This window comes from Archocentrus centrarchus, chromosome 10, assembly GCF_007364275.1.
Source record: "Archocentrus centrarchus isolate MPI-CPG fArcCen1 chromosome 10, fArcCen1, whole genome shotgun sequence".
Lineage (NCBI taxonomy): Eukaryota > Metazoa > Chordata > Actinopteri > Cichliformes > Cichlidae > Archocentrus > Archocentrus centrarchus.
In genome coordinates this window covers 12,170,042-12,425,871 of record NC_044355.1, presented here as the reverse complement: position 1 = coordinate 12,425,871, position 255,830 = coordinate 12,170,042, and the positions used below count along the sequence as shown (strand labels likewise).

The 255,830-nt window shown below is 40.6% G+C and overlaps 11 protein-coding genes across 13 annotated transcripts; 3 read left to right on the top strand and 8 right to left on the bottom strand.

Moving 5' to 3' along the window:
- Positions 1-21,642: 21,642 nt before the first annotated feature.
- npas4a (neuronal PAS domain protein 4a) lies at positions 21,643-27,535 on the top strand. Its single transcript, XM_030739505.1, has 8 exons — positions 21,643-22,163; positions 22,615-22,778; positions 22,874-22,976; positions 23,064-23,373; positions 23,499-23,608; positions 23,768-23,903; positions 24,019-25,784; positions 25,903-27,535. Exons 1-8 carry the CDS (start codon positions 21,989-21,991, stop codon positions 25,929-25,931), a joined length of 2,793 nt encoding a protein of 930 aa, XP_030595365.1. The 5' UTR covers positions 21,643-21,988; the 3' UTR covers positions 25,932-27,535.
- A 3,125-nt stretch (positions 27,536-30,660) lies between these two features.
- On the bottom strand, positions 30,661-84,923 carry mrpl11 (mitochondrial ribosomal protein L11). Of its 2 annotated transcripts, XM_030738605.1 has the most exons (7): positions 84,817-84,890; positions 84,327-84,358; positions 69,316-69,494; positions 46,352-46,447; positions 37,843-37,936; positions 37,300-37,459; positions 30,661-30,879 (listed from the first exon to the last, which is right to left on the bottom strand). In XM_030738605.1, exons 3-7 carry the CDS (start codon positions 69,436-69,438, stop codon positions 30,762-30,764), a joined length of 591 nt encoding a protein of 196 aa, XP_030594465.1. In that variant the 5' UTR covers positions 69,439-69,494; positions 84,327-84,358; positions 84,817-84,890; the 3' UTR covers positions 30,661-30,761. The 2 variants fall into 2 exon arrangements, with proteins under 2 accessions (XP_030594465.1, XP_030594464.1); XM_030738604.1 differs by lacking the exon at positions 84,327-84,358 and having other exon boundaries at positions 84,817-84,923.
- On the top strand, positions 53,766-58,701 carry tmem265 (transmembrane protein 265). Of its 2 annotated transcripts, none has more exons than XM_030738602.1 (2): positions 53,766-54,144; positions 57,345-58,701. In XM_030738602.1, exon 2 carries the CDS (start codon positions 57,347-57,349, stop codon positions 58,409-58,411), a length of 1,065 nt encoding a protein of 354 aa, XP_030594462.1. In that variant the 5' UTR covers positions 53,766-54,144; positions 57,345-57,346; the 3' UTR covers positions 58,412-58,701. The 2 variants fall into 2 exon arrangements, with proteins under 2 accessions (XP_030594462.1, XP_030594463.1); XM_030738603.1 differs by lacking the exon at positions 53,766-54,144 and adding an exon at positions 54,405-54,468.
- A 1,806-nt stretch (positions 84,924-86,729) lies between the features above and the next one.
- On the bottom strand, positions 86,730-105,018 carry LOC115786460 (uncharacterized). Its single transcript, XM_030738612.1, has 16 exons — positions 104,629-105,018; positions 104,104-104,200; positions 102,436-102,649; positions 101,992-102,134; positions 99,094-99,268; positions 98,876-98,931; positions 97,854-98,038; positions 97,648-97,758; positions 97,382-97,507; positions 93,858-93,956; positions 93,613-93,771; positions 88,932-89,484; positions 87,816-87,879; positions 87,545-87,723; positions 87,368-87,456; positions 86,730-87,253 (listed from the first exon to the last, which is right to left on the bottom strand). The coding sequence occupies exons 1-16, from the start codon at positions 104,815-104,817 to the stop codon at positions 87,155-87,157; spliced, it is 2,538 nt and encodes an 845-aa protein (XP_030594472.1). The 5' UTR covers positions 104,818-105,018; the 3' UTR covers positions 86,730-87,154.
- A 6,848-nt stretch (positions 105,019-111,866) lies between these two features.
- On the bottom strand, positions 111,867-114,051 carry LOC115787500 (ADP/ATP translocase 3). Its single transcript, XM_030740245.1, has 4 exons — positions 113,855-114,051; positions 112,629-113,115; positions 112,392-112,532; positions 111,867-112,280 (listed from the first exon to the last, which is right to left on the bottom strand). The coding sequence occupies exons 1-4, from the start codon at positions 113,963-113,965 to the stop codon at positions 112,123-112,125; spliced, it is 897 nt and encodes a 298-aa protein (XP_030596105.1). The 5' UTR covers positions 113,966-114,051; the 3' UTR covers positions 111,867-112,122.
- A 9,302-nt stretch (positions 114,052-123,353) lies between these two features.
- Positions 123,354-131,851, bottom strand: slc25a5 (solute carrier family 25 member 5). Its single transcript, XM_030740246.1, has 6 exons — positions 131,775-131,851; positions 131,591-131,638; positions 131,322-131,493; positions 123,852-124,338; positions 123,617-123,757; positions 123,354-123,511 (listed from the first exon to the last, which is right to left on the bottom strand). Exons 3-6 carry the CDS (start codon positions 131,430-131,432, stop codon positions 123,354-123,356), a joined length of 897 nt encoding a protein of 298 aa, XP_030596106.1. The 5' UTR covers positions 131,433-131,493; positions 131,591-131,638; positions 131,775-131,851.
- Positions 131,852-132,294: 443 nt separating this feature from the next.
- slc25a43 (solute carrier family 25 member 43) lies at positions 132,295-141,405 on the bottom strand. Its single transcript, XM_030740247.1, has 5 exons — positions 141,229-141,405; positions 137,867-138,108; positions 137,552-137,724; positions 133,939-134,073; positions 132,295-133,609 (listed from the first exon to the last, which is right to left on the bottom strand). The coding sequence occupies exons 2-5, from the start codon at positions 138,090-138,092 to the stop codon at positions 133,397-133,399; spliced, it is 747 nt and encodes a 248-aa protein (XP_030596107.1). The 5' UTR covers positions 138,093-138,108; positions 141,229-141,405; the 3' UTR covers positions 132,295-133,396.
- A 10,662-nt stretch (positions 141,406-152,067) lies between these two features.
- Positions 152,068-172,530, top strand: LOC115787460 (ligand of Numb protein X 2). The gene is given in 13 exon segments (XM_075074405.1): positions 152,068-152,325; positions 157,475-158,061; positions 159,854-160,047; positions 163,540-163,545; positions 163,548-163,618; positions 163,620-163,685; positions 163,687-163,740; positions 166,014-166,436; positions 166,966-167,112; positions 168,071-168,245; positions 170,100-170,340; positions 170,448-170,606; positions 170,696-172,530. Coding segments are annotated over 12 exon segments (2,079 nt in total). The 5' UTR covers positions 152,068-152,325; positions 157,475-157,654; the 3' UTR covers positions 170,832-172,530.
- Positions 172,531-174,444: 1,914 nt separating this feature from the next.
- On the bottom strand, positions 174,445-180,551 carry chic1 (cysteine-rich hydrophobic domain 1). Its single transcript, XM_030740145.1, has 6 exons — positions 180,398-180,551; positions 178,809-178,863; positions 177,699-177,854; positions 177,278-177,334; positions 176,792-176,851; positions 174,445-175,856 (listed from the first exon to the last, which is right to left on the bottom strand). Exons 1-6 carry the CDS (start codon positions 180,541-180,543, stop codon positions 175,806-175,808), a joined length of 525 nt encoding a protein of 174 aa, XP_030596005.1. The 5' UTR covers positions 180,544-180,551; the 3' UTR covers positions 174,445-175,805.
- A 1,936-nt stretch (positions 180,552-182,487) lies between these two features.
- Positions 182,488-186,414, bottom strand: cdx4 (caudal type homeobox 4). The gene is made up of 3 exons (XM_030740052.1): positions 185,756-186,414; positions 184,339-184,484; positions 182,488-183,106 (listed from the first exon to the last, which is right to left on the bottom strand). The coding sequence occupies exons 1-3, from the start codon at positions 186,189-186,191 to the stop codon at positions 182,873-182,875; spliced, it is 816 nt and encodes a 271-aa protein (XP_030595912.1). The 5' UTR covers positions 186,192-186,414; the 3' UTR covers positions 182,488-182,872.
- Positions 186,415-205,844: 19,430 nt separating this feature from the next.
- kdrl (kinase insert domain receptor like) lies at positions 205,845-253,150 on the bottom strand. The gene is made up of 30 exons (XM_030739036.1): positions 252,652-253,150; positions 245,879-245,969; positions 244,721-244,938; positions 242,993-243,120; positions 240,932-241,091; positions 240,700-240,842; positions 240,438-240,609; positions 240,160-240,286; positions 239,864-240,036; positions 238,150-238,306; positions 235,336-235,441; positions 233,301-233,409; positions 231,945-232,229; positions 231,708-231,854; positions 231,144-231,272; positions 229,959-230,065; positions 229,460-229,589; positions 228,830-228,934; positions 227,327-227,440; positions 227,071-227,159; positions 226,710-226,863; positions 225,857-225,954; positions 225,311-225,433; positions 225,024-225,135; positions 220,080-220,179; positions 217,503-217,608; positions 214,975-215,093; positions 212,999-213,077; positions 212,150-212,250; positions 205,845-208,059 (listed from the first exon to the last, which is right to left on the bottom strand). Exons 1-30 carry the CDS (start codon positions 252,713-252,715, stop codon positions 207,876-207,878), a joined length of 3,930 nt encoding a protein of 1,309 aa, XP_030594896.1. The 5' UTR covers positions 252,716-253,150; the 3' UTR covers positions 205,845-207,875.
- Positions 253,151-255,830: the final 2,680 nt, after the last annotated feature.

Sequence of the window (255,830 nt, the reverse complement as noted above, 5' to 3'; positions counted from 1 at the left end):
CCGCTGGTATCAGCAATGAGCAGAGAACTGCTGCTCATTGGATATTTTCTCTTTTTCATACCATTCTCTGTAAACCTTAGAGATGGTTATGTGGGGAAATTCTAGTAGATCAGCGGTTTCTGAAATACTCAGTTATTTGCATTAATGAGTAGTTGTACCCAATAAAGTGACTGGTATGTCCGCATTATTGTGTAAAGGACAGAACTGTAACACTATGTCAAAGATAAATTTCATCTCAGACACAGAGAAGTTTAGTTACGTTGCTTTCTTTTCATCAAGTGCTATTCTCAGGATGAAATTTCATTGGGTCCACGAGTTTGGATTATGACTTAATTGCAGTCCCATCACCCTCAGCTTTACTTTCTGTGAAGTGGTAATTAAAAAGACTGCATAGAAAAGAGAGACTAAGCCAACTTGACATCACCCATGGGTTTTGGACTCCACATTTTGAAGTCTCAGTGTTAGTGTACTGGCCACAACCATGTTGTTTGTTTGTTGTTGGGTTTTTTCTGGAGCCAGAAGCGATCATATTTGGATGAAAAGGTAAAGTGCTGCATTTTCAGCTAAGGCTAGAAAGCTTGCTTAGCAAGCTGCATCTATAAATTATATGGGTGCAACAAACAGACACAGATTCCTGCTGATTACTGCTTGGTAGCAAACCTAAAAATAAATAAAAATAAAATTTCACTCAAAAACTCTTTGGATGGGCTGTACCACACATTTGGCCAAACTATTTGTCAGATAATTAAATTAAAGGCACAGATCCTCTTAAGTGACTGGACTTAGAAGACAGCATCAGCTACAGCTGCATGCGTCCTCTCCCATGTGTCAGTGAACGTGGCCATGCCCCTGTCTTTAAACCTTCACCAAACCAGTTTTAACATTGGAGTCGAGGGGGATTTACTTGCCACCTCAAGTGGCCACTAGAGGAACTTCCACTTTTGGCTCTTTTCAGTCCCAAAGGTTGCTGTTTGGCAGAACATGATTGTTGAAGTTTAGCCTTGCAGCATGCAAAATTTTAATCTGTGAAAGCCAGTAGTAGTGTAAATACATGGATATTTCCAGCCGAATTATTGTGGTGTAAAATATGTAAATAATTCATTAAAGCAAAAGTGTGCTACAGTAAATATATTTATGTACGTCCCAACACTGCCCACAGGATCCATTACATCTGCTCACAAACAGTATCCTAAAATGGATAAAATTCCTCTGGCTAGTAAAAGCACAACAAACCACTAATATCCACAACAATCAGGCCATTAAGAGACCACAATATTGCAATTATTTTTTTCTAAGCCTGATTTTTAATAGGCATTTCTGATTTAGTGTTACAATAATACAAATATAATAATAACATCCTGTAAAAGGCTTGCCTGTAACCTGCTAACTGTTTTCCAGCTAGTTGAACCCCACAGAGGTCTTGTTTGTGAGTTAATGTATTTTTGGAGCGCTATAGATAGCTGATAGTAATTGACCCCATCCATTCACGAATCAGTCCAGAGTGAATGGCTCTACTGGATAACACCGGGAAGGATAAAAAAAATGAAGTTATGTGAGGATGGTTATTTGATTGGTACCAAAACACGGGGACAATAGAGATGTATTTTGAGCTGCTCTGCACAAGGACAGTAATTGAAAGGAGGAAGAGTGGACTGAGACTAAGAAAAGAACCGAGTGCATTCAATCTGCTCCTTCCTCACTCCCTTCAACCCACTCTCTGCTTTTGTTATGCAACACCTCGATCTATAGGCTAATCTCCAACATATGTCCAGGTGAGATACATTAAAACGAATTCCTCAACTGACACCAAATGTGAAAAGTGTCCGTGCATCATGTCCGCTTCCTTTGCCTTTTTGCCAGGTTTTATCTGCGCCTGACCTTTTGTCTGAAAAAGAGGCTGAGAGGTAATCGAGAGGAGCAGGACACAGAGGAGCGAAGGGAAGGCAGAGAGGGAGTCTCAGTAAAAGATCTGCTGCTCGGAGGTCTCTCGTGATGTAACACATCTACATCACGTCACCATGGCAACCCCGCATCAGCACCAACTGGCTGTGGGGAGGAAGAGCCAGTGTCTGTGCTGGCATGTTACAGTACAGTACCCTGGGAGAAAAAGTCTGTATCTGTCCACAACAAATAAAGAGCCATGGGTATGAATTACTTTATAATGCGAATACCTTTCCATTCATTACATAAGTGCGAATAATAAATATTGCATGGTAACCAAATAAATACTTGCTAGTGACTGTTTTAAAACAGATTAAAACTGTCCACGGGCTTTTCTTGAATTCAAAGGTTTCACCTTGAAAACTGCATGTAGCATGTAAAATATTCAGGTCCTGTCATTGAGCAAAGGCACACATTCAGTCTCATTCAGTATAATAAAGCCTCTCGTGGCAGACTCCATCCTCAATAGAAACATCAGCGCTATTCACCAAATTATTGTCCCCATGTTCTCTGGTAAGTCTAAGTATAATCCAGGGACCTTGAGGAGATAAAACTCGAGTACAAACAAAGAGCCACTAGTGAAAAACTTCTGCCCCCTTCTCAGTGCCCTGGTTGCTAAAAATAGACCAGATATTGAAAAGGGAAGAGAAAAGGCACAAGGCTACTGGCTCACAAAGCCTAACTGAGAGAAGGAGGCAGGCAGTGATGGAGGTGAGGAGCAGGAGTGTGTGTGGAGGGGGAGAGGTATATGTGGGTGTTTGGATACTTCATTTTCACAGGTTGAATCTGTCTGTTGGCTTCATATCCGACAGAGTGACATGCAGTCCGAAGGTGTTGAAGTGCGATGGGTGGCAGACAAGTTCAAATACTGCAAATACGTATTATGATTACCAGAATTACTCCACTCTAAACTGGACTCAGTTTGTCTGCTTCCACAGTGACACTGCTGATTTACTTTGAGGCCCATAATAAAAAAATTTGTCCCAGCATGCAGTGGGAAGGAGATAGGATTCACCCAGGGCAGTGATTCTCAGCATGAAGGTCACCAAATAAGCAGGAAAAAGTGGAAATGTAAGCACAAGATGCAAAGGTGTGCTTGTTTCTTCACATAAAATCTCTCTTTGGTAATACAGATAAGAACTGGTAAACATTTGCAGCTGAAGGTTGATGAAGGTTTCTTAATTTTAACAAAGTCTAAACAGGCTGGGTACCACTGACCAACAGTTTCTAACTTAAATATCTTGAGATATGAGGAGGAGCAGCCAAACAACCACCTACCCAAGAATGCAACAGAAGCTTCACACATGGGGAGTTGAAGTGGGTTGTCTACTAATGAGAAGGTTGGTGGTTTGATCCCTACTATCTCAAAAAGGAAAGATAACGGACCCCAAATTACCACCGATAGGCTTGGGTATTGGAGTTTGATAGCTCTGTGCAGTATATTAGCTGCTCCTAGGACTGCACTCTTCTGGACAGAGACCTCAGATGTTGTACCTAGAATCTGTTGAAGCCATTCTTCCACTATGGGGGTTACAGCGCCCAATAATCCCAATACCACTGGTACCATTTCAGACTTTCCACATTTGCTTCAGCTGTTTGTCCAGTCCCTGGTATTTGATTTTCTCATGCTCCTTCTTTCTGATTTTAGCTGGAATTATCACATCTATCACAAATGCCTTTCTTCAGTTAGCCACTTGTCTGTCTGGAAGTCCCACAGGATGTTAACTCTGTTGTTCTTGATCACTTTTAGAGGTGTTTCCCATTAGGACCTGGGGAATTCTAATCCATATTAAGGAACAGGTATTCCTGCATATTATCCCAGCCTTCCAATTTGCATCTTACATCCTGCTACTATGTGCTGTGCTTTCTGCGGAGCACCTCTGCACAGCCTGCACCTTGGTCCCTGTCTGCTGCAGACTCCTACATCTATGCTTTGAGTGGTTAAGGGCTGTTTTGTGCTGCCATGATCAGAGCCTCTGCTCCGTCCTTTATGCCAGCCTTTTCTGGTCACCAGTAGGATTCTTGATGTTAGCCACTTCTCTTATCTGCCCATGGAACTTCCTATGGAGGAGCTTGGTTTTCCTCAATAATTCCTCGTCTTCTTGCTCATTGTAACCCTTTACTTAAACTAGGTCTAAGTATGTAAGAGTAACAGACCAGCATCTAGGTTCGGATGAGGTATTGTAAGCTAGGAGTGATATGCAAGGAAATAGCTGGAGCCAGGAAATGAGTTAAACAATTAGTATATTTTAAACATGGAACAAAAGCATAAACAAGAATTCAACTTCACAAACTGGTATTCAAAAGTCCACATCAGGTTGGTTCATGTTCCCATTAGTACCCATAGTTTGTTTAGTCAGAGTCTGTCTTTGTTTTAGTCGTCTGGTACCATTCAGTTTTTTTTTCTTTTCAGTCAAATAGTGTTCCAGATCTTGTGGTGAGTAGTTACCACAAGATGCATCAGTGCTGAAGAAACGAATGTGGTTCTCCGTTCAGGAATCCAGTTCCGGGCTCAGGCTCGCCATCTCCAGTCAAGGAGAAATCCATTCAGTCCAACCAGATGGTCTCTAAATCAGCATTAGAAACCTAGCCTGTATAACAATAATAGTATTATTGCATACGACTAGTTATCAGTATCATCTAGAATCTTCTATCTTAGCTATAGCTCATTAATCAATCAGTTTTCAATAATACCATTGTTACAGTTACAAAAACATTATAATCAATAGCATTAATTTACATGCATGTTTTCTTTCCCAACTCAATAACTGCTATACATGAAATAGTTTTTACCCATGTAAATAAGCATCATGAATTTCTATCTTATCTGTTTATCAATCATGAAATTATGATTCATTTTAATCAATTATCAATTACTTTACCAATTGAAATAAAATTCACCATTTGTGTTACCTGGCAGGTAATAAAATAAAATGGTAAAAACTCTCAAATCAGTTCTCAAACAGTAAACAATGTAAGGTTTCTCTTACATAGCATCCAACACGTGCTTGCCTAGTATCAGCACCATTAGCACAGTGTTGAGCAACATTTCACACATTTATAATGACCATACACAATACAAAAACAATCGTGCGCTGCATCACAATGTCACAAACTCAAATAAAACTCCAAATGACTTTAAAATATGTTCAAACAATATTTTAGACAAGTTTTTGCAGCTAATTAGCATGCGCGATTAGCATGCTACTAGGTTAGCGTATCGTTAGCATTTTGCGCTCACCTGCGTATCGCATCAAACACCTACTATCAACTTTCATGAAAACGACTCACCAAGATGGTGTATAAGTAGAACACAACAGAGGAATCGTCGTGCAGCCTCTCTGCTTCGTGCTCAGAGACTGGAAAGTTTCTACGATGCTCGGTCAGCAACGTGTGGGTGAAAACCTCGCTCACGCAGCACGATCATTAGCAACGACCGTCAAACAGGATGTAAACTCAAAGAGAGAGGATCAACACTTCCTCTTTTCAAAATAAAATGTTTTTCAAAATAAAATGTATACATAAAACAAATAAAAGAAGAGAAATAGAGCACTTTTCTCTACCGGGTTACACCATCATCGTCTGTCTTCAGCTGCCCAAGGCACTCTTGTATCAGCTTATTTTGGTGGGAGCCATGTTCCTGATGTATTCAAGTATGCTCCTTGTTTCATCCCGGAATGTGGCTTGGACACTCACTAATCCTGAACCTCAACAAATGTGCTGGAATTTGTGTGGAATATATATTTACCCAGCAGATAGACATATACAATCCAGCTATCCTTTGTTGTGATCTGTATTTGGATGATTCATAATCAAAAAGGCTAAAATGAATAATCAATCTTCAAATTAAATAAAGCGCATTTCCATTCACTGTCTAAGCAGAAGATTGTGTGATGGTTATACAATTCCTGTTAATCACCTTCTACATTTTAAAGGTAATTTTCAGAACTCATAATCCTTAAAAGTGCCCTAAGTCAGTTACTTCAATAAGAAGAGCACAGAAACAATATTACAGGAAGAATCAGGCTGAAACTAATTTGTCTGTTTCCTCTAAAAACCACCAAAGAAACAAAATGTTACAACAGATTTGTGATAAAATCAAGAGAGCAGACGAAGCTGTGTAAATGTACGCTCTAGACTCCTGCATCTTTGGCTTGTGTGTTGTACGTGACTCCATTCACATTCACAGGAGAAGAGATGATAATTTCACTCCACTTTCTAGACTTCAGGAGTTGATTACAGCTTCAGTTCCCAGTGTTCCCAGTTGTCACTCTGTGCCCCTAAATTTCCCAAATTTATTTATTTATTTATTTTTTTATCAACTCTTACTCTTTACTCCTCATCGTCTTTCGCTCCGGCTCCGATGCAGGAGTGGGAGGTGTTGCTAGGCGACAGATTAGCTCCTTCTTTTCAAGAAGCAGAGTGCAGACCTTGACTCTCTGGGTGTAAAAATAAACAGAAAAAAGAAAAGACAGACTTAGAGGGAAAGGGACAAGTATCATTCACCTCTGGCATGAGAGGCACACTCTTTGTTTACCCTGAAAATATTTTCCGCACAACACCCTCCCAATCTCCTCATCTGCAGCCTGAAGTGGTCTAAAAATAACCCACTTATTTATAGCTACATTTACATCTGAGATAAAACAATCTCTCTCTCACTATCTGTGATAAACTTTCACACTAGGTTATGATGGAGCTGTTGTGGTGATGATTTGTCCACTCTGTTCCCTGTGATGTGATGACTAAGGCTGTGGAGGAACACGCTGCTCGGCCCTCATCCGCAGTTTTACTCGCTGCCAACGGTCGAAGCTGTGAAGTCACACCTGTTGCTGAAAAAGTGTGTGTACAGAGAGAGCCAGAATACTCCTGCCCTTTGAACATCTGCTCAGTGTGTGTGTGTCTGCATGTGGAGGGCAGCGCCAGAGGGTACGTGTTGCTCAATGAGTGTGTGCGTGACTGGATGAGCACATTTGAGAGGGTATGAGTGGGTGAGTGACAGCGTGAATATGAGTGACAATAAGTGAGTGAACAGGATTTTTTTAAGCAAATGCTGAGGCACATTTTGTTAAACACTGTTAGGGCACTCAAAAGAATCCACACACCCTCTGTTACACCAAGCAGCACTGAACTTAATTTATCACACAAAACTATTAAAGTCACTTCAACAATATGCTCATCACTACCGCCAAAATAAAATACTTTTTTTTTTAACCACTTCTGACAAAGCAAACCACAAAATCACATAAGACACATAATAAAATGCAATTATATAAGCTGGAAAAATATTAAAAGATTTAAAAAAAACATACATTTAAACTCTAAGGATAAATTATCAAAAGTCAGAGCCATCCAAGACTGAAGTGCGACATCAGCAAAAGTTATGAATAAAATTAAATAAGATTTAAAAGTTGTTTTAAAAAGTCACATTAAGGAAGTTAAGGTTAAGGAAACCAGTTTGACATCATTTGAACTTTGGGACATGGCGTGCTATCCTGCTGGAAGGAGCCATGAGAAGATGGATGCACTGTGTTCATAAAGTCATGGACATGGTCAGCAACAATACTCAGGAAGGCTGTGGTGTGTTAACAATGCTCACTTGGTACTGAGGGGCCCAAAGAGTGCCAGGCACGGCATATTCTCCCATTTTCTCCCAAAGAACTGCAGCTGACTGGATATTTTCTCTTTTTCAGACCATTCTCTGTAAACCCTAGAGATGGTTGTGATAGAAATTCCCAGTAGATCAGCACTTTCTGAAATACTCAGACCAGCCCAGCTGGCACTAACAACCAAGGTCTTACATCACCTTTTCTCTCCATTCTGATGCTCAGTTTGAACTTTGTCTTCACCATGTCTACAAAGCTAAATGCTACATACATACAGAATTAAGGGTTATGGGCGTGCAACCAATACAGATGTGCTTGCATGGAATCCTCCGAGAATCCAAGGGCACTAACGCGATGCTCAGACTCCTGATTGATTGAAAAGTTTGCTTGAACAGGAAAGACAGCACCATGAAGTGGAAGAAGCTGAAAAAGAAAACCTCATCAAAAGTGTAAAAAAAAAAACAAAAAACAAAAAACATGCATGAGAAGCAGAAAGAGTGGCAGCAGATGGTTTTCATTGTTTTTAGCACTCAGTTTCACTGCAAAGGAATTCTTTGTATGTGATATGATAACTAGTCTTCTCGGTAACTAAGCTAAAGGACAACCAACAGCACACAAACAAACAAACGCGCAGCCCACAGACCAGGTGTTCCTCATATTTTTGATACTGCCCCCTGGTGACAGTACACAGCTACAAACTGAAGACAACAGTCTGCAAAGAAGACCTGAACTGAGGAGCCTAACAGCAAATGCTCAATCTCCTTTAATCTTTAAGTGTGAGGTGGGAACAGTTTGGTTAAAAACAGCTGCCTGCATTGCCTGAAAACAACCAAAATGGTAAAGTTGAAGCTGGAAGGCGAAATAATGTAAAACCAAAAGAGTTGCAGATTCTTTTACTAACAGTTTGCACAGATTACAGGTTGTTTTCACATTGACATTTGATACTTTGTAGCTATATAAACAACAAATAAAGTGATAAAGAGGACAATACAACTTCATTCCCTTTTGTTTCTTCACAGCTGCCTGCAAATGGCCAGAAATCATGTGACCAACTTAACAAGTGATAAATATGTAGAGTTATATTTTCGGTTTTTCACATTTATTATGGCCCATTAGCTCACCATGCTAAAGCAACACCTTAATTACTCTTTGTCTGTAACCATTTGCCTCGTGACACACATGGACAGAGATGAGACAAAATGATAATTTTCTTGATAAATTACCTCTTTTTTTGCACCCATGATTAAAGAACTGAGTAAAATGGTGATTTAGTGCACAAATTAATGAGTATGCAAGTGAACATGTGAGGGAGTGGTTGAAAAAAATGGATCAGAGAGAGGGTACACGAGTGAATGAATGAGTAAGCATCTGAGTTAATGCGGGCTGGATGAGTGGTTGCACTAAAGAGGGTTTTAAGACTAAATGAGCTTCCACATGAATATTGAGACAAACAGAAGTTTCTAGCACAAAGATGCAACACTAATTGGATTCGTTTGAGTCCATTTGCTGTCAGGGAGATGAGGCATTCATCCCTTCGACCCCTCGCTCTTCATCCATCCACCTCTCCACAGCCATGCTCCTCTCCTGCCACCCACCAGTGATACCAACACAGCCTCGTCTCATAATGCCAGAGATTCTCATGACAACGACAACAATAGCAGTGCTTGAGACAAAACAGTGTGTGGGACAGTGGGACAGCTTAAGTACCTACGAGTCTCCTGGGTGGAGAAAAACAAACAACGTTGAGTGTTTTGTTCTGGGAGCTCCTGCATAAATATGTGTGCTATTTTTGCCCTGCACAGAAACTCTGCCAGGTGTGGTTTTTTTTACAGGCAATCTCTGAAAACACTACATCTTAAAGAAAGTGACATGTGCTTGGTCACAGATTGCAAGTAAACAAGCTTCACGTGAGCAACAGCAGAGTGACGAGTGTGATCTGATCAAACAGAAGGGAATCAGTGACTAACAGCTAACTCTGTTAGCCAATAACATACACTTAGGTCCATATGTTGTTGGAGAATGCACTTTTTGTACACCACCACAGTGGTTTTTAAATCAGATAATATGTGATTTTAGGTTTAATTCAAGGGGTTTAACAAAAATTTTTTTTTACCTGTTTAAAAATTACAGACATTTTTATACACAGATCACCAACTGACTGACAAGCAGTTTCTTGCCCAGATGAGGCCCGTTCCTTTGTTATTCTGTGACACATTAAGCAGATGAATTGATCTGGATCATCTGTCAAACATGGTGGAGGCAATGTTACGGCATGGGAAGATATATTTCTCAAGAGAGAAACTATGTTGTGTCCATGGGTTCTAGACTTCAGGCAGTCATTGACTACAAAGGATTTGCAAAATGTTTTGGAAAACCCCTGGAATTAAAGCTGAAAATCTGCACTTCAATCATATCTGAATTGTTTGATTAAAAATCCGCTGTGGTTGTATACAGAGGCAAAACAAACAACAACAAAAAAAAGCAAAACAAAATAAAAGGTCTTTGTCCATAAATGTATGGACCTTAACTGTACTTGAAAATGTTCATATTATCTTTGAGGGTAGAGTTTATTTTGCAGCTCAGTGTGTTAAAATTCTGGAAACTTCTGGCCATTAAATGAATATATGTCTGAATATATCTCATGAATACCTGATGTTCTGGTATTTGCACCAAACCAGACCTTTTATGTTTTACAACACTTAAATTCTCTGGCATCTATCTCAAAGGTGGTTTCCAGAAACCCAGAAGCCATTTTTTTTTTTTTTTAATTTCTTGACCAGGAACTTTTAAATCAGTAACCCAGGCCTGATTTTTTTTAGTTTAACGAGACTTTGAGTCTACGGCCATGTTACCAATTTGGGCAGTTATCTGCTAGCCCGCTGACTAAGCCTCTGGAGGCAATTGATCAATAAATCTTCCAGACTCTGGGTGTAGTTGGTGGATATCAGGGCTCAGACTTCTGTTTCCATCTGCTGCTCATTGTTTATGATAGTCAGCATATTTTTGAAGGTATTTGCTCATTTTGCCTCAATGACAGCACCAGAAGAAAAACTCCAGGGATCACCAAAGTGAAACTGTGTGAAATGTAAACCTCATGGAGATGCAAGAGGAACAGTGACGGGATCACTGACCTCATTAGGATTTATCCAATGGGAGCTACAGTATGAGCCAGTTTAATATACACTGTAATATGTGTAGCTGGGTGGAAAATGGGTGGGAAGATGCTTTCCGTTGCCACTAGTGGGTGACGGATTTTCCTGGGAGTCTTCTTTGGTTTGTGTAGGCAGTAGCACAAGGGGAAGGAAAACTACAAATACCTCCACAGGAAACAGGAAGTTCAGTTGCTCTTCCCCGTCAGACCAAGCAGAAGGCCACACTCGCGGCTTTTGGAACAAGCAGTGATTTTGAGGCTTGTTGGTGTGGTTGAAGGCTGAATGACCTTTCAGGCTTGAAGGGATGAGGTCCATGTGTTTTCCTTGCCTTTCATGAACTGTTGGACTATCTCAGTTGTGCATTTGTGGGTGGGCCCAAAAGCAATGTACTAGGAGAAACTAAATTGGTGCACTCAATTACAGATTTGTTTCCTCCTTAAGGTTTTTTAAATTCTGTTTTTAAAGATCTCAGTTTGTTCAGAATAAAGGACCCTATATATATATATATATATATATATATATATATATATATATATTGTGTGTTTTGTCTTGAGCTCATTTGGCCAGGCACCACCACATATGTAATCTGGACCAAATTTGTCTGCCCACTGATAAATGTTTCTGCAATCAAAGCTAAAACACAACTTGTCTTCCCAACACCTCAAAATGATCCTGCACCATTTTGTCTTGCCTGTTGTTTATTGCACTGCACAATAATTCTGATTAGGGCAAGAAGTTGGTGAATAACTACAAGAAGAGACTGTTTTTGAGCACTTTATTTAATCTTTCTGCCTACAGCAAGCTCTCCAACAAAGACTTTTTGGCATCCGTGTATCACATCAGTGCAGGGTTCCCAATCTTAAAGGTGTAATTGAATTTTGATCCACAGGGTATCAGTAAGTTTCTGAGGTCTCTCAGAAAGTGAGAATTTAAAGAATCATGTGACCAGACCTTTTGTAGAAGATGGTTATTTCCAGCTGTAATTTATAGTTGGTGGTATGATTCTGTTCTGCTCCCCGGTGCAGAAAAGGGCTGACATCAGTGACAGCAGATATAAGATTGATGAAGTCAGACACAATGAAAAAGACAAGCTGGAACAGAGGATGTTTCAAAGCTTATTGCAGAGTGATTTTCAGTTGCTTAAAGCAACTTAAGTAGCATATCCTATGTGAGATTTGTCAGTTGGATGTTTATAAATGCATGAGGGCTGGCACTGAGATCAGCAGTTATCAGCTCCTGGACCAGGACTTTGTACTTGACTTTATGACCTGCCTGAATCAAGTTGCTTCTCAATTTCACTGAAGCTTCTTTGCGCTCATGTTTTCTTATACTTCTTACCTCATCTTGTCTTTAATTACCTAAATGCGTTTTTTATCATTTTTTGTATTTATGAGGCTCTTTGCAACTATTTTTGTTCTACGTATTAAACAACCTGACCCCTATTAAGACTTTTTTTTTTTAATTGCATTTACTGAATGAGGCAAGAATTGAATGGAATAAAAGCTAATGCAATCAATAAAAATAAAGAATAAATTTTAGGTGACATCCATTGTACTCACCATCATACTTATCTGTGTGACAAATAACCCCAACAACAAAGCAAAAAGCTGCTGAATTGAAAAACTGCCAGACTAAAACCAACCTTTGTGTTCCAGATTTATTTACAGTGCCATACAAAAAGTATTTGCCCCCTTTCTGACTTCTCTGTTTTTTGTCACACTTACATGTTTAATAAAATTGAATTATATTCAATTCAATTTTATTTATATAGCGCCAAATCACAACAAACAGTCGCCTCAAGGCACATCATATTGCAAGGTAAGATGGTACAATAATTACAGCGAAAAGCCAACAGTCAAAACGATCCCCTATGAGCAAGCACTTGGCGACAGTGGGAAGGAAAAAACTCCCTCTTGATGGGAAGAAACCTCCAGCAAAACCAGACTCAGGGAGGGGCAGTCATCTGGCCCATGGGCACTTTGGCATGCAGGCTGGAGCAGCAACAGATCAAACCACCAACCTTCCAATTAGTAGATGACCTGCTCTACCTCCTGAGCCACAGCCAGCCCAGTCTATTAGACAAAGATAACCTGAGTAAATACAAAATGCAGTTTTTAAATTATGATTTATTTATGAAGGGGAAAAAGCTATCCAGACCTGCCTGGTACTGTGTGAAAAAAGTAATTGCCCCCTAAACCTAATTACCAGTTGTGCCACCCTTAACAGCAAGAACTGCAATCAAGTGCTTGCAATAACTGGCAATGAGTCTTTCACATGGCTGTGGAGGAATTTTGACCCACTCTTCTTTGCTGAATTGTTTGAATTCAGCCACACTGGAGGATTTTCAAGCATGATCGGCCTGTTTAAGGTTATGCCAAAGCATCTCAATCAGATTTAAATTCAAACTTTAAATAGACACCCCCCCCCCCCTTTTTTTTTTTTTTGTTTTGTTTTGTTTTGTTTTGGTTTTTTTTTGAGCCATTCAGAGGTGGACTTGTTGATGTGTTTCTGATCACTGTCCTGCTGCATAACCCAAGTGCGCTTGAGCTTCAGGGCACAAACCGATGGCCTGACATCTTCCTTCAGGATTTTCTAGTAGAGAGCAAAATTCATGGTTCCATCAACTACGGCAAGTCGTCCAGGTCCTGAAGCAACAAAGCAGCCCCAGACCATCACACTACCACCCTATGTTTGACATTTACTTTTTCACATAGGGCCCTATTGAATGAAATCATCATTTACAAACTGCATTTTGTGTTTACTTGGGTTATTTTTGTCTAATATTTACATTTGGTTCATGACCTGAAACATTTGTCACAAGTGTGAAAAATATGGAAAAAACTGAGAAATCAGAAAGGAGCAAATACCTTTTCATAGAAAATTCTATCAAGGTATTAATCCAGTCAGGCTCCTACTGATAAACATCAGTGGAGATTTTCTACATTCTTCCAAAAGTTTTTGGCAGCTTTTTTACCCATATGGAAAATACTGAATGTCTTGTCCAAGATTATTATTTATGAGCTAAAACAATACAAAATATGATTCAGACTCCAAAGAATTTCATAAACTAGAAAAAAACAGCTTTAGTAAATAGTCATAATGAGCATGTGGATAAGGAAATTAAAAACATGGTGTGCAAAGACTGGTGCTTTAAGCATAAAGGGTATTAGAAATGAAATTATCCACTATCAGATTAATTTGTGATGGAAGTGTCATCCCAGAAAGTGATTTTGTAGTCAGTCATCCTTTGTAAAGTAAAAATAGAAACTTTCTGTAGTTAAAAATGTTTGTGTGTCATTAATTACTCCAACAATAGCCAATACAAGACAAGTCCACAGACTTGTTTATGGGCTAGTTAATGATGCAACAGACTTAAATGTGTTATCTGGATAATTAATTTTTTAACAAGAAAGAATAATACTGGAGTAGTTATGCTATTAGAAAGTAAAATGTTCAGATTCTTTAGCATACCGTAACTGCTGCAGTATTATTCTTTCTAACCAGTATACTATTCATTGCAACTTTTAGAGCAGAATTGAGTACCTCATGGAGACCAAAAACTGAGAGGTTTGTGTAGTTTCTGAGCCAAACTGATGATGAGCAACAGAAGAATTCTTCTTGTAAGATAACCAAAGAAGAAGTAAAAAGGCTGTGATGCAGCATGTGGTTATTCTGGAGGAAAATGTCAGGAAAGTGAGAGCTTGTTTCCTCAGAGAGTGGTATGGGTCAATACAATAAACAACCTCTTTACAGTAGCAAGGGGAAAGCTTTCGATTACAGAGACACTCAGTGTTTTCTTACAGTGTAATGCTGTTTATTGATGCTGCGCCAATACAGTGGATATGATGTGAAGGTGGGGAACTAAAGGGTGATGATGTGGGATATAAGAGGGACCTATTCTGTTATTACAGGGGTGCATTAGCATTACCATCCTAGAGAGAGATGCATGCAGATTACAAAAGAGCATCCACCATTGATATTTTCTGTGAAGGGAATGGCTGCTGACACTGTTGAGCTCCTAACACTATTATCTGCTCAAGAGATGTCCTCTATGCATCTCTACATGGACAAAGATATTGGGCTGCACCTCTTAATCTTTGAATTCATGTGTTTTCACCTCCATTGTCACAGGTATGTAATATTGAGCATCTAGCCTTGAAGTGTGCCTTTATAAACATTTGTGAAAGAATATAGAAAGTTCTTCAAAAGTGCTCGCTAAATGAAATCAATCTCAAAATTGGTTCCCTTCCAGATATTCCACAATCAACTCTAAATGGTATTATTGCAAAATGGAAGCATTTAGGACCCACAGCAACTCAGCCTGGAGGTGGCAGACCATGCAAAATTAGAGTGATGAGGCGCATAGTGCACAAAAGTCACCAATGCTTTACTGACTCAGTAACTACAGCAATCCTGACCTCCTCTGGCATTAACATCAGCACAAAAACTGTGCATTGGGAGCTTCGTGGTATGAGTTTCCATGGCTGAGCAGCCTATAGGTGTATGTGTAGATGGTCCAGCACTTTTGTCCACATAGTGTATGCCTCTGTTTTTAGGTTTAAATCTGCATCATTTTGGATGCAAGTTGAAGTTCCACAATCCGCAAAAACATGTAGCGCCTCAGGAAATACCATGCTTATTACACAAACTGTAAATTATGTAACACCAATTCCACAAAAGTAAGCCATTGCATTTGGCTTTCATTTGTAAATGAAAACAAAATTTCATTTATAAATGAAAACAAAATTTCATTTGTAAATGAAAAGAAAATGCAGTGGTTTTGCAATGAATTGCAAATCTCATAAACCCATATTTTATTCACAGTAAAACACAGAAAATATATCAAATATTTTAAGTGAGAAAATGTACCATTTCATGAAAAATATTAATTAATTTTGAATTTGATGGCAGAAATATCCCTCAAAAAATGATATATGGTACAAAAAAAGAGAGCATCTTAGAGAGGCAGTGTTTCTCAGCATTAAAGATGGGCCAAGGTTCACTAATCACCGAAAAACCGTGTCTACAAATTAGGGGGATTTTAGAAAAATGTTTCTCAGAATAAATTGTTGCAGATAAGACTTTCAATATCTCATCATCAACAGTACATAATATCATCAAAAGCTTCTGAGAATCTGGAGAAATCTCTGTGTGCAAGGGACAAGACTGAAACTCTTTAGGCCCCTCAGACAGCACTGCATTAAAAATAGGCCTGCAGGAACTCAGCAACACTTCACTATCATGCAAAGAAGAAGTCATATGTGAACATGATCCAGAAGAGAAGAAGGATCATCCAGTTTTGTATCAGTGCTCAGTTCAAAACCTGCATCTCTGGTGGTATTTGGGTGTGTCACTGCCTTTGGAATTGGTAGGTTGCACATTTGGAAAGGCACCATCAATGCTGAAAGCTAAATACAGGTTTTAGAACAACATACAGAATCCTCTATCAGACAAGAATGGGACAATATTCCTCTCCCAAAAGTCCAGCAGCTGGTCTTCTCAGTTCCCAAACACTTTGTTACTGTTGTTAAAAAAAGAGGGGACACTACACAGTGGTAAACGCTGTGTTGCTGCCATCAAATTCAAAATGAGTTAATATTTTTCTTAAAATGGTAGGCTTTCTCAGTTTGAACAAAGCGTACCATTTTAAGAAAAATCATTGCATTCTGTTTTTAATTTACATTTTACAGCACAACAACTTTTTTGGAGTTAGAGTCCTGTGTTGGCAGAAATGTCCCCATTCTTTATTTATTTTTTATTGTAATAACTTTTAGAGAGATTTTTTGTGTATTTTTTGAATAGCAAGAAAGGGATGATGTCTGCCATTTCCTTGCAAAACCTTGTGTTGTATGCAGTCAATTTAAACAGTCCAAGACTGTAAACCTTGATTAAAAATTCCCTTAAGACCATGCACAAATTGAGTCACTGGATCCAAAAGGATCCAAGTTATTTTATGATACTTGCTTGAGATCATCAAGACAAGGTCTTCCAATTTTTCATATTTCAGTCTAGTATGTATTTGTGAAGACAAAAATGCTTAATTTTGCTTCAACTTGTAATGGTAAAGAATCATTCTGAAAAACTCACAGTTCCAAAATTTTGCATCTGGAATGATGCAAAAAGTCTTCCAAGCTAGGCCAGCCCTACCTCTGCTAAAATTCTGATTCATTTCATTTCAATTCAGTTCAATTCAATTCAATTCAATTCGTCAAACCATTCACAGACTTTGTCAGTGGAGACAATGAACTTGAAGTTCCACTATGGGACAATGTGCAGTATTATTCTCTAGCTGCACATTGTCCCATTGTTCCCATCTACAGATAGTATACTGGTGCAGCATTAGCCCACAAGATTAAACTCTTTGTAGCTAGTATGTTGCAGGCTATAAAGCAACCAAATAAACACATAATTACACTTCATAAATAAGGACTCAGACTGCCTGAACTGTGGCATGTGGTTGTGCTTAGTGAACAAGGAAGGAAAACAAGATCTTGGAAGGAGACTGCAATGCATGATAGATGGAGTCAGAAAATTGTTGAATTTATTTATTATTATAGTTACTGATGATTTTCTGTTGATTGATTACTGAACTGAATGAATGAAGTCCACATATATATTAAAACTTGATCATTTTAAACCCACCTGCTTTTCAGTGTTCACACTGAGTTTAGCAAATCCAGAGCTCGATGACATTTGGGACATTGAACAAAAGTTTATATGACACACCTGAAACAAAGAGCATGACTCAAATTTAGTCCTTTAGTCTTCTCTGACTGATCTGTGCTAACAAACGAGTGTGACACTGCATCCAGAATAGCCACAAGGAAAACTGATGTCACTCTTTTTTTTTTTTTTTTTTTTTTTTTTTTTTAAAGCCTGTCATGTCTGGTAGATCTTGCAAGCAGAACTGTGATCTGAATGCGTTGTTGTGCCAAACATATTTGCTATTTCAAGATGAGCTCTATAGGTTCTCAATAGGCTCTTCTTGATGTTTTAACCCTTTATTTTATTTATCTGAGTTATTTTTCCACATACTATGTAACAGCCAGAGCTGACAGGCTGAAGAAGAGGAAAATAAAGAGAAGAAAAAGGGAGAGAGAAAGGGAGCAAAAAAAAAAAAAAGGGGAAAGAGCACAAGTCTATTAATCAGATACTTCATCACTTTAACATATAAAAAAAAATACTATCAATACTTGCAAAAATAAATTTGTGTGTGAAAAACAAAACTAACAAAGCATGTTACGCACACCAACAATTTTGTTGAGTTGTGATTGAGTGGGCGTTTGTGTCTGTGTCATGTTTGTGTCTGTGTCATGGAACGTACTTACCAATGAGGGCAAAACGCTGCAGCTCCACCCATCAGAAGCCAGAGGCAGGTACGGAAAGCCCCCGGAACCCCAGGCCACCAGCAGCCCACCAAGGGCCAGGAAGACCCCCGGCCACTCAGTCCAAAGACAACCGCATACCTACCCCAGCAGACGGGAGAGGGTGGTCTCAGACGGAGCCCCCCCAGTCGAGGAGCGAGGGCTCCAGGGAACCCAAGGCGATGAGAAGCCAGCCCCCCCCCAGCGGCCAGCCCCCTGCACTGGCCGGCGGCAGGGCTCCCGGGCCCACGGCACCCAAGGACCGCCCGACCCTCCACAGAGCCCCCCCCCACGCCGAAGAAGCCAACGCAGCCCCGCACCGCAACCCCCACGGGGGCAGGCCCGCACCCACGCCAGAACACCCAGCCCCACCCAGGAACCCCGAGGCACCCCCATCCCAGGGGGGTAGGGGGGAGGAGGCAACCAGCAAGGAGCGGCCAGGAGGCAAGGCACAAGGCCCAGACCCAGGTCCAGCCATACATACAAACACACCCAGACACCCGTGTACACATTTATACACAGATACTCATACATGCCCATACATACTTACCCACACACAGATATGCCATACATACACATTCACTCACCCACCCATACTCACGGAGACGGTGACAAATACACAAAGACACACATTCATCCATAGCTACCCACCCTCTGAAGGCGGGGCAAGTGGAAACCACCCCAGGGCCAACAGTGACCCCAGGACGCCACCAGCCCGGTCCCCAAGGAACCACCCGACCCCTACCCTGGGCGAGACGCAAGAAATCGGGGTGTAAGATGACCCATCCACCCCTCCTCCTCCCCAACTTGTAGGTCTATGTGTTAATGTTTGTGAGTGAATGAGGTGTATAGGGTGCAGTTAAAATTGAGGGGACAGTTATGCCACAAGCGCCAACTGTTGGTCGTCAGCGCTTGCCCACACTGCCCCCCCAAAACCCTCCATGTCTAAAGTGCAAATAAAATTTGGAGACAGATGAAACTGATGTCACTCTCCTGACATACTGTGGCCCCAGCTCCAACAACAGACTGTTGTCTGATATATTTCTCTCTGCTCTTGGGGCACTGTTCACCCATGTGATGTGCAGCAGAGATGACAAAGTCATATCTCTCATTTTTATGGCTCCAGGGTTCTTTGGGGGTACAGATACAAAAATGTACCCACAAGGGTCATTTTTAGAGGAAAATAGTCAATTTAACATACCTTTAGGTGTAAATCTGTAATCATTCTCTGGTTAGATAGTAAGAATTTGGCACCAAATTACTGAACTGGAACCAGTGATGGAAACATAGTTACAGTGTAGGAAGCAGATGTGGCTGAGCCATCCAATAAGAAACGCAGAAGGTAGACCTACAAGCTACAAGCACTTAAGCAGAAAATAAAGAAAAAGAAAAAAAAACCCAGACACACGCAGGGGCTGAAACAAATACAGCTGAAGGTCCCAACAAGAACAATCGTAATTCATCAATGAGATATCCTCTGCACACTGGAAAATGTCGCAGTGGGTAAACAGTGGATTCAAGATCTATAGACAATCTGGATAATGGAAGATAAAACAGATCAAGTTCTGTATGCATAGGAAACATTTTGCCAGTACACACACACACACACACACACACACACACACACAAACACACACACACACACACACACACACACACACACACTTCAAAGAACAATGCACTGATTTACATTCATTTCCCAATTACTAAGGCTGCCCTATAATCCAAGTCTTACCCCTTAAATTTAACGTTTTGCATTATGGGGGCTATTCTTTTGTCTCCACAGTGCGACGGTGGAAATAGATTATATGTCTCCGCAATATGAATAATACAACACACACACACACACACACACACACACACACACACACACACACACACACACACACACACACACACACACACACACACACACACACCAATATTAAAGGAGATTTTGGATCACCTTCGAAATGTGACTTTGAAAATCGAAAGAGAAATGTACCAGAATATTCTCCCCAGCCACTTTTACTAAACGGCTCCCGTTCGTCACACACAACAGTGATAAACAAATAAATACAAATGTATGTATGTGTGTGTGTGTGTGTGTGTGTGGACGGCGAAACAGATCCAGGTGTGCTCGGTTCCACGTCTGAATCCCATATCCTACTACAGACCGATTCCGGGGAGACTAAAAAGTGAAATCTCCCCTCTATAAATAGGGACGATCGGAGCCGGGTGCGGGGGCGCGCCTCGCAGTCCTTGTGTCGGTCAACGGTGAGATCTATTTTTAGAAACAGGCGCACTGCTTACCTCACGTGCAACTGGAGACCAGATTTGCAGGTTGCGCAATATTGACTGGCGTTTGCGCGTGCGTCGAAATTATTCATGAGTGTCATTCATTAAAAAGACTTCACTATTCATTGAGGAGTTTGACGATCGTCACTGCAACTTTTAAACAGATCAAAGAGGAGAAAGCGGCGAGCCCAGTAGGAGACATACACGCCATCTATTAAGCAGTTAAATGGTAATGATAAGATATAAAAGTAATCGTGGAGGCATGCATGATGAATGGCTTATGGTGTTTCGTGCAGCAGCCTCTAATTGCTTTCTGTGGGCAACAGGATTGTCAATTTTATTCTTTAAATTCGCAATTTTTACATAATATCTGTTAATTAAGATCTCTGAACCAAACAGTGAACGTGTCCCACACAGACGCATAAAATAATGGAAAATAACAGGCTCCGTTTCAGTGGATTTTCTATAAGAAAAAACTAGCCCTCTTAATATGAAATTGCAGTAAAGCCAAGAGACGTGCGAAAAATCCATGTCTAACAGACTAAATAAATGATGCTACCGACAGATTTTGAGCAGTTTAATGCCGCGATGGCGGTTTCAGATGCTCGGAAAGGATTTCTGTGCATTAAACAGGAGACAGAGTGAAGCGGGATGACTGGGCGTGCTGCGTTCGCCTCTGCGGCTCAGTTGAACAGCACGCCTCATTGATCTCACATTGTTTCAGATGTTGTCAGCTAATGTGGTCAAAAATGAATCGCACCTAATGAGCACCTGCCGTGTTTGCCGACAGGTCCGGGGCAAACAGGCAACGGCGGGTATAGCCCATCTCAGGTGCCAGACATACAAACACAGAGACCTCTTTTCGTATTCAACCCAGTCTTCCCATCCCCCTACCCCCCTCTTTGCACCCCCTTCTCTTCCTCCCCCTCCAATACACCGGAGTCCGGTGACTCCGTTTACGTTTTACGCTTGCTCCGCCCCATACTCGGTTTTGTCCAAATCGGGCTTTTTGCGTCGCCGGAGCTCCCGATTTTAGCCCTACGTCATCACCGAGTAGAGGGAAGAGCTGACGTCGAGGAAGAGTCACCGAGAGGAGAGGGCACGGGAGAGGGAGGGGGAGAGCTTCACCAATGCTAACACTGATATGAGACATATCTATCCCCCTTGGCCCCCCCTTTCTTCTCCACCCCCCTCCCTCCGTTTTACGTCGGTGTTGGTGCGTTGGGAGCCCCCCTGCTCCGACGGAGTCCCAAGCTATATAAGTGACCGGCGAGCAGAGTCCCTCAACCAGATTTACGGGTTCCGGACTTCTGTGCGAGAGACGGCTACCACAGCCGCCGATTCACCTGCACTCCGAAAGGAGGGACAGACATCCAGCAGCCAGCCAGCATCCGAGCTGGACGCTGCGGCGGAGCTACAGCTGACGGAGTCAGAACAGGAGAAGGTTTTAAACCTTGCTCTGGAAAGAAAATAGCTGAGATGAAAGTCCAATAACACACCTGTGAGCTTTTTCACTTTTACCAACTGTCTCGTAAGACATCTTGGAGACAGGGATCCACCGAGGCACGACCTTAAACAGCAACACTCTGCTCACAACTCTCCAACTTATATCAGGAGAAATTTCGATATTTCACCGCAGCAACCAGCCACAATGTACCGCTCAACCAAGGGAGCATCCAAGGCTCGACGGGACCAGATCAACGCCGAGATCCGGAACCTGAAGGACTTGTTGCCCATATCTGATGCAGATAAAGCGCGTCTCTCGTACCTGCACATAATGTCACTTGCCTGCATGTACACCAGAAAATCCGTCTACTTCACTCAAGGTAAGAATAAATTTATATAAAAATAAATATATATATTTATATAAATAAATAAATAAAAACGACCTGTTGATGAATCTCATGTTCTGCTGCATAGACAGACTGCATTTCTCGCAGTGGCGGAATCAACAAGTGTTTCAGCGGCATCTCGGGCACTTGTGTTAATATAAATGGGATTTTGGGGTAAACTGTTGACTCGTGGTTCATTCAGTTAACAGAAATAATCGTCATTGGAGCTGATAACGACGTTTAAGTGGCAAATTGTAGCTGTCCGTGGTGCTGAAATGCCTTAGCATCCTGTGCTGCCTCGGCGCTCCCCGTGGTGCTGAAACATGCTGCGGCAACTGCTTTTACTATGCGGAGATCAGTCACACTGTGTTCTTTCTTTTTTATTAGATGCATTAACATGTCACCCCTTTTTGTTCTATCCCTTCCCATCTTCTTGTTTCTCTAGAAGCAGGAACTGGTGTTAGTCTCGAGGAGGGCGCGGGGTTTCTGTCTTTTCACGAACTGTCGGAGTTGATGCAGGCGCTGCCGGGCTTTTTGATGCTGCTGACTGGAGAAGGGAAGCTTCTGTACCTGTCAGAGAGCGTCTCTGAGCACCTCGGACACTCCATGGTGAGTCTATACACGGTCGGTGCCTTAATAGTTCAGCAACCCTGAGTTTGCATTAATAACTGACGTGTTTGTGTTTTTTATTTTTTTATTCCCAGGTGGATCTTGTGGCACAGGGAGACAGTGTGTATGATATCATCGACGCCTCAGACCACTTTATCATGAGGACCAACCTGTCAGCGACAACATCACTCGAGAGCGGTAAGATTGTTTAATTTTTTTTTCATCCACTTAATACAGACTCACAGCCAAACATGATGCTTAATAAACCTCTCATTTTCTCCTCAGACCGTCTCTTCCGCTGTCGTTTCAACACCTCCAAGTCCGTGCGGAGGCAGAGTGCCGGAAACAAACTGGTTCTGATCCGAGCTCGCTGCCTCTCTCCCCCCTCCACTTCTCCTGCTGCTGGGTCTTACTGGACCTCCAACCCCGTCTGGGTATGCTTCTGCTCTCCTTTGGAGCCTCACCCGACCCGTTCCAGCCCCGGGGCAGAGAGGGAGTCGACCTCCACCCCTCCCCTGGCCGAGACCAATTTGTTTCTGGCCTGCTTCCACTCCCAGCATGGCCGGGACATGAGACTGCAGACAGCGCAGGGCAGGTGAGTTCAAACAAGTAATATGCCGTCTTCCACCTGTTGCTTTAATGTGGACTGTAATATGTTTATGAGATAAAGTGGTGATACATTGTCCTGCTAACACATCACCACCCACTCTCCCCCTGCAGTGTGAGCGCCTATCTTGGCTTTGATGTGACAGCTTTAAGCTCCCGCTCCTGGTACAGCCTCCTCCACCCACAGGATCTGTCACATGCCTCTGCTCAGCACCGTAGCCTATGTAAGTGTACTCTTCACACATACTTACCAGTTACAACCAAACATGCCCACACACTTACACATATTGGGCACACTGGCACATCCACACAGTGAAAAACACTATGATGATTAATAAGGTTACAAACTAACGCCAACTTGTGCTGCAACTGTTTTTCAACAGTGAGAGAAGGAGGAGAGGGCAGAGCTGAAATGGTGGTGCGTGTGCAAGCTCAGGACCAGTCGTGGGTTTGGCTCTACATGGTGCTTCAACTGCAGCCAGGTGAAATCCCCATCAGCAGCAACAATTACATCATCAGGTATTTACTAAACAAAGCACCACTCATTGATTTTGAGATAAAAGGCTGATAAAGTTGGTCCAAAACCCATAACCTAACTCCTTGGTTTTCCTCTGTTTTTCCTTTTATCTCTCAGTGACTCTGAGGCTTGGTCGGTACGTCAGCAGCTCAGCTCAGAACAGACACAGCTGACCCTGGTCCTGAGTGCTGGTACCTCTCAGCAGGAGAGCCTGAGTCTCCAGTCACCAGAAACCCTTTCCAGCCCAGACCAGGTGTTCACCCCTGGCAGCAGTGGCTTGTCTGCCCAGTCCTTTGACTTCAGCACTGCTGGCTGCAGCGTGGGCTCCTCTGATGAACCGGGGAGCTCTGCTGCTGAGGCCATGCAGCTGGAGGGTGACCCTCGCTCCAGTATCTCCTCACTGGAGGAAGAAAGCTTCTTTCAGCAGCATCCTATTGAAACCCCTTCAGCTGCTTCCTCTCCCACTCCAGTCACTGTTGAAACAGTAGCAGACTTAGACTTTTTAACTCAGAACATTCTCCTGCCACCTTCCTTCCAGCTCGACCCTCCGCTGCCAGCTCTCCCACTGCCTCTCCCCCCTGTGCCCACCTCACAAGCTCAACAGACCAAAGAGTTTGTGTGCACTCCACCCTACACCCCCCAGGTGGGTGGGGCTAGCTTCCCCTTTGGTGAACCCCTCTTCAGCTTCGACCCCACAGGCACTACTACTCCTCCACCCTCCGCCACGACTGCCACTGCCACAACCTCCTTGGCCCCCTCAGCATCCTCCACGGCCCCACCAACTACTGCCTCCAGCCCTGTTCCTCCCACCACTCTCTCTACCAAACTTCCTCTTGCACTACCTACCCCATCTACCGAACTTCTCTTCCCCATCGAGCCCTGCAGTGTCTCTCTGTATGAGAAATTGCCCCCTACACCTGACAGCCCCGGAGATGGGGACTGCACAGTCATGACCCTGCCTGAAGTACGGGGTCCATTGTATGTAGATGTACCACTGGGGCCCCTCCAGTGCCCCCCCGAAGGCCTCCTCACTCCTGAGGCATCACCCGGTAAACAGCCCTGCCTCTCCTTTTTCTCCCTTGAGAGGGAGAAGGAGAGAGCAGAAATATCCCTCCTAGCTCAACACATCAGCTCTCTGGCAGAGGGATTCTACCTGGATCCACTCTTGTCCAAACTCTCTCCTCCCTCTGTATCACCCTCCTCCTCCCCTCCCTCGCCCTTCCTATCTCCAGCCATAGAAACTGCTGATTCAGTCCACATGCTGAAGGAGTTTTATCCCATCAAAGCATGGAGAGGCCTGGACATTCCCATCTTCCTTGATGATGATGATTCTCTGTTTGAAGAGAGCATCCTAGAAACCCTCCTCCAAGATGAATTTGCTCCTCCCCTGTCACCTGGCCTCTCCTCCCCATTGACCTCCCCTATGCCCAATCCCTCGAGCCCAACATCTCCTCAAACCCCAGTGTGCTGGCGCCAACCCTCCCAGTTTGAGGGAGTAGGCCACGTCTGTAGCGTCCAATCGGCGCAATGTAACTCAATGGCTGGGTGCGGGGCGACTGTGGCTGCTGAGGCCGGGGTGAAGGCGGAAGGGGAGGGGCTAGCGGAGGAAGCAATGGAGATTGAGGTGGTGTCATCTCCTGTGTCCTCTTGCTCCTCCATCCCAGCTTCCCCTCCCCTCATGCTCACTGTCTCCCCCAGCCCCACCACCTCCACGCCCATCGCCTCGCCCACACCCGCCGTGTCTTGCACTCAGTCCCTCCTGGAGGAACTGGCCGTCCTGGAACCCATGTTTGGGGCAGGTGCCTCGATCGCCCCTGGCTTAGGGCAACAACCTGAGTTGTATCAACTCCAATGTCATCCATCATCACAGTGCTTCCACAAAGGTAAGAATCTTTCTCTCTCTTTTTTAAAACTAAGATTTATTAAATGAGAAGAAAAAACAAAAAACTAAAATGCACTGCTAATTTTGTTTTTCTTTCTTTTCCTTTTTTTGTCTTTCAGATGGGAGTGGAAGTGTTCCTCCGTTCTAAAATAAGTCTGTGACTTACTTCATTAAGTATGGCATATTGTCATATTTTGTGGAGACCCTTTTACTGAAAAGTAAAAAATATTTAAGTGTATAAATATACATAATGTATATACAACTTAAGGACTTTAACTCCTACATGTCTCCTGAGAACAAAGATTGGCTTTATATTTTTGTTCAGTCATTTATCTGTATACTACAACAAAACTGGTGCAAACATGATGGTGCAAAACTGCATGGACCCATAACTGACTGGGTTCTGAGTCCATGTGGTGTCTCAGCTTCTCTGTTCCACATGCTTCAGATATGATCAGGCAGAGACACCTCTCTGAAGCGCTGTTTAACTTCCAGACGCGCATTTGTATTCACTCGTAGTGAAAAATCTGTTGTGAACAAAAAAGAACAATACATTTCTTGTTATTTCAAAAGAGAGATGATCTATAGCACTTTTGCCTGACATGCAGCAACGCAAACTCAAATCTCAAATGTATTGAAAGTCAAATGTTTACAATTTCTTTAAATCGTTAGGATGACCACTGTAATCAAAAGAAGAGAGATTTCTTGTTTTATATCTTCTTTCCAGTCTTCAAAGCTGGCCCAGTTGTTCCTCACAACCTTCAAGGCTACAACAAATCTCAAACAGTATTCAACTAAACCTGAGATACTTTGAGCTTTGAGTTTGCGACTTCAGACCTTTAACATTTCATATTTATCTCTCCATCTAAAATCTTGTGTATCAATGTGATGTGCAAACAAGGGGAAAAAAAAAAAAGAAAACATGTGAGGAGATCCTGGCATGTGAAGATCTCAATATTGTTGCCGGTGTCCATTGCTTTATGAGATGTAACACCAAACAGGAGATTGTCTGGAAGCTTGCCGGGGCTCTGATCATGCCACAAATCCACTGCTACTTTGTACTGTACATTAGACTCTGAATGTGAGCTCTTCAGGTCCCTCCTGGCCTGAGGGCAGTCGGCTGGATATTCTTGCAGCATCAATATTTGAAATGCTGGCAGCTTATAGCGGCTCCTTTGTGCCTGAAATGGCCCTGACCTGCTGAACTCTGAACTCTTTATCATGTCCATTCAACATGGACAGTTGCATCGTTGCTCCACTGGAGCGCGGTGCAGTGAGGCACAATTGACTATGTGAATGAGCGATTCTTCTTTTTTGAGAGGGGTTAGAATACAAAAGTTTTGTTTTAAAAAATGAAAATATGGACGGGGTGCTATTTCTATTCAGTTACCAAGCGACACGGGTTGAGAATGGTACAATTCCCATGGTGTCGACATGCTCACGTAGAGTTGTCTACGGTCAAGTAAAGGATTGATTCCTACGTTCTAGCTATTAAAGGCTAAGTTACTATACATGTGTAAAATTATATAATTGTATGTGTGATATTTGAAAAAGAAAAAGATGTTAATGCATATGCATTATGTCTGTGGATATAGGCATATGTTCTTTTCAGAAAGGCTGTACACATTTGTACATTTGTATGAAACAGTTATTGGTCTGTACATATAAGAAAGAGATTTTTATTGCATAAGATGGAATATATTCTAAACATCTTACTTACTGCAGAATGGACATTGTGGACCAGTGTTCTATTGTGATGCTTATAAGTGTATTTGGTTGTCATACAAATGCATTTATAATAAAGTGCACTTAATGCTGCTGATGCATTTGTGTCGTCATAGTCAAGCCCCCCGTTCCTCCCTCAGCCACATCATCATCATCATCATCATCATCATCACCACCACCATCATCATCATCCCACCATCCCTGCCTCTTCTCCTCCCTCCCCCTTCACTCTCTTCCATTTCTTCCCCTGGAGCGAGTTTCGCTCAGCAACAGCACTGACGCACACACATGACGAGACAGAATGAGACACTATCTGACTCACACTGACGCACACACTTGGCATCGAGGTTTTTGCATGTATGCTGGCACACACGGTTGGCCTCCCACTTATGATGATACACACACACATACACAATTGTAGGCATATGACCCCCCCGCCACCCCTCTTTATAAATCACAGTAGCCCACATTCACTGATGTACCTGCGACTCTGTCAGCGCTCGGTGTGGTGTAAGACTCCATATATAGGCATTCCTGCTCAAGTACTCTGACTGAAACAGCCTCCCATCTATTCTCAGCCTCTATTCAGAAGGATCAGAGAGGGGAGGGCTAGAGAGAGAGGGAAGACAAAGGAGTGAGTGGAGGCTAAAATTAGAGGTACAGTAAAGCGGGATATGGGACAAACTGTCACACAGTGGAAAAGGTGGACATATCCAAAAATGACAAAAATAAAAAACCCATTTGTTGCTTTCTGTAAATTATAATATATACAAGATTATATATATTAGCAAATACAGATGGATAGATATTCTTTTTTTCCCTTCCAGGTCTCATTATTTGTGCCACAGAGGAGAAAAAAATAAGACTTTAATGTACATATTGAAGCAAAGCCTTAAAATATACTCGCTCTCTGCAAGTGAACATTTTGTTCCACCAGTACCTGCTGCAGTGTTGCTGATGGAGGTGAGTGGAGAGGGTACTGCACAGCTGACTGCTGCTATCTCCTGGCAAAGACAAGCACTACAACAAGAGAAGCATATTGTGCAGTACACTATGCTGTGGATGAAGTCATGTGAGGAGACGCTAATGAGGAGAGAACAGTTTTATGTTTCACGTTAAATTACCCAAATCAAATTCCAGGTGCAATTTAGATGCAATCGACACTGTTCAAACTTGAATAAAGACACAGCTAATGTGAAACTGGATGATAAGGGCGGTCTCATCATCACAAGTTAAAGAGTATGGTTGGATACTAATATCTTTGTGATAGCCACAACATTAAAAACCTGTTATTAATATTGTGTTGTTTCCCCTTGGGCAAAGCGAAGTGTAGTATTTGGGCCTCAGATGTTGGCAGTAGTAGGGTGTTGTGGGTTTAAGGGTGGGGCCTCCACTCACTAGCCCTGTTTATCCTATGTTTGATTGGAGACTTATCTGGGAGTTAGGAAGCTGAATCCACATCTTGGGTTCATTGTTGAGCCATTTTTAAAAAAATTGCTGTGGCAGGTCAGAGGGAGGCCTCCAGAGAGGTTTGATGGGGATAGGTGGGTGATATGTGATAAAACATCAATGCCAGAACCCAATAACTCCCATTCAACACTGCAATATAAAGAGATGTTCAAATTTAGTGGTTTTAATTCTGTGGCTTATTAGTGTATGATCAATGAAGGTAAAGATCACATATAAAACAATCAAACAAGAAATGACTTGTCTTCCAGCTAATGATTGTAATTGCTGGTCATTTCTTCAAGTTACCATTATGTCTAATTCTACCTGGGAAAATACCAAAGAGTACTTTTAATTATGTTAAGAGTTTGCTTTTGATCACATAGAATAGTGCAGAGCAGGGATTAATTTAGGCCATCAAAAAACATGAAATAAATTAATGACACTGGAAAAAACATGCAACATGTACCCATGCAACCTGTAGCCTTAGTTTCCTTTTCTTAGCTACCTTCTGCTGCTGCTGTAGCCCATCAAGGTTCAAGGTGCTGTGGGTTACCTTGATTGTAACAAGTGGCTATTTAAGTTACTGTTGTCTTCAAATCAGCTCGATGACTTCTGGCATCAACAAGCAGTTCTCTGGGTGACAGAACTGGCACTCACTGGATAGCTCCTCTTTTTCGGACCATTCTCTGTAAACCCCGGAGATGGCTGTGTGAGAAAAATCGCAGGAGACCAGCAGTTTCTAAATTACTCAGACCAGCCCGTTTGGCACAACCATGCCACGTTCAAAGCCACTTAAATCACCTTTCTTAACCAGGTTTTTGACCATGTCTACATCCTTAAATGCACTGAGTTGCTGCCATGTGATTAGCTGATTAGATATTTATGTTAATAAGGATAAGATCAGGTGTACCTAATGAAGAGGGCATGAGTGTGTGTCTTTTCTGTCTGGGAGTTATGCTAGTTTGATAAAATAAAAATGAGGGTAAAGTAAAAATAATTCAGGGTTTTTAAACCATAAATTAGTGAAAAAAAAAATGGTGAACGCAAATTGGCAAAGGCCAAAGTCATGTCTTTAAATAGATTTTTATGTTCAATGAATAGTCCTAACATCATAATCAACAACTACAAATAAAACAAAATGAGTAAATATTCCTCACATTTTACGAGTTGAATGATTTCTACTAAAATTATATGACTGACGGATGCACCTAATTAGCTTTGTCAGCACTTGTAGACCAAACACATTTAAACAAAGTTAAGTAGTTAAAACTAATTAATTTGAACAACAGAAGTTTGAAGAACGATAAGATTCCTCTGAAAGTCAATAATTCTCTCACTGCTCGAGGTCCTTGTGATTTTTGCAATAATTAATGTGCCGAATCCTTCAGATCCCTGTTAGATGGCAAAAATATGTGAAATGTGCAGGAAACCATATGCACAACCTGTCAAGCACCCAAACTGCCTCCAGAAGTGTTAATAATAGATAATAACATCAAAGAGACTGAATATACAAATTCTTCCATGACAGAGCAATTACATTTTCATTAGCTGAGCTGGAAGGAAATTAATCACTCTGGGTCGTAAATATTTAGAAAATCTAAGTGGATGTTGTTGTCAAAATGTAGGCAATGTAAATGTTTAAAATTAAACCATTTGCTGTGAAGAGATTTCTTAATATTACAAGCGAAAGAAGAAGGAAAGGGTGTCATTTAACACGTCATGTTTATTACGTTCAGACATACGCACTTTTGCATTAATGTATAAAATATGAATATAAAGAGAAATGCAGCGATGTTCCAGGTCTTCATTTCTTCTTGCCCGCTGAAGCTTCGGCTGCAGTGGCTGCTGCAGCAGCAGCGGCGTCCGCTTTCAGCTTCTCCTCTCGCTGCTCCAGGAAGACTTTGTACTCATCAGCTGATAGACTGAAAAGGAGGAGGAGGAGAGAGAAGGAAGATTGGTGATGAGGACTGAGATACACCCTTATTTTTTAACTTGACAGGTGAAATCCTTCAGCTATCTGCAACATTAAGTCCAACCACTTTTTGTTTTCAGTCCCCTGAATCAAAGAGCACCAGCTTCTCTTGGGGCTCACCAAAATGCAGCAGTGTTCAACAACTGTCCAGGGAAAATTTCATTGTACAAAAAGGCAGAGATACCAATTTCTCCACTGACAGTACTCTCAATAAATCAAAACGCACTGCAGCCACAAGACAAGTTAAGTTCTAAGCAAGGGGGGAGAAATACAGCACTATTAACTGAAGTAGAAATGGAAGCAGCAGAAGCAGATGATAGTCCCTGAATACTAAACCAGATGAAAAAATACATGAAATGCTGTGCACGTCATAAATGATACAGATCTGAAAGGATGGGAGAAAATGCAAAGCAAACAGGTTTGTGGTGCTTCGTCTAAAAGCAATCCAAAGCAAAAGCAACACGTACAAACCCATAACATCCAATTTTGTTCTATATACCATTTCAGCAGTCAGTATAAACTACATGCCATGCCTCGGTATGCTCTGTTTGGAATCGCTATATGGAAAAATAAACACAGCTAACAGTTTTATTCTAACAGAAACCTCTGCAGCCTTGGAATCAAACTTTCATCCCACACAGGAAGCAAATTACTTCTCTCCAATGGTTTACTAGTTATTTTGTGTTGTCAGGGTTGTTTGTGAAGCTTTTTAATGACCATCCACATGTTTTTCTGTGGGCAGTTCCTCCTCCGCCTCTGCGAGCTACATTGTGGGTGAGCCCATTAAGAGCACATTTGAAAATCAAGGGTTTTTGGTATGCATACTAACTTTGAGCGTATTTTACTTTCATAGAGTAATCATAATACACACTCAGAACCTAATTTGCACCTTTAAAACCTGAAGTAAAAACAGGCCATTTTAACATGTTTCTCTTTATATAATAAACTACTAACACAACGTGCTCTCTTTATGTGGTGAGTCTGTAATTAGAATTTAAAAAGGAAACAAAATGTAATCAATTTGTTTTTTAAAAAGTCTCAAACATGCACCAAACAATCTCAGCTCAAGAAGTCAACTATCACACATAATTGTACATGTTTATTTACCCATATTTTTCACTAAAAACCACCTCTGTGCATTTTTGGACATCAGTTCATCATAATAAACTGCTACACACAGCCCACACCATATAGTTAGAGTAATAAACCTCACATTGTCTTTTAACATTCTTTATTTTCACGAGAATTTTGAATTATTTCAAAACAGCTTGGGTGGCTTCATTTTCAGTGGCGCCACGTGAGGACTCAGACGGTTAAACGACAGGCTGCCCAGTACTAAAAATAAGCTGACCACTTGTCATTGCAGGCTTTTATACCTTATAGTGCTGTGGAAAAATATTTCCCTAGTCCCTGGTTTTTTTGGGGGGGTTTTTCTTTTGCATATTTGTCACAGTTACATGATAGATAGAAAGATAACACGAGGAAGTACAATTGCAGTTTTTAAAATGATGATTTAATTTATTAAGGGGAAAAAAATAATTGCCCCCTAAACCTAAAAAAATGGTTGTGCCGCCCTCTGGCAGCAAGAACTGCAGTCAAGCATTTGTGAAAACTGGCAATGAGTCTTTCGCATCACTGTGAAGGAATTTTGGCCCACTCTTCTTTGCAGAATTGTATGAATTCAGCCACATTGGAGGGTTTTCAAGCATGAACGGACTGTTTAAGGTCATGCCAAAGCATCTCAATCGGATTTAAATCCAGACTTTGACCAGACCACTCCACAACCTGTTTTTTTTTTGTCTTTTTTTGGGAGACATTCAGAAGTGGACTTGCTGTGGTGTTTCAGATCATTGTCTGCATAATTCGAATGTGTTTGAGCTTCAGGGCACAAACTGATTCTCCATTCTCCTTCTGGATTTTCTCATTGGGGCTTCTGAATTTTCTGGTAGACAGCAGAATTCATATCAATTATGGCAAGCTGTCCAGGTCCTGAAACAGAAAAGCAGCCCCAGATCATTACACTACCACCACCATGTATGATATTCTTTTTATGAAATGCTATTAGTTTTATGCCAGATGTAATGGGACTCAAACCTTCTAAAAAAATTCATTTGTCTTGTTGGTCCACAGAATATTTCCCCCAAAGTCCTGGGAATCACCAAGCTTTTTTTTTTTTTTTTTTGCCAAATGTAAGATGAGCCTTTGTGTTCTTTTTGGTCAGCAGTGGTTTTCTCCTTGTAACTCTCCCATAGATGTCATTTTTGCCCAGTCTCTTTTTTCTTGTTGAATCATAAACACTGACCTTAACCAAGGCAAGTGAGGCCTGCAGTTCTTTAGATGCTGTTCTGGGTTCTTTTGTGACCTCCCGGATGAGCCATTGATGCGTCGGCCAGTCCTGGGAAAATTCACCACTGTTCCAAGTTTTCTCCATTTGTGGATAATGGCTCTCACTGTGGTTCACTGGAGTCTCAAAGACATAGAAATGGCTTTGAGACTCCAGTCTCAAAGCCATTTCTAAGAAACAAAGTCATTGATAGCTGTCAGTGACTTTGTTTCTAAGCTGTTTCTTTAGGTCGTGGCATGATGTGCTGCTTTTTGAGATCTTTTAGCCTGCTTGACTTTGTCAGACAGGTTCTATTTAAGTAATTTCTTGATTCATCAGGTCTGGCAGTAATCAGGCCTGGGTGTGGTGAAATTGAGATTTCCAAAGATTGTAGTTAATCAGAGTTAATTCATGATTTAACGAGGCAGACAATTCCTTTTTCACATTGGGCCAAGTAGGTTTGGACAGATAAATGAAATCATCGTTTAAAAACTGCATTTTGTATTTACTCAAGTTATCTTTGTTTACTAATAAAATTGATTTGATGACCTGAAACATTTAAGTGTGACAAGAATGGAAAAAATAAGAAATCAGAAAGGGGGCAAATACGTTTCACAGCACTGTTTCTTATTATCTTCATAATCCCAGCAGCCAAATCACATCAGTCACAAACACTCAAACTAAAGGATTGTGAATAAGCGCTGAATGCTGGGTGTGATGTGGTAGACTGGTTGTAGATAATGTATAACAGTGTTAAGTATTCAACTGATAAGGCACTCCCCTGGAACTGCATTTTATTAGCAGGCTGTTCCTGCACATTTCTTTTCTAATTTGTCTTAATGTAGCCTAATCGTGCACTGTGCAGCTGTATTAGCTCGATACTCATTATTAAAGGACTAGAGGCTTTCACAGGTCTGTGCAGTGACTCATGTTGATCTCAGGTGTTGAGTTTCAGTACGTCTAATATCAGAGTGAATCAAAGCACTCCAGAAGTACCCCTGTGGTGGCCGTTTGGAGGCACAGCAGCGTCTACAAACGACATGTCAGCTGCCTCTGTGTGTATGACAGAGTCGGTCGCTCCGTTCACTGGTCAGATTTACAGCATCCACAGGCTGTATACAAAGATATTCACCTTGACGCTACCCACTGGTGTGTGAATTCTGGTTTTAAAGCCTTGAGCTGAGCATCTTTATTTTTATGAATCCAGATGTCAAAAGTGAGGGATGGATCTGACTGAGAACCCGAGGAAACTGCACACTCATCCAGCAGCAACCTGTCAATCACCAGGTAAGCGAGCGCTAGAGCGTACCCTGCTTTATTGTCTATTTTTCCTCTACAAGGGACTTTAAATTTACATGCCGCATTAAATAAAAATTCAAAGTATTGATTAAAACCATAAATGCCTTGCAGAAATTTACTGAACTACTAAATCAAGTATGCATGTTCCTGTGAGCGCAGAGGTGTTTTTTATTTTTTGTTTTTTAATTATCTTGAAGAGACAATTTTAACAAACACAGAACCTCTCTCTGGATTAGTATGTTTGAGATGCCTGTTTGGCTGCATCTTATCACAAATGTTGGGATGTAAACACATGTGAAGATTAATTGGTGTTAATGTAACAGGATAGAATCTTGGATGTCACGTATTCTGTGTGTTAGAAGGCAAACAGGTAGCCTGGATGGAACCTTTCATTCTTTAGGCTTTGAAAACAGACAGCAAAATCTCCTAAGCAGATAAGATTATGCTCAGAGTCTGCATTAGTTACTGCTGCTAGTGTTATGATGTGGAGTTTGAACCATGGAGGTTTCCATTAGTGACCCCTGTCCACATCTACTGCAAATACTGAGCGCTGCTTCAGCTGTTTGATTCTCATGAGTATGATGAGCGATGAACGACCGAGTGGACTGATGAATATCTATTGTGATAACGGAGCTGATGCTGAGGCCATTTTGCTACAGTTTGAGAATGTGGAGATGAGAATGAACATCAATTGGAAGGAAAACAATTTCACATGATTTTCTCATTGGGGCTTTGATTATGTTACTGTAGCAGCTTGGTTGGGTTTGGTTTTGCTATTTGATACTGTCTTACAAGACAGTATGGTGTTGCTGAAATCCTGCTTGCCTGCACATTTCTCTATTTCACTACATCCTAGGTATGTTATGATGTTATGTTTATCTGGCTGTTGGATTGTTGGGCTGGCTGTTAGGCTACACGGAGTTTTATAACATTATGTTTTATAATGTGCATGCTATAAATAAAGTCTGAGCAGCAGAGTTGTTTTCTCATGGACTGCTATATAATCTAAATTATTTTTGCAAACTGAGGAATCATCCCCTTCTAGCCATTAGAAAGAAAGAAGGTTTATCTTCAAATTAGATGCTATGTTAAGGAAAAGTTTCCTAATTATGAAACTGTTCCAGCTAAACACCTTTTTTTTTTTTTTAATGAGTGTTTGCTGCACCAAAGACTAATGATTTTTGGATGGTGTGTGTCAGTGAACTTCCACCTCATGTCCAGACTGCACTGCATCTGGGAATGGTGGTTGCCAATAAACTGATTCTTTTAACTCAGAAGTCTACCTTTTCACCTACCTTTGCACAGTGGAGATGTTATTTGTTATGCATCCACCCACCCACCCATCCGTCCATACTGCCTGAGAAACGGCTACCACATCCAAGGAAGACAGGAGGCATGCAAATTACCCACTCCTGACTCAGGGAAGGGAGTCATGAAAAATAACAATACAGGACTCTTTTGAGGCCCTGTAATTGGAATGAGTATACTTTATTTGATATACAAATGGAAAAATTACCTGTGTGTAAACCAAATATTCAGGGTAGATTTAATATGGGTGCTGTTTCTGTTTCTGGCTATATTACCTCTCACAAGCAATGAGCTTAACTTAGTTCTTGGCCCAACAGGGTATGGAATCCTGTTTCACACTGAACAATATCTATCACTCCTATATTGTGTAATATCCAGTATTCATTCACTAGTGCAATATTCATTCACCAAGTGCAATATTCATCATCTTCATTTTTATATGTATACACGCATTTACTTTCTTACAATGTACAGATGCACCAATGTAGGTATGTATGTATATATTTTTATACATTCTATTTTTTGTATATTTTACACATTGTTTATTTTCTGTATATCTCTTGATCATATTGATTATACTAGATTATAATAGTTTTATAATATTTTTATTTTCATTTTAGAGAGTTTGATTTTCTGTTACATGGCACTGAACAGGAGTGGCCCTCCAATCTCATTGTACATCCTGTATAATGACAATAAAGGCATTCTATATATTTTGGCTGTTTTCTTGCCCCATATGTTTTCATAATGTCAATAGTGTCAGGATAGTGGCATCTTTTTAATTCTCTCTGTATGTATTACGGTCTGACAGACTCTTGTTTGTTCTCTGTTTTTATTATATTGTGGTTTTATTTATATATAAATATAAAAGAAAGAATGTAGGCATTTCTGCATCGCTTCATATTCCAGGCCTAGAGGTTTTATATATAGGTTAATATGGAAGGACATCAGTTTGATCCTGACCCAAAAACCTAAATTAAGTGCTGGTGAAAGAGGGCTGATCTTTACAATTCATTTCTACGCTATCCTGTGCTTACTTTGCCACGCATCAGCGGCCGTGCACCGGCTCCTACCAGGAGGAAGCATGGAGCAATCTAACAGCAAAAAGTCAGCAGTTTGGAGGCACTTCACCCCACTATGCCAACAGCTTTTCTTTGTATGTTTGCAGACATTTTTGACTTGACAGCAAACTGTGGTCAAGTGAGTTCCCAGAACAGAAAAGACTTAAATTCCCCTGCCTGCTTTTCGCTACCTGTTACCCTCACTCTTGTTCAGTGTAAAACTTGTTGGGAATATTTCATTGCGCTAATGTATGATACCTCTGGAGTAAGACAGCCAAAACCAAGGTATCAGTACCATATTGGAACTGAAGCAGTTGCTTCCCTACAGCTCAATAAAATGAGATTTAGAAGTTCCCTCAAGTACAAAACCAGGACTTACTCGCTGACAACCTTAATGCCCAGGGAGCGGGCTGAGCCGATGATCCTTTTCACCACCGTCTCAAGGGATGCGTTCCGCGTTTTGAAGCATTCATCTTGAGCTTTCACCTGGGCGATTTCATACACTGCTCTGACGGACACCATCCCCGCCGTCTCGTGGCCTTCACACACACACACACAAAAAAAGAGGGCAAAGTATGACTAAAATAATGAAAAATTCAATACATGTATCAAGAAAAGTTTGGAATGAAGCAGGACAAAGCGAGGGGGAATCTGTGTGTGCAGGTGAGTGTGTTGGTGTAGCAGGAGTCGGCTGAAGGTAGGTTGAAGTATAAAAGGTGAAAATCCATAATTCTCTTTCCCTAACACACCATGTTTGCCACTTCCCACCTCTGCCGCAGTTTTCCCCACATGTCATGAATTTAACATCAATCACAGCAAAGCTCAAATCTGAGTCCATGAAGAGACGTGTGTCCGTAACCGGATGTGCTCAGCAGGTGAAAACTTCAGTGAGAGCAGATACATGACTGAGGCAACACTTCACCTGTCTTCCCAGCTCCTTTTGCAATGCCTGCTGCTTGTTTGAGGAAGTAAGACACTGTAGGCTGGCCGATCTTCAGGTCATATGTTCTGTCAGGCTGAGAGTGAAGAAGAGAGAATAACTGTAATTAAACCCATGAAACCCTTCAAAGTGTAAATACATGAAAATTTAAGAATGTATAACTATTACTGTAACCAGTATTTTAACATACTGAGGTCATGACCCAGCTGTAAGCAATGCTTTGATTTATTTCAATTAAAGTTTATTTATATGGTGCCAAACCGCAACAAGATAAAGACACTACAATAAAAAAAAACCCAAATATAAGATGTCGCCCTATGAGCAACAACTTGGCAACGGTGGGAAGGAAAAACTGCCTTTCAACAGGAAGAAACCTCTGGCAGAACCAGGCACAGGGAGGGGCAGCCATCTGCTGTGACCAGTTGGGGGTGAGGGGAGAGAGACAGGACAGGACACACTGTGAAAGAGAGCCAGAGATAGACCTTGGCGTATTGTAGTGTAACTAAGGGGGGGTGGGGGGGGGGTGGTTCAGGGTCACCTGATTCAGCCCTAACTGTAAGCTTGATCAAAAAGGAAAGTTTTGAGCCTAATCTCAAAAATAGAGAGGGTGTCTCTCTCTTGCACCAGAAGAGGAGCCTGAAAGCTGAAGGCTCTGCATCCCATTCTAATTTTAAATACCCCAGGAACCACAAGTAAGCCAACAGTCTGAGAGTGAAGTGCTCTGTTGGGGTGATACGGTACTATGAGGTCTTTAAGATAAGATGGGGCCAGATTATTCAATTGTATGTGAGAAGAAGAATTTTAAATTCAATTCTGGATTTAACAGGGAGCCAATGAAGAGAAGCCAAGATGGGAGAAATATGCTCTCTCCTTCTAGTCCTTGTCAGTACTCTGGCTGCAGCATTTTGGATCTGCTGAAGGCTTTTCAGGGAGTTTTTAGGACAGCCTGATAGTACTGAATTGCAATAGTCCAGCCTGGAAAAAATAAATGCATGAATTAGTTTCTCTGAAACTCTGAGATGAGATGTTGATGATTCCTCACAGTGTTACTGGAGGCCAAGGTAATGCCATCCAAAGTATGTATCTGGTTAGACACCATGTTTCTAAGATTTGTAGGGCTGAGTACAATAACTTGAGTTTTATCTGAATTTAGAAGCAGGAAATTAGAAGTCATCCAGGCCTTAATGTCTTTAAGACATTCCTGCAGTTTAACTAATTGGTGTGTGTAAACTGGCTTCATGGATCGATAAAGCTGGGTATCATCTGGATAGCAATTCAAATGTATGCTATACCTTCTAATAATATTGCCTAAGAGAAGCATATATAATGTAAATAGAACTGGTCCAAGCACAGAACCCTGTAGAACTCCACAATTAACCTAAGTGTGTGAAGACTCTCCATTTACATGAACAAATTCAAGCACTTCTGCTTTGAGGCTTTTCAGTATCGTATGCGGTGAGGATGCAACACTGTTTAACACAGTCAAAGCGCATTTGACAGTAATTACCAGAAATGCTAAATATTATTATCAGAAAATTTAAAGCAAGTGTGTTTGCATCCCTCCAGAAAAAAATTAAAAAACACTACAGCTGGAAGCAGCCATCAGAAGATAGGTACCCTGTGGTCATAGAGGGATGGACATGGACATAGACACATAGACTGTGCTGTTTGGTATTAGTGGGCCCAAAGCATGCCAAAAAAAATATCGCCCCAAACCAGATGCCTGAACCACTGTTTTAAGGCACGATGAATCCATGCTTTCATGGTTTTTTTTAACACCAGACTTTGATGCTACCATCTTAATACCGAAGCCGAAATCAAGACTCATCAGGAAAGGAAACATGTTTTCAATCTTCTATTGTCCAATTTTGGTGAACCCATGTGAACTGCAACTTGTTTTCCGTTCTTAGCTGACAAAAGTGCCACGCTGTGAGGTCTGCACATCTGCTTCAAGGTACGACTACTTGAATGGTTATTTGAGTTGCTGTTGCCTTCCTATCAACTTGAAGCAGTCTGGCAGTATGTGTAGGCAGCCTGCCATCATCATTGTGAAGAGCAGAACAACTTAAGAAACTGGTTAAAAGATTTGTTTCATGCATTGCACTGAATTATATTATGCATAATAATGGGAAGTGTTTTGAAATGGCCTCCTGGGTTTTTTTTTCCAAGCATCACCATCTAATTATTCTTATTATTTTATTTATTTATTTTTTTAACCAGAAAATGACTCTGTGAACCGAATGTGTGCTAATACATCAGGAGCACAAATTAAATCTAATTGCAGCAGCTGAGCTAACATTCACAGCAGCTTGTTGAGTCTACAAACTCTTTCTGCCTCATTCTAAAATGAGATTTTGGGTGAGATCTCAGAAATAACTTTACCTTCCAGCATCTGCTTTAAAGTCTACTCTGAAGCAGTCGCCACACATCATGAGACCAACTCTGGTGGAGAATTACAACATTCATCTAATTGGTTTGAATGAACAAACAGATTAACCTTCTAAACTCAGATAATTGAAAATGGCGGATAATCTTCAAACACGGTCTTGAGTCATTTAGATTCCCTGTACTGCTGAGTTTGCTGAAAGTCTTAACACAGCAATATAAAAACATAGCTTGGTTCTACTTTTCACAAGATTAGTACATTTCTGGGAATTCAACTTAAGGCAAATTAAATTGCAAAAAGTTAAAAAGCTATTATCATCACATGAGTAAAGCAAAGATAATCGCATATTAACTGGTCTTCCTCAGGGTCTGGAAGCAGTGTGCTTCATGTTTTTTGGGGGGAATTAACTCAGTATTAATCCTACCCAGTGGATTGGGAGAATTTGATTTTTTTTTCCATTGCGTGAAGCTTTATTTCATAAGTTTATATTCAAGGTTATAATGTCAATTACTATATCAAAAAATACGTTAGTTTATTAGTTTGTCTTTTTCTGTTATTGGCTATAAGCATAGATTGCATTGAGAAGATGGGTGCAGCCTCAGGCCAAGCAGGAGGCGGAGGCTCTGGTTACAAAAAGAAGTCCGGATGTCTAAAAATCTAAGATGGTGGTTTTTCTGAGTGCAGTGCCCATGAAGTGTCTGCAGCCATAATCACCTCTAAATATTAAGGAAAAGGTGCTTTAATCCTTCCATTATTATCTGCTTTAGGACTGGATACAATGGATAATCGTTTATGAAAAGAAAGGGAATAATTACCATCCCACAATTCAGAGGAAAATGTATGAAAAGAAAATCAGCGTAACTGACTACTGATGCAGATAATGTGATCTTAATTAGTCATGCATTTTCCAATTCATGCCATAACCTGCTGGCATGTTTTGAACCTTTATCCCTCAGTCACATTAGAGTTAAAATAGGATGACAACCTCCCTGCAACAAGGAAGAAAATACATTTAATTAATTAATTAATTTTTTTGCATTCAGTGACTGATTGCAAGTAGTTGCAGAGACCAGCTGGCCACCCAGAGGTTGAGCATGCAGTACTCTTGACCTCAGGGTGACCAGGTTTGATCAAAAAGTGATTACACAGGTCACCTGGTGGGAGGACACCTGTCTTTAAAAACATGTGGTCTGACACAGACTGACTGGAATCACTCTCAGACAGATTGGTAAAGATTTGCAAATAAGTGTCTGCGCCAGTGTGCACAACTCTTCTGCAATGTGTTTCTTTGCAGTAGGAGAATTGACTCAAATGGTTGCTAACTGCTTGTATTCTGGTTATATCCCTGTATAAAAGCAAGATTGCTGGGCACCTATGTCATTTTGCAGTGAAACTGTAGTCCTGCAGCAACTGCGGCACAACTTGGAGTTTCTGAGATTGGACTCTGAATATAAACAGTTAATGTGAATTTCTTCCTAATGGGAATTTTTGCCTATGTAGACAGCAACATATATGCCATTTTTGACAATTTATTACAGTAAATCGCCATATTATCACAAACAGATGTCATATATTTGCCAATTTGACCCCATCCCATCACAAACTGATAGCAGATTGACAGCAGGCTGACTCTTTTTGCTGTTTTATCGGCATCTCGATGCAACAAAGTTCAAAGAGACCGTAAGCTGGTGACAATAATTTTGGTCATGCTGCGATCTCCAACCACTGTTTTCCCTGGTGTGACTGTAGCAGCAGTGACATGCTGTGTTAAATTCAGGTGAACTATGGAGTTCATGCTGCTGTAATAAAATCTCTTCCTTATGAAGTGGTTGCCTTCTGTGAAGAATGCAAATTTATATTAGAATAATGTTCTAGAAATAAAGGTTTCCTATAAATCAGTTTGCATTAGTTATGTCTTCAGTTAAAGCACTGCTCTTCTACCAGTCTTTCAGATTATCATTAATTAATTTGACTTCAGTCCCAGAGAGCCTTAATAAAAGCAGGAGTAACACTGGATCACCGGGAAGAGAAGATATGAGGAGACACACTTACCCATTCATATGAATGAGTGCGTATGCCCAAACTTTTGACTGGCACTGCATATAACTATATACACATATACATGTATATAACAACCTTGGTAATAAAGTTTTACATTTCACCAGTCTGTTCTCATTTATATGACCTGCACGAATCGAGACGGTAAGAACAGATTGTGTGAAGTATCTGAGATGAGTTTTTAATGATGATGATTAATGGACTGGTATTCAGATAGATTAGATTTCTACTCTTCCACCACATGTGTAAACATGATACATGTTCATACTATGCCTACACATACAGTACCTCACCCAAGGACATTTGATATGTGGACTGGAGGGAAATCAACTCGCTGACCTTCTGATTAGTAGACGAGCTGACTCATGCCAACAACATCTGCTGTCACATCATTAAGCAGTTGGGATTCTCTTAACTTTCTCCCTCACACCTTTTTAACTTCATGACGTTTTCCATCAATGACAAGGAAAAGTGATTAGGAGATGACAGAGGAGGGAATTATATAGACTATTCAACTGCAGCCTTAATGAAAATGACGACCCTACTCACTTGCTTTATGACCTCAGCAAAAAGTTTCCTGACGTGTTTATGGTCTCCATGTCTAGTTTCAAGTCGTTTTTTAGTGCAGTATGATGTATGTTTGTAATTTATGATCCCTACCTTAATCACAAGGCAGCCATGATTTAGGGCAGGTTTACCTTGGAATTGACAAGTTGCTCCCATATGAGGGTGCAGTCCCTCAGTTGTTTATGTACACATCCAGCAGATACAAAGCACATTTATTGATTTGGAGACATGTTTCAGGGCACTTGAGTAGTTGGAGCCTTTTTTTTAGCTCTAGTTTAGCTCCACTAGCTCCTCGGGGGAGTAGCTGACTTTCCAGCTACTAAATGCTCCACTATGTTCGGGAGATACTTGATAATACTGACAGTCTGCTGCCATTCAGTGGATTTTTCTGAGCTGTTTCACTGAACAGCCGCCTACTGTGGCATGAAATAACACCGATGAGACTGAATCAGAGCAGAAAAGGCCACTGACCAAAACAAAGAACAGGGGAAGTGCAGTCAGGTAATATTTCTGTGTTTATCTATCATTATCCACAGCCTCTTTCATATCCCTTGTGTTATTTCATCTTTTTTTTTTTTTTTTTTTTTTACATTAACCAGACTCACTTAACTTTGAAGTAACCCAAACCATTTGCATGAGGTGTTTTCATTTTTCTGTCTACTACGTGCGTGTTTAGCAGAGTGCTGCTGCACATCTGCTCCCCAGCCCCATGTGCTCACCCTCTCCGTTCACCCCTCAGGACCAAAACAAAAATAATTTCTTCAGCCTCACTGAGTCATTCTAACCCTGCCCCCCCCCCCCCCCCCCCCCCCCCCCCCCCAATTCAGACTCATTCCCTAGTTGGAGGCTTGTATTAGCTAAAATATGGCAGCCAATGCAATCATTAAACCATCTTGGGAGAGTATGTTACATCATCTATTTTCTGTCACAAAAATGTAAACAAACATGAGATAATATAGTGCAGGCTGAGCTAAGAAGACACGACAGAGCAGGTGATTTGTCATCGGAGACATGTTATCTTGCACGAGTTGACCTTTCAAGAGAGGGAACAGAATTTATCTTGGTTCTAAGAGTTCAATTAACTGTTGTTTCTAGAAAGTAAACACCTGCATGAAGATTCTTCTGATGAGCAAAATGAGAAAGTGAAAAATGCAAAGAGACAACAAAGAGAGAATGAGCGCAAAGGAGTAAAAGGGAGTTCAGCATTTTGGAAAATATGCCTATAGATGCACATTAGATGAAAGTTGAATATAATGTGAGCCTTTAAAAATCATTAGCTGACAGGATATATGCTGTCGCCTTGATCTAGAAACAAATTTAAATTGCAGTGGTTACTGATCCAGCCTCAGACTGTATATAAAAGACGGTAGCAGACACTGTAACATCATCCAGTTGTTTGTAAAGTCCCACTCTGAAGCCGTTTGAAAAGGGGTGAGTACCTTTTATATGTGAACCAATACTAGTACCCATTCCTGGAATTTGGTATTGCTTCTTTTTTTCTGTACTTTACTCATCTTGAAATAATAAATTCAAAATTTTCTCTTACAAAAGAAGTCCATATTTCTCAGTTGAAACATTGTGCTATTATTTATAAAAATTTACATGTGTTTGAAGTGTTTCCTCAGATTAGATGTGTCGCCATGGCCAGCGCTGCATTTTGCACTACAAATGTTGCAGAGAGCATCGTCTGCATTGAGTTTGAAAAATGTCACTGCACCTGAGACTGCTTTTTCCACCACTCGTCACAGAAGTGACATCACACGGTCTCGCTCTGTGTCTTCTTCTAACTCAGATGTGCTCTGGTACCAAAATTTGGCACTGTAAATCAGTAATCGATATTATTGGATTATTGGACATAATTTGGTCAGTACCTTAAACACAACCCTACTTTTGAATGTTTCTATCTTGATTTTTTGAAAGGAAACATCTGACTGAGGGACAATGCTGTCAATCACAAGGCAGCCCCGCCCAAAAGCATTCGCTGCTTTACTATCTATTTCTACTTTAAATGTGACCATGATTCGCAAAATGACCATTATGCTGTATGTTCAATGTTTTCAACTACTACCTGAAACAATAAACCTGATGAAAAAGGTCATAAATTAAGTAAAAAGGGTCATTTTCAAATAGACTTCTATACAATCTGACTTCTATTTGCAAAAAAGTCACCCCCTGCCGGTCATTAGAAAGAATGCAGGTTTGGCTTACCAAAATTAACAAATACTTGGTGTCATCTTTTGTTGCGATGTGCTGCATAGCCCTTACAAAACTACTGTTTAACTCATGCTAACAGCTTAACTTTAGTGTGAAGTGTGTTTGGCGCTCTGGTGGCCCCAGATTTAAATATCTCCCCAGCTATAAGGAGGATTATTTCCACACATTCACACCCCACTGAGGATGAACTGTAATAACTTGAGCGATCTCCTGACTTTTCCTCAGGTCAAGACTTTAATTTGTGCAGTACTTGGCTTCAAACACCTGAAAAATTAATGGCATTCTCATCATCCTCACTTGTAATTCAGCATGTAAGAGTTAAGCTTAAAGAGCTGCTGTGACTAAGAGCTGGTAGCATGGCTTTTTGAGGCTTTTTGTCTTTCTTTATGTCTGAAGAAATATGATGGAAGCATCGCTTTTTTCAAACTTCAGACAGGGCCAGGATGGCTGTTGCCCCCTGCCTCCAGCCCTTTTACTGAGCTAATTGCCTCCCAGCTTTCACACACAGACATGACAGCAGTATCGATCTTCTCATCTGACTCTCTGCAAGAAAAGTGAAAAAGTGGAATGTCTGAAAAAAGTCAATTTGTTCCTTTAAAGTAAGATGAAAGGCACTGTGAGATGTGCTTAAAGCTACTGACAAGGCTGAGGTGAAAGCCCGCTGAGAAACATCCTCTCACAGGCTGAAACATGTTGCATGCACACGCATTAAACATTACACGCAGAATTCACACAGTGCAGCTTGAACTGTAATGCAAAAAAAAACCCAGCAGATGGCACTGCACTGACAGACAGAAGCAGGCCCCAAGATGTGATGGCAGAGCTATTGCTGGATATTGCATGTCAAAATAAATTCACGCCTTTGAAAGGATTAGGCTTTCCCTGCTTGCAAACCTCATTACGCAACACATTTAGAGAGCAGAGAGGACACAACACACAAATTGGGGGGTGGGGGGTGGTAGTATGAAAAGTCAAATATGTTGTGTGAAATAAATATTACAAACATGACACCTCTTTTTGGAGTAATTCACATCTCTTGCATGCACTTAATGCTTCTTGACTTCAGGTTCCTCTGGGTATTGCTTCATTAATGAATGCAAATGGAATGGCTTACTTCACCGGTAGAGTATGAATAATGGAAGTGCTGTGATAATGTTATGCAGCTAGTGGAATTAGCCACAATCGTGGTAGGGAGGGGCGCTAAGTGCTATGTGTAATGGGTCAGAGATGGGTTGGAGAGACCCACAGCGAGCTGCACAGACGCACCTTCACGTGGATCTTGATCGGGAGAGGGATGCCCTCCTTCAGCTCCTTGGTTTTCTCATTGAAGTCCTTGCAGAACTGCCCGATGGGGATTCCTTTCTGGAAAATGGAGGGGGAAAAGGGTGAACAGAAGGAAATAAACATGGAAAAATGGCAGAGGACTGCTTTAAAATGTATGAGCTTGTAAAAAAATTGAGCTCAGCATCACTTGTGTCACACAGTGCTGCTAGAATACAGATGCCTGTGCTGTCAGTCACTCAATCAATCAGAAACCTTCAAAGGTCTGACTACATTCACACGTGAGCAGCTCAGAGAGCAGCCGTGTGACACCATACACAATATATATGTATATATGATGTGTGGGGTGATATTTTGGTGGAGACATTTTTTACAATTCACACTGAGATGCATTTGTGTGTACGCATGTGTGCTCACAGCCCCTTTGTTGTTTCAGACAGTGTTTGTGTGTGCGTGTTTGTCACCCCAGCTATGACTGAATGCATGTTGGTGCCCAGAGCCAGAGAAACCCAGTGATGAATGAGCTCCCATTTTCTAGCTCCTGCGAGGCCAACCAAAGCGAAAGCAAAATGGATGGGTGACATTAAGTCAACACCCGGCCAACGCTGCTCCTTTGCAGCGTTCCTTTTTGCAGATGAATTCAGTGGCAAGGACTAATAAAGAATCTAATTATTACTGCTGAAATTCAAACTGACCTTCACCCGCCATCCTCCCCAAAGGCAACACACTGATTGAAATGTTCGTTTTAGAAATGAGAGAAGGAAAAAGGGCTTTTTTATACACAGTTTAATGGACTCATGAGCTTCTGCTGCTCCATGACAGAGCACACTGAGCAGCTCTAATAGTGGATCTGATGAAAAGTCAGTCATCCCGAGACATTCTCCAACGACAGGTTGGGGAAGACATTTATTTGAAGTTAACGGAGCAGAAAGTTCTCTGAACATCATCTCCACTAACGGCTTCAAAAGCACCTGGTGAATGCTAATCAGTCGCTCGATCTACACAACCACATCACTTCATTAGTGTCTAAAACGCTACGCATTACTCACTGGCATTTCTTTTGCATCTGCTAACACAATAACAACAAACTGATTGAAATTTCAACACATCACACAAGTTGCAGCAGGTTGTTGTTTGAGCTGATGGGTTCTATCTGAATTACAATATCCTAACTAATGAAAAGAAACACAGCTTTGTCTCTGGAGCCCTGACTAGGCTCTACCTTCCCTCCCATTGTATTTATTAATAGTAATCCCATGTCAACCTCACTACCTTCTATCCTTGCCCTTCCCTCCCTCCGCCTCCCATAAAAACAACATAGCAAGGGTAAACAAGAACTAAAGAAAAGTCTAATTAAATATAGATTAATATAAAGGCTGTGATGTTGGGTAGAAGTCAAAGCAAACCCTCGGGCTCTGCCTCACACATTCAGCTCCTGTTCCTTCCCTTCTGTAAACTCATGTCAGATAATGATCTCTCCTACCGACTCCGACGGCCCTTTCATGCCACACAAAGCCATGAAATGGGCTCCCTGACCAGCAAGAGATAATGCCTGATGCTTATAAAATGGGCTTAAGCATAGAGAGTGAGAAATTATGCAGAAAGAGAAGGGACTGTGCTAAAGATAGACAGAGGCAAAGACTACACGTAACCTTTTCTGACCAGACAGTCTGTTGCTGCTAAAAGGAGTTCGAACAAACAGGAGAAAAAAAAAAATCTAAAAGGTGGAAAACAAGGCAAAGACAAGCCTGACAACACAACACGATCCACTTGGGACAGCAGGCAGTCTGCCTTGAGCTCCATACACATTTTAGTATGCACCAGAGACAGGTAATCATATTTTAATTAAGCTCTTCCACAGAAGTCCAGGTACCTCAGCCTCCGAAGATGAAGTTTTATTTTGCCCTCAGGCTACTTAATAGTGTAACTGCAGTAATAACCACGATTGAATCATGTTGATAATTGCAATCCCAGTCTTTCATTGTGGCATAGGGCTGGCGTGCCATGAAAGCAAGGTTCAAGGTTGGCTCCTCCAACTCCCCATGACATTTATCAGTGAGGGGGAGCTGGAACAGTAACATTCATGCCCTGGCCAAATCACTAACCCCTCTCACTGGATCTGAGCATCTAATCATCCTCGAATCCAAGCTGCTGGATAAATCCTCGCTCTTCCACCATGACTGATTAGAGCTCTCCAGTATAAAATGGCCGCAGCCCTTCATCCAAGGCGGGGCCTTCCGTAGCTGCTGTGGATGAGGACATTGAGCCCCGCATCTTCAAAGCCTTCTGAGATCTTGAGCACCGGGATTAGACGCTAATCTACGAAGATATTTCTTTCTGTTAAACTCAGCAGCGACAGTGGTGAGTAATTGCTATATGATGCATTCTAGATCAGCACAGCCGAGCCTTATTAATCATAATTATGGGAGCAATTAGGCATTTGCAATTAAAATCTGAGAACTGTCCATTTGATTTGACCCTTCCACCATATTCTTTGTGGTCTTTCTTGACACTCCCTCCGTGTTAATGTGATTGGCCTTTCAGCTTCACTAACTCTTTTTAACAAGATGTAGCACTGGTGTGGCAGCATAGTGTGTGTGTGTGTGTGTAGGAGAGACAAGAAGCGATGGGAATGGGAAAGAGAAAGAGAGACAGCTGAGGTGTATTAAAGTTGTCAGAATGTAGCCAGCTATCGTGGTCAATATTTGAGCACTGAGAGGGGGTTTGTTTGGCTGAAGCGAACAATAGGACAGAAGTAAAGCAAAGGCCGTGGGAGGTCCTCATAAATATGGGTGAGTGTGTATGCATGTTTATGCATGAATATTTCGGCCTCATTTTAATCTGACGAGACTATCAGTTGAAGAGTGGATGTGTGTGCAGATTAAACTGCTGGGGATTGCTGACGACGAGGAAGCGCGCACTGTGTGTGGTCGCAGGTGTTTCTGCATCTGAGAGAACAAGAAAAAAAGAAATGAGACAAAGGAAGAGAAAAAGAAAAGGAGAAGAGGAGGCAGAGGCGGAGGCGGAGGGGGAAGATTGGAGGTAGATGAGAAAGAGGGAGAATAGGTCAAGAGAAGTACTGTGCTTATGGAAGCGTGGCAAACATGGAGATAAAGGGTACAGATGTAGGATAAGGCCTTGGGGCAGGAGGCAGGATTAATTGCCCCTGGCACAAGAGGCCATTCAATAAATTGCCCCTGTGTGGTAAGCACAGAGGAGGGCTGCGATACAGTGACAAAGGTGTTACAGTGGAGAGAGGGTGGTAGGAAGCGAGGTTAATTAAACTCTTCAGTGTGAAACACTCTCATTCATTACCTTCATTAACTCGTTCATTTAATCTGCACTGGTGTTGGCATTTTATCACATTCAGCCCCACTATAGCGTCATACAGCTGATTAGGTTTCATTTTGATCCCCTCAGCTACAGACGGGGTAACTGAGAGTGAGAGGCTGAGCAGGGGGCCACTTTAGGTATAACAGGCACAGGCGCACACAGCAAACAGCACAAACTAAATTAAGTTCACACTGGACATGCATTTTACTTGATTTTCCACAGCAGAGTGGATTAGTCTTAAAAGTGGAAAATAAAAACGATTTTCACCCCGAGCCTCCAGTGAGCCGTGCTGAGGCCAGGATACAGGCCTGCACAAAAGGGCTAAGGAGCACTGCCCAAACGAGCATGAGTGCAGAACTGACAGAGTGAACCAAATTACAAGAAAAAGCCAAAACTTCTCATTGCTGTTTTAGCTGTGTGGATCTTTGCTTAAAATAGACACAGCTTTAACTTTTTTTCGTACCTGGCACAAAAAGAAGAATTTGCTGTTTGAGAGCACAGTGAAAGCAGGCGGCAGTGCAACAAAATGGATTGCATCACGACAAAACATCCCATTTTCAACTCCATTAGGTCCCCCTCACAGTCTTGACAGTGTTGTGCTTTTTGCCACTTCACATGATTAATCACGTGTGGAGGCTACAGCAGAAACACGGAAGCCTAAACTGCAGGCAGCTGTGGCTCCATGCTGGAGAAAAATCACAAGATACGCTGGCATGTGGGGGCAAGGCACACAAAGAAAGAAAGTCAGGGGCTGGAATAAAATAAGACTGCAGCAAAAACTGAAAGCAATGTTTTAACAAAGTTGGTCTTGTCCTTGTGGAGTATTCAGAAAGGCAGTATTGAATTTGCACTCTAGAGGTATTATTTAAAGGCGAATGCTGATAAAAGCCGTTTCACACACGGACTGCAGGCATGAACTTTTCTAGGCATTACCCAGTGGAACTGCACGAGATAACCACAGACTATACAAAAGATATAAGCTATTGTGCAAGTGGCCTAAATTTGCATTCTAAAAGCCAGAACAGAGAGATTTCTCTGGTTGCAAAAAGAAGTCAGCGATAAGAAAATACAGTATTGTTCACATGATCTATGACCTCAGTAAACTTTTTCCTGATGACTTTATGATCTCAATCCCCATTCCAAAGGTGGGCAATTAACTTTCCTAAGGGCCACATGAGAAACTGGGATTGTTGTAGAGGGCCACACCAACAAGCTTATAAAGAGAAATTAAGACAAAATTAATTGCCCATCCCCCAGTTACACAAGCTTAGAGACCAGTTGGCAACCACCTAGCTAGGGTATTCCCTGACCAGGGAGTGACAAATGGTTGTGGGGGGTTGCTTGCTGGGACCAGGTGAAACTGGTTGCAAAAAGGTATACACTGCTGCACCAAAACCCTCCTTGCAATTGCTTTGGTCACTAGCAGATTGCCACAGTTCGCTAAGTGGTTGCGAAATTGTGAAAAGGGAGCTGCGAACTAGAAACTTAGACTGTTAGCCTTCAAAGCAAAAGATGTGCCTTCCTGCTAAAACCAAGACAACTTTTACTTTGAAGGCCAACCTGTCTCCATTTCTGGTTTGCTTCACACTTTATCTAAGCTTCACTACCACTTGGAGATTAGTTGGCGATTGTTTACAGGCAGGTCGGGATCTTCCATACAAACTGTCTATCAACTAAGCAATCACAAAGAGGATTTTAGTGCAGCACCAACTTCAATCAGCGACAGCCAGCAACCACTCATCAATGAATTGGGAAATACACATTTTTCCCTAGCAACTGAAGGTTGCCAGGGGGTCGCCGACTGGTCTCCAGGCCTGTTTGACTGGGGCCTTAGTTTATACAACCTGCTGTTCATTTTGTACAGTGGGTCCCATGTAGAGCAAAGCGGACAATAAAGCAGGGTTTGCTTTAGGGTGTGGCAGCTCGCCACAGACAAGTCACTACTCTGCGACTGTTTCTCAGTCAGGGCCACTTCTCGCTTGTCCTGTTCACGTTCAAAACACCAGAAAGGCTCAGTTCAATGCTTCACAAGTGAACCTCACTATCCAGTGGATAAAGTCACGGAGGCTATGTCCGCCTATGTTGAGAACACAAATGTCTAGCATGGCCAGAGCAGACATTTAATGATTTTTATGCATCTTTATTACATAATGCATGTGATGTCCAATAGCAGGAGGAACTGATTAGGTAATTGTCATGAACTTGTAATGAGCCAGTGTGCATGCCTCCTGCATATTCTACACAAGCAGCCTTAAAATAAAATAAAATAAAAATCCAGTCATAAGATTATCTCCTCTTGTGTGCTACATGTGGACTACTCAGTTCTATTCTCTTGATACTACCCACTGTTTATATACAAAAATGAGTTGTATAAACCCTTTCACAGAGATGTCACTTGAGTCAAAGCTGGGGGGGAGTTTGAAGATTAAAGGATCTGGAGATGTGGAGTTAGAGACATATGAACCTCTGTAGCTCACTCTTCATCTCTGCTGGGGGCCGGCAGCTCCAGGCTTCATTAGCCATTACCCGCAGAACATGACTGAATCCCAACTGTTGCCAATAAAGCTGAATTGTGGGTAATGTAGGTGCTGGCTTTGACAAGAAAGACAAATGTGTGGAATAAAACAGAGACAATATCTCTGCTGCTGCAGCACTGATTTTGGTTATAGAAGTGGAGTATTCTTTTAATGCATGTCTCGTGCCGTGAGATGACACTGAATATGAGCCAAGAGCAAAAAGGTGACGGCACGGACTTCTTCACGTTTGCCATGTTTGTGGAGGTCAGCAGTGGTCTGATGCAGAGCATGGCTCACTGTTGACGCCTTAAGCATTCTTGGACAGTCTGCAACCCCATGTGTCCTTCCAAACTTCCCCAATCATGTCTAAAGCAAAAAGTGATGAGTGCACAGTACTGTGGACAGGCTGCCCGCCTGGCTGCTCCTCGCACTCCTCTGCTGTTCTCGCTGTTCTCCTCGTCCTTTTTCCCTGCTTCACTCTCCCTCTCTTTCCTCTGTGAAAGTGAGCCAGTGTGCACAGTGACCTTCAACCACACCCACGGGGGGAAAAAAGAAAAAAGAAAGAAAGAGGGGAGCAGTAGCAGGATGAAGGAGAGAATAGGATAAACATGAGAACCGGGGTGACAGAGAGGCAGTGGAAAGAAGAGGAGGGGTGAAGAACACACACTCACATAAAAACCAATGCTGAAGTGAGGAAAATGGAAAATCTCTCTTCTCTTGGAAGCCAGCAGAGCGCAGAGCTGAATCTGACAAGAAGGATGACTCTCCATCCCCTTTCTCACCAGTCTGATTAAAGCGCTCACTCTATGAACCCAGCACACTGAGAGCCACATGAGCGAGAGAGCAGAGGACCCGACCCTTTGCTCAAAGTGCAGGCTGGGATGCCAACAGATACACTTGAAGGAGCAGGACCTTGAGGACAAGGTGACACTGTGAAATTCCTTCAAACTTCATTTGCGGCCAACAAAGGAACTGAAATTGAATTCTCGAACATGGAAAACAGCCAGACGTCTTTTTTTTATTTTTAAACAGTTTCCAAGAGATTCATTTTTGAGCAGATCTGTCCCAGAAAATTCCCAATCCTTCTCTTTAAGCCAGCTGTAATGAGTTAATCTACAACAGAGGAATGATTTCCTTGTGTGACTAAGACAGTAAGTAGACAGAAGGAGGGCTAATTAAACTTGTAACATCTGCCTTCTGAGCTCTAAATGTGTCTACAGGCTATAAGCATCTTTCGCTCCACTTCCTGCGCTCTTATTTCAGGCAAAGAAGGGTAAATAAGGAATCAGCCTGCACGCAAACAATGCAACGAATATTCTGCAAGCGGCATCATCATTATTACCATAAGCAGAGAGTGTAGTGTAACAGAGTGCTCTAAAATATTCATTGCATCTTCTTCCAGCTAAACTTCCACAGCTGATGGTGGAGGGAAGGAGGGGAAAGCGGGGAGGGTGGGAGGTCTAGGCTGGAGCACGTAGCCTGCTTACAAATTACCACCACAACCAAACTCGGACACAGCGTGAGTGAGTTGCTCCTCGTCCTCCCCTCGCTGTTGCACCGCTCTGCCTCTTTTCACACGAGCCATCTTCGCGGCAGGATCGGTCTGCGGTCTCCACTTTTTTTTTTCTTCTCTTCAACGATTCCGCCTCGTCGCTGATGCCGCTCCACTTCTGACCGACTTCCCGGCTTGCTCCGCACAGCCGGAGCCGGGCTGAGCATCAGCGGCGGCGGCGGCAGCAGCAGCCCTAGCCCTGCACGGCTCTCTGCTCCCGCTGCTATTTCCAAAGATAAATCGACAACAGCAGACTCCGACACTGCGGGAGGCGACAGATTCAGATCCAGAACGAACCCCTGCAATAGCCACGGAGGTAGCCCGGAGAAGGAGAGATTTGCCATGCCAGATCTGCACGGAGGAAGAAATCTTGATAAGTATGAGCCGTTTTTTTTTTTGTTTGTTTGTTTTGTTTTTGCTCCTTCAAACTCGAGTCTGCTTGGTGTGGCAATAGCGGTGACTTTGCCCTCTTAAAGCCTCTCCATGAGCCGCCTCCTGATGTCTGACAGTATACAAACACCCGGGCAGAGAGAATAAGACTTTTGTCGCCAAGCCCGCCTCATCAGCGACAATTAAAAAAAGACTTTATTGATCACCGACAACGCTTCGACTTGGCGGAAAAAAAAAAATCACCCCCTCCACATTACTTGCTGTAAATCAAGCCAAGAAGATCGAGCCCAAGTGCAAGACGAATGGTTTGGGTAACTAAAAGCTTTACTTTACTAACAAGCATGCTCGGATAAGTTCACAATACCTGCTGTTAATGGGGCGGTTATGAAACAGGTGTTGCAGAGAAGGGCTTTAATGGAGATCGTTAAAGGATGCAAGATGTCTCAAGGCAGCACTGCATGCTGGGCAGCTACAGATAACCACATTTCAACACAAAATTCAAAAAAAAAAAAAAAAATGTGATAACCGTGTAAAAAAAAAAAAAAATTGCAACAGCAACACCGTCGGGAAACTCTGGGGCTGTTACCTGATAAATCAACAGATGTTTTAATGTCTGGGGAGAGGATTTATTCAGCATTATCAGAGGCTGCTCACCCCTGACTCTATTAATTAATGAGTTTGTACATAATGGCTCAGATGCTGTCCCGATGCCCTTGGTGCTCCTGTGCCACCTGTGATAAGTTGTGAAGGATTTTGTCTGTGATGCAAATTGCAGCTCTTCAGTGGGTGTTTTATGAAGATAAACTGTAGGTGCAGACAAATTAATCTTTGCTCTACATACATTTCTGTTCAATCAGGAATCACCCAGTATTAGAAAACAAATGCAAGTGGCAACCCCACCCCTTGCTTTATTTCCGTCAGAGTGCGTGTGTGTGCTGGAAAGAATTGAAGTGCTTTTTGGATGATTACCTATTCAATAGTGCACAGGGTGTGCACTCATGCCTTATGTGAGGAAGACAAGTACAGGATACATTTCTGGGAAAAAAAAATGTATTTTTAATGCTAATACACAAATGTTTAAGCTGCACACTATTATATGCCATTACTCATGCTTACAGTGGAATAGGCTGCCTCACCTCGTCAACAGCAGTGTCACTTCCCAGACAGCAGAATGATGAATATGGTCATTATTGATGAGCTGAGTGGACAAGAGGGCTGTCATCCCGGTCCCTCACTCAGAGCGGAATAAATTACACAGCGTTGACAGGCAGTCAAAACACAAACGGCAGACTGACGGGTAGATTTGCAGGGTAAAATTTAAGGTGCACGTGGAATAACTCGAGAGGCATGACCTCGTGAAACCTGACCGCAACGGTGGATGTGAACTTCTTCAACCTCTTCCCTCCTCCTCCTCTGCCTCCTCTCCTGCAGGCTGGGGTTGTCCCCCAAGAAACAAATTTAAATTCCAATATCCTCTCAATCTGCGGCTTGGTGAAATTCATTCAATTTTGTGGAAACGATAATCAAGTTTCCGTGTGCAGTGAGACAAAAGGCTTCACAGACAATCAGACATTGCTGGCATGATCCACGCCTGTCCTCCCACCATGCCTCCGAGGAGATTAATCAGTCGAGATCGTTCCCTTCCTCATCTCTTTGATTCATCCGATTCAGAACGAACCTTTAATGTCTGTGATTCTTCAATAGTCGCCATGATGAATGCATTTAGATCCATCCAGGCCGAGCTGGCTCATGAAATGCATGCATTCGTATAAGTGGGTGGAAGTCACTTTCTATCTGCATTTGACTCTTTTCCTTCTTCATCACTTTCACCCCCTCTCCCCCTGAGCTTATTTATGAACTATTACCATCATGCAGTAACACTTTATTAGGCATGTAGACAGCCAAAAGGCCTATTAATCTTTCACTTGCAGTCTTATTCTCCTCTTTCTTTCACTCTCCCACACGCACACACACACACACACACACACACACTATCTCAAAACCCCTTTTTTACCCAGTGGAGTTCTTCAGCCCTATTCAATGATTCAGACAGCACCGAGGAGATGGCAGAGCTCCTGTTAGTCTTACAGTGGGGGAAGTGATGTGTCTTCCATCGGCAAGATATCAATACACATTTTTCACGGGCAGACTTTTCTCAGAGGCCACAATCATGCTGACAATCCCCCGCTCGATCACGCTCAACTGTTGCTGTTAGGACACATCTGAGCTGGTAATGATTTTATATTATAATACCATCGATCCAGTTGATGGGTTGACACCCAGGAGTGGTGCTGGGCAGATAACAGACAGTCCAGTGGCGTATGCTGTGCTTTTCAGCTAAATACGATAAAGAGACATGAATTCAATTGCACTGTAAAGTCAATGATTATTTCTCACAATGAAATCAATACTGAGGTTTACACTGTCTGTGGCTGAGATAGGAGCTGTGACAAAATAACATGAAACCTCATTTTCAGCCAAATTAGCATTGCCTGCCTGCACTCACACAAATGCACAGTGTGTACACAAAGACACGAGACGAACGCATCTCTGAACAAATAACAAAAATATCAATATTCATCTGAAATGATAGGGGAATTTCAGATGATTAAAGGCTGCAGCACAGTATGAGAATAAACACGGCATGCTATAGAGACAAAGAAAAAGCTTTGACAGGGCACCTAGCTGCGGCTGAATGCAATTAATTAATAATGAATAAGCTGAGTAGAAAAAAGATCAGAAACAATAAACAGAAAAAAGTAACAGCTGAGAACTTGGGGAAAAAAAATCTCTGATCTCTGGAACAGCAGCAATGTTAGGACCTTTATGGAAAATGAAGACTATTTAATTCAAAGAGCTGCAGAGGGGGTGAAAAAAAAAAAACAATTTAATAGGCTTCCCAGCTTGAGCAGCCAGGGTGAATGTAGCTCTGGCCAAAGATGAAGGGTTCTTACTGCTTACTCTGCAGCTATTGTCTTTAACCATAGCAACCAGCATTAAATTATTTTACATGTTTGTTTTCAGGGGAAACAAAACAAACAAAAAAAAAAACAAGCATGTTCTTATCCTCCGGATTTGTCAGCTTTACTGGAGACAGATGGCACCACGCACATCGATGTGAGCAGACTCTGAATTTTGTCTATGCAACAGATTTCCGACAGTGCATCTGTGTGTATTTCTCTTTCAGGCATGGTGCCTACGCCCCAGGTGTGCGTATCAACCCTGGTCACGGTGAGCACGATGGCAGTGGTGGACCTCTACTTGCTGGAGCAGAGCATGCTGGGAGCTCGGGGTCTTTCAGGACCTAGTGTGTGGCAATATGTGGCAGTGTTGCTGGGTGATCTGGGCTTCCTGCTCGCGCTGCGCTTTGTCTCAGCTGGCGTGGTGTCTGAGGCGCGTTCTCCACGTCGTGGATTTGCCAATGCCCTCTGGTTCCTGTTCCTGTCACTGCTCCAGCTCAAGCTCTTCTTCGTCTGCCACAATTACAGGCAGGAGCGCCGGCCACCTGATCCTCTGGCCAGAAAGACCCTGACGTTGCTGCTGTCCATCTGCCTACCCTCCCTATTTCTCATCCTGACGGGAGCTGACCACATGACCCCGCAGCGCAGGAAGCAGGAGGTGCGGGGCCGGCTCCTGTGGGTGGTGGTTGACTTGCTGGATGTGCTGGACCTGCAGGCGGGGCTTTGGGAAGCCCAAGGAGGGTCTGCAGCAGGTACTGGCGGGATTGTAGAGCAGAGGCTGCCCATTTGGGCTGAGGGTCTGGTCTTCTTTTACTGCTATGCCCTCCTGCTGCTGCTGCCGTGCGTGGCCCTCACAGAGCTGGGAGCCACTGGCCTCCCAGGACAGAGAGGACCCCGCAAGGAGGCTTTGTACCCTTGGCTCAGCTTGGTCACTATCAATATCTTCACCCTGGCCCTGAGGGGTGCAGGCATGCTGTGGTATAGGGACCCCCGTGTGTCCACTGTGTTTCTGGGGAAGAACCTGCTGGCTCTGGCTGTGAAGCTGAGCTCAGCCTGGGAGAGACATAAACAGGAGCGCGGTGCTGCAGGAGGTGGGACTGTGGCTGGAGCAGAACCAGGAGACTCAACCTTGCCAAACCAGTGTACAGAGCAGGGAGAGGGCCAGGCTCAGGGGAAAGCTCCTCCCTCTAATTATCACACGTTGTCTCGTTCTCAAAGCCACTCGCTCTCCCACGTCAGCTTGGAGCCCACAGCGACGCCTTTAGGACCCTCTTTCATCTCTCATGAACTTTAGAGAATCACTCAACATGCACGCATACACAAAGGCATGCACAAACAACCACAGTGAAAATTCGGAGTAGCCAAGCCGGTATCACATCCAAACAGATAACTGTACTGAATTTCAGTATAACAGCGGAGGATATAATGCAGAACTGTGGAGATGCATTTGGCAAGCTTGGCTTTGTGCACATTTTGTTGTGCTCAGAATAACTCAAAAAGCAGTGCTCTGATTTGTGGAAGTATATTTTTAAAAGTCAACACTGTGAACACATCTGTCAGATTGTAAAGACTATTTCAGAAATATGTGTTGACGTCTGCTATTGTTCATCGTGGTTTAATCTTGATTTAACTGTCATCACGTTTGTTGAAATGCATTTTGAGCTTTTCTTTTTTTAAAAAAAAGAATTCTGAAGACTTCTTGATAAATATCTGATGCCACTGATTTGTTGCATCTGTTTAGGGGTGAGGAACACAAATTTGTTGCACAAATTCATGAGGGTTCAGGGAAAAAAAAAAAAAAAAAAAAGATTAAACTCTTCTGCCAAAAGACCATTAGATGCCAAAATACAGCTTGTGACCTTTCAGTGTACATTTTCTCACTTCACTTCACAGGGGACTTTTACAGAGAAAACTTTAATACACGGGAGTGATGATTCACTTTTTCCTTCAGTACCACAGAGCCAACATTCAAAAGCCATCTACCACTAAAAACTCTTCACTGTGCTTCAGTATGTTAATGTAGAGTCTAACCTGAGGACCCTTTAAATCAAAGTCTAATCACGATTGCAGGTGATTTTACTTTCTTAGCTTTTTTTTTTTTTTTTTTTTACATGCCTGAAGAGGTAAAATTATACAGTTTTTCACAATATTGTAATAGGATGAGGATCTCAGATTTTTTTCCCCCTTGCATTATATAATAGATTAAATTTTATCATGAGTTCCCAGATATATTGTGGAGAGTCCCTGTACCAAGGTTGTTCTATCCAAACACCGATTGATATTATGTAATAGTTTGTCTTGTCTGAAAGAAAATGTTAATGAGAGGAATCAGTCACTTTGTCATTTAGTTGGAGTGAAAACCTGCAGACTCATGGGCATCATGGTTGAACATCTCTAAACTGTGTTTAGAATTTTATGACATTTTATCTAACTTAAATGTGCATCAGTTAAGTAGACTTCACTTTAATAACTGGCAAATGTACAAATGTGTCATTATTTGCTGTTTTAATTATCCAGCAACAATTTTACAACAACAAAATGCGCACAAGTCAAGTTGCCAGCGACAGAAGACACTGTTTGCATTAATGTAATATTTCAGTGGCTGGGCTTAAAGGTGGGCAACAAGCATTTTGCGTCATCTTTGTGTACAGTACAGCTCTATTTTACTAAATTGTTTACTAAGACTGAATACCAATGTAAGTAATCCCTTTAGAGTTTCAAAATGCATTTAAAACTCATGTTTTTTTGTGATCTCCACTCGTCCCAAAGTGTCGGTCATTTAAAAAAAGAAAAGACCAAAAAAAAAAAAAAAAAAAAAAAAAAGAAGTCCAGCCACCTATACAACCCTCAAATATCTTTTTTCACTTTAGATAAAAAAAAGAGTGAACTTTTTAATTCCACTTAAATAACGGATGAATCCTTTCACAATTTTATCAAAATGTTGGGCAGCGTGGTCCAGAGCGGCAGGCATAAAGCATGTACACTACAGTCAAGTGCCTTGTTTCCTCATGGTGCAACGAGCCTCTGGGTTGTCGTACACAATATGTGTACCATGTGGAACTTGGACATATGCCATATGTATACTGTGACGTTATTCCACAGCTGTTTTCAGCTACACCTCCAGGACAGACTGCAAACTAATAAAGTATTTCATAGTCTCCTAGTGTTGACAGTTCATTGGCTATTATAAAGAGGCATTATTGGCAGAAAATCACACACACAGACAAACACAAGGAGTCGGTCCAAATTATTCAAGTCCAAGAGGCCTCAGAGACAAAACCCTACCTCCTCCTTGCAAAACCTTCACTATATTAAAGTCTATCAGCTCTTATTGTGCAGTCACAGGAAATTGCATGTTTTTATGTTTTCCTCATGCTGAAGTGGTTAAGTGAATGGAAGCCTCCCCAAAATGTTCTCGGCAGAAAAGCATGCTCTTTGCTCCATGGAGCGGCACGCTGACGAAAGGCCGTCATTTATCACAATTACGCCAGCGGCCCCATCAGCTCGGATCCTCTCGCAGTAATCCTTGAGTGTGCTGTTGTGTTGTCTGCCGTTAATGCTGAAAGAGGGAGAAGTCTTGATGTGATGGGGTGCGCATGTCAAGAGTTGTAGTAAGTGCGTGTGATGTTTTTCAGAGGGAACTGGCTCTTTGCTCACAGCGACTATGAATGCACCCATCAGCCTGTCCTCTGACTTTAATGGTCCTATTAATTGAAATTGTGGCTATTCGTCAAAATGCAAGTGCTCATTCTCGCTGCTTTATGCATGATTTACAGGCTATATTTACAGGATGTATTAAGACTAATGTACATGCTTCAACACAGAAAGAAATCCATTTAAAGTTTCTGTGGGGAATTTTTCTCCAGTTCTGAGACTTTTAAGGAAAAAACCACAGAGGGATATCCAGTGTAGTCGACAGCATCCAACTCTTGCCTACCCTCTTTCTTTCATCTCCCTCCTACTTTGCCCACTCTACATTTCAAACACATGCATTCTGGATGCAGTCCCTGTTGGGCTACTCTTCATATTTCTATTATACTAAAAGCAGCGGCTACATAGGCAGCTACCTCTGCAAATGACTACCTCCTAGAATTTGTTACACCTGTTAGACTCTGAATACAATGCTCAGCATTTTCCCTCAGCTCTCACCAACTCCCATAACCTGCTCCTGAAGAAAAGCGCTCGAGCTGCTCACCTATATTCATTCTTCTTTTGCCACTCTCTCTGGTGCTCCTTATTCTTCCCTTCCATTCGCCTGTGCTAATTTCACTCTAGCCTGTAATTATTCTCATGTACCAGAGCTGTCAGTTTTCTTTTTGTGTGTTGTATTCCTAATTTTATTTTTCTCGTTTGTTTAAATTTGCCCTGCAGCCGACAGGCAGCCTACCTTTCTGCACTTCCACTGTCAAGAGTGGTTAGTCAGAGACAAGGGGGAAAAAAAAAAAGCTGAGGGGGAGAGGCTGGCTAAGATTAAAGGACCGGGGCTAGTGCCTAAAGCAGAGTGGCTGCTGACTGCCATTTATTTAGCGTTTGCTACACACACAGTGAGCTTGATGGAACAAGAGAACAGACAGAGACAAATACAACACGCTGCCCTGACAACAATGACATCTCAAACAGTCCAGAAGGAGGCACCTTTAGACAAACATATGGCTTTGTTTTGCTTGGTTGAGCACTTGGTTGCAACCCATCTCACCTCATTACCCCTGACGTGGTGACAGCTACAGTATGCCTACGAGCTCACACCCACCTTTTCTGGCAAAAAGGAGACACATTTAACAGACAGATGTCTAAATCATTCATCAGAGCACGCACACCATCAGCAATGCAGCTTTTGGAGAGAACTTCAAAGTATAGTCTAACAGAAAGAAATGATGCAAAAGAATCTGAGATTCTTATGATATGCAATGCAATAGTGGAGACAAATGCATACTAATACAGGTCTCAGAAGTTAAGGTGACATTTACATAATGCTGAAATTAAACGATTAATTTATATAAATGATTAAAATGAACAAGGCCTAAAATCACTTGATCACTTAACAGAAAGTTAAATACTAATCTCTTTGAACATTTAAAAATCATTAATTGACACAGCTGTGTTGAACTGATGGATGCCAATTTGCTGATAATTCCACCTTATCAAATTTGAGGATTTGCTGCAGATCTCCGTTTGACTGAACTCTGAATTAAAGGTGTAGAAAGAAAATGTTGGAAAAATAATAATAATAGCAGTGTCTTACTGTAAATATGTAAATATGACTATCATGCTTTTAAAGTATAAGCATCAATTAGGCATCAAAATCAACTTAAGTGTAATTTATGCAGGATAGTCTGTTTCACAATAACTTATTATTAGATTATACTTATTGTTGCATCTGTGTGTAATCATTCATCTGTATCGCAGCTGTTGCAAATGGGGATCATTTACTCCTTTATAATTTTCAAGTCAGACTAAACCAAGTAATGCATCATGATTAATTTTTACTTTTTCTAAGCAGAGCTGCTCAGACCACCCTCCTCAGCCACCACCTCTAGGTCTACAGAGGGGATACCGGGGCATTCCCAAGCCAGCCGAGGGACATAATCTTTCCAGTGAGTTCCCGGTCTCACCGGGGTCTTCTCCCAGTTGGACATGCCTGAAATACCTCATCTAGGAAGTGTCCAGGAGGCATCCTAGACAGATATTTAAACCACCTAAGCTGACTCATTCCGATTTGGAGCGGCAGGAGCTCTAGTTTGAGCTCCTCATCCTATCATATCCTTTATTAAATACCCTGAATCTGCAAAGAAAGTAAAGCTGTCAAAAAATGCAGAGGAATAAAAAGTGTTAGAACTGTGAAATGAAGAGGAGTAGAAATAAAATGGAATTTGTCAAAAGTACAATTAACTCATCACTATACTTTGGTACAGTACTACAGTAAGTACATTTATTTGGCTATTACTAAAAGTAATCACATTTTGGGCATTGGTCTGATATAAAAAAATTCTGCCAATTGGTAAATGATATATAGGGTGCTCTACTTAAGTTCCTTTAGCCTACCCAGAACCTCTGCAAGTGGCTTTGCAACCCACCCCCTTCTTAGTTGACCTTACTGATGCCATAGCGCGTTATGGGCTATGGTCTTACTGTTGCTGCTTTCCCCTCTTCTGGCTTTCTATTCATGTTTATGAAAAGGTGGGGAACAGAGCCAAATACAGATTACCACAGATGGAAATAACAGCCTTCCTTTACCTACAGAGGTCCTGTCAAAAAGGCAATTTAATCCCTTAAGCCCCAGACTATCTTTTTAAAAAAATTTCCACCTGAAAAACATCCCCAGATTTGTTCAGTAACAGTTCTAGAACTGAAAGGCAAAAATGGACAACCTAGGGCTATTTGGATAAAAGGGACTTGGGAGAATTCTGAAAATAGTCAGTCGTCTTGTCCTCATCACAAGTCCATAAAGACATTTAGAGAACTTCAGAAAAAAACTGACTTTTTATTTCGGCCTAATCAAAACTGTAAATTAGTAAAAAATAAATGAATAAAAAGCAGATGTTTAGGAATGAATAAATCCCACTTCCTCAAAGGGCCTCTTGAGGGTGGTTCCAAAAGCATGTAAATGCCTACAGTGACTTTAACTTTTGGTCTGCGTAGTTAATTTTCCTGTTTATGGCAAGTGTATAGGGGGTGAATGTAAGTAGAATTTGCATTAACACTTAAAGATATATATATACACACTATACTTTTTATTAGATACAGTAGTTCAACTGCGCTTTAACATAAATATCCAATCAGCCAGTCACATGACAGCAGCTCAGTGCATTTGAGCGTGTAGACATGGTCAAGACAACCCACTGAAGTTCTAACCGAGCATCAGAATGGGGCAGAAAGGTGATTTAAGTGACTCTGAACATGGCATGGTTGTTGGTGCCAGACGGGCTAGTCTGAGTATTTCAGAAACTGCTGCTCTCCAAGGATTTTCCCACTCAACTATCTCTAGGGTTTACAGAGAATGGTCTGAAAAAGAAAACTATCCAGTGAGCAGCAGTTCTCTGGATGAAAATGCCTTGTAGAGGTCAGAAGAAAAATGGTCAGATCACTTTGAGCTCATAGGAAGGCAACAGTAACTCAAATAACCACCAGCAGATGGGCTACAGCAGCAGAAGACCACACCACATGCCAGTCCTAAAAGCTAAGAACAGGAAACTGAGGCTACAATTCACACAGGCTCCACAAAATTAGAAAACAGAAGACTGGAAAAACCTAGACTAGTCTGATATTTCTGATTCTAGATGTTTTTCATTTTCAATGGGCCAGACCTGAGGACTGTGATGTTTAGTACTTCAGGTAAGTAGATTTCACTTTAAGTTTGTTTATTGGTAGCCAAAATTAGTACCCCATTTAATTTCATGGATAATTCCAGATGCACCTTGTTAGTCAAGCTAGGTAGGTTGTGCTAGCATTAGCTGATAAGTTTCCTGGTCAACCCTATTGTCTAAATATAGTTCAAGTTTTCAAAACAATTCAAAAACCCGTCAATGGCATCAATTGACATCATGTTCATCTATCCATTTTCTTTTGCCTATTTAATTCAGGGTCATGGGGGGCGAGAGGTGGAGTCAATCACAGGGCTAATACAGAGAGACAATTTATAATCACCGGTTAACCCTCTATCGGCCTTTGGACAGGCAGATAGAGGGAGAACATGCAAACTCCACACAGAAAGGCCCCTCCCAGAGGACTTGAACCCAGGACCCTCTTGCTGTGACGGTCCCTGCACCAAAGTGCCACTGCCAAAACTGTTATGAACTCTTTACATTCTGTAAGATCAATTTATTGACTAAATATATATAATCTACGGATATTATCTGCAATCCTAAACAGAACTACATTTGTCTTAATGTTGCAGTTACCGTGTGTTTATGCTGCAAGTTTAAAATGTGGATGCTAAAAAGAAGGCTTTAAACATAAAACCAAGTGTAGACTAAGAAAGTGAGAAAATCTCAAACTAATCACATAAAATAGACTCTGTGGAGTGTTGCATGCATTATTTAACATGTTTCTTGCTCAAACAGAATATTCTGACAAGACACAGCGAGGAACAAGTGTTCAAAGGTGAAACAGGCCATACAAACAAAGACAGGCAGTGAAGAAGAAACTGCATACTTCGTGAGGCTGGTAAAGAAACCACTATTCTTAGTTTCTGTGCCAGTGTGAGGTGTCAAAAATTCAAGCTTCTTTAAAGCGATCAAATTTGAACCATAACATCTCTGGGAAAGGAAACGGTGCTTTCAGGGGGAAGAAAACCTTAAAATAAAAATAAATAAATAAAAATTTCCCACAGATGCAGATACATCAGTACTCATGTTACTCTGACATGAAGATGTCACGGATGAGGATTGTTCATAAATTCATGATTGCTATTGTTTGAGTCTTTATGCATGCCTGATGGTTAGCTGCCAGTAAAAATATGTCAACTGCCAGTCACAAACATTGATCTTTCTATTAAAAAACGAGGGTTTTCAAATCAAATGTTTAAAGTGTATAATGTCTCATGTTGTAGAAAATTAGGCAGGAAGCTGTAAAAATTCATTTTCAATTAACCTTTGAAGTTCCCAAAGCTCCAAACGTGGCAGATGTAAAATCTCAGTGACCTTTAGAGTTGAGTGACAGTCAGAGCGAGTTTCTTAATTCTCGGCTTTTGCTCCGGGGAATTCAGCCTAGCTAAAGGGGGAGGATGCCTTAAATGTGATCAGTAAAAATCTTAAAATCAATTATACATCTAACTGGTAAACAGCAAAGAGAAGATAAAACTGAGTTTTTATAGTCTCTTCATATGGTAGCAGTTAAATTTTGGCTTCTACATTTTTGAGCAGGATTAAAAGATGGTAGATGAAAACATAAATCCTGTGGCTCCAGGGCGTAGTGGTTAACACATGTTCGACACTGGGAGGAGACACAAACTCTTCCTCAGGGGGTCTCAAGCTAGAGTACTCCTTGTACCAGTCACAAGCCCAGATAAATGGGAGAGTTGTGTCAAAAAAAAAAAAAAAAAAAAAAAAAAAAAAAGACATCTGGTGCAAATTCTCTGTCAAGTCAAATATATGGATTCAGCCACTCTGGCAACTCCTTGGACAATAAGGAAGCAACTGAAAGCGCTCTCACTCTCATAGATCCACCACTCACTTTATTTTTGGACAGGAAGCGTATGGCTTTTTTTTTTGGTTTTTTTTATATAAAAATCATCATTACTATACTACAAACTACAGGCATATTTTCTTAAATCTGTATTAACATGATCTGTAAACATGATGTGTTCTCAGCTCTAAGGTTTATAAATCAAACTTTTAAGCAAACAGTTGCTTATTTACACATCCCGCACACAAGGACATAGATTCATTTGGAGTTGCAGTTTTTAAAAATCCAATATTCCTTCTGGCCATTCTGTTGTACACCCCTTAAAAAGTTCACCAGCTAGCTGCCAACTGTGTCCATTTGGTGCTGAGGAGGCAGTGTGCAGAACTGTTTTTTAAAATCAATTATGGGACTGTAAACACCACTATGAGAGCAGTAAAACTAAATCAAGGCCAGAAACAATTACTTTAACAATACCGAGTTTCTCTGTGGAGCTGAGAAGCCCTGCAGTCAAGTACAAGTTTTCTTCCACTTAGTCATGTGAGCTGTTATTGCAGGCTTAAGGCAGTCCTTCCCTTTGATTTCTAAAATTGAATAAATGAAAGAGTCACTAGACTGTATTGAAGGAAAAACTATGTCATCGGCATAGAAACAATACAGTTATTTTCAGCAATGGAACAACATTCGGAAAGAAAGAGGAAGATTCAAGGTGAGCTGGAGGAGGCAAAGAGGTTGAATTACTCTGAACAGAGCCTCTTGTGATAAGGCTGAAGAAAGATTAGTCAAATAAGTGACTAGTGGTTAACGGCAGAGCCAGAAGCCATAAATTATTGTGCCAATATTATTGGCTGATACTGGCAAAATAGTCTCATCAGCTACTTCATTAGGTACCTACTACATTAACTACTATAATACAAATACCTGATAACAAAAGAGCAACTAATTGTATTTAAGCATGCAGGCACTGTCACGACAACTTGCTGAAGTTCAAACTGTGCATCAGAATGATGGAAAAAAGGTGATTTAAGTGACTTTGAACATGGCATGGTTGTTGGAGCCAGGTGGGCTGGTCTGAGTATTTCAGAAACTGCTGATCTGCTGGGATTTTCCCACACAACCATCTCTAGGGCTTACAGAGAATGGCCCAAAAAAGAAAAAATATCCAGTGAACAGCAGACTGCTTCAAGATGATAGGACAGTAACTCAAATAAAAACTCGTTACAACAGATAACAGATCAACCCTTGAAGCAGATGGGCTACAGCAGCAGATGACCACACTGGGTGACACTCCAGTTAACTAAGAACAGGAAACCGAGGCTACAGTTCACAGGGGCTTAACAATACTAGACAACAGAAAGCTGGAAAAAAAATCATTGCCTGGTCTGTTGAGTCATGATTTCTGGTTCAGAATTGAAATAAACAGCATGAAAGCATGGATCCATGGAGGATTGTTGCTGACCATGTCCATCCCTCCATGACCACAGTGTACCCATCTTTTGATGGCTGCTTCAAGCAGAATAACACACTATGTCAGAAAGCTCAAATCATCTCAGACTGGTTTCTTGAACATGACAGTGCGTTCACTGTACTCAAATGGCCTCCACAGTCACCACACATCAATCCAATAGAGCACCTTTGGGATGTGGTGGAACAGGGGATTCACATAACGGATGTGCAGCCTTTTCTAGATCTAAAGATTAGATGATTATTCAAGAAAACAGGAGTAAGTTAGTTTATTGTGTTATTAAATAATTCATAGGTCATTTTAAACTTTTTTCTCTAACAAAGAGGGGTTTAAAGCCCCAAATCTAAGTCCAGGTCTGTCATGGAAATCAGGTTCATTTAATTTTAAGATTTTTATCTTTTTGTAATGCTGTTCAGAGGGTGACAGTAGAGACCATTACTGAACAGAAGAGCTAAAATAATGGTGCAGCTATTGATGATGTCATCTAAGAGAAATAAGACATATTCAAACAATTTAACTTAAAAATCTATATTTCTTGATATTTTTCATCATGTGGAGCTCTCTTTTCTGGCAGTTTTGTACATTTTTCCATTCTCCTATCTGAGTGTCGTCATTAAGCCAGAGAGATGGATTAGCTGTGAGAATTGATCTGGTTTCCAAGTGTGCAACGGCATCGAGGGCTGATGAGTACTGTCCATTAAGGAGGCTAACTGGACCATTTGTATGTAGAGAATGAGCCACTGGGTTGCTTTCTTTCTGTCTTGCAGAGGACAATTAAACTTTAATTCCTCAATGACCATTAAAGCTGCAGCCGATAGAACCTTTTATGGCATAAAATAAAATCTAAATTTTACAAGAAAATTTTAAAGCAATGCAATTCTGTGATCAGAAACAAAGAGGAGGTTAATGAACAGAGCACCAGCAGTGAATGGCTAAGTTAATTCAGCCTCAGCTATTCTTATCTGCTCGCTCCACTTTGATCGCTGCTCATTGCTTGAGGACTGCTGACTTATTTTATTATTGTACCAGCCAATTCATAAATTTTTCTAGTTGGAATTGGCATCGGCGGGAAAAAAAAGTTGTAGTGGTGCATCCCTGAGCAATAAAAAAACAAGACTACCTCAGCTGTCTCTGTGGAGCAATTGAAGCAGAAAGAAGTACACAAGAATTTAAGACAAAACCTTCACAGGTTCAATCCCTTTTCATCAGCTGGCTTGTAAAGAGCGAGGCTAATGTATATGGACAGCTGCTGCTGTGGGTGGACGTCTTAGTGTGTTTGGCCTGGAAACTGTGAGAAAATAGTTGCAGACTGAGGCAGTGTGTGGCACCCACCTGCACAATAGAGATGTGCGACTAGAATAAGAATGGGAATATGAATAGGGAGGAGAGGGAGGTGGAGGTTGGGGTGTACAATGAGGTGACTAAGGGAAGAGAGGCAACTATGTGATTGGCAAAGTGAAAATAGGAAAGTATCAGGTTGCTTCGCGGTTAATGAGAGCTATGTTCAGAAGGTCAGTTGATAAAATGAAGCGTTGCTCCTTCAATTAAGTTAATACTCGTGATTACTCAGAGCGAACAGATGGAACAAGAAGTGAAATCAGGAGTAATTTTACCTGTCCCAGAATGGGGCCTAGTGGAGGTCCAGGGGCAGCTTGTCCTGACCTCACTATAGCCCGGATTACATTGCCTGCATCCAATTTCTTCACAGCCTTGGCTGCTTTGGAGATCTTTGACATCCTGGTCTGTCTGGAAAGCCTTAAATCTGCCTTGAAGTCAGCTGAGAATCCATCCACTGAAAATTCACAAGAAAAACAAACAAATTAGGCTTTCGAGCATATACAACACCAACAAATCATTCACACGCCAGGCTCATTAAAACATCATACACCCAAGTCGATACGAATACCCACAGGCAAAACCCGAGCCTTTCCATTCTGCAGCGGGCGAGTAATTAAAAAAATCTTTGCCTTCGATCGACTCAGTTAGAGCCACTTTCCTGGAGGTGTTTGCAGTGTGGATCAGCAGCTGAGTGAGATGCTTGCCACGTTGAAGAGCCTAAGAACTAGCAGGATTTAAACTTCTCTGGAAAAAAAAATAAAAAAATCATGGAGTGCATGCCAAAACTCCTCCATCGCCTCAGTTCTGTTTGAGATGTGCCGAGACTTAACTGTCTGTGCTCCATCAAAGCTTCCCCTAAATCAGTAGAGGTCAAGGATAGAAGAGGGATGTGTATTAATAAAAATACACGGAGAAGGGGTAGAAATGTCACCCCCATGTAAGAACGCAAAGAGGTGTCTGCTCTTTTCATCCCACCTTAAAATGCATTTGCCAAATTAGGAGTCAATTAGTGGAGCGGGAAGAATGGCCTGAACTCCTGGCCTTTCTCTGGGGAAGCAGAAGACATAAAAGGAGTCCTATAATCCCCTGCTGGAATAAAAGTGATAGTGACACAGCTGTAAAAAAAAAAAAAAAAAAAAAAAGAAGAAGAAGGAAAAAGATCAATGACTGGAGCCAAGGGACAAATACAAGTTTTAAAGTTGAGCCTTGTGATTAGGGGAACCCTGCATTCAATAAAAATAAGTACTTGAGGGGAGGGAAGGGGTCCAGCAATGATTCATTGTAGGCAACAGAGGGTATCCAATTAGATCAACAGAAGAGACAGTACCACAAAGATATATGGGACCTCATGCTGCTTCAGAGCAGCAAACAGTGGGAAGCTACGCCCAAGAAAAGTTGTGATTCTATGTGGATTGCTGATTATCCAGCAGCCGTTAAAGTGCAGCCACTGTGAGGCAATATTTGTAAGGGCATTAAGGTTATACGCATGCTGCAGAAAGAGTCCCAAATAGAATCCATTTAGTCTGGATTCCCTGAATAGCTGTCTTTACAATGTAACTCACATACACTGCTACTTTTCTGAGGTCAATTTCACAGTACTCACCTAATGTGCTCAGCTACTTCATTGTAGAAAATTGTTGGCAGTCAGATCAATTTTGGAGGCAGTTAAAAATGCAGAGAATCAGTATGCATTAAATCTGAAGTGAGAAAAGCCACTTCTGTTATCAAACAATGACTCATGAAAAACTCATGAAGGCTTAACTGGCAAGCTAAGCTAAATTACTAAAACGCCACAAAACAATAACCGACCAATAAAATGACATATTGCACTTCCAGAGAGACTGAAGCTTAACAGTGTGGGGGTTGCTGTTCCTAAACAGTTAGGGCCAGCATCACATGTTGGGTTTAATTCCAATTTGGAGCAAAGGGAATAACGCTTCTGCGAGTGGGGAAATGACAACGTCATGCTTTAATGCACCGCAACTCCAATCTCTCGAGTATGAATAATAAAACTGCAGTTCCCTCGCAAAATGAAATCACTCATCACAAGGCCAAGCAGTGAACGCCGGAGAAGAATTGACCTACATAAGGCAACGCAACTGCACTGACTGTGCGTTTCATGCAGCACAATTTAAATTAGACTCAAGGAATGAAGCTGCACTAACAGTGCAGCAGCAGGAAAACATGCTTCAAGGCTGTATGAAAAGCCTCAATCAGAGCTGGCTTAATGTTTTTGCTGTGAATAATCAAATCAAAGCCAAAGTAATCTGAAAGGAAAAGACAATTTTGAGCTGCTCTTTAGGCTGAATATTACGTTCCTACGGCAATTACTGGCAACAGCTTCGTTGATAACAAGGAGTAGACAGAAAGAGCAATTTGTTTGGGCCGTGTAGAGCTACTGCGTGAAAGCACTTTGTTAAAACATGCTTGATAAATGACGGGCTGCAAATCCAGCATTTAAATTACGGCCCAATAGAAGGACTTGAGGTGAGCTATAAAAGAGCAAAAAAAAAAACCCAAAGCAAATCTGGGCCAAAGTCAAATTAATATCTCAGCCTCAAAGGTATTCCCTGTGGATTCAGAAACAAGTCTCTAATCATCAGGTCGTACAGTTGTGGTTAATAAATCTACGTTGATGACTAAAATCCAAACTCTAAAAATAATATTTCCAAGAAAATCTGGAACTTTTAGAGCTCCCCTGCTGCGTGTCGAATAAACTATCAAAAAAACCAACAACAACAAAAAAAAACAAACACATCTTTGATAGAAGTAAACATGTCAATAAAACTGAGCATGCTGGAGAAAAAGCTGGAGAAAAATTCCACCTGTTATGATAACGTGTAGGTCTACACTGACTGTTGTCAAAAGATGATCTGAAACCAGACTCTTATATTATATCACCTGCCCATTACTATGCCTGTGAAATTTTTAAAGGCTGCCACAGAGCAGTATCAGCAGCTTCTGTTGTGTGTTTCAGCATAATTAAAAGTGACTCCATTTCAAGGGTAAAGCTGACTTTGATTAAAGAAATTAATCAGTTTGGTATTAAAAATGTGGGCTTAATTGCACCGGTGAAGCCCACCGCTGTTTGTTGTTTAGGCTATTAGGTTCTCTTTAGTCTTAATTAGGAGGCAAGCCAAACTGTAGTCAACATCAATGAGGAATCTAAATCTGTTATTTATTTACAAGTGAAGGTTATGGGTATTGATTTTCTATAAAATGACAGTCTTGAAAAATGGACAAAATGGTCTCGAAGCAGCCCGTTTAGTTTGAAAGTGAATGCTCAATAAAAGTGACAGACGTTGTATCAGCTTGGAGGAAATTGTGTATTTTTCTTCTTATTAATCTTCTCTCTATATCTTTTAAATCTTTTAGTTGTATTCTGATAAAATAAAAGCTGAACAGTAATTAATTTCTCAGTGGGATCTGGCTTTGTACCTGCAACAACACCTAATCGAGAGCGGTTCAATAACCTTTGTTGCACATTATCTGCCTTCCTGTCTTCATATCTCTGCAAAATTAAAGCTAAGAAAAAAAAAAAAAAAAAACAACAGGTGAAGAAAATAAACTGAACCATTTCCCAGCTACACAGATTCTGTTTCAAGACGACATGAAGAATAAGTCGCCTTTTTTTTTTTTAAATCTTATCAAAGGAGCACTGCAACATAGATTCAAGTGCAACTGTGTGTTAACATAAAAATTGTTCCTTACTGAAGGCTTTTCCCATTTCAATTCCATCAGAGCACCTTTATGCAGTTGGTTTATTATTCTCAACAGCTATTCCCTCTGTAGGCCTGCGGGAACTCATGCACACCAGACTACAGCTTTTATTAATGACTTGTGCTTGCCAAGGTTTAGTACTAACTAGAGCCTGACCAATGCTGGATTTTTGAGGCAGGTGCTGGTAGCAATTTGTTATGAATGCAGAATATTGGCCAATATTCATCTAAATATAAATATATTTCACTGTGGTGGTACTTAAGAGACTTGATGATGAGGAGCAACCATTACTCCTAACAAAGCTGTTTCAGTTCATCAAATTTCTGTTCCAGTGATTTTACAACCTGGTGCAGGTCACAGAGTCAAGACTCCAGCTTGGACCTTTCAGATTTTATGAACATTTTACTGATTCAGTTGTTGATTTACTTGTGTGCACTGTTGCATCAGCAAACGTCTCCAAAGCTTGAGACCATGGACTGCTGCTCAGGCATTCTCCTGTAAAATTTCTACGCATAATTTTAAGTTCCTTGTTTCCTTAAAAATGCTACTCATCCCAGTTGTGCATCACAGCTGGCATGAGGTTTTGGTGTAGCAGTGCCAAACATTTCAGCTTTTCTCTCAGCTGTTCACTGTGGTGAATATTTTTCAAACTTGGAGGCTCCTACTTGCTGTGAGATTTCAGCAACTTTATAAGTTCTTTGCAATCCACACTGTGTGACATGGCTCTAATAAATTTGGGCAAGACATCAGTTTTGATGAATGTAAACTTTGTGACGTTAATACCTCAGGGCTACGACGCACAGCAGCAATGCCTCCACTATTTATTTCCATGCTACTTCCCCCTTGGCACAGCCATGATAACAGCTGGAGGAAATGTCACACAGACAAGGGCTATGGTCTAGTAATCCTGTGTCTTTTCTTAATCCCTTTCTCTTGACCTTAATAGAACAGATCATGAAGCCAAGCAAAGATGTTAAACTCATACTCCATACTCAAAGAGTATGGAAAAGAACTACAGTGGCCTGACCGCGCTGTCGTCAATATAAAAAGTGCACATTACAACCCCATTTACGCAAATGTTGGGATCATGTGTATAAACAGGCATGATTCTGTCATAGAAATCACTGCATGGGCTCAAGAACACTTCGTCTATGAACACAGTTCACCGTGCCAGCCACAATTGCAGGTTAAAGCATCATCATGCAAAAAAAGAAGCAATTTTGTCTTCATTGGGCTACAGCTCATTTAAAATGGACAGAGGTAAAGTGGAAAACTGTTCAGTGGTCACACAAATTTAAATTTGAATAAGTGTTCTATTGTGAATAAAATATGGGTTTATAAGCTTTATTTATATAGGTTTTATTTATATTTTTTACACAGTGTCCCAATATTTTCAGAAATGGGGCTGTAGATACTTTGCCCCATGAGTTCTTATCATGTTGTTTTTTGAAGGATATATAAATGAGGACAACCTGGTGAAAAATATGACATTATCACCTAGACTTTCAAAGGAATACATATAAAGTGAAATGAAATGCTCGTAACTGTAAGATTGGTTCCTCATTCTGTCCACTCATATCGTCTATTCCCACTGATCCATTGTAATTCCTGCCTTTACTAAGGCTTCTGTGACTGAAGTCAAATGATTTAATAATAATCTTAAAAGCTAGCAACACAGCAGGACTAACAGTGAGGACACAATTAATGCAAACGGAAACTTAAATTCACTTTGATAATTTCAGTGTAGCTCAAATTACTTACTTGCAGAAGTTTAAAAAAAAAAAAAAAAAAAAGCATATCTAATTTCTTCACACAAGACAAGTTCTTACAATACAGATTTTATTACACTACTATGTTCACTCTATACAGTCCTGTGAAAAACATAGGAATTAAAAGGATAAGTAGCATCCAGGTGTTTCTAATCAAATGCACTTGATTAACTGACCATCAGTTATTCAGGTATACATGAACACAATGCCACAATCTTCCTAGGAGTCTAAGTCCCAGAAAATTCAACCCAAGGTCAGAACATGCAATGCTTAGAGAAACTGCAAAAAACCCCAAGAACTACATCTGAGACTCTACAAGTCTCAGCTAGCATGTTAAATATTAAAGTTCATGACAGTGCAGTTATCAAAAGACTGAACAAGTATGGAGAGCTGCCAAGAGAAAGAGTCTTCTCTCTAAACAGAACATGGGAGCAAGGCTTAAGTTTGCAAAGTTGCAAATGCACAAACCACAAGACTTCTGGAATAATATCATTTGGCCTCACGAGACCAAATGGAGATATTTGGCCATGATGCAAACAAACACAAACACTGCATACCAACTGCCAAGAATGGTGGTGGAGTGCTGGTGATTTTGCTTGTTTTGAAGTCACCTCAGCAACTTGAAATCATTGAGTCAGCCATGAACTCCTCTGTATGACAATTCTAGAGTCCAAATGTGAGACCATCTGTCTGACAGCTAAAGCTTGGCCAAAACTGGGTCATGCAACAGGGCGATGATCCCAAGCACAGCAGCAACAGAATGACTGAAAAAGAAAAATAATCAAGGTGTTGCAGTGGTCTAGTCAAAGTACAGACGTCAACCCACCTCACCCAACCAGCACAGTAACCACCAAGTTATTGCTGCTTAAAGGTTTACTACAAGCTACTGAATCATGAGTTTTTCATCCGACTACACAGAGTCCTGTGAAAACTTCGTTTCATGACTGTATTTCACCTCTAATTTAACTTAACTTGCTAAAGGTTCAAAACATATCAAGTTATCACTTGAAATGGAAAATAAATTATTAATGAACATTTTTCAGTTATGTTAATGGTTTGATTTTAATGATGGTCGGATGGTGCAACACTTAACTGTGGGATGGTATTATTTCCTTTTTTTTCATAAAAGGAAAGAGTGAGACTTTCAAAGTTTGCTTTGAGTGATGTTTGACCACCATTTCAGAAAAACAGCCATAGATATCACCACAATTCTTTGACGCTGGTCATCATTCACCTAAAACAGTCCAAAATCTGCCAAAGAATTATATACCTGGTTTAAGACTCAATGCTTATTTCAGTCACTAAGGTTAAATTATGGCTGATGAGAAACTTGTATGTAAATGACCGGATATTTTAATATAAAATATGAGAGTGTCATTGCACCACTTTGGAGGACTTCCATTAAATTGTGTACAGATGTTGATGGTGCCCTGATAATGAAGTCTTTGATGATCCTCTGACTTTTCCTGAGGTTGACATTTGTGGTTTTGAGAGAAATGTCGTGACAACTATTGGATGGATTGCCTTGACATTTGGTACAAATATCCATTATGCCCACAGGAAAAATCCTAAAGACTTTTGATCTCCTGACTTTTGATGTAGTGCCACGAGGAGGTCAAAACTTTGTACTTCATGAAATATTACATCTATCAGACTCTCTGCCACAAAAGTTGGTGGTCCCTTGCCTTTCCTGTATGTATCTGACATTTGAGGTTTTGAGTGAAATATCGTGCTGAATACTGACTGGATTGTCATGAAAACTGGTACATTCTCTTAACACAATTAATTGTGTTACCCTGTGTATTCCCTTAATATTTCAAGTACTTTAATTAAGGAGTAAATACCAGGAAATTAAAGACACTCACATCACCCTCAGCTTTACAGCTCATTTGGGTATGTTTTGCATGCCAGACCACTAATTAAAATGATAAAAATTGTACCTGCTAAACAGCATCTATTAAGATCTTTTACCAGCATTTAAGCATCGTCATTATCAGCTGAGGCTTTTATCACATAACCCTTATTTTCTAACTAGCACAGCCCTTTTTTCTATTTTTTTCTTTGACTTGATTTGCTGCTGTTTCTCATGTATTTTGATAACACACTATCTGCAGCTTAGATGATAAATCCCAGCCCTAATTAGGAGGATTGTAGATTAGCAGATTACAATGCGTGATCCATTACTTGATATTTCCTGTCCTGAGTGTCTAATTTTGTCATACCGTGATAGGAACTGAAGTATTCTTATTCTCTCACCAGTCAGCCTTAAGAGAAAAACTGTTTCTGTTTCCATGTCTTTAAAGAGATAAAACCTGACAGAGCCTTTTTCCAAGCAGAAACCATGATTAGTATTCTTTGAAATTCCAAATGAAAGGACCAAGTTCATTCTTATCTTCTAGACAGACTTAAAAACACCTCTGACATTTTATTTTATTCAACTCTTAGTTTGGCAGTCCATCTAGTGGCAGCAATCACCTTTACATTTCATATATGAGAAATTCACAATGAGGTTTTGGTAAACGTACATGTGACTTCTAAGATAACCACTGTCACCACTACACGGCCCTACTGTCAAACGTTTGATTGCATATTTAAGATAAACAGGAGGGAAAAACCCAGGAGACAAGCTGAGGTCCCTGGATACTACTAGAAAAAAGGCACAGGCATATTATAATAGCAATTTTTATGTTTCTGCTCATCTATGCAGAAAAGTCTGAATAGCATTAGAGCTGCAATAAATGCTAGTGTCCTTGGATAAAAAGGAAAAAAAGATGACAAAATATCTGTTAACAGCAAAATAAAGTGCACGGGAAGGTCCTGCATAGCAGGAAACTCTTGGATACACTATCTGTTTAGATGGCACCATGCTATGAATTAGGAGCTACAGATTAACTGTAATCAATGAGCTTAATGCAGTGACCAAACAGAACAAATGTACTGGGCTGTGATCATTCACTGAACCACACACAGGATGCTCTCAATAGGATTAAGAGATAACGTCAGATATAAAGTTATAGAGAGCCAGTCATATGCCAATGCTGTTCCACTACATTAGTATTCATCCCATCAAACTCCGGCCCTGGAGCTATTGATTGCTGAATGCCAAGTGCTAAAGGCCAGTCAAATAAAAAGAAGAACTCAAGAAGAGTCTGAATGATCCCTCAAGACTGCAAAAGGGAACTTGCACCACTTGGTTTAACCCAAATCTGAACCTGCAGGTCTCACCTCTCTGAGCTCTTGGGTTTGCATTTCAGAAATAAATAACTCATTACTTCCATTTCAGTAATAAATCAATTTTACAGCAAATATTCTTGTATAAAACCAAATCTCAATATAAGGCTACAAATGTGTGATGAATACAGGCTGAAAGTACAGACTTCCAGCTTGAATTGAAGAGGCTCAGCATAAATATTGCATTAACTGTTGTGGAATTACAGCAGTCCACTATATTTGGGGTGGCTGAAATGTAACTGGACAATTCACTCGTAAGATTTTTCATCAAAAGATGTGGACTACTTCATTATTTATTCATAAATTAAGCATGTAAACAGTCTGGAGCTGAGTTGTATTTGGAAACTGTGGCTGCAAACCCACAAATGAGAACTCATGCAAGTGACACAGACCATCCTTAGGCTGCAATAACAACACAAATCAAACAGGCAGGAACATCAGCAGTTTGGTTCATTCTGGTGAGCTCAGCAACATAAAAAAGTGTGGAAAACAGTGGTTGATTATCACGGGATCCTTTTCATGATCTGAAAAAAGAAACAAAGAAAAACCCACAACAACAAGCCAAGTGAAAAAGGAGTTTCCAGCAGGTAGACATATTCAATCATAATGTAAAGATTACTACATCAACTGAAACACAGGGGAAGTGATGCATGAATGTGTGTGGTTTACAATAGCACACGGCCACCAGTATTATTGATGATGTGGCACGAGGCACGAGGATGGAGGAAGAAGTGAACAGTTACCCAACAGCAGCAAAGATGCCTGAATGGTGCCTCGTAGTACACACTGACAGACTGAGAAAGCTACTAAGGGGCTTTTGAAGGTCAGAATTTCTGCCACGGCTGAGTGATTTACCTCATCTCAACCCGACCCAGCATGACTTACTGATGAGAAACTCAAAGTAGAAATACCCATGAAAAGAAAACTGAAAACAGATGCAGTAAAAGTCTGGCAAAGCACCACAAAGAAGAAAACCTTGTCTTTGGTGTTGTCCATGGGTTTCTGACTTCAGTCAATATCTGCAAAGGATTCCTCCCAAATTATTAAACATAAGCATTTTATTTATAAATATTTTTTTATTTTTCCAGTTGCTTTTGAGTCCCCAAAAATAGGGGCTGTATATAAAAATGCCTGTTATTTCTCAATATCGCTAAAATTTTCTTTAACTGCTTTCTTACTTAATAATTAACAGCTAAAAAAACCAAATATGTCTGTGTCCAAATATATATATATATATATATATATATATATATATATATATATATATATATATATATATATATATTATATATTATATATATGCTTATTTTACATTCAGCCATGTGTAGTAATGACCCCCATACTGGCTTTTGAACTAACAGCAAAAACCAAGCTGGGTGCTCCCTCATGATAATAATTACAATTTTGATTTGTTTGCCCACCAAACAGTTTTCCACTTTGCTTCTGTCGATCCTAAAAACACACAGGCTCAGAAAAGGCAACATTTCAGCTTGTTTCTATGTATTTTTCTTTGTGTGACAGAGTTACAGCCAAGAGTCCACCAGCAGGGTTGAAAAACAAAGCTATGACAAACACTGCAATCTTGAAGCCCACCGCTCGAGGCTGCAACTTGTTGACAAAGCCAGTTAGCCATTTTTAAATAAAATATTTGAGTTGACCTTCAAATGTTTTGGGTAAATATTTGGTACTGTGACTCTATGAATATGGACAAGTTAACATAGAACGATGGATGCTAGAAACCCCTAAAATTTTCAGAGGTCTGATCTTTGACAGCAGATATGGAGACCTGAATACAGTCCAAATCAGGAGAGTGGCTTCAAAGATATTAAAACTTGGATACGGAAAATAACACATTTTCATCCATCTTCAGTGTGACATTCCCCAAGTATGACACAATGTACCAAATCCAAATTAACCTTGTTAAATTATATCCAAAATTTCTGATGGTGTTCTCTCTCATTTTCACAAGAGTAATTTTTAATGAATGTTACACCTATTTATGAAAGGCAGCCAAATCTGCTATCTGAGATCGACCATCCAAGTATTTTGGGGACTTCAAGCATTCAGTCTTTGTTAACTTATTCATAGTCTCACAGTACCAGATATTTACCCTGAAACAGCTGAAAGATCAAATTTTCTGCATAGTGAAGTTTTAAAATGGGCCCAAAACATCTACAAACACTCCTACCTTTATCTCTTGAAATGTCATTTACTAGGAAACGTATGACAGCAGTGACCTGCTATTTTGCATAAATCCCATTAAGAGGTGTATCTTTCCCCAAGACTTTTATCAGGCTTTTCTGAGATGGTCAGGTTTGAGGCATTTGATGAACTGACAATTTTGTTATTTTTAAAGCGTTGAACTTTTTGCACACACAGTCTTTCATAAAGAGGTGAAAACCTCCCAAACTTTTACTTCTGAAAAACATCCCACCAGATATGGTTTGGGCTTTTTTTTTTTGGTTTTTTTTTTTAACATTACACAACATTCCCAGCACCTTGCTGCCCTTTTCCAAACTTTCTGACATGTGTTGCTGGCATGAATGTTATTTTGATATGGTGATTTCTTGTTTCCACAAGATAAAGTCTCTAGCAAAGACACATGGTTTCCCAGTTTGGTGTGAAAGAACCTGACTGGTCTGCACAAAGACCCAAACTCTGCTCCATCCATCACCTTTAGGAATGGACTGGAACATTAACTGTGTGCGAATAATGCCTTGTAGCCCACAAGCACCTTACTGGTGCCTCATTAGGCTTAAATCTATCCTATGTAATAAGATGTTCATGTATTGTCAACTGGCCACACAGAGACTGATATCTCCTGCTAACCTGATGAGTAGCCACTGTGCAAAAAACTTAATGAGCAGCAGCTCTTTTTTGCATTGTTTTAATGATCTTATTTAATGTCAGGGAAGTCGACCACTAAAGTAGCACATGCCTATCACTGCAGCTCGGATTCAAACCAGGACCCTGTACTTGAATAGTGATGACTCCCAGCCCCAAAACACTCTGCATGTATTATCTCTGCTTGCCTGTGATCAAATCCCTGGGAGGCAGTTTTCTTTACTGGCTCTTCTGAATTACATTTCCCTCGCCCCATCATCCTCGACTGGCAAGACAGAATGTGTTACAAACTGCTTGTACTTGGAATAAATCTAGAAAAGTAACAAACAACAACAATGACGAATCAGCAGCAGAGATGGCACTTGAGAAATATATTAATAAAAGAGAAAACAGCACAGACTTTGCATTATTTTCTGATATATTTTGCAGTCGGGGAGCTTGTTTTATATTTTATGGCTACACCACAGTCATTTTTTTTTTCTCCCTGGTATCAAAGCACAATGCACATCAAAACCACCGACTGGTGTCTTAAAAAGCATACTAGAGTTAGCTCACATGCTCAGCAACAACTAATATCATCGAATTCGCAACAGGATATTGTAAGATTAAGAGCCAGGACACCTGATTTGCGTGGCCTCATTAGACTTCCTCGTGTTGTGGACGACACAACGCAAAAAAAGCAACACGAAAAGAGGAAGAGGAGGAAGAGCAGTGCAGCCACACATCTCAATAATTACACACACACAGGAGAAGCGTCTCAGCCATCTCTGGGTGACATGTGGATACACACAGCTCTGACATTATAAAATTCATTCTTCAGATTTACAGCTCAGAAACTGCAAGCCAAGTGTGACAGCAGCCAGAATGTGACAGTAAACAGTCTGAACTCTGAAGCCATCTGCCCCTCTGGGTGTGAGCTCCCACTGCAGCTGGACCTCACAGTCACAGTACTGAGGATGGATCATTAATATATAACAGCAGAGGCGGGTGGATGCTTAGTGACCTCGAAAATGGAGACCAGAATTACCAGAGATTGATTACCTATAAGGAACCTGCAGTTACTGCTGATAGTGACCACATAATGGTCATATATTACATAAAATAAGAGAACAGGCTCATCACTAGAGTCTTTAATCTCAAGCAGCAGACACCTGAGTTTCACTTTACTTTGCAATTTAAAAAGAATCCCTTTAAGTTCAACACAATTACGTTTTAAATTCAGGGAAAAGGGTAGCACAGTAGAACTCTAATATAAACCAGCAGGTTCCAAGCAGCTAAGGAAAGAGAAAGAGCTAAACTCAGCCACATAAAATTCTTTTTCATCTTATATTTTTCTGCATGAAAAACTATTAAATTGTTTAAAAAAAAGACAAAAAAGAAACCGTAAATGATGAAAAAAAAAATCCTCTATTGCTGTACAGCTCTTAGAAGTGTGATGAGCCAATTTAAACCTCTGATACAATGGATCAGAAAGTCCTCAAAAGCTTTTCATGGCCTGAATATTCTGGGCTGCAGTAATGGTCAGTCCTAACAGGACTAAATGTTTGGCCTGGTGAAAAGCAGACTTAAAGAAAACATCTTATCATTAACTGGTAAGTCGTTATGTTAAGATATAATTTGGAATTGTGCATCCAAACATCAGGAGGAGTGAAGGTAGTGAAAATAAAAACGTACAGAACACAGAACCTTAAACACCACCTAATAATGTATTAACTTGTCAACCAGAGTTATAATTAACAGTTAACTGCAGATAGGGGTCTCCACAGCGAGTAGCTCAGCATGTTTGATTTGGCAGAGTTTTTAACACCGGATGCCCTTCTTGACACAACCCCAAAGGGATCTGTGTCTCCTCCCGGGATCGGATCGGATTGGGGACCTTTAACCTATTAGTGAAATGTGTGAACGACTACACTACGGAGCCACTAGCAGTTAATCACAGCACAGTGCTGTATTACTTGCTGGAAAGAAGCCGTGGTTATCTATTTATTATTTTCATGTGTGCATTCCCTTTTCAGAAGCTAGCTGAGAACTCATGGACTGAGTTGGGAATGATTCAGAAACAAGCAGACTTTGATTCTCATTTGATTACAGTGTGTAAATGTAACACTAAATCATGACAGGCACTCCTGATAAATTATTGTATTATTCAAATCGCAATCTCTTATTTATGAAGAGTTTAAGGGGAATCCACTGTAAGCAACATCTGTGGTGTAAATCTTGGCCAGAGGACTTTCCTGTTTCTCTCTACACCCCCTGGTGAGACATTAAGCCACTCTAGGAGAATAATACTGAGCGAAACTAAGTTAAATGTCCATGATTTATGTAGGGAAAATTAAACTTTTGCTTCCAGAAAATGTAACTTGGATCCTTCTTTACTGTTAACAACTCATATATTTTGTGGGATGGGGGGATGAATATTTGATGAAGGGCATGCCAGAAAAAGGTTTGAGAACCACTTATCTGAAACACTGAACGACTATCTTGTTAATTGATATGACAGACAGTGGTATGGCAACAAAAGCAAACATTTACAAATTATCAATTTGTGTCCAGGGATGTGGCGGGATAAGCAGCATGGGGTGGGCCTTCCCGGTGCCCCTCCACAAATGGCATTGGATTAGAGTACTATTCAGGGCCCATTACAGCCACCAAATTTGTTGTGTTACTATTCATACTAGTGCTGAGGGCCCAGGTGCTCGCCACAGAATTTTCCTGAACAATAGGTCTTGTACCTCAGACAAATCCTTGGATCAGAGCTGGTATCAGATTAAAAGAAGTCAAACACCGTCTCATCTTCCTTTTTTAGCGGCTGCAGCATCTCAATGGGGGTTTAAAAACTAACAGGATCCTGCACTCACGGGAACCTGCAGCAGTCGCGCAAGGTTACAAACATTAACTGGTGCACAAGCAGCAGATGTGACATCACTTCTGGTGTGCACCGCCATTCGCAAGGACAACAATAGCGGGTATAATGGGCCCTTTAATATTAGAATACCCAACTCTATGGGATGATAGCCTGAAGTACAGTTTTAATTTACTTGTACTGGTTTGTACTCCAGAGCATTTATTGTAAGTTTCTTCTTATTTTGCACATGTAGAAAAATATAATGCTTTATTGTTATAAATAAAGCTACCCTGCATTATTTAGATAATTGCGATCATTTCCAGTTGCAACACAGTGATATACACATTAAAAAAAAAAAAAGTTATCCAATAGGATCACGTTGGTATTTTCCTCATTTATTCTAAAACTTTTCTTCTATTACTTAAGATTAAAACTTTTGTGGCTCCATGGTGTAGTGGTTAACACATTTGCCTTACATGAGAAAGATTTCCAGTTGGAGACCAGTAGAACACACAAACCGAGCCTCGAAGGGATCACAAAGCGTACTCTCGTGTGATGTCGGCTCCAAGCAGGAATAAATGGAAGCGGATCTGAGCCTTATTAAATCTGCTGGAAAATAAGGTCAAAAGCACCATAAGTAAGATTAAGACGTTACCTGGATTAAAGGGACTAAATTCTTGTTTCTCCATTTTGCAAAAACAGTCAATCAAATATTATTACATTTTCAGTGCAATTTTTCACAAAATACCATCTGTGTTGCAACCAGTGTATCTACACTGGGCCCTCATGTCTTTTCTTGGTTCCCCTGTGCCACCCCCACTGACAGCCTTCCAGAAAAGTTCCCAGTTTGTGCCATCATAAACTGAGCATCACCTACCTCAAAGACTCAGAACGCACACACTGAAATCTCTGAAGAAAGAAGTAAAGCAAAAAAACAGTGTTCAGACTTTGTTCACAATGCTCTAAGTAAGAAATGCAGTATTTCAAAGGACCTTCATCTGGATATAACAGCTTCTTTAGATACAGGTTTATCCTGTAGTGCTGCCACTTAATAAAAGGCAGCTGATACAGATAACAGGCGAAAATGGCTTTCATTGATTTACAGGATCTACTTTTGATAAGTGATGTGTCCACAGCTGTTAAAATGATCAAACAACACGATAAAGAGCAGATGTAAGCCTAAAAAGCCAGAAATGAACGTGACGCAGAACAGCAGCAGCACTTTGTGACCACAGTCAAAACCTACAAGCGCCTATGAAGCACCGTTTCCTTCAGCTTCCACACAAACAGCGTTAAACCTTATTAACAGGTCAAACGGCGCCGTGTTAAACCCAAACGAAGTGACACAAGCCTCAGCGTTACCTTACCTGTCCCTTGTCCAGCACCTTCACGCTGTCAGAAGCATCCTTCAGGGCGCAGACATCTTGGATTATTGAACACAGCGGACTGTTTGCTGCTGCTCATCACGGTGCTGCCACCTGCTGTACGGGAGGAGCAGCTGCAACAACTGGGTGAACGGGAAAGCGGGTCTTGCTCAAGGACACTTCAGCAGGATTAAAGTCGAGGGGCAATTTATTGCATTAGGTGATAAGTGGTTGTTGATACCAAAGCTTTTACTTTTTAATGTAGTCTTACTGTCAAACAAAGTATCAAAATTTTGAGTCCCTTTGAAGAGATGTGTGTTTTGTGGGAAAATCCTGGTAGATCATCATTCTCCGAAATACCCCCCAACACACACACACACACACACACACACACACACACACACACACACACACACACACACACACACACACACACACACACAGAGACGTGATATCATCACACAGTTGCTGCAGGTTTGTCAGCTGCACATCCATTAGGTGACTGTCCTGTTCCAACACATCCCAATCCCAATCCATCCCAAGATGCTGTGTTGGATTGAGATCTGAGTACAGGGAACTCACTGTCATGTTCAAGAAACCAATTTGAGATGATCTGAGCTTTTTGACATGGTGCACTCTCCTGCTGGAAGCAGCCATCATTAGATGAGTACACTGTGGTCATAAAGGGATGGACATGGTCAGCAACAATTCTCAGGTAGGCTGTTGCATTTCAACAATGCACAATTGATACTAGGAGCCAATATAATATCCTCCACACCATTACACCACCAGTACAACCAGCCTATTTATACAAGGGAGTGTGGATCTATGCTTTCATGTTGTTCATACCAACTTCTGACCCTACCATTCAAATGTTGCAGTAGACACTGGGACTCATTAGACCAGGCAATGTTTTTCCAGTCTTCTACTGTCCAGTTTCAGTGAGCCTCAGATTTCTGTTCTTAACTGACAGGAGCGGCACCTGGTGTTACCTTCAGCTGCTGTAGCCCATCTGTTTCAAGGTTCGATTTGTGTGTTGAGAGATACATTCAAAGCCACTTAGTAGATTGTACTGGCCTCAAAATTTACTGAAGTTGGTATGATCCCACTGCAAGATGAGCTTCAGTTTTCTTAACTGTCATTTAGAGGATCAAGACCATTTTGACCCTTAACCAAAGCAAATGAACTGAATCAGGATATGGTGCAGGAAAGGATTCACCTGCATATTTATTATGAGATTATGTTGACTTCCTGTTGATCACCCGAGGCTGATAATAGGATTAAGATTTAACAGTTTCCTTCTGGAGGTGACTGTTTGGTTTGGTGTGGTGTTGCTATCTGACTCGAGTAAGAGAATTAAAAAAAAAAAAAAAAAGCTAATGTCCTGTCAGGACCAGGATAATCCTGTAATTATGGTTACATTTTTATAATGAAATTATACAAATAATAAGGACAGTATCTGGAAACAGGCTTTTTACTGGAGCTGAAAAATAATTTTATGGTTTTTAATCTAAACTGGCCTAATTTTTTGTATCAAATCATTACTGTATCAAACATATGGTTCAATATAAAAAGTGTAATCTCCAAACGTATGTGATCGTAGCTGACTGGGGAAAAAAAAAATAAAAAATGAAGGTGACTGCTGTTAACAAGTTATTTTAATCCAGTGAATTTATAACCGTAATTATTTTCATACACCTCACACTTCACTAACGCGATTTCCCTCAGAGGATTAACCCATTTAAACTGCATGAATCATCTTTTACTCTGGTTCTGCTTCAAAGAAAATGCGCTGCTGGCATCTGAAACCAATTTAGAGCTCACATTTACTGCAGTTTGAGCCTAAATTTAACTTAAACACAAAGACAGAGATATCCTTTATTTAAAAATATTTATTTGAAGTAATTCACATCTGTATAATTCCAAGTTTCCAATGACAGCAGTACTGGCAGCACTTTGACACATTTAGGTGATTTTAAGTTGTGAGATATTGTTTGCATACAAATGCTGATTTAAAAAAAAAAAAACATACAGAAATACTCAAGGTGAAAACAATAAATCATGAAATATGTAAATATGATGTATAGGTCACTTTCTTCTTGAGATCAACAATAAGAGTGGGTCCCACAAACAACATTTCTGATTTCAAACAAGTCATAATTTATTAACCTAAAATGTGCAGATGTGCAAAATCTGTTCACAATACCAAAATTTCATAGTTTTAAGGTTAAGACAAAAAAAAAAGAGAAGAGATGGCTGCTACAAGTAGTCACCAAATTTTTAAGGCACTTTAAAATGATTAATAAATAATTGGACAGTTTAAAAACAGGCAGATCACAGATCAGCTGCTGGAGTTGGTCACTTTTCGCAGAGCGGCAGCACTCGCATTTAGGGGAAACTCACTGGGAAGAAATTCTCTCAATAGGAATGACAGGAGCATCTGTTATGTGAGTGGAGGCGGGTGAAAGATTTGATTTGAGTGAAATATACAGTGAAAGGTGAGAATCAGACACAATAAATGAGGCGTGCTGAAAAAGGAAGTGCTGATACTCACATAGACCAGGGTTTTGTTTTCCTCTCTGTTCTGGAAAAGATTGAAAACAGACTCCATGTCTGTCTTCTTCAGGATCAGAGCATTTGAATCTATAGTGAGAACATAAAAACCAACTTTAGACGGATTATTAACTCCCAAATCAACTGCACTGCTGTACTGCAGAAAGGCGTCACTTACATTTGGCATTGATGAGATTATGCGCTTGATTCCTGGTCTCGTCCTTCTCCTCATCGGTACGAGGGGGAGGAAGTGTTGCTGGCGGAGACTCCGGCCACTGTTTGTTAAGCAGAAGGTTGATGTACGCGGCCATCTGCGCCTCTGTTGGGTTCACCTTGTTCAGGAAAGAGTTCACTTTGCTGGAGAGGAATGTGCAAAAATCATGAGTCATTCATGGACCAGAATGTAACAAATATTTGACCTCCGAGGAGCGCGTTAGTGACACACTTACTTTTTCAAGATGGGCATAAAAGGTTTCAAAACAGCATCAAAGATATTTATGAGGATGGAGTTTCCTGTAAAGAGGAAAAGAGTATTAGCTTTGTCTTAAAGAACACATTAAAGTAGCACTATGGTGCATGGTTGAACTACTAAAAGGCTGAAAAACATCCAAGTGATTCGATACAGCAACATTGCTTATTAAAACAGTCATTAGGGCGCTCAATGCTACACTTCGGTACTGCACAAAGTGCCAAATACACGCATTTCCCATTTGGTGCAGCTTATGGAAGTTAGTGAAGGTGGCTGACATCCTAACGTACAAGCTAAAATTATGACTACATCAAGCTGCAGCTGCACAGATGGGTGTCTGAACAACATGTGGTGTACCACCACCACCATAAATTTGTAGGTTTAAACTATAAAAATAAGATTGGCTTGTCAGTTCTCTCAAAGGGTCTCATCAGTGTCAAACTGTAAAAAGATACAATATAAGTATCAAAGTATCAAGTATCAAAACATATTGATGAATAGATGTTCTGCATTATCACAGCTTTTATCATAAAGACTAACATATTTTTCTACTTTTGAACTTGATTCAGTTTATTTCAGTACAGGGAGAAAAAAAAATGGCTTTTCATGGGTGTGAAGTTTGCCTGAAGTTGATAATTCATCACTCAACATCAAGGCTGCACCTTTGTTTGACATTTCTTGTGACCTGCATGATGTTTAATCTGCACTTTCAGTGCAAAAAGGTTTTTATTATTAAGAACATCTTTTGTGAATATAATGCAGCATGGCTGTCAGCCCATCATTGTGTGAGCGTATGAATGCGCCATCCCTGGGTTTTTAAAAAACAAGCCACAATCTCACCTTCAAAAATAAATAAATAAAAATACCCCAGGACAGTTCATACAGTCCAAATATTCACTACAAAGGATGAACTTTCTCAGTCAAGTTTCAAGTCTCTACAGGTTAATTTTCTCCTTATACTAAAATGAACCAAAGCAGTTGTTTGCCTAGTCTTTAGAGAAATGCATTAATCAATATAAAAAGCTACAATGTGCTTTGAAAATGTTGAGTGGAGTACACACGACAATACAAAGGGACTTTAAACACTAAAACAAACCAGATATTTCTTTCAGCAGATCAAATATGGCTTTGGTCGCCTCCACCGGTTCCCTGTTGACTTGGCCCTTCAGAGCCTGGGGGTCCTCCCCTCCCTGCAGTGAAGCCTGTGTCTCCTTTCCTTTAGTCTTGTTCAGCCCACCAGACATCTTAAAACATGTTTTCTCCTTTTTATTGGACCTCTCCTGCTGCGAGCCTGATTCAGACAGGTCTTCAACACTGCTGGTTTTTGCTGAGGCCAGAGACTCGTGTGATTTATGTCGGCCAAGTCCTCTGAAGAACAATCTAACCTGAGAGGTTAAGGGATTATCAGAGTCCTCTGTTTTGTGTTGGGAACTGTTTTCATTTGAGGACTTGGTGTTGACAGAAGGCTGTGGATTAATTTCAGCTTCCTCAGGAAGTTCTAAAGGGGAATCATACTGGGAGATAACAATAGATGGAATAGTTGGATTGGTAACATCAGAGGCGCTACGGTTCTCCAAAGACTGAGATAGTGATTCTAGATGTGGAGATGACGTGTTTCCTTCTGGGGCTCTGGGCTGTAGGCTCAAGTTCTGCAAAGTAAACAAAACAATCACTTTGTGAAGGTTGTCCTCGAGGCACTGGCCTTTTTGGTACAGAGCAACAGAGTTGAAACTAAATAAATGTATATGTTGGTTCACTAAGAAATTTTTAAAAGGAGTAGTCTATCAATTCTACACAATGGTTACTTGTTACAAGGAGTGCTATAAGATAATTTTTGTGGCTCGAGAGGAAATCTGGGGAAAAAGAAACCTCAGTTATCCCAGTTTTAGCATTACACTCCTGTCCAGTTATTATGCAGCAAGTGCCTAAAGACAGATGCCATCAATGTGCATTGTGTGTGGTGTGGACTAAATTTCAGCTTCACTACGGGTGTACTTGCACTAGGCATAGCTACCATTGAGCACCGCTGTGCCCCATTCTACTCTCCTGCTGACCAGCTTTCACTTTAAGATGTGGACCTGATTGTGTATCAGTTTTTCTCAGCACCTCAACTTCTCTCTCACACACTCTCACACTCACCCCCTCTTACTCACACACTTTTGAAATACGCTCTTGCATAACACAAATTTCATAATTTTATGCATTTTGTAGCTTAACAGAAGAAGTGGTGGCACATTACTTAAAGCAAGTACTACATATGCAGATGTGTTTTGAAACTGGATGTGACAAGGGGGGCAGCTCTCTAGTTAGAGGGCACAATCCTCCTTTGTCAAACTTAGAATGACCAAAGTTTACAAACTGGACTTATGCATGACGCAAAAATTGTGTTTACAGAGAGTTCAAGTCCAAGAGCCTTTCCCCTAAAGATTTCTATAGGACTGGAAATCTTTTTGCACCTACAGGTATTGCTCCCTGATGGTCATTAGAAAGAATGCAGATTTGAGGAACTTCTTTTCAGACCCAGAAGCTATGACCAATTTTTTGTACTGTCTGTGGTCATTTCCCTTAAACGTGTAAAATGTCCAACTTTACAAGAAATGTTTTGGCAACAGATTTGGTCTCTTTCTGGCCATTTTTTCCCTTTGTGACAACTGTAATCAAGCTTAGGCTTAAGTTCAATAATGAAGATCTGAAATCACTCATCTGCCTACTTTCCCAGGTGTTTGGCTGCTTCTCTATTTTACATCACTCCCATTTTCTCACACTGGCAAACTCAATGCTGACTTCATCACCTCTAGTCCAATCATCTTTCTGCCTGCCTTCCATGAGCCAATCAGCCAGTGTGCTTATCTGTCATTCCAGACTCATTCATGCAACTCACCACCTCCCTTTCACCACCCAAGAGCTCCTTCCAAGCCTCCATCACCTGCATCTAGACTCCAGGGGTCCTGCCCTAATTCCTATCTCTACTGGGATTCCCTTCTGCTTCAGTGGGCCATCTTAGTCAAATCACCAAATAGCTAATTGTATTTCTTATCAATAAATCATGTTCAATTTCTCATGATGGTCTCTCCTCAATGAACTGGGGGTTAATTTCCATTTAACTCCACCCAGCCATCCTCTTGCCTAAATCAGGACCACAGAGAAGCTATAGCCTATCCCAGCTGTCATAAGATGAGAGGCAGGGTACACCCTCGACAGGTCACCAGTCTATCACAGAGCTAACATAGAGAGACAACCAAAGGTTTCACACCTATGGTCAATAACATTATGACCACTGACTGGTCAAGTGAATAACACTGATTATCTCATCACCATGGCACTTGTTAGTGGGTGGGATATATTAGGCAAGAAGTGAACATTTTATCCTCAAAGTTGATGTGTTAGAAAAATGAGTGTGAGGGCTTGAATGAGTTTGACGAAGGCCAACCTGTGATGGCTAGATGACAGATGATGTCAGAGCATCTCCAAAACTGCAGCTCTTGTGGGGTGTTCCCAGTCTGCAGTGGTCAGTATCTATCAAAAGTGGTTCAAGGAAGGAACAGTGGTGAACCAGAGACAGGGCCATGAGCAGCCAAGACTCACTGATGCATATGGCGAGCAAAGGCTAGCTCATGTGGTCCGATACAATAGACGAGCTACTGTAGCTCAAATTACCAAAAAGGTTCATACTGGTTCTGATAGAAAGATGTCAAAATACACAGTGCATCGCAGTCTGTTGTGTATGAGGCTGCACAGTCGCAGACCAGATCAGAACTGGACCATGGAGCAATGAAAGAAGGTGGCCTGGTCTGATGAATCACATTTTCTTTTACATCACATGGATGGCTGGACACATGTGCGTCGCTTATCAGGGGACACCTGGCACCAGGATGCACTATGGAAGAAGCCAAGCCAGCAAAAACAGTCTGATGCTTTGGGCAATGTTCTGCTATGAAACCTTGGGTCCTGCCATCCATGTGGATGTTACTTTGACACATACCACCTACCTAGGCACTGTTGCAGACCATGTACACCCTTTTCATGGAAACTGTATTCCCTGATGGCTGTGGCCTGTTTCAGCAGGATAATGCACCCTGCCACAAAGCAAAAATGATTCAGAAATGGTTTGAGTAGCACAAGCTTGAGGTGTTGACTTGGCTTCCAAAGTCCCCAGATCTGAATGCAACTGAGCATCTGTGAGATGTGCTGGACAAAAAAGTCTGATCCATGAAGATCCCACTTACAGGACTTAAGACGATCTGTTGCTAATATCTTGGTGCCAGACACCACAGCACACCTTCAGGGGTCTCGTGGAGTCTGTGCCTCAACGGGTCAGGGCCATTTTGGGGGACCAAAACAGTATTAAACAGGTGGTCATAATATTATGCCTGATTGGTGTAGATTCACCATTTAACACTGGCCTGTGGGAGGAGCCTGGGATACCTGTATCAAACCCAAGCAGGCCTTTTCATTTAACTCAAACATTTTAAATGTAATAATGCTCAAAATTAAAGCAAAATTGTGGGAGTGGTTATCACTATCCACTGCACTACTTTCAAGTATGGTAATGTCTAGTTTTAATACACCGTTAGCTGCACGAGTAATGACTGCAGTTGTAGACCGAGTAATTTATAGCCGTCTATGAATGTGCATCTGCTCAGTGAAAAAGGAAACCTAATATGGCGCAAACCTTGAAATTATGTTTTAAAGGTTATTAAGCTGGTGTTTTATTAAAAATTATTTTCCCCTTGTAGCCAGAGATTGCAAGTATTAGCATCACTGACAACACAAAGATGCTGTTGCTAAATCAGTAAATAAGCAGTGCACTTGTAATGTGTTGCATTGTTCTAAACTGTTGCTAAAGCCTCTCAGCATATTAGATTTAACTTTTTACTTTGAGGTTGGAATTCAAACACCACCTTAAATATCTTTAAAAAGGCAGAGAAAGTAGAATTTAGTACTTTCACACCACAAGAGGGACCCCACCAATCACCCTACAACTCCCACAGCACTTTCTCACAGCCTGGGTCTTATTCACAGACTTTGGTGATTTGTTTTATTGGTTATAATAAGGTTTCGTCACAACAAATGTTGAATGTAGCAGCACTCACCCCAGTAAGTCCAACAGAAAAGTTACAAGTAGGCTAAGGGTTTATTCAAATTATCCAAACTACTTTATTTAGTAAAACTCAAAGTGAACACTGTTTCTAATAATCCCTCACTGCACAGGAAAATCGGTTAATACAGATGCACACACTAAGTAAGTGTTAACCAGGAAGTCTCTCTATAAACCGAGAGATGTTTTCAACTGATAATTTGAGTAATATTTTTTTCCATTTGCCTTTGTTTTCCCTCTAATGGTGGTGGCTGTAGCTCAGGAGGTACTGATCGGTAGGTGGATGATTCAGTCCATTTACCAGTCCATGCCTCATGCCCTGTGAAAGCTAGGATCGACTGCAGCTTATGCTATTAGTCTTTATTTTGTTTATTTTATTTTTTAATAGGACATGAGGTTTCCCAGATGTGACATAGGTGTCCATTTAACCATGATACACTACACAGTGTATCAGCTTCTGGGCACAATCAATCAGTTGTGTCCAGAAGCTGATGTGGTATATTCCACACGTCTGACTGCTTCTGTGATCTTATCCTATCACACAAATTTTCAGCATTGCCAGATTTCAGAAATCTCAATGAAAGATTTTAATATTACCAAAAGTACAAAAGGCAAAACTCTGTTAACTCACAAACAGTCAAGAATGTCAACTTGATGAAAAGCACCAGCGAAACATTACCTCCTCTTCTTCGCCGCTGGGAGTGAGGAAATAAGCCAAGCCGCTGAGAAAGCCCCACACACCCTCATAACGTTCGTCTTCATTCAACAGTTTGTCAAGCGGGCAGAGGAACAGAAAAACTGGCTGAGTGTGGCCGATGAGATTATCGGAAACCAGCACCTGGAAAGAAAATTGACACAATGTTGAGGCATAAAGCCTTGCAGGTTTTATCTATAAACAAATCCGAGCCTTTTGGTGTCCCTCACCTGTAGGAATTGCTCTACTGATACTCTAGCTGCTTCTTTAACTTCATCGCTGGCTTCCACCTCCTCCAGCACCAAGATTGTGGGCAGGCTGGTGGAGTCCTGGAAAATGACAAGAGGACAAAAATGTGTTCTGATACTTTAAAAATGTCAAGACTTAAAAGTTCCTGGTCAACCCCACTGAAAATGTTTTCTATAAAAGTGCAATTAAATGTTATGGCTGCAATTAAAGCAGGGATTTATTATTCATTTCCCTGGCATCAACTAATTAAAGGACAGCAAGAAATAAACTGCTCTTCTCTAAACTAAAAAAAAAAAATCCTGACACTAGACAATATAATGTCTGTTTATTGTAAATCATCTGTTAATCTGTCCAGTATAAATTAACAACATACTGGTGGGACAAAGCTGAATTTACTTTCAGTGGGTTGTAAATTTCATTTCTCTATATTACTGTAAATGTGACATTTTGGTGTTTTGGACTGTGGTTGACACAGTGAAACATTTTCAGAAACAAGTCTCATGTTAAACCACTTTAATGTTTTGAGGAAATGAAACCCCAACCAACCTAAAAAACCCAAAAAACTAAAGCTGACCTAAAAAACCTAACGCTGGGTCTGCAGGAGTAGGCTTAGAATTGTAACCCATTTCCTCATCCACTGCATCCTGTGGTCATCAAATCTGTCTGAACTCCTCGTACACGATCAGGAGCTGAGCAACCAAACCTGGCACACAGATTATCTTAGGCCATCTTAGGTTCTTATCTATATCATATATGATGTTGTCATATTGCCTAGACCCACCTGTACCATCTATGCACCTTAGAAAAGCATATTATTATTTTAATGTCACTACAGTAACATTTCATTTTTATACATAAATCTTCAATTATGCATGATATATGAAACCTAGTAACCACCTCATAACTGACTCAAGTCACAGAACAAACAATACTGTAGCATAGGCATATACTAGTTAATATAATTGAAAATGTTCCTCCATGTTTTCATGCTGACATTTCAGCTGGTGGAAACACCTTGTAATGAATACAGACTGAACATGCACGTGTGGCATTTCAAAACAATAGATTACTCATTCCTGGAAACTGCAGCCTCAATCGTTCTGCTACCCAGAACTTAATACATGCACTGTTGTTCACAGCAGCTCCACCCCAAGGCCGCTTTGGCTCATGCTTTATCATGAGACAACACTCATGTTATATTTGCAATGTAAAATTAAATATAAAACATACAGCGACTTTTTCTTTTTTTACTTTGTCTTACAGTGTGCCTAATTTTTATTTTTATTTTAAATACTGTAATACATCCACACCTAATCTCCTATCCTGAAGACACTACCAGTAAAGTCTTATTATTCTATGTCCACATATACACTGAGTCAGAATTCATCTTATATAAAAAAAAAAAAAAAAAAGAAGTGCATTGTAAAGTTGATCTGAATTTAACATGAAGTTTCACTGACATCTTCCCAAGTTTCAGTGTTTTTGGTACAAGAGTGAAACTTTTCAGAGCCAGTACACAGAGAAAGGACTCAAAATAGTTGGAAGTTTTATTTGGAATGACAAAACCTGTCCTATAGACATTTGATTTGAGGACACAGCTTGCCTTATCAGTCACTCTGACGTGTACTTTTTTTTTTTTTTTTTTTTTAAAAGCCTTCACTAGACAGACATTAATTGAAACAGTGATTGGCATCATCTCACACCTGTATTATTATCTCATTTAGTTTGCTTGCTTGCAACTTGCACATGGCCATCCATCCATCTTCAGTCTCTCACAGCCACACCTATCCTAACAAGCATGTTTTTGGACTGTGGGAAGACACCTGAGTACTCTGAGTACTCAGAGGAAAACCACTCATGCACATGCCAAACATTCACAAAACAGGTCCAAACCACCCAGAAGGCTTGCACCAGGAAAATTCTTGCTCTGAAGTGACAGTGCTAAACATTGCTTCACAGCGCCTCCCTGGATGCAAAGTCAATGACTCAGATAATCATTCAATTCACAGAGGATCAAGCCAATAATTGAATAAATTCAACAAGACTATCAGAACCTCCCTAAACACAGTTCAGCTTAGTGAAAAGGGGGCAAAGCAAAGCCAATGACAAGGAAGTCTAATGAGACAGTGTTGTTTTTCCACTTTGACAAAAAACAAAAAAAAAATCAGTATCAAAAACATTTAATGATTTTATTTTAAATGCAGGAAACTCTCAATCAATGGCTTTAACTGAATAATAACAGAAGAATGAATTTCAACACTTATTTATTCTATTTATGTGCTACACTCATTGTCCACTGAATTACACCAGTTTAAATGCTCATTTTTTACAGAAAAGAGAAAATATCCAGTGAGCGGCAGTTCTCTGGGCAAAAATGTCTTGTTGATGTCAAAGGACATTGGCCAAACTGCTTCCAGATGTTAGGACGGCAAAGGTAACGCAAATAACCACTTGTTGCAACTAAGGTATGCAGAAGAGCATCTCTGAATGCACAACACATTCAATCTTGAAGCAGATGGGTTACAGCGGCAAAAGGCCACACTGGGTCTACAGTTCACATGGGCACACCAAACGTAACACCAAGAATAAAAGACTGGAAAACTTATACCTGGTCTGATTAGTCTCAATTTCTGCTGTCAATTCAGAATTTGGCGTAAACAACAAGAAAACATGGATCCATCCTGCCGTGTATCAGGCTGGTGGTGGTGGTTTCTTGACACACTTTGGGGCCCCTTAGTACAAGTTGACTATGTTCATCCCTTTATGACCACAGTGTAGCCATCTTCTGATTGCTGCTTCTAGCAGGATAACACACTATATGACAAGGATCAAATCTTCTCAAACTGGTTTCTTGAACCTGACAATGCGTTCATTTTACTCAAAAGGCCTCCAAAATCATCAGATATCAATCCAATAAAGCACCTTTGGAATGTGGTGGAACAGGAGATTCATATCATAGATGTGCGGCCAACTGCAGTAACTGTGTGATGCTATTGTGTCACTATGGACCACAATCTCTGAGGAACGTTTCCAGCAGCTTGTTTGATCTGTACCACAAAGATCCCCTTCAGACAGGCCTGAAGGGGATCTAATCAGTACTAACCCTAGTATTTCATAAGGTATATTATATAAACAAAGATTCAAAAAAGAAACAACTCAATTTTATCATTTGATGGGGTAACCAGTCTGTGGTGCTGTTGAACTGTACTGTTCTGTAACACGAAACTTAGTGCTTTAAATGTGTTTGTTTCACACATGAACTGTAAGAGCACTAAATCCTGAGCCTGTCAAAAATCATCGGTGGAATAAAATGATATTTTTATGAAAGCGGATGACCGTCATTATTTTCACACTGCTGGATTGCTTGCAGGACAACTGTAATAGAGTGCATTAATTTAAGATGTAAACTGGTATAAACTGTGCATATCAGAAGTCAATAAACCAAGTGAGCGAGAAAACGGGGAAAAAGAAAAACAAAAAACAAAGCTTCCATTCTGCCCATTACCTGCCATCTGTTGCGGAAATGTACGATATCCGTGTAGGTCTTCTTGATGTCCCATTGGAGGTTCTCGGGGCTCTTTTTTTCCTCCAGGTGAACAGTGAAGTTTAGCTCCTCATCCTCCCAGTCAGCCTACAACAGTTAAAAAAAAAAAATCCAGCTCAAACATTAACTTGTCACCCAAGGACAGTGTGCTTCCTATTACAAGGCCTCAGCAGACAGATAACAAGCCTTGAGGACTTTCCACACCATCACTGATATTTATAACTCACATTTGGGATGCTGACAGCCCAGCAGCCAACGCGCCACATCTCATAGGACAACTTGAATTCTATCATGTCCTCCTGGACAGCTGTCAGGTAGTCCTCCGTATCATCGTCTCCCTAATGGTGTTTGGCCAAAAGCAGTACTAAATCTGTCATGTATGGCAAATTATTGTCTTCATTTTATAACACTGCATTATGTGAAGCAGCCTCACCCTATCAGAGTGTTCTTCCTCCTGGAAATAAATGGAGCCCTCCCTACTACTGCTATTATCGTCGCTGGACGCATCTCCTGAATACGCCACACTCCTCAACAACTGCTCCTGCTCTGTCTTTTTCTTGGCTTTCCTGGGTTTCATCTTGTCCACAAACTTTGACCATCCTTCCTTAAACTTGCTGCCTGAAACAGAAAAAACAAACATTACATCCAGAGACTCACATCTTTTTTCCCCACCTTTATAGCAAAGTAATTTCTTTTCCAAGTATGTACATTTGTATTTGCATATAACAACAATGAAGTTGATACTGAATACCACTATGGCTTAAAATAGGCATATACTTGCATTGTGAAGAAGAGTAGTAACAGTACGTGCTAAGAATGTGTGAGAAAAAGTATTCACAAAACATAACACATGCTCAGTTAGGCATGGCAGCAGCACAAGCATGATCAGCCTTTCAATTTTATGATCTATGTGATAGCATAACAATTAAGAGTCCCCTCAGACTTGAATAATTGTCAGTGATTATAAAAGATGAGTGTTTATGATTCAACCATTGGTGAAAATATGTATATTTATCATATCACAAGGTTCATTATTCTGACATAATCAATTCTTATTAAGTCATCATTACTGTTGGACTGATCAGAGTTGCATGAAGACAGGGCAGGAATTATTTGGCATTCAGCTTGCTGTTTGTAATTAGCTGTCTGGACACACAAACTAGATAAACAGGGGACTAATTCTGCACTGAAAGGAAGGCTGGTAAAAAGAAATCATCATGTCACATAGCTCATAACACATTCATCAAACAGTTGTAGTACAAGACATTACACAAGCACGGTCATCTATCCTCAAAACGCCCACCACCCACTCCATCTGCCTTTTTCCTCAAGCGCCCCATGTTTAAAATGTTTTCTCGCAGGAAAACTGATAAAACCAGAAACCACATGTACCATTTTCCAGTTTCACACAGCTTCAGATTGAATAAGCTGCAATAGTTCGATCACAAAACACACCTCTCCTTTTACTCTTGGTCCTGGTGTTGGCTGAAACCCCTGTTCCATGCAAGCCCCTGCAGGGGGAGGAAGAAAAAAAAAAAAAAGAAAAGAAAACAGCCAAACAAATCCAGGTCAATTCCAATTTCAGACGCAGAAGGTGGCAGTTACAGTCATTGCTTTGAGGCTCACTATGGTTCAGTCAAGTCAGTGGGGTGCAAAAGATGACAGCCACTCACACATCACTCTCTTCCCCCTCGCTTTTACTCTCCTGTGAAGCCAGAGAGGCTTTTTCTGGGTCCGATCCACAGAGCTCCTCCACAGAGCTTTTAGGTGTCACAATGGCGAGCTGGCTCACCACCAGCTGGTTAAGATTATCGGGGTCAGACAGCCATGAAACCAAGTGTCCTAATCCTGAGAAAACAGCCAACATTAGTGCACAGTCCTGTGTGAATCACTAATATAGCTGCATTATCAGTAATTACGGTGCCAACAGCTGAATGAATGACTAAACATACTGGGAAATTTTCTTTTTTAGTGAGAAGCTTGAAATCACTGTCATCCCTCTGAATAAATATAACTCAACATCCACCTCCTGGTTAGCTGTTAGTTTAGTGTAACCCAAGTTAAAAATTAATAAAAAGCAAGCCGACCTCAAACCACAACCTAATCATCAATATCTGGCGAGGTCACATCATCCTCACCTCATTCCTGTCTAGCTGGCTGGCAAGTTGCTTCTAGGAAAAAGGAGTGAATGGACAGCAGTCTCAACCTCTCCAGTCAGCTGTGAGTTATGTGTGCCACAGTCAGACTACATTTTTTGCTAAGCAACTCCCACGAGAGTAGCAACTGTCACAGCCTGCTGGCAACACTCCAGTTAGCATTGCAATAACCCAGTAACGCAGGACTCCCACGCAGGCATTTAAAAACAGCTTTACATATTATATGAAAATGGACTTTGTTTTATTTTTGTTCTAATCTTGTATGAATTTTTCTGTATTTATTACAGGGGGGGGGGGTTTGCTGTTCCAAGTAGTCTTGATTAAAAGGTGTTTTCATTTAAAATATAACTTTGCTTTTTCTCATGATGAGAATTTGTTGTAAGACAAAAACAAAATCATTTATATGTTAATGAATCTGCTTTTGTTGTTTGAAAACCTTCAGTTTGTGTTTTGTGTTTGATGGGCAGATACCACTGAGCTACCCATGAATACTAAAAACCTGGATTAAACAACCTAAACCAACCAACTTTTTAAACTATGTAGTAGGAATTAGATAAAAGGCCCATCTTTGTGTTTTCTATTAATTGTGTTTTTGTGAAAAAAGCGATCATTGCAATATATCTTAAGAGTTAGATTGTGTGTCATTCTTGGCTTTATCCTGGACCTCTAGATCATCATTTTATGTGTAGGTTCAACTCCAAAAGGTTAAATATTAAATTCCACTTCCTACCACAGTTGGAGAGTTAGCAGGAGCAAAATCAGCCAGCAATCATATTTTGGCTTTGATAGGTTTGGATAATTCCATTTTTGGCATAAGGACCATATAGTAGAATCCAGCCACCCTGGCTTTGTCCTAGAGTACTGTGCAAAAGTCTCAAGCCACCCTGCATTTCTTTGTATTTTGCTTAAAAAATTGGTGCATCTGTTTATTGAAACATGCAAACATAAATGTAAATACAGTATATAAGGCAGAAACTAGAGCATCCACAAGTCCAATGAGCTTGAAAGTCAATATTTGTTATGACCACCTTTATTCTTTAACCTAGCCGGAACTCTCTTAGGCAGCTTTTTTCTAATTTCTTTAAGCAGTCTTCAGGAATAGTTCTCCAGGTTTCTTGAAGGACATTCAAAGCTCTTCTTTGGATGTTGGCAGCCTTTTGTTCTGTCTGTAAAGATGATTCTTCTATAATGTTGAGCTCCAGGCTCTGGGGGGGCCAATCCATGACTGATAGTATTCCAATGTATTTTTCTACCCAGGCATGCTTTTACTACTTTGGCAGGTGTGTTTGGGATCATTGCTATGCTGAAAAAAACGAATCTGTTGCTAATCAGATGCTTTCCATGCGTTCATAATTCCAGCAATTTTGACATGATACCCCAACATTACAGGCTGAAATGCAGCCCCAAACCATGACAGAGCCTCCCCCGTGTTTTACAAATGGCTGTAGACACTCACTGTTGGACCTCTCGCCTGATCTCCTCCATTCATACTGACAATGATTTGAACCAAAATTTTCAGATTCATCATTCCATAAGGGCAACATGGTGGTTAGAACTGTTTCAGCACAGCAAGAAGGTCCTGGGTTTGAATCCACCATCTGGCTGGGACCTTTCTGTGTGGAGTTTGTATGTTCTCCCCATGTCTGCATGGGTCCACACTGGGTACTCCTGCATCCTCTTATAGACATGCACTTAACCTTTTCAGGGGGGTGGGGGGCTGGAGCCTATCTCAGCCGCCATAGAGCAAGAGGCAGGGTACACTCTGGATAGGTCATCAGTCATAACGGCCAACAAAAAAAAAGCAACCACAGACACACCCGTCATTGAGCACTTCAGATTTGACACGTATTATTCAAGATACAACATGCTCAAGCACAGCCTAGGTGTTTAAAAGGTGTCACATCAACTCCTTTGTAAAATGAATAAGTGATAAAAGAAATAATACTAGAGTAAACGAGTATTCAAATTGTTACTGTGAAAGAACAGCAACAAATAACATTGCCAACTACTCCAAACTTTCAGTTCTGCATCTATGAGCATTTGCCAGAAATGATCTCTTTCTTACCACCAAGCAGCAGAGCAGAATGGACGTGCATATAATTTTTTAACTACAGCTGTAAAAATCGCTCATTGTCACTGAGCAACACGCGTAATTGCCAAAACCTACCCCACAGCAAGTCTCTCTCCGGATGAAGCATTTCATCTGTTACTATAAAAATGACAAAACCCTAAGGGGGGATTGGCAGATCACTGCAGAAGGAGCCTTCTTTTTATGTAACCTAAGATTCATGTCTAAGCTCTACAATGCCACTGACAATAAGGGATTACATACAACTCACACTCCTCAAAGATTTCATGGGAGGCTTAGTCCTTATATAAGACTGTTGCTTCAGAGATGATTTGATGCTTCCTTACCCTTTAAGGCAATGATCTCATTTAAGGCACAGCGGTTGACTTCTTGGCCCCAGAGAGATTTGGGAAAAAGGTTACGTACCAGAGCATCAGAAAACTCTCTGAGAACTGTAATCTCCTCTGCTCTGGAGCTGAACAAGAGCTGTCTAAAACAGAAAGCAAAAGAATGGGAAAAGCAACTATGAGTAAGCTCCTGATGTTTATCACCGCACATCTGGCAAGTATGTGATCTTAATCTTAATTCTGATGTGACACACTACTCTTTAAACTCCATGTGCCTGAGGAAAAACCTTAACTCCACGGTACAGCAAACAGTAGATAATTCACAGGTGATAAAATAATTACTGGAGGTATTTATAGAGTTCTGACACATTACTGAGTGCAAAGTGTAACCAAAGCTGCAACAGCATAAATTGTGAATCCTATTAAATGAAAGTGTAGTTTCACCTGTCAGACTGCTTCGCATTATGCAAGTGCTGGGTCAAAATCCGAATGAAGCCCACGACTGTGTGGGAGACATCAAAGTCTTTGGCCCTCTCAATGATGCGGTCGATTACAAAGTCAAACTCCCTGCTGAGCACCTGGTGCAGAGGCTGCTTCTCACACGGCTCGGGGACGGTGTACCACGGCAGAACCAGCTGAGCGTAGGCGCATTCAAACACTGAGGACAGCCAGCACAACACAAGTCGGTCACAAAGGAAAATTACATTCACACTGTGCTCCCATGTTCACCTCCTGAGCATCAAATTCAAGGGCTGCACTTTTTAGTAAAATTCAAGCTCAAACTTCTGAACAACTTTGAGGTCCAGAATTATTTATTTCAAAACCTGGCACACATCTCCGTGACAGGATTTTGAAGACTAGGCCATCTGGAGTTCATCTATCCATCTGTGAATTCCCTGAGCAAGTTTTTTTTTTTCCCACATTAACACGGTTTTGGTTACATATCAGAAACAAGCTGAGAAAAATCAAATACAAGTGTTGATGTGGGGCTCTCATAAAATCTCTCATTTAACATTTTCAGGGATTTTTGTGAATTATTGTTATTTAGCAATTCAAGGGCACACATACACTCACTGGCCAATATCAGTATCAGGTTGGACTCTGATTTGTCTTCAGAACTGCCTGAATGCTTCGTGACATGGATTCAACACGGTGCAGGAAACAGTCCTTAGAGATTTTGGTTCATATTGACGTGATAGCGTCACACAGTGGCTGTAGATTTGTCAAATGCACATCCATGATGTGACTCTTTCATTCCACCAGATCCCAAAGGTGCTCTGTTGGATTGAGATCTGGTGACTGCAGAGGCCACTTAAGTTCGGCAAATTCATTTTCACATTCAAGAAACTGGTTTGAGATGCTTTGTGACATGGTGTATTATCCTGCTGGAAGCAGCCATCAGAAGATGGGTACACTGGTTATAGGAGGATGGACATGGTCACCACCAGTACTCAGGTAGCATTGCCATGGCATTTAAATGATGCTCAGTTGGCCTTAGAGTACATAACATGTGCCAAGAAATACCTTGTATCTATTAGGGTGCCTAATAAATACAGAAATAAGTTTCAGATGATACACACAAATGAGCTGTCTATCATTCCAAAAACAACAAACAGCTATATATATATATATATATATATATATATATATTTTTTTTTTTTTTTTTTTTTTTTCCCCCCCATATATATTCATATACACATCCCACAGGTCTTTAAGGCCTGTAGAAACCTGAGAGACAAGAGAAAATACAAAGGAACTGGGCTCATCACAGACCAATTATCACCACAATGGATGCACAAAAAAGAGTAAAAACAACTGCTTTATGGAAACCTCCATCTTTTTATAGTCAGTGATATATAGAATCTACATCCGCTGAGGGTGTTATTCATCTTTTTCTTCCTTTAAAGCCTCTCCCTACTCTGTAACATGAGCTACAGCAGTGTCTATGCAAAACTGTTCCATCTGCATCAAGGCAAAACAGAAACTATAACCTGATGGCAAAACAGCCTGAAGTCAGGAAGAGAAGCCTGACTCAGTTCAGTCCTCATAGGCTGCTAACCTGCAATGATAAGTTCGACCCCCAACAAACTAAGTGTGAAAGACACGCTTCACCTTGCTGTAATGACCTCTTCACATGAGGATACTGAGACACCTGCGGCTCAGCTCCGTCCGGTGTGCCTCCATCAGTCAAGTCTTGGGCAACAGATTTCTGGAAAATAACACCATGAATTAAACATAAAATGTCAACGGAAGTAAAAACTATGGCATCAGTTAGTGCAAGACTCTAAAAACATGTTTTCCAGGTACCTCAGGCAACAAGTGAATATGCGTTTTCATTTTTTTTTCCTTTAATTTCAGAGCTCGTGTATGTGTGGAAACACGGGTGATGACCCTCATTACACCCTGATGTGGGCTTTAAATAAAGTTACGGCCAACAACCCTCGTCTCATTTGCTAATACATTCAAGGGTGAAAGGTTGCTGAAAGTTCAATCAGGTGATTCCGAAACGCGTCGCACGCTCACATTTTAAATCATTTATCATTTTAACTCGTGAAATCATTAAACGACTTTGATCTTGCAGCAGATGTTCACACAAACAACTGTTTCTCGTAACAAAACATAAAATGCGTAGAATACCTGAACTGTAATATCCTTCGTCTCTTCGTCCGTTTGCGTGCCGCGCTCTCGCCAGCTGACTGCAGACACCAGCGGGGTGGAAAGGTAAAAAAGGAAACATAAAAGGTACTGTGTCAGCGTGCGTCCGCAGTCTGAACAATACCAAAACAAGCCGAGGATTATGGCGACGGAGAAGCGACAGAGATACATCTTCTTCTCCTTTCTTGCTCTTTAAAAGAGGCTCATTTTGCTCGTATCTCTGACTTCGAGCTTAAGCGTATTGCATTCCGACAGAGTGCGCTTATTCGTCCACATCTTTAGCGCTGTTAAGAACAGCCTGTTTCCGCTCAGCAGGCGCTCGCCCGGCGGTAATAGTGAACTTTACCGAACTTGTTTAAAGCGGAGCGGTGATTGGCCGGAGGCAGGCCCCGCGCGCCAGCTATTAATTGTATGAGGGTGCCATCTGCAGGTGACACCTTTAACTGACAGCGAGGCTGCAATGAGACTACGTTCAAAATGATCTTTTAGTACCATTAGTTCCAGAAGTATTACCAAAACACAACTTAAACACGAAAATGATAATTGACTGATGATTTCCTCCTGAGTTCATTAAAGTATAAAATCATATTTCATCTATAATCTTTTATTATCCTTGTTTTGCCGGTGGGTCTGAAGCTGCAAAATTTCCAGTACATGAAACGCTCAGATAATGTACAAGCAGTGATGGTATAGTTACCTTGAAAAAGTAGTCCGACTACTGATTACTGATTACTCCTTTAAAAAGTAACTTAGTTACTTTACTGATTACTTAATTTTAGAAGTAACTAAGTTAGATTACAAGTTACTTTATTAGTTACTTTCAACAGCGGCCGGTCTTGTGCAAAAAAGTGATCGTCTGTGATTCAGATGTTTCTGTGTATTTTTATGTGTAATGTCTTTGCTTAAATTGGTAAATAGAGTCCAGTCAACATGATTTATGAAGGGCTTATATATAAAATGCAGAAATAACCTGTTTTTCAACAATCTTTAGGAGTCTGTGTTATTGTACCTACATTATAATCAATCCAGAGCTTTTTGGCCACTTAAAATATCTTTATAGAACTGTGATGTTATATTTGTTGTGATTTCTGCAGCCTTTTGAGCCAGATTTCTGTTTAAAAAGACATTTTTAATGTCAGACAGTTTTTATTTTGAAAAAAAAAAAAACAAATATATAAAAGTCACTTTGCCAAAAACTGAGTGCAGCTTCTACCTTGTGATAGAAATGCTGTTTCTCACTCAAAATGACCTGATATCATTCAAGTACCTTGAAACTCTATCTATACAGTACTCCAGTAAATATAAATGGTAGTTGGACATAAAAAATGTTTCATAAGTTTTATGAAAGCACTCAAATATTACTCATAAAAAGTACTTTATCATCCGAAGCAAGGGTGGGCTGGGCCGCATGACAAACTGGGACTGTTGTGACTGGGGCAGTTCAGTTTGATATTAATGTTATCTCTTCATAAGCTTATTGCTACAGTCCCAGTTTGACTCCTTGGGAAAATTACTAGAGTAACTAACTAGAGTAAAGGTCGTTGTTTATCACAATAAGTACTTTATTATGTCTTGCGTCTAAAATTGAAGGATAAAACAGACTTTACTGTGTTAGCTGGTTGAGGAGAAAATATTTTTTAACTGTGTTTTAAATCTGAGCTTTGGAAATAAAGGGGGAAGAATTTATTATGTTAAGACTGTTGTTCAGCCATCCATTTTCTTACCCAATTCAAAGTCGCAAACATGCATCAGATGAGAAGCGGGGGGTAAACCCTGCATAGGTCACTGGTCTATTGGCTTACACAGAGAGACAGACAACCCTAGGGCCAATTTAGAATCACCAATTAACGTAACAGGCTGGGCTGGATTATCCACTGGGGCATACTGGGCCCATGTACAGCTAAGGGCCCGTCAACATTGTAGTCTCTTATATATTAGATCTTAAAACCACATATATGTAGAATACAGTAGTCTGTATTTTACTTGCCCCCTCTCCCCTACACTGCTGAGGCTAGTAGTCTCCTTTCTGCCTTTTTAAAAAAAAAAAAAAAACTAATTCAGGTTGAAAACATTGCAGTTAACTTTAAAGTTGCTGAGATGTTCAATAATATGACAAGCAAGTGAATCTGGAGGTTAGCTGCAGTAACAGCTCACAGTCACAGTGGAATAATGACCCATGGGCTCCCCAGTGTCTCCCATTGTAGCCAACCTTTACATGGAGGAAGTGGAAAGTAAAGCTCTTGGTTCTTTCAAAGGGACGGCACCTAGCCACTGGTACAGATATGTAGATGACACCTGGGTCAAAATCAAAACCCAAGAAGTAGAAGCCTTCACTCATCACATCAACTCAGTGGATAAATACATACGTTTTACCAGGGAGGACACCAGAGATAACAAGTTACCATTCCTGGACTGTGCGGTGCTTATCGAGGAAGATGGAAGCCTCAACATTGAAGTTTACCGGAAGCCCACACACACAGACCAGTATCTCCTCTTTGACTCCCACCACCCTCTGGAACACAAACTTGGGGTGATCAGGACCCTACAACACCGTGCGGAAAGTGTTCCCTCTAAGGCAGAAGGGAAGCATAAGGAACACACACACATTGAGAAAGCCCTCAAAACATGCGGTTACCCCAACTGGGCCTTCATCAAATCAGCTAAGATGCACAGGAATGAAGGCCAAACACAAACTACAGAGAATGGGAAGGACAAGAGGAACAACATTGTCATCCCATATGTGTCAGGCTTGTCAGAGAAACTCAGAAGAATTTTCTCCAAGCATGACATCTCAGTATACTTCAAACCAAGTCACACCCTAAGACAAAAACTGGTTCATCCCAAGGACAAACCCGCCAAACACAAGATCAGTGATGTAGTGTATGCTGTTCAGTGCAGTGAAGAGTGCTCGGACCTCTACATTGGTGAAACCAAACAGCCTCTTCACAAACGAATGGCACAACATAGAAGAGCCACCTCGACAGGACAAGATTCAGCAGTACATCTGCATCTGAAGGAAAAAGGGCACTCTTTTGAGGATGCCAATGTTCACATTTTGGACAGGGAAAACAGATGGTTTGAAAGAGGAGTGAAAGAAGCCATCTATGTCCACTGTGAACAACCATCATTGAACAGAGGAGGTGGATTACGTCACCAACTTTCCCCTGCTTACAGTGCTGTCCTGAGCTCCCTTCCCAGACGTCTCAACCCCCATTCACACCTTTGTTCCAGTGACCTCAATAGGCCACAGGAAACAATGGAGCGGAGTCCTAAATTGGTTTCAACTGAAACCACTGATTAAATATGACCCACGCCCCCTTCACACCTGGGCACATGTGTTCAAGCACATGATCAATAGAGGGTCATAACCACCTCCAGGGGACTACGCCCACAGGGGTTTAAATACCTGGGTCTCTCCACCATTTGGTTGAGAACTGAAGAAGCCTTTCGGATGAGAGGTGAAACGTCTTCAAGAAACAAAAAGAAGTCCAGTCGCCTTTTTCAAGCTCCAGAGACTAGTGAATCTGTATTGTGGTGGTTACGTTTCAGTAAGGTACAGTGCTCTCCAGTTAGAACTATTCTGTGTACATGTATGTACACATTTCTGTATGATATGTCTGATTACTGAGAAAAAGAAACAAAAAAGCATGATTATCAAAACAAGTTGGCGAGGGTCCACCACATATTTGGGCCCAGGGCTCTGTACCTTCATGACCCAAGCATGTTCACATGCATGTCTTTGGACTGTGACCCGGGGAGAACCATGGCAGACACAAGGAGAACATGCAAACTCCACAAAGAAAGGCCCCAGCCTGCCAGTGGATTCAAACCCAGGACTTCCTTACTGTGAGGCAACAGTGCTAACTACTCAAGACTGTTTACATAAGTTCAGACTGAGAAATAGAGATAATTGTGCATTTAATGTTTTCTATAGATCATAAAGGAATATTTCTTCTTCTGACTTAAATTTCTTTATCCCTTTTAACCACAATTATCATCATACTAATGTCACGCTCCTTTCAATATAGTCAATACATCTTAAAAGAAGGATGTTGGTATGCAGCTGTTTTCTACTTTGACATTACTCATTCATTATTAATGCTGCAACAAAAACAGTCCAGTTTTTTAATTTAAAAAATATGCTCCATGTTTGTAATTTGCTTTTTGATTTAAGACCACAAGGTGGCGCAATCATTGCTCTTTCTTTTTTGTTTGTTTGTTTTGTTTTTGTATTGCCCCCCTTTCCGCCCCCTCTATTTTTTTTTTTTTTCTGCTTGCAGTGTAAGACCACTCGGTTTGATCTGAATATTATGAATCCTGCGATCAGACGAGGGGATGGTGATGAGGGTAACAGCGTAAATTCAGCTGTACAAAAAATCAATGTCTGGCAAAAGATCATTTCTAAATGCAGGTGAAGAAATAAGCCAACAATTACGAAATATGCTGAAAACCTTCAAACTACAGGAGGACATTCAGTGGACAAAAAAATTACCCACATAATGCTCTCAACATAATAAATTTTAAATGTACCAGAATGGTCCGTATAATAATATACATTAAAGCCAGTATTCTCCCAAGAGCATGCGCTAACATTGCTAGGAGTCTTTGTTTTTAGTAGGATCATGTGATAGATACGGGTAGATAAGACAGCCACGAGTGGAAAGCTCTGAGGTCATGATCCCGTGACGTAATTTGGTCTAACAGCTGAAATTACGCAACAGCCCGGCTGACAGAAGTTTATCATCACCCGGAGTAAAGGGTCGCTTCAGTGATCCGTGGACCTGCATGTGGGTACTGACTGTAACGTGTACTTTGCGTGCCCTCAGCAGTAGTAGGGAATGTAACTGTGTACTTTTACATAAACACAACATTTTCCACAGTATTTTTTTTTTCTTCAAATGTACACGTTCTTTACATTACAAAAAGAAAGTACTGCATATTTTTCATGGTTATAGTTAACAAATTAATGTGCATTTAAAGAATCTGATGAGCTTAAATGTCAGTAAAGCTCTAAAACTGATACATTAATGCCTCAGTTTTAGTTAAAAGAGAGAAAACACTCAAGGGGCATTTTTTCTGGATATTTGGTCATGCTATACTTCAGGTAATATTTTAAAATGTTTATATTTTTATATGAATTTTTACAGTGTTTTTACACTGTGGTAGAGCAACATTTACTTAAGAAGTTCTACAAGTGTGTAGAAGCAGCACGTGTTTGTGTATGTAATAATGTTGAAATACAGTTCCAGCAGAAAGGTACCAAAAATAATGAGAAGCTACTTTTGGCTCTCCCTTATTTACTAGGAGCTGTCACAGTCAGTAGCTCTGCAGGTTTGATTTAGCTGTTTTTTTCTCCAGATACCCTTCCTGACGCAACCCTAAATTGATTTGTTTTTCCTCCTGGGACTGAATCTTTCTTCTTTCTTTGCCTGTTAGGCAAATGTGTAAACCAATACACTATGGAGCCACTACTATGAAAAGTGAGAAATGGTGATAAATTCAAGTCCACCAATAAAATACATCTATTTTTATGACTGAGGAAATGTGCAGAGCACTTGTTTGACTTCAAGGAGCTTTAGCATATCTTAAGCCGTACAGACAGTGAGTAAAAGGTTGTGATCCTTGTTAAAGCTGTAATGGGACAGTTGTAAAGTGAGGCCTGCTGAATGAAGGATTAACTATGGGCTACCTGCTGAGAAAGGCTTTTAAGATTGGACTGGTGAAAACAGCATTAAAACTAATTTCTTTGGGTAAGAGGTCGAGTCCAAGACTTTGTGAATCACTGAAAGCAAGATTAGTCCAGCTGAGTAAATCATGTAATCTGTAAGTGCTGCTAAAAGAGTCTATGTCCTCCACTCAGGATCAGTCTGGGTTAAGTGTCCAAGTCGCAGTCATTGTGCCTCGTCAAGATTAATTTGATTAGTTCTGCTTGTTATTTTGGAAGTAAGTGATTAGGTTTGAGGGCACATCAATGGATCAAAGAGTGGAAAACACTAAAGACACGTCTCCAATGACAGAATTAAACTTCTGATGAACTTTAAGAGCTGCGCATGGTTCAAAGACCGTAATATTCTCATTCACTTGTATTAAAGCAGCAGCGACTTCAGACTTATGGAGGATTTCTGGGGTGTTAACAGTCCACATCACAGAGAGATTTTGAATATGCTGCCATTAATACAGAACCTGGGTTACAGACTTTTTTTTCCAAGTTTTTACTAGTAACATTTGTCAAATATCCTCCAAAATAAAACAGTTTATATCCATAAATGGAAGATGTTCAGACGGGAGCAGTTGTATTATGTGTGAATAAAGACAACTGACTAAAGCTGCCAAGTGTCCCCATGATCTCATGCCCAGCATGTGCTGGGATGCCACTGTTAGATCACAAACTGCTTAAATATACACATCTCAAGCTAAGTTTGAATTAAATTAAAAAGGCTCCACAACTCCCCCATATTTGGGCAGACGGCACAAAGACAGCAGCTGAATTTTATAGAACGGCCTGCCCACCCTGATTAGCTGGACCAGTTAGTACACTGTGTCCTGTCCTACACTTGTACACAAGCGACAATCATGTGCTTCTTTACGCATGCCAGGATCATGTATCAGGGGGAATTTGTGACACCCCCTTTAAATACACATCAATACAAGCTGTACACTCCCCTAGAAACCATCTACACTGTACTTTGTTTTAACAACCAGCTTGAATGCAGAGATCTGATTTAACACACTTTCATTTCACCTTGAGATCACTGCAGCGTGATAGTAAAAAACTTGTGTGTCAAACTGGTAAATGGTCAAATAGCTCAAGGTCAGAGTCCTCAGCTACACCAGTTGGGAGTCAGAAGAAGCTTGGCAGGAGATAAAAGTATATTTAGAAGGTTCGAATAATCCACCTTACAACAGGTAATCCTGGAGGAAGTCACTTGTGCAAATGTTCTGCTTAAATATCAATAAATGCACAGGAGACTGTTAAAGCTAATGACTTTCTGCATATCATTTTTCTGCGAGCACGTCTCGGCTAAAATATTGTCAACGTTCACAGTTGATTTTGGCGCCCCCCCAACTACAACCTGCAGCTCTAAGATTACATTTCACACAAAGAGGCAGGCCAAATATCTTCCTCAAACGTCATGGCTGAGGATACACGCAGCCAGGAAACTCAGTCACTCTGTCATGTGCACTTAGATGTCATTACACTTCAAAAGCAGGCAGGAGAGTCACTCTGTAGGTTGCCTTTATTTCTTGTTTACTGGCAAGGTTCCTGTGTTCAGGGAATGACATTCTGGTGAAAGGCAAAACAAAAAAGAAAAGAGATGGGCCAAGAGAAGAGTGCATAACATATTCTCCCGGTACAACTAGTAGAAAATACTAGTTGGTCCCTATAAATATATCTCAGCATTTAAGTCCTTTGAAATGTACAAGATATGTTACAGTTAAACTTCACAACATGAAAAGTGAACATACAAAAACATCTTAGATGTATTTCTTAAGCTCGTCATACAAGACAAGCACAAAGGCACCACCCATGCCTCTGAGCACGTTAGACCAGGCTCCCTTGAAGAAGGCCTTGCCACCCTCATCACGGGCAATTTTCCTCCAGCAGTCAAGGGTTCCCGTGTACATGATGTCAGCTAAAGGGGGAAAACAGAATTATAGAGATGTTACAAACTCATTTAAGTTAAAACAGTGTGGGAAAAAAAAGGGGAAGTTATACTTTGATTATGTGCATGTTTCTTTTTTACCTCCTTTACGTCCAGACTGCATCATCATACGACGACGGACAGTGTCGAAGGGGTAGGACACAAGACCGGCAACGGCAGTCACAGTCTGAGCAATCATCCAGCTCACTACAATGTGTGTGTTCTTGGGGTCTGGAAGCATGCCTGTAAGAGAAATGTCAGACGGTAAGATTAAAAGACAAGTCAGTCTACTGTGCAGAGAGACATCAAGCTTTGCAATGTCTCACAATGAACACTCACCCTTTGCGGTGTCGTAGACGCCAAAGTAAGCAGCTCTGTAGATGATAATGCCTTGCACTGAAACATTGAAACCCTGGTACAGACCCCTAAGGCCATCAGACCTGAAGATCTTCACCAAGCAGTCACCCAGACCTTTGAACTCACGCTCGTGACCTGCTTTGCCGACGTCAGCGGCGAGACGTGTTCTGGCGAAGTCGAGGGGATAGACAAAACAGAGAGAGGTAGCTCCGGCAGCACCGCCGGATGCGAGGTTACCCGCAAAGTATCTCCAGAACTGTGTGCGCTTGTCCACGCCGTCGAGGAAAATCTTCTTGTACTTGTCCTTGAAAGCAAAGTTGAGGGCCTGAGTGGGGAAGTATCGGATGACATTGGCCAGATTCCCTCTCCAGAAAGAGAGGAAGCCCTGCTCTTTAGGGATACGAATGACACAGTCGATGATGCCCTTGTACTGCTTGTCGACCGCAATCTGTTTGCTGGCATGTTGTACCTGTAAACAAAGCAGAGACACTGCGGTATATCAGAGGCAGTAAAGTGAACTTCATCCTATTCTGTTTCCTCTTCAAGTGTTCACCCATTCACCTCCTGAAATGGACAAACTGGGAGATTCCTGTTATCGTAATGAGTCAGCCACAATCCCCTTGATGTGCAGTACAGCAACCCTTTCATTCAACAATTCACAGCCCCGCCCCCTGCTACTGCTGCTGCTGCTGGTGCTGCTGCTGATCTCAGGCCCAATGCAGCAGTGAAGCGCCATGGCGCAAACCATGCTGTGACCTTGGCTGCTTGATGTCAAGCCAAACTAATCACCTGTCATGATAGCAGAGTACTTTTAAACACCGCAGTAGTACTAGATCTTCACACTTGCCTGTTATAACGGTTCATTTTTATGCTTGGCCCGCCTGCAAGCATTCAGGCCGGCGTATTACGTAACAAGTCTGATACGCCTCGATTATTCTCATTCCGCATCTGTGCCTGCACCAAACTCTGACAGAGCCGCTCAGATTTACTATTTATAGCTCACTTTCTACTCCTGACAATCCAGCATATTTCTATTTTAATATCTCCCACATGCATCTTAACAATTTCCCCTCCATACAAAACAACAACAAAAAAGCTGCAAATGACCAACGTCAGTATTCAACATGCAACAGCCGACTGACATCTATAATTACAGTGTCATTAGGATGTCAGGTGTTTGCACAGGGATATGAACAGTTATCACTCACCTGGAGAAGAAGCTTGACTCTCTCGATGGGAGCTACAGCTGTTTTAGAGATAGCAGCGGCAATACCACCAGCCAAGAAGTCCTTGGCGAAGGAAATAGCTTGTTCACTCATCTTCAGATGCTATCAGCCGCCGTCCAGATACTTGGTTTGAGGGGTTGAAATGGCCGAATCCTACCTAGAACTGAGGGGATTTAAGGGGACTGAACGCGAGAAAAAACGTGAACTTCGATTCTCATTTGCGATTGGCCGACTCTGTGAGTAGTGGGCGGCGCTAAACGATGACCTTCGATTCAGATTTGGAGCTTTCCTTGTCACTCAGACAAATTGAGGCACAAGATTTGCCCCACATGAGAAAAAGTTTATAAATGACTTAAGTTTTGAAGCGTCGACAAAGTCACATATGAACAGAAGAGAGAGGCGCTGTTATGGTGTTAAACTATTGTGATTATTATTTAAATTAAGCTCAAGGTCGTGTCAAATGTCACTCTGGAGCAGATGAGGCCTCACAACTATGGTAGGTAAAGGTCATCCCAGCTGTTAATGTCCTTTGGCTGCCACCCAGTTGCCCACGTGAGCTTACGTGATTCAATCACCTGACTGATTTCACTCTGACCCTGAGCACACAAACCTTTAAACCAAATAATTTTGCCTAAAACAAATTATCACTACATACAAGGTAGGTGGTGGAAGAGTTAATCAGATCTTCTAGTACAATAATCAAAGTGAAAGTGCAGAAATACACTAGTAAAAGTATTCAGCTATAAAACTAAAATGTTCACAGTTTATTTTAGCATATAAAATAAACTGGGAGTAAATTAAACAGTGCATGATTTGCCTTGGGGCATGTGAAGTATAAAGTAGCAGAAAATGGAAAGTACCTTAACTGAGGTGCATCAGTAAATGTTCTTAGTTACTTTAAACAACTGAAAACAGGTTAGACTGCTGACAGACAAGTTAAGGACAAAGTCACTGAACAGGAATGCGGGTTTCAGCAAGCAGAAGGTGAAATCAATGTCCTCACCTTCAGAATAAGAAATCATTTTAACCTTATAGAGGCCATTCAACCAAATTGGTTCACATTGCAGTGGCACAATTAAATACACATTTTAAAACAATTAAATATTCAGAACCTCGATATTTATTAATTTTATGTTCTGCTTAATCCCAAAGCATTAGTTCAGAGAGTATTAAATTAAATCCTCTCTCTAGTGTGCATAGTCAGGAGAGAAGTATTACTGTCTTTGAGTAATTGTGTTGCAAAATCTGAAAATCAGAATGGTAGTAACCTGATTGTTTCTTGTTTCTATTTTATCGCGTATTTTCTTAGGGAAAGGTAAAACATAAAAGTGTCACGAAACACACTGTGGCAGGCAGGTTTGAGGACACCAGTCCAGGACTCTGAACAGGACTGAACTTTTACGTCAGCTTTTATTGGCTGGAACTCAGGATGGCGCTGGATGGGGTCAGTAAAATACCAGTCTATAGACTCCAAAACTATAAGAAGTTGAGCCATGAAATTTGGCATAGGTGCTCTTTATTCTTCAAATATGTGCAACATGATATTCATATTCTTGAATGTTTGGTACACTTAGTACACTTTGGCTGTATTTATCTGAAGTGGAGAGTAAACAACATGGATGATTTCAGGCTGCTAATGCTATGATAATATATGCTAATGAGATGTGGCTTATTTCTCTTGCCTGGCTAGCTTAGCCTAATCATGTGATCATACTGTGCTGTCTGATTGGCTATACCTATTTGACCATTATTGACTGAAATGGTGAAAGTGGTGATTCCCCATATCTAGCAAGTGATAGAAGTCACAGAACAGCTGACAGTAGCTAGATAGTGAGAAACTGAGGGATCCCAAATTTCTAGGTTAGGAGCCAGTCTACTTACAGTAACATCAGTTCTAGGCTGCAGCCTTATTGATTAACCTGTGAGGCCAACTTCTGATTGACTGAGCATTGTCTATCATGTTGGTCATAGAAGACCCATGGCAATAAATAGTACAGACTCTGACTATTTATTGAGCAATATTAAAGCCATGGGGTGGCTGTGGCTCAGGAGGTAGAGCAGGTCATCTGCTAATCGTGAAGGTTGGTGGTTTGATCCCTGGCTGCTCGTGTCTGAATGCCAAAATATCCTTGGGTAAGATACTCAACACCAAGTTGCTCTGTGATGTGTTCAATGGAATGTGAATGTGTGTAAATGTGAGTTAGAAAGTGCTTAGGTGTAGAGAAAAGTACTTGAATGAATGAGTGTGAATGAAGACAACTACACACTAAACATTACTTTCCACGCCTTGCCCCTGTCCCTTGTTCTCCTTCCCACGTAGACCGTGGACATGTATTTATTTATATAAGACATGTTTAAACAGACCAGTAATGGAGCCATACAACAAGAAACTATTACCAAAGTATAAGTGAATCATACCTTTACTGTGTTGGCAGTAAGGCTGTTCTACAGTGAAAGGACGCCATTGTTTCTAACAACTTTTATGAAAAAGTCGATCATTCCAGTGAAATGGACGTCAACTCCCCCAAAATGGGGAAGATGGGGGCTCTGTACCTGAAAAAATGATGAAAAGCAAAATAAGAATCAGTAAATCAATGTTCACGGTGCCTATTAACTGATAACTGGGAAGGTCAGAGGACGTAATGTCATGAAAATATGAGCTAGATTTCATTCATTTGTTATCAGCAGAGGTTGTGCAGTAAATGTAACAGGATAGTCAGAGGATCATTTAGGTAAGTATAAAATATTGTCATACTTTAGGAAAGGCCACCATAGTGCTGCTAAAGATTCTGAGAGTCATGTTTCATGGGTAATATAGCTTCATAAACCATGAGACTAATAAGACTTTTCAAACAGCTCCATCTGTAGAGGACGCACAAAGCTACTCTGCAAGTTAAACTATACATGGCTTAACTCTGTGTTTTAACACACTCCAGCTGAACAGCTAAATGAAGCGATTATGCAGCACTGTTTTTTAAAGTGAGTGACGTTGGCGCAATGCTTCAGCAGACTGGAAACACACGCCGGCTGTCTGATAGTTGCTGGCTATCTTTAGAGAACATATCTATAGCTTCTGCAGACCTGGGACACATTCACATTCCCAGCTGCTGTTGAACCTTGGTCTGTTGAACATATCTAATAATAGGCAGATAAAACCGGATGTAGAATCCTGTCCTTCGCAGTGCCATTGTTCCCCATGTGTCCTTTCTAACATATAGAAAACCTGACTTAAAGGCAACACGGTGCAGACCATCATAACCTTCTGTAATAATTATCTTAAACCATATACAGGAAAAATATCCTGCTTTAATATTTAAGTAAATGACCACTAATGTAATTCTGATGTTCACATTCCAAACTCAAAGGTCAGCCTGTATTTAGACACTCACCTGCTGCCCTCTTATGGACTGAGTATGGTATTACAGCCAACATGCAGAAGCACCTACCCTTTAAACCCATTGTGTTCACAATAATTTCCCAATTATTCAGTCAGTAGCAGATAGATATGAAGAACAAAATGGAAATTTAATTTAAAGTCCCAAAACAATGTGTGCAGCATTCATTATGCAGCTGTATACACTAAATTTGTTGTAACGTGCAAACAAACCCAAGACAGTGAGAGAAAATCCCCTGTAATACTTTCCGTACAGTGGGTACGGAAAGTATTCAGACCCCTTTAAATTTTGTACTCTTTGTTTCATTGCAGCCATTTGCTAAAATCAAAAAAGTTCATTTTATTTCTCATTAATGTACACTCAGCACCCCATCTTGACAGAAAAAAACAGAAATGTAGAAATTTTTGCAAATTTTTAAAAAAAGAAAAACTGAAATATCACATGGTCATAAGTATTCAGACCCTTTGCTGTGGCACTCATATTTAACTCACATGCTGTCCATTTCTTCTGATCCTCCTTGAGATGGTTCTATTCATTCATTGGAGTCCAGCTGTGTTTAATTAAACTGATTGGACTTGATTAGGAAAGGCACAGATCTGTCTATATAAGACCTCACAGCTCACAGTGCATGTCAGAGCAAATGAGAATCATGAGGTCGAAGGAACTGCCCAAAGAGCTCAGAGACAGAATTGTGGCAAGGCACAGATCTGGCCAAGGTTACAAAAGGATTTCTGCAGCACTCAAGGTTCCTGAGAGCACAGTGGCCTCCACATTTGGGACAAGCAGAACTCTTCCCAGACCTGGCCGTCCAGCCAAACTGAGCAACCGTGGGAGAAGAGCCCAAAGATCACTGTGGCTGAGCTCCAGAGATGCAGTAGGGAGATGGGAGAAAGTTCCACAAAGTCAGCTATCACTGCAGCACTCCACCAGTCGGGGCTTTATGACAGAGTGGCCCGACGGAAGCCTCTCCTCAGTGCAAGACATATGAAAGCCCACATAGAGACTGCCAAAACACACATGAAGGACTCCCAGACTATGAGAAATAAGATTCTCTGGTCTGATGAGATGAAGACTGAACATTTTGGCGTTAACTCTAAGTGGTATGTGTGGAGAAAACCAGACACTGCTCATCACCTGCCCAATACAATCCCAACAGTGAAACATGGTGGTGGCAGCATCATGCTATGGGGGTGTTTTTCAGCTGCAGGGACAGGACAACTGGTTGCAACTGAAGGAAAGATGAATGCGGCCAAGTACAGAGATATCCTGGAAGAAAACCTCTTCCAGAGTGCTCAGGACCTCAGACTGGGCCGAAGGTTCACCTTCCAACAAGACAGTGACCCTAAACACACAGCTAAAATAACAAAGGAGTGGCTTCGGAACAACTCTGTGACCATTCTTGACTGGCCCAGCCAGAGCCCTGACGCCATATCCTTCCTCCTCCACAAGACTCTTTCGCACATAGACTCCGGTAAGGGGAACTATGTGAGAGTGCTGTTTGTAGATTACAGCTCAGCATTCAACACCATAGTTTCCTCCAGGCTGGTCTCTAAGCTGTTGGACCTGGGCCTGGGCCCATCCCTGTGCAGGTGGGTTCACAGCTTCCTGACCAGCAGACCACAGGTGGTACGAGTGGGTCACCTCACCTCATCCTCCCTCACCCTCAACACCGGATCGCCCCAGGGCTGTGTGCTCAGCCCTCTGCTGTACTCACTGTACACCCATGACTGCGTGGCCACGTCAGAGTCCAACGTCATCATCAAGTTTGCTGACGACACTGCTGTTGTGGGACTAATCTCCCACAATGAAGAGACAGCCTACAGGAGAGAGGTCTCCCGCCTGGAGAACTGGTGCCAGGAGAACCACCTTCTGCTCAACGTCAGCAAAACAAAGGAACTGATCGTGGACTTCAGCAGGAAGCAGCAGAGGGACTACCAGCCACTTCTCATCAGTGGTGCTGAGGTGGAAAGAGTGGACACTTTCAAATACCTGGGAGTGACCATCTCACAGGACCTGTCCTGGACTCATCACATAAACATCACTGTGAAGAAGACCAGACAGCGTCTCTACCTCCTCAGGCGGCTGAGAGACTTCAAGCTCCCACTCAAGGTGCTCAGGAACTTTTACACCTGCACCATCGAGAGCATCATGCGTGGGAGCATCACCACCTGGATGGGAAACTGCACTAAGCAGGACTTCATGGCCCTAAAAAGGGTGGTTCGTTCAGCTGAACGGACCATCAGAACCACCCTCCCCAACCTCCAGGACATTTACATCAAGCAGTGCAGGCTGAGGGCCATGAAGATCCTAAAACAGCCCAGCCACCCCGGACACTCTCTCTTCTCCCTGCTCCCATCAGGCCGGCGTTACCGCTGCCTGAGAACTAAGACTGAAAGGTTGAAGAAGAGATTTTACCCACAAGCCATCAGTCTGCTCAACTCTGAGCCCTAACTGGACTATTATTGCACAATGTAAATATTATAATATTCTATAATTCCATGTAAAGTGTATCTATCTATCTATCTATCTGTCTATCTGTCTATCTATCTATCTATCTATCTATCTAAACCCAATTGAGCATCTCTGGAGAGACCTGAAAATGGCTGTCCACCAACGTTCACCATCCAACCTGATGGAACTGGAGAGGATCTGCAAGGAAGAATGGCAGAGGATCCCCAAATCCAGGTGTGAAAAACTTGTTGCATCATTCCCAACAAGACTCATGGCTGTACTACTACCTTGTTTATTAATGCATTGTGTCAGTATTTAGAATACATATGCAAATAACATTAAGTATATTTAGGGTAGTCAGGCAGGCTCTGCTGTTTAGAAATCTCTTTAGACATCTACTGTAAGTATCATTTTTCAGAGGACTTCCAGGAAGCTTGCAACAGAAGACCATGCAAAATAACTAAATTGAATCCGTGTGTGTGTGTGTGTCACAGATATATAGGAAAGGATTTCCTGAAATGCAATTTAAAATACAGGACAACAGTTTGCCCACTTAGGACGTGGAATTTTCATATGCACACACCTATCTAAAAAGATGTCTTTAGGAAACATAGTGACTAATGCAGACAGTGAGCAGTGGATTTATTACTCTCTGCTGGATTACTGTTATCTTCCCTGCCGCTCTGGGACCCATGTTTTGTGTCCTGAAGTTGTCTAATTAATAAATTATTGATAATTTGAGTAGTCAAGCAAAAACAAATATTGGCAGCTTAAGCTTCCTAATGATGAGGATTCTTGAGTCTAATGCAAGAAAGGGACTTTAAATGTGAAATATTGTGTTTTTCTTCAGTGGATTTCTCTATGGAAGCCACTTTCTGTCACTGGAAACTTTTTGTTTGTTTTTTGCCATCCACAAGTGAAAATTGCCAGGCAGTTAATCCAAAATTTCAACTTATCTCAAAATTTCTAGTTGGTTATTTCAAAATTTTGACTTACTGACTACCTCAAAAATTCAACTTAATAACTTGAAGTTAGGTATCTTGAAATTTCAACTTATTCAAAAGTAACTTGAAATTTTGAGATAGTACACACTGGTTGTAACGAGTGCTTATTTGAGTTACTGTTGCCTTCCATCTCAAAGCAATATCACCATTGTCCTCTGACCTCTCGCATCAACAAAGCATTTTAAGCTCAATATGTCTGTGTAGATTCTCAGGTGCCGTTTACACGAGACCGTTTTCATTTTGAAACGGTGTCGTTTTGATGCGTTTCGGCCTTGCGTTTACACGACAACGGTGTCGTTTTGATGCGTTTCGCCCTTCTGTTTACACGACAACAGAGTGAAAACGATGTGTTTCAGAAACGGGGTCCAGAGTGGAGCGTTTCAGAAACGCACCGGCTTGCGTTTTCGTGTAAACACTTGAAACCGGGGTGATTTGAAAACGCTCGACTCGCACATGCGCACTATGGTTGCGACGGCCAGTTTTTCGCGCACGCGCAAACTGATAAACAGTACTCGCGGATTCACGAGTGCTTCTTATGCTCTTCCTGTGTTTTTACCGTTTTGTAATTCAGCGTTGTGTGCAGCAGCGATCCAACCTCATCATCGGTCCACACAAAACCTCTCACATTGGCCGTTTTGTAAGTAATGAACAATTTGCCGCACTACCTACTGTGTCACTCCACGCATGCGCGTCTTGCGTAAACAAACTGCAAAGAGAAAACCAACGCCAACTTGTGGCCTGGCATGGGAACTACATCGTTTTCATCGTTTCACATGTCCTCGTGTAAACGCGGATCGTTTCTGAAACGCCATCGTGTAAACGAAAGGCTGAAACGCATCAAAACGACACCGTTTCCAGTGAAAACGGCTTCGTGTAAACGGCACCTCAGTCATCCACGTCATAGTAGTCTCTGGAGCTTGAAAAACTGAAACCACTGTTTGAAATGACCCACGCCTCCCTTCACACCTTGGCACATGTGTTTACGCACATGAACAATAGAGGGTCATGACCACCTCCAAGGGACTACACCCACAGGGGTTTAAATACCTGGGTCTCTCCACCATTTGGTTGAGAACTGAAGAAGCCTTTCGGATGAGAGGTGAAACGTCTTCAAGAAACAAAAAGAAGTCCAGTCGCCTTTTTTCAAGCTCCAGAGACCATTTGAAGCTCAGAGAACTGCCACTCCCTGGATACTTTCTCTTTGTCAGATCATTTGATGTAAACCGTTGAGATGGATGTGTGGAGCAGTTTCAGAAATACTCAGACTAACCCATGTGGCACCAACAACTTATTACACATTCAAAGTCACTTAAATAACCTTTCTTCCCCATTTTGATGCCTGGTTTGAACTTCAGCAGGTTGTCTTGACCATGTCTACATTCTTAAATACATAGAGTTGCTGCCATGTGATTGGCTGAACAGATATTTGCACTAAAAAGCAGTTGAGTGGGTATACCAAATAAAGTGGCCAGTGGGTGTATAAGAGAATTGCAAACATTACACTTTCTATTACATTTTTCTACTTTGTGTGTATAAAAATGAAACAAGATTATTTCCTAAATGAAAGTGTTTTTCCATAAATGTTCTTAAGTGATCAGAAGAACATTTTAAAGGTGTTTATGCGTTTTTCTTTATCATTAAACCTTTATGAAAACCTCCATCTTACTTCCTGTTTAACAGTCAGTATATAGGATACCCATCTCCTGAGGGTGTGTTATTCATCTTTTTCTTCCTTTAAAGCCTCTCCCTACTCTGTGTAACATGAGCTCCAGCTACCTGCTACTGGGACAGCCACTGAGCTGGCTTTGTTTTCTTGTTGCCTGTGCCTCTCTTTTTCAGGTAACTAGAGTGTGAAGCTGACACAGTTTCAGATGCAGTAAGTCAAGCTCAGGTGCACTGTAAAGCAACCCTGCCTCGACCTACTGGAGGCTCCATTTTTGCTCAGCTGGGTATTTCACTTTGTAAAATCACTTTGACCAACACGTATTATTACTATTTATTCACATTATATACTGTGTGAAGCATAACTACTATTTATTAAACAATCATTAGTCATTATGATCATTATGAGATGTACGATTGGAGGAGCCAAGCTTGCGCTACCACTTGCGGTGCAACGATCTGGTGTTGACTTGGGAGAAGCTCCAGTTTCTTATAGTCAGGATCAAACAGGTAAGTAATTAGGTGTCGGACCACAGGTGCTTGATTAAAGGGGTGGAGACCTTTCATGATTTATGAGCCATGCAGTTGTCCTGGCCAGTCATTAACAAGAATTTTGGGCCATAAAAATGTCAAGGCTTCTTAGTTGTGTTATTAACACAATTTATGAGACTGTAAAGTTAAGGTAAAGCGAATACAACCACAAAGTAAAGCACAATAAAAGAATAAATAAGATAGCGTAAATACAGTATAAATGTAGGCATAAAAGATCGATAAATGCATTAAATTTAAGTATAAAATGTTATCTTGAATATATATAAATTAAGCAATATAGATCAGCACAATCAAAACTGTCAAAGTCAAAACAGCAGTCAATATTTCTACCAGTGTATATCAATCCAGTGTATGTCAAAAAACAAAACCAAAAAAAAAACCAGACAAAAACATGAACGGTGAACATATAAAAACATCTTAGATGTATTTCTTAAGCTCGTCATACAAGACAAGCACAAAGGCACCACCCATGCCTCTGAGCACGTTAGACCAGGCTCCCGTGAAGAAGGCCTTGCCACCCTGATCACGTGCAATTTTCTTCCAGCAGTCAAGGGTGCCCGTGTACATTGTGTCAGCTAAAGGGGAAAAGACAGAATTATAGAGATGTTACGAACTCATTTAAGTTGAACAATAGAAAAAAAAGAGGAAGTTACACTTTAATTTTCTGCATTTTTTTGTACCTCCTTTACGTCCAGCCTGCATCATCATATGACGACGGACAGTGTCGAAGGGGTAGGACACAAGGCCGGCGACGGTAGTTACAGTATGAGCAATCATCCAGCTCACTATAATGTGTGTGTTCTCGGGATCCGGAAGCATGCCTGTAAGAAAAACATGTTGGTAAGATTAAAAGGCAAATAAGTCTACTGTGCAGAGAGACATCAATCTTTGCAATGTCTCACAACGAACACTCACCCTTTGTGGTGTCGTAGACGCCAAAGTAAGCAGCTCTGTAGATGATAATGCCCTGTACTGAAACATTGAAACCCTGGTACAGACCCTTATGGCCATCAGACCTGAAGATCTTCACCAAGCAGTCACCCAGACCTTTGAACTCACGCTCGTGGCCTGCTTTGCCGACGTCAGCGGCGAGACGTGTTCTGGCGAAGTCGAGGGGATAGACAAAACAGAGCGAGGTAGCTCCAGCAGCACCGCCAGATGCCAAGTTACCAGCAAAGTATCTCCAGAACTGTGTGTTCTTGTCCACGCCATCGAGGAAAAACTTCTTGTACTTGTCCTTGAAAGCAAAGTTGAGGGCCTGAGTGGGGAAGTATCGGATGACATTGGCCAGATTCCCTCTCCAGAAAGAGAGGAAGCCCTGCTCTTTAGGGATACGAATGACACAGTCAATCATGCCCTTGTAGTGCTTGTCGACTGCAATCTGTCTGTTGGCATGTTGTACCTGTAAACAAAACAGACACTGCAGTATATCAAAGGTAATAAACTGAAGTTCATCATATCTTGTTTCCTCTTCAAGCTTTCACCTGTTCACCTTCTGAAATGAATAAACTGGGAGATTCCCGTTATTCTAATGAGTCAGCCACCTTTGCCTTCATGTGCAGAAGAACGACTGTTATTGGGTAAACTGTGCCATCTTACAGTGGCTTGTGTAAATTGGTGAAACCCTGGAAGAGCAGTGCCTTTGCTGTATCCATGTTCTTGAATCAGGTCATTAAATCAATGCTGAAGCTCAGTTTCTTACTCTGAGTGCCTAGTCTTAGCTACAAACATGGTGTTAGATGTGAGATGGTTAGTAGGTTGTCTAATATCACTAACAACGCAAGTTTTTTAGGTACTTGACTCAGTCTGCCTCAACTAGGCTTTTAAAAAAAAACCAAAAAAAACCCCCAAACCCCCAAAAAGGAACAAACAAAGGCTACTGTGAGGATGGCTGGGGATGACTGGGATATGTTTAAGGAGGACTTCAAGGATTACTTTTTAGCATCTGGATTGAAAGAACAAGAAGCAGAGTTACAAGTGGCAACACTGAGAAGGGTAATGGGCAGTGAACGCAGGCATATCTATTAAGCACAATCTGCACCTAACTATGGAATGAGGATGATGTGACAGCCATTCGGATAACTGTGGAAAAGTATTTTAAACCTGCAAAAAATATTAGATTTTAGCATTTTGTTTTTGGAATCCTGAAGAAAGAGGAGGGAGACCTGATAGATACATATGTGACTGGTACTTGCAAGTATGGTGAGCTAAAGGAGGAACTCATAAGGGCCAGGCTAGTCTTTGGAATAGCAGATGAAGGCACATGCCATTGTCCTTTGAGGGAGAAAGACCTTATGCTTGCCTCAGCTATCGATATGCGCCATGCTGCCAAACTCACATATGCGCACATGACAGCTCTGGCCCATAAATCTGACAACACAATGTGGCAAAGACCAGGTACCCCATGCGCAACATGCACAAGTTCACTAAACTATGAGCTAGAGAGGCACGTGTCTGGGGAAAGAAAAAACAAAAACAAAAACAAAACAAAAACGGGCCGGACAGTCCGGCCCAATAACAGACACAGCACAGGATGAAGAGGCAGAAGCATACTTCTATATGACCACAGTAGCATCAACAGACAGACAACAAAGAAAGAAGTGGTTTGTGAATCTGAGAATGAACAGTTTCAGTCAAAAGTGCCAGTTGGACTCTGGAGCTACGTGCAACATTATGAGCCTCAAATAAAAGATGAGAGTGGCGCCAAAATGGAAATTGATGCCTTGGTCTGATGCACTATACCTGAGGAACTTCACAAGGTGGAATGCATTGTGCCAGAATCTCTTACTATGCAGCAGCTCACCAGAAGAGAAAATGAAGTTTTCACCTCACCTATTGAGTCACTCCCAGGTGAGGTCCACTTTGACTTAGATGAATCCATCGCACCAGTTCAGCGTCCGCCACACAATGTTCTGACAGCACTCAAAACAAGCATGAAGGGAGGGCGGGCCATCTGACCTCGGTGACAGAGGCTACCAATTGGATTAGTAATCTGGTGATCATTAAGAAGCCTGATAAGATTCAAATCTGCATTGACCCAAAGCCACTGAATAAAGTGCTGAAGAGCTCTCACTATATAATGCCTACTCTAGATGACGTCCTCTACAAGTTGCCCATCTTAAGCATGGACTTGTTTAACTATGCAGTGAAGGATTTTTTGTTGACCGTGGACCACCACTACTCAGACTTCTGGGAAATCGAACATCTTACTGACCTATCCACTGAAAAGACAATCAGAAGATGTAAGGTCAAATGTGCCAGATATGGAGAATCTGATTATGTACTGTGGCTCACAATTTGATTGTGGTTTTTTTCCATCATTTTGCCTGAGACTGGGGTTTTGAATACATTACCCAATCCCCACACCACCCAAAGGTGAATGGCAAGGCCAAATCAGTGGTGAAGGTAGCCAAGAATATTTATAACCGTGCTTCATGAGCAGGCGATAGCCCACGGAGCGCTATCCTGCTTTGGAGGAACACGCATGCGGTGGGCATAGAAAGCAGCCCGGTACAGTGTGTCATGGCACGCAGACTTAAGATACCTCTCCCAGTGGCCGACACAACACATGGTTCAAGTAGTGAATCAAGCATAGCAGAGAAAATACAGTACAAACAAGAGCAATGAGCAGGTGCCAATGGAGTGCAGCCAGTGCACCACACAAGGAGTGGCAGGCTCAACAAACCACCAGAGAGAGATTCAATCAGGGGGTGGCAAAAGTAGACATTCTTTACTTAAATAGAAATACAGATACCTGTGTTAAAAATTGTCTGGTAAAAGTTGAAGTAGTGATTCAACTTCTTTACTCAAGTAAAAGTGAAAAAGTACAGGTTTGGAAATGTAAACAAAGCAAGAAAGTAAAAAGAGGCTCTTTGAAGGACATTTCTACCAGCTATTTCTGTGCAATGCTAACTGAACCTTATGCTATATTAATATCAGTAAATGGGAATTCACTGAATGAATCTAAGCATCATCAGCTTAAATTCAAATTCACCTCTGCTACACTTCATGTAACCTGACACTGACCACAAACACCATAGCTGCTGTGCACCAGTCCAACACATAGCTTTATTGTAAATTCTCCACAGTACGACAAGCTGACCGGTTTATCCTGCACTAAACTGCTGAGTATGCAACCTTTGAACAACACAAAGATCTAATGTCTGATTTATAAATGATGACATTACATATAAGCTTTACATTTCCAGTTTCTCAGATGTCACTGAACAGTGCTTACCTTTAAATATAACCTCTCGTCTTCCTCTCCTGTCCTGTCTTTTTTACATCTTTCTCCATCACTTAGTGAAGTTCTCTCTCATTATTTTCTCACCCTTGAAATACAGCAGCTGGACTTTTAGACAAACTGCACACAAACAGTTTGTGTATTTGCTGATATTTGTTGAGCTGATAGAAATGTTTCAAATAAACTGACATTAAAAAATGTTTATGCTTGCTCCTCTTCTGCAGCACTAGCAAGATGCTGAAGCACCACGACCACAACTTATGGAAGTCTGTGCCAAAAATGTCCTTCCTGATCATTTCAGATCATCATGGTGTCATGCCAAAAAGTGAGTTCCAATGTTTCTGTGTTTTTTTTAATGTGTAATGTCTTTACTTACATTCGTAAAGAGACTGTAGTCAACAAGATTTATATATAAAATAAAGAAATTACCTGTTTTGCAAGTATCTTTATGATGTTGCATTACTGTAAGTACATTCTAATCAATCCTGCACTTTTTGGGCACTTAATATATCTTTATAGAACTGTAATGTTGTATTTGTGGCAATTTCTGCAGGCCATTTGGCCAGCTCTCTGTGGAAAAACATTTTGATGCCAGTGACAGTTTTTATCCCGATCGAGACAATATAAAAGTCACTTTGACAAAAAAGTGATTGTGGCCTCTGTCTTGTGACAGGAATGTTCTTTATGGCTCAAAATTACTTAAATCATTCACAACATTTGAGAAATCATTTCAAATCATTTGAGGTAACTCTAATTGAAGTGAATCATTCTGATCCTGTGTTGTGTGCCGTCATCTATCACCCTCCGAGATTTGACAAGGACTTTGTAAACGACTTTTCGATCTTTTTTTTAGGAATAATGATTGACTATGATCATATGCTCATACTTGGGGATTTTAATATTCATGTATGTTGTCCTGTGAAGTACTTCTTAACCTCATTGACTCTTTTAACATGATACAATGGGTGTTTTGTCCCACACATAAACATGGCCACATACTGGACCTTGTCCTTTTTTATGGCTTGTCTGTTAACGATCTTGAAACAGGTGACAATATTTTTTTCCCGATCATATGCCTGTTTAATTCAATGTTGTTTTATCTGATGAATTAAACCGCCGAGTTTTAACTCTTTTACTGTCAGCCAGTTTTCTGGTGCCTTTGAGCAGCTTAATATTCCTCCTGACTTAGATACAGAGCTACTAAGTTATTTGCTAGATGCATCTTGTAAGATTATTTTGGACACGGTGGCCCCTATGAAATTTATGCAGTCCAAAGTCAAACCTGAGCCATGGTTTAATGATAAAGTTCAGGCTGTCAAGTGGGACAGAGCAGAACGACAGAGCTGTCACAGAGCAGAACAAAAATGGGAAAAGGATAAATTGCAGGCCTCTTTCCAGTTTCTTAGGAACTGTTGGTGTCATTATCAAAACACAGTTAAGGATGCTAAAAAGAGATTATTTGTCCAAGATTATTGTATCTCATCAAAACAACTCGCATGTACCATTCAAAACGATTGACTCTGATCTTAACGTCTCACAACCTCTTCCTCTGGAAGCTTGTTCTAAAACATGTAATGATTTTATGAAATTTTTTATAGACAAGGTTGCTACTGCAAGAACCCTTATTCTGCCACCTGCAAATGACCCTTCTTGTATGGCTTCATGTTCAGCTATGTTAGATAAATTTGAACCTGTGGATCTGACTTTCTTACAGAATATAGTTGAACATATCAAGCCATCAGGCTCACCTCGTGATCCTATTTCTCCTCATTTTCTTAAGGAAGCCTTTTCTAGTGTTGGGCAGTCTATTCTTACTACTGTAAATAGTAGCTTGTTGTCAGGTGCTGTTCCTGTGAGCTTTAAGCATGTGGTGGTGCAGCCTTTTCTTAAGAAAACCAGCATTGACCAGACTGTCTTGGCAAATTTTAGGCCTGTTTCTAAACTGCCTTTTATTTCTGAAGTACTAGAGAAAATTGTCCTTTCCCAGATCAAGCCCTTTTTAGATGAACAGAATATTATGGAGGTTTTTCAATCTGGATTTAAATCCCAGCATAGCACAGAGTCGGCCTCGGTGAGAGTCCTTAATGATATATTTAGGGCTACTGATTCTGGGGACTATGTTGTCCTCGTTCTCCTTGACCTAACCGCTGCTTTTGATACAGTAGACCACAGTATTTTATTATCACGTTTACAAGCCCAACTTGGCTTTCATGGTACCGTATTAAAATTGTTTTGGTCTTACTTGCCTGGCAGAACCATGTCTGTAAAATTAGCTGATGCTGAATCCTCATCTGCTCCTTTACTTTGCGGGGTTCCACAGGGCTCAATCCTTGGTCCACTACTTTTTCTCTCTATCTACTTCCCTTGGGCTCAATACTAAGAAAGCATGGGATTTCTTACCACTGCTATGCTGACGACAGTCAAATATATATGCCCCTAAAGAAAAGTGCCCTATCGATCGAGCCCTTATTGCAGTGTCTTGAGGACATCAAAACGTGGATGGCCTTAATTTTTTTTTAATTTGAATAATAAAAAAACAGAAGTGATGGTGTTTTGTCTGAGTAGTGCACATGATACATCCAAAATTGACTTGGGGTCTCTGGTGTCCTACTTGAAGCAGACTGTTTCTAACCTGGGCTTTAAAATCGATAGAGATCTGAAATTAGACCACCAGGTTGGGGCAGTGGTTCAGTCTTGTTTTTATCACTTACGGCAGTTAGCAAAGATTAAGCCAATTCTTTTAAAGCAGCATTTTGAAATGGTGATTCATGCCTTTGTTACAACTAGGCTTGATTATTGTAATGCTCTTTATTTTGGAATCCGTCAATCCTCCCTTGAGGGTCTTCAGTTAGTTCAGAATGCTGCTGCTCCACTCTGACTGGCATTAGGAGGAGGGAGCATATTACTCCTATCCTGGCTTCCCTCCATTGGCTGCCAGTACATTTTAGAGTTCAGTTTAAGATTTGTTTACTTGTGTTTAAATGTTGGCATGATCTTGCTCGACCCTATTGTTTTGAGCTACTTAATTCATATCTCCCAGATCAGCCTCAGATCAGCTGATCAGCTGTTCCTCGAGGTACTGAGGTCAAAACTGAAGCACAGAAGAGATAGAGCTTTCATTATTGTTGCCCCTAAATTATGGAATGACCTGCTATTACATATGAGGAGTGCCCCTTTACTGTCAACTTTTAAAACCCTTCTTAAGACACATCTTTATTCTTTGGCTTTTAAAACACACTGAGATTTTTATTGTTTGTTTTTACTGCTTTTGTTTGTGTTCTTGGTGTTTTCTTGTTTCATTGTACAGCACTTTGTTGCAGTTTCTGTTTTTAAATTGTTTTAAAAATGAATCAAGTAAAGTAACATATATGTTTTACATATGTTTCACAGATTATAGGCCAAAAAGTCATTTCCAACAGTTTAAACATGGCCAATCATTTATTTATTTTTTTTGGCAAATACTGGAAATCACTTTTTGGCACAACATAAATTATATGTTTTTGCCTCTTTCATCACTTTATATGTGATAAGCCCTGTGATGGATACACCAATAAGGTAATTATTTTTATGTGTTATTGTTTCCCCCAGTTATGTTCAAATCAGTTTGATGTTTGAAAGTGTGCAGTGATGGGAAGTAAAAACTGCTCAAATGTCTTGAACCTAAAGTAACTAGCCTGTTTTAAAAATATAAGGATTAGAAAGCACAGATAATTGTGTACAAATGTGGGGAGTGAAAGTAAAAAAATTGTCAGAAAAAATAAATACCCAAGTACAGACATCTGAAAATTCTAGCAAGTACAGTAATGAAGTATTTGTACTTCGTTATTTCACAGTTCTGTAGGCCGGTGTAGTACGTAAAAAGTCACACCTCGATTATTTTCATTCCTCACCTGTGCGTTCACCAGTCTCTGACAGAGCCGCTCCTATTTATAATTTCAGCACTTTCTACTCCTCCTCCTCCATTATTACCAAATTTGTCACATGTACATGCATCTTAATAATTTCCTGTCCATACAACAGAAAAAGAAGGTTGAAAATGAGCAACAGCTGTATGCAACATGCAACATCTGACTCATATCTACAATTACAGTGTCATTAGGATGTCAGGTGTTTGCACAGGGATATAAACAGTTACCACTCACCTGGAGAAGAAGCTTGACTCTCTCGATGGGAGCTACAGCTGTTTCAGAGATGGAAGCGGCAATACCAGCAGCCAAGAAGTCCTTGGTGAAGGAAATAGCTTGTTCATTCATCTTCAGACGCTATCAGCCGCTGTCCAGATACGTTGTTGAGGTTGAAATGGCCATATCCTACCTAGACAGGTAGGATGGCAACGCCTCAGTAAGGTAAGTAGCCATTGGCTGTCCTAAAAGTCGCTATATGACATCACAATCTAATCTGCAGAATTTACCATTTACACGTAGTTCTACATGAGGTTGTAGAATAGAGGAGTAACATCCTTGGAGACAGAAAGTGAGAAAAAAAAACCACGCTAACCACAAATAAAATTTATGAAACAAAACTAAAACAAACAAAAACAAAAAACACTGCATTTGACCAATGATTTATGTTTGTGCGAGAGTGAAGAAAATTACCGGCTCTGTAAGCCCGTTCGTGTTCAACGGACCCGTGATTCATTTGCAGTGTGGACGCGGAGTGGAGTGTGTGGATCTCCACTGTGCTTTACCGGTTAACGATGTGCGGATTGATACTGAAATATCGACACTTCCTTTATGCTTTAAAATCGATTCTCAAATCCAAGTTTCAATGCTTTCAATACTTCAATCATTTGAGATAATGTATCTTAACAAGAACAAGAAAGTAACTAAATTGTTAAGACTTGCCTAAATGAGATGCGATTGATGGGAACTATTTCTTCCACCTGGTAAGTGTGTAATGCGTAAGGATGTAATGCCCAAGCGCAGCGTGCTGTTGCTGCTCACGCACTCAAATATAGACACAATGGCAAAATGTAAAAGTCACGCGTGGAGCCATTTCAGCTCCACATATAGCCAAGACACGATCTATGATTGTGGGAAATGAGTAACAAATGAGGCTGGTACCTCAATGTACTTCTGAGTTTAAAATAAATAAATCAGAGTGATGTCTTGTGTTCTTTATGAAGCAAAATTCTTACCAATTCCCATCCCTAAATGTCACACTGGAGCAGATGAGGCCTCACAGCTATGGTGTAAAAGGTAATCCCAGCTGTTACTGTCTTTTAGCTGCCACACATTTGCCCACGTGAGCTCACAATGATAAAGTCTGAGCAAACCTTTACACCAAATAATTAAAACAAATTATTACCATATATACAAGACAGGTGGTGAAAGAGTTATGGATCTTCAAGTAAAATAAGCAAAGTGAAAGTGCAGAAATACACCCAGAGAAGTATTCAACTACAAAAATGTTTCCAGTTTATCTTATCATATAATAGTATCTACAAAATAACTTGTAGGAGTAAATTAAACAGTATGAGATTTGCCTCTTGAATTTTAGAGGACATGTAAAAATATAAGGTAGCAGAAAATGGAAATACTCTTGTACAGGTACCCTAAATGAGGTGCATCAGAAAATGTTCTTCGTAAGTGTAAACAACCGAAAACAGGTAGGACTGCTGACAGACAACTTAAGGACAACGTCATCAAAGAGGAGCTGCAGGTTTCAGCAAATAGGAGGAGGAGGAGGTTAAATCAATGTCTTCACCTTCAGAATGAAAAAAAGGAATTATTTTAACCTTGAACACATTTCTTTCTTTCCATGTTAGCTCAGGTACACGATTGGTAATAACCTACTTAAAAAGCATTAAAATTTTACATTCATTCATACATTAAAAGTATAATCTGTTACACAGGTGTTAAACAAAACTCATGGTGCTCAGATTTTAGAAAATACACAAGCATTTTTTAACCTACGGTACTTTATGCAAGTACACTATGGCACTTTGATTCTAATGCAGCACAGAGCCGTCAAAATAAATATTTATCACACAAGGCACAGGTTAGATAAAAAGCCATCGTAAATCATGGATGAGTAAACAATACATGCTGAGATAATCATTTTAAATCAAATGTCAAAGTTGTGAGAGAGGTAGGCCCTTGGATGACAGGACATTGTTCACATTTTTAGGGCTCTTTTTTCAAAAAAAAGAAAAGGGGAAACCCCCCCCCCCAAAAAAAAAACCCCCCAAAAAACTGACATCTTTTCATGTAAAGCTTCACCATCGATTTCCCAAAGATGAATCCCCCGACTCAAAGTTTCTGTTTTTCAAGTAGCGCTTGACCTCCTCCAGCTCGTACGGCCCGAGGCTCTGGTCGACCCCCGGGGTAAGCTTGTAGCTCAGAGGGGAGATAATGTAACCGTTGCGGTAAAGGCAGACCTGCTTGCACATCTCAAAGCAGGTGAAAAGAAGGCCAAAGCAGGGAACGATCTGTGGAGTGACAAGAGACACTTCATTATTGTGACCACAGATCCACACAGAACTTAAACATGCTTTATTTTCATTAAAATGGTCACAAGTAAAAACAGTGATGAGCTATGAAGGCATATGAAGGTACAGCTGTAGCAGTATGCTGTTCCACGTTGGTAGTGATATTCCTGCTGTGATCTACACACTAAACAGTACTTTCCATGCCTTGCCCCTCCCCTTGTTCTCCTTCCTGCATAGACCGTGGACATGTACTAATTTTTAAAACACAAGTTCAAACAGACCAGTACTGGAGCCATAGAAATTATTACCAAAGTATAAGTGAATCAAACCTTTATTGTGTTGGCAGTAAGGCCGTTCCACAGTGAAAAGACGCCGTTGTTTCTAATGACCTGTATGAAACAGTCCATCATTCCAGTGAAATGGACGTCAACTCCCCCAAAATGGGGAAGACGGGGGCTCTGTGCCTGGAAAAAGGATGAAAAGCAAAATAAGAATCAGTGAATCAATGCTCACGGTGCCTATTAACTGATAACTGGGAAGGTCAGAGGACATGTCATGAAAATATGAGCTAGATTTCATTCATTTGTCATTTATCAGCAGAGGTTGTGCAGTAAATGCAAAAGGATGATCAGAGGATCAGTTAGGTAAGTATAAAATATTGTCATACTTTCGGAGAGGCCACCGTAGTGCTGCTAAAGATTCTGAGAGTAACTATGTGAAGGAGCTCTGAGCTGCATCCTTCACTTGATAAGTGATGAATCATTTTATATCTTTGATATTGCCTGAAGATTTTGATATCTCAAAGATTTGGTTAAACCATATACTAGTGAATGATGTGAGCACTGATTTGATATATTTAAATGTATTTAAGGTGTTGATGGTTTTAAAGTAATTAGTTATGGCAGTTATTAACCCTTGTTTCTTCCGAGGTCCATTTCTGATTGGTGGGGGGTGGTGTTTTCATGAAGCGCGCACATGAGGATACGCCACCTGACTCCCATTCTTAATCAACGGATTGGACTGAACCATGGGATATGTAAGGCAGGGAAGGGGGTTATTTTGCCATGGGGATTTTGTTAAAATGCTTTCTATTATTATTTAGATTTGTGCTAGTTTCGGTAGGATGCTCATGTTATTCATTTTAGGGTTTAAGACAGGTATCTTATGAGATATTGTGTACATAATTGTAAATATCTTTGGGAATGACTCCCCTATAGTTATAAGGAAGGTAATCTATAAACAGAGGTGGTTTTTGGGTTTTTTTTTTTTTAACTGGAGTTATTGTTGTGTGGTTATTGGTGTGTGTTTGACGTCACTGTGTTTCACTGTTTTTTTTGTATAAACGCTAAGTAAAAGAAAGACAGAGCTCTGGATAATTGAGTCACCTCTCATTTTGTTTATCTCCATGCACCTCAAGCCATGGGGTGGCCATCTTGACAAGGGTTGTGTTCAGCAAAAACCCCACAAACTATCTGAAGTAGACTGTCATGTTTTATGGGCATTATAGCTTCATAAACCATGAGACTAATAAGACCCTTCAAACAGCTCCATCTGTAGAGGATGCACAAAGCTAGTCTGCGAGGTAAACTATACATGACTTCAATTAAGCCTCAGCAAACATGTTCATCTGTTTTTTCCCCATTCTCTGTTCTCTGTCCTGAATTAATATTTAACTCCAAGTGTTTTAACACACTCCAGCTGAATAGCTAAATGAAGCGATTACGCAGCACTGTTCTTTAAAGTGAGTGACGTTGGTGCAAAGCTTCAGCAGACTGGAAACACACGCCGGCTGTCTGATAGTTGCTGGCTATCTTTAGACAACATACACTATATTGCCAGAAGTATTCACTCGTCTGCCTTCACACGCATATGAGCTTGAGTAACATCCCATTCTTATTCCATAGGGTTTAATATGATGTTGGCCCACCCTTTGCAGCTATAACAGCTTCAGCTCTTCTGGGTTGCCTTTCCACAAGGTTTAGGTGTGTGTTTATGGGAATTTTTGACCATTCTTCCAGAAGACATTGATGTTGGATGAGAAGGCCTGGCTTGCAGTCACCGCTCAAATTCATCCCAAAGGTGTCCTATTGGGTTGAGGTCAGGGCTCTGTGCAGGCCAATCAAGTTCTGCAACACCAAATTTGCACATCCATGTCTTTATGGACCATACTTTGTGCACTGGTGTGTACTCATGTTGGAACTCAAAGGCCTCATCCCCAAACTGTTCCCACAAAGTTGGGAGCAATTGTCCTATAAAGGGCAAGTAACAATTTTTGGTCATTTCCACACACTTTATGACACCCATCCCACGCCTCAGTGAAGTTAAGAAGAACATGGTCGCGAAGAAATGGCCTAATGTTTTATAAAGTTATGTGTATGTTGTAATAACTCTGTTGCAATGTTCTAAAAATACATGTTCCTTTCACCACATGTGCTTTTCTTATACACTTGGATTTTTTTTTTTTTTTACCATTTATGGCCAAGAAAACAAATACAGTAACTTCATTGACCTTAACTTTTTACATGAAAAATGTCACAAAAGTAATGAAGTTGTGTTATGTCCTCCAGTAACACTAAGCATGAGATTTTGAATTTCAAAGTATTTCAATGAGTGCCTTATAAAGGGTTAAGAGTTCCTTTCACTGGAACTAAAGGGCTGAGCCCAACTCCTGAAAAACAACTCCACCCCATAACTTTACACTTGGCACAATGTAGTCAGACAAGTACCGTTCTCGTGGCAACCGCCAAACCCAGACTCGTCCATCGGATTGTCAGACAGAGAAGCATGATTTGTCACTCCAGAGAGCACATCTCCACTGCTCTAGAGTCCAGTGGAGACGTGCTTTACACCACTGCATCTGACACTTTGCATTGCACTTGGTGATGTAAGGCCTGGATGCAGCCGCTCTGCTGTGGAAACACATTCCATGAAGCTCTCCACACTGTTCTTAAGCTAATCTGAAGGCCACATGAAGTTTGGAGGTCTGTGGCGATTGACTCTGCAAAAAGTTGGTGACCTCTGCGCCCTGTGTGCTTCAGCATCTGCTAAGTCCGCTCTGACTTTACATGCCACTTTGTGGCTGAGTTGCTGTCATTCCCAATCACTTCCACTTTGTTATGATACCAATAACAGTTGACTGGAATATTTAGTAGTGAGGAAATTTCATGACTGGCCTTGTTGCGCGGGTGGCATCCTATCACTGTACCACGCTGTAATTCACTGAGCTTCTGAAAGCGACCCATTGTTCCACAAATGTTTGTAGAAGCAGTCTGCATGCCTAGGTGCTTGGTTTTAGACATGGAAGTGATATATATATTCCCAGCTAGTGTTGAACCTATTTAATAGGCAGATAAAACCAGATGTAGAATCCCGTCCTTTGCAGTGCCATTGCTCCCCATGTGTCCTTTCTAACATGCAGAAAACCTGATTTAAAGGCAGCATGGTGAAGACCAGCATAACCTTCTGGGATCATAATATCTTAAACCATACACAGGAAAAATATCCTGCTTTTAAATTTAAGTAAATGACGACTAATGTAATTCTGATGTTCACTTTCCAAACTCAAACTCATTGAGTGGCTGAGTCAAGTCAGCCTGTATTTAGACACACCTGCTGCCCTCTTATGGACTGAGTATGGTATTACAGCCAGCATGCAGGACCATCTACACTATAAACACAATGTGTTTACAATCATTTACCAATTACTCAGTCAGTAGAAGATAGATATGAAGAAAAAAATTGTAATTTAATTAAAAGACAACACAACAGCAGCTTTCACTATTAACAAAAAAATATATCTGACAAAGTTCCTAAGAGAGTTTATGATGCCGTTTATATTATCTGTATTTATATTTCTACTTTAATTCCTGACTGCTTTAAAATGAACACAGGCCTGTTTCAGTTCTCCAACCACAGCCAACATGCAGAAAAGTGCTAACTTACTTGCATTTTCCGCTTTACAGTTTCGAAAGGGTATGACAGGGTTTGAGCCACTCCTGCTGCCAAACAGCCATTGATGAAGTTCTGCAGGGGAGTGAAGCGAACAGGCGGCTCCTGCCACAGCTTGTCCAAGTTCATGTAGACTGCATAACATCCAACAGAAAAGGGAACTGCACCTATAAAGACATGAAATTTAGGGTAAAGGTTGAGTCAGTCATTTAAAACTACACAATTACTAGAATACAACGTGAAATTACTGTGCAACATCTGACACAATCCACTGAAACTAAATGAATTTGTTGTAATGTGCATACAAACCCAAGACAGTGAGAGAAAATCCCCTGTAGAGGGCGAGCAGCCCTTCATTCTTGTAGATTTTTGTTAAGGTGTGAGCTACACCGATGTATGTGGGCTGCCTGCAGTTTTGAACAATCAGCCTGGTTTCCGCCACCTCCAGAGGGTACGTGGCCAGAGCAGCAACAACACCGGCCAGTCCACCTGCAAATATGGCCCTCCACTGAGAGATGAAACCCAGTTCATCCATGTGAAGGTGGACTATCCTGCACAGAGGAAGGAAATACAATAACAGTTGATTTTAGACTAGAATAAAACTGATGTCCCTGTTGGCCAGTAGGGTTTGCAGACAGCCGTCCACCCCCTTATGTTAAAGAAGAAAAAAAAAAAAGCAGTCGTGATGAAAGTAATAAATTTTTTCAGACACTGCGGTTCAATAGAATTATTTTAAACAAACTAATGAAACTGGCCAAGCACAAAAATGATGGTACCTTTAACTTAATATTTTGTTGTTTAAACTTTTGAGGCAATCACTGCAATCAAGCAATTTCTGTAACCCTCAATGACACTTTTGTACCCGTCAACCTGGGTGTTTTTAGCTGTGTGTTTTGGGTCATTATCCTGTTGGAGGACTCATGACCTGCAACTTAAACAAAGCTTTCTGGCACTGGGCAGCATATTTCATCCAAAATGTCTTGATGGTCTTGAGATGTCATTGCACCCTGCAGAGATTCAAGAGATCCTGTGCCAGATGCAGCAAAGCAGCCCCAGAACATAACCGAGCCTCCTCCATGTTTCACAGTATGTACAGTGTTCTTTTCTTTGTATGCTTCATTTTTGCATCTGTGAACATGTGATTTGCCAAAATGCTCCAGTTTTGTCTCATCTGTCCAAAGGACATTCTCCCAGAAGCTTTGTGGCTTGTCAATATGCATTTTGGTAAATTCCAGTCTCACTTTTTTATTATTTATTATATGCTTTCACAGTGGTGTCCTCCTCAGTCGTCTTCTATTAAGTCCACTTTGGCTCAAACAGCGATGGGGGGTGCAATCTGATACGGATGTACTTTGACCTTGGAGTTCACCTCTTTGGAAGTTGTTCTGGGCACTTTTGTTACCATTCGTATTATCCATCTCTACAATTTGTCATCAGTTTTCCTCTTACAGTCACATCCAGGGAGGTTAGCTACAGTCCTGTGGACCTTAAACTTCCGAATAATATGTGTGACTGTAGTTACAGGAACATCAAGCTGCTTGGAGATGGTCTTTGAGGTCATCTCCTGAGACAGCGCACACCTTAGCTTTCTGTGGTCCATGTTCAGTGGGGTACACACCATGATCCCAAACAGCACAGTGACTACTTTTCATCCTTTAAATAGGCAGACTGACTGATTACAAGTTAGAATACACCTGTGATACTAATTCCAGGCCACACTTAGTTTAACACGTCCGTATGGTCAACTTATTTTCAGGCTTTTCTCAGGGTACCATCATTTTTGTCCAGAACACTTTAATTACTTTTTTATTTTTTAAATAATTCCATTGAACCATAATTCAAATGCAATGTCTCATTTTCATTAGGTATTTTTCAGTCATTTTTTTTTTATTATTATTTTTGTCAGTTTCAAGTTATTTCAGTGACCATTGTGAGCTTTTCTCAGGTACAGAAGGTTATCAGCAATTTGGTCCACGTCTGTACATCTATATCCAACATCATGCAAAAACACATAACAAGATCCAAGTGTTTGTTCACTACATAGAAAGTTGCCTTGCATGCAAATAACATAAAGTGTAATCAGGGCAGTCAGGCAGGCTGTGCTGTTTAGAAATCTCTTTTCAGACATCTACTGTAAGTATTACTCTTCAGAGCACTTCTAAGAAGCTCGCAACAGAAGAGCATGTGATTAACTGAATCCAAGAGTGTGTGTGTGTGTGTGTGTGGTGTGTGGGTGTGTGCGTGTGAGAGAGAGAGCAAGAGAGAGAGAGAGAGAGAGAGCGAGAGAGAGAGAAAATTCCTTTCCTGGAATACTGTGTAAACTACAGGACAACAGTTTGCCAACTCAGGACATAGTGTTTACATATGCACACGCGTGTCATCGGGAAACATGACTAATGCAGATAGTGAGCAGTGGATTATTACTCTATGCTGGATTACTATCAGCTTCCCTGCTGCTTTGGGTCCTAAAGTTACCTAACTGATGCGTGAGTAGATCCCTGCCTTCAGTTTTGCCTCACAGGCATTGCTTCCACTCACAGGGTGTAAAAGGATTTTTATCCCAGGACTCTCAAACCCACACCACCCACACAACCTCATGTCATCAAACTTGAATAATGAACATATTAATGTGCTTGTTGTTTATTGATACTTATTGATATTGATTCTAGAGAATGTTGATAAAATATTCAGATTATAACAGCACTCCTGAGACAATTGGTTTATTTTCATAGACTGCAAAGGGCCATGCCTAATCATACTGAGGGTGGAGCTGGGAAATTTGGGGGCATTTTGAAAAAGCGAAACTGAAAATCACAGCCTTTGTTGTGTCAGTCAGTATTTGTGGATGTAGTTTTATTAATAATTTGAGTAGTCAAGTAAAACAAATATTACTGACAGCTTAAGCTTCCTCATGATGAGGATTCTTGAGTCTTAAGGAAGGAAAGAAAAATTACTTTAATGTGAAATATAGTGTTTTCTTCAGTTGATTTCTCTGTAGATGCCACTTTCTGCACTTGAAAATTGTTGTTTTTGCCATCCATAGTCTAAATTTTGAGTTAGTATCACTAACTTTCGACTAATAACTCAAAATTTCAAGTCACATATCCCTAAAATCCAATTTAAAAACAATAAAGTTCGTTTTTTCGAGATAGTAAGTCGGTCAGTACATTTTGAGCTAAAAGTCAAATTTCGGCGTACCTGCCAAGCTTTTTGTTCCGCCAGTGGCGGAAACAAGCTTCTATAGATTTCTATGGTCGTTTAGAAGCGCATACTACCTGCGAGACAAAACTCGGGGCACAGTGATCGCCTCTACTTTAAACTCGGCTGAGCAGATCCAGCCTTCTGATTGGCTTAAAATGGAGCGTGCGACCAGTACGGTGAAACAGGAAGTTTATCTTTAGCTACAGGAAAAAAGTAAACAGACTATTTAAACGACCTATTTTATTCATTTAGGTTGTGGTAGATTAAGAATTAATTTAAATATCACTTTTCTTTACATCAGTGTGTTTCTACTGTTTTACACCATAAACACAAACTTGCCAAGTCGACGTCACCTGACCTATAAGTTGGATAACAAACTATTTAGGATAATTTGGGGCAAACGACTTCATAAGATGTTATGAAGTCGATAAAACGTGAGACATACGAAAAGTAGATCTAGCTTTACTCACTTTTTGTATGTTGCTAGATGAACTGCGTTGTAGGGAACAGCCGGAGGCAGGAGGCGAGATTTCCTTTCCAAAATCCCCTAAGTCCCTCATTCTGGTAGATGATGAGAAAACTTTGCCAGAAACCCCTCTTGCAGTGAAAAGTGCCCACCTGACTTTTAATTTTGACCACCTCCAAAGGTGAGGTGACAGTTTTGCTAAAAAACCCTGCGAAACCGACGCACACGAAGCTCTGCGATCTCGTCAGCCTGTTGTCCCGTTTCAACCCGTGGCCATCGCTGTTTGGCCTTAATGCTCCGAACCGGCTGGCAACCTCTGATGGCTGCAGTTTTCTCTGGATTGCTTATACGGGATAGACATCTAATTATAGACAGCGAGCAGGTGTCCGTTACCCATCCCGACCAGAGGTGTACTGTGACAGTCACGTCACTTTGTCCAGTGTTATGGATGAACAGTGAACACTAGAGGGCGCGCTTTGACCTCAACTCGACCATTACATGCAGATGTTGCAGTGCTGCAGATTAAAGCCCTTGCAAATTATCCGAGTAGAAGTATAAAAGAGACTGAAGTGAATCCACACAACGTAGAGTACTGTGCATAGACTTGGGCCACCCTTCATTTTTTTTTGCATTTTGCTAAGAAAATGATAAATTCTGCAAACATACATGGAAATACAGTATATTGAGTTTGTGGAATTCTAACAAGTCTAAAAGTCAATATTTGGTAACAACCACATTATTCTTCATCACAGGCTGAACTCTCTTAGGCAGATTTCGTGTAATTTCTTTAAGTTGTCTCCAGGAATAGTTCTCCAGGCTTTGAAATGCAACCCCGAACCATGACACAGACTCCACTGTGTTTTATACATAGCTGTAGATACTTACTGTTGTACCCCTTTCGTGCCCTCCTCCGCACATATTAATAACAACTATTGTGTTATACTGTTATGTGCAGCACAACACCGATTCATCCCTTGAGTGTAAGTGTCTTTTTTGTATTTGAATGATTCACTGGTCATGTTTAAGTGGCTTAACAAACCAAAAAAAAAAAAAAACCTTCTGAAAATGGTCAGTTACAAGGACTGGACTGAAAATGAGTGAAAAGCAGCCAATGTCTAAAGAAAAACTGTGAAAAACCTTTAGAAAGCTTGGGAAACTATTGGTCATTACCACTTTAAAGAATCACAAGAAAGTCTGACTCCTTGGAAGCAAAATATAAAGACAGGAGCTGTGGCTTTAGACTTTTTCACAGTACTGTTTTGTGTATATTGCTGATGTATTAGTGTACACACATTTTAGTCTTGTAGCTGAGTAAGGCAGAGTTGATTTAACCAGCCTGATGACTTTTTATCATAACATCTGAAAAATAAAAAGCAATTACGTCTTAACAAATGAAGTTCAGCTCATTAGCCCACGAAGCCTTAGATTTGCATGGAAAAATAAAACCTATATTCAACATGTAATCATGGTATTAAGTAATGATAAAGCCAAAACGAACAACCTTGGGCCTGTGGGCATATGGGAGAATTACAGTTAACACTCCTTATTTCTATCACCAGATTTCAAAACAGTATTACAGCACTGAGTAATGAAGCACTGATGCTATTGATCCACCTTAGCCATATAGCCTTTCTTTTAATTTAATTTATATGCTTTGAATCAGAATCAGAATACTTGGGGGGGGGGGGGGGGGGGGGGGTTGTTTTGTTACAGGTGCTCACTTTAAATTTAAATGAAAGATAGGAAATTATGAACTGTTGTATGTTAAAATAAATACGAGTACTCCAAAGTTGAACAAAGTTAAACAACATTAAGTACATGTTTACAAGATAATGGGAAGTGAAAATAATCCAGATGTCAGTTTGTAATCATGAAAACAGTCATAGGGAGGAACTGTAAAGATTGATTGTGATTTTCTGTGGTGTATTGTGGTGGAATGAGCCTTTGCTGAATGCCCTCCTGGATCTGTCCAGCATGTCATGCTGTATGGACAGGACTGTGAAAGATTGTCCATAGTGTCTGTAGCTTGGACCACATCCTCCTTTTCTGACATGTCTGCTGGGGAGTCAGGCTCCTCGCCCACATCCTCACTCGCCTTTCAGATGGCTTTGCTGAGTCTGTTGGTGTCCACTGTCCTCAGTCTGCTGCCTCAGAACACATGATTCCAATGAGTGTCTATAAGATACTACATAAAGTTTTATATTTATTGAATTTTTACGAAATTATTTGCTCTGAAGGTGACATGGCTACTACATGGCAGTCCTCCTGGTAGACCATACAATAAAACATTTTGTAAACCACAAAGCACTTTGTTGCACATCAGCAGCTGAATGGCAGCCCTTGCCCTTCCTGCCAATTTCTTTTGAGAGTTTCCTATGAAGTAAAGGTTGAATTGAGTCACGAAAGTGCATAACTGTTTTTGAAGACTTTGGACAATTGAAAACTTGTTTTTTCGTATTTGTTTATTTATTTATTCACTCATTTAATTTCAGGATTCTTTTTTTCAAACATGTCTTGGCCAAAATTGCGCACACATGGTTTGTTCAAATCAAGCATGCACTATTTTTTTTTTGCCTATTAACACCTGTTTACCTCTGCCACTTTAATCCTTGCTGTATTTTCTTTATTGTACCATCAATGTAATGCTGGTCTGATTTCCTGTATTAAACAGCAGGGATTTTATGCCGCTGTCTTGTTTCAGCTCCATGTTTGTTTTCTTCTTGTCTCTGCTTGCCAGGAGCACCTCCCTCCCTCAGATGCATGTGAGGAGCCCACCTTCTGTCTGTGCCGGGGCCACTTGGCTCCTTTACAAAGGCTTTCTGGAATAACAGAGCCAACCAGAGAAATGACAGCCTGATCACAAGAGGTTTACCTCTAGCTGCCTGCTGGGGTGGAAAAGGGTGTGTCTGTGTGTGCGTGTGAATGGAAAAGCAGCTTTAATTGCTGTGCGAAAACAGTCTTTGATCCAATTGCAGTGATGGTTGGGTGCAGAATGTAACTAACACTACAAGTTCATATTTGGTATCCACTCTATGTTTTTTTTATTTAAGAGGAGCTGGAATGATTGTTATTCACATCTGTGCTTTAACTAAGAATATCAAAGTAGCCAAAAAAGCCCACTTTGAAAACTCTTTGATCACACTGTCATACATGTTTTTCTTCTAATACACAAGATAATGACACAAGATATCTTTCTGTAAAGATAAGCGGTGTGATGTCGACTCATACTGTATCTTATCAATTAATGCTTCAGCAGTCAAACAGGACACCTCAAAGAATCTGTTGCCAGTATGTCTCCTTTGCTGTCCTTCCTCTGCTGCCCTCGCACTGCCTCCGCCCAACAGTATTTGTGTAGAATCCAGATAGAGCACTACCTTCTTCCTGTATGTATATCACTCTCGTGAATAAGCGTTTCCTCCATGAAGAAAAGTAGTAAGGGAGATGCCTGCATACCTTTGTGTTTGGGGGACTGGTATCTTGGAGTAGGCGCAGGCTGGCTGAGGCATTGTCATTCTCTGGATGTCATGCGCAAGTTGACCCTTGATCTCCCACTTTGAAGTGCATTGCAGACCCACGGGATGAGTGCTTGGCTTCACTGAGAGCTCACAGCAAACAACAGAGGGCGCCCCACACCAGAGAGCCTGCAAAGAGGCCTCGATGGCGTTCCTCCTCACAGATTGGTGCCAGGCTCACAGAGCGCTGCAATAAAATTCTCACCTCATTATCTCGGACAGTCACATCACAGCCTTGTGTGGGCAGGGAAAGGGAAGAAAGGCTGGGGGTGGGCAAGAGGAACAGGCTTTGGGTGGCTGACACCAGAGTTTGTGTGAGTGTGTCTTTCTTTAAAGGTGGGGGTGCATTGGTGAGAGAAATGAGACTTGAGTACAATTTACTGTGGCACTGCTTTAACACCTTTAACAACAAGGCTCAGGCCAAACTGCTCTTGGCTCACTTAACAGGAATGGGAGACATGTTATTCATAGGAGCCTAAATTTGAATTAATGGTTTTTGTGATTGTGTAAACTGTGAAAGGTTGTTAGGGTTTGTTAGGAATAGTAAATGCAATTTTGCACCTCATTATTGGGATCAGTCTTTATTACAACAAACGTTAAAACTGCCATTATCTGAGCTCTGCTGAGCAGTAAATGTGCTTAAATACACTCTTTAAAGTGTAAAATTAGCAATAAATATGTGACCTTAAAGAGGTTCATTTGTGTAATTGTTTTAGTGCCATCTAACATTTCTTGTCACTTCAAAAAAGACAAAACTTAGATTTTCCTTGTTTGTGTAACTTCTCTTTTCCCTGTGAAAAGTTAACTATGAATGATCCATTAACTATTTAGTCAGGATGCAGATGACCAGGAGGGCCATTGTTTGTGAGGATGCAGCGGAGAACTTCTGGCAGCTGCTGTCCCCCTTATCTTTGCCATGTACAGTCAATAAATCAATATCAAATCTAAGGAACAGGAAGCCAGATGGCCTTCCTACAACCTCTCCAGGACAGGCATCTCTCAGGGCCTCCTCGGCTACTGTACCACTGGTGCATGCAGCAGCCCTTTGAAGACATGCACATTCAACAAGCAGCTCAATGAATGACTAAAGGGAACAAATAAGCTGTTACGACTCTGTTCAAATCAGTGTTTGTGTTTCTATCCACATCAAAGGCCTCAGTCTGTTTGATATTCAGCCCCCACACCTTGATCCGAGGCACGTACAGGTATAGGGGAGGAGCAGTCCATTGAGAAGAGAGAGGGTCATGTGGTAGGCTCTTTCAGCCCCAGCTCGAGGGTAGTTGACCCAGACGAAGGGTCTGGTCATGTTTCTTATTCCCCAGGGGGCTACTGCTTCTTACACCCCATCTCTAGGCACATTATTTATTGGTATCCCTATTGATTACATGCTTTAAAGAATATTTACATTTTGCATATTGACATTCAAAGTTTTATAATATTAACTGAAGAGCGAGCCATTTGTTTAGTGACTTGAGGCTGGCTAGGTGAATCGAGGTCAGTGTGTTCAGTTACCTAAATACATCCCGCCAGACTCATCTTCATTTCTGTTAAAGCCAGGGGTCGGGTTAAACAGTAGTTTGATTGAATGGATGTTCACAGGCCGGTGTGAAATGCCAGTTCTTTTGCAATGTGGGAGTACAAAAAGGGGGTTTCTGTGGCCTTTGTGTGGCCCACAGTCTTAGAGCACGGACCCATTGTTAGAGCCTGACCAGCCAGCCCCTCAGACTCTCCTTTAACCTGCTTTGTCTCGAGCAGTGTGACCATTTCCTTCATTCAGGTCAGGGCAGGGTCGTGACTTTGGACACCAGTCTCCTCTGTCTGTCTGCCTGGCCAGTATACTCATAAATACATGTACCACTGAGACAGATGTGCTGCTGTCACATGTCAGATGTAGCTGAACTAAGAAGATGAGTATAAATGGGTCAGGTGTATTCCCAAATCACATTCATATAACCTTAAAATCAAAATAATACTGTTTAAATGTGTGGATATATTTAAACTGAACTGCACAAGTCAGAATACATTTATAATCACAATATGTCACTTTTGTGAGTGTGTAAACCACAGTACCTCATGCATAGAGCTAAGATTACTGCTTTACTGCCTTGGAGTTATGCAACTGCTTAAAAGAGTGCTCAGCTCCCTCCCTCCCTGTGTCCTGAGCCTGGACCTGCCTTATCAAGGCCTGGCCATCACAGTGATAAGAGGAGGAAAGACCAAGGGGCCATAACGAACAGTGTGCGTGATCCAGGTCAACAGTGTGAGGAGACTGGACTCAAGAGGGACAAGAATATTATCTGATAAGAATCACAGAAGTCTTTTGATCTCAGAGGGGCTGATCCAAGGCTACAGCTTGTCCTGCTGAGAGGACGAGCAGAATGACACAGCAGGTACAAACAAGCAGGCCCTTGAAGATCATCCCGGGCTTAAGCACATATATACAGGACAGACACAGATTTGCACGCAAACATACAAACGTTCATGTTATACTAGCATTTTTATTTTCTTTGGCTGACATCTTTTTCAAATAATGTCTAATTAAAAAAATAAATAAAAAATCAGTGAGCAGCCAATTACTGGCTAACAATATACTTTAAAATAGACAAATGATACAGCAAATTTTTACCATTGTAGGTCAAACTTAACCACAGCTGACTATGAGATTACTAAAGCTTGAATGCAGTCAGTGTAGTCTGGTTTGGGTCATAAGTCACTGATTAAAATCTATCATGTGCAAGCCAGACAGAACCTGAGGCTGCAGCGCAAGCTGCTGCCTGAACCAAATGCTTGTTGTATTGCCCAGAGCAAGCTGCAGAAGGGCTTTTTTCCCCCTTTTTTTTTTTTGCCTGAAGTGGCCAGAGGAGGGGTAAGCAAGCTGCTGCAGAGTTAAAGTGTCCTTGGTTTCCCCTTAGCAACAGTTAAAAACAAAAAGCACACATGCACAAACACCCCCCCCCCTTGCTCATTCGCAAAGTAAGGCCCAATGAGATACATTCAACTAGAAAGATAAAGGAAACAAACGGATGATATTCTGTTGTTTTCATTGTCAGTGAATTGCATTAAGTGACTTTGTCTTACAATACATTGCTCTGTTGCTAATGTTTGATATAACTAATCCACTGATGTCCACTGGGAATAAAAAAAACATTACAAACATTCGTTGTATTTTAAATGATCCTACATGCCCCAGTCTGCTTCTGTAAGACCTCAACACCAATCTAATACAACTTTTACTCCAGCTGAAGTCATGTTTGGTCACAACTTTAGCACCCAGCTGTTTAAGACAAGTGTCATTTTGAAAGGAAAGAAAATAAAGTGAGTATTTGTGACCTGTATGTGTTCTTTTAGCCAGCTGGAGAAGTATCACTCTTTAGTAGAGAAAGTGCACAAAATTTCTCCTTTCAGTTAGTTCCTCGTTCCTCATCAAACCAAAAGAATGACAGCCTGGTATCAGCAACCTGTTACATCCACACTCCAATTAAAAGAATTAAGATGTAAGGAGCCTTCATTATCAGCTCTCTCTGAAGGACATCAAAGGCTGTGGTGGAGTGAGAGTGCAGCTGCCCTAACGGTGTGAGTTTCTCCTCTCTCACTCCAGAAGAACTTGTTTGTGTTGAGGATGTTTACTGATCCCAGGGAAGACAAACAGCCTGTTTCTTGTTTGTCAGTACCACAACTCAAACACGGAGCTGTGGGGCCTCTCTGTGTGTGCGAGAGTGAGACTTCAGGATATGCTTTATTGTTTGGCAATTGTTTGTCTTGTCTCTGTCTTTGCAGCTAATTTCAAAGCTTCCCATCACCACCCAAAAATACAAAAGGAAAGACGTATACCTTCTGACAGTTCCAAACACCAGATCTGTACAAAGTATATTTAGCTCAGATTTAATCAATATCAAAACCACCAATAAACTGTTACATATATTTATATGTATGCAGCCTTATGTGTGTCATGGGACAAAGATGACTACTATTAGTATTTGGTGTATGTATTTAGTACTTTTTTAAAGAACCTGAGTTATAGTACCTAGTTGAAACACATGGTGTCACTCTTTCTCATCTATTTCACCAACACTTTGGAGGAAGCCCTCAAAGTTTTTGTTAGCAATTCCACATTTATCACATGCTTGCTGTAAATAATGTTTTTTGGCATGATCTGTTTAAGTTTGACTGCAGAAAGTGTCGTCATGAAATACAGGCACTTCACATGATTTGTTTGGGGCACTTAAAAGTTACAGTTAGAGATTTGATTTTTTTCTTTTGGTTTGAAAATCAAACCTGTAATCAAAACATTTTACATTATGCAGAGATTTTTCCACATAAGCAAATGAAGAGTGCTCCATGTTGTACATATTGTGTAGCACATTGAGAACCATGCACGTTTTCTCATATGTTTTTATTTAACTTTTAATTTAGGATGTCAGCAATACAGCCCTAAAAATCATGAAAGATGATTGGCCTTCTCTGCTGTCTTATGAAATATAGACCAGCTGACATCTGTATTGCCTCATGGAGAGTCTCATTTTCTGAGCTTGTATCAGCAAATGTCACTTTGAATTGAAGCTTCCTACCATAGCTATAAATTCTGGGGTGAACAGGCTTTCACAGAGAGGTTTTATGGCACTGAGACTTCCCTTCCTTTCTGCAGGGGGTATCGTGCTTTACGCTGTCCATGTGTCGCAGCCCTTTTAACCAGCACAGTGCCAAAACTGTTAGTATTTTTCTACAGTTTTGGAAAGGTGTTTAGGTAATTTATTAAACGGAAATACCAACATTCGGTGGTTCTGAGTTATTGTGAAAGCATTTTTTTAAAAGAACTTCCTGACATTTTTAGACTTGTCATTTAATTAGAAAAACACATAACATCAGTTATCATAACCACCAATGTGGAAAAATAGTCTATAATAGGCTATGAATATTGCAAATTTTGTCTAAAATGTTCATGCTGACTTTAATGCAAATTTGAGATCTAGACATGCAAAAAACAAAAGGAAATGTTTTACTGCACTGTTATAAAGTGATTCAAATGCTCAGCCTTTACATACACAAACATTAACTCTATAGAGAGTGCTGCAAGTTGGTCTCCAAGCATGCTAATTTTGGATTCAAGTAGCAAGTAAAACACTTGATATTTCACTACTCAGAAAATAGTTTTTAAATTAATTATTTGGGATGGTACAAAAGCACATTTAGTTCTAAATACAATCAAAGAACCAGACGTGAGTAAAAGTTCTTAGTTATATTAAACCACATCACCTAGTTAACACAGAGTGTGTGCATTTACATGTACCTCATGTTTCCCAATTTAAAATCTTATCCTTGGCTGCCCCTTCAAGAGCCTGGTCCTTTCTTGTTAAAACAGAGTTCTTCGTTCCCACTGTGGCCAAGTGGTCATTCATATAAACTAAGTACACCTTTACTGCTTCCATGGGAGTAGGAATTAAATAGCAGCCAGGTGCTGCTAATCCACTGATCCACTGCACTTGATTGTTAGCACCCTCTATGAAAGCAAAAATTTGGGCAGTTTGCTGATCTGAAGCATTCAGGTGTGTGTTAAAACAATGCATCAACCCCCTGAGGAGTGAACGTCCTAACAAATTTAACTGTGCAGAGTTCAGACAAAGGGCCAAAAACACAAGCGCTACATCTCAGACCCTACAGACCTCAGTTAGTATGTTAAATGTTAAAGTCCATGACAGTACAATTAGAAAAGATTGAAGAAGTATGGCTTGTTTGGAAGTGTTTCCAGGGGCAAGCCCCTTTTCTCTAAAGCAACATAGCAACAAGGTTCATGTTTACAAAGTTGCATCTGAACGAACAACCAGACTTCTGGAACAATGTCCTTTGGTGAGATGAGACCAAAGTGGAAATGTTTGACCATAATGCACAGCACGACATTTGGTGAAACCCAAACACAGTATATCAGCACAAACACCTCACACCCAACTGTTAAGCATGGTGGTGGAGGGGTGATGATTTGAGTTTGTTTTGCAGCCACAGGATCTGGGTACCCTGGAGTCACTGAGTTCACCATGAGTCAAAATGTGAGGCCATCTATCCAACAGCTAAAGATTGGTCAAAACGGGGTCCTATAACAGAACAAAGATCCTGAGCGCAGAAGCAAATCTACAGCAGAATGGCTGAAAAAGAAAAGAATCAAGGAGTAGCGATGACCCAGTCAAAGTCCAAACCTTACCCTGACTGAAATACTCTGGTGGGACCTTAAGAGAGCTGTGCATAAATGAATGTCTGCAAACTCAATGAACTAAAACAACCCTGTAAAGTAGAGTGGGCCAAAATTTCTCCACAATGATATGAGAGACTGATAAAAGTCACACAGAAAGCAATTACTTCAAGTTATCACCACTAAAGGTGGTTCTACAAGCTACTGGAATCATGGGGTGCACACCCTCCTACAATGGTGCATGCCTAACATAAATGTTTTCAAATAAAAAGGGTAGCGTATGTAAAGGTAGTCCCTGTAATCCACAAGCTCAGGCTTCAGAACCCCTCTATGCTTGGTTTTCAACAGTTCATTTTGTTTTTGAATCTTTCTGACACCACAGAGAGGGGATATCTTTAATAAGGGGCACAGAAGCCCCATGAACCTGCTGTTGAAACCTTCTGTTCTAGAGGGGCAGCCAATCAGAAGAAAGCTGATTTAAGGCGTGTGTGTGTGTGTGTGTGTTTGGGCTGGGGGCTGAAAATGAACAAAATAGGTCCCCCCCCCAAATCCTTGCAAACATGGTTACATAATGTGCACGTTTCTAACTATATCACCATATTAACCTTTATTTTCAAACATGGTTACATAATGTGCACGTTTCTAACTATATCACCATATTAACCTTTATTTTCTTTATTATCGGAGAATGCTGAGAAAACTGAATAATGTTAACATGCAACACTAGTTTCTATCACTTTACAGCAAGACCTTTAGTAGGTTATTACCAGCATACCAGTTTACATATAAATAAGCTATTTTGTTTTCGTATATGATCTCACACTAAATCTGAATGCGAAATTGAACATTGCACTGTTCAAAAGATACAATAATCGACATGGATGAACTCGGACAGCAAATCATAAAAATATGCTAGAATATATGCCTCTTAAAAACATTGGCAGTCTTTTTCTTTCCATTTTGTCATAGCTGAGTGTTTAGATACACCACAGTTAGATATGAAAGCAAAATGTGATGCTTTGGATTGATTTACTGTTTTCAAAAGGCTGTTTTGTCTACCAGTAAAGAGCTGGTTGTTATGTAAAACCCGCTGCTGTGGAAAGGGGGACGGTGCTGCGCACACCTGCATGGACTTCCTCCAGTGCTCAGACTCGTTTTTTGGTGTGTTTGTTCGAAACTGGGAAAGCCGCCCAGTCTTCGCCTGCAGGTTCAACAACACCTGGCACAGCGGGCTGGGAGAACTGAACGGCAGCTATGCGGTAAAAATGATACTTAATGAAACCCAGCTCGGTGGAGATATTGACCAGACTTTGTGCCGTTTTTATTGCGTTACTCTCCGACTTTACAAAGACCTCGTTGTTTCAGCTTGCGACGCGTTTGCTGCTTCCGGAAAATAACCTTCACACAGGTAAGACGAGTTTCGGCTTCGACTTCGGAAAATTCTCTTCATTTCTGTTAAACATTATTAGTATCTCTTGTAGACTTTCTTTTACTCTTGATATGAGCTTTGTGTTCACGTTAATGTGTCTGAATTAGAGCGCTCGATTCACTCTTTCACTGATAAGTGAGTTGCTCAAGGTGTGTAGCAGTTAGCGCCTTTTCAGCGGGGCACACAGTGTAGCTGAAGGTGCAGCCATGTCTTCCTGCTCTCACTTTACCTGCCTCATTAACTAGGGTCCTGTCCGATACCTATAAAGAGCAGCTTTTATAGCCTCCTCTGTCATTTGAATCTGTCAAGGTGGTGTTGTGATTAGGAGCTCAGCCACAGCCATGGGTTGTCAAAGGGGGACAGTGAGTTATTTATGGTGGCAGTGACAGCGCACACATCCAGACAGCCCGGATGGAAAATGATCACTGATGCCCATGTTGCTGTATGTTTAGTATGTTTTTCATGTGCGAAATATCATTAACTCCGCAGAGAACAAGGTTGTTTATTCAAGCTGAATGTGCTCAAAGTTTCGAGCCTGCCAAAATACACAGATGAGCCACATCATTGAATCCATTGACAGGTCCTGATACTGATCGTTTACTCAAATGCGATGTTCTGCTGGGAAACCTTGTGCCCTCGCTTTCATGGATGTTGTTTTGACACATACTGCTTACTTTAACACTGTTGGAGGTAAACAATGCAAACCAAAGACACACCCCAATGGCAGCGGTCTCCCCCTCACAAGTATAACGAAACCTGTCCCACTGCACTGTACACAGCACTTCTTGGGCTATTGTCAGTTTTTAGCGACTAAAAAGTTCAGACATTGATATATCTGAACATAAAGTTTGTTAGCATTAACTGACCAATTTCACATTGTAAAGAGAAGATGATAGGGTCTTTTTTTTTACATTTCCAGCCACAAGCTGCTTCTTCACTGTCGTCTCAGCTGTGATGCATACTCAGCTACATGTGCTGCAAACAGGGGTGAACTAAATTACTCCAACCATCTTTTCGGTGGTATGTTCTAGAATTTTTAAAAAATCTACATCCATGTTTACTCTACTGTTATATGATTATCTTTGACTGGCCTTTATCACTCAGTATCAGTCTTCTCTAGCAAAAACCACAAAACAACTCCAGATGTCCTGTATCCATGCATTGAAGAGTACTAGGCAGATGGTTTTGTTGTTGTGGCATGTGATCAAAACATACTATCTGCTATCCACTCGTATACAGTATACGACTTACATTCACTCCACAAATTATGACTGCACTACAGAAACCCTGCTGCTTAAGTACTTCTCTCACCACTGGACAAGCTGCAAAAGTGGCACAAATATTAAAATTGTACTATGTATGTGTGGACCTTTGCCTTTTGATTACAGCACTGTCTAGAGATTGAATACCTTGCCACAGGTGTTGGTTGATTGCCACCCAGGGCTGGTATTTAATCCTGATTGTTTGCCAGATCCCGATGACGGCTTACAGTTGATATGCGTTGGTCTGTTTTTTCTTGCTGAATTGCTTCTGAAAAAACTTGTTACAAAAAAGGCAGTGGCTCAGCAACCCTTTTATGGTATTAAAATTGTACTGTTGATTGTGTGTAGCAGTGCAGTTATTGTAATGCCTTGTAATTGCTTTTGTGCTTCGGTAGTTTTCTGCAAATATAGATTGAGTTCACCTATTTCAGTCAAATAACTGTACTTCTAGGACACATTAATCTTGTAGTATTTGTGCCGCTACAGCTGTAGGTGAATCCAGACAACAGGATTTGAGTTTTTAACGTTGAACTATTATTAAAAAAATGCTGATAGTCAGTATCCCCTTCTGAGTATTACTGTGGAGAGTTTGTTCATGAATTACAGCCCCAGTTTTCTCTCTATTATAATGTAATGAAATTACAGATGTGTGGCGTTTGTTTGGCTGCTGTACACCGGGAGGCTTGCACGCCTTCTGCAAACTAGCTTGACCTCTATGTGTGATTTTTGGTATTGAGGCTGGCTCCGCACTACACTGTGTGTGGGTCTGGATTGAGAATGAAGCAGGCTTGGTTGTATGTAAGTTTGCGCCAAAGAGAAAGTAATATGGAAAAGCATTTTGGAAAATTGTGGTTTTATTGTGTTGTTGGAGTTGATTATTTCCTCTGTACACTGTAGATATGCAATGCAAATATTGGTGATTGTATTTAAAGGAGGGGACTTTGCATCCTGTTGCTATGGCAGTAACATGAGATTGTGCAGAGGCTTTTCAAAGTACGTGGCATTGAATTTTGATTATAAAGGATATGCTACATTAAATGTGAAATCCTTTGACTGTTAATGAATGGATTAATAAGCAGTTCAAGACACTCAAGTGAAAATACTCCTTACATCAAAAAGTAGACTATTATTGTTTACACAAAACAACCAACAGCTCTCAAGTGTTTCTCAAAGCTTTAACTTTGCAAGCAGGGATTTGTTCACATACAAAAGTAACAAATGCGCACACAGTAATCTGTCAGATTTCAACTATGCATGATTAGATATTTGTCCCTAGTCTCCTCACATGCAACTTTTGCTTATCTCAAGTTGCCTTGAGTACTGGAATAATTCATTATCTGCACTGAGGAAAAACAAGGCAGAGTGTATTTTTCATAAGGAATTACTGGCTTCAAAACATATTCAAATTGTAAGCAAAGATGTGGTTTAATGCTCGCTTGATTGTGTCATACTGAAAGACTGATGATTAAGAGTTATTCACGTCTGGGTACTAATTCAATTAATTTTCCATTTCATGTGCAGTATTGTTGTTTATTGCCAGACATCAGTGTAAGGTAGAGGCAGACATGACACACCTCCTGTCTCATGGACTGGGGAAATTACTGTCTAACATGGCCTCAGCTGTGTTCACTGAGGGTGTGGCTGCACATGTGATTCACTCATATCAGCTATCAAGGCATGGGACTGGGCCCGACTTTGAAGAAATGCCACCTCAGGTAATCCTCTAAGAGACCAGAGTACGCTGTAGGGCTACAGATATTTCCCTGGAACGCTTATACCATCACATGATTACAAGGCATTTGATTTGGATAAGGCGTAGCCTGTCGCCTTTGGTTGGGTCTTAACGTATTTCACATTATTTATTTCAAAACGGTGCTGGTTTCAGAAGCGTGGGCTTTTATTGTTTAAAATGTTTTTGTAAGTGTGCATTTAAGTGTTTACCTCTAATAATGAAAACTTTAAAGTGTGTTTGTTTTTTTTCCTGGCTTTAAAATTTTCAACATTTTAAAATGGAATTTTAGAGACTGACGCACTTTAAACCCAAAGGAGGACCTGCAGTTTGTAGCGCTTTTCACAATGGCTTCATTTTTCAGCCCCGGGGTTGTTACATAACCACATTACCTTTTCTTTTTTTTCTTTTTTTTTAATTTTCTTTTTTTTTTTTTTTCCCCAGAAAGTCTCCAAGTCCCCAAAGAAAGATGAGCACTTTAATTGAGGTCATGCTTTTTTTTTTTTTTTTTTTTTTTTTAAACGAACATGGTAAAATCCATCGTGGTGGCTTTAATCTTATTTCACATTCATGCACCAACGAATGTGCTCTTAATGTAAATGGAGCATAGCCTGGTTTTTACTGTGTCTCTCTGCGCTACAGTATCCCTGACCCCGATTCATTACAGGAATGGGTATCACCTGTACAAAGTAAAGAGGGGAAGAGAAGGGAGATGGCCTGTGTGCATGTATATGGAAAGATGTGTGCACACATATTTATAACCAGGCTTTGGTGTTTGCAATCAGTCATTTAGCTACTAAGAGTACTTTACCTGTGGTAGTGCAAGATCAGCAGTCTAAGCCCACCACACACACACACACACACACACACACACACACACACACACACACATACAGAGGCACTGATGATGGAGGCAGAACAACCATTTCTCCTTTTCCTCTCATGGTGCCTAGTTATATTCAATTCCCCTCTGCATTCCTCACACCGGTGCAATTGGAGCTCATACACATCCACACTGATGCACACAAATATGTGCACACACACAGGCTCTCTCTCTCTCTCTTGCTCACACACACACACAGTCATTATTCTGACAGTCTGCTGCTGGGGAGGCAGGGTTCTGGTTTCATTCAGGCTTCAGTCAACTGCTAGTCTTGTGTTTGCGTGCAATGGCTACTGGGTGCTTGACAACAAAGATATCATCTGGGGTGAGTTGCTTCAATAACACTGAAGATAAAGCAGTCCTTTTACTTCTGAAATCTGGGCTGGGATCACAAAGACAAGCTGAACATAGGGACTTTATTGTGGTTTCTCATTTTGTGCTTTTCAGATGAGTATATGCGCACGTGTTTCTATATGTGTAAGACAAAGTCATGCATCTTAGAGTAGTATTTGATGGTCTTTGTGGATTTCTTAGCCCTTCTGACTGTTCAGAATTCTCTGAAATGAAGTCAAGCCAGTTTGTTCCAAACTATTAGAAGCAGTTGATAAATACTTATTGATCATTTCCTGTAATTTAGAGTTTTCTTTTGTCCAGTTGGATGTTCTCTAACCCCACTTTTACCCTCAAACAAACTATTTTAGTGGATGATATGTCCTAAATGGTAGATTTCATAATATCCAGCTCAGTGTATTTGGTGTGATTTGTGATATGTCTCTTTATTTGTTCTTATGTGGAGTAGTTGTCTAAAAGTTTCTCTAAAGAATGCGTTTCTAATCACTACCCTCCTTATGAGAGGGAATTAAAAGGAGATTAGGAGCTACACAAAGGGATGGAGACCACTGCCGTTTGGGTGCAAGGAGTCATTAGTGAAGGGGATTGCGTTTCTGCCCAGTTCATTCAGAATTCTTACTCTCGTGCAGTGCTATGCCTTTGTTCCTCCCCATTAGCAGAGGTTTGACTTTAGTCCATTTTCTTCTGGCTCATTTCACAGAGTTCAGCGCTTTCACTGAGAAGCACTGTGACTTTTAGCTGAGATCAGAATTCCTTTTGTCCCTCAGGAAACTTGCTGAGAGGAAGCAGCTGTAGCTTGCTGCCATACTGCTGCAACTTTGTGGATTTGTCATTTCCTGTGGTGCTGCCCAGTGTAAGTAAGAATGGCCTGCCATGGACTTAACTGTGTTTTTCTCTCAACAGAGTATCAACATGAAGACACGGAGATAACATTTTCGATTCTGGATAATTGTTTCTGTATTGGAGTGGATTTGGCTTCGGAAATGCAGACGTCTCATGAAATGTTCTAACAGAATTTGTAAGGAGATAAGAGTACGCTGATCTTTTCCAGACGCAGAAAATTGGACTGAGCTCTCTCAGATAATGGCTACAACAGAAACCAAAGTTACCGGCAGCAGCAGCACTGTGGGTCTGTCATGGGCACGTGTCTGTAAGGAATGTGGCCAGCAGCACGAAAGCCTGGCGTCCCACCTGTATGAATACCAGGATGAAGTGGACGATGAACTGATTTGCCACATTTGTTTGCAGCCTTTACTCAAGCCGATGGATACACCGTGCGGCCACACGTACTGCTTTCATTGTTTGAGCAGCTTCTTGAAAGACCAGGACTTCTGCCCTGTGGACCGCCAGCGGCTGCAGTTACAGCAGTGCCGTCCCTCCAGCCTGCTGGTCAGGAACCTGCTGGACAAGTTGACGGTTATCTGCCCCCACCATGCAGAGTGCCAGCATAAGATGCAGCGCTGTGAACTGCAGCCTCACCTGCACAACAGGTAAGACTCAGTGGGATGCTGACTGTCTGTGGATACTGTTTGACCTTCACATCACAATTCTAACACATTAAACTATGACTCTTCTATTATTAATGACCATATTGTATGCAGTGCAGTCTTGTGCAATAGTTTAGCTAGTTTTCCTTCTTTTCGAACCGTCACTCGGCTCAGACAAAGGTGGTAGTTTGGTGGTAGTTTATGGTGGTGTTTAATGTATCCTATGCTATATTCATGTTCATCTCTGATGCGCTCGTGTGTAAGCTACCTGCTACCCAACTCACCGTTCATGTAGTTATCAGAATAATTTCTTAACCTTTTCAGAAACATTTGCGTTCTTGCATTTTAGACAAGTGTTGAACAGCTGACCGTTCAATATGAAGCCACAGCTGGCTTTCATTTAGTTTAGCTTAGATTAAAGAGTTGAAGAATGGGGAAACATCTAGCCTGTCCACCTTGCAGAATTGCTGAAATAGCTTTTTAAATATGTACAGAGTTGGTGTGTGGAGTTGCCACATTACAGATTTACAGTTGGGATTCATGTGACAGATTAAGTAGCCATTGCAGATTTGTTCATTAGCAAGCTACCTAGGTGCAGGAAGGCAGTTTTGTTTAAGCTTTAGGCAGAGCCACTTAAACTAACAGTTTCCCTGTTTCTAGTCTTGTGTGCTAAACTAAGATAACTATTGTTATTTACAGCCTCATATTTACCTTAAAGACATGAATAAGGTATCTTATCACTCTTGTAAAAAAAAAACAAAACAACCTCAACGTCAAGATAAACATAATATCTGCAGATTTGGCAAGAAAATACAGATTACTTCGCAGGAATTTAAAATCACCATCACCTTTGTGTCTTTATTCAAAGTGTTTTGCCCTCTTTGGAGCTTTACCAGCTACTTCTGGCACACAGTTCTACTGCGAACACACACATGGTTTGAGTGGCAAGACAAGCACGGGTCATCTCCTGTTTTTCATATGGAAGTGGGCGTTATCATCCCTTGGCTGGCTGGATGCAGTCAGTTGTGGGAGGCAATTGGCCTGCTGCAGCCTCTCTGTGCAAACACGAAGAGGCAAAGTTTCAGGCATGAGGGCCAAACCAAACTTAATCAGACTCAGCCTGTCTCAGCAGACCTCTGCAGTGCAGTGAAATCTCATAGTGTGTCTTTGCTCTCACAAAACACAATTAACATCCATTTTTTTCCCTAAGTTTACTTTTCAGCTGTTTCTGTACGTGGACCTATAATATTTTCCTTATTTCTGCTGTACTGTTTCAAAGGTGGATTCTCATGCTAAGTGTGGCCAAAGATTCAAATGAGGTCAGCATATGTACAGTATTCCTTGAACCACAAACTTCAGACAGCTGTAATGCTAGTGTTTTTACTCTCAGATCTATATGATGCCAATGGGAGCAGATTTCCCTACTGCTGTCATTTCAACAACCTCACAGCTCTGGTTTTAAACACAGCTTAACCACCCTCTGCCCTTCAAACTTTGGCTTTTAAAGGGAGGGGATGGAGTTAAAATAGCTTGTTTCAGACAGTGGCTGGACTGAGGGGCTGAACCACAGCCTAGTATAAGGAAAATGAGGATTATTTGAGCTGTATGTCATGCAAACCTACTCTAGTAAGAGCACGAATATAAAGCTGTAGCTGAAAATCAGAATAAAAGATCCTCTTAAGTTATTTTTAACATCACTATATTAGGCCACTGATATTCATGTGTAGTTTCTAAGGTAAAAATCAGTAGTCAAAAAGCTACTTGTTTATGTTCTCAACACTCTGTCATTCCTCAGATGTCCTGTTTTTAGAAGACTCAGAGAGGAAGCAGAAAAGAGGAAGAGGCCCTCATGGAATGAATTAAAGGGACGTAAGGGTGACGGAGAGGGGTCTGGAGATGCAAAACATTCAGCAACGCTGTCTCGAAATTCAGCCCGGGATCAGCCGGAGCCTGGGCTCATTAATCCTGCCTATGAGGAAGGTGAGGAAGGTATGGAGTTATTATTTTAAAACTGACACTTCTTAGGGTGCGTGTTACAACAGTACTGAACAATGTTTATAGAAGCTTCTAGGTTTAACAGGAATCATTCCAGTTGGCGGGGTGACTGTCAGGACGCACACAGGATTTGCTGCTTTTAGCCTTTAAGGGTTTGATTCTGTCTGTCTCTGGTGAGTCATCAGCCTGGCTGTAGGAACACGTACCAGCTCACACACAGTTTAACCACACAGTTGCATCACAGGTGGGAAAAACCCTGAAAGCAACTTTCAAGCTGGTACCACCGACCAAAGTTCAGTAAAACACAGTTGCCAGGCAACTGGTGCCAAGTCTCCACAGTGAAGTTCATAGTAATGCGACTAACATGTCTCATTTGATTTTTGGTAAAAGCTTTTTAAAATCTTATCACAGCAGAGTTACGAATCTAGAATGAGGTTATACTTTTAAGTATTCTTTTCCTGCATGTTGACTCATCTAGGTGACATCATCTCTGCTACCAGTTAAATTCATGTCTTTATAACTAAATGGAACTAAATAAATTGGTAGTACCGCTGAGGAATAAGCGTGTAAATACTTGTATGGTCTGTTTGCACGCACAAGCCATTTCCAAGGAAGAGTGAGGCCGTGCAGCGCAGTGCTATCTCGCTGCTATGATTACAAGCTAAGGTCCACTCTACTTCACTCTGTTTCCTTTTCATGTTACTCTTCACTGCATCCAGGAAAAACAAATGACACAGATTTACTGGGTTACGTTGTGCTATGCAGGTCTCTACCGGTAAAGGCATACAGTATCTCAGAATTTTGGTTTTCTCACTAAAATGTCTCGCTGGGGTTTTGAGGAGCCAACCATATCTCTCTGCATTCAGTAAAAAGATGGGTACAAGATATGCTCGGCTTATCTGAACACAACAACATAACAAAAATGTTAGTACTCCTACAGCTCTCCTTCACGTTTTTGTTTTACTGTGAGTTTTGCATTTTCTTTTTTAAAAGAGGATGATCACTTAAGTGTGAGCAGTATTTCTGTAAAGCTGTTTTAAAGAATAATTACAACACAGATTCATTTGTGAATACAGGCTACAGTAGATGCTGACTTCTGCGGTGACGTAATCTCTACAGCTGGCTGACGCCATTGCCAGCATTCACGGTGTGTGTGGTGATATGTGTTAATTGCCTTGTGGCCATGTCTCGGGGGAAACGGATAAATTCTTTATTTTTTTTGAGGCAAACATATTTGTTCCTCCATTTTTCTTTTAAATATTTTTTTTTGGTACATTTCAATTCAATTAATTCAGTTCAGTTTTATTATATAGCACCAAATCACAACAAACAGTCCCCTCAAGGTGCTTTTTATTGTATGTAAAGACCCTACAATAATACAGAGAAACCCAACAGTCAAAACTACCCCCCTATGAGCAAGCACTTGGTGACAGTGGGAAGGAAAAAACTCCTTTTAACAGGAAGAAACCTCCAGCAGCATCAGGCTCAGTGAGGGGCAGTCATCTGCCGTGACCGGTTGGGGCTGAGGGAGGAGAACAGGACAAAAGACAAAGATTTCCTCGCATCCATTCTGAATTAGTCATTAGTTTCAGCAGTCTCCCTCCAGGAATTTGCTGACATCTGTGAATTCTTAAATTGAAGCACTCTCACTGATCCATTAAAAAGCTGCGGCAAAAAAGTAGCCAGAAATGCACAGGAGGAATCTACTGTACTGAGCAGGCCAATCACAATCTTTGCATCAGCGCCAGTGCGACGTGTAGTTACATTTCCAGGAAGGTGCACGTCACGTGTGTAGATTTAAGTATAAATCCCCTGAACTAGTTTGTGCTTACTAGGGCGTGTACAGAGAGCATGTGGCATCACTATGGGGTAAGAAGCTGTTAGAATATGTAAACAGCCAATGGTTTATCCAAGCTATCTGTACTAACTTATTTGGAGGTGAAATAGAAAATGATTGTATATGCGTTTCAGTAAGAGCAGGATTGCTTTGTGCTTGTGGACGTGCATGTGAAAAGCTACAGACACCACGACGAGTAGTTGTTACTTTTGTCAAGTCCACTTGAAGAACACACGTGCCGATGCATTGTGTTGTAGTGTCTAGTCAGACAGTGACTTGGACCCAAGTGGACCCCTAATACTGCTACTGTGTAACCTGTGTTTCTCTGATTTCTGTGTATTCACTGGTCACTAAATAAACACTTATATTAAATTACAGGAGAAAATGACTGCTATAACCAGCTCTGCATGATGAGAAAAATGTCTAACAATACCGTGATGATAATGATATGACTTGCCATAAATAAATATGCACTAGGCTTCTGTTTCCTCAGGATTTAAAAGGTACATTGCTGGCATTATGGCCAAACATTGAATAATCACTCACTGAATAAGGAAATTGACTTTTTTTTTTTTTTTATTACTTACTTTTACTTTTAGATGTTAGATTCAACTCATTGTCATTGTGCACACAAGGCACACAACGAAATGATCGTTCCAGATCACTCATCCAGAAACGAGCATCTGCGGTCAATGCAGCCGGAGACCGGCGCTACTGTCTCTGGCTGCAACCGGCAACCCTCCGGCTGCAAGGCGAGCACCTACCCACTGTGCCATTGCCACTGAATTCTGATTTTTATTGAACAACATCAAATATTTGCATGTGTGATGGCCTTGTGTGTGTGTTGATAGAATTACTTTTCCTATTCACTGTGTTTCAGGCAGTCTTATGAGACATGTTTAGCATGTTTGTACAGTCACAGTAGCAATGAAAATATGATGAAAGGATCAGCACTGTTGCATGCCGTATATAGCTGTTTTCCTCCCCTCATCTTCTGTCCCCATGGCAATTGTCCCACTTAATGATGATCCACCCCTGGGTCTTATGCACTGAGCAAATTTTGTTTATACTAACAATTTTATTTATGTCATATAGAGACAACCTGTAGGGAATGAAAACAATTGAAAAGTGCTGATATGAAATATATGTGCAAAAAATAACAAAACTGAGCCTTTACACTGAAAATCAGTTATAGACTTGCAATAAATTAGTTCTATTTTATTGATTTCTTATGTGTGAATGAGTACTGGAACTATATTGTTTTTAAATGATAGCTTACCAAAGATTTGTACATTTTTGCCATTTCTGTTGTTTTTGGGGGGGGGTTGTGGCAGTGTGACACCATCAGTAAATTGTGAATAGAATTTGTCAAACTCGTAGGTGTTTGTAACACCCAGTTTACAGATCAGATTCAACATGGACTTGAAAACAGTTCAAACCTGTCTGAATGAGATCTGTTTTGCTTTTTTTTTTAACCACATTTTAACTGATCAGTTGGAATGGTGCAATAACTGCTTTATTTTAAATCACGTGTTTATTGGTATTTTAAAGGTCAATCCCAGTCAAAAGAGTACAAAATTGGGAGTTTTGCTCATGAACAGATACAGCCATGCTTATTATTATTGCTTCTCTGTTTCTCTTTCCTACAGATAACACCTCCTGCGGTCCAGTCTGGTGGCCGAGGCCACTGTGGTGGAGCTGCTCAGAGATGATCCTGGGGAGGAGCTTCGGCCTGCGGATCGTGGGGGGAAAAGACACAACCGCTGGAAACATAGTCATACAGGAAATTGTGCGGGGACTCAATAGCAGCTAGGGATGGCAGGCTGGCACCAGGAGATCATATTTTAGAGGTGAGAGAGAACAAAGCGAGGAAGGAGCTGGATTATGCCGTATTCATCAGTTATTCAGTGTTGGGATTTAGAACTGCTCATGTCACGCTATGTTCTGGCATAGCGTGACAGTTCAGGGCAAAATAGTTTTGCACAAGACTCCTTATGACTGCATTCTAATGATTTGTAAACAAAGTGCTTGTAGGAGGGATGAGAAAGTAGATATTCAGATAAACATGTTTTATCTCCGTGGTAACAAGGCGTGGGTAATATTACCTGGCACAAAGACGTCATGTCAGTGTAACCTTGTTAGTGTCACTGGCTGATTCACTGCCTTTCACTTTACCAGTGTTCAAACCCGAAGGAGGGACTAAAATTTAACCTCACGTTTACTATACATAAACAATATAGCTATTATCTAAATATTATACATTAGGTTTTACACCTGTGTAAATTTTCCTTGTATTTGTGAACACATTTTGAGTGTAGTTTAGTGTTTTATTTTCAGTAACACATTTGGTTTCAACAGAGGAGAGTGGGAGTATAGAATATGAATAACAAAATAATCCTCATCAGATTTCTACCCTCACAGTTGCCCTGAGATGTATTTCCTGTGAAACAGCCTTCCTGTAAAGCCAAACAGTCCCAGACCTGGAATGAAAACCTGAAAATGAGAAAGCTCATTTTCAGGATGTAAAACAATAGCTTCCTTTGATTGTGAACATAAAAAGATGTATAAATCAACAGACTGATATTTTTTTTTTTTCAAGGCCTATTCTTAGATTTGTGAGCACAGAAATTCCTTTGATAGGCACTTAACAGAAGAGACTTGTAACCAATGGTTATGTACCTGTGATTCTGATTCTCTTTTATTAAGAGGACAAGGAAGGTAATATTTAATGTCCATCTATCTTATCCAATGCAGGGTTGTGAGATGGCCGGTGCGTGTCCCAGCTATTATCGGTGAGAGGTAGTTTGCACCCTGTAGATGCTGCCAGTCTATTGCAGGCTAATACCGAGAGACAGACAACCATTCACACTCACACCTCCAGCCAATTTAGAATCACCAATTAACCTAACATTCATGCTTTGGTCTTTTGGGAGGAAGCTGGAGTGCCTGGAGATAATCCAAGCAAGCACGGAGACATGCTTGCCACCAGTATAAATAATTCCCATAAACATACTCCTAAAGTTGTGGAAAGCCTTGAAGCTGTTATATCTGCACAGGTGGGACAACATCACATTAAACCCTGTGGATTAAGAATACTTTTGGCAACCTAGTGTACGTGCTCCTGCAGGAAGTCTGCATATATTAAACTTCTCTTTGAAAAAAAAGTGCTTTGTTGTTGATGCAGTGGAAAACAACCACTCTACCAATAATCTTAATTGATACGGTCATTGTTACAAGGGAAATGTTTAAACCCCGCAAATTAATTTAGCAGGCAACTGCTTGGGGCCGCCGAGGGCTGACAAACTTTAAACTATAGCAGTGCATTATGGAGTTTTCAGTGACAGTACAAGAGACCTGACCTCCCTGACGGGGCCCCATCTGAGTCACTCCCTTTGCAAGTGGCATGCATGATTCTGTTAAACAAACCTAATGACAACAATGAAGATCAAGGGGAGTTGTCCTGGGAATGAAAAAACAGGAGGGGGAAAAAGTTAAATAGTTGTGAGTGGAGGCAGATAATAAAGATTAAATATAGTGCTAAATAACTAAATGCTGGTAGTCTAACCTTAAATGTTGAGGAGACACTTGAATAATTTACTTCCATTAGCATTTTTCTTCTGTTTGACATTAACTTTAGTTAACCTAGCTAGCAGAACCCCCTTGTGTGTCCAGCTCTGCTGGTTGTGATATGACCGAGTTAAGTATGCAGGGCTGGGAGTCAGAGTCACAGACCGACAGTGGACTTGTTAGCATAACTTGAAGGAGCTCGTTTTTATTTTTTGCCTAGGACCCAAATGGACTTTAGAACTGCCATTGCACAGGAAGAGAATGCAAACTCCACAGAGAAAGATGCCCGGTAGCTGGCAGGAACCTTCTTACTGAGGCAGCTGTGCTAACCACTGCATCACTGTGTAGTGTTTATATACATAATATAAAAACCAGATATCAAAAATTGAAACAGAGCTTTGTCTAAAAACATGAAATTACACTATCTTGCAAGAAAAGTTGATCTCTTTTATGCTGAGTGAATAGCTTCACACAGTAGGGCAAGTATATAGTATGCAATGCAATGTGTTTATCATTGACACTGTTGTTTCTCCTCTTCATGGTGTCGTGTTTCCAGGTGAATGACATCAGCTTGGCATCAGTTCCCCACGCCCGGGCCATCGCAGTGCTGCAGCTGCCCTCCCTCCTCAGGCTCACTGTCATGCAGGAGAAAGGTTTCAAATTAAGGGATCAACGGTCTGAGCATCACCCTGCCACTTCCACTGACTGCCCGCGCTCTCGCAGTCCCCAGAGTAACACTACCTCCAGTCACAACCCCGGTACAGTCCTGCAGGTGACGCTGGTGAAGAGTCAGCGCACAGAACCACTCGGCATCAAACTCATTCGCAAATCGGATGAGAATGGGGTTTTTATCCTAGACCTGCTGTCTGGTGGTTTGGCAGCCGAAGATGGAAAACTGAGGAACAACGATAAGGTTTTGGCCATCAATGGACATGACCTGAGGCATGGCACACCTGAGAGCGCTGCCCAGATCATACAGGTAGATTAAAGACTGCACCCTTGTTTCTTTAAAAAAAAAAAAAAAAAAAGTTAGGATGTTGTGTAAAGTAAATAAAAACAGAATTCAGTGATTTTCAAATCCTTTAAACCTTGTATTTGAGACTACCAAATGTTATTCGTGTCATTCAAAAAGCGACATCACCAGCATGTTAACAAAATTTTGGGACAGTGGATGTTTACAGCTCATACAGCAGTCAACACATTCAAATGCTGTCAGATTAATGGAAAATAGTGCGTGTCTGATAGTGTGTTAAATATAATGGACTCTGTCCCCAGCAAGTCTCTGCAAGTAATGATGTATCTTGATATTTCTGTGAACCAAAGGCAGGCAGGAGGATCTCCAACCACAGCATGGAAAATGTTTGACTGTAACCTAAGTGATTATTATTGGACCAGACGTGCAGATCTAACAACATAAATACCACCTGCCAGAGGAATTCCTAATAGGAGTGTTGAATGAAATTTGTTTGCATAAAAATCATTTGCTTTTTATTTTTTTGTGCAAACAGGCCAGTGAGATGCGTGTGAACTTTGTGGTGATGAGATCTGCAGAGACTCAGGAAGAAGGAGGAAGCAGCAGAGAGGGACAACACAGCAGAACACCCAGGAGGACGCCTGAGCCGCAGTACTTCAGACGCCAGTCAACCTACATGAAGGTAACGTGGAACGTTTCCTCCCAAGTCAATGCTCAAACTCAGAGTAAGGAGGATTGCTCCTGGTCTTCCTTTTTTTTTTTTTTTTTAAATTATATATTTTATATCCACATTTCCAGGTGGTTTCCAGCTGTTGTGTTTTATCACCACAATGTTGGTCACGGTGTCTTACAAACTTTACATGTTTCTGTTTACACAGTGTAATTGTGACGTTCACTCCTGTGTCACTCACACTCAGTTGTACCCATACACTGTCAGTGGAAAGAAGCAACCCCCCAGTTGAGGGGTGAGAGCAGACACCTGCAATGGTGAGCGGAGATAAAAGCCCTTCTCTGGGGCCTCCCTCTGGCCTGATCAAAAGGCCCCGGGTGCTGTTCACTCTGCTGCTACGGGGCCACTGTCTTGTTTTTTTTTTTTTTTTTTTTTTTTTACCCCCCTTGGCCGTTTCTTTGCGAGGCAGAGGATCAAAGCTGGCAACAGTTAGCTTTCGCCTGCAGAGTCAAGCCTTTTCGTCTTACTGGGGGGGGGGGGATGGGTTCCCTGCTGTGGAGAGGAAGAACCCCCCACCTTCCCCAAGCTTCCCTTCTGATGGTTTACAGACTCCGTAGAGCAACAAGAAGGCTGGTTGAAGTTGTCATTTTCCACACATCTTTTCCGGGACGAGAGCTTAGTGCTGAACCTCACACGTTCCCAGTGCCTTTACTTCTCTGTTCCATCTCATGTGTTTCACATTTGTTTCTACAAGTGGTTTTGTGAGGGGGGATCAATTAAGTCAGTGATCCTGGAGAGACTGTAATTAACTGGCAGTCTTGATACATGTTAGACCAAACAAAAAAATTAACTCCTGTGGAGAAAACATGATATAATAAATGAGGTTGACATAGTTTTAAAAATCCGTACAATGAAGCTGGTCGACATGTTTCTTATTGCTTGGTATTCATATGTGCCATTATTTATGTAGGATCCTCCAGGTGGCTTTTCTAGTCAGGAGAAGACTGTGAGTCTGAAGAAGGAGCCTCGGCTTTCCCTCGGCATCACGATCGCCGGAGGAAGGGATTGTCGCAGCCGTCTGCCAGTTTACATCACAAGCGTGCAGCCTGTAGGCTGTTTGCACCGAGATGGCACCATCAAAAGAGGTATGAAATGCTTTAATAAAGAGTGAATACTTCTCTTTGTAATGTTGTGTTGGCAAGGACTGTAATCCACATTTATTTTGATAATTAATTTATCTTCATCTTCATTTTCTTGATTCATCTTTTTTGTTTGTAACATTTCAGGAATGTAAAAACAAACAAACTACAGCCCAAATGGTACATACAGTACAAAACTATACAATACAAGCTCCTAACATTATGTTTTCACAATGTCCAAAGAGAGGGTTTTTCATCACAAATGACCAGGGTTGATGCCAGAGTATGTGAACTGGAATTTGACAGGGGGGGGCATGCATTGGGCCACTTTTACAGGCGACACAAGAAATTTCAGGATAAACAAGCTACTTTCAACCACATCATAAACCAGTATGAATAATTATAACCATACACCAATAATAAGCTCATAAAGAAATGTGCCTATAAAGAAACATAGCCACCATTATAGAAGTGCAAAAATATCTTAAATTGCATCACGTGCCAGCAGGAGAGACTTTTTCTCGAGGTGCAGAATTGGATCAGTGGACTCACTACACACTAGGACAGTAAACTGTGAGCACAGAATATCTTCAGTGCATTTCCATTTGATTTGCAATTTTAATGTGAGGTCACGCTTTAAAATATGGCCACCTTCACATTACACCTACAGTAGCTGCTCAGTCATGGAAACCCATGCCATGAAGCACCCGGCACACAATTTTCGTGCTGATGTTAATGCGAGAGGAGGTTTGGAATTCTGCAGTTACTGAGTCAGTTGGCGAATTTTACACACTATGTTCTTCAGCACTCTGTAACTTTACATGGTCTGACACCTGGCTGAGTTCCTAAATACTTTCACTTTGCAATAACACCACTTACAGTTGATCGTAGAATGTCTGGGAGGGAAGAAATTTAACAAGCTGACTTGTTGCTGCAGTAGCATCCTGTTACAGTACCACGCTCACATTCACTGAGCTCTTTAGAATGACCCATTCTTTCACAAACGTTTGGAAAGGCAGGCTCCATGGCTGGGTGCTTGATTTATACACCTGTGGAAATGGGACTGAAACCACCTGAATTCAAAGATTAAGAGGTGTGGACTAAAACCTTTGTTCATATAGTTTCCCTGCACAAGCTGCTGAATGACTTGTTTATAGTGACAAAGAGACATGAATCTGACCTGCCTGCTCCAAAGTCAGTGTCCTCCTCAGTCATGCTGGTTACCTGATTATTGCAGAAGCACTTATCTACTGTTAACCAACTAATTAACTTGAGCTTGAACTGTTTACCTTTTTCATTACACACTGTGACTTAATTTAACATATAGTTGTAGAAGTGTATCAGTTCAGCTGAGTGGACACAGTGATCTTTCTGGGCAGCACAGACCACCAAGACCCATCCATAACACCCACACTGTATTAAACATTTCCAGTGGCATTTTGCTTCCAGAATAAACAGCGACTATTTTATTTCTAATACATGGGAAAGAGCTTTCTGTCCATTGATTATTCATTTAATAGACCAATTTGGTAGCTCTAGTTTTGCATAAATTCAGTGAATTAAGTCTTTAAATATAAGAAAATGGACACTTTCCAGCTCTATTTGAAAATCCACTACAAAATGACTTTTTTTTTTCAAGAGGAAAAGGCCAATTTTCCTTTTTTCCTGCCTATGTTCCGGTATACAATGTGCTACTCAAGGACCATTAAATTGAGGGGATATGGACTGCTCTAGGAGTTTCTCTTTTCAAGATTATATCCATCTCACACTTTGTCTGTATTTGATCCGACAACATTTAAAAAAAAAAAAAAGAGTTTAAACACAGCTTTGTCCTTGTTAACATCATCTGTGTTTCCTCAGGTGATGTTCTGCTGAGCATCAACGGGGTTGATTTGACGCAGCTGACCTACAATGAGGCTGTTTCTGTGCTGAAGGCTCAGACAGCGCAGTCCCAGGTGGTGCTTCGTGTCATTCAGACTCTCTCTGAGGAATCAGAGGAGGACACCGAGGCTAACAAGGATGAACTCGACACCGCAGACGACTCACAAGACGACGCCCTCAACTGGACCCCGCTGTGGACTCGCTGGCTGGGATTACCAAGGTAGAGTTGTCTCATTATAACCACTTACATCTTAGCCATACCGCTATTTCGGCTGTATTCATTTTTATGTGAAAGAACTGGCTCTGACTCGTGATTTGTTTCTTCAGTCACATGCACTGGTGCCGGGACATCGTCCTGCAGAAGACCAACAGTGAGAGCTGGGGCTTCAGCATCGTCGGGGGCTATGAGGAGAGCCACGGGCAGCAGCCCTTCTTCATCAAAACCATTGTGCCTGGAACACCTGCTTACTTTGACGGACGCCTCAAGTAAGTGAACTCCAATTTGACTCCTTTATTAGCTCCTGAAACTTTTCAGCACTACCCCTTATAACATGAATGTCCTGTGGCTCTCTCAGGTGTGGTGATGAGATTGTGGCAGTGAATGGAGCTACAACTGTGGGAATGAACAACTCCTCGCTCATCCCAATGCTCAAGCTGCAGAAGAATAAAGTCACACTGACAGTGGTGTCCTGGCCGGGGAGCCTTGTATAGCAAAACTCACGTACTCATTCTGTGATCATCTTTCTTTAGTCACTGTCCCTTCCACGTCTTACTCATTGGAGGTTTTTGAGGTTATGTCAAACAGAACATGCGTGTTCTTAAAAACCATCCCATGTACAACAGGTGATTTTCATAAGTGTGCTGTTTTTTGTGACATTGTGGTGTAAAAATAACGACAGTCGGTGAATTATATGCTGAAGACAAACCGGAAGGATCTGGTTTTTTTGGAGCGTCTTTTTAATCCCATTTTAAAGTTGTACGTATATTTTTAGCTTATGTGTTTAATATTCTTTCTTTTGGTAGCAATTGCATCTTAGACTGTGTATAAAAGACGTAGCTTTAGGGTCTGCAAAGTGAAGCTAATGCAGAAGTGCCTTTTTTCAAATAACCAGCAGGAGGAGACTTCTCTGGTTGCAAAAAGACATCTTGCTGTATAGAAGTGTACGGGAAAAAGCTCTATTTTCTATAACCTCAGTAAGCTCTTTCCTTATGAATTTATGATCACCGTTACTTGTTTCGTGTCTTATTGAATATAACATGTTTATTTTGTAAGTTATCTTCCCATTAAGAGTCAAAAAGGACAATAAAGCAGAGCATGCTTTAGTGCAGGCCTACCTTGTGATTGACAAGTGACTGAGTGTGAAGTGTCCTTTGGTTTTTCAGTCAGATCCTAACATCATTCGTCACGTCCAGTTATAAAAACCCCGTATGGTGACCGCTATAACACTCAAGTTATAGCTCGACTTGCAGCTCGAGTCTACATAGTGGAAGTTCAATAACTACTGCGTGATGTCACAATGGCTGCATCTATCTTTTATATACAGTCTATGGACGGTTTTAGATTTTAAGCGATTCACATTAAGTGTACAAATATAGTGAATATATGTAGACAGTTGAATTGAGGAATTATTGCTAACGATAGGCTGACACCAAATACTGTACTTTCAAAACATGCAACAAAAAGATGACGCCTTAAGTTGAATTAAATTGGCGTTTAGAGTAAAATTAACATCTACATCGTGATTATTAGCAGTGAGGTTTTTGCACGGACAGAAATTCATTTTAAGGGGACTTAAAGTGTCAAATATTTGATGTTCAAGTCATGACAGGAAACAGAAAGCACATTTCTTTACTCAGCAAACCTGTCTGGACCATTTAGTCAGCGTTCTATTGGTAGGGGTCCAGGCTGAATCAGGTTTATTTCCTGAGTTCTTGATTTCCAACATATTCTGCAAAAGGAAATTTGAACTTGCATTGTGAAACTCTAGCTAGTTCAAAGAAGCTAATAGTTGTGATGAATGCTTGGTCTTAATTAAAACTTAATCTGTATTCATTGAAAGATACGTGTATGTATATCAGTTTTCTTTCCAAATGATAAAGTTGCTCATAATAAATGACTTTAATAAGGAGGTGCCTTGTAGATACTGAAGGACAAACCAAAATGTGTACTTGCCTTAAATTCTCACTGTACCAAAAATGTCTTTTCCCTCTTATTATTTTTTCTCATTATTCATCGTTTGTAGGAATTTAAACTAAAATGACCTTGTTCGGCTATATCTGTGTCAACATTCCCAGTTGTTGTATCTTTATGGATGCAATACCTATTGAAAAACTAAGAATGGCTGTGAAATTTACAGCAGGCGATGTATGTATTGGCCTGTCCACTATTTCATTATGTTCAATAAAATCATACGAAATCATCCCATCTTTCTGTTTTGAAGGTTTTGTACACTTGAGGCTTTTGGGGCAGTGTAGTGAAGACATAGCTTTACAAGCTGCACTTTATTAATATTTAATGATGGACAGGTAGCTGAGAGGGGGTTATAAATACACCAGTATTCCCTGAAGGAGAGGGGTATTCAGAGGAAGAGTACAAATATTAGAAAAATTTACCACAGTTAATCATGTCCAAAACCTCTACCTGGACAGTTTATTAGCCTGTTCACTCTGACCCCTAGTGGACATAAGGACTAAAGTGGTCCAGGTTCCTGGATTTTGTCCTCTTTAAAATCTTTATGCACACGTAAAACTAAAGATGGCCAAAGGTAGGTAATTTAATAACATGCTTAAATGCCTAAGCACTGTTTTCTCAAAATTAGTTTTTACCCATTTTCTCAAATGTTCACTTCATACACCATATTGTATTATTGTACATGTTATATATCTATATCTATATATATATATATCTATATATCTATATATATATATATATCTATATATATAGATATATATATATAGATATATATATATATATCTATATATATAGATATATATATATATCTATATATATAGATATATATATATATCTATATATATAGATATATATATCTATATATATATATATATGCATATGTGTATATATATATGCATATGTATATATATATATATGCATATGTATATATATATATATATATATATGCATATGTACAGTACCACATTTGTTTGTAGTGTGTCCCTTTAACCAAGGAAGTTCAGAATCACTACTGAGATGCTGCAGAAGGTGTATAGTCTGACATACAGTTTGTGAGCACATCTGCACACATTTTCAGTTTTTTTACATTCTCACACCAAAAAGTCTGTTTGTGCAGGCAAACACACAGTAAATAGGATTTTATACAAATCCAAACGGTACATGGACACTCAGCATACTGTTGAAGTTCTCCAACACCTACCAGACTGATACAGGTCCTGCATTCTATGTGCAGGACCTGTATGTAGGTCCTACGGTGCTACTGGCAAAATGTACTTAAAAGCATGCAAAGTAACAGTATTCATAATTGAATCATTTGTGCACAAAAATACATTTCAGCACCTAAGAGGCTTAACCTACAGCTTTTCTTGAAGCTCTCAAGTTGCATCATTCTTATCAGTGAAATAAACCACAGCATAGCTTTGCACAACTAATCAGCCACAAAACGGAAATTATACAGTGCATTTAATCTTTAATAGTTTATCACATTTTATGTTAAAATATTAAAGTCAGGACTAATTATAGAAATCAATTAAGTTAAACAGAAAATTCAACATTTTCCTCTGAAATAGAGTATATATTATCATAAATATTTTGAGTTTCAAAAGATTATAATGAAGTGCATCCATGCAATGCAGTACAGTTTATAATTCTACTTTATATTTCTCAATACAAAGTGGTGATAACTTGAGTTTGAACTACTGCAGCAGTAAAAGGTTACTTGAATACTTCATTCTAAACCAGGAAAGGCTGTGAATGTGAAAGCAAAAAAAACACAAAGGACCATAAAACTGGCCACCCCAAAGTGAAGCCCACCACTACAGTACTTGGAGGTTGTGGTGAGGTACAGTAGAAACTGTATGTCCTGTTTGCTGACTGCTGATCCGTAACATTAGGAAGCAGCAGCAGGTTATGGTAACAGCATTCCTGAGTTGTATATATGTTGAGTAATTACAGGCTGTCTTGTTAAAGTTAACGATTTAGCACCTTGTTAAACATGACAAACAGCCACATTTTTCATCGTGGGGCAGCAGGCTGTGGTCAAAGTGCATCAGCCGAGGTCAGTCACGATCTGCTTTTACCAACACGACACACCACGGGTTTCATAAGAAAAAAAGAAGCAGCAGAATTAAATTCAAAGTCAACAGTTTATTTTCTCTCTCCATTGGGATTAGGTCATCATGATAAACATTTACAAAAATGTAACAGGGACAACAGTGGGAGCAGGGTTTAAACTCTCCTTAATACAGGAGAACAGATTTCAACCTGTACGTCTCCGTGGTTTTTCCAACTATACCAGAGGCACTCTAATACCACGCAATGCAACAATCTCTTGACTAAGATTCAGGAAAACAAAACCAACGCTTGAAAGGATGTGAAACAAAGGAACCATCTGCTCAACACACCAGGATCTGTAGAAGCACGTGCTTCTTAATACACCAGGAGGACCAAACACAGCACAGGAAAGGGTACAAAACTACAAAATTAATACAAAGTTGGGGGGGTGGGATGAAAGTGCAGAGTTCAAATTTAAATCTTCCAATCATCTCCAGCTTCAACCGATGCGTGTCATCTTCATCGGCAAGAACCACATGGTAACACACACTGCTGTTGTCACTGGAAAAAAAAACTCAGGATCCACTACAGTCTCAAATCCTGACCTCCATCTGGGCTCAAGTGCAACAATCTGTCCCACCTCTGGCATCAGGTACATAGTCACTATATGGCTTACAAGGTAAACAGGTCCATACAAACTAGAAAGGTACATAGACATCTTTCATAATCAAAACTATTGTACAGCAATAGATTGGCAAAAAACTAAAGAGCTAAGTAACTTTATGTAAACAATGGTATACCACTGTACAGCTTATTCTAACATGGTATTTACAGGTCAAGTTCTTACTAGCTAGTTCCCATATACAGAGGGGTTAACGTAAGGACAAAACACGGGGTGATGACGTACACTGTACGTTAGGCAATTTCAACCATCCCATCTACCTGCAAAGAACTGGATTCAAAGAGAGGAAACCCAACAAACAGCATGAGTCTACAGACTTGTTGAATTACCCACAGCCCTCCTCCTCCTCCTGTTACATGTAGTTATTATTTTTTTTTAATTATACATAAGGCAAGGATAGTTATGGAAGGTGGAGGCATCACATTCTTTGCAAGGGATTAGTGATTTAATAGATGGGATACAGGTTGATGGTTCTTTGGGGTAAATGCACTTTTTGAGAGTATTACTGTTTTTTTTTTCCACATGTAACAAAAACACATCAGAGTGCAACAAAGGGGACATGTCTAGTTCTGTTGGGAAAATGTGCAAAATCTGCTCTAAAGCAAAGTGACAGTGTTGCAAATTCTAATGTACAAGGTACTGGGAGATGTACAGGGTCATCACGAGACACAGCAGAGCGGACCCTTTTTTCCAACATACTGTATATACAAGGCACTAAGGATTCAGGGGCCACTCATCCAATCTGGAAACGGCCGCCTCAGTCTGGTCGGAATATAGGATATTTGGGAAGGAATTCTATAAGAATCACCTGAAGAGAGAAAAAACACAAAACTAATTTCACAAGATTCAAATCCAACTGTGTTCAACAGGGCAGAAACTTTAGTAGTGAATGAACTCATTTCTTCAGGGAGTCCTGACTTTTATTAAAAATTTGCTAGAGTGTTTCCAGCAAAGGAAAAGAAAAATTTATTTGGTATTAATTACACAAATAAAACAAAGTTCTCAAAAAGTTTAAGCATTTTGAGTTTCTCTGGATTTCTCTGAAAATGAGCTGCAGAATCACTCATATAAACACTGCCAGTTTATTAGGTACACCCATCTAACAACTCATTTATATCAATGGCAGCTGGCTAAATGGGAAAAACTAAGAGTAATGCGGGTCAGCAGCACCACAAGCAACATCCACCACTTCTCTGAAACAGTTTCAGTAATAACTAAACATTATAACCTCCCTGAAGGGAGCATTTGTAGCACAATTAATGTATTTGACTACATTAGTTCAAACTAAGTTCCTAATAAAAATACTTTTTTTGTCAACATACCAATTTCCTAATTTCCTTGTCCAGCTGATTTACATTTAGTTGGAGCAAGAATGGTGCTATTAAACACCTATTAATTCCCCATTTAATTAGTACTAATTTTCTTTCTTATTTTGAAGAAACTTTCTATAAATTCAGTTAAATATCAGTTCATCTCTAGCAAAGAACAAGAAAATAAGGTTTTATTAAATAATCTGCAAATATGAACATTTTGAGTCATTTTTATGAAAAAAATAATACACAATTTATTGCCAATAGCTTCCTAAAATATATTTTTTTTGTCTATTGTCATAGAAAAATGCTTATCTTTGTGTCTTGAAGGGTTTCTTTTTTAAACTATTTTACAGACAAACAACTAGTCAGCTAAAAATAATGTGCAGATTAATCAATAACAGAAATAACTGAGAAGGCCATGCCTACTTACATATTCCATCATATTACTGCTTTCACATTTTCTTTTACTGAGTTTCCAGTGCAGCCCCAGCTGATGGAAGAAGAAAAGACACAGACATAATGAATGGACATCTCGCTCTCAAACAGACAAAAAGACACACACACATGCACAAACAAAGGAAATCTCCTCTTCAGTGTCAGGGGAATTTGGGAGAAGGACTGTCTGGTCTCGCCAGGGTCAAATTGTGGCCAGACACCCTGAAGAGCTTCCTTTATACCTTTGCACGGCTACTAGCTGTAATTTGTTGCTGTGAGACAAAACAAAATTAACATGGCCTTTCACTGCTGACCTCACGGTCCTTTCAGACCCCGTGTACCAGATCGCACCAGATCTGACTGGCGGGTTGGAGCTTAACGAACAGATTGATTGTTATTTTCCATCACGATGATACTCATCTTAGACTGACACAGACCAATTAAGCACTTTTACACAGGTGCAATGTGGCATGTTCCTTACCTTATGGTATAGTCGGTTATTTTCCCACTCTAACAGCTTCTGAATAGACCGCCTTGTCTTTGGGACCAGATAAAAAATACACTTACTTCAATGCAAACAAAAATACACATTACACAGTTTAACACTTGAACAGGTAACAGTAAACGGCCGCGGTGTTAGGATTTATGGACTGAACTCCCAATTTACCAGCTGGTAATTTCCACTCTGTTGTCAGCAACTTTTGAGTGGTAACACCACCCTTGAGAAGAGCAAGAGAGGACGCCACGCAATGTATCATTTCTACACAGAGCCACCAATTGAACACAAGTTGTTATTACGCCATATACTTAGACCAATTGCTTTAACAGCTCCTGAGTAATCAGCACTGATGTAAGGGAGAGTTAAACTGTCCAACTCGTGTCACGGGAGATTTGAGACTTACTCTCTTGTTGAGGCAGATAACAGGCCATAGGCTGCAGCCTACTGTACAGCAACAACACAGGCAGCCACAAAGAAGCCACTTCACATTCACAGGTAAGTTCTTCTTCAAACAAGCATTCACCCTGCTGATGCTGGTTTTGAATTCCTCTGGTGCTACCTAAAAAACAAGACACAGAACATGTAGCAAAATGAATGTGGGAAATTCTCAAAAAAACAAGAGGAAGTTGGACAATTCAATTGTTTCTTGGTCACGTTGACTTGAAAGACTTCTCAATGCACAAAAGCAACTTGTGTACCAGGATCAAAGAGCTCCAGAAAACCAACAGGTACATATTTGCAGATTTTGTCCAGAGATGAGATCTAAATGACCCCCCCCCCCCCCCCCAAACTTGCTAACCAGGCTCTAGACTGTTCAAGGCAAGAAGGGACTCAAAGGAGAGATAAGCTCAGTGCCTGTGGCAGCGCCGGCCAAACAACTTGAATGGATGCTCATTCCTCTCTGAGCCTGTACGCCATAAAACAGGGGTCGTAATCTTTTATGACAGGATGCAAAGGTCTCTTTGCAAACAGCCAAAGACCTCAGAATAAAGCCCAGCAGGGCCTGATCTGCACCCTTCAATCATCATAATTGTGAACTCATCCATCACATGTCACCCTGGGTCACAATACTGAAGGTACTTTTTATTGCCCCACACTTCCCTCAGCCTGCTCTTACCCCTGCAGCCTTTTTGTGTTTCTGCGTCCGACCCAGGAAGCTCTCCTTTCTTGTCTATGGCAGAGTCTTCATTTCATTATTTTATCACCTGGTGCTGGACCCTCCAAAACACTGGGGTCCCTGCCAACTGAGCACCATAGTCGGCTTACTCATTTACAGAGCTGGACAGCAGCCTCTTTTCTATGCAGTGTGGTGCGTTACTTATAATGAATCTCCATCAGATCAAAACCACTCGGGGAAGGCTGAATGGGGAGGTTTGGGGAAGTTAGGGTTGTTAAAGGCCCAAAAGAACAAAGGAATCACTGCAGCTTTAATTGCTCAATTCTTCCCACTTGGATTTGAACAGAAAGCAGTCTGCAAGACTGAAGTGCAAGAAAACTTAAAACGCAACTGTACCTTTCCCGTGAGAACAGAGGGGAATTCTGTGTCAAATCTGTTGCTCAGACCAAACCTGAAAAAAAGAAAGAGTAGACATGTTAATAAAAAACATAAAGTGTAATTACCATGCAAGCAACAAGGACAAAAAGAATCCTGAGCAGAAACATATTGAATGATTCTTACTTACCAACTTTTTACTATTTCAATTATTGCTGAACTGACAATAAAAAGGCCAACATTAAACCAGAAACAACTCCAAAATGATTGCACAACACAGACCTTTTCCTGTCTCTGTATATTTGTGGAGAACTACACACAGCGGAGAGATGCTGCTGCATTCACATGGGTTTAAGGCAGTCTTGACTTTTGTCTGATTGTCATGACTTGCCTAGACAAAAACATTAATTTCATCTACTGTTTAAAAACTGGACAGGCACGCACTCACATATCAGCACATACAGATACTGACTAATACTGCCCAAACTGGCTAATAAGATGCCATTTATCAGTGGTAGATATTTAAATATTTATCTGCTGTTTCTGCTGTAATTTTTGTTAACATGAAGATTTCATTTTTTCCTTCCCCAGCACAAAGTAGGGCCGATCTGAATCAGACTGTCACTCTCGGAATCAGCAAAACTGTTATTTTAAACATTAATATTTAAAAATAGATGCAGTCTCATTTGGAGGTTACTTTATTTCTTGATGTAAAGGAGGATGGAAGAGCCACATGGGATCCATGGGATTCTATATGACTGCTACCACTGATTAAATAACTGTCAACAAGTCCTTGCATTTACTTTTGATTGCAGGCAATCAGAACGTATCCATACAAATCTGATCACAGCCTCGTCTGTATCTGAGGATGACTATTTGAGGTTGAAACGCTTCTGTAGGGAAAAAAAATATTATAAACAGACAGCAGTGTTTGGGTTTTCTTTGTTTTGCCATTTTTAAAAACAGCTATGCTCCTCTAACAGCAGCAACACATTTGTTGCTGCTGATTTTCCTTGTTTTTAAGAAAAAACAAGGAAAATCTTGGCATCACCTTGGCATGTGGACGCGATTAAGAGATCGCATCCACACGCCAAGGTGAAGAAAGTTCCCAGCTGGGACTCGGCTTAAGGATGAAGATGAAGGGTGGCTCTGACAGCGATGACAGTGACAAACACCATTTTATTAAGTTCCTCTGACAGTCGGATGTGCTCCAGGCTTTCTCCTCTATTAATCACCCTGATAAAGTACAAACGTCTCCATCACATGTACGCAGCTAAGAGGTAAACAATGATGAAACCTACAGTAATGCCTGTGAATTAGCCGACGGTAGTTAAGGTAATGTGAGTTAAAACACAAAGATGAGGACTTCTGGCTAAAAGAGCATCTCATGTAAACTTGACTAACGTTAACAACAGCTGCTTGCCTGCGAAATTTTAGGTTATCATGGGGACATAAGGCCGTTACAGTTAGTTTACGTGCTAACAGATATCCCCCAGAGCCTAAACTAAACATATAGCTAACTGTTGTGATTTCCGTTAGCTCGCAAGATAGCCTCAGCTAAACAGGCGACATCGGGAACTGAGAGAAAGCACAAACGTGGCTCCGCTTACACCGTGATGTGTCCGGCCCCTCGCATAACCACGGGCTCCGGGCAGTATCTAGGTAAGTGCTCCTCGCTCACTACGTGTTCATCCTCTTCGTCTTCTAACTCATAAATGGTATCAAAGTCCGCCATGTTGGGTAGTAAGACGCTCATGACGTCTCCTACGGGGCCGCGCACGGACGCAGGAGGGGACGCGCGCGGGGGAGCCACAGTTTGTGCACAGAGAAGAAACCACCTCTCAAATATTACACTGGGAGAATGCATTTATATATTAATCCATGCATCTATGTATGTATGTGTAGGTGCGTGTATAGGTGTATGTATAGGAGGATGAGGATTATTTTATTACTCCTACTATTAGCAGTTATTTTTGACCCGTCCCTCATTTGATCATTGACTAAATATAGTTACACACATGTCCCTAATATCCCCCATCCTAATGTTTTTTTCCCCATTTTATCTTGTTCCTGTATGTATTCTATGTCCTTGACCTGTCTTGATATGTCTTTTTCCCAATGGGAGAATATACACTATATTGACAAAAGTAGTCGTCTACCTTCACGCATATGAACTTGATTGACATCCCATTCGTAATCCGTAGGGTTTGATATGCCCAATCCTTTGCCTAGCTTCAACTCTTTTGGGAAAGCTTTCCACAAGGTTTATTAGAGTTTATTGAAATTTTTTGACCATTCTTCCAGAAGCGCATTTGTGAGGTCAGACACTGATGTTGGAGGAGAAGACCTGGCTCGCAGTCTCCACTCTAATTCATCCCAAAGGTGTGCTATCAGGTGAGGTCCGTACTCTGTGCAGCCAGTCAAGTTCTTCCACACCAAAACTTGCTCATCCATGTCTTTATGGACCTTGCTTTGCGCACTGTCATGTTGGAACAGGAAGGGACCATCCCTAAACTGTTCTCACAAAGTTGGGAGCATGAAAGTGTCCAAAATGTCTTGAAATATTAATAACTTCTTTCACTGGAATTAAGGAGCCGGGCCCAACTCCTGAAAAACAACCCCACACCATAACCCCCCCTCCACTAAACTTTACACTTTGCACAACGCAGTCAGACAAGTACCGTTCTCCTGGCATCCACCAAACCCAGACTCGTCCATCAGATTGCCAGACGGAAAAGAGTGATTCGTCACTCCCGAGAACACATCTCCACTGCTAGTCCAGTGGAGGTGTGGTGCTTTACATCACTGCATCCGACACTTTGCATTGCGCTTGGTGATGTAAGGCTTGAATGCAGCTGCTCAGCCATGGAAACGAAGCTCTTTACGCACCGTTCTTGAGCTAATCTGAAGGTCGCATGACGTTTGGAGGTCTGTAGCGATTGACTCTGCAGAAAGTTGGCGACCTCTGTGTACTATGAGCCTCAGCAAACGCTGACCCCACTCTGTGAGTTTGCAGAGTTGCTGTCGCTCCCAATTACTTCCATTTTGTTAGAATACTAACAGCTGACTGTGGAATAATTAGTAGCGAGGAAATGTTAGTGTATCAGAACAGCAAACTGAAGCATTCAGAGATAATCAATGAGCTTCCTCAGTTCAGACATGGACAGAGAATCAAAGTCAGGAAAACCCCAGAATAAGCTATCAACATGTCAGCTAATTAAGCCGGAGTCGCACATTTTAAACGAGAATCGCCTTATTTTCTGAAAACTCAAAATACCTTTTACAGTCAAATGAAAGTGCACCGTAACAGGCGTAAACCGACAAAATTGAATCAGTCCAGATTGATCAGGAAAGAATATCGAGGGATTTCATGTTCAGGCTTGTCAGATCTTTTAAAATTCCAAATTAAAAGTAGATGCATTGAAATGAACCAAAAATATATCTGCTTGAAAGGCCAGAATGTACTATGGAAAGCTATCATGAAGGACCTCCCTGCCTTTTAAAACGCGGTGCAATAAAAAAAAAAAAAAGCCATATGCTAATACTTCCCAAATATGTGACTTACAGCGTTTGTGGTTGTTTAAGTTTTTATTCTATGAATCCCATATGCACAACAATTCCGAAATAAAGAAAGTGACAGATCTACTGCAAAACACCTTTTATTTACATTTTGAAAGTTGCCATCAGAGGACCTCTCTACCCGTACCTTCTACTTGAGTGATTCACGATTTGTCCAGTGAGATTGAGCTTCGTGAGGTCCAGTGTAAAACTTCAATGACATGTCCCTGATTTCTCATTTTATTCACAAACACATGCACTTCGTCAAATAGGCTATTTATATCTTATCAACTCACAAACGGTTTAAAACACTTTAAAAATACGTCGATTTTCTCCCCTTTTTGTTAAAACTATTCTATAAAAACTTATATTTGAAGAGCCTCCAGCGTTTTCTTGCTTTAAATCAGCTGTTGATCCGCAACTTTGTGCTTCAGGACGTGGATTCAGATCCTCTGGCTTCCTGTCAAGTGTCCTGTCAGCGGGATGGAGTGCTCACTTATGTGAGATCGTCCACAGGGCGAGCTGCTCTACTGAGTCACAGTCACATGCTGTATATTCCTGATAGAAGGCAAGGTGTTCATTCCTTGAGGAGGGTACATAGAGCCGTGGATATCTGTGGGACTGAGAGACCCCGGAACCGGCAGAGGGCTCACTGAACCCGGGTCACTGTGCACAGACCCGCTGCTGCCGTCAGACTGGCCCAACTTCTTCTTGATCAGCTTTCTCTCTTTAGCTCTGCGGTTCTGAAACCATATTTTCACCTGAAGGGACGCACAAAAGATTAAAAAGAAATTAATTCAGGTTTTCCTGGCCATATCATTTAATATCAATGGTATCTCGCAAAAATAATAAATAGAGCTAATAACCTGTACATAAATAACTCTATAATAAAAGGCCTAGAAAGGAAGCAAATAATATCCAGTGAGAGACTTTCTTTCTTTCTTTTTTTTTTTTTTTTGCGTAAGGGTATCACTGCCATTTTATTCTCTATTTTATCCACTAAAATAAAATAAAATAAAATAAAATAAAATAAAATAAAATAAAATAAAATAAAATAAAATAAAATAAAATAAAATAAAATAAAATAAAATATTGAATGGAAGTAAATAATACCCAGTGAATGAGGGTTTTTTTTTTCTTTTTTTGTTGTAGGGCATTACTCTGCCATTTTGATTCTCTATTCTATCCACTGGAATGAATGAATAAATGAATTAATAGGCCTGGAAAGGAAGTAAATAATACCCAGTGAGTGACTTATTTATGTATTTATTTTATGGAGTAGGGGCATTATTTTGCCATTTTTTATTCTCTATTTTATTCACTGGCATAAATAAAATAAAATAAAATAAAGGAAGTAAATAATAAATAATAGCCAATGAATGAAATTGGGTTTTTTTTGTTTGTTGTTTTTTTCTGCCATATTTATTCTGTATATTATTCACCTGCATAAATTAAATGTATTCATTTTAAATTGAATTTAGTGAGTTAGTACAAATAGATTCGAAATAAAAAGAAATGTACACAGTTAAATGAACGTTTCCCATTTATGCATTGAGTCATACTTACTGACATATCAAAATATAAGAACACTACATAATGTGACCAAATAAATATTTGCAAGTTTATTGATAATTAAAAAATGTTTGTATGTCTATAAATCTACCAGTGTAAAAATCATAATTAATTCACCAAAATAACTACAAATAATTTATGTTTCAAATCGTATATAATAGTTTAAACCCTCCTTGTCCAACAATGAATTTCTGCTGCATTAATAGAAATACAGACACTTTTTATTGGCACCATAATACTGACCTACCTTTGTGGTTATATGTGCATGTAAACATAAAGCATATTTTAGATATTTATTCCATGTGATATTCGTTAATGTCCATATCGAAATGACTACACGGATACATTTATCTTATATTTATTGCCTTTTCCCTAATCAATAAAAAAGCAGAAAATCAAACCGTAATAATAGAGACCTTACCTGTCTTTCCGATAGACCGAGGTTGACAGCCAGTTCAGATTTCCTCCTGATGGTGATGTATCTGTTGAAATGAAATTCCTTCTCCAGCTCCAATCTCTGATGGTCAGTGTACACTACCCTGTACTTCTCCTTCGTCCTTGTCTTACCTGTGAAGGTGAAAAATAAATAACACATGAAGATGCCTGAAGATGTTCTCTGTCCGCTTTTAGGATCATGTGCTTGTAGCCAAGTGGTTGAACTGGAAGGTTTTCCCCTCCAGAGCAGCCTGCATGCCAGGACCGGCCTATCGACACACTGCATCTTTATTAGGTGCGTCTTCAATACACGTCTTTGTCTTTTCTACAGATGCGCAGTTAGAGCTTTTTGATCTTGCTTTGATGACAACTGTAGTGCACTGAATTTCAAAGAGCCACGAGTCCTCCACGAGATACAGGAAAGAAGACATCTGGAGAAACTGTAGATTTAACGCAGCTCGTTTTGCGTAAATGCCCAAGTTACAGTCCGAATGTGGGCTACTTGAAATGGCATTACATTTTCCCAGGCCTGGTCCAAAAGTGTGTGCCAACTTGTTTAAACGCGTGAAAACAAAAGGAAACCAGAATTCCCACCATGAATTCAGCTAAAGGAATTAAAATTGTATTTGGTGCGTTACATCAAAAACACTCCTATATTGTTGGCCAAAATCATTATACTGTAGGGTAAATACAGTGTGGATGTGTATGTACTGCCCCGCGTTTGAGATGTTAGCTGTGAAAAACGTCACTCTTTCCGGCAATATAACTCTTGGAGAGGAAGGGAGGCTGGCGCATATCAAAGCGAAGAGGTGCTGAAAGAAAAAGGGCCATTGCCTGGATATGACGGATAACACCAAACACTGTAACAGAGAGGCTGACCTTACATCTTCTGTAATAATGACATTTACATCACAACTGGGCCTGGCGCCGATTCCTTGCACCTTTTAAAATTTCCTCCATGGGAACAGAGTAGCCAGAGCTGCTGGGCCCAGGGCTACCTCAACTATCATTTATCAAAGTTAAGATAGAGAAACAATTTATGGACACATTTTATGCCATTTGTAATTAATACAGTTTCCACAGAGACCAAATCAGTTATTACCTATAACTATTTATGCTTAACGTTTTATACTCAGTCTAATTCCAGTCAACCTGCAAAATGCGCTGTCACAGCTCTTTCAAACACTTCCAGGAGCTTTTCCATGTGTTTCGTTTGGCATTTTCCATCAACAGATTTGGATGTGCTTCGATGAAACAAATTCGATTTTACACATTATTTTAAATGACACGGTGTGTGCGTAAAATTTCCAACCTAAATGGACGCAGAAGCTCGGGGGGCGCACAAAAACCTATCCTAGCTCATCTATCTCTCGAATAATAACATTTTGGCACAGTTATCTCACCTGTAGAAGATGATTGCGCAGTTTTACTCATCCACTGGTATGAATTACGCCTTTCCCTGCCAGGAGAAAGTTGTGCAGCATTAATGTTTTCCGGTGGCGGTTGTAATACCGCAGATCCCGGAGGATGCATATGTGCGTACTCATTTGAACAGTAAGGAACCTGTCCAGGAGATGAGTTGTTCATGGGCGTAGGAATAGTATTAGGGGGTCCCAAACTATAAGCACCCCAGTCCTCTCGTGGGGTGCCATATGAAGGCCCCCAGCTCCCCGTAGACTGTGCGTGGGTATCCATGTTTGGCACATGATGGTATCCAGTAAAGTCGGGGTACTGTGGTGTTGAAACAAAATTCTGTGGAGGCAGATTGATGCTTGATCTTCTTACAGGCCCTTGGTGATACATGCCGCTTTCTTTATCCAGTAGGTATCCAACATACATGATTTGGTGAAAAGCTTTTAATATATTAAAACAGCTGAGGGTTTATGTTGCCTATTTTAAGGCGACATTGTCTCCCTGTAGCTGTTAAAAGCAATCCTTGTAGTTTATAGTCCAAATGGGTTCCCAAAGAGAAATGCAAAGTAGTTCCAGCCTGTCTCCAGCCTCACATGCTGCGGCTCTGTTGACAAGAGACCAAAGGTACACTAAGGCCCGCCTGACATCAGCCAACTCCTCAACTCTTGTAGATTTGCATCCAAATGAGAGTGAGCTGTCCCCTTGCGCCTGTCCTGTAGCGCGTCATCACAGGGCAGTGGGCCTATCCTGAACAGGAGGCCTTCACACCCTGAATAAATTAACACCACGGCCTATCAGCTGCACATGCTGCAATAAACCGGGACAACACGTCCACAAACCCATTAAGTCAAAAGGCCTGTGCTTAATACCGCACATTTCTTACGTTTGTTGCAATAATTCATTTTCTGCTGGCACTTGAGCAATGGCCCATGTTAGGAATCATTTCGAAGGTATTTCTAGAGTTTGAATAAATTTGGTTTTCAAAACTGTAGCGATTCAACAGTTTCCAACCACGCTTCACACGCAAACCCCGATTTATTTGTCAAGATATTCACTTGCAAACGAGGTGCAAAGTATGAGAGACTTTAATTCTTTAAGCAAGTAGTATTCCGTGTTCACACCTCACGGTCGCACTTCACAGCTAATTCCGGTTACAAGGAAACTCCAACAACCCCCTCTGTGACAAACAGAGGCCTGCGACACAGCAGCCAGCGCTGTCCTCTCAAATTACTGTGCATATGTTTTTCTGTTGCTTTGCTTGATGCTGATGGTCGCGTTTCAATGAATCAGTTAAAAAGCACGTTTGGATAACTCGGATCTTTATAAAAGCCTATTTCATAGATTGATGGACAAAAAATAATAACAAATCAGAAAATAGAGGGCAATCAGCAGATCAGAATCATGAATGCCAATGAAAGTCTCTGAAAGCACCAGATTATTGGCGACAAAAAATTTATGAGTAATCGTGTCGTTTCCTGACACTCCACGGCTCAGTCACGTCTGTGACTTGCACACGGTGCAGCGTCCTGGCTTTCCGTCAGCTGGCTCTGCTTCAGGAAATCCTTTAACTCTGTATTTTTGGCAGCAGTGGTAGCGAAGGCTTCTAGGCTTTCCCAGTTACATTACAAACGAGTGAAAATCAGCGTGTGCTTCTCTAATGCGTATTACTCAGATTCGGGGAAGGGACTACAATAACGAAGACGTACACAAAATCACAGTCACTTGTGATTTTTCTGAGGATAAAGAAACTGCTGGAAGCAGGCAGGTTCAGGCGTTTGTAGAGAAAATGTATAAAGGGAAGAATGTGGCCTAAACCTGTGTCCACTCTGTTACATCACTGCTTTGTTTGCACTGATGTCACTGAGCTGTCCTTTAGTTTCGGCTTTTCTGGACTACAGTCAGACCCAATCGCGCCCTCTTGTGGAGTTGTACAGAACTACAGTAAATTGATGGCTGGTCTCTTTGACCACCTCAAGAGGGCAGCCTCCACCAATAAAACCAACTGATCCGTAAATTCCTATGAACGTACTATTAATAAATATGAGCCATGACAAATTTTATAGTTCATTCAATATGGCTTAGCAATATGCATTTTACAGACCAGCATCTGCCTGCAATCTGAAATCCACTTGGATTTAAATTTACAGCCTACTGATTTGATTGATGGAAGAGCTGATAATCAGAATCAGAATCAGAATCAGGTTTATTTTGGCCAAGTATGTTTACACACACAAGGAATTTGGTTCCGGTTGATGGTGTCTCTCTAGTATTATACAGTGTCCTATAATTTAACTTAAATGCTATACAATATACAATACACAATATACAATACCGGTCTGGGAAGGGAAGGTGCAGTGTAATTAAAGAATTACAATATCCAAAATCTAATAAATAATAAAATAAAATAAAGTGTAGTGTGCGTTGTAGTGTGACAACAAAGTTTGTAACATTAGGCAGTTGTGTAGAGATCAATGTTACTGATCAGCTGTTAATGAGTGTGATGGCATGAGGAAAGAAACTGTTTGAGTGTCTGGTGGTTTTTGTGTACACTGATCTGTATCCCCTGCCTGAGGGAAGGAGCTGAAATAAAGTGTGTCCAGGGTGTGAGGAGTCTGAGATGATTTTCTTTGCCCGTTTCCTGGTTCTAGAAGTGAACAAGTCCTGAAGGTTTGGCAGTTTAATTCTGTCTATCAGATAAGTTTAGTCAGTCAACTACTTTCCCAAACTGTCAATCTGTGGATTAATTATTTATTAAATAACATCTACAGGTACTAATTACAAGTCCCGTCATTAAAAAGGATCCTGGCTGGTCAAATAGTAGATATACTACTAATAGTAGTCAGTTCTGCAGGTATGTCCAAATAATAAGTGCTCTGTCTAAATGGTTGGGAGGTCCTCTTAACTACCCCGCAGATAGTCCAATCAAACAGCTACTAATAAAACTACCATCAGGCAATGGTATCACCTCAAAGCTATTGGAGACAGTGGATAGAGGACCTCGCTGTGGATATTTCTCCTGATGATTGGCAGTCTTGTCTGTATAAAATTGATACAATGTACAAAGACATGAATAATAAATTTATACAACTGAAAATAATACACAGATGGCAAAAATATTTATATAGATAGAATTTACTGCCCATGGACTTTTGCTGGAAGTTTGGGGGACAAGGGGCTTCTATTCTAAGTGTATTTTGGACTTGAGTTTATTTCAAAGAGTTTATTCCAAATCTCTGCAAATCTCTCTTCCTTAGGTTTAACAACTGAACTTCAAGATTGTGACTTTTTTTTTTTTTCCTTTGAAAAAAAGATGGATTTTTCTGGCTCTTACCACATTGCTGAGACACGGGAGCACCAGCCTCCATATGGAGAATGGATAACAACAGTGGCAGGCTTGGCTGCCTGTGAGACGTTACATACAGATTATTAGATAATGAACATTTTGGTTACCTAATAAATGCAATATAATGATGAAAGTGATATTTAATTAGTATTGATGTGTCAGTGTGATCGACTCCTTTTTTTCCCCCTTTTTTTCTTTTTTCTTCTTCTTTTGATTACTACATAAGTCTTAGGCCTTGATTAAACCTGTTGTATTCTTATTATTTGTTACAATTTTTGATAAATTGTTCATGGCACAAAAACATTTCTCATCTCTAGAAATATATATATTTTATGTATATAGTGCTTATGTATATGTGTATAGTTTTTTCTATTTTATTTTAGTTCATTTGTTTTTACTCATCCTTTTCATTTTTCTCTGTACTGAGCTGCTGTAATGCGCAAATTTCCCCATCGTGGGATCATTAAAGTTTTATCTTATCTTATCTTAGAAGCTTTTTGAGAAACAGTCACAAGTAAAGTCAAGTGACTTTTGCTGTCATTCCAACTACATACAGGTAACACTGTACATGGTGCAGGACCACAGTGCCACAGTCCCCGACTTCATGAAAAATACCTTGTTTCACCGCCAACCTGTCACTGTAAGTGACATGCCATCAGGTGACATTTATTAAGTTAACGACTCCGTGGGAACTCTAGTTTGAATTGTCTTAAGCAATCTGAATGCTGAGATTCAGAGAATCAGTTCATTTATATCATGGCTGCTGTCACGTGGTGCGGGCCTACACATTCAGAGGATTATTTCTGAATGACATCATCACCACAGTTCACTTCCAGGGTTCAGCAAGAACAGACTTGTTTAGAATAAACTGAGCACATCAAGAACAAATGTGACCTATTTTCCCTCTTTAATCTTACCCAGAACTTTATGTTTTAATCTTTCTGGTATGAGCGTTCGTTTGTATAAACTCTAAACATTTCAGCAGCATTACTGACACACCAATTCACTACAAAACTCTTATAATAAGGCCATAAAATGAATTCTTTGTAAATCACAGTGTTCAAAATCCCAGCTCAGTTTAATTTTAATTTTGTGCTTTACATTCAGACGTTTGGTGCCTCTGACTCAAACACAGTAAATACCTGCACCATCTACTGTTTTCACTAGATGGTGCAGTTGAATTATGCAACGCTTCCAGTCCTCACGCTTCATGTGCACAATAACAAAAAAAAAAAAATTCATATTCTGTTGGTCACAGATAGATGATGAGTATTATTTTCATTGTGTTTCTGTTATGCATTATGTCTTTCAGTGGTCTTGTTGAGATTTGTGTTTTAATGTTTGCATGTATTGCTGAGTTTGTGTTTTGCACTGCCCCTTTGGTATTCCTTTCACATTATTTGAAGGGCCATCCAGAGCCTTTTAAAGAGTAGACTCTTAATGCTGTTGTGTGTAGCACTTTCCACTTGTTCCTATACTAATAATCATTAATGCAGTAAAAAGCTGGTGAAAGCTATGATTTATATGATGATTAAAAGAATTATGCTGGGTTTTTCCGCACAGACCCAAATGCAGTTGACAGCAAAAAAAAAAAAAAAAAAAAAAAAAAAAAAGTAGAAGCCCCAAAAATAAACTCTGATGGATTCATTTACAGCAGTTCTTGACTTTGTGCGATGATTACAAACTGAGTAATCAGCATAATCAGCTTGAGCTCAGCATAGTGTAGATGTAGTAGATCAATGATAGTCAGCGGTGAAGCAGCCGAGGAATTCATTGATGTATTCAGTTTATCACAGTGTGTCTCTGCAGGGAAGGAGGTAAAACACAACCACATGTTACTATTATTAGAGATGCTGCTGTTTTTACACAAACGAACCAGTCCTGAGTCATTTGTAATGTTAAACATCTGTAAAACAGGACACCATGTTTTATTGCAGTACATTTATTAAGATAAAACAGAAATAGATGCTGGCACCGTGACGAAAAATGTTCTTGTTTACAAAGTGTTACTGCAACAGCAATTGTTAGTCAGCTTTTACTTACGCAAGAACAGACAGAAATGCATTGTGAGAATTAGAAGTTAAAGCCACGTGCATTACTCAATTCCTGATAATACATTAACACCTCAGTTTTTAGCTGAATTTGGGTGAAGACAGTTGAACTATTTTAATGATTTTTGTGCCCTATAATCTATTCCATTGCACTAAAGTTGTATATTTTAGATCTTTTTTTTGTAAAAAGAGAGAGAACTACCTGTCTTGTGCATTTGACTCTTTAATGATCTTTGACACTTAAACTGAAAAAAAACAAGAAAAAGAAACCGTAACTGGACCTGATGTTGAACAGCAGACCATAATTAATTCAATCAAACACCAAACAAACCTCAAGGTAAAGAAAATACTTTTAAAAGAAACTATCTTCTAAATGAAGATTATTTACATAAACTTTTCATTGTAACCTCAAAATACACAGCCTGAAAAAGGTATCAGAACGTTCCTGTTTTTGGAAACAAGGACCCAGGTTTATTGTAAAGCTAAACCATAACGTGGTGTCCTTAGGTTATTTTATACAAACCAGAATGGCCCTATATGAAATGAAGCTACTGTAAAAACTGAATCATCACAGTCAGAAGGATTCATGCTCAGTGACCTGAAGGTTTTGGCACAGTGATGCGGTGATTAGTTCTGTGACCTCACAGCAAGAAGGATCCTAGTTCTAACCTGCCAGCTGGCTGCAGCCTTTCTATGTGGAGTTTGCATGTTCTCCCTGTGCCTGCACGGATTCCTTCTAGGAACTTTGGCTTCCTCCCACAGTCCAAAGACATGCGTGTTAGGTTAATTGGTGATTGTAAATTGTCCAGGGTGTACCCTACCTCTCACCCTGTGACAGCTGGGATAGGCTGAGCCTGAATTTGACAAGTGGTTAATGGCCCGAAGACACAGAGACATGCAAAACTTGTGTGTCAGTACTTTGATATCGATATTGATACATCAGATTATTTGGCAGCACAATGGGAAAGTGTCATGATCATCATTTTCAGTGAGCCATTAGGATTGATCTCCAGGGGAACATAAATATGCAAACAAAATTTCATGGTAACCCATTTACTAGTTATCTAGAAATTAAATCTTGGACCATCACTGAACTCTCAAACTACGGAAGACACAAAAGAACATGTCAAAAGTTTTAAACAAAACAAACTGTCCATGCCCTCCGAGTGGAAAATTTATGGTAATTTAACCCACATAACTCTAGTTTACGTAGATGTACTGCATGTATGAAAGGAGACCAGAGTGCAGCAACAATCATGTCAGTAAGAACAATAAGTTCACCAAAACCACCACAGAGCAGCAGGGTGGCCAACAGAAGCACCACAACTCCAGAGAAAAAAGGGGATTAAAACCACAAACATTCATCCGAGCTTCAAAATAAGACCATCATGTTCACATTAATTATGCCACTCTGGTCGCTGCATTTTTCTCAGGCCCCCCTAGTGGTGGAGGACTCTATACAGGCCTCACCTCCCACCAGGGCGCCAAACAATGGGGGCAAGTGGGCTGCATTCTGAGGTTCGAGGGCTTGGGGAACAAGCTGAGGCTGGTAAATTTAGCATCAGACAGAGCCTCTGCACACCCCCTGTTTGCACTGAGCTTCATAGAAGCTCGACATGGTCAGAATCCTGGTCCGATCTGATTTAGATCTACTTTCTGTTGCTAATCAGTGAGCAAGAATGACAGAAGGAGAACACATGCTGTGAATAAAGCAAACATTGCACAATTTTTCTTTCTTTTTTTTTTTTCCACTGCCAGCATGCCAGCCTGTCAAACTCAAATTTAAACCAGCAACGCCAGCTTTGTTTTCCTAGAAACGTGTTTTTCAAGAGATCCAGTGAAAAGCTATTTTTACATGACTGCTGAATTTTTTTGCTTATACAGAACACATGATTTGCTTAATCCGACTTTTTTTATATTTCCCGAAGTTCTTGAAAGTGCAATCACTTTCCAGAAGGTGATGTAAGTTTCTCAGCAGTCTCAGTGGTGAGTTAATCAGTACCACTGGCACTGCAGTTTAAGTCATACACAGTCAGCTAAAAACAGTCCTTAGCATACACAAAAATTACTACTTTTTGAGTCACACTTAAAACCAGCTGCCATATTTAGCAAATCCTTTAATTGAAAGAAATTTGAGGAAACTGGACAAGTGGAAGACAAAAGAAGAGTGCCAAAAAAAAAAAAAAAACAGTATCTTAAAGTCATGTCCTTAACCCTTCATAGTGTCCTCAAAATCAAGGTCAGTGAAGTTACCATATTTGGTTCCTTGACTGTAAATGGCAAAAAAAAAAAAAAAAAATCCAAGAAGTGATGTGGTGAAAGGAACATGACTTGGTGTTGGCTCTCACTGCGGTATTGTATCAGTTCTTGTTCCTGTTTCAGAGCACAGTGTTTTGCTGTCTGTTAGCTGTTATATCTGTATACGTCGATTTATCTGGATAATAACATATTTTAGTGTAATCTTCACCTACTTTAAATAGCATACTCTTTGCTGAATCACCTGTATTCACATTATTTGTTTTTAGAAATTCGCTAGCTTAGCTCAGCTAGTAGCTTAGCCCTTAGCCGAGTCACTACCAGCATGGCTTCTTCTCCTGTCTCTCCTGCACTTTCACATGTTTAGTTACTCCTCGGTCATTTAGCAGTAACGGTACTTGTAATAAATGTAGTCTGTTTGTAGCTCTGGAGGCCAGGCTTTCTGAATTGGAGAGTCGGCTCCGCACCCTGGAAAATCCTGTATCTAGCCAGGCCCCTGTAGCGGGTGCGGACCATGGTAGCTTAGCCGCCGTTAGCTCCCCCCCAGCAGATCCCAAGCAGCAGGGAAAACAGGCCGGCTGGGTGACGGTGAGGAGGAAGCGTAGTCCTAAGCAGAAGCCCCGGGTACACCACCAACCTGTTCACGTCTCTAACCGTTTTTCTCCACTCGGCGACACACCCGCCGAGGAACAAACTCTGGTTATTGGCGACTCTGTTTTGAGAAACGTGAAGCTAGAGACACCGGCGACCATAGTCAAATGTCTTCTAGGGGCCAGAGCAGGCGACATTCATGGAAATTTGAAACTGCTGGCTAAGGCTAATCGTAGATTTGGTAAGATCGTTATTCACGTCGGCAGTAATGACACCCGGTTACGCCAATCGGAGGTCACTAAAATTAATATTGACTCGGTGTGTAACTTTGCAAAAACAATGTCGGACTCTGTAGTTTTCTCTGGGCCCCTCCCCAATCAGACCAGGAGCGACATGTTTAGCCGCATGTTCTCCTTGAATCGCTGGCTGTCTGAGTGGTGTCCAAAAAACGACGTGGGCTTCATAGATAATTGGCAAAGTTTCTGGGGGAAACCTGGTCTTGTTAGGAGAGACGGCATCCATCCCACTTTGGATGGAGCAGCTCTCATTTCTAGAAATCTGGCCAAATTTATTAACCCTCCTAAAACCTGACTACCCAGGGTTGAGACCAGGAAGCAGAGTTGCAGTCTTACACGCCTCTCTGCAGCTTCTCTCCTCCTGCCATCCCCCCAAAACCCCATCCCCATAGAGTCGGTGCCTGCTCCCAGACCACCAAAAAACAAAGCTAAAATCAGCAAAAAGCTATTTAAGCATAAAAATTCAAAAACAATAAATAATACAGCTTCATCAACTGCACCAAAAAATAAAACAATTAAATGTGGATTGTTAAACATTAGGTCTCTCTCTTCCAAGTCCCTATTAGTAAATGATTTAATAATTGATCAACATATTGATTTATTCTGCCTTACAGAAACCTGGTTACAGCAGGATGAATATGTTAGTTTAAATGAATCAACACCCCCGAGTCACAGTAACTGTCAGAATGCTCGAAGCACAGGTCGAGGAGGAGGATTAGCTGCAATCTTCAATTCCAGCTTATTAATTAATCAAAGACCCAGACAAAGTTTTCATTCTTTTGAAAGCCTGATTCTTAGTCTTGTCCATCCTAATTGGGAAAATCAAAAACCTGTTTTATTTGTTATTATCTATCGTCCACCTGGTCCTTACTCAGAGTTTCTGTCTGATTTCTCAGACTTTTTATCTGATTTAGTGCTCAGTTCAGATAAAATAATTATAGTGGGTGATTTTAACATCCATGTAAATGCTGACAATGACAGCCTCAACACTGCATTTAATCTATTGTTAGATTCAATTGGCTTCTCTCAAAATGTAAAGGAGCCCACCCACCACTTTAATCATACTCTGGATCTTGTCCTAACATATGGCATAGAAACTGAAGACTTAACAGTATTCCCTGAAAGCCCCCTTCTGTCTGATCATTTCTTAGTAATATTTACATTTACTTTAATGGATTACACAGCAATGGGGAATAAGTTTTATTACAGTAGAAGTCTTTCTGAAAGTGCTGTAACTAAGTTTAAGGATCTAATTCCATCATTGTTCCATCATTGCTCTTCAGTGCCATGTGCCAACACAGTACAGAGCAGCTACCTAAACTCTGCTCCCAGTGAGGTCGATTATCTCGTCAATAGTTTTACATCCGCACTGCGTATAACTTTGGATACTGTGGCTCCTCTGAAAAGGAAAGCCTCAAATCAGAAGTGCCTGACTCCGTGGTATAATTCACAAACGCACAGCTTAAAGCAGATAACCCGAAAGCTGGAGAGGGAATGGCGTCTCACTAAATTAGAAGATGCTAGAGGCCAAGCCTGGTAAGACAATGCTTCCTTAGGTGGGTCCGCCCGGACTCTGCTCCTATCTGGCCCGTTTGGCCTGCATTTCATGGATTTTATGAAGGCCGAGGCTCAAACCCTCTCTATCTGCGCTCTTTTCCTCGAACTTCAACCACAATTCAGGCTTCCTCCTCACTACATATGGCGCTTTTTAATGCCCGATCGATTTCCAATAAATCCTTCTTATTGAATGATTTTATAACTACGAAAGATCTAGATTTCTTATTTCTGACTGAAACCTGGCAGCGTGACTCTGATTTTATATCTCTCATTGAACTGTGTCCTGATGGTTATTCCTTCAGCAGCCAGCCTCGGCTTTCCGGTCGAGGTGGTGGTACTGCTGCAGTGTTTCGTAACCGTTTCTCCTGTCGCCAAACCCAGATTGGTCATTTCACATCATTTGAACTACAGCTTCTTAAAGTTGGAACTAAGGACCCTCTGTACTGTGCGGTTGTATATCGCCCACCTGGCTCGTGCAGCCTATTCTTAAAGGAGTTCCATGATTTTTTAGCCTCCACTATAAAATTGTCTAGACTGCTCATCGTTGGGGATTTTAATATTCATATTGATGATGACACTGACCTCCTTGCTAGGGAATTTATTAGTGTCATGGACTCTTTTCACTTTACCCAACATGTGTCTGGCCCAACACATGAAAAAGGTCACACTTTAGACCTGGTCTTCACTCTAGGTCTGAATGTTGATTTTATTTACTCGAACAATATTTTTATCTCTGATCATTTTTGCATTGTTTTTGATTTGTCGTATCATGTGACTCTGTCCCCTGCTAGACGCATGGTCAGCTCTCGCATCTTAAACTCTTCAACAGCAGATGTTTTTTCAGATAGATTAAATTTATCTCTATCTTTTTCTGATGATGTTGATCATTTAACAAATCTATTTAATGCTCACTGTCACACTATCTTAAACGAAGTCTGTCCAGTTGTAACGAGATTAACTCCTATCCTTAAATCCTCGCCCTGGATTGATGATAATATTCGTGGCTTAAAGCGTTCTTGCCGCAAGTCTGAGCGTTTGTGGAAGAAGAGTCGCTTACATGTCCACCTTTTATATCTAAAGGACCTCCTAGTCTACTTTAATAATTCAGTTAAAGATGCGAGAGCCACCTATTTTTCTAATCTGGTCACGAAAAGTAAGGGTAATGCAAGAGTGCTATTTGATACCATTACTGCTATTGTTAATCCTGCATTACCTACTGCACCAATCTTTTCTAACAAAGACTGTAATACCTTTCTGCATTTTCTGGTAGACAAGATCAGCGCTCTTAGGTCAAATATTTCTCAGTCCAGTTGTTAGCTGACCGTTCCTGCCCCAGCCCTGTCTTTCTCATTAGAAAGTTTCTCTCTGATCACTTCACCTGAGCTGCTAAAATTAGTTAAATCTATGAAAATGTCTTTATGTTCCCTGGATGTTCTACCTGCATCCCTATTTAAAAATGTTTTTCCGCACATCAGTTCATGTATTCTTTCTATAATAAATACTTCACTGCTCTTAGGTCAAGTTCCCGCTTATCTTAAGACCGCTGTCATCCATCCACTTTTAAAGAAATCCAAACTTGACCCCGCTGCTTTCAATAATTATAGACCAATATCTAAATTACCATTCTTATCTAAGATCCTGGAAAAGGTTGTTGCTAAGCAGCTTACTGCCTTTCTGGAACAACATAATATCCTGGACAAATTTCAATCTGGCTTTGGTAGAGCTCATTCTACTGAGACAGCTCTCCTTAGAGTCTCCAATGATGTTTTGTTGAGTAGGGATGCAGGAGAATGTTCTGTTGTATTGATGTTGGATCTTTCTTCTGCTTTTGACACTGTAGACCATGTAGTTTTACTTGATAGACTACATCGCTGGGTGGGTATATCTGGATCTGCCCTGAAATGGTTTACTTCATACTTGTCAAATCGTCGATTTCATGTGGCAGTTTCTGATTTCAGATCCGACTCTGCTTATCTTGCGTATGGCGTCCCCCAAGGTTCTGTTTTGGGCCCTCTGCTCTTTCTGTTATATTTGCTCCCTTTGAGGCATGTTCTAAACACTTTTGAGGGAATATCATACCACTGTTATGCTGATGACATCCAGCTGTATATTTCTTTCAAGCATGAACATGTCTCAAAGTTGCAGGTACTAATAATGTGCTTAAAATCCATTAAAAGCTGGCTAGCTGAAAATTTTCTTCAACTTAATGAGGACAAAACTGAAATTCTGATCTGTGCTCCGGATAGATCTGTCTCTAATATAATGATAGCCCTTGGTCCTCTTGCTAAATTCGTTAAGCCTTCTATTAAGAACCTTGGGATAACCTTTGACCCTGCCTTTATGCTTGACTCTCATGTTAAATCTTTGACGCATTCTTGTTTTTTCCACCTTAGGAATATTGCTAAGCTTACCTCCATCATATCTCATTCTGAACTTGAGATGGTTATTCATGCATTCATATCTTCTCGCCTGGACTATTGTAATGCATTGTTTACCTGTCTTAGCAAACATTCCCTGGAGCGTTTACAGGCTGTTCAGAATGCTGCTGCTAGGCTTCTGACTAAATCTTCGAAATATTCTCACATCACCCCGCTTCTGACCCAGTTACACTGGCTCCCTGTGAAATTTAGAATACAGTTTAAGATTTTGGTACTTACATTTAGAGCTCTTCACGAGCAAGCCCCATTATATATCAGTGAACTCCTTCACTTATATACTCCTTCTAGATCACTGCGGTCATGTGATCAAGGACTACTGTCTGTGCATTCTACAAGACTGAAAACGAAAGGAGACAGAGCTTTTGCCTCAGTGGCTCCCCGTCTCTGGAACTCTCTCCCTGTCCATCTTAGAGCGGCGGACTCACTGATGCATTTTAAAGGTCTTTTAAAAACACGTCTTTTTAGCTTGGCATTTGTTTAATTTGTTTTTAATTTGTTTTTATTATTCTTTGTCCTGTTGTGAAGCACTTCGTAACATCTGTTTTGAGAGGTGCTATATAAATAAAGCTTTACATTACATTACATTACATGCTCATTTAGCCCTCCGTAAAGCTAGGACATCTTACTACTCATCATTAATTGAAGAAAATAAGAACAACCCCAGGTTTCTTTTCAGCACTGTAGCCAGGCTGACAAAGAGTCAGAGCTCTGTAGAGCTGAGTATTCCTTTCACTTTAACTAGTAGTGACTTCATGGATTTCTTTACAAATAAAATTTTAGACATTAGAGAAAAAATTATTCATAACCATCTCAAAGATTATTCTTCATGTTCAGCTGCTTTCAGCACTGCTGGTGTTTGTTTAGACTCTTTTGCTCCAGTTGATCTTTCTGAGTTAACTTCAATAGTTACTTCCTCCAAACCAGCAACATGTTTATTAGATCCCATTCCTACTAGACTGTTCAAAGAAGTCTTTCCAATTATTGATGCTTCAATCTTAAAAATGATCAATCAGTCTTTATTAGTTGGCTATGTACCACAGACCTTCAAGGTGGCTGTAATTAAACCTCTACTTAAAAAGCCATCACTTGACCCAGCTGTCTTAGCTAATTATAGGCCAATCTCCAACCTTCCTTTTCTCTCAAAGATTCTTGAAAGAGTAGTTGTAAAACAGCTAACTGATCATCTGCAGAGGAACAGTTTATTTGAAGAGTTTCAGTCAGGTTTCAGAATTCATCACAGTACAGAAACAGTGAAGGTGAAGTGAAGGTTACAAATGATCTTCTTACAGCCTCTGACAGTGGACTCATTTCTGTACTTGTCCTGTTGGACCTCAGCGCAGCTTTTGATACTGTTGACCATAACATTTTATTACAGAGATTAGAGCTTGCTATAGGTATTAAAGGTACTGCACTGCAGTGGTTTGAATCATATTTATCTCATAGACTCCAATTTGTTCATGTAAATGGGGAGTCTTCTTCACACACTAAGGTTAATTATGGAGTTCCACAGGGTTCTGTGCTAGGACCAATTTTATTTACATTATACATGCTTCCCTTAGGCAGTATTATTAGAAAGCATTGCATCAATTTTTATTGTTATGCAGATGATACTCAGCTTTACCTATCAATGAAGCCAGATGACACACATCAATTAATTAAACTGCAGGAATGTCTTAAAGACATTAAGGCCTGGATGACCTCTAATTTCCTGCTTCTAAATTCAGATAAAACTGAAATTCTTGTTCTCGGCCCCACAAATCTTAGAAACATGGTGTCTAACTAGATACTTACTCTGGATGGCATTACTTTGGCCTCCAGTAACACTGTGAGAAATCTTGGAGTCATTTTTGACCAGGATATGTCCTTCAATGCACATATTAGACAAATATGCAGGACCGCTTTTTTGCATTTGCGCAATATTTCTAAAATTAGAAACATCCTTTGTCAGAGTGATGCTGAAAAGCTAATTCATGCATTTATTACTTCTAGGCTGGACTACTGTAATTCATTATTATCAGGCTGTCCCAAAAGCTCCCTGAAAAGCCTTCAGCTGATCCAAAATGCTGCAGCTAGAGTACTGACAGGGACTAGAAAGAGAGAGCATATTTCTCCCATATTGGCTTCTTTTCATTGGCTCCCTGTTAAATCTAGAATAGAATTTAAAATTCTTCTTCTCACATACAAGGTCTTGAATAATCAGGCACCATCTTATCTCAAAGACCTCATAGTACCATATCACCCCAACAGAGCACTTCGCTCTTAGACTGCTGGCTTACTTGTGGTTCCTAGGATACTTAAGAGTAGAATGGGAGACAGAGCCTTCAGCTTTCAGGCGCCTCTTCTGTGGAACCAGCTTCCAGCTTGGATTCGGGAGACAGGCACCCTCTCTATTTTTAAGATTAGGCTTAAAACTTTCCTTTATGATAAAGCTTATAGTTAGGGCTGGATCAGGTGACCCTGAACCATCCCTTAGTTATGCTGCTATAGGCCTAGTCTGCTGGGGGGTTCACATAATGCACTGTTTCTTCTCATTCACCTTATTTACTTTGTTTATACTCCACTCTGCATTTAATCATTAATTGATATTAATCTCTGGCTCTCTTCCACAGCATGTCTTTTCTCTCCCCTCAGCCCAACTGGTCGCGGCAGATGACTGCCCCTCCCTGAGCCTGGTTCTGCTGGAGGTTTCTTCCTGTTAAAAGGGAGTTTTTCCCTTTCCACTGTCGCCAAGTGCTTGCTCATAGGGGGTCGTTTTGACTGTTGGGTTTTCTCTGTATTATTGTAGGGTCTTTACCCACAATACAAAGCGCCTTGAGGCGACTGTTTGTTGTGATTTGGCGCTATATAAATAAAATTGAATTGAATTGAATTGAACATGTATTGGGCGCTATAAATAAAGTGTGGGACATACCAGAAATAGTCACTTACCCTGTAAAGGGTTAAGAAATATGGAAAAATTCAGCAACGACCTGGCACAGGACCTGAGAGAGGCATCTGGCTCTTCAGCTGATCTATCTACTGTTCACTGAAACCTCAGGAAGTCATTCTTAAGGAAAGGAAAAAGGCAGAAAAGACTGAGGTATGCCAAGTTGCACAAAAACTGGACTGAAAATCAGTGGCAACAGGTCTTATGGAGTGATGAATCCAAAGCTGAAATTTTTGGTTCAAATCGTTAATATGTGCAGAGCATGACAGGAGAGAGGTACAATGGTGTGTTTACAGTCATCTGGTGGAGGCTCTGTCATGGTTTGGGGCTGCATTTCAGCCAGTGGTGTTGGAGATCTTCTCAAAATTGATGGAATTACGAACAGAGAGAAGTACAGACAGATTTTGATCCATCATGCAATATCATGTGGAACGAATCAGATTGGCAATGGCTTCATTTTTCAGCATAACAATGATCCCTAGCCCTGCGACAGATGGGTGACCTGTCCAGGGTGTATCCTGCCTCTCGCCCAATGGCAGGTGGGATAGTCCCAGTCCCCCATGACCCTGAATTGGATAAGCGGAAGTGAATGGATGGATGGATGGATGGATGGATGGATGGATGGATGGATGGACAATGATCTCAAACACACCGCCAATGCAGCAAAAGCATGCTTGGATAGAAAACCACACTGTGGAACACTATCAGTCATGGATTGGCCTCCCCAATCATCATGACAAAGTGTGCAACAAAATGCAGCCAACATCCAAAGAAGAGCTTTGGATATCCTTCAAGAAGCCTGGAGAACTATTCCTAAAAACTGCTTAAAGAAATTAGAAGAAAACTCGCCTAAGAGAGTTCAGGCTGTGCTAAGGAATAAAGGTGGTCATACCAAATATTGACTTTCAAGCTTGTTAGAATTGTACAAAAACAGTTTTTACCTCATGTGCATGTTTCCATAAATGGCTACACCAAGACTTTCGCACGGTATTGCAGTTCATTACAAAAAAGTTTGTTCACACACACACACACGCACACACATATAAGTGAAAGATCTGCTGGAGTCGAGTTACAGGCTCACTGTATTGCTAAATATTCATAAACATAATGCTGCTTTTTATTGATTCCTTTCAGGGGTTGTTTTGTTTTCATTTTGGGACGTTCTGTTCTCGGGCTGTTTTTTTTTTTATCCTGTGTGGTTTGAGAAAACAGAGGTGAGGAAACACTGAGCCTTCTGAGGGGCTCCCTCTGTTTTTGCCTGGGTGTTTGTTGTTTTGTTCCGTTGAGCAGTTTCTGAGAAGTATGTCCACTCCCATGTTTTAATCACACTTTACTCCCAATACAGGACCATCATCATCTCAACATTCCCATACCTGCTGCATGTGATCATACACCGACGTGATACTGATCTCTTGTTTGTTTTTTCTTTTTGCCCTCTGAACCACAGAGGACCAAAAGCTCAATTCTTTATTTAGCTGTTTTTCACTTTGCTCATTAAAGGTAGACTAAAGTTGGGTGTCCTAAAGGGACAGTATCCGGCTTATTGTTCTGCATTTAGGAGAGAGGCCTACCCACCATTCAGCTTCTCGGGCAGGGGTCTGGGAATGCGATTTAAATGGGAATAGGGGTTAACTTTTTTGATTGGTCAGCTGCCTCAAATGATAAGATTTGAAGCTGTATCACAGATGCTTTTGGCAAAGTTTCAGAGGCTCCCCAGGCTCATTAGTGGCCCATTTTCAATGATTAATGGAGAGTTTTTGCTGCTGTGTTTGCTTTGGGAAGAGGTTGTTGGGAATGGTCAAGGAAGGGGAGTGGATGTTATAAATGCGATTGTTAAATGAAGGAAACACAAACTCTACAGGTTTGTAAGCCCTTACTGAGAGACATGGAACAGGGAATCCCTCTGATGCTCTCCGCTTTCACTCTGTTATTTTTTTAGTTTCTCCTTATCAGATGTACAGATTTTTAATTCATAAACTTTACCCAAAATAATTCAATGAAATACAGACTTCAGCTTATCATTAACAGGTTTTGTTAGAGCACTTTGCATTAGTTTTTAATCGTGCATCTGAATTCATATCCTCCTCTGAGCTTTTCTGATGAGAGATTTATGCTCTAACATGCTCCATCTTTTTGGGGTTTTGAGGAAAAACATTTCATTGTAATTTTTTTTTTCTGCTTCAGCGCAGCATTTGTCAGCCCACTTTGATTCATCATTTATTCATTTCTAAATGCACGGGTGTGACCATCAAAAAGACTTGTTGTCCCGCAGGACGATAACATGCAGCAGAGATTTAGACTGGGTTTGTCTTGGACACATCTGCATGTTACAGAAATGGGTTAAAATATAAAGAAAGGTAATGGGGCACAAATTCCTTCTTCATCACGCGTCCTGGTATTAGTGGTATCCACTGCTTGGACATGAAGGAACTTGAAAACGTAAGCATCTTCACACATTTTTGTTTTTTATATTAATGATTTAGCTGTAAAATAGCCTCTCAGCAGAGCTTTGCTCATAACACAGTGGCTCCTCAGGGAAGGTGCCTCATCCTTGTGCCTGTATGGAAAAACACTGTGTGATGATGCAGATACAAAAAACAGAAAAAAAAAAAACATTAAGAATACCTTCCCCTTCAACATCCTTCCCTTGTTTGTTTGTATCTCGGAAATCTCTGGAAATAGTTCACATCGGAGGTTGTTGATATGTGTTTGGGTGTAATGTTGGACACTCACTCACCTTATGGTAAACAGCAGTTCCTGTTAAGAGACAGTGAAGTGCCTGTGGCATGTGGTTCCCTCAGACACGCCCAGTACCGGTAACCAGAGGCTCCCATAGGAAGGCCAGTGTGTGGCGTCCTCCAGTCGTGACCAGGATGATGAGTTCCTTCCTTTCCCGCTCAGAGGGGCGTTGTGCCAGTGCACAGACAGGCTGCCGACACCTTGTCCCTGCAAGGAAGTGAGTGTTTCGCAATCCAAAGAGCACGAGACCGGCCAAATAGTGAATGCATATTCCAATATAAACAAACCATTTCATTCAAGTTTAAAATTATTCCTATACATTCAGTATATCAGCAGGTTCCCAATGGAGAGATTGGGACCCTCATCATCAGAAAATAAACGTAAAAAACTTTTTCTGTGAAACACTAAAATAACTTTGACCTCTTTGGGCCTAAAATATATTCCAGGGAAGATGTGCAACAACAAAATCACTTCTTGCTTTTGGCACCAGTAGCGGGTGTATAGGGAGGTTTGCTGCTGTTTTTCCTACATTGAAATACAGAAATGCTCACAGCTCAGTGAGGCTTTGAGCTAAGTTGTGTAACTTTCTTTAGATAATTTTAAATTATATTAAACAAAATGGACAACATGATCAATATCCTAATCCTAATGGGACTATCTGATGACTGCAGCCATGACAGCAGCTCTAAGAGGCTTTAAAAGCTCTGTCATATACAAGGTGGACATCGCCACCATCACCTGACCCACTGGTTTGTGATCTCCCACTTTTAATGCTTAATTTTAGAAATGACACCATGCCATCTTGGTTTCTTTTGGGGTTTTTGAGCCACAAGTGTATACTTGGGTATTTTAACATGGGTGTATGACTGATTTTCCAGGCAGCCTCAAGTGGCCACTGGAAGCACAGCATTTTTTATATATATATTTTTTTTCTTCATTTTTGAGACCCAGAGATTTCTGCTTGACTGACAGATAGTTAAACCAAAATATTAAAAGCTGTGAATGTGGATCAGCTGATGAGACCAAATGGAAAGTCAGGAGATCAACAAAGATCTGTAAAGATCACAAATATTTGCTCCACATTGCATTCAAATAATCATCAAAGACATTTAACTTTTGAACCAGGATGGCATTGTGATCTCTAGTGAGAGTAGGGAGCGGGTGGAAGAGTGTGCAGAGGTGGAGCAGAGGAATAAAAGTCAGTAGAAGCAAGACAGAATACATGTGTGTGAATGAGATGGAGATGGAGATGTTTAAATACCTGTGGTCAACCATCCAAGCAATAGACAGGGCACAGAGAGGTGAAGAAGAGAGTGCAGGCTGGGTGGAGCGGGTAGAGACGAGTGTCAGGGGTGATTTGTGACAGGAGAGCAGCAAGTATGAAAGGGAAGGCTTACAAGATGGTCGTGAGACCTGCTATGATCTATGGTTTGGAGACGGTGGTACTGACGAAAAGACAGGAGGCCGAGCTGGAGTTGGCAAAGTTGAAGATTTTGAAATCTTCATTGTGACCAGAATGGACAGGATTAGAAATTAGTTCATCAGAGGGAAAGCTCAGCTTGAGCAGACTGGAGACAAAGTTAGGGAGTCAAGGCTGAGATGGTTTGGACACATGCAGAAGACGGGTATACTGGACAAAGGATATTGAAGATGGAGCTGCCAGGCAGGAGGGAAAGAGGAAGATCTCAGAGGAGGTTCACGGATGTAGTAAAGCAGAACATGCAGAGGGTTGATGTGACAGAGGAGGATTCTGGGGATAGAGTGAGATGGAGGCAGATGATCTGCTGTGAGCAGCTGCAAGAAATTTTCACTTTTCAACCACAAAGAGTATTAAAAAATATTGTTTCCACATATTTCAAGCAATTAAGAACCAAACTTCAAGTAATGTATAAATATATAGATCTTTATTTATTGACTTCATACACTCAGTTAACAGTGTTGCAGAACATCATTTTCTTTAACACTAACTTGTTAAACTACATGGACAACACAGAAGCAGCTACGAGGAATGTTTCAACTGCTGCAGGAAACATTAGTCATGATTTTTACACAAACATGAAATAAAATCCATCTATGTATTTATGAGATAATAATTCTATAGGAAGTGGAGACTAAATGGATTGATCCATTTATAAGAAGCTTGACATAGATACCTATTTCCATAATGAATGGCAGTGATGATGTTAGGCTGGTATGAAATAATGCAACAAATAATGCAAGTGTTAGTTTCCTACTTAAAAAAACAAAACAAGAAATATTTTTTAGCATGTGACCCTCAACATACGTTCCTAATAATACAACTTTGAAATACAAAAAATATACTTGATATACTTGATAAAGCATCAGTGCATAATCACTCCCTCTCCTCATACACAAATACGCAACCACAAACAAAACATGGAAATACACAGGTTTAAAATAGTCATATTAAACCGGAGTTTTTTTTTAACTCACTGACAAATACTGTTTCTATAGTGGTTAATGGGCATGAGCTAGCTGCATTTCCACAGGATACGTGTGTGTGTGTGTGTGTGAAAATGTGTGACTTCGGTTCTTGCTGTATCACACAAAAAAAAAAAGCTCAACATGCTTTTAAACAAGATTTTACACAATGAACTCACTGCTCTCTCTCACCTACACACACACACACACACACACACCCAAACACAAAGTTTTGGTAGCTCGCACTGCAAGCTTTATTAGAACAAGACAAAGGACTGAGAATATCCCGCCTCACATTACAAACGTGATTCTTCAGAAGCAGGTTCCCTCAGCTTTATCATGAGTGAATACAGCAGCACAAACAGCAGATAAAGTCTGGAATTAAACACTGGGATATTGCATGATATCAGACAGACTGAGCTAGAGCATCCTTTGGTTATTTTTAAATATGAATGTAAATAAACAACAGAGCTATATTACTAAGTGACAGTGTCTTCAATCTATAAATACACAATTCATTTGACTAGTGCCTCTTGAATAAATTGTTCCTATGATGTTTCTAACTACGTCTGTACACAAGAAAAAGACGCTCTCTTTTAGCTGGACCTATTTAAAATGTAAAAACAAAGCATTTCTTTAATACCTGGGACAGGAGGAGGAAGGAGGAGTCTGCATATACAGTAACTGAAAGGGTTTCATAGTCAGACAGTTCAATCTGAAGCTGTCTGTTCTTACTCTCAGCTTTACCCTGTTTCCCCCATAACCTGTGATTTACTGAAACCCAAGAGAGATCCAGAGTAGCCTTCTCCTCTATCACTCTTGGTCAACCTGAGTTAGTTGGGCTGAATATTTTATGAGATTACAGGAGCCATGACCTCAAAAAAGACTTTTCATAATTAATGCTGTTTTTTTACCCCCCATCTGCTTTTTGTTTTGAGCTAAAGTGAACCTTCACATGAAACAATGGAGCCGTATTACAAAAAAAACAAATTCAGAAGTTACTCTCCAGTTTTCACTTTTTCAATAAAATTAACCCTTCATTTTTTTTTTTTTTTTTGTTTTAAAAAAAGGTTTTGATATGAATTTGAAAGATCTAAGGAACCCTATCTCTTTTCTTTTCTGGCTTCTTCATCTCCAAACGCTGTAGCTTGTTCAAAGCTGGAATCATCGTGGTTTGTTTCACAGTAGATCAAAGAAATACCTGAGCCTGTTTTCAGCTGTTTGTCATATTACAGTGAATGTGGACCAGACCAGCAGCTTTAATATTGCCCTACAAACTGGAGAGGAATCACCGGTCTACAGCTTTCCTTGAAGTTGGAAAAAATTGGGTCGAGCTGATTCATGAGCATCCTTTCGTGTTTCCCTCTCAAATGTTGCTACAGAGTCCGGAGATAAGAGTCAAAACAGAGGAGAACAAAGCAAAAGGCCTTGAAGCCGTCATTCTCAGATTCTCCAGGGGCAAAACAGGAGGTTACACAGGGGGGGTGGAGTAGCGCACCACAGAATTATAGTCAGGCGGTGGGCTGTGACACTCAAGGGTGGCGTCCAGAGCCGAGTCATCCAGACTGAAGTCCAGAGAGGGGATCATGGGCTGGTACTTCTCCTTCTCTGCATCACTCAGCATGCACTCTTTACTCTTACTCACTGCCTTCATCCTGAAAGCACAAAGAAATATAACTTATTATTATTATTATTATAAAATCCTTTATTTAAACAGATAGTCTCATTGAGATCTCTTTTTCAAGAGACCTCTGAACCAAAAAACATATAGGACACAATATACGTTATAGATGCTAATGAAGAAAAACATGTACAAGAGTAGTTCCAAACAGGCAAGCACAACCTTTTAAAATGTTTCAGTGAAATCAGAGAGTACAGTTTCATACTTAATGTTATCAAGAGTTTAAAATACGTTTATGTGTGATCAGATAATTTTGAAATCTATGAAAAGCAGACTTGTTTATCTACAGAGTAGGGTTTAATATTTTTCCCGAAAATGACATGAATCAAATCCCGGGAAATGACGAGCCATTTCCCGGGAATCCCGGGAAAAAGTTTATTTATTTTTTTATTTTAATTAGGCCTTCTGTAGCCTGTGTCGGCCTTAACCTATTGTGATATTGTAGAGGTAGCTTTCCAGCTATGTCCTGTTATGCCCAGTAGGGGGTAACGTCGGCTTGATTAACGCAATAAAACCTACATCTCGACATTCGAGTGCTCGAGCTATGCGGCGTTGTATCGTTCCTCAACACTCCCTTAACAAATATAATTAGAATATTCCTCCATTGTACATGGAATTATACCAAGATATTTTACAACTGCTGGTGCAAAACAATACGGTTCATCTCCACAGCATTGATAAAGGCTCAGCCACGCTGTCGTGGCGACATCTGTTGCGCTATATCTCCACCAGTGGAACGCTGTAATAGTCATTGAAAAGTTAACTACCGTACTACACTATAATATGACATAACACAGGGCCTTGAGTAATGCACTACGACTTGGTCATTGCCATTCTGGCAACAGCAAATTTATAACACCGTGTCTGAGGGTTAAAGTAGGTTCGCTGTGAATCGTCTTTTGAAAAACTGGCCAATCCTTATAGCCTAAAAAATATACATTTTACTCAACTCCATTTTAAAAGCGAAATATGTTAAAGCAATCTATTTCATGATAATTTCTTCACACATTAGGCCCGTATCCTAATTCATGATTGTTAGTAAGCGGCTGCAAACGAGGAAAAGAAACACTCGAAGTTAAACAGATATTTCTTTATTGTTCAGGGCAGGCATATTTTATAGGCTATATAATGCAATATAACAATATATAATATAAAATTATATAATACGAAATACCTTAGGGTAAACACTGCCTACGATTTCAACAAATTAAAGAGGAAAAAAGTACAACTGTGTAATACCTCTATTAAAACGCTTGAGATGAAGGCTGAAGCCTTAAACGGAGGCTGAACGTGCCTGAAATGAAGAGAAATGCTTTTCGCATTAAACGAACCCTTCTCTCAATATTTCCTTAAATTTAACATTCTGAAGCTTTCTTTTCTTTCTGAAAGTCAAATCGACGCGTGCGACTTTTTTCCCGGTTTCCCGTCTAACGTTTCCCGGGAAACGGGAAATGGTTCCGATCGCATTTCCCGGGAATCCCGGATCCCGGGATTAAACCCTACTACAGAGTGAATAAAAGAGGTTCAAAAATAGATCCCTGTGGATGACCTGTACAAATGGCAATTGGATTTGACCTGAAACATTTGGCAACTACAGACTGAGTTTTATCAGAAAGATAATCATGAAACCATTTGAGGGCCTGTTCATCGAGACCAACTGAGGATAATTTTTAAATAAAATGCCATGATCTACTGAGTCAAATGCTTTTAATATATCTATTAAAAGTGTCACACATAATTATCAGCATAAGCTTACAACTCAAAATATATTTTTCAAGGGTCAATTTAAGGTTATTTATTTTAATCTTTTATTTAGATGGAAGTGATGTAAAAGGGCCTCCCTCATCTACTGTATATATATTTATATATAAATGTATGCCTGTGCATTATTCTTCTTTTTCAGTGTTCAAGCCTGCATCACAAACAGACTCCCCTAATGGAAAAAATACCAAAGGACACAAGTAACACAACAAATTGGAAAAGTGGGAAGTGGCACGAAAGAAAGAAATAACACAGGGGCCAGATTTGATCAATTAAATGGTTAATAAATGTATAACTTTTTGTTTGTGTGGCTCTTGGAACTACTTTGAACCACTGATGCAGAAAATCCTTGAGTTGACTATAAAACACATCTGAAAGCACTTTGTAAATTGAATAGAAATTTAAGTAAGAGTGAAAATTTGGTGCCATAAGTGGGGTTGACTACACAATAGGCCGCACTGTGCATAACATCAAGGTTCCGATCCTTCATGACAACTTCATTTGATTGCTCTCTCAGTAGGGAGCTGTTGTGATATTCCTTGATTAAAAAAATCCCCCCGTGAAGCTGTACCAAACGTCAACCAAACGTATGATGCAATCAATCATCTTGAGCTTTTCTGCTTCACTACAATATGAGTAATTGCCTCTTATTGTCTTGGTGTTGCTAGGGGTTCCCGGACCTCCTCTCTCAAGGCTAAAGGGTCAGTGCCCAGCAGGGGGAAAGTGACACCGCTGTATTGGAATTTTATCCTGATGAATAAACTACCTGTTAGACTAGGCATCAAAAGTAAAAAAACAATAGTACAGTGCTTTGTAGGCAGTGCCAAGTGCAGGGAGGAGGTACAGTAGAAACCCAGGAAATAAAACGAGTCAGAACAAAAGTCACATTAAGCTGAGCTGAAGCAATCAGCAGGCTATTTGCAAACTGTTCACATCAATTTTAAAGCAAAATTGCTTGAATATGAGTTGATTTTTTGGGGGGGCCTGCCTCTGCACAATCAGCACCAATCACAATCAGAGTGAAGTGAGGTTGGAGGAATGGTGAGGCCTGGGGCAGCATCAGGTGGACCGCCATACAAAAACTGCAGCGGGGGAGAGCCTCGTAAAACCCTCCCGAGTTCAAAGGTGGCAGTGATTGAGTGGCTGCTCAGCAAGGAAGTCCTCCCCTTAAAATAAAAGTCATTCTCTGGATGCCTGGACTGATTTTTCCTGCCATGCCGAGGCCCTGATGGGACAAGCAGACCTATAATGACTCCTCGACTTCAGGTTTTGAAATCTAGAGGAGACTTTGAGTGGGTGTTTGTCGAGGTGAGTCTGGCGAGCTGTAAATCAGTTACAAGGCTTCAGAGTGTCATTAACTCTGCTAAGACTGTCTCTGAGCAGTTGTTTGCGTGAGCTCTCTTAATAATTTGTTGTGCTTTTATGTCAGTTTCATAAGTTTAGACTCTCTTTGCTTAAGCTTAAGAGAGACTGGAAAGATTTGCTCGAGAACAGTTTATCTTACCGCTGTTCCTCCTTTAAACCCTTTGTGTATAAGCCACAGCACTTTGAAGGAGTATTAATAGTTGCTACTGTGCAGGCGGCAGCAGAATAATGAGAAAAAGTTTAAAGTGTAATTACTGAGATCAGAGGTATGACCCTATAAATTAGCTGTGCCACTGAGCTTCACGTGTAAACCTTAAGATGCCAGCAGAGAGCCTCATGAGAAAAAGATTTAGTGAAATCTCACTAATATTTGACGTTTTCCTAGAATAACCTCTAAAGTGAGAACATACTGTCTCAGGGTCTTTACAACGGTTTGCTACATCTTTAAGCCATCAAACGATCCACCGGATTTTGGAGTCTGTCTACGTCACTCCATTGAGATTATCTGTATTTGTTGCCTGGCGTTGCATTGTAGCAGACAGCCATGAGTCATAACTTAAATCAGGCTGGGAGGTATCTCCTTCAGGACTCTTTGGAAACAAAGAGATTTTAGTGCTCGCTCTTAAAAACAGCCAAACCTCAGTCTGCTTTTGTGGTCAGGCCTTCAGATTGTCACCTTCAAGCTTTTTCCCCACCATTTTTCCTTTGTGCTGTTGTTCCTCACGCATGGTTTCTCCAGACAAAAAGGAAAACTAGCCAATGACTTTTTTTTTAGAGGCTGAAGAAACTCTGTGTGTGTGTGTGTTTTGTATGACAGTTATAGTGTCTACATTCCAGCACAGTGGGGAGGTTTCCAAGCAGGTACTTTGAGTTTCTCACAGTGTGTGTGTGTTGATCTGTCACTGACAGAGCACGAGGAGGGGGTGTAGCATACGTACGCCAGAGCTAAGATGCTCAGAGGTCGGCCTGCCAGTGACTCAAAGCGCATCAGTGTCTTCATGTTGTCAGACGAAAGGCCCATCCCACTGTCTGAATGACCCTAATGAAGATTGATTGACAAGCAGAGAGTGAATAACTAAAACTACCAATTCTGTTTTGCATCTTTAAGGCAAGAAATGGCAGCACAATCTTACTCATAAAGCAGCTTTTTTCACACAAAGGAGGAGATGCTGTACACAGAAATACAACACAAATGAAAGATGAAACAGCAGACATACACTCTTTACACACTTTATTAGGTACACCAAATCTAAATGCTCAAATGCATTGAGTTGTTGCCATGTGATTGACTGATTAGACATACATTAACAAGCAGTTGAACGTGTACCTAATGAAGTGGCTGCTGAGTGCCTATTTTATCAAATCCAAAAATAGCATGAAGTGTAAAAAATAAACAAAAAATTAAAAGTATAATTACATATCTAATTATACTTAAAAAGATTTTTGTAGATAGAAGAATAAAAATAAATTCATGCAACTTTTAAACCCAGAGTTACAATGTAAGCAATTATAGCAAGAATTCCAACAAAGTAAAGCAAATAAAAGCAACAGCATCAAACTGCTGCAGGACATCTGGCTCAAACTCAGCTGAGAAATCCCCTGTTACAGCAAACCAAATGAGGCTGTTATAGGTAAGAGGAGAATTTATGAGTTCAAAATCTGAAATATTGTTAAGGTTCAGCTGTCACTGAACGCCACAGTCTTGCATGGAGCTGAAATTGAGTTAAGGATTGGTTGCAGTGCATATTGTGTGTGTTTCTGGTTTGATTTCATGCTGAATAACTTACCTCGTGGTTCTCACTCATTCCGTCCTCCATGGCAACCTCATCAAAGGTTTTTACGCTGGCAGGACGGATCTTAATGTTCCTGGAAGAAAAAAAAAAAAAAATTCTTGGGTTAAGACTCCAAAGCCCCCTATAAAACATCCAGTTACTGTTCAGAGAGTCATTTGATTACACTGGAGCTAAAAGGCCAAGTTCAGCAACAAAACCACAGGAACTTAATCACTTACGTCAACAATGTGGCGCATCTATGACATTGTACTTTGAAAACACACCTTGTTTGCTTTGCATTTCAACACTCAGAGGCTAAAACAGCAGCTTAATTTAACCTAAAGGGTAGCTGTTGTTACTGCTTTTCGGCACCTCCTCCAAAAACACACTTGGGGGACCTGTGAAAATCTGAGAGCTCAACAAATATTATTTTAAGTGGACATAAATCTTGAAGCTTGCTTTATAGTTTCTGAGGAAATTCCTCACAGAAGCCACAATACTGAAGGCTCGCAGACTATTGAGCTGACGTCTGCGTATTTCTTATCACTTGCCAATCGGGTCTCTCATTGTGCTCAGGTCAGACCTAAATGTTCTCCTGGTAGAGTTTAGTCTGAACACTATGGGAACAATAATTGTTTTGGATATTTTTCAGTAAAAAAAATGGGGAAATGATTTAGGTATTTCCTTTGTAAAACAGACTCTGTGCTGTTCGCCTCTAACAGTCTGAGTATTGGTTTACATGTACATAAGACAAGGTGATTGATTTCCTTTGAATGTCTTAACAAGTTCACTGGGGAGCGCAAGACTTGAGCCAAGAAGACCAAAAGACTGCAGCAAAGTTAGCAGCCCTGTGGGGCTGTAATTCATAACACTGAATACTGGGCAAATATAAAGTTTGACCTGACGACAGTTCTACATTACAAGATAAGAAAGAGAACATTATCACATATGATCCTGAAGGAGGCTTGAATGTTTCTCCTAAATGTCAAAGCATCTCCTTGTCCCCTCAGCTATGAGTGGGAGAAACCTGCAGTCAGGGGTGCGACCTGGCCAGTCAACCAGCAACATTGCCTCCTTAGCGATGATGGTGGCTTTTCCATCTTTTGCCTCTGGGAATAATGTTTTGCAGACTGTAATCTATCCACCCCGTGTTTCCTTTAAACCTAGTGGAGTTTTTAATCTGAGGTTTATGACTAATGAAGTGCTACAAGTGAGTATTTATCTATTTACACTGCTACTAAACCACAAAAATTAGAAGAATGGCCACAGCTGGACGTCTGAGTTAAAAATTAATGAAAAATAAAGACAGATAAAGGAAATTTGTTTTTGTACATTAATCTCTGGGTTTTCTCCGGTACTCCGGTTTCCTCCCACATTCCAAAGACATGCACTTACTGGGGTTAGGTTAATTGGCTACTCTAAATGGCCCATAGGTGTGGATGAGAGCGTGAATGTGAGTGTGAAAGGTTGTCTGTCTTTCTGTGTTGGCCCTGCGACAGGCTGGCGACCTGTTCAGGGTGTACCCTGCCTCTCGCCCTATGACAGCTGGGATAGGCTCCAGCCCCCCCGTGACCCTGAACAGGATGAGCGGAAGCGAATGAATGGAATGGAACATTAATCTAAAAGTGGTGAAATTTTAGCAAAGATTAAAAAAAAGCAAAAATATTAAAATTTTGGACTTTATAAATAAATATGTTGACATGCTGGTGGTGCTAGAAAAAATACCAGAGGATCTCAAAAGCAAGGATTCATCCAATCACATATTTTATTTGCCATGTACAAGATTAAAGTAGGTATAAAAATTTCAAAATTTCATGGCAGTCGATGCAACTGTTGAGGCAAAGTTGCAGTCTGTTGACATGTACGGGTTATTTACACCACCAGTGCCATATGTATTTCAGTAGTACAGCTGGGAAGAAAGCACATCTGCCCTTGAGTACTTTAGTCTGTTTTATGTAAGCTAGCTCATGAAAAATACTCCATGTTCTTACCAGGTGCTCCCTGAGTCGCGGTAGGAGATTGGCCGTGTCTCCTCTGATGATACTACAGCAGTCTGGTCTCCCACCTTTGCCAGCAAAGCTGTGTTGATGGGTATGTAGTGCTTACCCTCCTAAAACAACGAAACAAGCAGATTTATGATTGATGCTATATGCGCTGTGCAAACACACCCCTCTTATAGGTTGTGGTGAGCAGCCAAAGAAACCAGATTCATGCCTCAAAAATCCATAACCATATTCATGAAGCTGGAACAGGTAGCAGCAGAGTTCATGACCGACCTTCTTGCTCTGTAACACAAGCTTTAGTAATGAAAGTCAAATCCCTTCGTTGTTCTTCCTGTCCAGTCTGATTTGTTTCTCATGAAAGTAGCTTTCACAGACTCATTTGTAATGCAACAGTTTTCATGTGATGTGATGTGTGCCCTTGTCTTTATCTCTTATTACTTCACTGGACAATCTACAGTCTTCTGAAGAAGTGAAATATAATTCCTCCTCTTCGACTGAAAGTGATCCAGTTTTGTTCAGGTTCTAACCAATTTTCTATCCACATTGATAACTGAGAATAAGCAATCGTCTTTCTTTAATATCATTCATCTGCTTCAATTGTTCCTATTCTTCTACCAAAAAAAATGAGCCCTTTTTCTTTAAAAAATGTCAGTGGTTCATTTAGGCTGTACTGTTTTATGGAGGTGGTAATAACTGTTCATATTCATTTGAAGAGAAGAGGAAAAAGTACACTTAATGTGCAGCACAGTAGGAGAGCAAGGTATTTAGTCTGCATGGATCCACTCTGGTTTTAGACTTTTTGACACATGCAGACATGCAAACCACAGAAAGTGACCTTATTAAGAGTGAGTGGAATTTAGTCTTCCAGGCCGTTTTAGCAGCACGGGAACACAGGTGTAAAATTTCCCATAGTTGCTTCAGATTCAGGGCCGTGGATTTATCACACAGTCATGCTCTAATGGGACATTTTGGGCCTGATTTGCTAATCGTATGCGGCAGTGGAACACCCTCTTTTGATGTTATAAAGCTACTGTTGGGATTTTGTAAAGAGGTGCTCACTTTGTACAGTGAGAGGAGCAGTTTGCAGTGTCTCAGGTTTAGTCACACGTCTGCACAATCCACAATGAAAACTTGACTTCTCTCTTGTATCAGATCTGTTACATACCATATTGACATATCTGTCAATATATAGAAATTAATGGAATTTATAATACAGAATACTGACTTTAATTAAATAGCTGCAGCATCACATAGAAATGCAGGGAAAAAAAATGAGCAATAACTTCATTAACATGGTCCAGGCTCTAATGATAAATAATGTTCTCTATTCTTGAAATCTTACAGTTCGGCTGTAAGACACAGATTTATACATTGAATAATCTGTAATAAAGCAGCCCTTCTTTGGATAAATCCTGCAGTGTTCCAGAGCTGTCAGATTTATCCAGGGATCACACACATTTTTCCACACGCAGTGCATAGTTAGTTCTAGCAGAAGAGTTCGATTCTCTCTCAGGTGCCTGTCATTGATTTGAGCTACCGTGCTGTTTCTATAGAGAAACACATGCACGAAACCGCCGCTTACACTGTATTATTCTGGTTAGCAGCTTCCTCGCTCCTTCAGGTCTGCTCGTTTCTGCCCTCCCAGCCTGCACTACTCTTGAAAGAACGCTGATTTTTTTAATTGAAATGAACTGGCTCTGCCTTTGATAATTAGAGTATAGTTAGTAGATCACACACAGAACTTTAGCCTAATGCTAATTTTCCTCTTTTAATAATTCTGGTGCTTTAAGAGAATAAAGACAGTGTTAATGGACGTGATGCCAGTGATTTTCTTCCTTTCACAAGTCAAAATGTCTGTGGCTGAAAGGGTTTTCTGGACTCTTTCACGTGTGTTTCATTTCACTTCTGTATAACATATTTAGACAAAAACCCAAATATTACGACACATATTACGAATATTAAGTCTTGTCTTTGTTATATCATAACAAAGAGCTGTTCAGACTTCTGACAGCTGTATAAAATCTACTCTGTGTGTCTTTTCATTCCAGACAATGTTATCATGCCTCACACAAACAATTACATTGTTTTTTTCCCCCATGTGTTTAGCAGTGCTGTTTCTCTTACGAGACTGATGGTGCCATTTCAAGTGTTTGTGCTGAGTGTTGCTTCCGTTCTCAGTTACATCCAGTAAAAAATTTCTTTTTTGCCTGTTAATTACCAGCAGTGTTTCTGACTCATTCTGCAGATCTAGTGAGTAATATTGGTAAAATTGTTCTTGTATAAAGCCGCAATATGGTCAGAATTCCTCCCTCATCTGGGGATTTAAACTTAAAATATGTCAGCGTTTCTCAGAGAAAACACTTCAATAAATCTCTTTCGAATCTCCTCATAAACTCGCAGTTTTGGTTTACACCAGAGCCCGACAGCGGATCCTAACAAACAGTTTGGTGTTTAAACAGTGAAACTTGAACTCTACAATACGTAGTGTTTAACTGGTAAATTTTTGTTCGTCATACCTGTTGCACGCTGGCCTGAAGCAAGTCTCCCAGCCTTTCCACCAGCTCAGTGAAGGTCGGTCGCTCCTGGGGCTTACCCTGCCAGCAGTCCAGCATGGTCTGATATCTGTGAGGAAAGAGCAAAGGTAAATACTGGATGGATATTCTTAAAAGTCAATGCCAAGAACAACATTCAGCATATTTGGGTTGATGCATTGTAAAATGTAGCACCTTCAGGAAGAAAAACATCTACCTCCAGAGCGGTGGTTCTTTGTCTCTTTCACCATTTATAAACAAACCTCTTTTCACTAAGCAACCACATGTGGTCCACCTCTAAATCAGCTGCCACACATACGCTTCTGTACTCTGAGTAAATGCTGAGCCTCTGGGACTGTATCAGACCCTGTCTTGGTTTTGGGTGTGAAGAACAGTAAGAACACACAGCCTTGCTCAGGTCTCTGAAAAGCTGTCAGCCTCTCTGCCCACGTGGGAAAACTCAGCCTTTATGTGATTTTCCATTGCAATGCCCTGCTACATTTCGTGAAGGAATTTTGAAACAGAGCACCTTGGTTTCTGTTTAAATTACATTCACAGCACGCTACTGATTGGGATCAATCAATGACGGACCCCTTTGTGGTTTCAGCTGCAGTAGCTACAGTACCACATTCCCTGCAGAGATCTTAAGTTATATGTAAATATAGACATTGTTATTCCATTTTGGCATCATATTTAGTCAATCTCAGATCTGAGGACTTTGAAAAGCAGTTGGCCTGTTGCTGCTATATTGACCCAATCTCCTTTCAACAGAGGCCAGCTGAAAGAAGCTGAGGTACTGGGATTCCCAACTTGATAAATGCACTAGTCCAGGTGCTAGCCCTCCTAACAGTGACAGGATGCAGAGAGCACAGCCCTTATGCATATCATTGAGGAGGAAGTAGACACATTGTATGACTGCACAATTTAAACCACATTTCCTGCCTGGTCCGTAATGAGAATAAATAGCACGGGCCCACATGTTTAGGGGTCTTGAGGGAGTCTGGTGTTTCTGAGGGGGAATGATTCTGAAGAAGTGAACTACTTCATATGGTTGGGCAAATGTGGCAGGATGGGAAATGAGCATCCTATTTATTGTACTCCCACTCTCTGTATAAATTCCTATGCAATGCATCAGGATGGGGGATCTTATTAGCAGGCGGCAGACAACATTCCTGATGAATCAGGGCTGTGAGAACACAAATTAAATGACACTCCCTGCAACCTCATGTGGTTTTAATCACTCTTATATTCCGAGTTTGGGATGAGGGTCAAGATGTCATAACCTGGGCTTAGGGACACCTGAGATCAAGTGCAGAAGTCTCATGGGGATCAAAATAATTCCACTCTCTGACTCAGAGTGAAATGCGGTGCATCCCATTTAAACTGATATCAGCTGGTTTTATCTTGGCTTTAAATTAGAGGCAGGCCTCACAGCCATAAGAATGCAAAATATGTAACCTGGTAGGCCTATTTCAGCCACTGGACTGACTGAACTGAAATGGAAAACACGATGGATTCTTGGCACCAGAAGGTCTGCATCTACAGAAACAGCCTGGATTAGATTTTGTGAATCATTTCCAATCATGGCCTCGTTTGCAAGGCTAATAAATTAATTCAGTTACCTTTACTTGGCACAAGATTCTGAATCTTTTGATACCATATCATTACTAAGCGGATGTGCAGCATTAGTCTTTCAAAATAAATACTATTTGTGAATTTTAACTAAGTGAGGCGTGTTAAATTAAATCCAGACACAACATATGCACACATGTTTGGCAAGAGCTGCAGAACTCTGACTGTGATTGCAGGGTCTGGATCAGTTGCATGCTGAGTAGATCAGACTTATTACAAAAAAAGTTTGACTAGCTGCTTTACAGACTGACAAAACTGACACCAAAGAGGAGGACTGTGTTCTCCCACACATATTTATGTCTAGCTGAATCTTCCAGTCCTTTCTGAAAAAAGAAAAAGAAAAAGAAAAACTCCTCTAAAGTAGGCATTTAAATGAACTGCTAAGTTACATCTGCACCACTGTCAGTCAGAAAACGTTTCATAGCTCCAAGCACGCCGCTGCAGAGCGAATTTGCAGCTAATATTTCCTCCTGCAACTTTGAGAGTGGGATAACACATGATTCTTATCCAGCACCCCTGACCTGCTGGTGCAATGCAAAGAGGGAGAAGGAAACAAGACCTCCTCTTAGCTGCAGATTGATATGGGAGGGTTTATTTTCTTGGAGTTTGAGAGATGAACACATGGCCAGTGATGTGGAGTTTGCTGCCTGAGATATAAACATGCCTTCAAACTATAGGGTATATTTTTGTTTCTTGAAGTCAGTCATGGATTTTTAAGTCAGAATAATTGCTTAGAAACACTGTCTCCTTCACTGCTTCCTCCTGCAGGTGGACAGCACAAATTTTGGGTTCATTTGCAGTTTGAAGTATATTTTAGTCAGAACGCCTCCTGTTCTTTTGGTTAAACACAGCCAAGCCTAGAGAATAAACACATTTGAATTCTCATACAAAAAGATGATACACTGAATTATAGCTGTAATGAATTCTTACATTTCAGAGGAAGCATATTCTGGCGCTCCCATCCTGGTCCCTTCTTTCAGTCTGCAGCAAAATTCTTCATCAATCTGCACGCCCGGGTATGGGGAGGCACCTGGGAGAGAGACAAGGTTGTTTGTTATTTGTTTTTCATAAAAGGGGTATACACAGTCTATTTACATAACTACATGTAAATATCATATGTGAAAAAATTACCACATTGAATTAATGTGTACATGTCTTATAATTCTTACTAGAGTTAACACTTATTATTTAAAGGAAAGGAAAACAATCTCTAATTTGTTTTTCTATTTCTTATTGCAGTGGAAACATGGAGGTGAAGAGTGATATAAATAATTATGTGCAGTAATGTAGTATTACCATAATAGAATAAAGTGACAAAGCTAAGTTGTCAGTTGTTCTGTCACATAAAAATATCTCCCAGATTTGGATAGTGTAACAAATACTGTGTTCAAACCAATTTAAATTAAATATAAAGGACTAATGGATAAAAATGACTGGATAATGTAACTGTGGTCCCCTGATGATATTTAATAAAACCCTAATGTTTTCAAACTCATGAAACTGTCTAAAGCATCACTCACCAACCAAATGGTTCATTTTATTTACTTTTGAACTATAATGTTGGGTATAAAATTTTAATGCTTGGCTTCCTATGAAAACATAACATGAAACACTAATGGGGGATCCAGTTCCCAGTTTTGGTGGTTTGGGGAAATAATGCCCTTTTTTGGAATTATTTTTCTTTGCTACAATCCCAGTGCATAATATAACAAATCATTTTTGTGGCTACCCAGATTCATACAGAGCTACAGATTCAGTAAAGTAAGTAAAATACACAACATCAGCTCCAGCTGTCACCGCTCACATGGTTCATATTTCTAGATGCGGCTCATGTCGTCACAGTGTTTCTTGACGTGAGATTTTGTGTGTAAACACATTAAGAACTGAACTCTTAAATGATTGCGCTTACCCACTGCAAAGGGATTTTAACATCTAACCTTCCAACAAAACACACCGAATTTTAAAGATCTAGTAAAGTTCCTATTAAGGTTAAATGTACAGATGTGAATAATAAAAAATATTTAGGTCAAGATTACGTATTTTATCCATCCATTTTCTTCTGCTTATCCAATTCAGGGCTGCGGGGGAGCTGGAGCCTATCCCAGCTGCCACAGGGCAAGAGTTGGGTCACACCCCGGATAGGCTGCCAGTCTGTTGCAGTGTTAACACAGAGAGACAGACAACCCTTCACACTCACATTCACACCTATGGCCCATCAGAATTAGAATCACCAATTAACCTAAAACACGCCTTTGGACTGTGGGAGAAAGCCAAAGTACCTCCTGCTGTGAGGTGTCAGTACTAACTACTGCATCTCCGTTATGTTTTTTAATCCCTTTTTTTGTGAGTTTCCCTCTAAATATAAATGAAATGGTTTAATAAATAATAAACACACAAATTTTAAACACATGACATCTGGTTATTATGTACATGAAACACATGAGGTTTATATTTATTTTTGATTGCATGCATATTAAATGAATTTACTTTATCTTAAAACTATGCAGTCCAAATGAATGGACTGCATAGTTTAAATACAAAATACATCATATCATATCTTACTGTAAGCTACTCTAGATGTATAAATTATGTTTACTTTGTTTAATTATTATACAAATATCCTTTGGTATTTCCACATTCTTAAACATTTTAATCAGCTTTGTTGTATCTGATTAAGTACAATAAATATCAAGTGGGCCTGGTATAGTGTTCAATATCACTAGTGCACTAACAATCTGGATATATGAACTCAAAAAAATTTAACCGACAAACTTTTGGTTCCCTTTTCTTACCCAAATGTCTTCCAGACATCAAGTTGCACTACTGGAAAGCTGCAAAGCTGACTTCTTTGTCATTTTTTTTCTTGCTCATTTTGTATCCTTGTTTTGTGATTTATTTTTCTAAGGCTCAGCTAACACTAGCCAGATGTGTGAGTGTTTCTTTAATGGAAAGAGTCGTGATAAGGTGCTGAGTGAGGTAGAGTAAGAAGGCCAAAAAGAAATAAAGAGAAGATGAGCTTAGATAGCATGATGTCATGATGACATCAGCCTGCTTTCCATTGAAAAGAATATACAACGGGACACACTCTTTCTTTCAATGGCAGCAGGCGACGACACCAAATGATGATTCATAAGCAGCACATTTAAAAGCACTTTCTCTTATGCTCTTATGCTTTCCCTGCTCCCGTGGTGACACTTAAACATACGATATTTCATGTTGTCATGTTGTATAGAAATGCGTGATGAGTTCTGTGCTAGAGTGCACATGCAATCATGGACCAATGCACAATTTTGCCTTAAAGGCTGCAGTGGTCTCACAGCAGGGGCACACTTTTACACTGATCTTGCTGCTTGGTCCCTGTGAGTTTATGTTGCCAGCTGGGAAGAAACAGACTGCTTAAACAAGAGGCGCTCCCTTGTTTTAATGTCCCATGCCTGTGCTAATATTCACAGACACTGATTGCTTTTTTTTTTTCCTTTGGATTTTTGTATGAGTGCCAGGAAATAGTTTTCTCAGACTGGCAATAGAAGTCCAGGCCCTTTGTCCCAAAGGCACAATTACCCAGTGGAAGAACACAGTTATTACCCAGTACATCTGGTGAGGCTGTAAAGCTGGGGGCACTAAACAAGTCCATCATCAAGATCTCTTTTTGCATATCCAACCAACCATCCATTCATCCACCCAGCCATTATTTTAACTGTTTATCCATTTAAGCACTGCAGGACTGCACATATATACTTTACTGTGTGTAAATGTGACGTATACATCAATAAACCAATTTCACTGGGGACTTAACTACGATCTTTTAACTATACAGAGGCCCTTCTTAAATCTATTTATTTAGATATAAGATAAAATATTGCAAAACAATAAATTACCATTTAATCATTGCCAAAGAAATTGCAAAAAGAAATAAAGAGAAGATGAGCTTAGATAGCATGATGTCATGATGACATCAGCCTGCTTTCCACACGGTATACAGAGTGCTGTATACCATCTAAATACGGGTGGCAGTGGCACAGTGGGCAGTTGCTCACCTTGCAACTGGAGGGTTGCTGGTTCGAGTCTCCGTCTGAGCGCATGCTGTCATTGTGTCCCTGGGCAAGACCTAAGTGTGTGTTTGGTGGTGGTCGGAGGGACCGTAGGCGCAAATTGGCAGCCACGCCTCCATCAGGCTGCCCCAGGGCAGCTGTGGCTACATCAGTAGCTTACCACCACCAGGTGTGAATGAATAGTGCATGAAATTGTAAAGTGTCTTTGAGTGTCTAGAAAAGTGCTATATAAGATGCATTATTATTAAATGCTGGACTGGACTTGCTCCTGATATTTGACATTTATCTTTACAGTGTTTGCCTTTGAAATGTGGCTGCTGTTGACCAATAAATACTTCTTCCGTTTCAGATGAAGAATATGCAGTTTGGGTGCAGCTCATTTAAGCCTTATGTGATCTTTTAGGTGTCTCCTCTTTCTTAAAATCTGGCTCATCAACACACTCATTATCAGGCCTATTTAAAAGCTGTCTGACATCCTGTCTAATCCATTCCACTTAGTTTGTAGGTTTTTCATTTAAAGTTGACCTATTATGCATCTAAATATTTTATCTTCAGGCTCTATTGGAGTAATTTTGCATGGTTCACAGTTCAAGATTGTCATGATCCTGGGCCAGTGGCCCAATACGCCTTGTTTGAATTATGTTTTCAGTTCTGGGTTAGGATTTTAGGTTACTGTGATTTTGTTATAGTGTATCTGTTTTGTTCTCATGTCTTAGTCCTTTGTATCTTGTTGTGTGTAGTTTTGTTATGTTTTTCAGCTTGTGTTTCTTATAGTTCAGTTTCTCAGCTGGGAAACTGAACTTCCCATTGTTCCCATTGTTTCCTTGTGTAATGTTTGATTCCCTCTGTCAGGTTTTCTGTGAGGTTTGCATGTGTGTTAGGTTGGGTCATTTCCTGTTTTATTTTGGTAATCTTGAGTTCCTTGTGTTTTGTATCTAGGTTTACTTCCCCTTCAGTTGTCAGTGTATTGTTCAGCTGTGCTCTCACCTGTTGCCCATTCCCTCGTTATCCCTTTGTGTATATATTGTCTGTGTTTCCACTCATTCGTTGTCGTGTCCTCGTCTCTGCTTGGTCAGTGTTGTCTTCACTGCCCTGCTGTGTGCTTAATTTCTCATGCCATGTTCTTATGTCCATAGTTATGCTTATGTTCAGGTTCAAGTTTAGTTATGTGTACTGCTGGCACCTGTCCAGACTTTGTTAATTAAAATCCAAGCTAAATTATAAGCTCTTGCCTCTGAGTCCTGCTTTGGGGTCCTCTGCCTTGCCGGCACCAGCAGAACGTAACACAAGATAATCTTTACTTATCCTATGCTGGTTCTTGGTGCAGCCCCTTGCTTCACCCACTGTCTCAGACTAGTTGTTTTAGCTCTTCTTTCTTTAAGGCCAACCTCCCTTTAAACCAGCTTTCTTCTGAAACTGAGCATTTAGAGCAGTCTGAAGCCTAAGCTTTTGGCTCATAGGCCAAAAGCTTTTGGCTGATAGGCCAAAAGCTTTGGCTCATAGGCCATGTTTAATATGAACATCCAATACCGCAACAGTATCAGGAAAAGCATAATAGGTCAACTTCAGTCATAGCTTGTGACTCATGTTTCCAGAGAAAACTCTATTGCTCCTAACGCAACTCAGTCACCACAGAGCCACCCACTGTCAACTGCATGATACCAAGTCAACAACCTACAAATTCCTCATCATAGTTTCCTATTGAGAAAGGTTTGGAAGTGATTATGTATAAAAGTCTTTCCAATAAGTAAGTTTTTGTTTTTTTTTCCTTTTTCGCTGTTAAACAGCATTCATGCCTCTATAAGTGACCGATGACACTTACCCAGAGAGAAGATCTCCCACATGAGAACACCAAAGGACCAAACATCACTCTGAGTTGTGTAGATCTTGTCAAAAATTGCCTCAGGTGCCATCCACTTCAGTGGCAATCGAGCCTGTGCAGAAGTATTTAGACACGATATCATATACTGTCCTTGATCATCTGTGGATATCTCCAATATTAATGCCAACTACATTCTTACATCAGTGGGAATACAAGCGAGTGTATATACACACATTTCTAATAACTGCTAAATTTATTAGGTCTACTAATGACACTAATACACTTACATCTCCTTTGCGCACATAATCTGGGTCTTTGTAGACATCTCTTGCAAGTCCAAAATCACAGATCTTCACAACATTGTTCTCAGAAAGCAGGATATTACGTGCAGCCAGATCACGATGAATGCACTATCAAAAAAACAGCAAAAACACATTCTCAGTGAGACCGTTACAACATAACGTCAAGTTTTCTGCTTGCTGTAAGTTTGAACTCGCTACTACGCTGCATTTAGGGAAACACATGGTCAAGTCATCAGTGATATTACAATAGGAAATTCTTTTTCCTATATCCAGATGAAGAAACAATCTGTTGGAGATTATTTATAACAATGGCTTCATTCTCTAATCAGTCTCATCCTGTTCTCCAAAACTATGAATGAGTTGAAAAATAAATGAGTTCTAGACGGACATCCTTTAAAAATCAATGGGTAAGATTTTAAAAAAAGTAAAGTGGGTCACAGCAGATTCAAAATTGTACATTTGTACTTACATTTGCTGTTATATGAAAAGCATCTATAACATAAAATGCATCTGTTGTGAAAAACAGAATACCTTTCGCGAAGCCAAGAACTCCATGCCTTTTGCAACTTGGAAACTGTAGCAAATTAAATCTTCCAGTGTCAGGACTCTCTTATATAAATCCTCAGGTTCTGTGAAACAAAAACAACATAAAGTTTTCCCAGTCAGAGTGATTTTTCATTCTGGCCTTCAAGTTTAAGACAATCTTATTCCTCAGCTTAATGTTTTGAAATGTTATCAGCAGCCGTCTACACCTGTCAAATAAATCAGATAAGATGAAACAGTAATGCCTCTCAAGGGAGAAACTGCAAAAGCCCTGGAGTACAAAACGCCATCTTAAGAATACGTGCTGACACATACATGTCTCCCCCTACACACCCTGTCTTTGAAACATCCTTTATAAGAACGATACAAAAAAAAAAATTACAAGGCCTTCTATTTTTCAGATGTCAGGTGAAACGTGTGGTTATGGGCTCAGCGTGCTGCAAGAGTATCTCACAAGGCATCCTTACACTTCCACCTGAGTAAACAGCTAATCAAACCAGAAATAACACATTAGAAACAACAAGGCTGACGTGCCGGGCTCAAGGCAGAGAGCTGTGTGATAGTCGGGGTCAGGACAGGAAATAAACAGACGCTTCCCCAGACTCAGTGGGGTGACAGTGGCTCCTGCTGCAGTGATTGTACTGCTGAACAGGAGGAGGAAATGTCCCATCAGACTCAGACTGAAAAACAATCTGAAGGGAGCTTTCATTCCTCTGGGCAGGAGGGGTGGAGCAGAGGTAAGAGGAGAAGGGGGAGGAGAAGGGAGACAGCAGGAGGGACAAGCAAGGAGGAAGGAGGAGTGATGGGGGCTGATGGAAACCAAGACGTGCTTGGCCTTTACCTTCTTCCTCTTCCTCTTCGTCACAGTAGCTCTTATCTTCGATAAAACCAGAGCTCGCGGAGCTTCCGGTGCTGGCCACGCTCTCCAAACGGCGCTTCATCAGCTCGCTCAGTTCGCACCCCGATCCGGATGAAACCACCTTACCATCCGGGCTCTGATCAGCACATGGGCAGTACGATAAATAAGAAATTAAATTATCCTGCTGATATGCGTGGGACTTTTCTACATGATTTTTGTGGAATATAACCACACTGCATAAGAAATTCCAAGACAGTTATCAAAACAGTTACTCCCTGCAAAAAAATGATGCAAAAATGCCAAGAAAGCTTAAACTCTTCATATCGTTCAGCTGGAGACTCACTTTGTAGACAAGGAAGTCATCTCTCTTGCTCCTCAAATAGTTGGACAAATTTCCATATTTGCAGAACTCCACTATCATCATCAACGGTCCTGTTAAAGATGGAATCATTCTTCTGATTATTAATCAATAAAGAAAGGTCAAAACCAGAGATGCCAATTTAAACCTAAATGTAACTAAAGTAGCAGTATTTTAATGTCTTCTTAAAAAAATAGTATTTATGCTTCTGTATATTTTATAACCACAAGAAAAAGCTCACCTCCAGGTTTTGTGCAAGCTCCCAGCAGGTTAACCACATTGAGGTGATGGCCAATGTGGATCAGGATCTTTAACTCTGACATCAGAGCCTTTCTCTCATTTGATGTAGCACCCCCTATAATAATATAAACATCAGTTGGTTTATCAAAAGCCAAAGTAAATTTTCCTGTAACCCCTTTAATTAATAAATTCATGTGACAAAGTCTCTACAGGTTGTTTAACTAAAACAAGAGCATGAAGCTTTTTAAAAAAAAGTGTATTAAGCTCTTTTAATCTATATTCATATTCATGTTTTTTTTTAAGTTAATTATATATTTTTGCACAGTGCACTGCAAGCAGAACATCTGTCTTCACAGTCTTTGACTGCCAAAAAAAAAAAATGGTAGTTGGATTACAGGAAAAATTTAATTGTATGTATTGAAATATGAGAGAAAGATATATTTTTTTTTAGGTCCAGTTACAGTACATGAACCAGCTTTTGTTGGAGGACATCCTCAAAGATAAATACCAACATAATTACAGAAATAAAAGGAGAAGTGCTCACATTACACTCCTGATTTTGATAAGTTTATACAATGATATAATGTTTTCTCCTTGAGTTATGAGAATCAAGATATAGAACACGCTTTCTTTTTTGGATGACCAACCACAAAATGAAAGCAGCCAGAGTCTCCGGCTAAATCACGGTCAATCTGGGGAGAGCTGCTGCTTTCCATTAAGTTTGACCTAAGACCAAAAACAGCCAGAGCGTTTGTTCCTCTCAGTGAGCCCGCTATTTATGCACGGTTGTGATTAATGATAAGACAGAGCGAAACATCCACCCAACGGCCCTATTTTTGATCCTTGCTAACACATCTTTCCCATATCTCAAATCCCTGATAGGGCTGCAGTTTGCTTCTATAGCAATGCCAAAAAAGAAAGAGTTCAAGATAATTAAATATGTCCTTCATGCATGCATTCACTGTGGTGAATGAAAAAATGCTAAACAACAACAGCCAAAACATCTTAGCTTCCTGTTTTCATTTTGAACATTTACAGTGAATGTCTGGAAAGATGTCGGAATGAGATTGTAAATGCTTCAAATGAAGGCTGAACACAGGATTATTTCCAAATGTTTGAATCTCTAAAATCTGTCAAATAAACATATTTTTACAGATCATTTTGAACATCTCTTATTTTTAACACCTTTTCACCTGAAGATACGATCAGTATTACATACATGTTTCAGGGGTCTTAGCTTTTAGCTCCACATGCACTTTGCAAGAAACAGGCATTGGATCCTTTGCTTTGAACTATAACGCCATGCAAACATTAACTGCATATGTGGCGATATAGTTTATGAGTCTGTGATGTGCACAAGTAATAAATCTTACGTAGAAGTGACAGATATCTGACGCACATTAAACAGTGACGCTAATGCTGGCCTGTCTATTATAAGCATTCCACTACTGCTAGTAAATTGCCAACATTAAGTAAGAAAAACTGAAAGTTTTGGAGATCCTACCTTTCAGCATTTTGACTGCAACAGTTTTGCAGGTTGAGAGCTTGTCGATCCCAAAAGCAGAAGCCTCGACCACTTTTCCAAAAGCACCATGGCCGAGAGTTTTGCCTGGAAAAGGAAGAAGGTATCTGATAAGTGGAATGGAATTAGAACTTTCTGTCAGGCTCTGTAATTAAAACAACCTGCTGCAGCTCTGACCACCAGTTTTTCATAAGAATTTATGGTTCACTTGAGACTGGATGACAGCAAAGTTCACTGATAAGCAATAACCCTACATACCAGCTGGAGAGAGGGGTTACACATATTCAGTGCATCTTTTTGTGGCTCTGTTTATTATTTTAATATGAACTGTTGAGCTTTATTTACATTTTTTTGTCATCTTCAAACTGTAATTTCTATTTCTTGGCATACTTTCGGTCACTTAGTATCAACTGAGCATCATTTAAATGCCACAGCCTATCTGAGTACTATTGCTGACCATGTCCATCCCTTTATGACCACAGAGTAGCCACTTTCTGATGGTTGCTTCCAGCAGGATGATGCATCCTGTCAGCTCTGGAGACAAAAGGGGGTTTGACCCAGCACCGTACCTAATAAAATGTCGATACGTTGATAACACTGAGCAGTGCTCACCTAGTTGCAGACGGTCACGGGGAAATTCCCATTTGCTGCTGTCGTACTGAAGGAGGTCATTCTGCTCCTCAAGGGGATACTCGTCAGGATCAATGATGATAGATGGACCCATCTTGTAATGTGCTGGTTGCTGAAGTAAAATTAATTTAGAAGACAAATTAATTTTATCATTGCCATTATATTTTAGATTACATTTTAAGTGGCAAGTGAGTAGTAAAAAGTGTTGATTCCTGTTGTACACACAAGTGAATTTTTTTTTTCTTCTTTTTTTTACACAAGTACATCATGTTCTGTTTTGAAGAGAAAAGGGCCACCATTTCTCAACCATCAAATACCAGCTAAATTTATCATTCAGTTTAACTACATTTCACAACATGGACAAGTCAGTCACTTCCAAATTAGTTTCAAGAGCAAAAAGAGGAAATGCAACAAAATGCCACCACCCCGACTTCTTGGGGTGATTCACTTTATTTCTGAAAAGAATAATGTAATGACTTACCTTCCTTAGCTTGCGAATGAAGAGGATGAGCATGATCCAGAGGAACGTGGCTGCTGCTCCCGTACACACCAAAATGATGACCTCAATGTTTGGCTTCGCTTCATCTCCTGAAAAGAGAAGAATTGTTGTCAAATCCCAGACCTCTTTGGCAAAAAGTGAAACTGTGGCCTTCCTGTGATCTCACATGTGTCATATTATATTGGCAGGGACTGGTGATTTATGATCAAAAGAAAACAATCTGTTACAAATTAGCAAATAAAGAGTACGGCTTTTGATTAAAACCTTTATATCATGTCAACCTCTCTCGCTCGTTTATTTGCTTCTTCCCAAATTCTCTTTGAGGGCTTGTATATAAAAAGGAAGTGGAAACACGCTTAGCATTTGTGGTTTGCTTGGGACACGCATACCACACTTTTGTCCTGTAGTGTTTTCAAATAAACACAGCTTTTCTAACCATCCATGTCCACACTATAAGCGCATATCGCTCAAATCTACACAAAGTTTTTCCGGCTCTTATTTCAAGCAGTCCTTGACTAAAGAGCTGTAGCAGGACATGCATGCAGCTTGTAGCTGGAAAATGTTTATGGAAAGCATGTAAGGGATAACAGTACAAAGCTGATTCTCAAACAGAATTAAAGCTCAGCTAAACAAATATGTATTAAAGTGCACAAATGTGGATGGAATTAGTTGAATGATGGCTCACTTTTTATATGACATGGGCTTCTACTCCAATTATCTACTCGGTGTTTCCAGTGCTTTGGTGGTTGTAGCAGTCAATCATTTTCGACTCATTAGTGGACCTCTTAACACTTCACAAGGGTTTTGTCCTCTACATGATAGCCTTAAGCGAAAGCTATGATCATAAAACCCAAGAAGGAATTCACTTGGCATTCCAGGCAGCCACAAATTTTCTGTCAGGGGAGAGTTTTCTTACTGAAGTCTGACCAGAGTTATTTGTAGTGATGACAAGAAAACAAGAGGCCAAGAGGCCTTGGAGATGTTTTGACTGGGCATGCAGAAAATGCAACGACTCCCCTGATGATTAATGCTTTTTATTTGATCTGTAGCATGCACACTTTAAGCTGAGAATCTAGTGCTGTAAATACAGGAGGGCAGATTGTTGGGCATTTTTATTTTTTTTTTTATGTTTAATAGTTAATATTCCACAGTGACTGAATGACTCACCCAGCACAGAAACTGAAGCGTTTGTTTTCAGGACCCCCTCAGTGTTGCTGGCTATACACTCATACAGACCCTCATCGTCTTTCTTGACCCTCTCAATAATCAGGATCCCGTCGTCTCCCAGTGTGATACCTGAAACACAAACTTTCAATTAAACGGTTTTTAAAAAGTGCAGCATTTAAAACTTTGGATGTTTTTATTGCAGGTGCAGACTCGCGGTAGTGCAAAGGGAAGTTTAATTCTGGCACTTCAGCTTGTAAAAATTATTGCTTTCACTGCAGCTGAGGCAGCCTTTATGCTGAGCAGATGCCAGTGTGCACTTTTTGGATATTTTTGTCTTTGAGCAAAAATTACAATTAACCAGAGAAAGGTACATCTCACAGTATATAAAAATGGCTACATGATTTTAAGTGTATGCAACCTTTAATTTGTTAACAGATGGCATACAGTTTCATGCCCTTCTAACCCTTCACCTACTTCATATTCATGCCACATACACTAAAACTGTAAAAAAAACAAAATCAAAAAAAAAAAAAAAAGCACATGAGATACATTTCTCAGTGGTACCTGGATTTTTTTCTAATAGAACGCCATTTTTGAGCCATGTGATTTTGGGAGGAGGAACTGCTGATACATTGCAAACCAGCGTCAGGGTGCCGCTACTGTTCACACCTTGGCTAGTCAGAGTTTGACTCAGCCATGGTCTTCTTCTGGCTGCAGCAGAAAAAAATAAAGTTTGGAGGTCATGTCACTGTTTCTTAGAAGAAAAATGGAATCAAGTTCTCATATACTATTCTAACGTACCATCCACAGTAAGTGCAACCTTCTTGAGTTCATGCTTCTTATTGACCTTGTAGGCTTGGCACTTGTAACCTGCAGTGCTGTTTTGGGACACACTGTGCAGATACAGAGAGATTAAAATGGAGTAGCGGCTGAACTGGAGACTAGACACGTTGGAAGTGATTGTTTGATTCCTGGAATCCAGCCACTGTAGATCAGTGTAGAGATAACGGGTTGCCCGACACGTCAGAGTGACGTTATTCCCTTCAATTGCTTTCTGAGGTTCAATGGATATTTCCTCAGGGAGATCTAGTATGACAAGAAACATGGTAAACACATTTTAGAAATGGGAAACAACATATTTACTCATTTACATTTACATGGAATCTACATTTGTTTTACATGCATGCAATTATCCTATTGGACAGAAAACCTAATTAGGACAGCAGTTTTTGACACAAAGATACTCATCAGAAGGCCAGGAATGTCAAATTCCCAGTTGTTTCCTGCTTCATCATTATTAATTGGAAGCATGTTGCTCGTGGACAATGTTGGTCAAAGCGCTTCTGCACTGATCCAACTGGAGTGAGCCTGAGTACGTGCCCCACGGCATACAGAGTGCGCTTGTTTATTCAGTTCGCTGGAAAGCATTCTCTGTTCCGTAAGAGAAGACAGCTGTTTTTACAATCCTGTCCTCTTTTTTTAGCAGCATTCCATCATTCTCTGCCTTCCTCACCTCTGGAAGAGAGTGGGATTCCTCTTGGGAATTCTCTCACTCAGAGAGAATAATTTTTTGGTACTTGGCATCCACTCCAAAAGCAGTCCTTCACCCTTCAGGACACGTGATTCACGCAACTTTTTAGGAAAGGTGATTCACTTTATTGCTTGTGTGTGGTGACACCTCATCCCTACTGCTATTACATAACTGTCTCAATTGATTTTCATTTTGGGAACATTTGGAACTGCTCAGATGCATGTAAAAAGTAAATCCTTTTTACACACAGGCTTATGGAGAAAGACCAGTGACCTGCTGGTGCAGGACCAGGACTAGTTATTCAGTGATGTTTTTAAATGCATGCCATAATAGCACTCCATATGTTTCAGGACTTGTTTGCCTTTCTTCCACCCCGAAGCTGTTCAACTACAGTGGAAGATGTTTTCAATTAATGCCCCCCTTCTTTATTGCACAATGCAAACTGCACATTCCTTTCCTGTTAATGCAGTTCATTGCAGCGTGCAATGTGTACACAGATCATTTCTAAGAACAGAGATCATGGTATGGTGTGCTGTGCAATTAAAACAATACGTCTCTGCATGCAGCTGAGTGGTTATAATTTTAAAAATATCACTTCACTTGTTGCATTCTGATGACCTACTTACCATCAACATAGAAAGGCAGTGTCATTTCGCTTTGGCCAATCTCATTCTCGGCCATACAGAAAAATCTTCCTGAAACATGTGCATCTCCGATCACCAGGGTACTCACAGTCTGGTTGGGATCAATAAGGCAATTATTATGAATTCTTCAAAGCAGATAAAATATAATAAAAAACAACAAATTCCTGATATCATAATTCACTTTCTGCTGTGACTTAGTCTGTTAGTGTTATTATAGTGTGATTGAGGTTTCAATCACCATCAGAACACTGAGTTGCTCTTAATAAACAAGTGGGAGGTCTGGACACAGCCTGGTGTGTTTTATACTCTCTAGTGCTTGACGTTAATGAAAGGATACAGCTGGAGTTTTAAAGGCCAAAGAGTCTCCTTCAGACTGGTGCTATAGATCTAGACCTGGGCCTCCATGTCCATTTCCTTTAAAGCACCTCCAATGCCATGCTTGATTTTAAGGTTAGCACAACATTTTAATGGCTTAAATAGACAAAACAATAAGTGAAACTTGGGTGAGGCCCAGACTGCACGGGGTTCTGTTTAGTGTTCACGGTGACATCTGTTTTTGGGGTCAGTTGGCTACATCAAAGAGAGTGAATGATGTGGGTGCATTGTCTGGGTATGCTGGCCTGAACTTTCTGGGCTTGTAGAAACTATTGTGTTGACTGTGAGAGACCCAGCTGCAGCTATGAAACCCTGCACTTACACTGTTCACCTTACAAACATTCAGGCATCAAAATTAAGTATCATAATGTCCAATCTATGCTGATATTACATTTGTCAAACCACTGAGTGACCTAATGATATTATGTTACACCTATTACTCACTATTATGTAACATGAGATTGAAAGCAGTCATTGAAACGATTGTGCATGTCCTGAAGACGTGACCTGACCAAACACACTATGACCTCTGAGCCCAAGTCTTCCCTTAGTGTTTCCTTATATTATGACTGCCCCTTTTTGTTGGGCCTTCTGAGGAGGCCCAGTCATGACCATGTTCTCATTCACGGGCCAAAACAATTTATATGAGGTGGCAGAGAGGAATTTACTTCCAACAAATCCCTCTTCATTTAAACTGCTGCTTGTTATCATTGAACCTTAGTCCTGACCCTCATAAAGCACCAGTGACTGCCCACAGGTACTTGTAAATAAGTGGTGCCTCTGTATCTATGTCAGGCTGATATTAAAACTAATGACCTGTAAAAAGGGCCAAATTTACAGTTATGTGGTGTGTAAATGATTGAATATATTTTTGTTATGTATTTCACACTTAATGAGAGATCAGCATCAACTTGTGGACTACAAATGCAGCTCAAAAGAGAGAATGGATTGAGAATGATCAATGATGCTTTCTCCTGCCAGTGAATTTGTACCCTAATTTGACCCAGATTGCTTTAATGGATTTCTGTAACGTAAATCCTATAGAGAGACAAGGGCATCACAGGCAAGGCCTGCTCTTAATTATGTTTGGCATGAACAGTTTTAGTATCAGCCTTACATGGGACATTTGCAACAATGTCTGTGCTGCATCTTTTGGGTTTGTACGGCAATATGTCTTTGATGTTTTCTAAGAAAAAGCCTGCACAGCCATATTGCAACAGTGTTAAAAAAAACTCTTTTTCATCACCTGTCTTTACATACACATACAAACATACAAAGACTGTGAAATAGTGGGGTGTATTTCACTCTAGTAACTGGAAATGAACTATGTATGTCAGTCATTTGTGCACCATTTTAGAGCTGTGGGCCTCAAAGGACAGGAATGCTCTGGTAGACCTTCTTCCTAAAAGCAAAGCTTTTGTACAAAAGGAAAGTCAATGCAGATAAGAAAGCATGTTTAGATTTAATTTATGCTGTCAATATAGCATCTTTCTTTTTACATACATAAAAACCAAGTGATTTGTCCTTGATTCCTTGGTAGCTTTATTTCAGGAATGAATCCTGTCTGTAATCTAACTTTGTCCAGACCCAGATCTCGCTTCCAGTTCTTTCTAGGGAAATGTATACTAAAAGTGCATCCTACCTTGTTTTTTCCTTTAACTAGTTCAGGCTTCTCATCTATGCTCTTAATCCAGTTGTCAAAGTCATTTTTCCTGTCATTCACTTTGACTTTGAATGGCTCCAAATGACTGCAGGACAGAGAAAATGCAATTAAAATCAACCAGTCTGGACTTTGCACAATGTAAATACAAAGTTTAATATTATTTTATTTGGGAACTTTAATGTAACAAAAAAAAACACACCCTGCCCAGATTACATGATAATAATATATGCTCTGCTATCTCATTGTTAAAGCCTTCTCCTGAGGGTTCTCTGAATCTAGTGCAGGCTGTCCTAAAACCCAAAGAGAGCTTTGATTTAAGCCCCACTGGTGGTGAACAATTAGTTTGATGAGTGGAGAAGCAGAGGAGGAAACAGCAGCAGCAACAGGAAGGGCTGTGCTGTGAGTCACCTCATACAGGAACACCCCTCCACGTTCTGGCCAGAGGAGATAAGGCTGATCCTGAGACCTTTGTGGCCAGAAAAGGACAGCTGATAACTTCTCAACCTGGCGATAAAGACACCCACATATTTCTGTCCCCTTAACAAGCTTCTCTCACCTCCAAACCCTCCCCAAACCTGACATTTCCCCTGCCCTCCAAACTCCCAAAGATTAAGATGAGAGATGATCTTGAAGGGCTGCATGCTGGATTTACAGTGACAGGTACTCTGCAGGCTCAGGGCATTATAAAACAAACATTTTGCACAATTGGCCTCCCACCAGGCTATAGCTGTTCCTCTGTCTCATTAGCCGTCTGCCACAGCCCAGCCACTGTTCCTGGTGCCAGCCCTGATTATCTTTGGACCAGCAGAAAGAGTTGCTTTGACCTTACTAAACCTCTGCAATATTTTATCATAAATCTAGTGAGCAACGGTTGGCTTTATGTGATAATTTAGTGAATAAAATCATGGGAAAGTGGTGGATTAACACCATGTAGCATGTAACATAATTCATCTCTTTCAGTCCACAGTGTTGTTTTTGCCACTGGTCTTGGAGCCTGATAACATACAGCTAATGGCCCATTGTTTTCCTGATTTTAAAACTCAAAGGCCATCCAAGCCACAATCTCAGTGACTGTTCAAATGTTCATTCTGTATGTGGGTTCACTACCAGGCCGGTATCCATGCACAGTCACACATATACAGCACGCTCAGTTCTGTTCAGTACTGTAATAGCTCGGGGAATCTGAGATTTAATTCTCCCGTGTCTCCCCCTCAGCCTACAGAACCACTGACCACTAATGAGAGGGCAGCTCTCAATGGCTTTGTTCCTGTGATTAATGGGTCATGTTCTGGGACAGAGTCAATTGAATCAAAGTAGGTTTGATTCAGTATTGTGGAGTTTTTGCTCTCAAATGTATGCAGTTTGAGCAAAGGCTGTGCAGAGAGTGTCTAAAGGCACTAGGAAGTTTATTAATGTAACCTGAAAAATTATATAACTGATATCAATATCCCATTGCCCCAAGTCTGAAACACAAGAGTAGGCATTCTCAAGCCATTTACCAATAAACTTGCAACTTTCATCATCATCTTCTACATGGTTCCAACAGTTTATTTCAAGCCTGGTGGCCTGCCAGGCTAAAACTGACCTTCCACCCAGCATAAAAAGCACTTGTCATGCTCCCCGGATCTTGTTCCCAGTGTTTTGAGTTTTGTAAAGTTTTTAGTACTTTGAGTTTTGCATTTTAGATTATCTTTTAGATTGGTTCTTTGTATATCTTTATTCTTAGATTTGCTGGTTGTAGAATTGTTTCTTTGTGTTTCTCTAGTGATTAGTTTATTTTTTCTGGTAGTTTAGTAAATGAGGACAACTTAGATACTAGTTTTGTATCCAAGTTGTCAGCATTTTCCCTCTCCTGGGTTCTGTTTTTTTGCGTTTCTATTATGATGCTGTTCATTTCCTGTTTTACTTTAAAAGCTAGTTCTTTCTTCTACATTGGTATGAGTTCCACTTCCTCCTTTGCCTCGTTACCTTGATCATTGGCACCTGTTTGTCTTCCCCAGCTGTGTCCACTTCTGCTAATTATCCCTGTGCTGTCTTCTCTGTGTCTTCCCTGTCAGCTGGATTCTGTTTGTTTTTAGATCCACAATCTGTGGCTTACGACAGCATCAGGGATGAGCTACAACCATTGAGTTAGCTTATGTATCTTATCAGTATGCTGGCACGCATTAAAAACAGCCTGAAAGGCTTAGACGAACTATATAAACCACTGCCTTAACAAAGCAGCTGTGCTGCGTGATCTCAACATGAGGAGGGGACAAAAATAGCAACATTTTGTGCTTGAAATTTCCACAGTAATATGACTGAAAACGTTACCGAATTTAAGACAGTTTAATACTATTTCAGATCATGAATCAATAATTGTGGACGTTCTAAGACTTTTATGATTCTGTAGCCACCCTGTGCACAATTTAAAAAAACACGGCTTTATATCCACAGTAGATCGACACAATCACATTATCTCAAATGTTATTCACTCGAACTGAAAAATGGATACAAACTTTAGGAGGCAACCTTCTGCAAACTGGCACCTAAAACTGAACACGTGGCATACAACACGTATAGTTCATGAAGTGGTAACTTACATTATTCAACACATGGACAAGATTTTTTGAGACTAGACTTAAATGGCTGCATATAAAACATTTGTAACATAAATTTGTGCTTAAAATCAGGGAAAGTAACTGCTGCAGTGCTTTGATGATTTTAAGTATTGCTGAACCGTGACAGACCATCAATGCAGAACAGCTAGTGTAAACAATTGTGTGCTTAAAGCATAGCATGAGGGTGACTCACCTTTTAAACGTCATGTCTGAGTTAAACGGTTGCCAGTGCCAAGTGATGGTTGGCAAGGGAACGCCATAAGCAGTGCAGGTTAGGCGATGGTCCTTGCCAGACGTGTAATGGTGCACGTTCACAGCAGCAAGCTCCGCCTCTGAAATAGCTGGCTTCACTGCACACACGCACGCACACACACACGCACGCACACACACACACACACACACACACACACACACACACACACACACACACACACACACACACACACACACACAGTAACCACACATGCACAAATGTGGAGAGAAAGACAACATGTTAGATTGGGGGTGAGGCTTGCCTCCTTTAAGAAGCCAAAAAAGAGCTCCCACTCCCACATCACGTATTTTTTATTTTTTTATCAATCGGGAACAAATAAAAAAAGAATCCAAGTTACATTTTAGTGAAACAAAGTTCAGCATAACAGGATCAGTAAATTCTTGTGTTATTTTTTTTTCCCAATATGAGTCATATTAATTCAACTTAGTTCACCCTGGTTGTCCACGTCCCACTCTCTGCCCCACTTGGTTAGATCAAGCATCAACCCTCCTGTCCCTGCCTACTGTGGACTCTCAAAACGTCTCAAAATGAACAACAGTCTCGATGAACAGCTATAAAAGGTGTGCCGGTGACATTAGCTGTCCTTTAGACAGTGTGTAGGAGAAGAGTGGGGGATGATTGGCTGGCCCAGGGCTCTAGGTCAAAGAACAATCCCACTGCAGTCCATGGCTGGGTCAGCGAGTCAACCATTTGTGCTGTAATGAGCAACAGACAAAGATACGTCTCCCACCTCGGGAGGCACCAGTCTCAGCCACTCTCTGCATTTTGAACACCAGATATAGTTATGCTGCACACATCCCACCTTACACACACACCTGCAAATCATGTAGTAATATGAAAGACTGTGACAACTGTAAACAACATATGAAAAAGGGTTAAAATAGTTCTTGAATTCATACCAGGAATTCCTCTCTACTTTGTTTATTTGTGTCTGTGAATTTATTTTCATTCCAATAAATAAGTCTTGTGAAGTAGGGCAGTCAAGGATCATAAATAAAGTTTATACACGCCAGGAGGGGTCTGATTTTTCCATTTAAGGAACACTATTTGGATTCCTTAAAAAGAATGCAATGAAAATAGCTGCCCCCCCAGTGCTAAGCATGAATTAAGGGATATACAGTGTTCTGTACTGCATGGGTAGCAGGCTCCATTCATGTATCTACTTAACATGCTAAAATATTTATAACCTAGTGTTAACACTTATCAGTACTATTTAGAAAGTCATCATAACAATGCATGCCGATTTTTCTCAAGCTGTATATATAATGTATAAAATGCTGCTTATATGAGCCATACTGTATGTACGTACATTTGGTGAGTATGCAAGTAAGGACTGGAGGGGTCTGGGGCAGCTGGAGTCTGTGTGCAGAATAGAGCTTGGGCCTTTTACAGACTCCGTCAAGCCCCTTCCAAAGAGCCCCAATAATCAACAACAGCTGCCCCTGCTACGTCAATTCAGCCCTGGAATCAACAAGCCCCCAAATTCCTCTCATACTGGGGCTGCTACCTGCCGTCCAGTGAACTGGACTGAAAGCAGCAGCAGAAATGCTGGGGCAGCCTCAGTCCACAGCCACAGCACTGCTTCATTTCTTCAGGATCAGTGAAGATTATCCAGTTAGTGGTAATGGCTTACCTTTGACTACCAGGGTGTAGCTCAAATTCCTGTACAGCCCCTTCACTTTGTTGCCCAGACTTAAGGTGAACACACCAGCATTCTTTTCTTGCACATTAATGATGGTCAAGCTGTAAGAAGATGATGTCTTGTAGCAAGTGGAATTCTTCTGGATCGGGATGCCATTCTTGTACCTGAATATTAAACAGAAAAAAAAGTTTGTTTATTATGATTAAGCAATAATAAAGGTGCTGCCACGCTTAAAACAAAAGTTTTTTTTTTTTTTTTTTTTACAGTGGCTCTAAACCATTACATACCATTCCATCACGTCTGGTGGTGGCAAAGCATTGACCTTGGGATCAAACACAACCTTTCTTTCACCTTCAAGGACCTCCACTGTACTACGCCGCTCATTCTTATAGGAGATGTTAAGGAATGGATGCTCTGCAACCAAAGATTACAGACAAGGTAACCAGTTAAATAAAATAAAGTTCATTCATCATTTCATTATAGGATTGCCCTAATGTTACAATAATTTACATGCTAAAATTCTTTAATTTCATTTGCAATAATAATCTATTAAAAGCATTCTCACCATAGACAATGACTTTTGCTGTAGCATTCTTGTATATTTTGGGATCCAGATCAGCGCTGCACTGATACACTCCCTTATCCTCCATGGTAATGTTTGGCAACACTAAAACACTGCTCATTATAAGAACCTTTGCAGGCTTGAGTGGGGACTTGTGTATTTCATGCCGATTTTCCTAAAGAAAAAGAACCCACCATAATTGCCAATTCTACTTATATGGACTAGTCCACAGTACTGTAAAGTCAATGATAAGCCATGAACTCACGCTCTTCTTTGGAAAATTCCAGGTGAAGTTGATTCTTCCATTATAGGTGGTCTCTGCACTGCAGTTGAGGATGAGGGTGTCTCCAACCAAGACTTTAACACGGGGGTTTTCTGGGGTAATCTTCACATTTTTAAGAACAAGGGCTGTAAAATTGGGAAAAGTATAAGGAATGTTATGAAAACTTTAAAAACCAGCCAATAAAAAAATGTCACAAGGAAAACAACAGACTCACTATATCTCTTTGGGATGTACATTGACTTGACCAGTCGACCCTTCACCGTGGTCTGACATGTCAGAAGGTCGTAGGTAGTGTAGGGACTGTAGGGGATCCTGAACCCCACCTTTGGATCCCATACAATTTCTTTTTCAACCTCCTTAGAAAAATCCGGGCTCTGTAATGAAAAAAGTAAATCTGTTACATTTGATGACACTTGTGATGCCCATTACAGGTCACTGAGCCAGACAGACTGAAGAGAAAGCTATACGACTTCATTTAACACGTAACTCATGCTCCACTGGGCTCAGCTGGGGACACATCTGTTAAGCTTTTTTCACACATGCACTGCAACCCTTAACTTTCCTACACATTACCAGACGGAGGTGCACGTAAGAACGTTAATGTCCAAAGCAATCAGATATGAAATTAAGCAGTCTAACCTGAGAGCTCCATAGTACACAGTCTGTGTGACGTTGGACTGCACCCGTTGGTACCCATGTAAGAATGGCACCAGTGAATTAGCAGTCATGTATGCTGCCTCTGCACGCTCTACTGAGGCAGCTCCCTTGCCTAAATCAGTAATGAGGACATGTCTGAAGTAGACTATCTGTTGTAGTTTGGGGTTCATAAGTGAAAATGGCTTAGCGTGACAGACTTTGTTTTTTTTGGCGTGCAATGTGATCGTGGCATTAATTTATGTAATTAGGGAAATAACATTGCAGACTCGGAAAAGGATGTCCTTGTCCGGTGCTGTTTGTTCTCATGTCAGAAGAAGGGCTGGAATTGGATGCAAGGGAAGAGAAGGAAGGAAGGAAGGTGAGCAGGAAGGAGGGGTGCCATAGATTTACTAACTAGAAGGGTACTCAGTAGAGTGCATACCTCGCACACCTCAGATTTTCTGTGTCAGTGCAATAGATACCACCCAATGTTGTCATATTCCATTATAAATTACTAGATCACAAAGAGTAGAAATTTATTTTATTGGCTTTTAAAAAACTCTAAAATATGATTTTATATTTTATTTAAAAATGAAATCCACACGAGCAGATAATAGCATATATATAGACTGGATATGTTTTATTCAGTTTATGCAGTTTAATAGCATCCTCTAAAAAAAACTAAAAAAAGTAAATGAAAAAGAGAAAAACAAACACTGACCTTGACCTTTGACCTTGAAAATGAAATCATATGTTTTTGGACCCCTAAGGAATATTTCCACCAAGTTTTATCAATTTTGGTGCAAAACCTTCTGAGTTATATTGCTAACAAACAAACAAACAGGAGTGAAAACGTAACCTCTCTCCACCTATTGGTGGGCGAGGTAATAACAGGAAGGCCACCCAAGTATTATCTGAGGCATCAGAGTCAGAAGTGTTTACCCACAGTTGGCACTATGTCAAATATCACAAAAAAATCAAACCAAAAAAGCACATAACTTAGTGGTTTAGATGAAAATCATAGTACTGAAGAAAAGACACTGTATGACATTCTAACAGGCACGTTGTATAGTTGAACTATTGTGGAAAACAAGGGTACACACATCTACCACCTACTAAGATCAAACATCGCAGTTCTCATACTGTTACCTGTTGTTTCCTAAGGGTGGACACACTTTTTCTACTGTGTTTCCTGATATTTGTAAGAGAAGAGGGACTAAATTTAGTCTGAGGATCTATTCTGAGAAAAGCACTCTTGGAACACCTTCCTGCTCTTAGAGGAAGCAGACAGGATGACTCGCTCTGCCGCCCCTGAGCTTCCCATCGCTAAGCCACTGTCCCCGGTCTGCTTCTGTGCACTAGAATGATTTAACACACAGAGGCTGTGAGAACCTGTGTGATGCCCTAAGCACAGAGTGGAAGCACATTTTTTTCCCCAAAGAAGTGAGGATACCCTGCTGTGGTATTAATACTAATCTTGATTTCTCAGGGGATGCGCTGTGTGATTTTCCTAAAAGTTCATGTACAGCAGTGTCTATAGAGCACTATATAATACTGTAATATGCAGAACTATTAAAACATTTAATGCACAAGTGGAAGATGAGCAGAATATGTGAAACGATGGTGTTTAAGACCCTACCGCTTTCAGTGTTACATTAGTATGAGGAGAGGATGTCCGACACGGGACAACAAGGCTGGTCTCATGCCTGTAGATGATCAGAGCATAAGGTACAAGATGATGGAGCTCCACAAACGGTTGCTCAGGATCTGAAAAAAGGAATTCAACATTTTAAATACAAGTCAGGCAGAAATAGCATTTCAAAGCATATGTGGCCCGTCACAAGTTGTTCTTCGTTAAAACCGCACTTTGTAATAAAATTATTCATATTCGGGTAAAATAAGACATCTGAATTAAAGAGTGCAGTGGTTAGCATTGTTGTGTCGCAGCAGGAAGGCTATGAGTTCAAAGCTGCCAGCTGGCTATGGTCCTCCAGTGTGGTTTATGCATATTTTGACCCTCTGTCTATGCGGGCTCAGAAGTTCATGTGATTTCTCCCACAGTCTCTGTCTCTGTGTCTCTGCAGTTGACTTGCAACATAACTAGGGTGTACCCCAGTCCTCATGTGTGCTGAGATAAGCTCCACACCCCATGACTTGCAAGGAAAAAGGGGGTATAGCGAGTGTTCGGATGGAAATGAAAAAGGACATGTAAAGGTATTCAACAGAGATCCAGAAAAGGGACCAAATCTCAAATTAGCCATATAAGGACAGTCAGTCATGCGACAACTGTGGGAACATTACAGCTATATAAATAGTCTGTGATTGAAGGGAGGTCAAGCATTACTGGTGTGACAAAAGAAAATAATTTAATAAACAGTTTAGGAGCTTTGAAATAGGACACAGCATGCCAGGTCAATTGTGGACATAAAAAGCATAAGAAGAAGAAATGAAGCTTTTTTTATAAATATATACATATATTGTTAACCAAGTCGCTTGCCAATATTAAGCAGCTTAACTTTATACCAATTGTTTCAAAATATGAAACCATTTTGGTCACAGTGGCTGATACTGAAATGTACTCTCTGCTGCCGAGGGCAATCTCCAGTTGAATAACTGTATGTGGTGCCATGTGAGCTTTAGGGAAGAGTTGTTACAGGGAAAACAGTAGCTGCAGCAGGAAACAGTCAATGACCAGGGTTTCCCGAGCAATTAGCTTATCCTCTCACCTCCAGAAGAAACCACAATATTGCACAAAAACCACTTCCTTTCTCTATTTTTGCTCTGAGATGGAGACCTGTGGCACTTCAGTCTGAATGCCAGTTGAATAAAGGTAGCAATAACCGCCTATACATTTAATGCGTACGACTACAAATTTCAGTAAGTAGGTACTGCCTTATTACTTTCTTTTGTATGTTTTTCCTATGTTTTCATAAAATTCACCCAACTTATAGGGCAAGATGTAGGGTACACCTTGGACAGGTCCTTTCCTTCCTGCTGACTAACTCACTCCTTTTTTTCCTTTTATAACGGATATTGGCTTGTGTCTTGCAGGAAATACCAGATTGCTTGTTGTGTCTTTCATTGTGTCCACTACTACAAATAGCACTGTCTGTGACGGCAGTTCAATATTGGCACCGCCTATGAAATCCTTTTTTTAATCATAAATCTTCCGTGACTTTCAAATTATGGACAAAAAAAAAACCTTCAGTTCAAAATGTAAGAACTATTTTCAGTTTTAGAGTTTAAGGACAAATTAACTGTATTTTAAAACAACATTACATTCAATTTTGCTTATGCTGGACTATGCCTTCCATTCTGAACTGGATAATTTGAGCATCACACATCTAAAGAGGTTTCCGGGTCTCACCTTTGACATATATATAGGTGGATATGGTGTGGTCTGAACCATTTTTGGAGTATTTACAGGTGTAGCTCCCTGTGTCACTGGCACTCAGATGTGTGACTGTCAGTCTGATGCAGTGTGACTGATGGTGACGTCTTAAATCACAATTCTCCACCTTCACCCCCTCTGATGAGATCGATCGCTGGGCATTGGCGAGTGTCCAGTTGAAGACGCCGTGACCGCTGACATTAGAAAATTAGGGAGAGTATTAAATGATGTCAATATCAGTTCATGACTGAGGCAAATGTGTATTAGAAGTGTGTGAACAAATGAACCACTAATACTATTAAAAGTGATTACATGCAAACAAAACAGTGCACATCTTAGATCTATTTTTAGACAAAGTGTCACATCTGGCAGTGCCCATAAAAGCTGCTAAATTCAGGATGGCACTTGGACTTGAAGTTCATTTTAAGTTTATTTTGAGTTAATCTTGAATTATCCAAGAGCTTGAACTTTCACATGGGAACATGTTTCTCTTCAATGATGTGCTCAACTAACACATATTTTCCATGCAGAATTCAGTTTAAAATGCTCATTAAAGAGATCCCAGAGGAACATCTAACATTGCTTGCATTCCTTTCCCTTTGCCTGCAGAATTTTGGGTCAAGCAGAACCTCTAGTTCTCATCCACTTACAGAAAACAAGACAGTGCTATACGTGTCAGTCTGCTTACAATGTTGCCTTGTAGGGAAGCATTACATTAAACCAACATGAGTTCCTAAGCGCTCTTTGCAGGCCTACAAAATGATGCAATACCCTAAATTCTTAACAAATGTGAATGCACTTGGGTCCCACATTCCCTAAAGGAAATGGCAAAAGGCAGATAAATGTGGACCACCATTGCTGGTTCCGGTCAGGGACTGTCCCAGTTTCTATGTAGCTAGCAAGAGTTCACAGAACCAGACATCTCCTGCTAGTTTTCCCCCTCTCCTTTGTTTCATATAATGAGACCCGAGTCTAAACTTTTTAGCAGAACTCTTGAAAGTCACCCCTGACAAGTGACTAGGAGAGTTCAACACACAAGTAACTGAAGTTGTATTGTAAAGTACAGTGGTTCCACCATCGAAAATGTTTGAATATCATCTGGAATCAACACAAGTTGGTGTTTCGACTGCATACCTGCATGTGATGTTCAACGGATTGCCTTTGTGAAGAATGAGTGGAGTGACAGGGGTATGAATCTTAGGTGCCCTCGTTCTCTCCAAGCGTCCTGCCAAACACAAGCACACAAACACAGATTTACTCATTTACACCGACTCTTTAATGGTATGTGTCAGTCATTTTTACACTAAACGGAATGAAAAACACAGCTGGAAATCCCCATGGCACAAATGCTGTATATTGTGGTTCAGTGTTGTGCATGTGGGTTCACTGTCTGCAATTCTACTCCTGTCTCTTATGTAAGTGATTGACCACTGAGAGTTCACTGGGGGGACTTTCTGGAGCTAAAGGGCAGGTTGTTGAATGGATCGAGGTCTTAGGTGAGCAAAGGTAGAATAAAGGGAGGAAGGAGATGATACACGGAGCAGCTGTGCCACTCTGCCAAAAAATGTCAACACGGTCTGATTCAGCAGGAGCCAAACACTTTTTTTTATTTACTAGTGACCTTGCACTCTGCATGCTGTGCTTACAGTATCAAGAGGGTGGACATGTTTGATTCAAAGGTGGCCATTATTTGGTGTGCAGCCAACAGAATCTCTTGAGAGGTGTCTCTAACAACAGTCAACATAGGAAACACTGTAATTCTGCCTGCTGTCCAGAAAGAGTCATGGTCCCAAATGTGGTTTCCTTCTTTTCATGGAGATCCCTAAACAGTTTGTCACTCTAGACACAAAACACATTTGTTAAGTTTACCCTTTATTTTTATAGAACCAGACCAAAGCTGTATTGTGGGGATGATGCTGATGCTGGTTTAAGGGGCAATACTGGTCTATTTTATGTGATACCCACACACCTGGAAACCCGCATTTACACACACAGATACAGAGCAACAATCCCTCGCACACATGCTCCTAGTATTTGTCTATTATTCAGAACAGCTGCTGTGGCAAGAATGAGCTGACCCTGCCAGTGTTGGCAAGGGGACTCAATATTCACTTCCTCACAAAATGTTATAACATCATTGTTTTATTGTCCAAGGTTAAGCAGAGGGGAAGGGTTGCGGCTTGCACTCTTTCATGTCGTAAAACCACACACTCTTGGCTGTATATGAACACAAATCAAGAGCCCTGGCCTCAATAAACAACTACATGAGCTGCAGTTCTTACATTTCCTAATGTAGATGGTTTATTTGTAGCTGCCAAACAAATTTCTTTAGTGCATTTTACTTTGCATTTTTCTTGCCTCAATGTGCTGGAAACAAGAATACCATTAATCTCAATCTAATCTATTAAAGAGGAATGAAAGAAAAACCACTATGTATTATGTCTTTTTCAGCCATACTAATAACTGGATTAATGCATGCTCATTGATTCAGATAAATCCTTGACGGTTGTTTCTGTTCATCTGGATGCAAGTTTTTCAGTGGGAGAAATGTTTCATTACCCATCCAAGTGATTTCTTCAGTCTCAGCTGACTGCAAGTTTCCCCAATCTTATAAAGAAGTACAGTTTCATAATGACTGAAACTAGCACCATTGCCTAACAATGAGTCACAAGCTCATGATTGTTAATATACAAGTTATCATGACCACTGATAAATGACCATGAGTACTACTCATAGAGAGTTGGGGAATGGCTGCAATCACAGCTCTGTAAGATGATGAAAAATGTACTGTATATCATAAAAAACCTATCATAACTGCAACCCCCCCCCGAAATCCTCCCATCGATTTGATCCTTCAGTACTGCTGATTCCTTCTATGCATTTCCAGTTACTTTCACGCTGCAGTTTTTGAGTTTATCAGTGAGAGAATAAAAATCATTGTCCCAGTATAAGGAATATACTGGGAATGAATAAATGTCAGCAAATTCCTGGATAGAGATGGCTGACACTATCAGAATGGACATGAGGGACTGTATAAAAAAAGTGGAAAAACTTGAGGGAAAAATATATTTGTCCCCGAAAAAAAACTGACCACAACAGAGAACGGGGATGCAGGAGGGAAAAGATTCCCAGCATTTTATTTGTTTCTATTGGCTGGCATCATGTATAAAACACTGGGACATGACCATCTAGTAATTAACATGTAATGCACCTGCACAAGCATAAATGCCGACAACAACGTTGACCACTTAAGTAGGTTACATCATAGGCTCTACAAAGAGTCATTGCAGAGTCTAACATTTCTCCCACTGAAAACGGTGCATCCAGATGAACAGAGTCAACTTTCTGAGACTAATTGCTGCATTTTCAACTCCTTGCATCTTTGACTCAGTTATAAATGCATCCAATGCATGAATGCTTTGGTACAACATAACCAAAATCATCATCTTGACCTTGAATTGCGCAGGCAGGATGCTCATCTCTTAAAACTAGCACATTTTTTATGCTGCTCTCAGTAATGCACTACAGATGGGTGAATCAGCAGGGGCTCCCAGCAGCCCACTAAAATATAGAAAAAACGCTGAGAGGAAAAAAACATCCAGTGGTTGTCTTATCTATATACCAACCCTCAAAACTCCCACCTGCCCAAGTGCCTGCCCAGAATTGACCTCAGCTAGCATCCCGACAGCCCTAACCCCCTGCAACAGCTGTGCCCTGCATTCCTCCTGGAGATTGCCTGAAAAACGCCAGAAATTGCACTTACTGAGTTGGTTCAAAGAGCCCTGAAGCTGGTTCTCATTAAAAGCCATTACAAAGAGGACAGGCATGGAACAAACAGTGAAGGAGTTAGGGAGGAAGCGAGAGGCCAACTGACTTCTGGTTCAGTTTTTCAGTCTACTTGCATGATCAGGTCATACAGCATCAAGCCGGTTACTGACACAGAGCCAAGTTAGCTAAGATTAGACCAGTGTGTCTTTGTCCCCGCTTGGCATTGATTAAAGGAAATGGCACAGGACACAGTGTTTTGAAAACACAAATGGTCAGGAAATAAAGACAAAAATTTTAAACAGCATGGTTTCCAGGATTTACTCTGCAATAGTTTGAAATGTTTTTGAGTGAAAGAATAATTAAATATTTAGTCTAAAAGAGCAGTCAAGCAATGACTGAGGCTAAATGATTCAGCGTTTCAGCAATGAAACTGAAAAATATTACCTATGTATGCTCTCCTGAGCCATGTTTCATTAAAGGATCTTCAATAATACTTATTTATATTCCTGACAGGAGAAAAAACATACAGGCTTGGTGTTTTAAACAGACATTTTTAGCACAACTCCTAAAAACTCGAGTGACTACTGCACTTTAAAAACACAAGAGAACTACAAATTAAAAACTACACAGAGCTTTTAAAGAGACAAGCAATACATGAAGATGCCACCAGCATGCTGCCAGTAGCTTATTGTTGCTGTTGTGTAATAATAATAAAAAAAAATATTACTGTATCAGATGACTGTACTGTGCCTGAACCAAAAAGGAAACCCCAAGTCACAGCCCTTAAAGTGCGAGGAATAATGTGCGGAACTCCCTACTCTTTTGCAGAGGGCACGCTTCACCTCCCTGTACTTCCCGACCCGTCATGAGACGACACAAATATCTTGAGTCGATTGGGAGAAATTTTTTTTTTTTGGGGGGGGGGGGGGGGTATACAGCACAATGATTCTTTTGTGTAACACTGTCGCGTTATCCTTTGGTGTTCTGTTGTAAGAAAAGGTGGATGTGGTGGGGGTGAAGAGTGAATTACCGTTAGAGTATATGAGTCAGCTTTGCTGTACTGTGGCCTTGACAAACAGGGTGAAACATTAGTGAACAGCCTCTGTGACGAGGTTGCATGATAGTGCATTGATACCTATTGTAAACAAATGCGACACACAACAATTAAATTCATTTTTACCTTTTTTCTCAATAAAAGTAATTTCAAGGGGGATATGACACTACTCTGTCATCAGCTGTGAAGGTGGATTGAAAAGCTAAGCTTGGTCTGTATCCACTAAATCTGAGTTTAATAGGTCAAAACATCGCACCTTCTCAGGCTCATGGTGTTATCCTGCTGCAAAAGTGTCATTGGTGATTCACTGTAAGTTGATTTTAAACTGACAAACGGTCCAAGACAAACTTTACTGAACATTCGACAAGACTTGACTGCCTGCCATAATAAGCAGCAAACAGTGCACTGGCTGTGCTACTTGTGTCCTGGACTATTCTCTCATACAGAGCCCTACAAAAGCCTTCATTTTGCCAACTGCAAGGTTAAGACAACAGTTACACAGAGTGCCTTTTTTTTTTATTAGCTGTGTATCAGCCTTTAGAGATTTGGAGGCAAAATGCCCCAGACTCCTCTAAAAAAAATAAAACAAAATAAAGGAACATCTGGCCGTGATGGGTGGCCAATCTCGGTTATATAAAAATGTGTAGAGCCAACAAAAGGGGGGATCTCCTGCATGAGACTCCTAAATAGTGAACCCAGAGGATTCCTGTTCCATAATGTATGATTAAGACTAGGAGGCAGACAGAAGCTCCTTAAAATTGAAATCTCATGCAGGATTCAAAGAAAATATATTGCTGGTTCAAGGTAGATAGGTCTAGTATGGAACAGATGCTGAAATAATCCTGTAAGAACAGCTACACAGTTCAATTTGTAAAGCTGAATATCCCAGTGTAGGGGAATGTCTTTTCTTCTGGTCTACTGGTAAATCTTCCAATCCAGGTGAGTGTGTGTGTGTGTGTGTGTGTGTGTGTGTGTGTGTGTGTAAGGTTGTGTTTTTCTTGTACTGCCTGCATGGACCCAGATGTACTGCCAGTGAGCAATGAGCCCCCACTGCACTTGGCTGACCTCTCATCACTCCAATTTTACGGTCCTCAAGCGTCCAAGCAGGAAAGAAAAAAAATACTCTGGTACAAATTAGACACAACATCAACCCCTCTCATCGCAGGATTGTCTACACTGTAGGAAAAGAAAGGGCTGACTGATAGCGTAGTATGAACCAACAGAGGAAATTCAAATATGATGAGTAACAAAAAAAAGACAGGTTCCATTTTGAGTAAGCGCTTTGAGTGCTCATATCTGAGTAGAAAAGCGCTATATAAGAACTAGTCCATTTACCATTTACCATTTTACCATTCTTTTCAGTCATTAGATCCCCCCCCTCAATTTTTTCTCTATCCAAATCATAGAATCCTTAAAATCTGCACAACACAATTACTCAATTCAAATATCTATGCATGAAATTTACAAACACACATCACTGTGTGTGTAGTAAATATTACTGCACGCATCACATCCCAAGCGATATGCAGATGTTTCAGGGGCCACTGAAAAAAAATGCTCTTGCTCCGCCTGAGCTGTTACGCTTCATTTAAATTAGTGTCAAAAGGTCATGAACAAAAATACGTAACCAGTGCTCATTTTGAATAAGAAGCAGCTGCAAGTTAAACAGTAACAAATCAGCAAATAGGCCAGAATATTATTAAGCCTTTCACTCTAAGCTGCCTTTAAATTACAGTAATATAGGTGTGAGTGAAGTGTAACAGTAAAATATGCCCAAGTTAAATGCCTGTGCATTACTCAATGAAGGCAACATGAATCTTAATATTTGTGGCTTTGCTTGCTTAATCATGAAACGTTACATTTTTACAGCTGTTCACCGGAGAAAACCTCAGAGAACACATCTCTGCATAAACAGACACCTTGATGGCCATCAGTAACTAATGTCTATACCAGTCAGTGGCTCCTCTACTGAAACAATAGCCCCTTTCCTCCTTCCTATTGTCTTGTGAACGAAGCTTGACATAGTTAAACGTGAGGACAAGGAGCACCGGGAAGAAATTTTTGCCCAGGTAGCGTGTCACATTTCCGTGACCTTTACTAGCCAGAACAATTCCAGGCTGCCTCTTATCCCTACATCCGCTTCCTCCTCTTTGCGTCTTTCCCACGCTTTGTGTGTGGACAGTGAAGGAAACCTACTCAAAAACACCAAGTGAGTGTGTGTGTGTGTGTGTGTGTGTGTGTTTTCAGTAGAAGGGGTTGAATGTGAACAGTATTTCCTTTGTTTAGATGGGCTGTTTATTTGGAAGTGCTGAGGAAGCCTTGTTTTTGTATCTCTGTGACACACTGGACCTGGCACAAGGTGGAGGAACATCCCAGTTTTACTCAGGTTTTGTGGTGCGACACTGAAACAATGGTGCTGACCGCACTGTCAGAAGAAACATGCATTCAAATCCCAAAATGTTTAATCCTGTTCACTCACACATAACAATTGCAGGAATTTTTTTATTTCATAATTTATAACAAAGTACTGGCATGCAAAAATAGTCAGAATATCTAAGAAAACACATACAAATGAACCATTCAAAACTCAAATCAATAAATCCAGTCATATTAAAATATAGAGCCTGGCCAATTACCTGTCAAGAACAAACACATTTTACTAACTTGTTTATAATCTCCCAATGACAACGGGGCGGGACGACCTCTAGGGGCTTGTGTGGAAACTGCTAATTCAATAACAGCCTGTGTTAAACTGTTGGCGCCTGGGCTTTAAAAAAATGTGCAAATAATCTACGGTTATATCTACACACAGTAATAATTTTTCCACACCTGCTGGGATCAAAGAAAAACTCGCCATCAAAATCAGCTCTTGGATACAAGTCAATTAAACACGGGAGAAATGATGTTACTATGGAAAAGGAAAAATGACGCTAAAAGCATTTACTGTAAAAATTCACACCTGTTTACAACTAATATGTTTTTAAATAATATGCAATCAACCACCCATTCATTCCTTGAAACAGTCATGAAGTCTGTTCTTTCGTGCGTAAATATCTGGTCTATATAAGCATGAATGATTTCTTACCTGATATTAAAGATGAAAAACACAAGATGACAACGACCCATTTGAAGCAGTCCGACGAGGCCATCCTGCGAACTTCCCCAAAGTGCAAACCTTGTGTTAAAGATCAATGCAAGTAAGTCCCTGCTTGTGTCTTTAAATTCTGGCTGACTGAGAGTGTTAATTGGCCTTTAAAATGCCTTTTATGAATCTCCCAAACGCTCAGGTGCGCAACGACAAAAGCCGCAGTAATTTTCCCATATCCCTGCAAGCGATTCGCGCAGCTCGGCAGTCCAACTCCTGGCACCGCAATGAGGAGGCGGGTCGGACGCACCGCTATCCTCTGGGCAGGTGCAAACAAGAAATGAAAAAAATAAGTTAAATTAAGGGAATTTAATCGGTGGCAAAATAAAGAAGTTGACTGAGAAGTACTTCAGCTCCAGTGCTGTTTGGAAAAACTCACAAGACCGAAATCAATCAGCTCCTGCGTTTCATGCGTGTCCACAATATCGCCTTCCTATTGCCTCCGTGAAACACTTACAGTGCTGTCCAGCCGTGACACGTTTTATGGAGCCACACACAGAGGGAGGACACGACGTCACTTTGTGTGGGGGAGGGAGGGGGGGCGCTGCTTAATTTTGTCTACTGAGGAGGAGCTCACCTAATAAATGAACAGCAAGTAATATTTCAAATGTATTCCCACTGTAAAGTCTGCAGAGAAATAAAAAAAAAAGCAATAAAATCACAGTCATTACTTTTATTTATAGCAGCAAACTCCACTCTGTTTCACATGCCCGACAGAGACTCCGTTAGACACTAGAGGACATTATCCCCAATCCCAAAGACATAGCAAAGAAGATGTTCACAAATGCTGCATTCATAGTCACGCAGCTCAGTGACCCTAACCTGAGACCCGTTCAAGAATGCTTTCAAATTCACTTTACAAAGTTTTAAAGGGAGTCCTCTGATCACCAATCAGCAGGGAGATCAGATGCCCTTCAGATGCATAAGCAGCCTAAAATAAAATCATTTGGTGCATGACGACTCTTGCCTTTGACTTTTTAGTCACTGCAACACCGCACTCTCTGATATTTAGTACTAAGGAATTCCCACATCCCAGCTGCTTTAACTGAAAGGCAGCTGTGCGCAAATGTTGTAGATTAAAAGCAATCTTCTCTTGTAGAAGCTCTTGTTAAGTTCTTTGATACAATGTTACATATTTTGAAATTTTTAAATGAAATAAATCAACCTTGTGTTTTGTTGTTTAGTTAATTGACCTTTGTGTGCAACACTGATAAAAATCAACCTGCGAAACTGAGGTTAAAGGTAACTGGACTTATCTTGACCGGAGAGGAAAAAAACAAAACAATGCAATGCAAACAATCATTGTGATATCAGCTTGAATCTATCTGCCCAAGTGTGCAGAATAAACATTTGTTGGATTTATTTTTAACTTCAGAAACAGGATACACTTCTTTTTATATCAATGTAAATAATCTTCTGTTGTCCGGCCGTACCCTGCAGTGTGTGGATAGGCTGCAGACTGTTTTCTTTTATCACTACAACAATCACTTTGCTTCTGTAGGTCATAGTAGCAGGCATTGTAAATAAGAACATCCTGCCCTCACCTTTCCGCCCACAACAGGAATCCACAGCTACCATTTTGTGGAGTGGATCGGGAGTAGCGGTGCGTGCTAAAAAGTGAGACACAAGACAAGTGATGCAAACCACCCTTCCAACTCTTCAGCAGGAAAACTGTGATGTGGCACATGAGAACATGGGAAACTTGGTCATCCCAGTACTGGGAACCCTTATGCTATCTGGGATTTTGAGACCACACTGTCACAACTAAAGAATTCAGCAATTTCCTGCACACTATCAGTACTTTACTTCACAATCAGTCAAAGATAGTGAGTACGAAAGTTACTGCTCTTCTTCATGGTTTATTCCAAAAAGGAAACATCATAGGCTCATGCATTGAGTTATTTCTACTAATTTTTAGATTATGACTGCAGGACGCTCACTCACTTTGGTAGATTTGGGATTGAACACCTGGACAGTTTATTATTAGATAATAAACTACAGGCTATCAAATTTTAATAGAACAACAGTTTTTAAAATGCACAAAATTGCTCCTGCAATTTTCTGAGTGTGTGATCATATTTAGGCCTTCAGACAGGGAGACATTCCCTTTGGTCTAACAGAGCAACAGATGAGTCTCCTGATGAACAATTGCTGGAAGTTACAAGCTGAGAGGGGTGGATTTAAAGTGATTTATTTTGGAACCTGATGTTCAAACAGACTGTGGGGGACTAACTGGTTGTACACACACAGCATGAAGTCTTCCTTTTGTTCGTCTTGGGTAAATGAACCAGAAGAAATGTCCTTTTTGAGCAGAGTAGTAGATGGTGTCTGACTGCGTGCTCTGTCAAATGACTGTACTCTGTCATGAATGCAAGCAGTGTCAAAGTTTCCAGACCCCAAAATGTGGCTTTGAAGTACATCGCTGGCTGCTTCATTGGTTACACTTTACTAGTATTGGGCTGGACCCACTTTTGCCTTCAGAATTGCTTTAATTCTTCGTGGCATAGATTCAACAAGGTGCAGGAAACATTCCTCAGAGATTTTGGTCCATATTGATATGACATCATCACACAGTTGCTGCAGATTTGTCAGCTGCGCATCCATGATGTGAATCTCCTGTTTCACCACATCCCAAAGGTGCTCTATTGGATTGAGATCTGGGGACTGTGGGGGCTATTTGAGTACAGTGAACTCACTGTCACGTTCTAGAAACCAATTTGAGATAATCTGAGTTTTGTGACATGGTACGTTTTCCAGCTGGCAGCAGCCATCAGAAGATGGGTACACTGTGGTCACAAAGGGATAGCAAAGGGACAGCAAAAATACTGAACTGTTGATACAAAACAGGTTTTATTGATGCTTTCATAGTTATGTCTAATTTTGACTCTGCCATCTGTATGTGTTAGCGGAAATCAGGACTCATCAGACCAGGTAACATTTTTCCAGTCTTCTTCTGTCCACTTTTGGTGAGCCCCTGTGAATTGTAGCCTCACTTTCCTGTTCTTAGCTGACAGGAGTGACACCCGCTGTGGTCTTCTGCTGCTGTAGGCCGGTGCATGTGTTCCACTACGTTAACAAAACTATTGCCTGCATAACATTAGTTCTATAAATTTTCAATT

Excerpts from the sequence above, each read along its gene's own strand:
- npas4a (XM_030739505.1), top strand. The coding sequence starts at position 21,989 with ATGTACCGCTCAACCAAGGGAGCATCCAAGGCTCGACGGGACCAGATC. Across the intron at positions 22,164-22,614 it reads ATCCGTCTACTTCACTCAAG|AAGCAGGAACTGGTGTTAGT; the intron begins GTAAGAATAAAT and ends TTGTTTCTCTAG. Across the intron at positions 22,977-23,063 it reads GACAACATCACTCGAGAGCG|ACCGTCTCTTCCGCTGTCGT; the intron begins GTAAGATTGTTT and ends TTTTCTCCTCAG.
- tmem265 (XM_030738602.1), top strand. The coding sequence starts at position 57,347 with ATGGTGCCTACGCCCCAGGTGTGCGTATCAACCCTGGTCACGGTGAGC.
- mrpl11 (XM_030738604.1), bottom strand. The coding sequence starts at position 69,438 with ATGTCAAAGATCTCCAAAGCAGCCAAGGCTGTGAAGAAATTGGATGCA. Across the intron at positions 46,448-69,315 it reads TAGGCCCCATTCTGGGACAG|AAAGGAATCCCCATCGGGCA; the intron begins GTAAAATTACTC and ends TCCATTTTCCAG. Across the intron at positions 30,880-37,299 it reads GGCATTAAGGTTGTCAGCGA|TCTATCAGCTGATGAGTACA; the intron begins GTAAGTCCTGGT and ends CCTCCTTTTCAG.
- LOC115786460 (XM_030738612.1), bottom strand. The coding sequence starts at position 104,817 with ATGTATCTCTGTCGCTTCTCCGTCGCCATAATCCTCGGCTTGTTTTGG. Across the intron at positions 99,269-101,991 it reads TGAGATCATTGCCTTAAAGG|GATTAGGACACTTGGTTTCA; the intron begins GTAAGGAAGCAT and ends CTGTTTTCTCAG. Across the intron at positions 98,932-99,093 it reads GAGGGGGAAGAGAGTGATGT|GGGCTTGCATGGAACAGGGG; the intron begins GTGAGTGGCTGT and ends CTCCCCCTGCAG.
- LOC115787500 (XM_030740245.1), bottom strand. The coding sequence starts at position 113,965 with ATGAGTGAACAAGCTATTTCCTTCGCCAAGGACTTCTTGGCTGGTGGT. Across the intron at positions 112,533-112,628 it reads CGTCTACGACACCGCAAAGG|GCATGCTTCCAGACCCCAAG; the intron begins GTGAGTGTTCAT and ends TTTCTCTTACAG. Across the intron at positions 112,281-112,391 it reads GCAGTCTGGACGTAAAGGAG|CTGACATCATGTACACGGGA; the intron begins GTAAAAAAGAAA and ends TTCCCCCTTTAG.
- slc25a5 (XM_030740246.1), bottom strand. The coding sequence starts at position 131,432 with ATGAATGAACAAGCTATTTCCTTCACCAAGGACTTCTTGGCTGCTGGT. Across the intron at positions 124,339-131,321 it reads GAGTCAAGCTTCTTCTCCAG|GTACAACATGCCAACAGACA; the intron begins GTGAGTGGTAAC and ends TTTTGTTTACAG. Across the intron at positions 123,758-123,851 it reads CGTCTACGACACCACAAAGG|GCATGCTTCCGGATCCCGAG; the intron begins GTGAGTGTTCGT and ends TTTTTCTTACAG.
- slc25a43 (XM_030740247.1), bottom strand. The coding sequence starts at position 138,092 with ATGGATGAACTGGGTTTCATCTCTCAGTGGAGGGCCATATTTGCAGGT. Across the intron at positions 137,725-137,866 it reads ATTTTCTCTCACTGTCTTGG|GTGCAGTTCCCTTTTCTGTT; the intron begins GTTTGTATGCAC and ends ATGTCTTTATAG. Across the intron at positions 134,074-137,551 it reads CTGTAAAGCGGAAAATGCAA|GCACAGAGCCCCCGTCTTCC; the intron begins GTAAGTTAGCAC and ends TCCTTTTTCCAG.
- chic1 (XM_030740145.1), bottom strand. The coding sequence starts at position 180,543 with ATGAGCGTCTTACTACCCAACATGGCGGACTTTGATACCATTTATGAG. Across the intron at positions 178,864-180,397 it reads GGGGCCGGACACATCACGGT|GTTTGGTCTGAGCAACAGAT; the intron begins GTAAGCGGAGCC and ends TCTTTTTTTCAG. Across the intron at positions 177,855-178,808 it reads CCTCTGTTCTCACGGGAAAG|GTAGCACCAGAGGAATTCAA; the intron begins GTACAGTTGCGT and ends CTTGTTTTTTAG.
- cdx4 (XM_030740052.1), bottom strand. The coding sequence starts at position 186,191 with ATGTATGTTGGATACCTACTGGATAAAGAAAGCGGCATGTATCACCAA. Across the intron at positions 184,485-185,755 it reads TGCGCAATCATCTTCTACAG|GTAAGACAAGGACGAAGGAG; the intron begins GTGAGATAACTG and ends TCACCTTCACAG. Across the intron at positions 183,107-184,338 it reads TCGGTCTATCGGAAAGACAG|GTGAAAATATGGTTTCAGAA; the intron begins GTAAGGTCTCTA and ends GCGTCCCTTCAG.
- kdrl (XM_030739036.1), bottom strand. The coding sequence starts at position 252,715 with ATGGCCTCGTCGGACTGCTTCAAATGGGTCGTTGTCATCTTGTGTTTT. Across the intron at positions 227,160-227,326 it reads AGCTTGCACAAAACCTGGAG|GACCGTTGATGATGATAGTG; the intron begins GTGAGCTTTTTC and ends CATCTTTAACAG. Across the intron at positions 225,955-226,709 it reads CGAAGAGGAAGAGGAAGAAG|AACCTGAGGATTTATATAAG; the intron begins GTAAAGGCCAAG and ends TTTGTTTCACAG.